The following is a 288,358-nucleotide window of genomic DNA, read 5'->3' on the forward strand; positions in this document are numbered from 1 at the left end:
CTTGAGACCACTTCAGACCCAGGTTAGCCCGGTTTCCACTGATGCTGCTTTGATTTTTTTTTAATGGGTGTTTGCTTCCCCTCCTCCCCAAAAAAAGATTTGGGATACAGGGTGAAAATGCCTTGGGATAGAGGGAGGGCGTTTTGAGGGTGAGATGGGATTTGGAGATGATACTCAAAGGGATGAGATGGGGGTGTGGGTGGTGGATGGGTAAGGATTGGGGATGGGGACAGGAATGGGGATTGGGATAGAGCCTGGGGTATTGGGACACAATTTTGGACGAGGGGAATTGGGATTGGAATATTGGACCGAGATATCAGATTGCGATAGGGACCTTGTGGGATGTTGAACGGAGATAAGCAGAGTGCGAGGGCTGTAAATGTCTAAAAACATTTTTAAAACTATTTCTGTTCCCCTCCCCAGCACCACGGACCTCTCCACAGGCCAGGAGCCCGTGTCTACAGTGACCGTGGCTGCCATTGTCCTCAAACCAAGTAGATGGGGATTATTGGACGAGCACCAGTGTGTGAGTCTTTAACTGGAGAGGAGGAGTGGGTAGAGTCATTTCAGTGTGGAACTGAGATTGTGTGTGAGTCAGGGCATTCTGACTTGGTCAAAATTCCAGGAAAGGGAACACTGCGATGGAGAGATGCACACTTATAAATACAATCAGAAAATGCTGGAGAAGCTCAGCAGGTCGGGCAGCATCTGTGGAGAAAGAAACAGAGTTAATGTTTCAGGTCGAAGACCTTTCATCAGAACTCCCCCCCCCCCCCCGCCCCCGCCATCCTTTCCCTGGCTCTGAACTTATTCAAAAACTTTAACTCTTCAACATCTTCCAGTTCTGTCGAAAGGTCTTTGACCTGAAACGTTAACTCTGTTTCTCTCTCCACAGACGCTGCCTGACTTGCTGAGCTTCTCCAGCATTTTCTGTTTTTATTTCAGATTTCCAGCATCCGCGGTATTTGGTTTTTGATTTAATGTCCATTAGAAATATTGTTACACATTAACACCCAGCTACACCCTTCCTTTTAAGTTGCAAGATCTCCTGCTCCGCCCACACGCTCCCCATTCCGTGTCCTGGAACCGACAGCAGATCAAAGATTGAACACATTCAACTCCGCGGTCCAGTGGACTGGAAAATAGACTTTAAACCCAACCGATCAGCGGCCCAGCCCCAGCCCCGGCCCCGGCTCGGTCCGGCCCATCAGCCCCAGGCGGAGTCCAAGGAGCTGGATCAGGGCAATTACAAGACACATAACCTGGAGTCTGGGAAGGAGGGCGGGATACAGGGACTGCCCAAGGTAGATCTGATTTATTGCAGATTAATCATTAAATATTTAAAGAAGAACGAATTAACTCTTTTCTGCCTGGTTAAACATTTAATTGCTCCTCTTTCTGATGTTCCCATACCCTCCCCTTTCAACAGTTATGTAAGGTCCTTTTTTATTGACTGGGCGGTTTTAACCGACAAGTTTCTAAAGGTTCAGACAGGCTGAGACCATCACCTGGGACACATCAGAACTGCAAACAGTGCACGGCTAATAATCCCAGTTTAATGATCTTTAGTTCCCTGAAGGAACAGACTGGGAGAAGGGGTATGTCGCCCTATAGCGAGTCAAACATGGTTCAGCTCATCGTCTCGTTCCCTCTTTTTGTCTGGGTTGCTTTCTCTTATTCCGAATTTATCGCTTGTAAAATTCAAAGCACACACACTTGGATAGATAATCAGTAATTGTGGCCTTAAGGACACTCCGTTACCACCACACACACACAGCGTCAGATACACAGGACACACCCAGATACACAGGACACACCCAGATACACAGGACACACTCCAAAACACACCACTCACAGAGCGTCAGATACACAGCACACACCCAGATACACAGCAACACACCCAGATACACAGGACACACTCCTAAACACATCACTCACAGAGCGTCAGATACACAGCACACACCCAGATACACAGGACACACTCCTAAACACACCATTCACAGAGCGTCAGATACACAGCACACACCCAGATACACAGGACACACCCAGATACACAGGACACACCCAGATACACAGGACACACTCCTAAACACATCACTCACAGAGCATCAGATACACAGCATAGACACACACATACACAGTATAGGCACACATACAGAAACACAAGCACACTCAGACACACAATCACATGTTCAAAAACACACACATATTCAGCTATGTCCGCACACACAAGCACAGATACACAAAACACATACACAAGATATACAAAAGATAAACTCACAAACACTCACACATACAATTACAGATACACAGGCACCCACACAGACTTGTAAAGCGGTTTCGAAGTCAATTGGTGGATTGTGAAGAGATAGGTGTGTGTGTGTAAATTTATATATACTTCTATATATTTGTGTGTGTATGTGTATGTGTGTGTATATCTGTGTGTGTGTGATTGTGTATCTGTGAGCATGTGTCAGTGTCTGTCTGTGTGTGAGAGCATGTGTCAGTGTGTGTCTGTTGATGTGTGTCTGTGTGTGTGTCTGTGTATATCTGTTAGTGTGTGTCTGTGTATGTCTGTTGATGTGTGTATCTGTGTGTGTGTGTCTGTGTATATCTGTTAGTGTGTGTCTGTGTGTGTAATTGTGTATCTGTGAGCTTGTGTCTGTGTGTGTGTCTCTGTGTGTGAGTGTGCGTCTGTGTATATCAGTTAGTGTGTGTCTGTGTGCCTGTGTATATCTGTGAGTGTGTGTGTCTGTGTGTGTGTGAAAGGGTGTCAATGTGTGTGTGTGTCTGTGAGTGAGGGTGTCAGAGTGTGAGAGTGTGTGTCTGTGTATATATTAGTGTGTGTGTCTGTATGTGAGAGTGTGTGTCTGTGTATATCTGTTAGTGTGTGTCTGTTGTGTGAGGGTGTCAGTGTGTGAGAGTGTGTGTCTGTGTATATCTGTTAGTGTGTGTGTCTGGGTATATCTGCTAGTGTGTGTGTCGGTGTTTGTGAGAGCATGTGTCTGTGTATATCTGTTAGTGTGTGTCTGGGTGTGTCTGAGACTGTGTGTCTGTGTATATCTGTTAATGTGTGTGTCTGGGTGTGTGTGAGTGTGTGTCTGTGTATATCTGTTAATGTGTGTGTCTGTGAGTGTGTGTCTGTGTATATCTGTTAGTGTGTCTGTGTATATGTTAGTGTGTGTGTCTGTGTATATCTGTTAATGTGTGTCTGTCTGTGAGGGCGTCAGTGTTTGTGTGTGTGTCTGTGTATATCTATTTGTGTGTGTGTCTGTGTATATCTATTTGTGTGTGTGTGTGAGTGTCTGCGTATATCTGTTAGTGTGTCTGTGTATATCTGTGACTGTGTGTCTGTGTATATCTGTTAGTGTGTCTGTGTATATCTGTGACTGTGTGTCTGTGTATATCTAGTGTGTCTGTGTATATCTGTGACTGTGTGTCTGTGTATATCTGTTAGCGTGTCTGTGTATATCTGTTAGCGTGTCTGTGTATATCTGTTAGCGTGTCTGTGTATATCTGTGAGTGTGTGTCTGTGTATATCTGTGACTGTGTGTCTGTGTATATCTGTGAGTGTGTGTCTGTGTATATCTGTGACTGTGTGTCTGTGTATATCTGTGAGTGTGTGTCTGTGTATATCTGTGAGTGTGTGTCTGTGTATATCTGTGAGTGTGTGTCTGTGTATATCTGTGACTGTGTGTCTGTGTATATCTGTGAGTGTGTGTCTGTGTATATCTGTGAGTGTGTTTGTGTATATCTGTGAGTGTGTGTCTGTGTATATCTGTGAGTGTGTGTCTGTGTATATCTGTGAGTGTGTGTCTGTGTATATCTGTGAGTGTGTGTCTGTCTGTGTGCGAGGGGGTGCGGGCAAGTGGGCACTGACTCGAATGATTTCGATTCCATGAGGGATGATCGTGACTCCCGGTTACAGACCGCTCGATATACCGCCGCCCGTGATAACTGACCCCACCGCCCGAGGAACGCGGCACCCCTCGGGAACCATAATCACTGGCTCATTTAAAAAAAAAGATTTTAAAACATTTTGGTTTCACGAGGAATTGCAAAGTGCCCATCCCATCATAAACCCGACCATCAGGCTGGTCACTGACTCAGTCCGAGTTTATAAACCCTGCAGCTGAGAGAGGCCGACGATCTACTCTGGACTGGGATTCATTCCCTCTCATCTCGAATGTAAATCCCTCATTTATTATTATATACACACGTGTGAGTGTGGAGAGAGTTAAATCCGTTCTTATTCACCATGCTGGAGGCCAAACCGGTACTAAATCTTCCCGGGACTGATGCAGGTCTGAGATCCGAGTTTCAGGCGCAGTATCTGGGACTCTGAGTGGATCATCTGAGGTTTTATCAAAAAAAATCCAGCTGCAGTTTTAAAGTGAGCTGCTGGATAAAATCTCCGGGACTTCCCGGCTTGGTGTGATGGGCAGTGAGCCGGCTAAAGAAATGAATTGAGTGTAAGAAAAAAAATCCAATGGGCTGAGTCTGGGTTATCGGAGGGAGAAAACGCTTCTTGTTCTGTAGCAAACCGCTTGTGGGCTGATCTATTGCCCTGGGAAGCTGGGAACTGACTGCCCAGAGAGGGGGGAATGCAAACATGGAAAGACTTAATACCCTCTCACTTTTTACTAATCCCTATTAACTATGAGCTTTCTTAATAAGGCCCAATAATTCTGATCACTTCGATTGGGAGAAGGCCTGAGTCCTTCGCCACGCACAGTTTTGTCCCCGCCAGTGAAAGCCCACCCTGGACACACCACGCCAGCCTTGGGTCAGGGCTCGACACTCACACAGTTGTCAGGATCTGCGCCTGTTACTCGGATCCCAGCCCTGCATCAGTCCCGGGAAGACAATTCCGGCGTCACAGACTAGGATCCTGAAACACAAACCCCCCCTAGCATGGTGAAGAAAGAATTTATACAGAATTTATACAGCGCCTCAAATTGCGCAAAGCAAGCTCACACAATGTGATATCGATCAGTTAATCTGTTTTAGTGATGTTGGTTGAGGGAGAGCTCCCCTGCGGATATACTCTCTCCACACACACACACACGTGTGTATATAATAACACTACTTGATAAATTGGGGAACATGTTTTCGTTTGAGCTTAAGGTTAATTTAGTCAACTGGCGGTTTTACAATGGTAGTTTTGTAGAACTGTCTTTTTAATTTTTCAAATATACCGCTCTCTTTTAGTTTAAGATATTTGATTTCAAATGTACATTAAACAGCAAGGGACAATGTGACTTGTGTATAAACAGAACGGAGAAATAAAGTTCTATCAAACACTTCCTGCAGTCGATATATTCACTATGAGTTGTAGATCTCCTCCCTCACTCGGACTGTGTTTTACAGCATCCACTCTAAGTTTATTGCATTTCGGAATATAACAAGTTTCACGTTTTATCTACTGTTAAAGTGTTTCCATTTCATTGTGTGTGTGTATAAATATTGTAATTATTTTCGTTTTTGTAAACCAACGACATGTTCTGCTCGGAGAGGAAAATAACTGTGATTAATGAATATCGGAGATGCTCAATTCTCTCTCTACATCTCAAACACAACTGTTAAATCCTTGAAACCTACAGCACATATATACCAGTCTTCACATACACGAACTCTCATACACACATATATATAAAACAATATTCACACACACACACATAAATAACAATATTCATATACACAAACTCTCTCACACACGCACACATGTATATAATAGTCACACTCACATATAGCAATATTCACACACATGCACATATATACACACAATATTTACACACATATATAACAATCTTCACATACACGAACTCTCATACACATGTATATAAAACAATATTCACATACACACAAATAAATAACAATATTCACATACACAAACTCTCTCACATATATTTATACATTAGTCACACATACACACATATATAACAATATTTACACTCACATACATATATAACAATATTCATATACATGAACTCTCTCACACATGTATATATAATATTCACACATACACACACATATATAACAATATTTACACATACACACACATATATAACAATATTTACACATTCACATATATATATAACAATATTCACATACACGAACTCTCACACACGCACACATGTATATAATAGTCACACTCACATATAGCAATATTCACACACATGTACATATATATACACACAATATTTACACATATATTCACAATATTCACATGTGCACACATATATATAACAATATGCACACACACATACCAATATATAATAGCCACACGTGCATATATAACAATATTCACACACGCACATATATATATAAAACAATATTCACACACACGCACATATATATATAAAACAATATTCACACACACACATATATATATAAAACAATATTCACACACACACATATATATATAAAACAATATTCACACACACACACATATATATAAAACAATATTCACACACACACATATATATATAAAACAATATTCACACACACACACGTATATATAAAACAATATTCACACACACACATGCTCACGTACACACACACACACATATATATAAAACAATATTCACACACACGTATATATAAAACAATATTCACACACACACATATATATATAAAACAATATTCACACACACATATATATATAACAATATTCACACACACACATATATATATAAAACAATATTCACACACACACACATATATATATAAAACAATATTCACACACACACATATATATATAAAACAATATTCACACACACACATATATATATAAAACAATATTCACACACACATATATATAAAACAATATTCACACACACACACACACACGTATATATAAAACAATATTCACACACACACATGCTCACGTACACACACACACACATATATATAAAACAATATTCACACACACGTATATATAAAACAATATTCACACACACACATATATATATAAAACAATATTCACACACACATATATATAAAACAATATTCACACACACACGTGCTCACGTACACACACACACACATATATTCTTAATATTCCCCTCTTATTCCTACTGAACTCCAAATAACCACCCTCACACTACTTCCACCCTCCCTCCTCACAAAACAAAGACTCATCTCACCGTCCCCTAATTTACTCTTTCCCAGGACCTCAAAACTGTGGAACTACTCCCCGCAAGTTCCTCTTTCCTCTTACAATCTTTAATTAAATCAAATTACATCGTAAGTACAGCACAGAAACAGGCCATTCGGCTCAACTGGTCTGTGTCAGCATTTATGCTCCACACGACCCTCCTCCCTCCCTACTTCATCTCACTCTATCAGCACATCCTTCTATTCCTTTCTCCCTCATCCTCTTAAAACCATCGATGCTATTTGCCTCAGGTACTCCTTGTGGTAGTGAGTTCCACATTCTCACTACTCTCTGGGTAAAGAAGTTTCTCTTGAATTCTCTGTTGGATTTATTAGTGACTATCTTATATTTATGGCCCCTAGTCTGGTCTCCCCCACAAGTGGAAACATCTTCTCCACATCTACCCTATTAAACCTTGCCATTATCTTAAAGACCTCTATCAGGTCACCCCTCAGTCATCTCTTTTCTATAGAAAAGAGTCCCAGCCTGCTCAATCTTTCCTGATAAGTATAACCTCTCAGTTCTGGTATCATCCTAGTAAATCTTTTTTGCACCTTCTCCAGTGCCTCTACATCCTTTTTATAATATGGAGACCAGAACTGTTCACAATATTCCAAGTGTTGTCTAACCAAGGTTCTATACAAGTTTAACATAACTTCCCTGCTTTTCAATTCAATCCCTCTAGAGATGAACCTCAGTGCTTGATTTGCCTTTTTTATTGCCTGAGTCCTACTTTCAGTGATTTGTGTATCTGTAATCCCCCGATCCCATTGCTCCTCTATCCCATTTAGACTCTTATAATCCAAGCAATATCTGGCCTCCTATTCTTCCCACCAAAATGCACCACTTCATAATTATCTATATTAAAATTTATTCACCAATTACACGCCCATTCTGTAAGTTTATTAATGTCTTGTATTTTGACGCATCCTTCCTTTGTATTAACTACACCCCTCAATTTGGTGTAGTCCACACATTTTGAAATTGTACTTCCGATTTCCCGAATCCAAATCGTTAACGCAAATTGTTAGCAGTGGTCCCAGCACTGATCCCTGTCGATTTATCACCCAATGCTGATTTACCTCCTTTTAATCCTGGTGATGTCCTTCACCGTGGGCTTTGGTCCTTCACCTGGGGTTTTCAATAATAAAGAGAAACGAATAGTGATTGAATTGGGATTAGAATTTATATTCGAGCAATAAGCATATTTCACAGTCACATATTGACATAAAACACGGGTTAAAATATGAAATATTTAGTATGAGCCATGCTACTTTATAAATATTACACACAAATCAGAATAATTATCCCTATTCCCAGTATTTCACAGGCGAATTCTGAGTTAATACATATTTCGGACACGGTATGCGTTCGCGGGATCGCCGCAAATTTAATTTCCCTTCGTTCTCTGCTGGTCAGTTCAGTTAAGAATCCTAGCGGGAGGCGAGTGGAGACGGACCCCCGTCTTCATCCTCAAACCTCTCGACTCCTCCCGCCGAAAGCTCAGTCCAGTCACCGGTCTGAGTGCGATCCGCATTTTCCTGCTCGCCTCGAGTTCCAGGTGTCCTCTCCAAACCCTCCTCCACCCTCCCTCCCCCTTCCCCACACCCCCTAAATGGGCAGGTGAAGGAAGACCTGTCGGCCAATCCCATAGCCAGGTATCAACATATTCCATCAGCCTCTCTCCCCTCCCTCCTTTCAAAAACAAAACAGAAACACTTGCCCCTAATGAGGTTCTGGGCTTGTGAGCACTTCCATCTGGAAGCTGAACAGGCTGTATGAATTGGCCATGGCTGTGTACTCCCGGTAGGTCTATTCCACCCTTAAGACACACACTGCGCCTCCTCTATTTATCTTGCACAAGAAAATAATCTGCAGACTTTAATAACTTGAATTCAAAAACAAAAAAAAACCATGTTCCACTCAGCGACCAAGCGCTGTTTCACCATCGAGTCGCTGGTAGCGAAGGATAACAGCTCCCTTTCCCCGGAGGAGCCGCTCCGACCCACCGCCCTCAGCTACCCGCCTTCCGCCGATGCTTTCGCCAACACTTTCCAGACGGCGGGTCGCTCTCTGTACTCCGGGCCGGAGCTGATGTTCCAGGAGGCGGTCAGTCACCCCTCGCTGGCCGTACACCCTCACCAGCTCGGGACTCACCACTTGCAAAACCCTCACCCTTTCTTCGCCCCTCAGCACAGGGACCCGCTCAACTTCTACCCCTGGGTTTTAAGGAACCGATTCTTCGGACACAGGTTTCAAGGTAAGCGGAATGTTCAGGTAACGATTCATTCATTCCAAACACAATAGAATCGATAATGTATGAACTATAATATATTGAAACTGTACAATATATAGATAGGAACCATAGATACAAGAACTTAATTTTTATAGAAATTAATATATAGAAACGCTAATATATAATACATAGAAACGATCATATATGAACTATGATATTTAGAGACTATATAATATATAGATAGGATCGGCATATACAATAACTGTAATATGTATAAAATTAATATATAGAAACTGCACTATATAAACTCTAATATATATGACTTATATGTGTACTATAATATATAAACAATAATATGAATTATAAGATTTAGAAACACGTAAACTATAACATATAGACACTATTGCTGCACTATAGAAGCTACTCTATATAAAAACTGCAATATATACAGAAACTATATGTAGGTAGTTTCAAAATGTTGCTTATATGTGTTCATATGTAGCACAAAATAATTTTATATCTATAAATATATAATAATTGTAACAATTGTATAAGGTCGTTAATATAAATTGTAACTTCTATTTGTAATTGCATTCATATGTAATTGTGATATGACACTATTACTGTATATCTATAAATATATTATCAATGTAAACAATTGTAACAATTATACAGAATTTTGTTAATATTAATAATCGTAACGTCTATATTAATAATTCCGTTTATATATAAATATAAATGTTTACGTGTTTGTGTATGTGTGTATATATATATATATGTGTGTATAATATATATGAATATATATTTGGTTATAGATGAATTTATACAGTTTGAGTGTTCTCTCTGCGACGCTCGCTATCTAATGATGTAGCTTTAATTCGGAGTAGGAATCTAGTTGCAGCGTAAACAGTGCGGACTGGGTATGCAGCAAATACTGAACTCGCTTTTGGAAACAATGGCTTTAAATAATACTCAGATTGTGTTTAGACTGTTTCAAAATGCGAGCAACAATTAAAACTTCAATTTGTTTTATTTTTTAAAATAACCACGCAACGGCATAACTCGAACAAGAATTGAACAAATGTATCATCTTTACTTGTAGGATGAACAAGTTTTGAATTAATTTAAATTAATTAGAGACAATCTAATGTGAACGGATGGATAAAGTGAATAAATCACATTTATACAGGATAAAGTGTATAGGGCGCCCTGCAAACTATTTCGGTCCCAGGTGTTCTCTAGAGTAGGGCGAGATGTGCGGGGTTTATATACAATTATCCTGCTAAGAATAGCCGCATCTTTAGACCAACTCAACATTTTTATAAACTTCCTTTAAACACAGGGTGGGGGGAAAAAAAAAGAAAGTTTATTGAGAGCGCGGGTAAACCCACTTCCCATCTCGAGGGTTTAAACCAGCTCCGAACCAGCTACTTACCAAAAACCGACAACTACAGCAAGATGAGTTAAAAAAAATACAACGGGGAAAGAGTGAATTCGAACGGGTTGTCAGACACACAACAGGCACCCTCACACACCCTGCCATTCACATTATCACTTACACCGCTTTATTGTGCTACAGTTTAATTCGTGATTTTAAAAAAAAAATCGCATTCATGGATAGGTCACAATATTAATCTGAATGAGGGGTGATCTGATCGAGGTATTTAAAATGATAAAAGCATTCCATAGGGTAGGGAGAGAGAAACTATTTCCTCCGGTGGGGGGAGTCCAGAAGGAGGGGGCACAATCTTAAAATTAGAGCCAGGCCGTTCAGGGGGGAAATCAGGAAACGCTTCTTCACACAAAGGGGAGTGGAAATCTGGAACTCTCTCCCCCCAAAAAGGCTGCGGATGCTGGGGGTCAATTGAAAATTTTAAGACTGCGATGGATAGTTTTTTGTTGGGTAAGGGATGTGGAGGAAAGGTAGTTAAATGGAGTTAAGATACAGATCAGTCATTATCTAATTAAATGGAGGAACAGTCTCGAGGGGCTGAATGGTCTCTTGTTCCTATGATATTTTACAGTATATGAACTGCTAACATTTTGGGCAAAGTATCTGCTTTTGAGTGAAACATGATATAAATTTTCTGGATAAACTGGAAATGGAGAAATCCTCACACTGTAGGGGATAGGGACTATATATATTACATCAATGTTATCACTAGTCATTAAAACTGGCCTATTAATACCGGCGGATATCATGATTTGGAGAGAGGGAAGGGCCGAGGGACGGGTTTGCTGGCCCTTGTCTGTATTTCTTACAATCGATGCGGGCGATGACGGCAATAACAGGAGTAAAATAAAACCTGTCCCTCCATCCTCTACATTGAGAATTATCACAACAAAACGAGCAATCTTGCTGCATTATTATGCCCGTTGCATTTTTTAATCATAAAACATTAAAAATAAAACATTACAACACGTTATTTTAAAAAAAAACAAGTCGATTTCAGTCCCGTTCAATTTCGACTCACTCAGTGTGTGACAGTAAAATGACAGGGATGGGATTTTGATTTCTCACGGCCGGTTTTGTGAGCTCGGTTCGTTTGTTACAATGCACAGGTTCTGAGCGAGGCCGGGCCGGTGGTTTGCGGAATGAGTACAATTAATATCAGCAATCCGCAAAACGCCATTGATTAAAATTGTCTGCTTTATTTGTAACCTCCCCCCACAAAAAAATAGCATAAAAAGTAAATAAAACAATTAATCATTTAATACATGTTTAAAGTTATTCTTTGTCAGGTCGAAGTTAGCGGAGGCTCGCTCTTAACTTTTAACATTAGTTACCTATAAAATCTACTTTACAATAATGAATGGGAGGGGGCATAGATTTAAGGTGAGAGGGGAGAGATACAAAAGGGTCCAGAGGGGCAATTTTTTCACTCAAAGGGTGGTGAGTGTCTGGAACGAGCTGCCAGAGGCAGTAGTAGAGGCGGGTACAATTTTGTCTTTTAAAAAGCATTTGGACAGTTACATGGGTAAGATGGGTATAGAGGGATATGGGCCAAGTGCAGGCAATTGGGACTAGCTTAGTGGTATAAACTGGGCGACATGGACATGTTGGGCCGAAGGGCCTGTTTCCATGTTGTAAACTTCTATGATTCTATGATTCTATGGAGGTTGGATATATTTCTGAGAAACGGAGAGAGTGATGTAAACCCATGGTCTGTCCTTTAGGTGATTTGAATGTGAGAATTAATATATATATATAGTTAATTGAGAAAAGAATAGTCCTTTTTAACCTCTGGGATGTTTCGCACCCCATCCCCTAAAAAGGTTTATGAGTCATTCCGATATAAAACGAGCGAGAGTAGGCAATTCCTCAAATGTTTGGTGTTCATGAAAGAGAGAGAGAAAGGGTGTGAGGGAAAGAGCGAGGGCGTGATAGAGATGGAGAAGGAGAAAGAGAAAGTGAGGGGAGAGAAAGTGATGGGGAGAGAATGATAGAGAGGGAGAAAGAGAGTGAGGAAGTAAGGAAGAGAGAGCGAGGGTGTGATAGAGAGAGCGAGAAAGAGAAAGTGAGGGTGAGAGTGACAAAGAGTGAGAAAGAGGAAGTAAGGGAGAGAGCGCGAGGGTGTGATAGACGGAGAGGGAGAAAGGGAGTGAGAAAGAGAAAGTGAGAGAGTGATAGGGAGTGAGAGAACGAGGGAGTGAGAAAGAGAAAGTGAGAGTGATAGGGAGTGAATGAGAGAACAAGGGAGTGAGAAAGAGAAAGTGAGAGTGATAGGGAGTGAATGAGAGAACAAGGGAGTGAGAAAGAGAAAGTGAGAGTGATAGGGAGTGAATGAGAGAACAAGGGAGTGAGAAAGAGAAAGTGAGAGAGTGATAGGGAGTGAGAGAACAAGGGAGTGAGAAAGAGAAAGTGAGAGAGTGATAAGGAGTGAATGAGAGAACAAGGGAGTGAGAAAGAGAAAGTGAGAGTGATAGGGAGTGAATGAGAGAACAAGGGAGTGAGAAAGAGAAAGTGAGAGTGATAGGGAGTGAATGAGAGAACAAGGGAGTGAGAAAGAGAAAGTGAGAGAATGATAGAGAGTGAGAGAACAAGGGAGTGAGAAAGAGAAAGTAAGAGAGTGATAAGGAGTGAATGAGAGAACAAGGGAGTGAGAAAGAGAAAGTGAGAGTGATAGGGAGTGAATGAGAGAACAAGGGAGTGAGAAAGAGAAAGTGAGAGTGATAGGGAGTGAATGAGAGAACAAGGGAGTGAGAAAGAGAAAGTGAGAGAATGATAGAGAGTGAGAGAACAAGGGAGTGAGAAAGAGAAAGTGAGAGAGTGATTGGGAGTGGGTGAGGGAGGGTGATAGAGGGAGGGAGAAGGATTGAGAGAGAGTAAAAGAGGAATGAGAGCGAGGGACCGAGTAATAGAGAGGGCGAGAAAATCACAAGAACGAAAGAGAGAGAAAGGAAAAGACTGAAATCAAAAGAAAAGAATGGGAGAGTGAGAGGAGGAGGAAGACAGAAAGAGAAAGCGAGAGAGAAAATAGGTAATAATTGCAGGCGGGAGTGTCAGATAAGAAAATGCTTTGGGCAGTTACCAGACCTGCCAGTGAATCTCATTTTAAATAAACATTTCACCAAAATTCGCCCTGTTGAAGGGAGAGATCCAGTTTGTGCGCTGATACCCCGATCATTAAAGGATTTTTTTTTTGAAATAGTTGCAAATATGAGAGACAGGCGGAGAGAAAATGGCCAGACCATTAAAGCTTCTCATTCTTAGAGAGAAAAGGGAGATTAAATTCTCTGCCTTGGCTCTGGGCTATGTCTGTTGAAGGACAGCGAACATCAGTGGTTAGATTGCTGAAATTGTTGTGTCAGGGCGGGTTACTCGGGAGCGAGGGGGGAAAAGGGAGAGAATTTACCTCGACTGAACTTTCTATCCGAGTGGAAGTTCCCACAGGGGGAATGAGCCAGTGAACTGCCCCCCAGAGTCAGAGCTCCCCTCACAATGTACCCAATTTGCTGCCACGATCTTTGTAAGTCAAGATTGCCCTGGTTTATGGGAAGCAGCAAATCCAAGCCCCCCCCCCCCCGGTGTGAACGTGTTCTCACTAGTGGGCCGGCGGTAAGACTTTTTAAACGGGACAGGAGCGACCTGCCTCATAGTTTCACCGAGAGGCTAATATCTCACCAAGGACACACAGGAATGTCTCTCACTATCGAAGAATAGGAGCAGGGGGGAGGCCATTCGGCCCCTCGAGCCTGCTCCACCATTCGATGGCTGATAGAACCGTAGAACCATAGAAAAGATACAGCACAGAAGGGGGCCATTCGGCCCGTCGTGTCCGGGCTGGCTGGAAGAACAAGCAGGTGCCCATTCTGGTCGGTAGCCCCGCAGTTTACAGCACTTCAGGTGCAGGTCCAGGTACTTTTTGAAAGAGTTGCGTTGATTTTGTACCTCAATGCCACTCTCCCACCCAATCCCCATATCACCCGATTCCCTTACTGCCTATCTACCCACAGACAAAAGTACCGACTTTTACATACTATTGGGTGTCTTCTAATATTGTACATGATGAAATTATTTGTTTTATAGATGGGTTCTCCTGTTTTTTGCGCCAGCCTATCGGTTTGTGGTGAGGTCCCGGCTCCCCTCCAAATATCCCAGATTAATAACCAGACTCTAAACCTGCCGGGAGAGGCTTCTCAAAACTAACCCAAACTCGCTCGATGTGACGGTCTGAGCGGGGTGAAGGGAGGTTTTAGTTAAGGTACTTTCAGGTTAAAGCTTAAACATCGTTTAAAGGGAACTTCGATAGTTTACTTTGCGTTCCGTGTTTTTTTGCGGATAAAAAGCGACCGGTCCGAGAGTTAAGGAAGAAAGGAAAACGAAAGAGAGCGAGAGGTTAAAAAGAGAGAGGAAAATTAGTGAAAGAAAAAAAAGATCAAGAGGGGAAAAGAATGAGAAGCAAAGAAAAGAGAATACAATGAAAGAGGAGAAAGAATGAGAACATAAAAAGAGAGGAAGAAAAAGCGAGTGACAGAAAGAAAAATAAATAGAAAAGTAAAGAGATTAAGAAAAAAAAGAGAAAACGGAAAGAACGAGAGGGTAAAAAGAGAGGAAGAAAAAGGAGTGAGAAAGATGGATAGAAGGGAAAATAACGAGAAATAAAAAGAGAGACAAAGAGAGAACAGAGAAAGAAGAAATTCAAAAAAGAGGGGAGAAAAAACAGAGAAAGAAATAGAAAAAGAAAAAAGCGGGGCTGCAGCGAGCGGAGTTTGTGACATTCCGTGTAAACATTAACGATCCTGCAGACTAAGTGATTCCATCGGATTGCAGTGAAATGCGGCGCGGTTCGGAGCGGCACTCTTTGACTCGCCCTGTGTCCCACTCTCTCCGGCAGGGACTGACGCTGCCCATGAGACCATGTTATTGCACGGCCCCTTCGCCAGGAAACCCAAGCGGATCCGAACCGCCTTCTCCCCGTCCCAGCTCCTCAGGCTGGAGAAAGCGTTCGAGAAGAATCACTACGTGGTGGGAGCGGAGAGGAAGCAGCTGGCGAGCAGTCTGAGCCTGTCAGAAACCCAGGTAAACGCCAGGGTCCGGAATCACCCTCACACCCGGGCATACACCCCCTCACACCCGGGTATACACCCCCTCACACCCGGGTATACACCCCCTCACACCCGGGTATACACTCCCTCACACCCGGGTATACACCCCCTCACACCCGGGTATACACCCCCTCACACCCGGGTATACACCCCCTCACACCCGGGTATACACCCCCTCACACCCGGATATACACTCCCTCACACCCGGGTATACACCCCCTCACACCCGGGTATACACCCCCTCACACCCGGGTATACACTCCCTCACACCCGGGTATACACTCCCTCACACCCGGGTATACACCCCCTCACACCCGGGTATACACTCCCTCACACCCGGGTATACACCCCCTCACACCCGGGTATACACCCCCTCACACCCGGGTATACACTCCCGCACACCCGGGTATACACCCCCTCACACCTGGGTATACACTCCCTCACACCCGGGTATATACCCCTCACACCCGGGTATACACCCCCTCACACCCGGGTATACACCCCCTCACACCCGGGTATACACCCCCTCACACCCGGGTATATACCCCCTCACACCCGGGTATACACCCCCTCACACCCGGGTATACACCCCCTCACACCCGGGTATATACCCCCTCACACCCGGGTATACACCCCCTCACACCCGGGTATACACCCCCTCACACCCGGGTATACACTCCCTCACACCCGGGTATACACTCCCTCACACCCGGGTATACACTCCCTCACACCCGGGTATACACTCCCTCACACCCGGGTATACACTCCCTCACACTCGGGTATACACCCCCTCACACCCGGGTATACACTCCCTCACACCCGGGTATACACCCCCTCACACTCGGGTATATAACCCTCACACCCGGGTATATAACCCTCACACCCGGTATACACCCCCTCACACCCGGGTATACACTCCCTCACACTCGGGTATACATCCCCTCACACCCGGGTATACACCCCCTCACACCCGGGTATACACCCGCTCACACCCGGGTATACACTCCCTCACACTCGGGTATACATCCCCTCACACCCGGGTATACACCTCCTCACACCCGGGTATACACCCGCTCACACCCGGGTATACACTCCCTCACACTCGGGTATACATCCCCTCACACCCGGGTATACACTCCCTCACACCCGGGTATACACCCGCTCACACCTGGGTATAGACCCGCTCACACCCGGGTATACACTCCCTCACACCCGGGTATACATCCCCTCACACCCGGGTATACACTCCCTCACACCCGGGTATACACTCCCTCACACCCGGGTATACACTCCCTCACACCCGGGTATACACCCCCTCACACCCGGGTATACACCCCCTCACACCCGGGTATACATCCCCTCACACCCGGGTATACACTCCCTCACACCCGGGTATACACCCCCTCACACCCGGGTATACACTCCCTCACACCCGGGTATACACTCCCTCACACCCGGGTATACACCCCCTCACACCCGGGTATACACTCCCTCACACCCGGTTATACACTCCCTCACACCCGGGTATACACTCCCACACACCCGGGTATACACGCCCTCACACCCGGGTATACACCTCCTCACACCCGGGTATACATCCCCTCACACCCGGGTATACACCCCCTCACACCCGGGTATACACGCCCTCACACCCGGGTATACAACTCCTCACACCCGGGTACACACTCCCTCACACCCGGGTACAATCCTCCTCACACCCGGGTATACACCCCCTCACACCCGAGTATACATGCCTCACACCCAGGTATACATTCCTTCACACCCGGGTACAATCGTCTCACAGCTGGGAATACCCCATCTCACACCCAGGTATACACCCCCTCACACCCGGGTATATATCCCCTCACACCCGGGTATACACTCCCGCACACCCGGGTATATATCCCCTCACACCCGGGTATACACTCCCTCACACCCGGGTATACATTCCCTCACACCCGGGTATACATCCCCTCACACCCGGGTATACACTCCCGCACACCCGGGTATACACCCCATCACAACCGAGTATACACCCCCTCACTCCCGGGTATACACCCCCTCACACTCGGGTATACACTCCCTCACACCCGGGTATACACCCCCTCACACTCGGGTATACACTCCCTCACACCCGGGTATACCCTCCCTCACACCCGGGTATACACTCCCTCACAACCATAGGAACACAGGAACATAGGAACAGGAGTAGGCCATTCAGCCCCTCGTGCCTGCTCCGCCATTTGATAAGATCATGGCTGATCTGTGATCTAACTCCATATACCCGCCTTTGGCCCATATCCCTTAATACCTTTGGTTGCCAAAAAGCTATCTATCTCAGATTTAAATTTAGCAATTGAGCTAGTATCAATTGCCGTTTGCGGAAGAGAGTTCCAAACTTCTACAACCCTTTGTGTGTAGAAATGTTTTCTAATCTCACTCCTGAAAGGTCTGGCTCTAATTTTTAGACTGTGACCCCTACTCCGAGAATCCCCAACCAGCGGAAATAGTTTCTCTCTATCCACCCTATCTGTTCCCCTTAATATCTTATAAACTTCAATCAGATCACCCCTTAACCTTCGAAACTCCAGAGAATACAACCCCAATTTGTGTAATCTCTCCTCGTAACTTAACCCTTGAAGTCCGGATATCATTCTAGTAAACCTACGCTGCACTCCCTCCAAGGCCAATATGTCCTTCCGAAGGTGCGGTGCCCAGAACTGCTCACAGTACTCCAGGTGCGGTCTAACCAGGATTTTGTATAGCTGCAGCATAACTTCTGCCCCCTTGTACTCCAGTCCTCTAGATATAAAGGCCAGCATTCCATTAGCCTTATTAATTATTTTCTGCACCTGTTCATGACACTTCAATGATCTATGTACCTGAACCCCTAAGTCCCTTTGGACATCCACTGTTTTTAACTTTTTACCATTTAGAAAGTACCCTGTTCTATCCTTTTTTGATCCAAAGTGGATGACCTCACATTTGTCTCCATTGAATTCCATTTGCCACAGTTTTGCCCATTCACCTAATCTATCAATATCGCTTTGTAATTTTATGTTTTCATCTACACTGCTTACAATGCCACCAATCTGTGTGTCATTGGCAAACTTAGATATGAGACTTTCTATGCCTTCATCTAAGTCGTTAATAAATATTGTGAATAATTGAGGCCCCAAGACAGATCCCTGCGGGACTCCACTAGTCACATCCTGCCAATGTGAGTACCTTCCCATTATCCCTACTCTCTGTCGCCTTTCGCTCAGCCAACATCCTAACCAAGTCTGTACTTTTCCCTCGATTCCATGGGCTTCTATCTTAGCTAACAGTCTCTTATGTGGGATCTTATCAAATGCCTTCTGGAAGTCCATATAAATAACATCCATTGACATTCCCCTGTCCATTACTTTAGTCACCTCTTCAAAAAATTCAATCAGGTTTGTCAGGCACGACCTACCTTTCACAAATCCATGCTGGCTCTCTCTGATTAACTGAAAATTCTCGAGGTGTTCAGTCACCCTATCCTTCATTATAGACTCCAGCATTTTCCCCACAACAGATGTTCGGCTAACTGGTCTATAATTCCCTGGTTTCCCTCTCTCTCCTTTCTTAAAAAGCAGAGTATACCCGGGTGTGAGGGGGATTGTACCCGGGAATACACTCCCTCACACCAGGGTATACACTCCCTCACACATGGGTACAATCTCCCTCATACCCAGGTATACACTCCCTCACACCCAGGTATACACTCCCTCACACCCGTGTACAATCTCCCTCACACCCGGGTATTCACTCCCTCACACCCGGGAATACTCTCCCTCACATCCGGGTATACTCTCCCTGACACCCGAGTATACACTCCCTCACACCTGGGTATTGACTCCCTCACACCCGGGTATACACTCCCTCACATATGGGTACAATCTCCCTCACACCTGGGTATACACTCCCTCACACCCGGGTATACTCTCCCCAACACCCGGATACAATCTCCTTCACACCCGGGTATACACTCCCCCGCACCCGAGTGCAATCTCTCCCACACCCGAGTACACTCTCCCTCACCTCCCGGGTATACACCCTCTCACACCCGGGTACACACTCCCTCACACCCGGGTATACACTCCCTCACACCCGGGTATGCGCTTCTTCACACCCGGGTCTACACTCCCTCACACCCGGGTATACACTCCCTCACACCCGGGTATACATTCCCTCACACCCGGGTATACTCTCCCTCACACCCGGGTATACACTCCCTCACACCCGGGTATACATTCCCTCACACCCGGGTCTACACTCCCTCACACCCGGGTATACACTCACTCACACCCGGGTATACATTCCCTCACACCCGGGTATACACTCCCTCACACCCGGGTATACATTCCCTCACACCCGGGTATACTCTCCCTCACACCCGGATACAATCTCCCTCACACCCGGGTATTCACTCCCTCACACCCGGGAATACTCTCCCTCACATCCGGGTATACTTTCCCTGACACCCGAGTATACACTCCCTCACACCCGGGTATTCACCCCCTCACACCCGGGTATACACTCCCTCACATATGGGTACAATCTCCCTCACACCTGGGTATACACTCCCTCACACCCGGGTATACACTCCCTCACACCTGGTACAATCTCCCTCACACCCGGGTATACTCTCCCTCACACCCGGGTGTACTCTCCCTGACACCCGAGTATACACTCCCTCACATCCGGGTATACTCTCCCTGACACCCGAGTATACACTCCCTCACACCCGGGTATTCACTCCCTCACACCCGGGTATACACTCCCTCACATATGGGTACAATCTCCCTCACACCTGGGTCTACACTCCCTCACACCCGGGTATACACTCCCTCACACCTGGTACAATCTCCCTCACACCCGGGTATACACCCCCTCACACCCGGGTATACTCTCCCCAACACCTGGATACAATCTCCCTCACACCCGGGTATACACTCCCTCACACCTGGTACAATCTCCCTCACACCCGGGTATACACCCCCTCACACCCGGGTATACTCTCCCCAACACCCGGATACAATCTCCCTCACACCCGGGTATACACCCCCTCACACCCAGGTACACACTCCCTCACACCCGGGTATACATCCCCTCACACCCGGGTATGCGCTTCTTCACACCCGGGTCTACACTCCCTCACACCCGGGAATACACTCCCTCACACCCGGGTACAATCCCCCTTACACCCGGGTATACACCCCCTCACACCAGGGTATACACTCCCTCACACCCGTGAATGCTCTCCCTCACACCCGGGTACAATCTCCCTCATACCTGGGTACACACACCCTCACACCCGGGTATACACTCCCTCACATATGGGTACAATCTCCCTCACACCTGGGTATACACTCCCTCACACCCGGGTATACACTCCCTCACACCTGGTACAATCTCCCTCACACCCGGGTATACTCTCCCTGACACCCGAGTATACACTCCCTTACATCCGGGTATACTCTCCCTGACACCCGAGTATACACTCCCTCACACCCGAGTATTCACTCCCTCACACCCGGGTATACACTCCCTCACATATGGGTACAATCTCCCTCACACCTGGGTCTACACTCCCTCACACCCGGGTATACACTCCCTCACACCTGGTACAATCTCCCTCACACCCGGGTATACTCTCCCTCACACCCGGGTATACTCTCCCCAACACCCGGATACAATCTCCCTCACACCCGGGTATACACTCCCTCACAACTGGGTACAATCTCCCTCACACCGGGTATACACTCACCCGCACCCGAGTACAATCTCCCCCACACCCGAGTACACTCTCCCTCACCTCCCGGGTATACACCCTCTCACACCCGGGTATACACCCCCTCACACCCGGGTACACACTCCCTCACACCCGGGTATACACTCCCTCACACCCGGGTATACACTCCCTCACACCCGGGTATACACTCCCTCACACCCGGGTATACACCCCCTCACACCTGGTACAATCTCCCTCACACCCGGGTATACTCTCCCTCACACCCGGGTACAATCTCCCTCACACCCGGGTATACACTCACCCGCACCCGAGTACAATCTCCCCCACACCCGAGTACACTCTCCCTCACCTCCCGGGTATACACCCTCTCACACCCGGGTATACACCCCCTCACACCCGGGTATACACTCCCTCACACCCGGGTACACACTCCCTCACACCCGGGTATACACTCCCTCACACCCGGGTATACACCCGCTCACACCCGGGTACACACTCCCTCACACCCGGGTATACATCCCCTCACACCCGGGTATGCGCTTCTTCACACCCGGGAATACACTCCCTCACACCCGGGTACAATCCCCCTCACACCCGGGTATACACCCCCTCACACCAGGGTATACACTCCCTCACACCCGTGAATGCTCTCCCTCACACCCGGGTACAATCTCCCTCATACCTGGGTACACACACCCTCACACCCGGGTATACACTCCTCAACACCCGGGCACAATCTCCCTCACACCCGGGTATACACCCCCTCACACCCGGGTATACACCCCCTCACACCCGGGTATACACTCCCTCACACCCAGGTATAATCTCCCTCACACCCGGGTATAATCTCCCTCACACCCGGGAATACTCTCCCTCACACCCGGGTATACACTCCCTCATACCCGGGTATAATCTCCCTCACACCCGGGTAGACACTCCCTCACACCCGGGTATACACTCCCTCATACCCGGGTATAATCTCCCTCACACCCGGGTACACACTCCCTCACACCCAGGTATACACTCCCTCATACCCGGGTATAATCTCCCTCACACCTGGGTACACTCTCCCTCACAACCAGGTATACACTCCCTCATACCCGGGTATAATCTCCCTCACACCTGGGTACACTCTCCCTCACTACCAGGTATACACCCCCTCACACCCGGGTATACACTTCCTCACCCCTGGTATACACTTCCTTGCACCCAGTTATACACTGCTTCATAACTGGGTATATACTCCCTCATAACCTGTATACACTCCCTCACAACTGGGTATACACTCCATCACAGACAGGTATACACTCCCTCACAATGGGTACACTTTCACACCCGGGTACACTCTCCTTCACACTCAGGTATATACTCCCTCACACCCGGGTACACTCTCCCTCACACCTGGGTATACACTTCCTCACACCTGGGTATACACTTCCTCACACCTGGGTGCACTCTCACACCTGGGTACATTCTCACCTCACACCCGGATACACTCCCTCACACCCAGGTATACACGACCTCATAACTGGGTATACACTCCCTCACAACTGGGTATACACTCTCTCACAGACGGGTATACACTTCCTCACAACTGGGTACACTCTCACTCCTGGGTACTCTCCCTCACACTCAGGTATACACTCTCCCTCACACTCAGGTACACTCTCCCTCACACCTGGGTACAATTTCCTCGCACCCGGGTAAACACTCCCTCGTACCTGGGTACACTCTCCCACACACCTGGACACATTCTCCTAGGCACAATCTCCTTGACTCCCGAGTACATTCGCCTTATACCCGGGTACACTTGCCGCACATCCGGATATACTGTCCCTCATTCCTGGGTACAAACTCCTCACACCCGGGTACAGTCTTCCAGACACCCAGGTACACTCGCCTCACACCCAGGTACACTCGCCTCACACCCAGGTACACTCGCCTCACACCCAGGTACACTCGCCTCACACCCGGGTACACTCGCCTCACACCCTGCTACAATCTCCTCACACCCGGGTACACTCGCCTCACACCCGGGTACACTTGCCTCACACCCTGCTGCAATCTCCTCACACCCGGGTACGCTGTCCCTCACACTCGGGTACATGTTCCTCACACCCGGGTACAATCACCCTCACATCCGGTTATACACTCCCTCACACCCAGGTATACACTCCCTCACACCCAGGTACACTCTCACACCCGGGTACACTCTGTCTCACAACCGGGTATACACACCCTCACACGTGGGTACAATCTCCCTAACACCCGGCTATACATCTCCCAACACCTGGGTATACTCTCCCTCAGACCCGGATACAATCTCCCTCACCCCCAGGTATACACACCCTCACACCTGGGTACACTTGCCCTCAAACCCGGGTATACTCTCCTCACCCATGGGTACACTCTCTCTCACACCTGGGTAATACTCTTCCTAATACCCGGGAATACACTCCCTAACACCTGGGTAACACTCTCTCTCACACACTACATTCTAGCCTCACACCTGGATACACTCCCTCACACCTGGATACACTCCCTCACACATAGAAACATAGAAAATAGGAGCAGGAGTAGGCCATTCGGCCCTTCGAGCCTGCTCCGCCATTCAATATGATCATGGCTGATCCTCTATCTCAATACCATATTCCCGCTCTCTCCCCATACCCCTTGATGCCTTTTGTGTCTAGAAATCTATCCAGCTCCTTCTTAAATATATTCAGTGACTTGGCTTCCACAGCCTCCTGTGGTAGAGAATTCCACAGGTTCACCACCCTCTGAGTGAGGAAATTTCCTCTCATCTCAGTCCTAAATGTCCTACCCCATATCCTGAGACTGTGAACCCTCGTTCTGGACCCCCCCAGCCAGGGGAAACATCCTCCCTGCATCCAGTCTGTCTAGCCCTGTCAGAATTTTATATGTTTCAATGAGATCCCCTCTCATTCTTCTAAACTCGAGTGAATACAGGCCGAGTCGACCCAATCTCTCCTCATATGACAGTCCTGCCATCCCAGGAATCAGTCTGGTGAACCTTCACTGCACTCCCTCTATGGCAAGTATATCCTTTCTTAGGTAAGGAGACCAAAACTGCACACAATACTCCAGGTGTGGTCTCACCAAGGCCCTGTACAACTGCAGTAAGACATCCTTGCTCCTGTACTCAAATCCTCTTGCAATGAAGGCCAACATACCATTTGCCTTCCTAACTGCTTGTTGCACCTAAATGCTCGCTTTCAGTGACTGGTGTATAAGGACACCCAGGTCCCCTTGTACATCAACATTTCCCAATCTATTACCATTTAAATAATACTCTGCCTTTCTGTTTTTCCTTCCGAAGTGGATAACTTCACATTTATCCACATTATACTGCATCTGCCATGTATTTGCCCACTCACTCAACTTGTCTAAATCGCCTTGAAGCAGCTTTGCATCCTCCTCACAACTCACGATCCCACCTAGTTTTGTGTCGTCAGCAAACTTAGAAATATTACATTTGGTTCCCTCATCCAAATCATTGATATATCTTGTGAATAGCTGGGGCCCAAGCACTGATCCCTGCGGTACCCCACTAGTCACCGCCTGACACCCCGAAAAAGACCCATTTATTCCTACTCTCTGTTTCCTGTCTGTTAACCAATTCTCAATCCATGCCAATATATTACCCCCAATCCCATGTGCTTTAATTTTGCACACTAACCTCTTATGTGGGACTTTATCAAAGGCCTTCTGAAAATCCAAATAAACCACATCCACTGGTTCTCCCTTATCTATTCTACCAATTACATCCTCAAAAAACTCCAGTAGGTTTGTCAAACATGATTTCCCTTTCATAAATCCATGTTGACTTTGTCGAATCCTGCTGATATTTTCTAAGTCTCCTGTTATCACATCCTTTATAATAGACTCTAGCATTTTCCCTACTACTGATGTTAAGCTAACCGGTCTGTAGTTCCCTGTTTTCTCCCTCCTTTTATAAATAGTGGGGTTACATTTGCCACCCTCCAATCTGCAGGAACTGTTCCATAATCTATAGAATTTTGGAAGATGACAACTAATGCATCCACTATTTCCATGGCTACCTCTTTTAGTATTCTGGGATGCAGATTATCAGGCCCTGGGGATTTAATGGCTTTCAGTCCCATTAATTTCTCCAGCACTATTTTTTTTACTGAAACTAATTTCCTTTAATTCCTCCTTCTCACTAGTCCCTTGGTTCCCTAGCATTTCTGGGAAGTTATTTGTGTCCTCTTCTGTGAAGACAGAACCAAAGTATTTGTTTAATTGCTCTGCCATTTCCTTGTTCCCCATTATAAATTCTCCCGTTTCTGACTGTTCCTACATTTGTCTTCACTAATCTTTTTCTCTTTAGATACTTGTAGAAGCTTTTACAATCCACTTTTATGTTCCTTGCAAGTTTACTCTCATACTCCCATCACCACCGGTGCACCGTGGCTGCAGTGTGTACCATCCACAGGATGCACTGCAGCAACTCGCCAAGGCTTCTTCGACAGCACCTCCCAAACTTGCGACCTCTACCACCTAGAAGGACAAGAGCAGCAGGTACACGGGAACAACACCACCTGCACGTTCCCCTCCAAATCACACACCATCCCTACTTGGAAATATATCGCCGTTCCTTCATCGTCGCTGGGTGAAAATCCTGGAACTCCCTTCCTAACAGCACTGTGGGAGAACCTTCACCTCACGGACTGCAGCGGTTCAAGAAGGTGGCTCACCACCACCTTCTCAAGGGCAATTAGGGATGGGCAATAAATGCTGGCCTCGCCAGCAATGCCCACATCCCATGAACGAATAAAAAAACCAAAAAAAACTTTATTTTTCCCCTCTTAATCAATCTCTTGGTCCTTTTTTGCTGAATTCTAAACTGTTCCCAATCCTCTGGCTTGCTACTTTTTCTGGAAACTTTATGTGACTCCTCTTTGGATCTAATACTATCCTTAATTTCTTTTGTTAGCCACAGTTGGGCCGCTTTTCCTTTTGTGTTTTTGTGCTAGAAAGGAATGTATAATTGTTGCAATTCATGCATTCGTTCCTTAAATGTTAGCCATTACCTATCTACCATCATGCCTTTCAATGAAGCTTCCCAATCCATCATAGCCAACTCACTCCTTTTACCTTCATAGTTTCCTTTGTTCAGATTTAGGACCCTAGTTTCGGATTGGACTACTTCACTTTCCATCTTAATGAAGAATTCTATCATGTTATGGTCAGTCTTCCCTAAAGAACCTCGCACAATAAGATTATTAATTAACCCCTTCTCATTGTACAATACCCAATCTAAGATAGCCTGTTCCCTGGCTGGCTTCTCAACGTACTCCCCAACATAGTAAAAGAGAGATAGAAGAACAAATATGTAGGCACATTTCTGAGTGCAAAAATAAGAGGGCCATAATAGTAGGGGACTTCAACTACCCTGACATCAACTGGGATTCAAACAGTGTGAGGGGCACAGAGGGTGCAAAATTCTTGATCGGTGTCCAGGAGAACTTTTTTAGCCAGTACGTGACAAGCCCAACAAGAGGGGATGCAATTCTAGATTTAGTCCTGGGAAGTGAAGATGGGCAAGTGGGTGAAGTGTCAGTGGGTGACCATATTGGGGATAGTGACCACAATTCAGTTAGTTTTAGCATTATTATGGAAAAGGACAGAGTTAAATCAGGAATAAACGTTTTAAATTGGGGGAAGGCAAATTTTACAGAACTAAGGGGTGATTTGGCAGAAGTGGACTGGACACAACTGCTTGAGGAGAAATCAGTGGCAAACCAGTGGGAGGCACTAAAAAGTGAAATTCTACGGGTACAATGCAGACACGTCCCCTCAAAGTAAAAGGGTGGCACTGCCAAATTTAGAGCCCCCTGGTTGTCTAGAAGTATACGGGACAAGATAAAGCAGAAAAAGAAAGCTTATGACTGTCACAGAAAACTAAATACTGCAGAAAGCCTAGAAGAGTATAGAAAGTACAGGGATGACGTAAAAAAGGAAGTAAGGAAAGCAAAGAGAGGGCATGAAAAAATATTAGCTAGTAAGATTAAAGAAAACCCAAAGATGTTTTATCAGTACATTAAGAACAAGAGGATAGCTAAGGAAAAGGTGGGACCTATCAGGGATGATAAGGGTAACTTGTGTGTAGAAGCAGAGGATGTGGGTAGGGTTTTAAATGAATATTTTGTCTCTGTATTCACAAAGGAAAGGGATGATCCGGATGTAGTAGTTAAAGAGGAGAGGTGTGAAATATTGGATAAGGTAAACATAACAAGAGAGGAAGTATTCGAGGGACTGGAATCCTTGAAAGTTGATAAGTCACCAGGGCCGGATGGACTGTTTCCTAGACTATTGAAGGAAGCCAGGGAGGAAATAGCAGATGCTCTGAGGATCATTTTCCAATCCTCACTAGATATAGGGGAGGTACCGGAGGACTGGAAGACTGCAAACGTAGTACCATTGTTTAAAAAAGGGTACAAGGGAAAGGCCGAACAATTACAGGCCGGTCAGTCTTACCTCGGTGGTGGGCAAACTATTAGAATCAATACTGAGAGATAGGATAAACTGTCACTTGGAAAGGCATGATTTAATCAGGGATAGTCAGCATGGATTTGTTCAGGGAAGGTCATGCCTTACAAATTTGATTAAATTCTTTGAGGAAGTGACAAGGAGGATTGATGAGGGTAGTGCAGTGGATGTTGTCTACATGGATTTTAGTAAGGCATTTGACAAGGTCCCACATGGCAGACTGGTCAGAAAGGTAAAAGCCCATGGGATACAGGGAAATGTGGCGAATTGGATCCAAAATTGGCTCAGTAACAGGAAACAAAGGGTAAAAGTCGATGGATGTCTTTGCGAATGGAAATCCGTTTCCAGTGGTGTGCCACAGGGCTCAGTGTTGGGTTCCTTGCTGTTTGTGGTATATATTAATGATTTGGACTGGAATGTAGGGGGCATGATTGGCAAATTTGCAGGCGTAGAGGCAGGGACCCTCACCTCTTTTAAAAAGTACCTGGACCTGCACCTAAAGTGCTGTAAGCTGCAGGGCTATGGACCGGGTACTGGAAGGTGGGATTAGAATGGACACCTGGTTGTTCTTCGAGCCGGTGCAGACACATGGGCTGAATGGCCCCCTTCTGTGCTGTATCTTTTCTATGGTTCTATGGTTCTACACCTGGGTATACACTCCCTTACACCCGGTTACAGTCTCCCTCACACCCGGGTACACTCACCTCACACCCGGGTATACTCTCCCTCAGACCCGGGTACAGTCTCTCTCCCTCCCGGGTACACTCTCTCTCACACCCGGGTACATTCTCGCCTCACACCTGAATACACTCCCTCACACCCAGGTACACTCTCCCTCACAACTGAGTATACACTCCCTCACACCCAGGTACACTCTCCCTCACACCCGGGTACACTCTCCCTCACACCCGGATACACTCTCCTTCACAACCGGGTATACACTCCCTCACACCCGGGTACACTCTCCCTGACACCCGGGTACACCCTCTCTCACACTTGAGTACATTCTCGCCTCACACCTTGTTACACTCCCTCACATCCAGGTATACACTCCCTCATAACTGGGTATACAGTCTCTCACAACTGGATGTATACTTCCTCACACGCAGGAACACTCTCTCTCACACCCGTATACACTCTCCCTCACACTCAGATATACTCTCCCTCACACCCGGGTATACACTCCCACACAACCGGGTAAGTTCTCCATCACATCTGGGTACAATCTTCCTCACAACTGGGTACAATCTCAATCACACCCGGGTACAATATCCTCACGTGCGTGTAAACACTCCCTTGTACCCAGATATACTCCCTCACACACCTAGGTACAATCTCCTTGACACCCGGGTACATTTGCCTCATACCCAGGTACATGAGTTGAGTGAGATAAATGACTTTATCATGGAGAAGATGTTGCCAGAGCCTCAGTAAAGTAATGATGTGGAGATGCCGGTGATGGACTGGGGTGAACAAATGTAAGGAATCTCACAACACCACGTTATAGTCCAACAGTTTTATTTGAAAATCACAAGCTTTCGGAGGCTTTCTCCTTCGTCAGGTGAGTGTCGAAGGAGAAAGCCTCCGAAAGCTTGTGATTTTCAAATAAAACTGTTGGACTATAACCTGGTGTTGTAAGATTCCTTACATCAGCAAAGGAAGATATAGTTGAGATACTGGATGGGCTAAATATTGATAAAGAAGAGGTACTTGAAAGGCTGGCTGTACTTAAAATAGATAAGTCACCCGGTCCGGATGGGATGCATCCTGGGTTGCTGAGGGAAGTAAGGGAGGAAATTACGGAGGTACTGGCCATAATCTTCCAAACATCAGTAGATACGGGGGTGGTGCCAGAGGACTGGAGAATTGCAAATGTTACACCCTTGTTCAAAAAAGAGTGTAATGTCCCAGGATATCTACATTACACAGTGTAGTGTCTCATGATATCTGTATAACACAGAATGTCCCAGGATATCTCAATATAACACAGTAATGATGAAGGATATCTCCATATAACACAGTCAAAACGGCAATATCTAAATAATAGACAGAAATGTCCCAGGACATTCTGCATCAGACAGTATTGTCCCAGGATATCTATGTAACACAGTAACATCCCAAAATATCACTACAACACGTTGATGTCCCAGGATATTTATATCACACAGAAATGTCCCAGGACATCTACATCAGACAGTATTATCCCAGGATATCTATGTACTACAGTAATGTCTCAGGATATCAATATAACACAGTGATGTCCCAGGATATCTATATATCACGGAAATGAACCAGGATATCTACATAACACAATAAGGTCCCAGGATATCTACATAACACTGAAATGTCCCAGGATATTTATACAACACAGTAATGTCGCAGGATATTTATATAACTCAGTCATGTCCCAGGATATCTATATAACACACGGTAATGTCCCAGGATATCTATTTAACACAGTAATGTCCCAGGATATTTATACAACACAGTAATGTCGCAGGATATTTATATAACTCAGTCATGTCCCAGGATATCTATATAACACACGGTAATGTCCCAGGATATCTATTTAACACAGTAATGTCCCAGGATATTTATATAAAACGGTAATGTCCCAGTATATTTATTTAACACAGTAATGTCCCAGGATATCTATAGTGGCCCAGGATATCTATATAATATAGTAATGTACCAGAATATCTACATAACACAGTAATGTCCCAGGATATCTATTTATCACAGTAGTGGCCCAGGATATCGAAATAACACAGTAATGTCCCAGGATATTTATATAACACAGTAATATACCAGAATATCTATATAATACAGTAATGTCCAAGGATATCTATATAATACAGTAATGTACCAGAATATCTAAATAACACAGTAATGTCCAAGGATGTCTCCATATAGCACATAGTAAAGTCCTGCAATAGCTATATAATAGACGGTAATGTTCCAGGATAAATATATAACACTGTAATGTTCCAGGATATCTATATAACACTGCAATGTCCCAGGATATCTATACAACACTGTAATGTCTCAGGATATTTATTTAACACAGTAGTGTCCCAGAATATCGATATAACGCAGAGTAATGTCCCAGGATATTTATATAACACAGTAATGTCCAAGGATATCCATATAATGCAGAGTAATGTCCCAGGATATCTATATAACGCAGAGTAATGTCCCAGGATATTTATAATACACAGTAACGTCCCAGGATATTTATATAACACAGTAATGTCCAAGGATATCTATATAATGCAGAGTAATGTCCCAGGATATCTATATAACGCAGAGTAATGTCCCAGGATATTTATATAACACAGTAATGTCCCAGGATATCTATATAACGCAGAGTAATGTCCCAGGATATCTATATAATGCACAGTAATGTCCCAGGATATTTATATAACACAGTAATGTCCCAGGACAAATATATAATACAGTAATGTCCCAGGATATCTACATAGCACAATGTATTGCCCCACGATATCTGTATATCACGGAATGTCCCAGGATATTTGCTAACACAGTAATATCGCAGGATATTGATATAACACTGTAATGTCCTAGGCTATCTATATAACACAATAATGTCCCAGGATATGTGTACAACACAGTAATATCCCAGGATATCTATATTACACTGTAATGTCCCAGGATATCTACCAACTCAGTAATGTCCCAGGATATCTATATTACACTGTAATGTCCCAGGATATCTATATAACACACATTAATATCCCAGGATATCTATATAACACACATTAATATCCCAGGATATCTATATAACACACAGTAATATCCCAGGATATCTATATAACATACATTAATATCCCAGGATATCTATAGAACAGGGTAATGTCCCATGATATCTATACAATACACAGTAAAGTCCTGCAATTTTAATTTAACCCACAGAAATGTCTCAGCATATCATTTAACACACAGTAATATCCAAGGATATCTCCATATAACACACAGTAAAGTCCCGCAATATCTATATAATACACAGTAATGTCACAGGATATCTACATAACACAGCGTAATGTCCCACAATATCTAAATAACACACAGTAAAGTCCCAGGATTTCTATGTAATACACAGTAATGTCCCAGGATATCTATTTAACACACAGTAATATCTCACGATCACTATAAAACACACAATAATGTCCCAGGATGTCCATAAAACACACAATAATGTCCCAGGATATCTATAAAACACGCTGTAATGTCCCAGGATATCTTTACAACACACAGTAATATCTCGCGATCGCTATAGAACACACGTTAATGTCCCAGGATAAATCTATATGACACAGTAAAGTCCCACAATATCTATATATCTCACGGTAATGTCCGAGGATATTAATATCCCACAGTAATGTCCCAGGATATCTACATCTCATAGTAATGTCCCAGGATATCTATATAACACTGTAATGTCACAGAATTTCTATATAACAATGAAATGTCACAGGATAAATCTATATAACACAGTAAAGTCCCGCAATATCTATAAATCACACAGTAATGTCCGAGGATATCTATATAACACTGTAATGTCACAGGATATCTATACAACACATTATTGTCCCAGGTTTTCCATACAATACACGGTAATATCCGGGAATGTCTATATAACATGGAAATGTCCCAGGATATCTATACAAAGCAGGATTGTCCTAGGATATCTGTATAACATGTAGTATTGTCCCAGGGTATCTATTTAACTTGGTAATGACCCAGGATATCTATACAACACAGTAATGTCCCAGGATATTTATATAACACATGGTAATGTCGCAGGATATCCATATAGCACTGAAATGTCCCAGGATATCTGCATAACACAGCGTAATGGCCCAGGATATCTATATAATACAGTAATGTCCCAGGATAACTATATAACACAGTAATGTCCCAGGATATCTATGTAACACACATTAATGTCCCAGGATATCTATATAACGCACAGTAATGTCTCAGGATATGTAGGGATTGTGGATGCTTTGGTAATAACTTTCCAAAATTCTCTGGACTCAGCAAAGGTCCCGGCAGATTGGAAAACTGCTAATGTAACACCCTTATTTAAAAAGGGTAGTAGGCAGAAGGCTGGAAATTATAGACCAGTTAGCCTGATATCTGTGGTGGGTAAAATTTTGGAGTCTATTATTAAGGAGACAGTAACAGAACATTCAGATAAACATAATTTAATAGGACAAAGTCAGCATGGCTTTATGAAGGGGAAGTCATGTCTGACAAATTTGCTTGAGTTCTTTGAGGATATAACATACAGGGTGGATAAAGGGGAACCAGTGGACGTAGTGTATTTAGACTTCCAGAAGGCATTCGACAAGGTGCCACATAAAAGATTATTGCTCAAGATAAAGAATCACTGGATTGGGGGTAATATTCTGGCATGGGTGGAGGATTGGTTATCTAACAGGAAGCAGAGAGTTGGGATAAATGGTTCATTCTTGGACTGGCAACCAGTAGCCAGTGGTGTTCCGCAGGGGTCGGTGCTGGGTCCCCAACTCTTTACAATCTATATTAACGATTTGGAGGAGGGGACCGAGTGTAACATATCAAAGTTTGCAGATGATACAAAGATGGGAGGGAAAGTGGAGAGTGAGGAGGACATAAAAAACCTACAAGGGGATATATACAGGCTGGGTGAGTGGGCGGAGATTTGGCAGATGCAATACAATATTGGAAAATGTGAGGTTATGCACTTTGGCAGGAAAAATCAGAGAGCAAGTTATTATCTCAATGGCGAGAAACTGGAAAGTACTGCAGTACAAAGGGATCTGGGGGTCCTAGTGCAAGAAAATCGAAAAGTTAGTATGCAGGTGCAGCAGGTGATCAAGAAGGCCAATGGAATGTTGGCTTTTATTGCTAGGGGGATAGAATATAAAAACAAGGAGGTATTGCTGCAGTTATATAAGGTATTGGTGAGAGACCGCACCTGGAATACTGCATACAGTTTTGGTGTCCATACTTAAGAAAAGACATACTTGCTCTCGAGGCAGTACAAAGAAGGTTCACTCGGTTAATCCCGGGGATGAGGGGGTGGACATATGAGGAGAGGTTGAGTAGATTGGGACTCTACTCATTGGAGTTCAGAAGAATGAGAGGCGATCTTATTGAAACATATAAGATTGTGAAGGGGATTGATCGGGTGGATGCGGTAAGGATGTTCCCAAGGATGGGTGAAACTAGAACTAGGGGGCATAATCTTAGAATAAGGGGCTGCTCTTTCAAAACTGAGATGAGGAGAAACTTCTTCACTCAGAGGGTAGTAGGTCTGTGGAATTTGCTGCCCCAGGAAGCTGTGGAAGCTACATCATTAAATAAATTTAAAACAGAAATAGACAGTTTCCTACAAGTAAAGGGAATTAGGGGTTACGGGGAGCGGGCAGGAAATTGGACATGAAGCTGAGTTCGGATCGGTCAAGGCCCTGTGGGTGGCGGAGTGGGCCCAGGGGCTGAGTGGCCGGGTCCTGCTCCTACTTCTTGTGTTCTTTAGATTTGAGGTTAGGATCAGATCAGCCATGATCTTATTGAATGGCGGAGCAGGCTCGAGGGGCCGATTGGCCTACTCCTGCTCCAATTTCTTATGTTATTATGTTCTTACAACACAGTAATGTCCCAGGATAAGTATAAAACACAGTTAAGTTCCAGGATATTTATATAACACAGTAATGTCCCAGAATATCGAATTAATGCAGAGTAATGTCCCAGGATATTTATATAACACAGTAATGTCCCAGGATATGTGTAAAACACAGTAATATCCCAGGATATCCATATAACGCAGAGTAATGTCCCAGGATATTTATATAACACAGTAATGTCCCAGAATATCTATATAACGCAGAGTAATGTCCAAGGATATTAAAATAACACAGTAATGTCCCGGGATATTTATATAACACAGTAATGTCCCAGAATATCTATATAATGCAGAGTAATGTCCCAGGATATTTATATAACACAGTAATGTCCCAGAATATCTATATAACGCAGAGTAATGTCCCAGGATATTTATATAACACAGTAATGTCCCAGAATATCGATATAACGCAGAGTAATGTCCCAGGATATTTGTATAACACAGTAATGTCCCAGGATATCCATATAACGTAGAGTAATGTCCCAGGATATTTATAATACACAGTAATGTCCCAGGATATTTATGTAACACAGTAGTGTCCCAGAATATCTATATAACACAGTAATGTCCCAGGATATTTATATAACACAGTAATGTCCCAGGATATTTATATAACACAGTGATGTCCCAAGTTATCTACATAACTCAGTAATGTCCCAGGACAAATATGTAACACATGTAATGTCCCAGGATATCTACATAGCACAATGTATTGTCCCAGGATATCTGTAGATCACGGAATGTCCCATGATATCTAATTAACACAGTAATGTCCCAGGATATGGTAGGGCGTTGGGGAGGGCGTTGGGGAGAGTTATAGAACAAAGAGATCTGGGAGTACAGGTTCATAGCTCCTTGAAAGTGGAGTCACAGGTGGATAGGGTGGTGAAGAAGGCATTCGGCATGCTTGGTTTCATTGGTCAGAACATTGAATACAGGAGTTGGGATGTCTTGTTGAAGTTGTACAAGACATTAGTAAGGCCACACTTGGAATATTGTGTACAGTTCTGGTCACCCTATTATAGAAAGGATATTATTAAACTAGAAAGAGTGCAGAAAAGATTTACTAGGATGCTACCGGGACTTGATGGTTTGACTTATAGGGAGAGGTTAGACAGACTGGGACTTTTTTCCCTGGAGAGTAGGAGGTTAAGGGGTGATCTTATAGAAGTCTATAAAATAATGAGGGGCATAGATAAGGTCGATAGTCAAAATCTTTTCCCAAAGGTAGGGGAGTCTATAACGAGGGGGCACAGATTTAAGGTGAGAGGGGAGAGATACAAAAGGGTCCAGAGGGGCAATTTTTTCACTCAAAGGGTGGTGAGTGTCTGGAACGAGCTGCCAGAGGCAGTAGTAGAGGCGGGTACAATTTTGTCTTTTAAAAAGCATTTGGACAGTTACATGGGTAAGATGGGTGTAGAGGGATATGGGCCAAGTGCAGGCAATTGGGACTAGCTTAGTGGTATAAACTGGGCGACATGGACATGTTGGGCCGAAGGGCCTGTTTCCATGTTGTAAACTTCTATGATTCTATGATTCTATGATATTGATATAACACTGTAATGTCCCAGGATATCTACACAGCACCATAATGTCCCAGGATATCTATATAACACAGGAATGTTCCACGATATTTATGTAACTCAGTAATGTCCCAGGATATTTATATAACTCAGTAATGTTCCAGGATATTTATATAACTCAGTAATGTCCCAGGATATTTATATAACTCAGTAATGTTCCAGGATATTTATATAACTCAGTAATGTCCCAGGATATTTATATAACTCAGTAATGTTCCAGGATATTTATATAACTCAGTAATGTCCCAGGATATTTATATAACTCAGTAATGTCCCAGGATATTTATATAACTCAGTAATGTCCCAGGATATTTATATAACTCAGTAATGTTCCACGATATTTATGTAACTCAGTAATGTCCCAGGATATTTATATAACTCAGTAATGTTCCAGGATATTTATATAACTCAGTAATGTCCCAGGATATTTATATAACTCAGTAATGTTCCAGGATATTTATATAACTCAGTAATGTCCCAGGATATTTATATAATTCAGTAATGTCCCAGGATATTTATATAACTCAGTAATGTCCCAGGATATTTATATAACTCAGTAATGTTCCAGGATATTTATATAACTCAGTAATGTCCCAGGATATTTATATAACTCAGTAATGTCCCAGGATATTTATATAACTCAGTAATGTCCCAGGATATTTATATAACTCAGTAATGTTCCACGATATTTATGTAACTCAGTAATGTCCCAGGATATTTATATAACTCAGTAATGTTCCAGGATATTTATATAACTCAGTAATGTCCCAGGATATTTAGATAACTCAGTAATGTCCCAGGATATTTATATAACTCAGTAATGTTCCAGGATATTTATATAACTCAGTAATGTCCCAGGATATTCATATAATTCAGTAATGTCCCAGGATGTCTATATAACACAGTGATGTCCCAGGATATCTATATAACACAGAGTAATGTCCCTGGATATCTATACAACACGGTACTGTCCCAGGATATTTATATAACACAGTAATGTCCCAGGATATTTATATAACACAGTAATGTCCCAGGATATTTATATAACACAGGAATGTCCCAAGTTATCTACATAACTCAGTAATGTCCCAGGATATCTATATTACTCAATAATGTCCCAGGATATATACAGCGTACAGTAATGTCGCAGGATATCTATATAACACAGGAATGTTCCACGATATTTATATAACTCAGTAATGTCCCAGGATATTTATAAAACTCAGTAATGACCCACAGTATTTATATAGCACAGTAATGTCCCGGGTTAATCACATAACACAGTAATGTCCCAGGATATCTGCATTACACAGTAATGTCCCAGGATATCTATATTACTCAATAATGTCCCAGGATATATACAGCGTACAGTACTGTCCCAGGATATCTACATAACACAGAAATGTCCCAGGATATTTGTATAACACTGTAATGTCCCAGTATATCTATACAACACTGAAATGTCCCAGGATATCTTTAAAACACAGTAATGCCCAAGGATATCTACGAACACAGTAATGCCCAAGGATATCTATATCACACTGTAATGTCCCAGGATATTTATATAACACAGTAATGTCCATTACAGTAATGTCCCAGGACATCTACATAAGTCAGTAATTTCCCAGGATATCTACCGAACACAGTAATGTCTCTGGATATCAATATAACGCAGAGTAATGTCCCAGGATATTTATGTAACGCAGAGTAATGTCCCAGGATATTTATATAACACAGTTACGTCCCAAATTATCCACATAACTCAGTAATATCCCAGGATAAATATAACACAGTAATGTCCCAGGATATCTACATAACACAGAGTAATGTCCCAGGATATTTATATAACACAGTAATGTCCCAGGATATTTATATAACACAGTAATGTCCCAGGATATTTATATAACACAGTAATGTCCCAGGATATTTATATAACACAGGAATGTCCCAGGATATTTATATAACACAGTAATGTCCCAGGATATTTATATAACACAGGAATGTCCCAAGTTATCTACATAACTCAGTAATGTCCCAGGATATCTATATTACTCAATAATGTCCCAGGATATATACAGCGTACAGTAATGTCGCAGGATATCTATATAACACAGGAATGTTCCACGATATTTATATAACTCAGTAATGTCCCAGGATATTTATAAAACTCAGTAATGACCCACAGTATTTATATAGCACAGTAATGTCCCGGGTTAATCACATAACACAGTAATGTCCCAGGATATCCACATAACACAGTAATGTCCCAGGATATCTGCATAACACAGTAATGTCCCAGGATATCTGCATGACACAGTAATGTCCCAGGATATCTACATAGTACAGTACTGTCCCAGGATATCTACATAACACAGAAATGTCCCAGGATATCTACTAATTCAGTAATGTCCCAGGTTACCTATATAACACAGTAATGTCTCAGGATATCTATATTACACTGTAATATCCCAGGATATCTACTAACTCAGTAATGTCCCAGGTTATCTATATAACTCAGTAATGTCCCAGGATATCTATATAACACAGCAGTGTCCCAGGATATCTATATAACGCATAGTAAATCCCAGAGTATCTAAACAACACAGCCTAATGTCGCACGATATCTGTATAATGCACAATGTCCCAGGATATCTATATTACACTGTAATGTCCCAGGATATCTATATTACACTGTAATGTCCCAGGATATCTATATAACACAGTAATGTCCCAGGATATCTGTATAACTCAGTAATGTCTCAGGATATCTATATAACACAGCAGTGTCTCAGGATATCTATATAACGCATAGTAAATCCCAGAGTATCTAAATAACACAGCCTAATGTCGCACAATATCTGTATAATGCACAATGTCCCAGGATATCTACACAGCACCATAATGTCCCAGGATATCTATATAACACAGGAATGTTCCACGATATTTATATAACTCAGTAATGTCCCAGGATATTTATATAATTCAGTAATGTCCCAGGATGTCTATATAACACAGTGATGTCCCAGGGTATTTATATAGCACAGTAATGTCCCAGGTTATCCACATAACACAGTAATGTCCCAGGATATCTGCATAACACAGTACTGTCCCAGGATATCTACATAACACAGAAATGTCCCAGGATATTTATATAACACAGTAATGTCCCAGTATATCTATATCACACTGAAATGTCCCAGGATATCTATAAAACACAGTAATGTCCCAAGATATCTACGAACACAGTAATGCCCAAGGATATCTATATCACACTGTAATGTCCCAGGATATCTACATAACAAAGAAATGTCCCAGGATATTTGTATAACACTGTAATGTCCCAGTATATCTATACAACACTGAAATGTCCCAGGATATCTATAAAACACAGTAATGCCCAAGGATATCTACGAACACAGTAATGCCCAAGGATATCTATATCACACTGTAATGTCCCAGGATATTTATATAACACAGTAATGTCCATTACAGTAATGTCCCAGGAAATCTACATAAGTCAGTAATTTCCCAGGATATCGACCGAACACAGTAATGTCTCTGGATATCAATATAACGCAGAGTAATGTCCCAGGATATTTATATAACTTAGTAACGTCCCAAGTTATCTCCATAACTCAGTATGGTCCCAGGATAAATATAACACGGTAATGTCACAGGATATATATATAACGTAGAGTAATGTCCCAGGATATTTATATAACACAATTACATCCCAAGTTATCTACATAACTCAGTAATGTCCCAGGATAAATATAACACAGTAATGTCCCAGGATATATATATAACACAGAGTAATGTCCCTGGATATCTATACAACACAGTACTGTCCCAGGATATTTATATAACACAGTAATGTCCCAGGATATTTATATAACAAAGTAATGTCCCAGGATATCTATATAACACAGAGTCATGTCCCTGGATATCTATACAACACAGTACTGTCCCAGGATATTTATATAACACAGTAATGTCCCAGGATATCTATACAACACTGTAATGTCCCAGGATATTTATATATCACAGAAATGTCCCAGGATATCCATATAACACAGTAATTTACAAGGATATCGATATTACACAGTAATGTTGCAGGATATCTATATTACACTGTAATGTCCCAGGATATCTATATAACGCACAGCAAAGTCCCAGGGTATTTAAAAACAGCCTAATGTTACACAATATCTGTATAATGCAGAATGTCCCAGGATATCTACACAACACCTTAATGTCCCAGGTTATTAATATAGCACAGTAGTGTCCCAGGATATTTATATAACACAGTGATGTGCCAGGATATTTATATAACACAGTAATGTCCCAGGATATCTATGCAACACTGTAATGTCCCAGGATATTTATATATCACAGAAATGTCCCAGGATATCCATATAACACAGTAATTTACAAGGATATCGATATTACACAGTAATGTTGCAGGATATCTATATTACACTGTAATGTCCCAGGATATCTATATAAAGCACAGCAAAGTCCCAGGGTATTTAAAAACAGCCTAATGTTACACAATATCTGTATAATGCAGAATGTCCCAGGATATCTACACAACACCTTAATGTCCCAGGTTATTAATATAGCACAGTAGTGTCCCAGGATATTTATATAACACAGTAATGTCCCAGTATATCTATACAACACTGAAATGTCCCAGGATATCTATAAAACACAGTAATGCCCAAGGATATCTACGAACACAGTAATGCCCAAGGATATCTATATAACACAGTAATGTCCCAGGATATTTATATAACACAGTAATGTCCATTACAGTAATGTCCCAGGACATCTACATAAGTCAGTAATTTCCCAGGATATCTACTGAACACAGTAATGTCTCTGGATATCAATATAACGCAGAGTAATGTCCCAGGATATTTATGTAACGCAGAGTAATGTCCCAGGATATTTATATAACACAGTTACGTCCCAAATTATCTACATAACTCAGTAATATCCCAGGATAAATATAACACAGTAATGTCCCAGGATATCTATATAACACAGAGTAATGTCCCAGGATATCTATATAACTTAGTAACGTCCCAAGTTATCTCCATAACTCAGTAAGGTCCCAGGATAAATATAACATAGTAATGTCCCAGGATATCTATATAACACAGAGTAATGTCTCTGGATATCTATACAACACGGTACTGTCCCAGGATATTTATATAACACAGTAATGTCCCAGGATATTTATATAACACAGTAATGTCCCAGGATATCTATATAGCACAGAGTAATGTCCCAGAATATTTATATAACACAGTAGTGTCCCAGAATATCTATATAACGCAGAGTAATGTCCCAGGATATTTATATAACACAGTGATGTCCCAGGATATCTATATAACGCAGAGTAATGTTCCAGGATATCTATATAACGCAGAGTAATGTCCCAGGATATTTATATAACACAGTAATGTCCCAGGATATTTATATAACACAGTAATGTCCCAGGATATTTATATAACACAGTGATGTCCCAAGTTATCTACATGACTCAGTAATGTCCCAGGACAAATATATAACACAGTAATATCCCAGGATATCTACATAGCACAATGTATTGTCCCACGATATCTGTAGATCACGGAATGTCCCAGGATATCTAATTAACATAGTAATGGCCCAGGATATTGATATAACACTGTAATGTCCTAGGCTATCTGTATAACACAATAATGTCCCAGGATATGTGTACAACACAGTAACATCCCAGGATATCTATATAACACTGTAATATCCCAGGATATCTACTAATTCAGTAATGTCCCACGATATCTCCATAACACAGTAATGTCTCAGGATATCTATATAACACTGTAATATCCCAGGATATCTACTAACTCAGTAATGTCCCAGGTTATCTATATAACTCAGTAATGTCCCAGGATATCTATATAACACAGCAGTGTCCCAGGATATCTATATAACGCATAGTAAATCCCAGAGTATCTAAACAACACAGCCTAATGTCGCACAATATCTGTATAATGCACAATGTCCCAGGATATCTATATTACACTGTAATGTCCCAGGATATCTATATTACACTGTAATGTCCCAGGATATCTATATAACACAGTAATGTCCCAGGATATCTGTATAACTCAGTAATGTCTCAGGATATCTATATAACACAGCAGTGTCTCAGGATATCGAAATAACGCATAGTAAATCCCAGAGTATCTAAATAACACAGCCTAATGTCGCACGATATCCGTATAATGCACAATGTCCCAGGATATCTACACAGCACCATAATGTCCCAGGATATCTATATAACACAGGAATGTTCCACGATATTTATATAACTCAGTAATGTCCCAGGATATTTATATAATTCAGTAATGTCCCAGGATGTCTATATAACACAGTGATGTCCCAGGGTATTTATATAGCACAGTAATGTCCCAGGATATTTATATAACACAGGAATGTCCCAAGTTATCTACATAACTCAGTAATGTCCCAGGATATCTATATTACTCAATAATGTCCCAGGATATATACAGCGTACAGTAATGTCGCAGGATATCTATATAACACAGGAATGTTCCACGATATTTATATAACTCAGTAATGTCCCAGGATATTTATAAAACTCAGTAATGACCCACATTATTTATATAGCACAGTAATGTCCCGGGTTAATCACATAACACAGTAATGCCCAAGGATATCTGCATTACACAGTAATGTCCCAGGATATCTACATGACACAGTAATGTCCCAGGATATTTGTATAACACTGGAATGTCCCAGGATATCTATAAAACACAGTAATGCCCAAGGATATCTACGAACACAGTAATGCCCAAGGATATCTATATCACACTGTAATGTCCCAGGATATTTATATAACACAGTAATGTCCATTACAGTAATGTCCCAGGACATCTACATAAGTCAGTAATTTCCCAGGATATCTACCGAATACAGTAATGTCTCTGGATATCAATATAACGCAGAGTAATGTCCCAGGATATTTATATAACTTAGTAACGTCCCAAGTTATCTCCATAACTCAGTATGGTCCCAGGATAAATATAACACGGTAATGTCACAGGATATATATATAACACAGAGTAATGTCCCTGGATATCTATACAACACAGTACTGTCCCAGGATATTTATATAACACAGTAATGTCCCAGGATAAATATAACACAGTAATGTCCCAGGATATATATATAACACAGAGTAATGTCCCTGGATATCTATACAACACAGTACTGTCCCAGGATATTTATATAACACAGTAATGTCCCAGGATATTTATATAACACAGTAATGTCCCAGGATATCTATATAACACAGAGTAATGTCCCTGGATATCTATACAACACAGTACTGTCCCAGGATATTTATATAACACAGTAATGTCCCAGGATATCTATACAACACTGTAATGTCCCAGGATATTTATATATCACAGAAATGTCCCAGGATATCCATATAACACAGTAATTTACAAGGATATCGATATTACACAGTAATGTTGCAGGATATCTATATTACACTGTAATGTCCCAGGATATCTATATAACGCACAGCAAAGTCCCAGGGTATTTAAAAACAGCCTAATGTTACACAATATCTGTATAATGCAGAATGTCCCAGGATATCTACACAACACCTTAATGTCCCAGGTTATTAATATAGCACAGTAGTGTCCCAGGATATTTATATAACACAGTGATGTGCCAGGATATTTATATAACACAGTAATGTCCCAGGATATCTATACAACACTGTAATGTCCCAGGATATTTATATATCACAGAAATGTCCCAGGATATCCATATAACACAGTAATTTACAAGGATATCGATATTACACAGTAATGTTGCAGGATATCTATATTACACTGTAATGTCCCAGGATATCTATATAACGCACAGCAAAGTCCCAGGGTATTTAAAAACAGCCTAATGTTACACAATATCTGTATAATGCAGAATGTCCCAGGATATCTACACAACACCTTAATGTCCCAGGTTATTAATATAGCACAGTAGTGTCCCAGGATATTTATATAACACAGTAATGTCCCAGGATATCTATATAACACAGAAATGTCCCAGGATATTTGTATAACACTGTAATGTCCCAGTATATCTATACAACACTGAAATGTCCCAGGATATCTATAAAACACAGTAATGCCCAAGGATATCTACGAACACAGTAATGCCCAAGGATATCTATATAACACAGTAATGTCCCAGGATATTTATATAACACAGTAATGTCCCAGGACATCTACATAAGTCAGTAATTTCCCAGGATATCTACCGAACACAGTAATGTCTCTGGATATCAATATAACGCAGAGTAATGTCCCAGGATATTTATGTAACGCAGAGTAATGTCCCAGGATATTTATATAACACAGTTACGTCCCAAATTATCTACATAACTCAGTAATATCCCAGGATAAATATAACACAGTAATGTCCCAGGATATCTATATAACACAGAGTAATGTCCCAGGATATCTATATAACTTAGTAACGTCCCAAGTTATCTCCATAACTCAGTAAGGTCCCAGGATAAATATAACACAGTAATGTCCCAGGATATCTATACAACACAGAGTAATGTCCCTGGATATCTATACAACACGGTACTGTCCCAGGATATTTATATAACACAGTAATGTCCCAGGATATTTATATAACACAGTAATGTCCCAGGATATCTATATAGCACAGAGTAATGTTCCAGGATATTTATATAACACAGTAATGTTCCAGGATATTTATATAACACAGTAGTGTCCCAGAATATCTATATAATGCAGAGTAATGTCCCAGAATATTTATATAACACAGTAGTGTCCCAGAATATCAATATAATGCAGAGTAATGTCCCAGAATATTTATATAACACAGTAGTGTCCCAGAATATCTATATAACGCAGAGTAATGTCCCAGGATATTTATAATACACAGTAATGTCCCAGGATATTTATATAACACAGTGATGTCCCAAGTTATCTACATGACACAGTAATGTCCCAGGACAAATATATAACACAGTAATGTCCCAGGATATCTACATAGCACAATGTATTGTCCCAGGATATCTGTAGATCACGGAATGTCCCAGGATATCTAATTAACACAGTAATGGCCCAGGATATTGATATAACACTGTAATGTCCTAGGCTATCTATATAACACAATAATGTCCCAGGATATGTGTACAACACAGTAACATCCCAGGATATCTATATAACACTGTAATATCCCAGGATATCTACTAACTCAGTAATGTCCCAGGTTATCTATATAACTCAGTAATGTCCCAGGATATCTATATAACACAGCAGTGTCCCAGGATATCTATATAACGCATAGTAAATCCCAGAGTATCTAAATAACACAGCCTAATGTCGCACGATATCTGAATAATGCACAATGTCCCAGGATATCTATATTACACTGTAATGTCCCAGGATATCTATATAACACAGTAATGTCCCAGGATATCGATATTACACTCTAATGTCCCAGGATATCTATATAACACAGTAATGTCCCAGGATATCTGTGTAACTCAGTAATGTCTCAGGATATCTATATAACACAGCAGTGTCTCAGGATATCTATATAACGCATAGTAAATCCCAGAGTATCTAAATAACACAGCCTAATGTCGCACGATATCCGTATAATGCACAATGTCCCAGGATATCTACACAGCACCATAATGTCCCAGGATATCTATATAACACAGGAATGTTCCACGATATTTATATAACTCAGTAATGTCCCAGGATATTTATATAATTCAGTAATGTCCCAGGATGTCCATATAACACAGTGATGTCCCAGGGTATTTATATAGCACAGTAATGTCCCAGGATATTTATATAACACAGGAATGTCCCAAGTTATCTACATAACTCAGTAATGTCCCAGGATATCTATATTACTCAATAATGTCCCAGGATATATACAGCGTACAGTAATGTCGCAGGATATCTATAAAACACAGGAATGTTCCACGATATTTATATAACTCAGTAATGTCCCAGGATATTTATAAAACTCAGTAATGACCCACAGTATTTATATAGCACAGTAATGTCCCGGGTTAATCACATAACACAGTAATGTCCCAGGATATCTGCATTACACAGTAATGTCCCAGGATATCTGCATAACACAGTAATGTCCCAGGATATCTACATTACACAGTAATGTCCCAGGATATCCACATAACACAGTAATGTCCCAGGATATCTGCATAACACAGTAATGTCCCAGGATATCTACATTACACAGTACTGTCCCAGGATATCTGCATTACACAGTAATGTCCCAGGATATCTGCATTACACAGTACTGTCCCAGGATATCTACATAACACAGAAATGTCCCAGGATATTTGTATAACACTGTAATGTCCGAGTATATCGATACAACACTGAAATGTCCCAGGATATCTTTAAAACACAGTAATGCCCAAGGATATCTACGAACACAGTAATGCCCAAGGATATCTATATCACACTGTAATGTCCCAGGATATTTATATAACACAGTAATGTCCATTACAGTAATGTCCCAGGACATCTACATAAGTCAGTAATTTCCCAGGATATCTACCGAACACAGTAATGTCTCTGGATATCAATATAACGCAGAGTAATGTCCCAGGATATTTATGTACCGCAGAGTAATGTCCCAGGATATCTATATAACTTAGTAACGTCCCAAGTTATCTCCATAACTCAGTAAGGTCCCAGGATAAATATAACACAGTAATGTCCCAGGATATCTATATAACACAGAGTAATGTCCCTGGATATCTATACAACACGGTACTGTCCCAGGATATTTATATAACACAGTAATGTCCCAGGATATTTATATAACACAGTAATGTCCCAGGATATCTATATAGCACAGAGCAATGTTCCAGGATATTTATATAACACAGTAATGTCCCAGGATATTTATATAACACAGTAATGTCCCAGGATATCTATATAGCACAGAGCAATGTTCCAGGATATTTATATAACACAGTAATGTCCCAGGATATCTATATAGCACAGAGTAATGTTCCAGGATATTTATATAACACAGTAGTGTCCCAGAATATCTATATAATGCAGAGTAATGTCCCAGAATATTTATATAACACAGTAGTGTCCCAGAATATCTATATAACGCAGAGTAATGTCCCAGGATATTTATATAACACAGTGATGTCCCAGGATATCTATATAACGCAGAGTAATGTCCCACGATATTTATAATACACAGTAATGTTCCAGGATATCTATATAACGCAGAGTAATGTCCCAGGATATTTATAGAACACAGTAATGTCCCAGGATATTTATATAACACAGTAATGTCCCAGGATATTTATATAACACAGTAGTGTCCCAGGATATTTATATAACACAGTGATGTCCCAAGTTATCTACATGACTCAGTAATGTCCCAGGACAAATATATAACACAGTAATGTCCCAGGATATCTACATAGCACAATGTATTGTCCCAGGATATCTGTAGATCACGGAATGTCCCAGGATATCTAATTAACACAGTAATGGCCCAGGATATTGATATAACACTGTAATGTCCTAGGCTATCTATATAACACAATAATGTCCCAGGATATGTGTACAACACAGTAACATCCCAGGATATCTATATAACACTGTAATATCCCAGGATATCTACTAACTCAGTAATGTCCCACGATATCTACATAACACGGTAATGTCCCAGGATATCTATATAACACAGCAGTGTCCCAGGTTACCTATATAACATGGTAATGTCTCAGGATATCTATATTACACTGTAATATCCCAGGATATCTACTAACTCAGTAATGTCCCAGGTTATCTATATAACTCAGTAATGTCCCAGGATATCTATATAACACAGCAGTGTCCCAGGATATCTATATAACGCATAGTAAATCCCAGAGTATCTAAACAACACAGCCTAATGTCGCACGATATCTGTATAATGCACAATGTCCCAGGATATCTATATTACACTGTAATGTCCCAGGATATCTATATTACATTGTAATGTCCCAGGATATCTATATAACACAGTAATGTCCCAGGATATCTGTATAACTCAGTAATGTCTCAGGATATCTATATAACACAGCAGTGTCTCAGGATATCTATATAACGCATAGTAAATCCCAGAGTATCTAAATAACACAGCCTAATGTCGCACAATATCTGTATAATGCACAATGTCCCAGGATATCTACACAGCACCATAATGTCCCAGGATATCTATATAACACAGGAATGTTCCACGATATTTATATAACTCAGTAATGTGCCAGGATATTTATATCATTCAGTAATGTCCCAGGATGTCTATATAACACAGTGATGTCCCAAGATATCTGCATAACACAGTAATGTCCCAGGATATCTACAAAGTACAGTACTGTCCCAGGATATCTATATAACACAGGAATGTCCCAGGATATTTATATAACACAGTAATGTCCCAGTATATCTATATCACACTGAAATGTCCCAGGATATCTATAAAACACAGTAATGTCCCAAGATATCTACGAACACAGTAATGTCCCAGGATATCTACATAACACTGAAATGTCCCAGGATATCTATAAAACACAGTAATGCCCAAGGATATCTATATCACACTGTAATGTCCCAGGATATTTATATAACACAGTAATGTCCATTACAGTAATGTCCCAGGACATCTACATAAGTCAGTAATTTCCCAGGATATCTACCGAACACAGTAATGTCTCTGGATATCAATATAACGCAGAGTAATGTCCCAGGATATTTATATAACACAGTTACATCCCAAGTTATCTACATAACTCAGTAATGTCCCAGGATAAATATAACACAGTAATGTCCCAGGATATCTATATAACACAGAGTAATGTCCCAGGATATCTATATAACTTAGTAACGTCCCAAGTTATCTCCATAACTCAGTAAGGTCCCAAGATAAATATAACACAGTAATGTCCCAGGATATATATATAACGTAGAGTAATGTCCCAGGATATTTATATAACACAATTACATCCCAAGTTATCTACATAACTCAGTAATGTCCCAGGATAAATATAACACAGTAATGTCCCAGGATATATATATAACACAGAGTAATGTCCCTGGATATCTATACAACACAGTACTGTCCCAGGATATTTATATAACACAGTAATGTCCCAGGATATTTATATAACAAAGTAATGTCCCAGGATATCTATATAACACAGAGTAATGTCCCTGGATATCTATACAACACAGTACTGTCCCAGGATATTTATATAACACAGTAATGTCCCAGGATATATATATAACACAGAGTAATGTCCCTGGATATCTATACAACACAGTACTGTCCCAGGATATTTATATAACACAGTAATGTCCCAGGATATTTATATAACACAGTAATGTCCCAGGATATCTATATAACACAGAGTAATGTCCCTGGATATCTATACAACACAGTACTGTCCCAGGATATTTATATAACACAGTAATGTCCCAGGATATCTATACAACACTGTAATGTCCCAGGATATTTATATATCACAGAAATGTCCCAGGATATCCATATAACACAGTAATTTACAAGGATATCGATATTACACAGTAATGTTGCAGGATATCTATATTACACTGTAATGTCCCAGGATATCTATATAACGCACAGCAAAGTCCCAGGGTATTTAAAAACAGCCTAATGTTACACAATATCTGTATAATGCAGAATGTCCCAGGATATCTACACAACACCTTAATGTCCCAGGTTATTAATATAGCACAGTAGTGTCCCAGGATATTTATATAACACAGTGATGTGCCAGGATATTTATATAACACAGTACTGTCCCAGGATATTTATATAACACAGTAATGTCCCAGGATATCTATACAACACTGTAATGTCCCAGGATATTTATATATCACAGAAATGTCCCAGGATATCCATATAACACAGTAATTTACAAGGATATCGATATTACACAGTAATGTTGCAGGATATCTATATTACACTGTAATGTCCCAGGATATCTATATAACGCACAGCAAAGTCCCAGGGTATTTAAAAACAGCCTAATGTTACACAATATCTGTATAATGCAGAATGTCCCAGGATATCTACACAACACCTTAATGTCCCAGGTTATTAATATAGCACAGTAGTGTCCCAGGATATTTATATAACACAGTGATGTGCCAGGATATTTATATAACACAGTAATGTCCCAGGATATCTCTGGAACACAGTAATGTCCCAGGATATTTACATAACACAGTAGTGTCCCAGGATATTTATATAACACAGTGATGTGCCAGGATATTTATATAACACAGTAATGTCCCAAGATATCCACATAACACAGTAATGTCCCAGGATATCTCTGGAACACAGTAATGTCCCAGGATATTTACATAACACAGTAATGTCCCAGAATATGTATATAATGCAGTAATGTCCCGGGATATCTATATTACACAGTAATGTTCTACGATATCTATATAACACAGTAATGTCCCAGGATATCTATATAATGCACAGTAATGTCCCAGGATATATACAGCGTACAGTAATGTCCCAGGATATTTATATAACAGAGTAATGACCCAGGATATATTTTTTTTATTCATTGATGGGATGTGAGCAGCATTTATTGCCCATGACAAGGTGATGGTGAACCACCTTCTTGAACTGCTGCAGTCCGTGTGGTGGAGTTTCTCCCACGGTGTTGGCAAGATTGTACAACTGAGTGGCTCGCTAAGCCATTTTAGAGGGCGATTAAGAATCAACCACATTGCTGTGGGTCTGGAGTCACATATAGGCCAGACCGGGTAAGGACAGCAGGTTTCCTTCCCCAAAGGGCATTAGTGAACCACATGTTTTTTTACAACAATCCGGTAGTTTCATGGCCACTATTACTGATACTAGTTTTTTTTCCCAGATTTAACATAATTAAGTGAATTTAAATTCCCCAGCTGCCATGGCAGGATTTGAACTCATAACTCTGGATTATTAGTCCAGATCTCTGGATTATTAGTCCAGTAACAAAACCACTATGCTACCGTATCCAGGTAATATATAATGCACAGTAATGTCCCAGGATATTTATATTACACAGCATTGTCCCACGATATATATATAACACAGTAATGTCCCAAAATACCTATATAACACAGTAATGTCCCGGGATATCTATATAACAGAGAAATCTCCCGGGATATCTATATAACACAGTATTGTCCCAGGATATCTATAAAACACAGTAATGTCTCAGTATATCTATATAACTGAGAAATGTCCCGGGATATCTATATAATACCGTGATGTCCCAGGATATTGATATAACGCACAGTAAAGTCCCAGGGTATCTAAATAACACAGCCTAATGTTGCACGATATCTGTATAATGCACAATGTCCCAGGATATCTACATAACACAGCAATATCCCAGGATATTTATGTAACACAGTAATGTTCCAGGATATCTATATAACACAGTAATGTCCCAGGATATCTATATAACAGACAAATGTCCTGGGATATCTATATAACACTGTAATGTCCCTGGATATTTAAATACCACATAATGTCCCAGTATATCTATATAACACAGTAATGTCCCAGGATATCTACATAACACAGTAATGTCCCAGAATGTCTATATAACACAGCGATGTCCCAGGATATCTACATAACACAATAATGTCCCAGGATATCAATATAATGGACAGTAAGGTCCCAGGGTATCTAAATAACACAGCGTAATGTCGCAAGATATCTGTATAATGCACAATGTCCCAGGATATGTATATAACACAGCAATGTTCCAGGTTATTTGTACAACACAGTAATGTTCCAGGTCTTTTATGTAACAGAGTAATGCCCCTAGATATCTACAAAACAGAGCTTAATGTCCCACAACATCTATATAACACAGAGTAAAGACCCGTAATATCCATATAATACACAGTAATGTCCCAGGATGTTTATATAACACTGTAATGTCCCAGGATATTTATATAATACTGTAATGTCCCAAGAAATCTTTATTGCATATTATTGTCCCAGGTTTTCTATATAACGCACAGCAATATCCTGGGATGTCTATATAACACAAAGTAATGTCCCAGGAAATCTATATTACACAATTATCTCCCAGGATATGTATATAAAACATAGTAAAGTCCTGCAATTTTTATTTAACACACAGTAATGTCCTTGGATATTTATATCAAACAGTAATGTCCCAGGATATCATATATAACACACAATAATGTCCTAGGATATTTATATCTCCATGTAACACACAGTAAATTCCTGCACTATCTATATAATAGACAGTAATGTTCCAGGACATCTACATAAGACAGTATTGTCCCGGGATATCAATGTAACACAGCAATGTCTGAGGATATCTATATAACACTGTAATGTCCCAGGATATCTCGAGAACACACAGTAATATTTCACGATCGCTATAGAACACACATTAATGTCCCAGGATATATACATAACACAGGAATGTCCCAGGATATCTATATACACAGGAATGTCCCAGGATATCTATATACACAGGAATGTCCCAGGATATCTATATACACAGGAATGTCCCAGGATATCTATATACACAGGAATGTCCCAGGATATCTATATACACAGGAATGTCCCAGGATATCTATATACACAGGAATGTCCCAGGATATCTATATACACAGGAATGTCCCAGGATATCTATATACACAGGAATGTCCTAGGGTATTTGTATAACATGTAGTATGTCCTAGGTTATCTATATAACACACTGTAATGTCTCGGGATATCCAAATAACAAACAGTAATGTCCCAGGATATTTATATAACACAGGTAATGTCTAGGGACATCTATATAATATAAAATAATGTCCCAGGATATCTATGTAACACACAATAATATCCCAGGATGTCTATAGAACACACAGTAATGTCCCAGGATATCTATATAACACAAAATAATGTCTCAGGATATCTATATAACACAAAATAATATCCCAGTATATCTATATAACACACAGTAAATTCCAGGATATTTCTACATAATACACAGTAATGTCCTGGGATATCTATAGACAAAGTGATATCCCTGTATATCTATATAACACACAATAATGTCTCACAATATCTATATAACACACAGTAAGGTCCCAGGATATCTATATAACACACTTTAATGTCCCAGGATATCTATATAACACACTGTAATGTCCCAGGATATCTGTATAAACCACTGTAATGTCCCAGGATATCTATATAACACACAGTAATGTCCCAGGATATCCGTGTGATACACAGTAATGTTCCAGGATATTTATGTAACTCAGGTAATGTCTTGGGACTTCTATATAACATACAATAATGTCCCAGTTTATTTATATAACACAGTAATGTCCCTCAATATCTATATAACACATAGTAATGTCCCAGGATATCTATCTAACACACAGTAATGTCCAATAGATTGGGTAAATCAAATTGGCAAAGGTAGTTTGGAGGACGAGTTCATGGAATGTATTCGAGACAGTTTCCTAGAGCAATACGTCATGGAACCAACCAGAAAACAGGCTATTTTAGATATTGTATTATCTAATGAGCCAGGGTTAATTAGTAATCGCACAGTAAGAGATCCTCTGGGGAAGAGTAATCATAATGTGATAGAATTTCACATTGAGTTTGAGAGTGACGGACTTAAGTCAAAAACTAGAGTCTTAAACTTAAATAAAGCCAATTACATAGGTATGAGGGGCGAGTTGGCTAAGGTAGATTGGGAAATTAGATTAAAGTGTAAGATGGTTGAAAAGCAATGGAAAACATTAAAAGAAATATTTCAATATTCTCAACAGATATACATTCCATTGAGAAATAAAAACTCCACGTGAAAAGTGATCCACCCGAGGCTAACTAAAGAAGTTAAGAATAGTATTAGATTGAAAGAAGAGGCCTATAATGTTGCCAAGAAGAATAGTAAGCCTGAGGATTGGGAGAGTTTTAGAAACCAGCAAAGGACGACCAAAAAATTGATAAAAAGAGAGAAAATATAACATGAAAGTAAACTAGCAAGAAATATAAAAAACGGATTGTAAGAGCTTCTACAAGTATGGAAAAAGGAAGAGAGTAACAAAAGTAAATGCTGGTCCATTTGAAGCTGAGACAGGAGAAATTATAATGGGGAATCAGGAAATGGCAGATACGTTAAACAAATATTTTGTATCTGTCTTCACAGTAGAAGACACAAAAAACATACCAGAAATAATGGGGAGCCAAGGGGCTAATCAGAGTGAGGAACTTAAAGTAATTAATAGCAGTAGAGAAAATTTACTTGAGAAACTAATGAGACTAAAAGCTGATAAATCCCCTGGACCTGTTGGCCTACATTCTAGGGTTCTAAAAGAGGTGGCTGCAGAGATAGTGGATGCATTGGTTATGATCTTCCAAAATTCCCTAGATTCTAAAATGGTCCCAGTGGATTGGAAGGTAACAAATGTGACCTCACTATTCAAGAAAGGAGGGAGAGAGAAAACAGGGAACTACAGGCCAGTTAACCTGACATCAGTCGTCGGGAAAATGCTGGAATCTATTATTAAGAAAGTGGTAACAGGGCACTTTGAAAATCATAATATGATTAGGCAGAGTCAACATGGTTTTATGAAAGGAAAATTATGTTTGACAAACCTATTAGAGTTTTTTGAGGATGTAACTAGCAGGGTAGATAAAGGGGAACCAATGGATTTTCAAAAGGCATTCAATAAGGTGCCACACAAAAGGTTGTTACACAAGATCAGGGCTCATGGGATTGGGGATAATATATTAGCATGGATAGAGGATTGGGTAAAGGACAGAAAACAGGGAGTAGGGATAAACGGGTCATTTTCAGGCTGGCAAGCTGTAACTAGTGGGGTGCCGCAAGGATCAGTGCTTGGGCCTCAGCTATTTACAATCTATATTAATGACTTGGATGAAGGGACCGAGTGTAATGAATCCAAGTTTACTGACGATACAAAGGTAGGTGGGAAAGTAAGTTGTGAGGAGGGCACAAAGAGTCTGCAAAGGGATATAGAAAGATTAAGTGACTGGGCAAGAAGGTGGCAGATGGAGTATAATGTGGGGAAATGTGAGGTTATTCACTTTGGTAGGAAGAATAGAAAAACAGAATATTTTTTAAATGGTGAGAAACTATTAAATGTTGATGTTCAGAGAGACTTGCGTGTCCTCATACAAGAAACATAAAAAGTTAGCATGCAGGTACAGCAAGCAATTAGGAAAGCAAATGGCATGTTGGCCTTTATTGCAAGGGGGTTGGAATACAAGAGTAAGGAAGTCTTACTACAATTGTACAGGGCTTTGGTGAGACCACACCTGGAGTACTGTGTACAGTTTTGGTCTCCTTACCTAAGGAAGGATATACTTGCCTTAGAGGCGATGCAACAAAGGTTCACTAGATTAATTCCTGGAATGAGAGGGTTGTCCTAAGAACTGACGTTGAGTAGAATGGGCCTATACTCTCTGGAGTTTAGAAGAACGAGAGGTGATCTCATTGAAACATATACGATTATGAGGGGATTTAACAGAGTAGATGCTGAGAGATTGTTTTCCATGGCTGGAGAGTCTAGAATGAGGGGGCATAGTCGCAGGATAAGGGGTCGGCCATTTAAGACTGAGATGAGGAGGAATTTCTTCACTCAGAAGGTTGTGAATCTTTGGAATTCTCTACCCCAGAGGGCTGTGGATGCTGAGTCATTGAATATATTCAAGGCTGAGATGGACAGATTTCTGGACTCCAGGGGAATCAAGGGATATGGGAATTGGGTGGGAAAGTGGAGTTGAGGTCAAAGATCAGCCATGATCTTAATGAATGGCAGAGCAGACTCGAGGGGCCATGTGGCCTACTCCTGCTCCTATTTCTTATGTTCTTATGATATCTATATAACTTACAGTAATGTCCCAGGAAATCGATATTACACACAGTAATGTCCCAGGATATCTATATAACACAGTAATGTCCCTGGATAATTATATGAGAAACAATAATGTTGCAGGATATCTATATGACACACAGTAACGTCCTTGGATATCTATATAACATTCAATAATGACCCAGGGTATCTATACAACACAGTAATTTCCTGGGATATCTATATAACACAGTAATGTCCCAGGATATCTATATAACACAGTAATGTCCCAGGATATCTATATAACACAGTAATGTCCCAGGATATCTATATAACACAGTAATGTCCCAGGATATCTATATAACACAGTAATATCCCAGAATATCTATATAACACAGTAATGTCCCAGGATATCTATAGAACACAGTAATGTCCCAGGATATCTATATAACACAGTAATGTCCCAGGATATCTATATAACACATGCTAATGTCCCAGGGTATCTCTATATAAGTGGTGTTTGTTGAGGGATAAAGATTGGCCAAAAGACTGGCCCTGCTCTTTTTTGAAGCAGTGCCGTGGGATCTTTTACGTCCACCTCAGAGGGCAGACGGGGCCTCGGTTTAACATCTCATCTGAAAGATGGCACCTCAGGTCGGCCATTTAGGACCATGATGAGGGAAAATTTCTTCACACATAAGGTTGTGAAACTTTGGAATTCTCTATCCCATAGGGCTGTGGATGCTCGGTTGTTGAGTATATTGAAGACTGACAGCACAAGGAAGGAAGTGATTTATATTATCTACAGTTCTTCTGAAAACAGATTAATTCTTAAGCAGGTGTTAAATGAATTAAAATGAAAATGATGGGGGTGGGTCATATCGCTGCTTCAGTATGTGTACTAAGATCTTTCTCCTTGCAGTATAATTTTTGTTTCATTTAGTGGCACAGTCACTATTTTATGATATTATTAATATCATAATATCATAACGTTTAGAATAGTTATGGAAAAGGACAAGGAACAATCAACGATACTCAACTGGAAGAGGGCTAATTTCTGTGATTTTTTTTACGCAGAGTTGTTATGATCTGGAATGCACTGACTGTAAGGGTGTTGGAAGCAGATTCAATAGTAACTTTCACAAGGGAATTGAATAATTACTTGAAAAGAAAAAAATTGTGGGGCTACGGGGAAAGAGCAAGGAAGTGATTTATATTAAGAGCAAGGGGGGGTGGGACCAATTGGATCTTTCAAAGAGCCAGAACAGGCGTGATGAGCCGAATGGCCTCCTTCTGTGCTGTGTGAACCTATGATTGTAGAGTTGCGCTCTTGGCCCAGGAGGAGGCTCTGCGTCAATCACGTGATTTTCCTGCAGAAACCCCACGCTGCACACATGCGTACTTACACATATCTTTACTGATCAAATGTCCCAGAGAGCAGGGAGGTTGTACGCGCACACACACACACACACCGCCTGGTGGAGCACAGTGTGTGCCTGCCGACATTCCCCTGCTCTTCCCCCATAGCCCTGTAATTCTTTTCCCTTCAAGTATTTATCCAATTCCCTTTTGAAAGTTATTATTGAATCTGCTTCCACCGCCCTTTCAGGCAGTGCATTCCAGATCATCACAACTCGCTGCGTAAAAAATGTTTCCTCATGTCTCCTCTGGCTCTTTTGCCGATCACCTTAAATCTGTGTCCTCTGGTTACCGGCCCTTCTGCCACTGAAAACAATTTCTCCTTATTTACTCTATCAAAACCATTCATGATTTTGAACACCTCTATCAAATCTCCCCTTAACCTTCCCTGTTCTAACGAGAACAATCCCAGCTTTTCCAGTCTCTCCACATAACTGAAGTCCCTCATCCCCGGAACCATTCCAATAAATCTCTTCTGCACCCTCTCGAAGGCCTTGACATCCTTCCTAAAGTGTGATGCCCAGAATTGAACACAACACTCCAGCTGGGGCCTAACCAGTGTTTTATAAAGGATTAGCATAACTTCCTTGCTTTTGTACTCTATGCCTCTATTAATAAAGCCCAGGATCCGATATGCTTAATCAACAGCCAACTTGAACCTGCCACTTGTCTCACCTCTGTTCCTGCACCCCCACTAAAATTGTACCATTTAGTTTATACTGCCTCTCCTCATCATTCTTACTAAGGAGCTTTACAATTTATTTAACCCGTGCTGAACCTGCCCTGGGAGCGTTTGATGGGGCAGTGTAGAGGGAGCTTTACTCTCTACCTAACCTGTTCTATGCTTGCCCTAGGAGTATTTGATGGGACTGCGTAGAGGGAGCTTTACTCTGTATCTAAGCTGTGCTGTACCTGTCCTGGGAGTGTTTGATGGAACAGCATAGAACGGTACTCAGTACTCCAGATGTGGTCTAACCAGGGCTTTGTATAGCTGCAGCAAAACTTCTTCCCCTTTATATTCTAGCCCTCTAGTTATAAATGCTAACATTCCGTTAGCTTTTCTGATTATTTTTTGTATCTGACCACTATATTTTGGTGATCTGTGCACATGGATCCCTATATCTGTTTGGACATCCACTGTTCCTAGTTTTTCACCATTGAAAAAACACTCAGTTCTATCCTATTTTGGTCCAAAATGGATGACCTCACATTTACCTGCATTGAAATCCATTTGCCACAATTTTGCCGACTCATTTACTCTACCGTTGTAATTTAATGCTCTCATCTATACTACTTACGATGCCATCAATCTTTGTGTCATCGGCAATTTTGGAGATCTGGCTCTCTATTATAGGAACATAGGAACAGGAGTAGGCCATTCAGCCCCTCGAGCCCGCTCCACCATTTGATAAGATCATGGCTGATCTGTGATCTAACTCCATATACCCGCCTTTGGCCCATATCCCTTAATACCTTTGATTGCCAAAAAGCTATCCATCTCAGATTTTAAATTAACAATTGAGCTAGCATCAATTGCCGTTTGCGGAAGAGAGTTCCAAACTTCTACCACCCTTTGTGTGTAGAAATGTTTTCTAATCTCGCTCCTGAAAGGTCTGGCTCTAATTTTTAGACTGTGTCCCCTACTCCGAGAATCCCCAACCAGCGGAAATAGTTTCTCTCTATCCACCCTATCTGTTCCCCTTAATATCTTATAAACTTTGATCAGATCACCCCTTAACCTTCTAAACTCCAGAGAATACAACCCCAATTTGTGTAATCTCTCCTTGTAACTTAACCCTTGAAGTCCGGGTATCATTCTAGTAAACCTACGCTGCACTCCCTCCAAGGCCAATATGTCCTTCCGAAGGTGCGGTGCCCAGAACTGCTCACAGTACTCCAGGTGCGGTCTAACCAGGGTTTTGTATAGCTGCAGCATAACTTCTGCCCCCTTGTACTCCAGTCCTCTAGATATAAAGGCCAGCATTCCATTAGCCTTAATGATTATTTTCTGCACCTGTTCATGACACTTCAATGATCTATGAACCTGAACCCCTAAGTCCCTTTGGACATCCACTGTTTTTAACTTTTTACCATTTAGAAAGTACCCTGTTCTATCCTTTTTTGATCCAAAGTGGATGACCTCACATTTGCCTACATTGAATTCCATTTGCCACAGTTTTGCCCATTCAACTAATTTATCAATATCCCTTTGTAATTTTGTTTTCATCTAGACTGCTTACAGTGCCACCAATCTTTGTGTCATCGGCAAACTTAGATATGAGACTTTCTATGCCTTCATCTAAGTCGTTAATAAATATTGTGAATAATTGAGGCCCCAAGACAGATCCCTGCGGGACTCCACTAGTCACATCCTGCCAATGTGAGTACCTTCCCATTATCCCTATTCTCAGTCGCCTTTTGCTCAGCCAACTTCCTAACCAAGTCAGTACTTTTCCCTCGATTCCATGGGCTTCTATCTTAGCTAACAGTCTCATATGTGGGACTTTATCAAATGCCTTCTGGAAGTCCATTTAAATAACATCCATTGACATTCCCCTGTCCACTACTTTAATCACCTCTTCAAAAAATTCAATCAGGTTTGTCAGGCACGACCTACCTTTCACAAATCCATGCTGGCTCTCTCTGATTAACTGAAAAGTTTTGAGGTGTTCAGTCACCCTATCCTTAATTATATAGACTCCAGCATTTTCCCCACAACAGATGTTAGGCGAACTGGTCTATAATTCCCTGGTTTCCCTCTCTCTCCTTTCTTAAAAAGCAGAGTGACATGTGCAATTTTCCAATCTGGAGGGACAGTTCCTGAATTAGAGAACTTTGGAAGATTATAGTTCGGGCATCTGCAATGTGCTCACCTACTTCCTTTAAAACCCTGGGATGGAAACCATCCATTCAATTGTAAGGGGAACAGATAGGCGTTTCTGCGGCCGCAAACGTGACTCCAGGATGGTATGTTGCCTCCGTGATGCTAGTGTCAAGGATGTCACGGAGCGGCTGCAGGGCATTCTGGAGGGGGAGGGTGAACAGCCTGTAGTTGTGGTCCATATCGGTACCAAAGACATAGGTAAAAAAAGTGATGAGGTCCTGCAAGGTGAATTTAAGGAGTTAGGAGAGAAATTAAAAAGCAGGACCTCAAAGGTAGTGATCTCAGGATTACTACCAGTGCCACGTGCTAGTGAGTATAGGAACAGGAGAATAGACCAGATGAATGCGTGGCTGCAGGGATGGTGTCGGAGGGAGGGATTTAGATTCCTGGGGCATTGGGACTGGTTCTGGGGAAGGTGGAACCTGTACAAGCGTGACGGGTTACACCTGAGCAGGACCGGGACCAATGTCCTTGCGGGGGTGTTTGCTAGTGCTGTTGGGGAAGGTTTAATCTGGAATGGCAGGGGATGGGAACCTGAGCAGGGAGACAAAGGAGGGGGAAACAAGGATAGAAACAACAGCAAGAAAGGGAAGAAGCAATAGTGGAAGGCTGAGATAACAAGGGTGAAAAACAAATTGGGCCATAGTGCAAAATAATACAAAGATGACTAGCAATCTTAAAAAGACAAGTCTAAAGGCATTGTGTCTTAATGCGCGGAGCATTCGCAATAAGGTAGATGAATTAACAGTGCAGATAGATATTAACGGTTATGATATAATTGTGGCTGCAGGGTGACCAAGGATGGGAACTGAACATCCAGGAGTATTCAATATTTAGGAAGGACAGGCAAAAAGGGAAAGGAGTTGGGGTAGCATTGTTAGTAAAGGAGGAAATCAACGCAATAGTGAGGAAGGATATTGGCTCGGAAAATCACGATGTGGAATCTGTATGGGTGGAGCTAAGAAACACCAAGGGGCAGAAAACGTTGGTGGGGGTTGTCCACAGGCCCCCAAACAGTAGTGGAGATGCAGGGGAGGGCATTAAACAGGAAATTAGAGAAGCATGCAAGAAGGGTACAACTTTAATCATGGGTGACTTTAATATACATATAGATTGGTCAAACCAAATTAGCAATAATACTGTGGGGGAGTAATTCCTGGAGTGTGTACGTGATGGTTTTCTAGACCAATACGTTGAGGAACCAACTAGAGAACAGGCGATCCTAGACTGGGTATTGTGCAATGAGAAAGGATTAATTAACAATCTTGTCCCTTACGGAAGAGCGACTATAAATGATAGATTTCCTCATTAAGATGGAGAGTGACGTAGTCGAACCTGAACCTAAATAAAGGAAATTACGAACGTATGAGGTGTGAGTTGGATAGGATAGATTGGGGAACTTTACTAAAAGGGATGACGATGGATAGGCAATGGTTAATATTTAAAGAACGTGTGCAGGAATTACAACAATTATTCATTCCTGCCTCGCGCAAAAATAAAACAGGAAAGGTGGCTCAACCGTGGCTTCCAAAAGAAATTAGCGACAGTATTAGATCCAAAGAGGAAACATATATAATTGCCAGAAAAAGTGGCAAGCCTGAGGATTGGGAGCAATTTAGAATTCAGCAAAGGAGAACAAAGAGATTGATTAAGAGGGGAAAATAGAGTATGAGAGTAAACTAGCAGGGAACATAAAAACTGACTGTAAAAGCTTCTATAAATATGTCAAGAGAAAAAGATTAGTGAAGACAAATGTAGGTCCCTTACAGCCAGAAATGGGGGAAATTATAATGGGGAACAAAGAAATAGCAGAAAAATTAAACACATACTTTGGTTCTGTCTTCACAAAGGAGGACACAAATAACCTCCCAGGAATGTTAGGGAACCAAGGGTCTAGTGAGAGGGAGGAACTGAAGGAAACCAGTATTAGTAAAAAAATTGTGCTAGGGAAATTAATGGGGCTAAAGGCTGACAAATCCCCAGGGCCTGATAATCTACATCCCAGAGTACTAAAGGAAGTGGCCCTGGAAATAGTGGATGCATTGGTGATCATCTTCCAAAATTCTATAGACTTTGGAACAGTTCCTACAGATTGGAGGGTGGCAAAGGTAACCCCATTATTTAAAAAAGGAGGGAGAAAAAAAAACGGGAATTACAGACCAGTTAGCCTAACATCAGTAGTGGGGAAAATGCTCGAGTCTATTATAAAGGATGTGATAACAGAACACTTGGAAGGCATTAATGGGATTGGACAAAGTCAGCATGGGTTTATGAAAGGGAAATCATGCTTAACAAATCTACTGGAGTTTTTTGAGGAGGTAACGAGTAGAATAGATAGGGGAGAACCAGTGGATGTGGTGTACTTGGATTTTCAGAAGGCTTTTGATAAGGTCCCACACAAGAGGTTAGTGTGCAAAATTAAAGCACTTGGGATTGGGGGGAATATACTAGCATGGATTGAGAATTGGTTGACAGACAGGAAACAGAGAGTAGGAATAAACTGGTCTTTTTCCGGGTGGCAGGCAGTGACCAGTGGGGTACCGCAGGGATCAGTGCTTGGGCCCCAGCTATTCACAATATATATCAATGATTTGGATGAGGGAACGGAATGTAACATTTCCAAGTTTGCAGACGACACAAAGCTGGGGTGGAATGTGAGCTGTGAGGAGGATGCAAAGAGGCTCCAATGTGATTTAGACAAGTTGGGTGAGTGGGCAAGAACATGGCAGATCCAGTATAACGTGAATAAATGTGAGGTTATCCACTTTGGTTGTGAAAACAGAAAGTCAGATTATTATCTGACTGGTGATAGATTGGGAAAAGGGGAGATGCAACGAGACCTGGGTGTCCTTGTACACCAGTCGCTGAAAGCAAGCATTCAGGTGCAGCAAGCAGTTAGGAAGGCGAATGGTATGTTGGCCTTCATTGCAAGAGGATTTGAGTACAGGAGCAGGGATGTTTTACTGCAGTTGTACAGGGCCTTGGTGAGACCACATCTGGAGTATTGTGCTGTTTTGGTCTCCTTATCTGAGGAAGGATGTCCTTGCCATGGAGGGAGTGCAACGAAGGTTTACCAGATTGATTCCTGGGACGGCAGGACTGACGTATGAGGAGAGATTGGGTCGACTAGGCCTATATTCACTAGAGTTTAGAAGAATGAGAGGTGATCTCATCGAAACATATAAAATTCTAACAGGACTAGACAGACTAGATGCAGGGAGGATGTTCCTGATGGCTGGGGAGTCCAGAACCAGGGGTCACAGTCTCAGGATTCGGGGTATGCCATTTAGAACAGAGATGAGGAGAAATTTCTTCACTCAGAGGGTGGTGAACCTGTGGAATTCTCTACCACAGAAGGCTGTGGAGGCCAAGTCACTGAATATATTTAAGAAGGAGCTGGATAGATTTCTAGACACAAAAGGCATCAAGGGGTATGGGGAGAGAGCGGGAATATGGTTTTGTGATAGAGGATCACCCGTGATCATAGTGAATGGTGGAGCAGGCTTGAAGGACCGAATGGCCTACTTCTGCTGCTATTTTCTATGTTTCTATGTATCTGTCCTGTCAGCTTTTGAAGGGGCAGTGTAGAGGGAGATTTACTCCCAATCTAACCTGTTCTGTAGATGCCCAGGGAGTGTTTGATTGGACATTGTAGAGGAAGCTTTACTGCATATCTAAACCATGGTCTACCTGCCCTGAAAGTGTTTGATGGGACAGTGTAGAGGGAGCTTTACTCTGTATCTAACACGTGCTCTACCAGACCTGGGAGCAATTAATGGGACAGTGTAGAGGGAGCTTTACTCTGTATCTAATCTGTGTTGTACCTGCTATGGGAGTATTGATGGGACAGTGTAGAGGGAGCTTTACTCTGTATCTAATCTGTGTTGTACCTGCTATGGGAGTATTGATGGGACAGTGTAGAGGGAGCTTTACTCTGTATCTAACCTGTGCTGTTCCTGCCCTGGGAATGTTTGATGAGCAAGTCTAGAGAGAGATTTACTCTGTATTTAACCCATGCCGCACCTCTCCTGGGTGTGTTTGATGGTACAGTGTAGAGGGAGCTTTACTCTGTATCTAACCTGTGTTGTATCTGCCCTGAGATTGTTTGATGGGAACAGTGTAGAAGGAGCTTTACTCTGTATCGAACACGTGCTCTACATGTCCCGGGAGCGTTTAATGGTACAGTGTGGCGGGAGCTTACTCTGTAACTACCCTGTGGTGTACCTGCCCCAGGAGCGTTTGATGGATCAGTGTAGAGGGAGCTTTACTCTGTATTTAAGCTGTGTTGTACCTGCCATTAGAGTGTTTGATGGGACAGTGCAGAGGGATCTTTACTCTTTATCTAACCCGTGCTGTACCTGCCCTGGGAGTGTTTGATGGGACAGTGTAGAGGCAACTTTACTCTGTGTCTAACACATGCTGTATCTGCCCTGACAATGTTTAAGGAAATAGTGTAGAGGGAGCTTTACTCTATATCTAACCCGTGCAGTACCTGCCTTAGTCATGTTTGATGGGACAGTGTAGAGGGAGCTGTACTTTGTATCTTACCCGTGCTCTAACTGCCCTGAGATTGTTTGATGGGGGAGTGTAGAGGGAGCTTTACTCTGTATCTAACCCGTACTGTACCTCCCCTGGCAGTATTTGATGGAACAGTGTAGACAGAGTTTTACTCTGTTTCTTACCTGAGGTGGTTTTGATGGGACAGTATAGAGGGAGCTTTACTCTGTATCTAACCCATGCTGTACCTGTCCTGGGAGTGTTTGATGGGACAGTGTAGTGGGAGCTTTACTCTGTATCTAACCCGTGCTGTACCTGCCCTGGGAATGTTTGATGAGCAAGTGTAGAGGGAGCTTTATTCCGTTTCTAACCCGTGCTGTATCTGGACTGGGATTGTTTGATGGGACAGATTAGAGGGAGCTTTACTCTGTATCTAACCTGTGCTGTACCTGTCCTGGGAGTATTTGTTGAGGCTGTGTAGAGGAAGCTTTAATTTTTATTTAACCGAAGCTGCACCTGTCCTGGCACTTTTTGAAGGGGCATTGTGCAGGGTATTCTCTCTCTATCTAACCCGTTCTGTACTTGCCCTGGGAGTATTTGATGGGGCAGTGCAGAGAAACATTTAATGCAAATATACCCTGCGCTGTAACTGTCCTGGGAGTTTTTGAAGGGGCAGTGTAAAGGGAGCTTTACTCTGTAACTAACCCGTGCCGTATGTGCCCTGGGAGTCCTTGATGGAACAGCGTAGAGGGAGCTTTACTCTGTATGTAACCCATGCTGTACCTGCCCTGGGAATGATTGACGGAACAGCGTAGAGGCTTTATTCCAGAACTGTACACAGTACTCCAGATGTGGTCTAACCAGGGCTTTGTATAGCTGTAGCAAAACTTCCTCCCCTTTATATTCTAGCTCTCTAGTTATAAATGCTAACATTCCGTTAGCCTTTCTGATTATTTTTTGTATCTGACCACTATATTTTGGTGATCTGTGTACATGGATCCCTATATCTGTTTGGACATCCACTGTTCCTAGTTTTTCACCATTCAAAAAACACTCAGTTCTATCCTATTTTGGTCCAAAATGGATGACCTCACATTTACCTGCATTGAAATCCATTTGCCACAGCTTTGCCCACTCATTTACTCTACCGTTGTAATTTAATGCTCCCATCTATACTACTTACTATGCCATCGATCTTTGTGCCATCAGCAAACTTGCATATCTGGCTCTCTATTGTGTTATCTAAGACATTAATAAATATAGTGAATAGTTGAGGTCCCAGCACAGATCCTTGTGGGACATCACTGGTCACTTCCTTCCAATTCGTGGACATACCCATTATCCCTACTCTCTGGTTTCTACCGCATAACCAATCTCCTAACCAGATCAATAATTTGCCTTTAATTCCATGAGCTTTAATTTTAGCTGGAGGTAGCTTTACTCTTAATTTAACCCGTGCTGCAACTGTCTTGGCAGTTTTTGAAGGGGCAGCGTAGAGAGAGATTTACTCCCCATCTAACCTGTTCAGTGGATGCCCCAGGGAGTGTTCAATTGGACATTGTAGAGGGAGCTTTACTGCATATCTAAACCATGATCTACTTGCCCTGAAAGTGCCCTGGTGCTCGGGTCAAGGATGTCACGGAGCGGCTGCAGGGCATTCTGGAGGGGGAGGGTGAACAGCCAGTAGTCGTGGTCCATATCGGTACCAACAACATCGGTAAAAAAAGGGATGGGGTCCTGCAAGGTGAATTTAAGGAGTTAGGAGATAAATTAAAAAGCAGGACTTCAAAGGTAGTGATCTCAGGATTACAACCACTGTCACGTGCTAGTGAGTATAGGAACAGAAGAATAGACAGGATGAATGCGTGGCTGCAGGGATGGTGTAGGAGGGAGGGATTTAGATTCCTGGGACATTGGGACCGGTTCTGGGGAAGGTGGGACCTGTACAAGCGTGACGGGTTACACCCGAGCAGGACCGGGACCAATGTCCTCGCAGGGGTGTTTGCTAGTGCTGTTGGGGAAGGTTTAAACGAGAGTGGCAGGGGGATGGGAACCTGAGCGGGGAGTCAGAAGGGAATAAAGTTGAGAGCAGCAAGAGAGGGGAAGACCCAGGGGAAATCTACAATACAAATAGTACTAACAGTTGTTCAAGAACAAGTGAAAGGGAAAAGCGTAGAGCAGCGGAAAGAAAGTGTACTTTAGTCACGACAGATAAAATAAAAACTAGAAGGCGTAAGGCGATTAACCCAGCATCAAACCTGTGGCAGGGGGTTGGGAACCTGAGCAGGGAGACAGAGGAAAGCGTGTCAGGAAGGGACAGAAGGTATGGAGTAAAAGGTAAAGTGTTAAAAAAGGAAAAAGCAGGAACTGAGTGTCACAAAACATATTTGAAAGTTCTTTATCTGAATGCACGTAGCATTTGTAACAAAATGGACGAGTTAACGGCACAAATAACTACGTATGGGTATGATCTTGTGGCCATTACAGAAACATGGCTGCAGGGTGACAATGACTGGGAATTAAATATGCCAGGGTATTTAACAATCAGGAAGGACAGGCAGGAAGGAAGGGGAGGTGGGGTGGCTATGTTAATAAAGGGAGGAATCACTGTAATACAGAGAAATGATATTGGGACAAAGGATCAGGATAATGAAACAGTTTGGGTAGAGATAAGGAATAATAAGGGGAAAAAAACACTCGTGGGCGTAGTATATACGCCTCCTAATAGTTGCAACTCTGCTGGAAGAAGTATTAATCAGGAAATAGTCGGGGCATGTAATAAGGGAACAGCGATAATTATGGGGGATTTTAACTATCATATTAACTGGACAAATCAAATTGGGCAGGGCAGCCTTGAGGAAGAGTTTATTGAGTGTATGAGGGATGGATTTCTTGAGCAGTATGTAACTGATCCTACAAGGGGGCAAGTAACCTTGGACCTGGTCCTGTGTAATGAGCCAGGATTAATTAATAATGTCCTAGTTAAGGATCCCCTTGGAATGAGTGACCATAACATGGTTACATTCCATATCCAATTAGAGGGTGAGAAGGTTGGTTCTCAAACAAGCGTACTGAGCTTGAATAAAGGAGACTATGATGGTATGAGAGCGGAATTGATTAAAGTGGACTGGGAAAATAGATTAAAGGGTAAGACGGTACATGAACAGTGGTGTTCATTTAAGGAGTTATTTTACAACTTTCAAAAAATATGTATTCCACTGAGGAAAAAAGGGTGTAAAAGAAATGACAGCCATCCGTGGCTAAGTAAAGAAATTAAGGATAGTATCCGACTAAAAACAAGGACATATAAGGTAGCCAAACTTAGTGGGAGGATAGAAGATTGGGAAGTCTTCAAAAGACAGCAAAAAGTAACGAAAGGATTGATTAAGAAAGGGAAGATAGATTATGAAAATAAATTAGCAAAAAATATAAAAACAGATAGCAAGAGTTTCTACAGTTATATAAAAAGAAAAAGGGTGGCTAAGGCAAACGTCGGTCCCTTAGAGGATGAGACCGGGAAATTAATGGTGGGAAACATGGAGATGGCAAAAATGCTGAACAAATATTTTGTTTCAGTCTTTACGGTAGAGGACACTAAGAATATCTCAACACTAGACAAACAGGGGTCTCTACGGGGGGAGGAGCTAAATATGATTAGAATCACCAAGGAATTGGTACTCAGTAAATTAATGGGAATCAAGGCGGATAAATCCCCTGGACCTGATGGCTTACATCCTAGGGTCTTGAGGGAAGTGGCAGTCGGGATTGTGGATGCTTTGGTAAAAATTTTCCAAAATTCTCTGGACTCAGCAAAGGTCCCGGCAGATTGGAAAACTGCTAATGTAACACCCTTATTTAAAAAGGATAGTAGGCAGAAGGCTGGAAATTATAGACCAGTTATCCTGACATCTGTGGTGGGTAAAATTTTGGTGTCTATTATTAAGGAGACAATAGCGGAACATTTGGATAAACATAATTTAATAGGACAAAGTCAGCATGGCTTTATGAAGGGGAAGCCATGTCTGACAAATTTGCTTGAGTTCTTTGAGGACATAACGTACAGGGTGGATAAAGGGGAACCAGTGGACTTAGTGTATTTGGACTTCCAGAAGGCATTCGACAAGGTGCCACATAAAAGATTATTGCTCAAGATAAAGAATCACTGGATTGGGGGTAATATTCTGGCATGGGTGGAGGATTGGTTATCTAACAGGAAGCAGAGAGTTGGGATAAATGGTTCATTCTCGGACTGGCAACCAGTAGCCAGTGGTGTTCCGCAGGGGTCGGTGCTGGGTCCCCAACTCTTTACAATCTATATTAACGATTTGGAGGAGGGGACCGAGTGTAACATATCAAAGTTTGCAGATGATACAAAGATGGGAGGGAAAGTAGAGAGTGAGGAGGACATAAAAAACCTACAAGGGGATATAGACAGGCTGGGAGAGTGGGCGGAGATTTGGCAGATGCAATACAATATTGGAAAATGTGAGGTTATGCACTTTGGCAGGAAAAATCAGAGAGCAAGTTATTATCTTAATGGCGAGAAACTGGAAAGTACTGCAGTACAAAGGGATCTGGGGGTCCTAGTGCAAGAAAATCAAAAAGTTAGTATGCAGGTGCAGCAGGTGATCAAGAAGGCCAACAGAATGTTGGCTTTTATTGCTAGGGGGATAGAATATAAAAACAGGGAGGTATTGCTGCAGTTATATAAGGTATTGGTGAGACCGCACCTGGAATACTGCATACAGTTTTGGTGTCCATACTTAAGAAAAGACATACTTGCTCTCGAGGCAGTACAAAGAAGGTTCACTCGGTTAATCCCGGGGATGAGGGGGCGGACATATGAGGAAAGGTTGAGTAGATTGGGACTCTACTCATTGGAGTTCAGAAGAATGAGAGGCGATCTTATTGAAACATATAAGATTGTGAAGGGGCTTGATCGGGTGGATGCGGTAAGGATGTTCCCAAGGATGGGTGAAACTAGAACTAGGGGGCATAATCTTAGAATAAGGGGCTGCTCTTTCAAAACTGAGATGAGGAGAAACTTCTTCACTCAGAGGGTAGTAGGTCTGTGGAATTTGCTGCCCCAGGTAGCTGTGGAAGCTACATCATTAAATAAATTTAAAACAGAAATAGACAGTTTCCTGGAAGTAAAGGGAATTAGGGGTTATGGGGAGCAGGAAATTGGACATGAATTTAGATTTGAGGTTAGGATCAGATCAGCCATGATCTTATTGAATGGCGGAGCAGGCTCGAGGGGCCGATTGGCCTACTCTTGCTCCTATTTCTTATGTTCTTATGTTTCATGGGACAGAGCAGAGCGAGCTTTATTCTAAAATTAACTTGCGTTGTACTTGCCCTAGGAGTGTTTGATGGGACAGTGTAGAGGGAGCTTTACTCTGTCGCTAACCCATTCTTGATTGAATTTTTCGAGGAGGTGACAAGGAGGATTGATGAGGGTAGCGCAATTGATGTAGTCTACATGGATTTTAGCAAGGCTTTTGACAAGGTCCCACATGGCAGATTGGTCAAAAAGGTAAAGGCCCATGGGATCCAAGGGAATGTGGTAAATTGGATCCAAAATAAGCTCAGTGGCAGGAAGCAAAGGGAAATGGTCGACAGGTGTTTTTGCAAGTGGAAGGCCGATTCCAGTGGGGTGCCGCAGGGCTCGGTACTAGGACCTTTGCTTTTTTGGCATACATTAACGATTTGGACTTAATCGTTGGGGGCATGATTAAGAAATTTGTGGATGACACAAAGATAGGCCGTGTGGTTGATAGCGAGGAGGAAAGCTGTGGACTGCAGGAAGATATCAACGGACTGGTCAGATGGGCAGAAAAGTGGCAAATGGAGTTCAATCCGAAGAAGTGTGAGGTCATGCATTTGGGGAGGGCAAAGAAGGCAAGGGAGTACACAATAAATGGGAGGATACTGAGAGGTGTAGAGAAAGTGAGGGACCTTGGAGTGCATGTCCACAGATCCCCGAAGGTAGCAGGACAGGTAGATAAGGTGGTTAAGAAGGCAATGAAATACTTTCCTTTTGTAGCTGAGGCGTAGAATATAAAAGCAGGGATGTTATGCTGGAACTGTATAAAACTGTTAGGCCACAGCTTGAGTACTGCATACGGTTCTGGTCACCACATTACAGGAAGGATGTAATTGCACTAGAGAGGGTGCAGAGGAGATTTACGAGGATGTTGCCAGGACTGGAGAATTTTAGCTATGATGACAGATTGGAGAGGCTGGGGTTGTTTTCCTTGGAACAGAGCAGGCTGAGGGGAGATTTGATTGAGGTGTACAAAATTATGAGGGGCCTAGATCGAGTGGATAGGAAGGACCTATTTCCCTTAGCGGAGGGGTCAATAATCAGGGGGCATAGATTTAAAGTGCTTGGTAGACGGATTAGAGGGGATATAAGGATTTTTTTTTTACCCAGAGGGTGATGGGGTCTGGTGCTTGAGAGGGTGGTAGAGGCAGAAACCCTCAACTCATTTACAAAATACCTGGATGTGCACCTGAAGAGCCGTGACCTGCAGGGCTACAGACCAAATGCGGGAAAGTGGGATTTGGCTGGGTGGCTCGCTTCTCAGCTGGCGCGGACACGATGAGCCGAATGGCCCACTTCTGTGCCGTAAATTTTCAATGATTCTATAATTCTGTACCTGACCTGGGAGTATTTGACGGGAGAGTGCAGGGGGAACTTTACTCTGTATTTACCCCGTGCTGTACGTGTCCTGGGAGTGTTTGATGCGTCAGTGTAGAGGGAGCTTTACTCTGTATCTAACCCGTGCTGTACGTGTCCTGGGAGTGTTTGATGGGACAGTGTAGAGGGAGCTTTACTCTGTATCTAACCCATGCTGTACCTGCCCTGGGAGTGTTTGATGGGACAGTGTAGAGGGAGCTTTACTCTATAAATAACCCGTGCTGTACCTGACCTGTGAGTGTTTGATGGGACAGTGTAGAGTGAGCTTTACTCTATAAATAACCCGTGCTGTACCTGACCTGTGAGTGTTTGATGCAGCAGTGTAGAGTGAGCTTTACTCTCTATCTAACCTGATCGGTAGTTGCCTTGGAAGAATTTGATGGTGCAGTTCTGGGCACCGCACCTTCGGAAGGACATATTGGCCTTGGAGGGAGTGCAGCGTAGGTTTACTAGAATGATACCCGGACTTCAAGGGTTAAGTTACAAGGAGAGATTACACAAATTGGGGTTGTATTCTCTGGAGTTTCGAAGGTTAAGGGGTGATCTGATCGAAGTTTATAAGATATTAAGGGGAACAGATAGGGTGGATAGAGAGAAACTATTTCCACTGGTTGGGGATTCTAGGAGTAGGGGGCACAGTCTAAAAATTAGAGCCAGACCTTTCAGGAGTGAGATTAGAAAACATTTCTACACACAAAGGGTGGTAGAAGTTTGGAACTCTCTTCCGCAAACAGCAATTGATGCTAGCTCAATTGCTAAATTTAAATGTGAGTTAGATAGTTTTTTGGCAACCAAAGGTATTAAGGGATATGGGCCAAAGGCAGGTCTATGGAGTTAGATCGCAGATCAAATGGCGGAGCAGGCACGAGGGGCTGAATGGCCTACTCCTGTTCCTATGTTCCTATGTTCCAGTGCAGAGGGTCCATCAACTGTAATTTAACCTGTGCTGTCAACTGCCCTGGTTGTTTTTGAAGCGGCAGTGCAAAGGAAGCTTTACTCTGTATCTAACTCGTGCTGTACCTGCCCTGGGAGTGTTTGATGGGACAGTGTAGAGGGAGCTTTACTCTGTATCTAACTCGTGCTGTACCTGCCCTGGGAGTGTTTGATGGGACAGTGTAGAGGGAGCTTTACTCTGTATCTAATAGTTAAGGTCCCAGCACAGATCCTTGTGGGATACCACTAGTCACTTCCTTCCAATTTGTATACATACACATTATCCCTCCTCTCTATCTTCTACTGCCGAACCAATCTCCAAACCAGGTCAATAATTTGCTTTCAATTCCATGAGTTTTAATTTTAGCTGGAGGGAGCTTTACTCTTAATTTAACCCGTGCTGTACCTGTCTGGAAGTGATTGAGGAGACAGTGTAGAGGGAGCTTTACTCTTAATTTAACCCATGCTGTTCCTGTCCTGGCAGTTTTTGAAGGGCCGGTGCAGAGGGAGCTTTGGTTTCTATCTAACATGTTCTGTCGATGCCCCGGGAGTGAATGATGGGGCAGTGCAGAAGCACCTTTGATCTTAATTTTACCTGTGTGGTAACTTTTTGAAGAGGCAGTGTAGAGGGAGATTTACTCTGTTTCTTATGCATGCTATACCTGCCCTGGGTGTGTTTGATGTGTCAGTGTTGAGACAGCTTTGTTCTGAAGCTAACCCTTGCTGTACCTGCCCTGGGAGTGTTTGTTGGGACAGTGTAGAGGGAGCTTTACTCTGTATCTAACCCATGCTGTACCTACCCTGGGAGTGTTTGATGGGACAGTGTAGAGGGAGCTTTACTCTGTATCTAACGCGTGCTGGGAGTGTTTGATGGGACAGTGTAGAGGGAGATTTACTCTGTATCGAGTCCGAGAGCGGGAGGAGAGTCCGAGAGCAAGAGGAGAGTCCGAGAGGTGAGCACAGTGTAAAAGGAGACTCCCGAGAGGTGAGCGCAGTTTAAAAGGAGAGTCCGAGAGTGGGAGGAGAGACCGAGAGTGGGAGGAGAGTCCAAGAGGTGAGCGCAGTGTGAAAGGAGAGTCCGAGAGCGGGAGGAGAGTCCGAGAGGTGAGCGCAGTGTAAAAGGGGAGTCCGAGAGGTGAGCGCAGTGTAAAAGGAGAGTCCGAGAGGTGAGCGCAGTGTGAAAGGAGAGTCCCGGGAGCGGGAAGAGAGTCCGAAGGTGAACGCAGTGTAATAGGAGAGTCCGAGAGTGGAAAGAGAGTTCGAGAGGTGAGCACAGTGTAAAAGGAGAGTCCGAGAGATGGGCGCAGTGTAAAAGGAGAGTCCCGAGAGCGGGAAGAGAGTCCGAGAGGTGAGCGCAGTGTAAAAGGAGAGTCAGAGAGGTGAGCGCAGTGTAAAAGGAGAGTCAGAGAGGTGAGCGCAGTGTAAAAGGAGAGTCCGAGAGGTGAGCGCAGTGTAAAAGGAGAGTCAGAGAGGTGAGCGCAGTGTAAAAGGAGAGTCAGAGAGGTGAGCGCAGTGTAAAAGGAGAGTCAGAGAGGTGAGCGCAGTGTAAAAGGAGAGTCCGAGAGGTGAGCGCAGTGTAAAAGGAGAGTCAGAGAGGTGAGCGCAGTGTAAAAGGAGAGTCCGAGAGGTGAGCGCAGTGTAAAAGGAGAGTCAGAGAGGTGAGCGCAGTGTAAAAGGAGAGTCCGAGAGGTGAGCGCAGTGTAAAAGGAGAGTCCGAGAGGTGAGCGCAGTGTAAAAGGAGAGTCCCGGGAGCGGGAAGAGAGTCCGAAGGTGAACGCAGTGTAATAGGAGAGTCCGAGAGTGGAAAGAGAGTTCGAGAGGTGAGCACAGTGTAAAAGGAGAGTCCGAGAGATGGGCGCAGTGTAAAAGGAGAGTCCCGAGAGCGGGAAGAGAGTCCGAGAGGTGAGCGCAGTGTAAAAGGAGAGTCAGAGAGGTGAGCGCAGTGTAAAAGGAGAGTCAGAGAGGTGAGCGCAGTGTAAAAGGAGAGTCCGAGAGGTGAGCGCAGTGTAAAAGGAGAGTCAGAGAGGTGAGCGCAGTGTAAAAGGAGAGTCCGAGAGGTGAGCGCAGTGTAAAAGGAGAGTCAGAGAGGTGAGCGCAGTGTAAAAGGAGAGTCAGAGAGGTGAGCGCAGTGTAAAAGGGAGTCCCGAGAGCGGGAAGAGAGTCCGAGAGGTGAACGCAGTGCAAATCTAAGACAAGTCATGGCAGCACAGCTCGCACCCGTGATATGCTCCTCCTGCACTATGTGGGAAATCATGGACACTTCTGGTGTCCCTGGTGACCATGTGTGCAGGAAGTGTCTCCTGCTGCAGCTGCTGGCTAACCGCATTTTGGAAATGCAGCTGCGGGTGGATGCACTGTGGAGCATCCGCGATGCTGGGACTATCGTGGATAGCACGTTCAGTGAGGTGGTCACACCGCAGGTAAAGATTCGCAGGCAGAAAGGAAATGGGTGATCGCCAGGCAGAGTAAAAGGACGAGGCAGGTAGAGCAGGAGTCCCCTGGGACCATCTCCCTCTCAAACAGATATTCTGCTTTAGATACTGTTGGGGGAGATGGCTTATCAGGGGAAAGCAGCAAGAGCCAAGTTCGTGGCACCACGGGTGGCTCTGCTGCACAAGAGGGGAGGAATAAGAGTGGCAGAGCTATAGTGATAGGGGATTCAATTGTAAGGGGAACAGATAGGCATTTCTGCGGCTGCAAATGTGACTCCAGGATGGTATGTTGCCTCCCTGGTGCTAGGGTCAAGGATGTCACCGAGTGGCTGCAGGGCATTCTGGAGGGGGAGGGTGAACAGCCTGTAGTCGTGGTCCATATCGGTACCAACGACATAGGTAAAAAAAGGGATGAGGTCCTGCAAGGTGCATTTAAGGAGTTAGGAGATAAATTAAAAAGCAGGACCTCAAAGGTAGTGATCTCAGGATTACTACCGGTGCCACGTGCTGGTGAGTATAGGAACAGGAGAATAGACCGGGTGAATGCGTGGCTGCAGGGATGGTGTAGGAGGGAGGGAATTAGATTCCTGGGACATTGGGACCGGTTCTGGGCAAGGTGGGGCTTGTACAATGGGGATGGGTTACACCCGAGCAGGACCGGGACCAATGTCCTCGCGGGGGTGTTTGCTAGTGCTGTTGGGGAAGGTTCAAACTAGAATGGCAGGAGGATGGGAACCTGAGCAGGGAGACAGAGGAGGGGGAAACAAGGATAGAAACAAAAGACAGAAAGGGAAGAAGCAATAGTGGAAGGCAGAGAAAACAAGGGCGAAAAACAAACGGGGCCATAGTGCAAAATAAAACTAAGATGACCAGCAATCTTAAAAAGACAAGTTTAAAGGCATTGTGTCTTAATGCACGGAGCATTCGCAATAAGGTAGATGAATTAACAGTGCAGATAGATATTAACGGTTATGATATAGTTGCGATTACGGAGACATAGCTGCAGGGTGACCAAGGATGGGAACTGAACATCCAGGGGTATTCACTATCTAGGAAGGACAGGCAAAAAGGGAAAGGAGGAGGGGTAGCGTTATTAGTAAAGGAGGAAATCAATGCAATAGTGAGGAAGGATATTGGCTCGGAAAATCACGATGTAGAATCTGTATGGGTGGAGCTAAGAATCACCAAGGGGCAGAAAACGTTGGTGGGGATTGTCTATAGGCCCCCAAACAGTAGTGGAGATGCAGGGGAGGGCATTAAACAGGAAATTAGAGACGTATGCAAGAAGGGTACAACTATAATCATGGGTGACTTTAATCTACATATAGATTGGTCAAACCAAATTAGCAATAATACTGTGGGGGAGTAATTCCTGGAGTGTGTACGTGATGGTTTTCTAGACCAATACGTAGAGGAACCAACTGGAGAACAGGCGATCCTAGACTGGGTATTGTGCAATGAGAAAGGATTAATTAACAATCTTGTTGTGCGGGGTCCCTTAGGAAAGAGCGACCATAACATGATAGAATTCCTCATTAAGATGGAGAGTGAAGTAGTTGAATCCGAAACTAGGGTCCTGAATCTAAATAAAGGAAATTACGAAAGTATGAGGTGCGAGTTGACTATGATAGATTTGGGAGCTTTACTAAAAGGGATGACAGTGGATAGGCAATGGTTAATATTTAAAGAACGTGTGCAGGAATTACAACAATTATTCATTCCTGTCTGGCGCAAAAATAAAACAGGAAAGGTGGCTCAACCGTGGCTTACAAAAGAAATTAGGGATAGTATTAGATCCAAAGAGGAGACATATAAAATTGCCAGAAAAAGTGGCAAGCCTGAGGATTGGGAGCAGATCAGAGTTGAGCAAAGAAGGACAAAGAGATTGATTAAGAGGGGAAAAATAGAGTATGAGAGTAAACTAGCAGGGAAGATAAAAACTGACTGTAAAAGCTTCTATAAATATGTCAAGAGAAAAAGATTAGTGAAGACAAATGTAGGTCCCTTACAGTCAGAAATGGGGGAAATTATAATGGGGAACAAAGAAATGGCAGAACAATTAAACACATACTTTTGTTCTGTCTTCACAAAGGAGGACACAAATAACCTCCCAGAAATGTTAGGGAACCAAGGGTCTAGTGAGAGGGAGGAACTGAAGGAAACCAGTATTAGTAAAAAAATAGTGCTAGGGAAATTAATGGGCTAAAGGATGACAAATCCCCAGGGCCTGATAATCTACATCCCAGAGTACTAAAGGAAGTGGCCCTGGAAATAGTGGATGCATTGGTGATCATCTTCCAAAATTCTATAGACTCTGGAACAGTTCCTACAGATTGGAGGGTGGCAAATGTAACCCCACTATTTAAAAAAGGAGGGAGAGAAAAAACAGGGAATTGCAGACCAGTTAGCCTAACATCAGTAGTGGGGAAAATGCTGGAGTCTATTATAAAAGATGTGATAACAGAACACTTGGAGGGCATTAACGGGATTGGACAAAGTCAGCATGGGTTTATGAAAGGGAAATCATGCTCAACAAATCTACTGGAGTTTTTTGAGGATGTAGCTGGTACAATAGATAGGGGAGAACCAGTGGGTGTGGTGTATTTGGATTTTCAGAAGGCTTTTGATAAGGTCCCACACAAGAGGTTACTGTGCAAAATTAAAGCACATGGGATTGGGGGGAATATACTGGCATGGATTGAGAATTGGTTGACAGACAGGAAACAGAGAGTAGGAATAAACGGGTCTTTTTCCAGGTGGCAGGCAGTGACTAGTGGGGTACCGCAGGGATCAGTGCTTGGGCCCCAGCTATTCGCAATATATATCAATGATTTGGATGAGGGAACTAAATGTAACGATGGGCCGAAGGGCCTCTATCCTTGCTGTATAACTCTAACATTTCCAAGTTTGCAGACGACACAAAGCTGGGGTGGAATGTGAGCTGTGAGGAGGATGCAAAGAGGCTCCAATGTGATTTAGACAAGTTGGGTGAGTGGGCAAGAACATGGCAGATGCAGTATAACGTGGATAAATGTGAGGTTATCCCCTTTCGTTGCAAAAACAGAAAGGCAGATTATTATTTGAATGGTGATAGATTGGGAAAAGGGGAGGTGCAACGAGATCTGGGTGTCCCTGTACACCAGTCGCTGAAAGCGAGCATTCAGGTGCAGCAAGCAATTAGGAAGGCGAATGGTATGTTGGCATTCATTGCAAGAGGATTTGAGTACAGGAACAGGGATGTCTCACTGCAGTTATACAGGACCTTGGTGAGACCATACCTGGTGTATCGTGTGCAGTTTTGGTCTCCTTATCTGAGGAAGGATGTCCTTGCCATGGAGGGAGTGCAACGAAGGTTTACCAGACTGATTCCTGGGACGGCAGGACTGACGTATGAGGAGAGATTGGATCGATTAGGCCTATATTCACTCGAGTTTAGAAGAATGAGAGGTGATCTCATCGAAACATATAAAATTCTAACAGGACTAGACAGACTAGATGCAGGGAGGATGTTCCCGATGGCGGGGGAATCCATAACCAGGGGTCACAGTCTCAGGATACGGGGTATGCCATTTAGAACCGAGATGAGGAGAAATTTCTTCACTCAGAGGGTGGTGAACCTGTGGAATTCTCCACCACAGAAGGCAGTGGGGGAGGCCAAGTCATTAGATGTATTCAAGAAGGAGATAGATATATTTCTTAATGCTAAAGGGATCAAGGGATATGGGGAAAAAGCAGGAACAGGGTACTGAGTTAAACGATCAGCCATGATCATTTTGAATTTTGGAGCAGGCCCAAAGGGCCGAATGGCCTACACTTGCTCCTATTTTCTATGTTTCTATGTATCTAGCCCGTGCTGTACCTGCCCTGGGAGTGTTTGATGGGACATTGTAGAGGGAGATTTGCTCTGGATCTAACCCGTGCAGTGCCTCCCCGGGAATGTTTATTGGGACAGTGCAGAGGGACTTTACTCTGCATCTAATCCACGCTGATCCTGGCCTGGGACTGTTTGATGAGACAGTGTGGAGGGAGTTTTACTCTGCATCTAACCCATGCTGTACCTCCCCTGGGAGTGTTTGATGGGACAGTGTAGAGGGAGCTTTACTCTGTATCTAACCCGTGCTGTATCTACTCTGGGAGTGTTTGATGTGACAATGTAGAGGGAGCTTTTTTCTGTATGTAACCCATGCTGGACCTGCCCTGGGAGTGTTTGATGGAGCAGTGTGAGAGAGCTTTACTCTGTATCTGACCCGTGCTGTACCTGTCCTGGGAATGTTTGATGAGATAGTGTAGAGGGAGCTTTACTCTGTATCTAACTTGTGCTTTACCTGCCCTGGGAGTGTTTGATGGGACATTGTAGAGGGAGCTTTACTCTGTATCTAACCCATGCTGTACCTGCCCTGGGAGTGTTTGATGGGACAGTGTAGAGGGAGCTTTTCTCTGTACCGAACTCCGTGCTGTACCTGCCCTGGGAGTGTTTGATGGGACAGTGTAGATGGAGCTTTACTCTGTATCTAACTTGTGCTGTACCTGCCCTGGGAGTGTTTGATGGGACAGTGTAGAGGGAGCTTTACTCTGTATCTAACCCGTGCTGTACCTGCCTTGGGAGTGTTTGATGGGACAGTGTAGAGGGAGCTTTACTCTGTATCTAACCCCGTGCTGTACCTGCCCTGGGAGTGTTTGATGGGACAGTGTAGAGGGAGCTTTACTCTGTATCTAACCCGTGCTGTACCTGCCCTGGGAGTGTTTGATGGGACAGTGATGAGGGAGCTTTACTCTGTATCTGACCCGTGCTGTACCTGTCCTGGGAATGTTTGATGAGATAGTGTAGAGGGAGCTTTACTCTGTATCTAACTTGTGCTGTACCTGCCCTGGGAGTGTTTGATGGGACAGTGTAGAGGGAGCTTTACTCTGTATCTAACCCATGCTGTACCTGCCCTGGGAGTGTTTGATGGGAAAGTGTAGAGGGAGCTTTTCTCTGTACCGAACTCCGTGCTGTACCTGCCCTGGGAGTGTTTGATGGGACAGTGTAGATGGAGCTTTACTCTGTATCTAACTTGTGCTGTACCTGCCCTGGGAGTGTTTGATGGGACAGTGTAGAGGGAGCTTTACTCTGTATCTAACCCGTGCTGTACCTGCCTTGGGAGTGTTTGATGGGACAGTGTAGAGGGAGCTTTACTCTGTATCTAACCCCGTGCTGTACCTGCCCTGGGAGTGTTTGATGGGACAGTGTAGAGGGAGCTTTACTCTGTATCTAACCCGTGCTGTACCTGCCCTGGGAGTGTTTGATGGGACAGTGTAGAGGGAGCTTTACTCTGTATCTAACCCTTGCTGTACCTGCCCTGGCAGTATTTGATGGAACAGTGCAGAGGGAGCTTTTCTCTGTCTCCATCCTGTGCTGTACCTGTACCGGGGGTGTTTCATGCGACAGTGCAGAAGGAGATTTGCACTGTATCTAACCCGTGCAGTGCCTCCCCTGGAATGTTTATTGGGACAGTGCAGAGAGACTTTATCTGCATCTAACCCATGCTGTATCTGCCCTGGGAGTGTTTGATGGGACAATGCAGAGGGAGCTTTACACTGTATCTAACCCGTGCTGCACCTGTCCTGGGGGGTATTTGATGGGACAGTGTAGAGGGAGGATTACTTTGTATCTAACCCATGCTGTATCTCCCCTGGGAGTGTCTGATGGGACAGTGTAGAGGAAGCTTTTCTCTGTCTCTGAACCATGCTGTAGCTGCCCAAGGAGTGTTTCATGGAGCAGTGTGAGAGAGGTTTGCTCTGTATCTAACGTGTACATGCCCCAGGAGCATTTGATGGAACAGTGTAGAGGGAACTTTACTCTGTATCTAACCCATGCAGTTCCTCGAATCATAGAATCGTAGAAAGGTTACAGCACGGAAGGAAGCCATTCTGCCCATCGAGCCCATGCCGGCTCTGTGCAAGAGCAATCCAGCTAGTCCCACTCCCCCGCCCTTTCCCCATAGCCCTGCAAATTTTTGCCTCTCAAGTACTTATCCAGTTCCCTTTTGAAGGCCATGATTGAATCTGCCTCCACCACCCCCTCGGGCAGTGCATTCCAGATCCTAACCACTCGCTGTGTAAAAAAGTTTTTCCTCATGTCATCTTTGGTTCTTTTCCCAATCACCTTAAATCTATGTCCTCTGGTCCTTGACCCTTCCGCCAATGGGAACAGTTTCTCTCTATCTACTCTGTCTAGACCCTTCCTGATTTTGAATACCTCTATCAAATCTCCTCTCAACCTTCTCTGTTCCAAGGAGAACAACCCCAGCTTCTCCAGTCTATCCACGTAACTAAAGTCCCTCATCCCTGGAATCATTCTGGTAAATCTCTTCTGCACCCTCTCTAAGGCCTTCACATCTTTCCTAAAGTGCGGTGCCTCGAACTGGACACAATACTCCAGTTGTGGACGAACCAGTGTTTTATAAAGGTTCATCATGACTTCCATACTTTTGTACTCTATGCCTCTATTTATAAAGCCCAGGGTCCCGTATGCTTTTTTAACGGCTTTCTCAACCTGCCCTGCCACCTTCAATGATTTGTGCACATATACCCCAAGATCTCTCTGTTCCTGTACCCCTTTTAGAGTTATGCCCTCTGGTTTATATTGCCTCTCCTCGTTCTTCCCACTGAAATGTATCACTTTGCAATTTTCTGCATTAAATTTCATCTGCCACGTGTCCGCCCATGCCACCAGCCTGTCCATATCCTCTTGAAGTCTATCACTATCCTCCTCACTGTTTACTACCCTTCCAAGTTTTGTGCCATCTGCCAATTTTGAAATAGTGCCCTGTACACCCAAGTCCAAGTCATTAATGTATATCAAGAAAAGCAGTGGTCCCAGCACTGACTCCTGGGGAACACCACTGTACACCTCCCTCCAGTCCGAAAAATAATCTTTCACCACTGCTCTCTGTTTCCTGTCCCTTAGCCAATTCCGTATCCATGTTGCTACTGCCCCCTTTATTCCATGGACCACAATCTTGATGGTCGGCCTACCATGCGGCACTTTATCAAATGCCTTTTGAAAGTCCATGTACACCACATCAACTGCCCTCATCTACCCTCTCTGTTACTTCATCAAAAAACTCTATCGGGTTAGTTAAACACGATTTGCCTTCAACAAATCTGTGCTGGCTTTCCCTTATCAATCTACACTTGTCCAAGTGACTGTTAATTCTGTCCCGGATTATCGTTTCTAAAAGTTTCCCCACCACTGAGGTTAAACTGACTGGCCTGTAGTTGCTGGGTTTATCCTTACACCCTTTTTTGAACAAGAATGTAACATTTGCAATTCTCCAGTCATCGAGTCATAGAGTCATAGAGTTATACAGCACGGATAGAGGCCCTTCGGCCCATCGTGTCCGCGCCGGCCATCAAGCCCAGTCTAATCTAATCCCATATTCCAGCATTTGGTCCGTAGCCTTGTATGCTATGGCATTTCAAGTGCTCATCCAAATGCTTCTTGAATGTTGTGAGGGTTCCTGCCTCCACAACCCTTTCAGGCAGTGAGTTCCAGACTCCAACCACCCTCTGGGTGAAAAAGTTCTTTCTCAAATCCCCTCTAAACCTCCCGCCTTTTACCTTGAATCTATGCCCCCTTGTAAGAGAACCCTCAACGAAGGGAAAAAGCTCCTTAGTATCCATCCTATCTGTGCCCCTCATAATTTTGTACACCTCAATCATGTCCCCCCTCAGCCTCCTCTGCTCCAAGGAAAACAAACCCAATCTTCCCAGTCTCTCATCATAGCTGAAGCGCTCCAGCCCTGGTAACATCCTGGTGAATCTCCTCTGCACCCTCTCCAAAGCGATCACATCCTTCCTGTAGTGTGGCGACCAGAACTGCACACAGTACTCCAGCTGTGGCCTAACCAGTGTTTTATACAGCTCCATCATAACCTCCTTGCTCTTATATTCTATGCCTCGGCTAATAAAGGCAAGTATCCCATATGCCTTCTTTACCACCTTATCTACCTGTTCCGCCGCCTTCAGGGATCTGTGAACTTGCACACCAAGATCCCTCTGACCTTCTGTCTTGCCTATGGTCCTCCCATTCATTGTGTATTCCCTTGCCTTGTTAGTCCCTCCAAAGTGCATCACCTCGCACTTTTCCGGGTTAAATTCCATTTGCCACTGTTCCGCCCATCTGACCAACCCATCTATATCGTCCTGCAGACTGAGGCTATCCTCCTCGCTATTTACCACCCTACCAATTTTTGTATCATCAGCGAACTTACTGATCATACCTTTTACATTCATATCCAAGTCGTTAATGTAGACCACAAACAGCAAGGGACCCAGCACCGATCCCTGTGGTACCCCACTGGCCACAGGCTTCCAGTCACAAAAACAACCTTCGACCATCACCCTCTGCCTTCTGCCACTAAGCCAGTTTTGTATCCAAAGTGCCAAGGCACCCTGGATTCCATGGGCTCGTACCTTCTTGACCAGTCTCCTGTGCGGGACTTTATCGAAGGCCTTACTGAAATCCATGTATACCACATCCACTGCGTTACCCTCATCCACACGCCTAGTCACCCCCTCAAAAAATTCAATCAAATTAGTCAGACATGATCTTCCCTTGACAAAGCCATGTTGACTATCCCTGATTAATCCTTGCTTCTCCAAGTGGAGACTAATTTTGTCCTTCAGAATTTTTTCCAATAATTTTCCTACCACTGATGTTAGGCTCACTGGCCTGTAGTTCCCCGGTTTTTCCCTACTCCCCTTCTTGAATAATGGTACTGCATTCGCGGTTCTCCAGTCCTCTGGCACATCCCCTGTGGCCAGAGAGGTTCTGAATATATGTGTTAGAGCCCCCGCAATCTCCTCCTTTGCCTCACACAGTAGCCTGGGATACATTTCGTCCGGGCCTGGGGATTTATCCATTTTTAGGCCTGCTAAAACCGCCAATACCTCCTCCCGCTCGATGTTAATATGTTCGAGTTTATCACAGTCCCCCTGCCGTATTTCTATGTCTACATCGTCCTTCTCCATCGTGAAAACAGATGCAAAAAATTCATTTAGAACCCCTCCTACATCTGCCGGCTCCACACACAGATTGCCATTTTTGTCCCTAATGGGCCCTATTTTTTCCCTAGTTATCCTCTTACCCTTAATATACTTATAAAACATCTTAGGATTTTCCTTTATTTTGCTCGCCAGTGTTATTTCATGGCCCCTCCTTGATCTCCTAATTTCTTTTTTAAGTATCCCCCTGCACTTTTTGTACTCCTCTAGGGCTTCCTCCGTCTTTAGCCTTTTGTATCTGCCAAAAGCCCTCCTTTTTTTCCTAATCCATTCTCGTATATCCCCTGACATCCAAGGTTCCCTGGAGTTCTTGGAACCACCCTTGACCTTTACGGGAACATGTTGCCATTGTATGGTCTCAATCTCCCTTCTGAAAGACTCCCATTGCTCTGATGCGGATTTTCCTACAAGCAGCTGATCCCAGTCCATTTTGGCCAGATCCTGCCTTATCCTATTAAAATCGGCCTTCTCCCAATTTAGAACCTTTATTTCCGGCCCCTCCCAGTCCTTTTCCATGACCACCTTAAATCTCACCGAATTATGGTCACTGTCACCAAAGTGCTCACCTACTAGCACTTCTTCCACTTGGCCGGCCACATTCCCTAGAATTAGGTCCAGTACCGCCCCCTTTCTTGTAGGACTTTCTACATGCTGGCTCAAAAAGCTCTCCTGGATGCACGTTAAGAATTTTGTACCCTCTAAGCCTTTTACACTCTGAGTATCCCAGTTAATATTGGGGAAGTTGAAATCCCCCACTATTATTACCCTATTATTTGCACAATTTTCTGAGATTTGCCTACATATCTGTTCCTCTATCTCCCCCTGACTGTTTGGGGGCCTATAGTACACTCCCATCAAAGTGCTTGCCCCCTTTTTGTTTTTAAGCTCCACCCATATGGCCTCATTAGAGGAACCTGCTAATATATCATCCCTCCTTCTGGCAGTAATTGATTCTTTAATTAATATTGCGACCCCCCCTCCTCTTATACCTCCCCCTCTGTCTCGCCTGAAGATTCTGTACCCTGGAATATTGAGCTGCCAGTCTTGCCCCTCCCTCAACCATGTCTCTGTGACAGCAATAATATCATACTCCCATGTGTTTATCAACACCTTCAGTTCATCCACCTTATTCGCAAGACTCCTTGCATTAAAATAGATGCCATCCAGCCTTGCCCTTACATATTTGCCCTGTCTTCCAAGCTGACTTGTTTTTTTCTCTATATTTGGCTGCACATCACCCCCTATTGTAGCTCCACTCTGTATCCCATCCCCCTGCCAAGTTAGTTTAAACCCCCCCCAACAGTGCTAGCAAACCTCCCCGCAAGGATATTTGTCCCGCTCTGGTTCAGGTGCAACCCGTCCGACTTGTACAAGTCCCACCTTCCCCAGAAGCAGGCCCAGTGATCCAGGAAACTGAAACCCTCCCTCCTTCACCAACTCTTTAGCCACGCATTCATCTGTTCTATCCTCCTATTTCTATACTCACTAGCCCGTGGCACTGGGAGTAATCCAGAGATTACAACCTTTGAGGTCCTGCTCTTTAATCTGCTACCTAGCTCCCTAAATTCTTGATGCAGGACCTCATCTCCCTTCCTACCGATGTCGTTGGTCCCAATTTGGACCACGACCTCTGCCTGCTCACCCTCCCCCTTGAGAATGCCCTGTAGCCGCTCAGTGACATCCATGACCCTGGCACCAGGGAGGCAACAAACCATCCTGGAGTCACGTTTACGGCCACAGAAACGCCTGTCTGTTCCCCTTACGATAGAATCCCCTACCACTATAGCTCTTCCACTCTTTTTCCTCCCAGCCTGTGCAGCAGAGCTACCCCTGGTGCCAGGAAGTTGGCTGCTGCTGCCTTCCCCTGATAAGTCATCCCCCTCAACAATATCCAAAGCGGTATATTTGTTTGAGAGGGGGACGGTCACAGGGGACCCCTGCACTGCCTACCTGCTCTTCTTACTCTGCCTGGTGGTCACCCAATTACTTCCTGCCTGTACAACCTTTGTAAACAATTTTACAACACCAAGTTATAGTTCAGCAATTTTATTTTAAATTCACAAGCTTTCGGAGGCTTCCTCCTTCCTCAGGTGAACGTTGTTGGAAATGTTCACCTGAGGAAGGAGGAAGCCTCCGAAAGCTTGTGAATTTAAAATAAAATTGCTGGACTATAACTTGGTGTTGTAAAATTGTTTACAATTGTCAACCCCAGTCCATCACCAGCATCTCCACATCATGTACAACCTTTACCTGCGGTGTGACCATCTCACTAAACGTGCTGTCCACGACGTTTTCAGCATCGCGAATGCTCCATAATGAATCCATCCGCAGCTCCAGTGCCGCAATGAGGTTTGTCAGTAGCTGCAGCTGGATACATTTCCCGCACACATGGTCGTCAGGGACACCGGAAGGGTCCCTGATTTCCCACATAGAGCAGGAAGAGCATAACACGGGGCTGGGCTGTCCTGACATGACTTACCCTTTAACTAATTAATTCAAATTAAATGAATCCCACCAATTTCACTTCAATTAAAAGGTATACTCAAGGGTTTTTGCTGAACAGCAGTCCCCCACTGCACAACAGAGACCCTAGAATCCACAAACTCTAACCTTAGACAAATTCAGCAGGAAAATACTCACCAGCCAATCACTTACCTCTTCCTTGGTGACGTCCCACTTGGATTACTTTTTGCTTCTTATTTATCTTAGGTCCAGGAGTTAAGTCCCTGAAAACAAAATATAAAATCGAACCTACCCTTTAAATTCCCTCTACCCCCCAAAAGGTTCGAGGAGGTGGGAGGGTGGGAGTCACTACTTGTGTAGTGTCTCGGGTTTAGCAACCGCTCCACCTATATATGGGTACCAATGAATTGGCCCCGCCCCCTGCCTTTGAAAAAGCCGCGAAGCTCCCTCCCCGCTGGGGAAAAAGACTCACGTAGGTGAGTTTAATCACTCACCTCAGGCCTCCGCTGCTCCCTTTATCGACTCGCCGCCGCTCCCGCCGCTCCAACCAGGTCCGCTCCTCCTTCCCCGCTGCCGACCGCTCTGTGGGAGAGAGAAAGAAAGGCTCCTCCTCCGCCGCTGTCGACGCTGGTCCTCTGGCACCACCCCTGTATCTACGGATGTTTGGAAGATTATGGCCAGTACCTCCGCAATTTCCACCCTTACTTCCCTCAGCAGCCTAGGATGCATCCCATCCGGACCGGGTGACTTATCTACTTTAATTACAGCTAGCCTTTCAAGTACTTCTAATTTATCAATTTTTAGCCCATCCGGTATCTCAGCTGTTTCTTCCTTTACTGAGACTCTGGCAGCATCTTCTTCCTTGGTAAAGACAGATGCAAAGTTCTCATTTAATACCTCAGCCATCACTTCTGCCTCCACGAGTAGATCTCCTTCATGGTTCCTAATCGGCCCCAGCCCTCCTCTCAATACCCGTTTACTGTTTACATGCCTGTAGAAGACTTTAGGATTCCCTTTTATGTTGGCCATCAGTCTATTCTCACACTCTCTCTTTGCCCCTCTTATTTCCTTTTTCACTTCCCCTCTGAACTTTCTATATTCTGCCTGGTTCTCACTTGTGTTATTAACCTGACATCTGTCATACGTCCCCTTTTTCCCTTTCATCTTACTCCCGATCTCTTTTGTCATCCAGGGAGCTCCGGATTTAGTTGCTCTACCTTTTTGCCTCATGGGAATGTCCCTAGACTGTACCCGAACCATCTCCTCCTTTAAGGCCTTAATTACAGTTTTGCCTGCCAATCTTTGATTCCAATTTACCCGGGCCAGATCTGTTCTCATCCCATTGAAATTGGCCCTCCTCCAATTGAGTATTTTTAATTTAGAGTGTTCCTTGTCCTTTTCCATAGTTATTCTAAACCTTATGATACTTTGATCGCTGTTCCCTAAATGTTCCACTAGTGTCACTAGCTCCACTTGGCCCACTTCATTCCTAAAACCAAGGCCAGCAATGCCTCCTTCCTCTTTGGGCCGGAAATGTACTGGTCAAGAAAGTTATCCTGAATACATTTCAAAAATTCCTCCCCCTCTGTGCCCCTTATATTATTATTGTTATCCCAGTCTAGATTAGGATCACAAGCTTTCGGAGGCTTTCTCCTTCGTCAGGTGAGTGATGAGGGAGAAAGCCTCGGAGGGCTTGTGATTTTCAGGTGGAACAGTTGGACTATAACCTGGTGTTGTGGGATTCCTTACATCTGAACACTTTGATTGCCTTGACAACGGGCAGTTGGAAAGATTATCTGTAATCACCAGGTATTGTTCTCTGACTATAAATGCGGTAACGTTCAAGGAATCCCACACTCACCTGACGAAGGAGAAAGCCTCCGAAAGCTTGTGATTTTCAAATAAAACTGTTGGACTATAACCTGGTGTTGTAAGATTCCTTACATAGATTAGGATAGTTGAAGTCCCCAGTTATGACTACTTTATTGTTTTTGCACCTCTCTGTAATGTCCCTGCAAATTTGCTCCTCTACATCCTTCTCACTAGTTGGTGGCCTATAGAATACACCCAGTAATGTAATGGCACCTCTTTTACTTCTTAACACTAACCAAGTAGATTCTGTCCTTGACCCCTCCAGGGGACGCCCTCTCTCTCCAGCACTGCAATATTCTCCTTAATCAATACTGCCACCACCCGCCCTCCTTTCTTTCCTTCCCTATCTTTCCTGAACACCTTGTACCCAGGAATATTTAGTACCCAATCCTGCTCTTTTTTGCGTCAGCTCTCCGTTATCACCACGGCATCGTATTCCCATGTGACTATTTGCGCCTGCAGCTCACCAACCTTGTTTACCACACTTTGTGCGTTTACACACATGCACTGTAAACTAGTCTTAGACTTTCTTGTACGCTCTCTTAGCCTGATTGCCTCTTACCTGCCCTGGGAGTATTTAATGGGGCAGTATAGAAGAAACTATGCTCTTAATTTAATCTGTGCTGTACATGCCCTGGAAGTATTGATCGTAAAGTGTAGAGGGAGCTTTACTCTGTATCTAACCCGTGCTGTACCTGCCCTGGGCGTGTCAGATTGGACAATACCGAGGGAGCTTAATTCTGTAGCTAACCCGTGATTATTAAGGAAGTGGCAACAGGGCACTTAGAATCATAGAAAATTTATGGCACAGAAGGAGGCAATTCGGCCCATCGTGGCCACGCCGGCTAAGAAACGAGCCACCCAGCCTAATCCCACTTTCCCGCATTTGGCACGTAGCCCTGCAGGTCACGGCTCTTCAGGTGCACATCCAGGTATTTTTTAAATGAGTTGAGGTTTTCTGCCTCGACCACCCTCTCAGGCAGTGAGTTCCAGACCCCTTCATTTCTGCTCTAATCCTTTTACCAATCACTTTAAATCTATGCCCCCTGGTTATTGACCCCTCCGCTAAGGGAAACAGGTCTTTCCTATCCACTCTATCTAGGCCCCTCATAATTTTGTACCCCTCAATCAAATCACCCCTCAGCCTCCTCTGTTCCAAGGAAAACAACCCCAGGCTATCCAATCTGTCATCATAGCGAAAATTCTCCAGTCCTGGCAACATCCTCGTAAATCTCCTCTGCAGCCTCTCTAGTGCAATCACATCCTTCCTTAATGTGGTGACCAGAACTGTGCACAGTACTCAAGTTAGTGTTTTATACAGTTCTAGCATAACCTCCCTGCTTTTATATTCTGTGCCTCGGCTAATAAAGGAAAGTATCCCATATCCCTTTTTAACCACCTTATTTACCTGTCCTACTACCTTCAGGGATCTGTGGACATGCACTCCAAGGTCCCTCACTTCCTCTACACCTCTCAGTATCCTCCCATTTATTGTGTATTCCCTTGCCTTGTTTGCTCTCCCTAAATGCATTACCTCACACTTCTCCGGATTGAACTCCATTTGCCATCTATTAGAAAATCATAATATGATCAGGCAGAGTCAACATGGTTTTATGAAAGGGAAATCGTGTTTCACAAATTTATTAAAGTTTTTTGAGGATGGAACTAGCAGGGTAGATAAAGGGGAACCAGTCGATGTCGGATATTTGGATTTTCACGAGGCATTCGATAAGGTGCCACATTAAAGGTTGTTACACAAGGTAAGGGATCATGGGGTTGGGGGTAATATATTAGCATGGATAGAGGATTGGGTAACGGACAGAAAACAGGGAGTAGGGATAAACGGGTCATTTTCAGGTGGGCAGGCTGTAACTAGTGGGGTGCCACAAGGATCAGTGCTTGGGCCTCAGCTATTTACAATCTATATTAATGACTTAGATGAAGGGACTGAGTGTAATGTATCCAAGTTTGCTGATGATACAAAGCTAGGTCGGAAAGTAAGCTGTGAGGAGGACACAAAGAGTCAAATGGATATAGACAGATTAAGTGAGTGGGCAAGAAGGTGGCAGATGGAGTATAATGTTAAGAGTATAATAATAAAAACTGAATATTTTTTAAATGGTGAGAAACTATTAAATGTTGGTGTTCAGAGATACTTGGGTGTCCTCATACAAGAAACACAACAAGTTAGAATGCAGGTACAGCAAGCAATTAGGAAGGCAAATGATATGTTGGCCTTTATTGCAAGGGGGTTGGAGTAGAAGAGTAAGGAAGTCTTACTACAATTGTACAGGGCTTTGGTGAGGTCTCACCTGGAGTACTGCGTAAAGTTTTGATCTCCTTATCTAAGGAAGGATATACTTGCCTTAGAGGTGGTGCAAGAAGGTTCACTAGATTGATTCCTGGAATGAGAGGGTTGTCCTATGAGGAGAGATTGAGTAGAATGGGCCTATACTCTTGGAGTTCAGAAGAATGAGAGGTGATCTCATTGAAACATATAAAATTATGACAGAGTAGATGCTGAGAGGTCGTTTTCCATGGCTGGAGAGTCCAGAGCTAGGGGCCATAGTCGCAGGATAAGGGCCGACCATTCAAGACTGAGATGAGGAGGAATTTCTTCACTCAGAGGGTTGAGAATCTTTGGAATTCTTTATCCCAGAGGGCTGTGGATGCTGAGTTATTGAATATATTCAAGGCTGAGATAGAGAGATTTTTGGACTCCAGGGAATCAAGGGATATGGGGATCAGGCGGGAAATTGGAGTTGAGGTTGAAGATCAGCCATGATTTTATTGAATGTTGGAGCAGGCTCGAGGGGCCATATGGCCTTCTCCTGCTCCTATTTCTTATGTTCTTATGTAGCTGTCCTGGGAGTATTTTATGGGACAGTGTAGACGGAGCTTTACTCTGTATCTAACCCGTGCTGTACCTGCCCTGGGAGTGTTTGATGGGACAGTGTAGAGGGAGCTTTACTCTGTATTTAACCCATGCTGCACCTGATCTCGGTGTGTTTCAAGGGGCAGTATAGAGGGAGCTTTGCTCTATATCTATACTGTGCTCTGCATGGCCTGGGAATTTTCGATGGACCAGTGTAGAGGGAACTTTATTCTTAATTTTACCCATGCTGTACCTGCCCATGGCGTGTTTGATGGGAACGTTTAGAGGGAGCTTCACTCTGTATCTTTTTTTTAATTCATTCATGGGATGTGGGCGTCGCTGGCAAGGTCAGCATATATTGCCCATCCCTAATTGCCCTTGAGAAGGTGGTGGTGAGCTGCCTTCTTGAACCGCTGCAGTCCGTGAGGTGAAGGTTCTCCCACAGTGCTGTTAGGAAGGGAGTTCCAGGATTTTGACCCAGCGACGATGGAGGAACGGCGATATATTTCCAAGTCGGGATGGTGTGTGACTTGGAGGGGAACGTGCAGGTGGTGTTGTTCCCATGTGCCTGCTGCCCTTGTCCTTCTAGGAGGTAGAGGTCGTGGGTTTGGGAGGTGCTGTCGAAGAAGCCTTGGCGAGTTGCTGCAGTGCATCCTGTGGATGGTGCACACTGCAGACACAGTGCGCCGGTGGTAGAGGGAGTGAATGTTTAGGGTGGTGGGTGGGGTGCCAATTAAGTGGGCTGCTTTGTCCTGGATGGTGTCGAGCTTCTTGAGTGTTGTTGGAGCTGCACTCATCCAGGCAAGTGGAGAGTATTCCATCACACTCCTGAATTGTGCCTCGTAGATGGTGGAAAGGCTTTGGGGAGTCAGGAGGTGAGTCACGCGCTGCAGAATACCCAGCCTCTGACCTGCTCTTGTAGCCACAGTATTTATATGGCTGGTCCAGTTAAGTTTCTGGTCATTGGTGACCCCCAGGATGTTGATGGTGGGGGATTCGGTGATGGTAATGCCGTTGAATGTCAAGGGGAGGTGATTAGATTCTCTCTTGTTGGAGATGGTCATTGCCTGGCACTTGTCTGGGGCGAATGTTACTTGCCACTTATCAGCCCAAGCCTGGATGTTGTCCAGGTCTTGCTGCCTGTGGGCAAGTAAATCATCTGGGAGTGTTTTGAAGGGATAGTGAAAAGGGAGCTTTACTCTGTATCTAATCTACGCTGTACATGTCTTCGGAGTGTTTGATGGGACAGTGCAGATGGCGCTTTACTCCGTATCTTACCCTTGCTGTACCTGCCCTCGGAGTGTTTGACGGGACAGCGTAGATAGGGTTTTATTCTAAATCTGACCCATGCTGTGTGTGCCCAGAAGTGGTTGATGGGTCAGAGCGGAGATAGCTTTATTCTGTCTCAAATCCATGCTGTAGCTACATTTAGATTGTTTGCTAGGACAATGCAGATGGAGCATTGCTCTTGATCCAACCCATGTTGTACCAGCCCTGCGAGTGTTTGATGGGACAGTGCAGAGGGAGCTTTATTCTGTATCTAACCCGTGTGGTTCCTGCCCTGGGAATGTTTGATGGGGCAGTAATAAAAGGGAATCCAAAAGTCCTCTGCAGGAATGTAAACAGTAAATGGGTAGCAAGCGGTAGGGTGGGGCCGATTAGGGACCATAAAGGAGATCTACTCATGGAGGCAGAGGGCATGGCCGAGGTATTAAATGATTACTTTGCATCTGTCTTTACCAAGGAAGAAGATGCTGCCAGAGTCTCAGTAAAGGAAGATATAGTTGAGATATTCGGGCTAAAAATTGATAAATTAGAGGTACTTGAAAGGCTAACTGTACTTAAATTGGATAAGTCACCTGGTCCGGATGAGGGAAGTAAGGGTGGAAATTGCGGAGGTACTGGCCATAATCTTTCAAACATCCGTAGATACGGGGGTGGTGCCAGAGGACTGGAGAATTGCAAATGTTACACCTTTGTTCAAAAAAGGGTGTAAGGATAAACCCAGCAACCACAGGCCAGTCAGTTTAACCTCAGTGCTGGGGAAACTTTTAGAAACGAAAATCTGGGACAGAATTAACAGTCACTTGGACAAGGTTGGATTGATTTGGGAAAGCCAGCACGGATTTGTTAAAGGCAAATTGTGTTTAACTAACCTGATAGAGATTTTTGATGAGGTAACAGAGAGGGTAGATGAGGGCAATGCAGTTGATGTGGTGTATATGGACTTTCAAAAGGTGTTTGATAAAGTGCCGCACGGTAGGCTTATCATCAAGATTGTGGTCCATGGAATAAAGGAGGCAGTAGCAACATGGATACAGAATTGGCTAAGGGACAGGGAACAGAGAGTAGTGGTGAACGGTTGTTTTTTGGACTGGAGGGAGGTGTACTGTGGTGTTCTCCAGGGGTCAGCGCTGGGACCACTGCTTTTCTTGATATATATTAATGACTTGGACTTGGGTGTACAGGGCACAATTTCAAAATTTGTAGATGACACAACACTCGGATTGGTAGTAAACAGTGAGGAGGATCGTGATAGATTTCAAGAGTATATAGACAGGCTGGTGGCATGGGCGGACACATGGCAGATGAAATTCAATGTGAAGTGATAGATTTTGATAGGAAGAACGAGGAGAAGCAACATAAACTAGAGGGCACAACTCTTAAAGGGATACAGGAACAGAGAGATCTTGGGGTATATGTGCACAAATCGTTGAAGGTGGCAGGACAGGTTGAGAAAGAGGCTAAAAAAGCATACGGGATCCTGGGCTTCATAAACAGAGGCATAAAGTACAAAAGTATTGAAGTGATGATGAACCTTTATAAAACACAGGTTTGGCCACAACTGGAATATTGTGTCCAGTTCTGGGCAGCGCACTTTAGGAAAGATGTGAAGGCCTTAGAGAGCGTGCAGAAGAGATTTACTACAATGATTCCAGGGATGAGGGGCTTCAGTTACATGGATAGATTGGAGAAGCTGGGGTTGTTCTCCTTGGAACAGAAATGGTTGCGAGGAGATTTGATCGAGGTATTCAAAATCATGAAGGGTCCAGACAGAGTAGATAGAGAGAAACTGTTCCCATTGGCGGAAGGGTCAAGAACCAGAGGACATAGATTTAAGGTGATTGGGAAAAGAACCAAAGGTGACATGAGGAAAAACTTTTTTACACAGCGAGTGGTTAGGATCTGGAATGCACTGCCCGAGGGGGAGGTGGAGGCAGATTCAATCATGGCCTTCAAAAGGGAACTGGATAAGTACTTGAGAGGAAAAAATTTGCAGGGCTACGGGGATAGAGTGGGGGAGTGCAACGAGATGGACTGCTCGTGCACAGAGCTGGCGCGGACATGATTGGCCGAATGGCCTCTTTCTGTGCTGTAACCTTTCTATGATTCTGTAAAGAGGGAGCTTTACTTTATATATAACCCATGCTGTTGCTGACCTGGGAGTGTTTGATGGGGCAGTGTAGTGGGAGCTTTACTCTGTATCTAACCCGTGCTGTTGCTGACCTGGGAGTGTTTGATGGGAAAATGTAGAGGGAGCTTTACTCTGTATCTAACCCGTGCTGTTGCTGACCTGGGAGTGTTTGATGGGAAAATGTAGAGGGAGCTTTACTCTGTATCTAACCCGTGCTGTACCTGCCCTGGGAGTGTTTGATGGGACAGTGTAGAGGGAGATTTACTCTTTATCTGACCCGTGCTGTACCTGCTCTGGTAATGTTTGATGGAGCAATGTGAGAGAGCTTTGCTCTGTATCTAACCCGTGCTGTACCTGCCCCAGGGGTATTTGATGGGTCAGTGTAGAGGGAACTTTACTCTTAATTTAACCAGTGATGTACGTGCCCTGGGAGTGTTTGATGGGACAGTGTTGAGGCAGCTTTCCTGGGGATATAACATGAAGGGTCTACCACAACTGGAGTATTGTGTCCAGTTCTGGGCAGCGCAGTTCAGGAAAGATGTGAAGGCCTTAGAGAGGGTGCAGAAGAGATTTACTAGAATGATTCCAGGGATGAGGGGCTTCAGTTACATGGATAGATTGGAGAAGCTGGGGTTGTTCTCCTTGGAACAAAGATGGTTGTGAAGAGATTTGATCGAGGTATTCAAAATCATGAAGGGTTCTACATACCCTGGGAGTGCTTGATCGGAAAGTGTAGAGGGAGATTTGCTTTGTATCTAACCTGTGCTGTACGGGCCCTGCGAGTGTCTGATGGGACGGTGCAGAGGGAGCTTTACTCTGTATCTAACGTATGCTGTACCTGCTCTGGGAGTGTTTGCTGGGGCAGTGTAGAGAGAGATTTACGCTGAATCCAAACCGTGCTGTTCCTGCCCTGGGAGTGTTTGATGGGACAGTGTAGAGCGAGTTTTACTCTGTATCTAACCCGTGCTGTTCCTGCCCTGGGAGTGTTTGATGGGACAGTGTAGAGGGAGCTTTACTCTGTATTTAACCTGTGCTGCACCTGCCCTGAGAGTGTTTGATGGGACAGTGTAGAGGGAGCTTTACTCTGTATCTAACCCGTGCTTTACCTGCTCTGATCGATTTTGTTTGGACAGTGTAGAGGGAGCTTAATTCTGTATTTAACCCCTGATGTACCTGCCCTGGGAGTGTTTGATGGGACAGTATGGAGGGTGTTTTATTCTGTATCTAACCCGTGTTGTTCCTGCCCTGGGAATGTTTGATGGGGCAGTAATAAAAGGGAATCCAGGCATGTAAACAATAAATGGGTACTAAGAGGAGGGGTGGGGCCAATTAGGGACCATAAAGGAGATCTACTCATGGAGGCAGAAGGGATGGCTAAGGTACTAAATGAATACTTTGCACCTGTCTTTACCAAGGAAGAAGATGCTGCCAGAGTCACAGTAAAGTAGGAGGTATTTGAGATACTGGATGGGCTAAAAATTGATAAAGAGGAGGAACTTGAAAGGCGAGCTGTACTTAAAGTAGATAAGTCACCCGGTCCGGATGGGATGCATCCAAGGTTACTGAGGGAAGTGAGGGTGGAAATTGCAGAGGTACTGGCCATAATCTTCCAAACATCTGTAGATACGGGGGTGGTGCCAGAGGACTGGAGAACGGTATAAATTTTTTCACCCTTGTTCAAGAAAGGGTGTAAGGATAAGCCCAGCAACTATAGGCCAGTCAGTTTAACCTCAGTGGTGGGGGAACTTTTAGAATCATAGAATCAGAGAATCAGAGAAGTTACAACATGGGAACAGGCCCTTCGGCCCAACATGTCCATGTCGCCCAGTTTATACCACGAAGCTAGTCCCAATTGCCTGCACTTGGCCCATATCCCTCTATACCCATCTTACCCATGTAACTGTCCAAATGCTTTTTAAAAGACAAAATTGTACCCGCCTCTACTACTGCCTCTGGCAGCTCGTTCCAGACACTCACCACCCTTTGAGTGAAAAAATTGCCCCTCTGGACCCTTTTGTATCTCTCCCCTCTCACCTTAAATCTATGCCCCCTCGTTATAGACTCCCCTACCTTTGGGAAAAGATTTTGACTATCTACCTTATCTATGCCCCTCATTATTTTATAGACTTCTATAAGATCACCCCTTAACCTCCTACTCTCCAGGGAAAAAAGTCCCAGTCTATCTAACCTCTCCCTATAAGTCAAACCATCAAGTCCCGGTAGCATCCTAGTAAATCTTTTCTGCACTCTTTCTAGTTTAATAATATCCTTTCTATAATAGGGTGATCAGAACTGTACACAGTATTCCAAGTGTGGCCTCACCAATGCCCTGTACAACTTCAACAAGACATCCCAACTCCTGCATTCAATGTTCTGACCAATGAAACCAAGCATGCTGAATGCCTTCTTCACCACCCTATCCACCTGTGACTCCACTTTCAAGGAGCTATGAATCTGTACTCCCAGATCTCTTTGTTCTATAACTCTCCCCAACGCCCTACCATTAACGGAGTAGGTCCTGGCCCGATTCGATTTACCAAAATGCATCACCTCACATTTATCTAAATTAAACTCCATCTGCCATTCATCGGCCCACTGGCCCAATTTATCAAGATCCCGTTGCAATCCTAGATAACCTTCTTCACTGTCCACAATGCCACCAATCTTGGTGTCATCTGCAAACTTACTAACCATGCCTCCTAAATTCTCATCCAAATCATTAATATAAATAACAAATAACAGCGGACCCAGCACCGATCCCTGAGGCACACCGCTGGACACAGGCATCCAGTTTGAAAAACAACCCTCTACAACCACCCTCTGTCTTCTGTCGTCAAGCCAATTTTGTATCCAATTGGCTACCTCACCTTGGATCCCATGAGATTTAACCTTATGTAACAACCTACCATGCGGTACCTTGTCAAATGCTTTGCTGAAGTCCATGTAGACCACGTCTACTGCACAGCCCTCATCTATCTTCTTGGTTACCCCTTCAAAAAACTCAATCAAATTCGTGAGACATGATTTTCCTCTCACAAAACCATGCTGACTGTTCCTAATTAGTCCCTGCCTCTCCAAATGCCTGTAGATCCTGTCCCTCAGAATACCCTCTAACAACTTACCCACTACAGATGTCAGGCTCACTGGTCTGTAGTTCCCAGGCTTTTCCCTGCCGCCCTTCTTAAACAAAGGCACAACATTTGCTACCCTCCAATCTTCAGGCACCTCACCTGTAGCGGTGGATGATTCAAATATCTCTGCTGGGGGACCCGCAATTTCCTCCCTAACCTCCCATAACGTCCTGGGATACATTTCATCAGGTCCCGGAGATTTATCTACCTTGATGCGCATTAAGACTTCCAGCACCTCCCTCTCTGTAATATGTACACTCCTCAAGACATCACTATTTATTTCCCCAAGTTCCCTAACATCCATGCCTTTCTCAACCGTAAATACCGATGTGAAATATTCATTCAGGATCTCACCCATCTCTTGTGGTTCCGCACATAGATGACCTTGTTGATCCTTAAGAGGCCCTACTCTCTCCCTAGTTACCCTTTTGCCCTTTATGTATTTGTAGAAGCTCTTTGGATTCACCTTTGCCTGATCTGCCAAAGCAATCTCATATCCCCTTTTTGCCCTCCTGATTTCTCTCTTAACTCTACTCCGGCAATCTCTATACTCTTCAAGGGATCCACTTGATCCCAGCTGCCTATGCATGTCATATGCCTCCTTCTTCTTTTTCACTAGTGCCTCAATCTCCCGAGTCATCCAAGGTTCCCTACTTCTACCAGTCTTGCCCTTCACTTTATAAGGAATGTGCTTACCCTGAACCCTGGTTAACACACTTTTGAAAGCCTCCCACTTACCAGACGTCCCTTTGCCTGCCAACAGACTCTCCCAATCAACTTCTGAAAGTTCCTGTCTAATACCATCAAAATTGGCCTTTCCCCAATTTAGAATTTTAACTTTTGGGCCAGACCTATCCTTCTCCATAGCTATCTTAAAACTAATGGAATTATGATCACTGGTCCCAAAGTGATCCCTCACTAACACTTCTGTCACCTGCCCTTCCTTATTTCCCAAGAGGAGGTCAAGTTTTGCCCCCTCTCTAGTCGGGCCATCCACATACTGAATGAGAAATTCCTCCTGAATACACTCAACAAATTTCTCTCCATCCAAGCCCCTAATGCTATGGCTGTCCCAGTCAATGTTGGGAAAGTTAAAGTCCCCTACTATTACCACCCTATTTTTCTTGCAGCTGTCTGTAATCTCCTTACATATTTGCTCCTCAATTTCCCGTTGACTATTTGGGGGTCTGTAGTACAATCCTATCAAAGTGATCTCTCCCTTCTTATTTTTCAGTTCTACCCATATAGACTCAGTGGGCGAACCCTCGGATATATCCCCTCTCACTACTGCCGTGATGTTCTCCCTAATCAAGAACGCAACTCCCCCTCCTCTCTTACCTCCTGCTCTATCTTTCCTATAGCATCTGTACCCTGGAACATTGAGCTGCCAGTCCTGCCCCTCCCTTAGCCATGTTTCAGTAATAGCTATAACATCCCAGTCCCATGTACCCATCCATGCCCTGAGTTCATCTGCCTTGCCCATCAGACTTCTTGCATTGAAATAAATGCAGTTTAATCTAGACTTCCCTTGGTCTTTGCCCTGCTTTCTCAGACCATCTGTCCGGTCATGTTCTGTACACTCTCCCTTACTGCCTTTTGTTTCTGTCACCACTTTATTTCCCACTGACTTCCTGCATCGGTTCCCATCCCCCTGCCACATTAGTTTGAACCCTCCCCAACAGCACTGGCAAACACTCCCCCTAGGACATTGGTTCCAGTCCTGCCCAGATGCAGACTGTCCAATTTGTACTGGTCCCACCTCCCCCAGAACCGGTTCCAATGGCCCAGGAATTTGAATCCCTCCCTCTTGCACCATCTCTCAAGCCACGTATTCATCTTCGCTATCCTGTCATTCCTACTCTGACTAACCCGTGGCACTGGTAGCAATCCTGAGATTACTACCTTTGAGGTCCTACTCTTTAGTTTAACTCCTAACTCCCTAAATTCAGCTTGTAGGACCTCATCCTGTTTTTTACCTATATCGTTGGTGCCTATATGCACCACGACAACTGGCTGTTCACCCTCCCCCTCCAGAATGTCCTGCAGCCGCTCCGAGACATCCTTGACCCTTGCATCAGGGAGGCAACATACCATCCTGGAGTCTCGGTTGCGTCCGCAGAAACGCCTGTCTATTCCCCTTACAATCGAGTCCCCTATCACTATAGCTCTGCCACTCTTTTTCCTGCCCTCCTGTGCAGCAGAGCCAGCCACGGTGCCATGAACCTGGCCACTGCCACCTTCCCCTGGTGAGCCATCTCCCCCAACAGTATCCAAAACGGTATACCTGTTTTGGAGGGAGATGACCGCAGGGGACCCCTGCACTGCCTTCCTACTCTTCCTCTGTCTGTTGGTCACCCATTCACTATCTCCCTCAGTAATTTTTATCTGCGGTGTGACCAACTCACTGAACGTGCTATCCACGACTTTCTCAGCATCGCGGATGCTCCAAAGTGAGTCCATCCGCAGCTCCAGAGCCGTCAAGCGGTCAAACAATAGGTGCAGCTGGACACACTTCCCGCAGGTGAAGGAATCAGGGATACAGGAAGGAGCCCTGACTTCCCACATCCCACAAGAGGAACATGACACGGCCCTGGGATCTCCTGCCATGACTTAACCCTTAAATTAGCTTAAGAACAACTACAATGTCAAGAGAAAAAAAAAGGAAAGAAAAACTACTTACCACTCCCTTTAAGGAGTTTACTCCTTTAAATTGTTCTCAATTTAGAGAATGTTAACTACACTAGGGACCTTGATTCACTAAAAAATAAACGCTACTTCCGATAAGACCTGAAGACCTTCCCTTTCCTTTTACTTCAGTTACTGTAGATAAGTAGAAATACTCACCTGAACCTACTCACCAATCAGGTGCCTCCCCTGTGTCGCGTCCCGATCTGATTCCTGACGTCACTTCGAACTCGGTCGCAGCTCCGCTCGGCTCGGCTCCTCTCAGCGCTCTGAAATCCCGCCTTTTATCGGACGCTCCCTCCGCTCGGCTCGGCTCCTCTCAGCTGTTCTCAGCGCTCTGAAATCCCGCCTTTTATCGGACGCTCCCTCCGCTCGGCTCGGCTCCTCTCAGCTGTTCTCAGCGCTCTGAAATCCCGCCTTTTACCGGACGCTCCCTCCGCTCGGCTCGGCTCCTCTCAGCTGTTCTCAGCGCTCTGAAATCCCGCCTTTTATCGGACGCTCCCTCCGCTCTGCTCGGCTCCTCTCAGCTGTTCTCAGCGCTCTGAAATCCCGCCTTTTATCGGACGTTCCCTCCGCTCGGCTCGGCTCCTCTCAGCTGTTCTCAGCTCTCTGAAATCCCGCCTTTTATCGGACGCTCCCTCCGCTCTGCTCGGCTCCTCTCAGCTGTCGATAATCCGGGATAGAATTAACAGTCACTTGGACGTGTGGATTGATAAGGGAAAGCCAGCACAGATTTGTTAAAGGCGAATTGTGTTTAAGTAACCTGATAGAGTTTTTTGATGAGGTAACAGAGAGGGTAGATGAAGGCAATGCAGTTGATGTGATGTATCTGGGCTTTCAAAAGGCGTTTGATAAAGTGCCGCACGGTAGGCTTATCATCAAGATTGCGGCTCATGGAATAAAGGGGGCAGTGGCAACATAGTAGAGAGAGCTTTACTCTGTACTTAACCAGTGTTTTACCTGCCTTGGCAGTGTTTGTTGGAACAGTGGAGAGGGAGCTTTACTCTTAGTTTAACCTGAGCTATACCTGCCTTGGGAATGTTTGATGGGACAGTGTAGATTGAGCTTTACTCTGTATTTAACACATGCTGTATCTGACCTCGGCGTGTTTGATGGGGCAGTGTATTGGCAGCTTTGCTCGATAACTAACCCCTGCTGTAAATGATCTGGGAGTGTTTGATGGGACAGTGAAAATAGAGCTTTACCTGTATCTAACCCGTGCTGTACATCTCTTAGGCTGTTAATTCATCTCTTGATGGAAGAGCGCAGATGGAGTTTTACTCTGTATCTAACCCACGCTGTACCTCCCCTGGGAATGTTTGCTGTGACAGTACAGAGGGAGCACTACACTTTATGTAACCCATGCTGTATTTGTCCTGTGAGTGTTTGCTGGGTCAATGTAGAGGGAGCTTTATGCTTTATGTAACCCGTGCTGTACCTGCCGTAGGAATGTTTGATGGGACAGTATAGAGGGAGCTTTATTCTGTATCTAACCTGCGCTGTACCTGCCCTGGGAGTGTTTGATGGGACAGTGCAAAGGGAGATTTACTCTGTATCTATCCCGTCCTGTACCTGCCCTGGGAGTGTTTGATGGGACAGTGTAGAGGGAGCTTTACTCTGTATCTAACCCGTGATGTACCTGCCCTGGGAGTGTTTGATGGGACAATGTAGAGGGAGTTTTACTTTGTATCTAACCCGTGCTGTACCTGCCCTGGGAGTGTTTGATGGGACAATGTAGAGGGAGTTTTACTCTGTATCTAACCCGTGATGTACCTGCCCTGGGAGTGTTTGATGGGACAGTGTAGAGGGAGTTTTACTTTGTATCTAACCCGTGATGTACCTGCCCTGGGAGTGTTTGATGGGACAATGTAGAGGGAGTTTTACTTTGTATCTAACCCGTGATGTACCTGCCCTGGGAGTGTTTGATGGGACAGTGCAGAGGGAGTTTTACTCTGTATCTAACCCGTGATGTACCTATGCTGGGAGTGTTAAATCAAGCAAAGTCAGAGAAACCTTGTTAGATGTAGATTAAAGTTTCTCCGACATCGTGACAATGCTCTTTAACCCAAACACCACCGCAGGGAGGAATTGCACCCCAAACGTTTTTGAATGAGTGAAGAAAGTGTTTGATTTGAAGCAGCATTACAGTTTACCCATTCTCTCCAGAACATTCACTGGCAACAAATATCTGGGCAAGAGGTTCCTTGTTGGACAAATATCAATGTAACTCACTGTGATTTCCGTTGGGATGTTCCTGAGGGGGGATAAGGTGCTGGATATAAATATAACTCACCGTCTATGATTCCCTTTGTGATGTTACTGAGAGGGGATAAGGTGCTGGATATAAATATAACTCACAGTCTGTGATTCCCATTGGGATATTACTGAGATATGATAAGGTGCTTTCCAAATACTAACTTGATTGAGTTTTTTGATGAGGTAACGGAGAGGGTCGATGAGGGCAATGCGGTTGATGTTGTGTATATGGACTTTCAAAAGGCATTTGATAAAGTGTCACCTAATAGGCTTGTCAGCAAAATTGATGCCCAGGGAATAAAACTGGCAGTGGCAGCACGGATACGAAATTGGCTAAATGACAGGAAACAGAGTAGTGGTGAACGGTTGTTTTTCGGACTGGAGGGAGGTGTACAGGGTGTTCCCCAGGGTTTGGTACTAGGACCACTGCTTTTTTTGATATATATTAATGACTCGGACTTGGGTGTGGAGGGCACAATTTCAAAATTTTCAGACGATACAAAACTTGGAAGTGTAGTAAACAGTGAGAAGGATAGTAATAGACTTGAGGAGGACATAGACAGGCTGGTGGAATGGGCGGACACGTGGCAGATGAAATTTAACGCAGAGAAGTGCGAAGTGATACATTTTGGCAGGAAGTTCGAGAAGAGGCAATGTAAACTAAATGATACAATTCTAAAGGGGGTGCAGGAACAGAGAGATCTGGGGGTATTTGAAGGAGGCAGGACAGGTTGAGAAAGCGGTTAAAAAAGCATATGGGATCCTGGGCTTTATAAATAGAGGCCTAGAGTACAAAAGCGAGGAAGTTTTAATGAACCTTTATAAAACATTGGCTTGGCCACAACTGGAGTATTGTGTCCAATTCTGAGCACCGCACTTTAGGAAAGATGTGAAAGCCTAAGAGAGGGTGCAGAAAAGATTTACTAGAATGATTCCAGGGATGAGGGACTTCAGTTACGTGGATAGACTGGAGAAGCTGGGGTTGTTCTCCTTGAAGCAGGGAAGGTTAAGAGGAGATTTGTTAGAAGTATTCAAAATCATGAAGGGTTTAAATAAAGTAAATAAAGAGAAACTGTTCCCATTGGTGGAATGGTCGAGAACCAGAGGACACAAATTTAAGGAGATTGGCAAAAGAACCAAAGGCGACACGAGGAAAAACTTTTTTACACAATGAGTAGTTATGATCTGGAATGTGCTGCCTGAAAGGGCGGCAGGAGCAGATTCAATTGTGGATTTCAAAAAGGAATTGGATAAATACTGGAAGGGAAAAAATTTGCAGGGCTACGGGGAAAGAGTGGGGGAATGGGACTAACTGGATTGTTCTTACGAAGAGCTGACACTCGATGTACCGAATGGTCTCCTTTTGTGCTGAGACCATTCTATGAATCTATCTAACTCAATGGGTCAGTAACCAGAGGACACAGATTTAAGTTGATCGTCAAAAGAGCCAGAGGCGACATGAGAAAAAGTTTCTTTTTGCAGCAAGTTGTAATGATCGCGAACGCACTGTTTGAAAATTCAATCGTAACTTTCAAAAGGGAATTGCATAAATAATTGAAGGAGAAAAAATGACAGGACTAAGGGGAAAGATCAGGGGAGTGGGACTAATTGGATAGCTCTTTCAAAGAGCTGGCACAGGCACGATGGGCCGAATGGTCTCCTCTTGTGCTGTGCCTACAATGATACTATGATACTATAAATGTAACTCACTGTCTGTGATTCCCATTCTGATAGAATCATAGAATCATAGAATGGTTACAGCACAGAAGGAGACTATTTGGCCCATCGAGCCCATGCCAGCTCTTTGTAAGAGTAATCCTGTTAGTAATCCTGCAAATTTTTGTCCTTCCAGTATTTATCCAATTCCCTTTTGAAAGCCATCATTGAATCTGCTTCCACCGCCCTTTCAGGCAGCGCATTCCAGATCATAACTACTCACTGTGTAAAAAAATTTTTCCTCATGTTGTCCTTGGTTCTTTTGCCAATCACCTTAACTCTATGTCCTCTGGTTCATGACTCTTCCACCTATGGGAACAGTTTCTCTTTATTTACTTTATCTGAACCCTTCATGATTTTGAACACTTCGATCAAATCTCCTCTCAACCTTCTCTGTTCTAAGGAGAACAATCCCAGCTTCTCCAGTCTCTCCACATAACTGAAGTCCCTCATCCCTGGTACCCTTGAAATCCCTATCTGCAATTTCCTTTTAGGATGTTACTGACAGGGGAAAAGCTGCTGTCTATCAATGTAATTCACTCTGATTCTTGTGACGATATTGGTGAGATGGGATAACGTGCTGTTTATATATGTAACTCCGCTGTCTATATTTCCCTTTTAGGATATTACTGAGAGGGGATAAAGTGCTGTATATAAATATAACTCACTGTCTGTGATTCCCTTTGGGATGTTACTGAGAGGGGATAAGGTGCTGGATATAAATTTAACCCACTGTCTGCGATTCTCTCTGGGAAATTATTGAGAGGGGATATGGTGCTGTATATAAATATAACTCACTGTGATTCATTTGGGATGTTAATGAGACGGGTTATGGTGCTGTGTATCAATGTAACTCACTCTCTGATTCACTTAGCAATGGTACTAAGAGAGGATAAAATGCTGTCTATAAATGTAACTCACTGTGATTCCCTTTGGAATGTTAATAAGAGGGGATAAGGTTCTGTATGTGGAATCAGGAAATGGCAGATGCGTGAAACAAATATTTTATATCTGTCTTTAGAGTAGAAGACACAAAAAGCATACCAAAAATAGTGAGGAACCAAGGGGTAAATGAGAGTGAGGAACTTAAAACACTATCACTAGAGAAAAAGTACTGGACAAACTAATGGGACTAAAAGCTGGACCTGGACCTGATGGCCTACATTCTAGGGTTCTAAAAGAGGTGCCTGCAGAGTTAGCAGATGCATTGGTTATGATCTTCCAAAATTCTCTAGATTCTGGAACGGTCCCAGTGGCCTGGAAGGTAGCAAATGTAACCCCGCTATTCAAGAAGGGAGGGAGAGAGAAAACAGGGAACTATAGGCCAGTTAGCCTGACATCGATCGTTGGGAAAATGCTGGCATCGATTATTAAGGAAGTGGTAACAGGGCACTTGGAAAATCAAAATATGATTAGGCAGAGTCAGTATGGTTTTATGAGTTTTGTGTTTGACAAATTTATTAGAGTTTTTTGAGGATGTAATTAGCAGGGTAGATAAAGGGGAATCAGTGGATTTTCAAAAGGCATTTGATAAGGTGCCACACAAAAGGTTGTTACACAAGATAAGGGCTCATGGGATTGGGGATAATATATTAGCATGGATAGAGGATTAGTTAAAGGACAGAAAACAGAGAGTAGGGATAAACGGGTCATTCTCAGGTTGGCAGGCTGTAACTAGTGGGGTGCCGCAAGGATCGGTGCTTGGGCCTCAGCTATTTACAATCTATATTAATGACTTAGATGAAGGGACCGAGTGTAATGTATCCAAGTTTGCTGACGATACAAAGCTAGATAGGAAAGTAAGTTGTGAGGAGGACACAAAGAGTTTGCAAAGGGATATAGACAGATTAAGTGAGTGGGCAAGAAGGTGGCAGATGGAGTATAATGTGGGGAAATGTGAAGTTATTCACTTTGGTAGGAAGAATAGAAAAACAGAATATTTTTTAAATGGTTAGAAACTATTAAATGTTGGTGTTCAGAGAGACTTGGGTGTCCTCATACAAGAAAAACAAAAAGTTAGTATGCAGGTACAGCAGGCCAATTAGGAAAGCAAATGGCATGTTGGCCTTTATTGCAAGGGGGGTGGAGTACAAGAGTAAGGAAGTCTTACTACAGTTGTACAGGGTTTTAGTGAGACCTCATCTGGAGTACTGCGTACAGTTTTGGTCTCCTTATCTAAGGAAGGATACACTTGCCTTGGAGGTGGTGCAACGAAGGTTCACTAGATGAGAGGGTTGCCCTATGAGGAGAGGTTGAGTAGAATGGGCCTATACTCTCTGGAGTTTAGAAGAATGAGAGGTGATCTCATTGAAACATACAAGATTCTGAGGGGGCTTGACAGGGTAGATGCTGAGAGATTGTTTTCCCTGTCTAGAGAGTCTAGAACTAGGGGCCATAGTCACAGGAAAAGGGGTCAGCCATTTAAGACTGAGTTGAGGAGGAATTTCTTCACTCAGAGGGTTGTGAATCTTTGGAATTCTCTACCCCAGAAGGCTGTGGATGCTCAGACATTGAATATATTCAAGGCTGAGATAGATAGATTTTTGGACTCTAGGGGAATCAAGGGATATGGGGATTGGGCGGGAAAGTGGAGTTGAGGTCGAAGATCAGCCATGATCTTATTGAATGACGGAGCAGGCTGGAGGGGCCATATGGCCGACTCCTGCTCTTATTTCTTATATTCTTATATTAATAGATTAAGTGAATGGGCAAAACTGTGACAAATAGGTTTCAATGTAGGCAAGTGTGAGATCATCCACTTTGGACCTAAAAAGGATAGATTAGAGTACTTTCTAAATGGTAAAAAGCTTGAAACAGTGGAGGTCCAAAGAAACTTAGAGGTCCATGTACATAGATCATTAAAATGTCATGGACAGGTACAGAAAATAATCAAAAAGGCTCGTGGAATGCTGGTCTTTATATCGAGAGGACTAGAATACAAGGGGGTAGAAGTTATGCTGCAGCTATACAAAGCCCTGGTTAGACCACACCTGGAGTACTGTGTTCAGTTCTAGGCACCGCACCTTAGGAAGGATATATTGGCCTTGGAGGGAGTGCAGTGTAGATTTACTAGAATGATAACTGGACTCCAAGGGTTAAATTACGAGGTGAGATTACACAAACTAGTGTTGTATTCCCTGGAATTTAGAAGATTGAGGGGTGATTTGATAGAAGTTTTCAAGATATTATGGGGAATTGATAGGGTAGATAGAAACTATTTCCTTTGGCTGGAGAGTCTAAGACTAAGGGACATAGCTGTTAATTGAATGATTAATATCAATGAGTGTTAATTGTATTTGGGTGGTGGGTATCAATTGGGGATCCTCTTGTATCCTTTTCATAGGAGAGCTTAGCTAGATGTGTTCGTAAGGGGAATGTCTGTGAATAAAGGTTTGGAAGCAACTAAAGACCAGGATCTAGTATTCTATCTTTCACCACATGTTATCCAATTTTATCAATAACCTAAAAATTAGAGCCAGGACTTTCAGAAGTGAAGTTACAAAACACTTCTACACACAAAGGATGGTTGAAGTTTGGAACTCTCCTCCGCAAACGGCAGTTGATGCTAGCTCTATTGTTCATTTTAAATCTGAGATTGATAGATTTTTGTTAACCAAAGGTGTTAAGGGATATGGGGCTAAGGCGGGTATATGGAATTAGGTCACAGGTCAGCCATGATCTCATTGAATGGCAGAACAGGAGGAAAACTCTCCAGTGGCTGGAATCATACCGAGCACAAAGGAAGATGGCAGTGGTTGTTTCAGGCCAATCATCTCAGCCCCAGGACATTGCTGCAGGAGTTCCTCAGGGCAGTGTCCTAGGCCCAACCATCTTCAGCTGCTTCATCAATGACCTTCCCTCCGTCATAAGGTCAGAAATGGGGATGTTTGCTGTTGATTGCACAGTGTTCAGTTCCATTCACAACCCCTCAGATAATGAAGCAGTCTATGTCCGCAGCAAGACCTGGACAACATCCAGGCTTGGGCTGATAAGTGTCAAGCAACATTCGCGCCAGACAAGTGCCAGGCAATGACCATCTCCAACAAGAGAGAGTCTAACCACCTCCCCTTGACATTCAACAGCATTACCATCGCCGAATCCCCCACCATCAACATCCTGGGGGTCACCATTGACCAGAAACTTAATGGACCAGCCACGTAAATACTGCGGCTAAAAGAGCAGGTCAGAGGCTGGGTATTCTGCGGCGAGTGACTCACCTCCTGACTCCCCAAAGCCTTTCCACCATCTACAAGGCACAAGTCAGGAGTGTGATGGAACACTCTCCACTTGCCTGGATGAGTGCAGCTCCAACAACACTCAAGAAGCTCGACACCATCCAGGACAAAGCAGCCCACTTGATTGGCACCCCATCCACCACCCTAAACATTCACTCCCTTCACCACTGGTGCATCGTGGCTGCAGTGTGTACTATCCACAGGATGCACTGCAGCAACTCGCCAAGGCTTCTTCGACAGCACCTCCCAAACCCGTGACGTCTACCACCTAGAAGGACAAGGGCAGCAGGCACATGGGAACAACACCACCTGCACGTTCCCCTCCAAGTCACACACCATCCCGACTTGGAAATACATCGCCGTTCCTTCATCGTCGCTGGGTCAAAATCCTGGAACTCCCTTCCTAACAGCACTGTGGGAGAACCGTCACCACACGGACTGCAGCGGTTCAAGAAGGCGGCTCACCACCACCTTCTCAAGGGCAATTAGGGATGGGCAATAAATGCCGGCCTCGCCAGCGATGCCCACATCCCATGAACGAATTTTTAAAAAACAGGCTCAAGGGGCTTTATGGCCTACTCCTTTTCCTATTTTCCTGTATCATTGCAACTCCATGTCTCTGATTCCCATTCCCATGCAACTGAGAGGGGACAAGGTGCTGTCCATGAATGTATCTCAGTGTCTGTGATTCCCTTTGAGATGTTACTGGTGGGGATAAGGTGCTGTATATAAATGTCACTCGCTGTCTGTGATTCCCTTTGGGATGATACCGAGAGGGGATTAGTTGATTTATATGAATGTAACTTACGGTCTGTGATTATCTTTCGGATGTTACTGCATTACATTGATACACTGAGTTAGACTGAGTCTACAGCACAGAAACAGGCCATTCGGCCTAACTGGTCTATGCCGGGATGGGCAATAAATGCTGGCCTCGTCAGCGACGCCCACATCCCATGAACGAATAAAAAAAAAATGCTCCACACGAGCATCCTCCCTCCCTACTTTATCTCACCCTATCAGCATATCCTTCTATTCCTTTCTCCCTCATGTGTTTATCTAGCTTCCCCTTAAATGTATCTATGCTATTTGCCTCAACCAATCCTTGTGGTAGTGAGTTCCACATTCTAGCCACTCTCTGTGTAAGGAAGTTTCTCGTGAATTCCCTATTGTATTTATTAGTGACTATCTTGTACTGATGACCTCGAGTTTTGGACTCCCCCACAAGAGGGGATAAAGTGCTGTATATAATTGCAACTCATTGCTGTGATTCCTTTTGGGATGTTACTGAGAGAGGATAAGGTGCTGGATATAAATGTAACTCACTGTCTCTGATTCCCTTTGTGATGTTACTGAGAATGGATAAGTTGCTGTAAGTAAACATATCTCAGCTTGATTCACTTTGGGATGTTACTGAGAGGGGATAACGAGCTGTATATCAATGTAACTCACTGTGATTACCTTTGGGTTGTTAATGAGAGGTGATAAATTGCTGTATATAAATGTAAATCACTGTGATTCCCTATGGGATGATACTGAGAGAGGGTAAGTTGCTCTGTATTAATGTAACTCACTGTAATTATCTTTGGAATGTACTGAGAGGAGATAAGATGCTGTGTATTAATGTAACACACTGTGATTCCCTTTGGGATGTTACTGAGAGAGGATATGGTACAATCTATAAATGTAACTCACTGTGATTCCCTTTGGGATGTTACTGAGAGTTGCATCGACTTACATCGAGTCTACAACACAGAAACAGGCCATTCGACCCAACTGGTCTATCCCGGTGTTTATGCTCCACACGAACCTCCTCCCTCCCTACTTCATCTCACCCTATCCACATACCCTCCTATTCCTTTCTCCCTCATGTGTTTATCCAGCTTCCCCTTAAATGCATTTATGCTACTTGCCTCAACTACTCCTTGTGGTAGCGAGTTCCACATTCTCACCACTCTCTGGGTAAAGAAGTTTTCCTGAATTCCCTATTGGATTTATTAGTGACTATCTTATATTGATGACCAGAAATGCTGGAAATACTCAGCAAGTCAGGTAGCATCTATGGAGAAAGAAACAGAGTTAACGTTTCAGGTTGAAGACCTGTGGTCAGAATTGGAAGATGTTAAAAGAGTTAAAGTTTTTAAGCAAGTACAGAGCCAGGAAAAGACGAGGAGGAGGAGAGGAAAGAACAAAAGGGAAGGTCTGTGATAGGGTAGAGGGCAAGAGTGAATATAGAAAGTTCAAAGGGTAAGTGAAAAAGGAAATAAAAGGGGCAAAGAGAGAGTATGAGAATAGACTAACGGACAACATAAAAGGGAATCCAAAAGTCTTCCACAGACATGTAAACTGTAAACAGGTAGTAAGAGTGGGGCCGATTAGGGACCATAAAGGAGATCTACTCATGGAGGCAGTGGGCATGGCTGAGGTACTAAATGAGCACTTTGCATTGGTCTTTATCAAGGAAGAAGATGCTGCCAGAGTCTCAGCATGGAGTCGTACAACACCAGGTTATAGTCCAACAGCTTTATTTGAAATCACAAGCTTTCGGAGCTTTTCTCCTTCGTCACCTGACGAAGGAGCAAAGCTCCGAAAGCTTGTGATTTCAAATAAAGCTGTTGGACTATAACCTGGTGTTGTACGACTCCTTACATTTGTCCACCTCAGTCCATCACTGGCATCTCCACATCAGAGTCTCAGTAAAGGAAGATATGGTTAAGATACTGGATGGGCTAAAAATTGATAAAGAAGAGGTACTAGAAAGGCTAGCTGTACTTAAAATAGATAAGTCACCCGGTCCGGATGGATGCACGCCAGGACGCTGAGGGAAGTAAGGGGGGAAACTGCGGAGGTACTGGCCATAATCTTCCAAACATCCTGAGATATGGGGATGGTGCCAGTGATCTGGAGAATTGCAAATGTTACACCCTTGTTCAAAAAAGGGTGTAAGGATAAACCCAGCAACTACAGGCCAGTCAGTTTAACCTCAGTGGTGGGGAAACTTTTAGAAACGATAATCCGGGACAGAATTAACAGTCATTTGGATGAGTGTGGATTGATTAGGGAAAGCCAGCATGGATTTGTTAAAGGCAAATCGTGTTTAACTAACTTGATAGAGTTTTTTGATGAGGTAACAGAGAGGGTAGATGAGGGCAATGCAGTTGATGTGGTGCATATGGATTTTCAAAAAGTGTTTGATAAAGTGCCACTTGCTATTAAGACTGCGGCCCATGGACTAAAGGGGACAGTAGCAACATGGATACAGAATTGGCTAAATGACAGGAAACAGAGAGTAGTGGTGAATAGTTGTTTTTTGGACTGGAGGGAGGTGTACAGTGGTGTTCCCCAGGGGTCAGTGCTGGGTCCACTTCTTTTCTTGATATATATTAATGACTTGGACTTGGGTGCACAGGGCACAATTTCAAAATTTGCAGATGACACAAAACTTGGAAGGGTAGTGAACAGTGAGGACACAAAAAGCAGGACAAATCCAATCCGGCCAATTACCGCCCCATCAGTCTACTCTCAATCATCAGCAAAGTGATGGAAGGTGTCGTCGACAGTGCTATCAAGCGGCACTTACTCACCAATAACCTGCTCACCGATGCTCAGTTTGGGTTCCGCCAGGACCACTCGGCTCCAGACCTCATTACAGCCTTGGTCCAAACATGGACAAAAGAGCTGAATTCCAGAGGTGAGGTGAGAGTGACTGCCCTTGACATCAAGGCAGCATTTGACCGAGTGTGGCACCAAGGAGCCCTAGTAAAATTGAAGTCCATGGGAATCAGGGGGAAAACTCTCCAGTGGCTGGAGTCATACCTAGCACAAAGGAAGATGGTAGTGGTTGTTGGAGGCCAATCATCTCAGCCCCAGGGCATTGCTGCAGGAGTTCCTCAGGGCAGTGTCCTAGGCCCAACCATCTTCAGCTGCTTCATCAATGACCTTCCCTCCATCATAAGGTCAGAAATGGGGATGTTTGCTGATGATTGCACAGTGTTCAGTTCCATTCGCAACCCCTCAGATAATGAAGCTGTCCATGCTCGCATGCAGCAAGACCTGGACAACATCCAGGCTTGGGCTGATAAGTGGCAAGTAACATTCGCGCCAGATAAGTGCCAGGCAATGACCATCTCCAACAAGAGAGAGTCTAACCACCTCCCCTTGACATTCAAAGGCATTACCATCGCCAAATCCCCCACCATCAACATCCTGGGGGTCACCATTGACCAGAAACTGAACTGGACCAGCCATATAAATACTGTGGCTACGAGACCAGGTCAGAGGCTGGGTATTCTGTGGCGAGTGACTCACCTCCTGACTCCCCAAAGCCTTTCCACCATCTACAAGGCACAAGTCAGGAGTGTGATGGAATACTCTCCACTTGCCTGGATGAGTGCAGCTCCAACAACACTCAAGAAGCTCGACACCATCCAAGATAAAGCAGCCCGCTTGATTGGCACCCCATCCACCACCCTAAACATTCACTCCCTTCACCACCGGCGCACTGTGGCTGCAGTGTGCACCATCCACAGGATGCACTGCAGCAACTCGCCAAGGCTTCTTCGACAGCACCTCCCAAACCCGCGACCTCTACCACCTAGAAGGACAAGAGCAGCAGGCGCATGGGAACAACACCACCTGCACGTTCCCCTTCAAGTCACACACCATCCCGACTTGGAAATATATCGCCGTTCCTTCATTGTCGCTGGGCCAAAATCCTGGAACTCCCTTCCTAACAGCACTGTGGGACAACCGTCACCACACGGACTGCAGCGGTTCAAGAAGGCGGCTCACCACCACCTTCTCGAGGGCAATTAGGGATGGGCAATAAATGCTGGCCTCGCCAGCGACGCCCACATCCCGTGAACGAATAAAAAAAAAGGATAGTGATAGACTTCAAGAGGCTATAGGCAGTCTGGTGGCATGGGCGGACATGTGGCAGACGAAATGTAACGCGGAAAAATGCAAGGTGATGCATTTCGGTAGGAAAAATGAGAGATGCAATATAAACTAGAGGGCACAATTCTAAAAGGGGTAGAGGAACAGAGGGATCTGGGGGTACATGTGCACAAATCGTTGAAGGTGGCAGGGCAGGTTGAGAAAGCGGTTAAAAAAGCATACGGGGTCCTGGGCTTTATAAATAGAGGCATAGAGTACAAAAGCAACGAAGTTATGATGAACCTTTATAAAACACTGGTTCGACCACAACTGGAGTATTGTGTCCAGTTCTGGGCACCGCACTTTAGGAAAGATGTAAAGGCCTTAGAGAGGGTGGAGAGAAAATTTACTAGAATGATTCCAGGGATGAGGGACTTAGATTTCATGGATAGACTGGAGAAGCTGGGATAGTTCTCCTTGGAACAGAGAAGGTTGTGAGGAGATTTGATAGAGGTATTCAAAATCACGAAGGGTCTGGACAGAGTAGATAGAGAGAAACTGTTCCCATTGGTGGAAGGTTCAAGAATCAGAGGGCATAGATTTAATGTGATTGGCAAAAGAACCAAAGGTGACATGAGGACAAATTTTTTTATGCAGCGAGTGGTTGTGATCTGGAATGCACTGCCCGAGGGGGTGGTGGAGGCAGATTCAATCATGGTCTTCAAAAGGGAACTGGATAAGTACTTGAAAGGAAAAAATTTGCAGGGCTACGGGGATAGATCGGGGGAGTGGGACTAGCTGGATTGCTCTTGCATCGAGCCAGCATGGACTCGATGGGCCGAATGGCCTCCTTCCATGCTGTAACCTTTCTATGAACCTATGATTCTATGACAAAAGGGATGATGGTACAAGGCAAGGAAGGTGATAATGGGACAGGTTAAGAAACAAAAGATTGGTCTGGAGCAGCTGCAAATGGCAGCAGCAGAACCATCACTCGCTGTCCGAAAAGGAAGATGTTAAAAGAGTTAAAGTTTCACCTGAAACGTTAACTCTGTTTCTTTCTCCACAGCTGTCGCTGAGCTTCTCCAGCATCTTCTGTTTTTATTTCAGATTTCCAGTATCTGCAGTATTTTGCTTTTGGTTATATTTGGTTATAGTCCAACAGTTTTATTTGAAAATCATAAGCTTTCGGAGATTATCTCATTCGTCAGGTGAGTGAGTGGGATTCCTTGAACGTTTCGCATTTATAGTCTCTGCTGTTTTATCTCTTTGTCATTTTTTTTTCCAGTTTACCTTCCCGAGTGCCATTCTCATCCCCTCAAAATTAGCCTTTTTTCCAATCCTATTATTTTGGCCTTTGTCTTATTTATGTCTTTCTCAATAATTATTTTAAACCTTATTATGTTATGATCGCTATTGTCTAGATGTTCCCTTATGCTGCCTTCTCTTATCTGATCCGGTTTATTTCCCATTACTAGACCCAGTAGTGATTCCTCTCTTGTTGGGTTTTTCACAGTCTGGGTAAGAAAGGAGTCCTTTACAAACTGTAAAAATTCCATTCCCTTTTCCCCTCTTCTTGCCAGTTTATTTGGGGATAGTTATAATCTCCCATGATTATGATTCATGTCTTTTACTCATTTCATAGATTTGTCTACATATTTCATCCTCCACTTCCCTTCACTATTAGATGGTCTGTAGGATAAACCAATTAACGTGATCGATCCCTTCTCATCCATTGTCTCAATCCATATGGATTCTGTTCCTGTCTTAATATTACTTATGCCCTTTTTCCTATTGCCATTATGTTGTCTCTAATTAGTACAGCTACTCCACCCCCCATCCTTCCCCATCCTTTCTAAATACATTATATCCTGCAATAATTAACTGCCAGTCCTGTTCTTTATGTAGCCATGTTTCAGTTATCCCTATCACATCTGGCTCCTCGCTACCAATTATTGCCTTCAGTTCCCTCGTTTTGTTTCAGATGCTGTGCACATTGCTGTACAGGCAATTTAATTTGTTTTTAATAATTGTTCCCCTCACTTTATTTTGTTCTGATGTTCTACGACTGTATTTGTTCCCTGACCGTTTATGTTACCCTTATTCCTTACTCTCATCTCCTATTTCTTTTATCTCCAGGCTTGTGCTATTTTCACCAGATCCCTCCCCCCATCTTACTAGTTTAAAGTCCTATCCACAGCCCTACTTGTCCTCTCCGCTAGGACACTAAACACTGGCAATAAATGCCGGCCTTGCCAGCGATGCCCACATCCCATGAACGGATAAAAAAAAACACTGGTCCCATTCCGGTTCAGGTAGAGCCCGTCCCAGTGATACAGCTCCTTCCTGTCCCAGTACTGGTGCCAGTGTCCCATGAAATGGGGAACCCCTCCTGCCCACACCAGTCTTTCAGCCACGCATTCACCTTCCTGATCTGTTTATCCCCATGCCAATTAGCACATGGCTCGGGTAGTAATCTTGAGATTACCACCCGTGAGGTCCTGTTCTTTAATTTAGTTCCTAACTTCTGATATTCCCTATGTCATTGGTGCCACATGGACCATGGCAACTAGATTTTCCCCCTCCCTTTCCAAGTTCCTCTCTAGTTGTTTCGAGATAGCCTTTACCCTTGCACCAGGCAGGCAGCACACCCTCCCGGACTCTCGGTCATGACTGCAGAGGACGTTATCCAGCCCCGACATGAAAAATCCCCTACCTGAAATCTAGATTATACTTAGTAGATGGATTTAGCTTGATTTCAGATTAATTTGTAGCTAATTCGTCTTGTTTTTTGTTTATTAACTTCTTTATTTCATTATTTCCGTAACTTCCATTTATTATTTATGTATACCAGATGTTAATTTCATGAATTTTGGAACCCTTTAATGTTGGTATCCTCTATTTAGTTAATTTTAATTTTATTCCCTTAGATCTGATCAATTAATTAAACACTTAGCTTAATTATATAAATTAAACACTTAGCTCAATAATATAGTAAGTTAAACACGACTTATTTATACAATAAAATAAACACTTAGCTCAGCAATATAGTAAATTAAACACTTGACTTATTTATATAATAAATTAAACACTGAGCTGCAATTCCTCGGGCTCTGCCGTTCCTGTCCCTGCTCTGATGTCACTTTTTCAGATTCAGAATTTTATTCCTCCGATTTTTCCCTGCGTTTGTTTTACTCCTCCCAGCCGCTTCTCTCCTGCGTTTTCCATTCTCCTCCCAGCCGTTTCTCTCCTGCGTTTTCCATTCTCCTCTCAGCCGTTTCTCTCCTGCGTTTTCCATTCTCCTCTCAGCCGTTTCTCTCCTGCGTTTTCCATTCTCTTCTCAGCCGTTCCTCCCGTGCTTCATGAGCTCGTGAAAGGTGCTATATAAATGCAAGTCCTTCTTCTTCTACATAACAACACTACAATTCAAAAAGAATTCATTGGTTGTGAAGCCCTTTGGAACACCCTGAGAGGTGTGTTAAGGTTCGACATAAGATGAAAGTTGTCCCAATCCTCATCACAACCCAGAGCTCGTATATGTTTGTATGTTTGTTCAGTGAGGACTGAGATTGGGCTTGATTGTGGTACCACCCAGAGTTGCCATGTTTACATGTGAAGAATGCCACCTTGGGTCGGTGTCTGTGAAGCTGTGTGTAGCAGGGTGTCACCACCAGCAGCAGAAGAGGAGGAGTAGGGTATGAAACTTAGAGAGCATAGGAACATAGGAACAGGAGTAGGCCATTCAGCCCCTCGTGCCTGCTTCGCCATTTGATAAGATCATGGCTGATCTGTGATCTAACTCCATATACCCGCCTTTGGCCCATATCCCTTAATACCTTTGGTTGCCAAAAAACTATCTATCTCACATTTAAATTTAGCAATTGAGCTGGTATCAATTGCTGTTTGCGGAAGAGAGTTCCAAACTTCTACCACCCTTTGAGTGTAGAAATGTTTTCTAATCTCGCTCCTGAAAGGTCTGGCTCTAATTTTTAGACTGTGCCCCCAAGGTGGCATTCTTCACATGTAAACATGGCAACTCTGGGTGGTACCACAATCAAGCCCAATCTCAGTCCTCACTGAACAAATATACAAACATATACGAGCTCTGGGTTGTGTTGAGGATTGGGACAACTTACACTACACTGCTTACAATGCCACCAATCTTTGTGTCATCGGCAAACTTAGATATGAGACTTTCTATGCCTTCATCTAAGTCGTTAATAAATATTGTGAATAATTGAGGCCCCAAGACAGATCCGTGCGGGAGCGGCGGTGAACTTCCGTCTCTGGAACACACCATCCTTAGACAGGGATCCGGATCTAGAATCCTAGAATCCCCAACCAGTGGAAATAGTTTCTCTCTATCCACCCTATCCATTCCTCTTAATATCTTATAAACTTCGATCAGATCACCCCTTAACCTTCTAAACTCCAGAGAATACAACCCCAATTTGTGTAATCTCTCCTCGTAACTTAACCCTTGAAGTCCGGGTATCATTCTAGTAAACCTACGCTGCACTCCCTCCAAGGCCAATATGTCCTTCCGAAGGTGCGGTGCCCAGAACTGCTCACAGTACTCCAGGTGCGGTCTAACCAGGGTTTTGTATAGCTGCAGCATAACTTCTGCCCCCTTGTACTCCAGTCCTCCAGATATAAAGGCCAGCATTCCATTAGCCTTATTGATTATTTTCTGCACCTGTTCATGACACTTCAATGATCTATGTACCTGAACCCCTAAGTCCCTTTGGACATCCACTGTTTTTAACCTTTTACCATTTAGAAAGTACCCTGTTCTATCCTTTTTTGATCCAAAGTGGATGACCTCACATTTGTCTACATTGAATTCCATTTGCCACAGTTTTGCCCATTCGCCTAATCTATCAATATCGCTTTGTAATTTTGTGTTTTCATCTACACTGCTTACAATGCCACCAATCTTTGTGTCATCGGCAAACTTAGATATGAGACTTTCTATGCCTTCATCTAAGTCGTCAATAAATATTGTGAATAACTGAGGCCCCAAGACAGATCCGTGCGGGAGCGGCGGTGAACTTCCGTCTCTGGAATACACCATCCTTGGACAGGGATCCGGATCTATCGGACTGGGGTTCACACGTCGTTATCTTTTAAAATCCCCGAATTCCCCAACTCATCCCACTTCCTCTGTCCTCAGAAAGCCCGGTGAGCTCAGGGGTCCCCAATCCACCCAGTGTGTATCCAGCTGGACAAACCCGTGTGGTCTGTTGCCCAATATCGTCATCAGATGTTGCTACATTACAACAGTAACTACACTGCAAAAGTATTTCATTGGCTGTGAAGCGCTTGGGGACATCCTGAGGTTGTGAAAGGCGCTATATAAATGCAAGAGTTTTCTTTCTTTACGGGGAGCCGTTGGAGAGAGGTGTAGACCACTGTATGGCTCCTGAGATTCAGCCAACTGGAGTTTTAATTGAGAAACCTAGAGGAAGGGCCAAAGCTCATTGTACTGGTGTCAGAGCAAGGCTCTAAATAAGCAGACAAAATTCTCATCCTTGTGTTCAAATCCCTCCATGGCCTCACCCCTCTCTATCTCTGTAACCTCCTCCAGCTCTACAACCCTCCGAGATCTCTGCGCTCCTCCAATTCTGGCCTCTTGGCCATCCCTGATTTTAATCGCTCCACCATTGGCGACCGTGCCTTCAGCTGCCTATGCCCTAAGCTCTAGAATTCCCTCCCTAAACCTCTCCACCTCTCTCCTCCTTTGTTATACCTTAAAACCTACCTCTTTCACCAAGGTTTTGGTCACCTGTCCTAATATCCCATTATATGGCTCGGTGTCAGATTTTGTCTGATAACGCTCCTGTGAAGCGTCATATGACGTTTTATTATGCTGAAGGCGCTATATAAATATACAAATATACAAACATATACGAGCTCTGGGTTGTGTTGAGGATTGGGACAACTTGGGGAATTCGGGGATTTTAAAAGATAACGACGTGTGAACCCCAGTCCGTTAGATCCGGATCCCTGTCTAAGGATGGTGTATTCCAGAGACGGAAGTTCACCGCCGCTCCCGCACGGATCTGTCTTGGGGCCTCAATTATTCACAATATTTATTGACAACTTAGATGAAGGCATAGAAAGTCTCATATCTAAGTTTGCCGATGACACAAAGATTGGTGGCATTGTAAGCAGTGTTGATGAAAACATAAAATTACAAAGCGATATTGATAGATTAGGCGAATGGGCAAAACTGTGGCAAATGGAATTCAATGTAGACAAATGTGAGGTCATCCACTTTGGATCAAAAAAGGATAGAACAGGGTACTTTCTAAATGTTTACATGTGAAGAATGCCACCTTGGGGGCACAGTCTAAAAATTAGAGCCAGACCTTTCAGGAGTGAGATTAGAAAACATTTCTACACACAAAGGGTGGTAGAAGTTTGGAACTCTCTTCCGCAAACAGCAATTGATACCAGCTCAATTGCTAAATTTAAATGTGAGATAGATAGTTTTTTGGCAACCAAAGGTATTAAGGGATATGGGCCTAAAGCAGGTTTATGGAGTTAGATCACAGATCAGCCATGATCTTATCAAATGGCGAAGCAGGCACGAGGGGCTGAATGGCCTACTCCTGTTCCTATGTTCCTATGCTCTCTAAGTTTCATACCCTACTCCTCCTCTTCTGCTGCTGGTGGTGACACCCTGCTACACACAGCTTCACAGACACCGACCCAAGGTGGCATTCTTCACATGTAAACATGGCAACTCTGGGTGGTACCACAATCAAGCCCAATCTCAGTCCTCACTGAACAAACATACAAACATATACGAGCTCTGGGTTGTGATGAGGATTGGGACAACTTTCATCTTATGTCGAACCTTAACACACCTCTCAGGGTGTTCCAAAGGGCTTCACAACCAATGAATTCTTTTTGAATTGTAGTGTTGTTATGTAGAAGAAGAAGGACTTGCATTTATATAAATGGAAGTATAGAATAGAATCATAGAAAGGTTACAGCGTGGAAGGAGGCCATTCGGCCCATCGAGTCCGCGCCGGCTCTATGCAAGAGTAATCCAGCTAGTCCCACTCCCCCGCCCTATCCCCATAGCCCTGCAAATGTTTTCCTTTCAAGTACTTATCCAGTTCCCTTTTGAAGGCCATGATTGAATCTGCCTCCACCACCCCCTCGGGCAGTGCATTCCAGATCCTAACCACTCGCTGTGTAAAAAAGTTTTTCCTCATGTCACCTTTGGTTCTTTTGCCAATCACCATAAATCTACGTCCTCTGGTTCTTGACCCTTCCACCAATGGGAACAGTTTCTCTCTATCTACTCTGTCTAGATCCTTCATGATTTTGAATACCTCTATCAAATCTCCTCACAACCTTCACATCTTTCCTGAAGTGCGCTGCCCAGAACTGTACTTCACAACCTGTACCCGAACCATCTCCTCGTTAAAGGCCGCCCATTGCTCAATTACAGTTTTGCCTGCCAATCTTTGATTCCAATTTACCCGGGCCAGATCAGTTCTCATCCCATTGAAATTGGCCCTCCTCCAATTGAGTATTTTTAATTTAGAGTGGTCCGTGTCCTTTTCCATAGCTATTCTAAACCTTATGATACTATGATCGCTGCTCCCTAAATGCTCTCCCACTGACACTTACTCCACCTGGCCCACCTCCTTCCCTCAGCAGTGCCTCCTTCCTCGTTGGGCCGGAAACGTCCTGGTTAAGAAAGTTATCCTGAACACATTTCAAAAATTCCTCCCCTTCTTTGCCCCTTATATTATTATTGTTATCCCAGTCTAGATTAGGATAGTTGAAGTCTCCCATTATCACTACTCGATGGCTTTTGCACCTCTGTAATTTCCCTGCAAATTTGCTCCTCTACATCCTTCCCATAGTTGGTGACCGATAGAATACACCCAGTAGTTATTTCTTAACTCAAACCAAATAGATTCTGTTCTTGACCCCTCCAGGACATCCTCTCTCTCCAGCACTGTAATATTCTCCTTAATCAAGACTGCCACCACTCCCCATCCTTTCTTTCCTTCCCTATCTTTCCTGAACACCTTGGAGGAAAAATTGGATAGGGCCTGTTTTTGGGCAGGAGCAGGACGATCTGTTATTACCCTGCGCCCAATGGTCCCTGCGCAGGCAGGATGAGATTTTTGTCAGGCCTGAGGACTTTCCTGCAATCTGGCGTTGGAAATCAGCGTTGAACGAGAATTCCATGCAATTCGCACTTTCCACCAGCAGGGGGAAGCTCCAATCTCTTAAAGGCAGGCTGTCTGTTAGAAATCTCTTAAAGGTAGCTGGTACCTGTTATATGCTGAATATAACAGCCTGCTGTCTGCACGGACTCTGAACAGAGATCAGGCATTGCACACATAAAGCACAGATGCAGGTCCCATCTCTATTTTTACATACTGATGAATTATGTTAAAACATTGAATAAAGGTTGCGCACCACTAAATCCCACATCCTCCAATCTGCATGCCAGACCTCTCTAATCTGCTGATCTGAGACTCTGTGTACCAAGGTTCACTGCTGATGCACCAGATGCTTTGGTGCAAGAGATGGACAGAAGGAGGGACATCCTATATCCGTTGGGGGGAGGGGGGGCGGGGAGGAGGGGGAGCAAGAGGCCCTCGAGACATACACCCAAAAGGTAGTGGGAGGCAGTAGGGGATGAAGTTAATGCCAGGTGCACAGCATCATGAACATGGATGCAGTGCAGGAAGAAGTTCAATGCTTTGACATGAGTGGTCAAGATGAGTGAGGTCAACTGTCAAGTGGCGTCTCCTACCAACTACCCCACCAGTCGCATCCATTGCTCCATGCACGACACCCCCATCACCCACATACCAACAAACTCTTTCCATCAGCACTCAACCCTCTCCCCTTACACATTACCACCATTGCAAGCCGCCCACCCACAACTCACAGGCCACACACACTGGCAGCTATTCAACCATGATAGGCACATCACCCAGACACACGTCCCGCTTTCTTGCAGGAGAAGCTGGCACATATCAGGAGGCAGCAAGTGGCGGTGGCATTTAGCCCCTCGAGCCTGTTCCACCATTTGGTCAGATCAGGGTGGACCTGTGACCTAACTACATATACCCGCCTTAGCCCCAGATCCCTTAGTACCCTTGGTTCACAGAAATCTTTCAATCTCAGATTTAGAATTCTCAATTGAGCTAGCATTAACTGCCGTTTGCAGAAGACCATTCCAAACTTCTCCCACCCTTTGCGCGTAGAAGCATTTCCTAACTTCACTCCTGCACGTCCTGGCTCGAAATGTTAGGCTATGCCCCTGCATCCTAGTATTCAAGTGTAGCAGACCTCCAAAAATGTTCACTAATGTCCTTTAGGGAAGGAAACCTGCCGTCCTTACCCGGTCTGGCCTACATGTGACTCCAGACCCACAGCAATGTGGTTGATTCTTAATTGCCCTCTGAAATGGCCTAGCAAGTCACTCAGTTGTAAAATCTCGCTACAAAAAGTCATAATAAGAATAAAACCGGACGGACCACCCGGCATCGGACCACTAGGCACCGGACACGACAACGGCAAAACACCAAGCCCAGTCGACCCTGCAAGGTCCTCCTTACTAACATCTGGGGACTTGTGCCAAAATTGGGAGAGCTGTCCCACAGACTAGTCAAGCAACAGCCTGACATAGCCATACTCACAGAATCATACCTTTCAGCCAACGTCCCAGACTCTTCCATCACCATCCCTGGGTATGTCCTGTCCCACCGGCAGGACAGACCCACCAGAGGTGGTGGTACAGTGATATACAGTCAGGAGGGAGTGGCCTTGGGAGTCCTCAACATTGACTCTGGACCCCATGAAATCTCATGGCATCAGGTCAAACATGGGCAAGGAAACCTCCTGCTGATTACCACCTACCGTCCTTCCTCAGCTGATGAATCAGTCCTCCTCCATGTTGAACACCACTTGCAGGAAGCACTGAGGGTAGCAAGGGCACAGAATGTACTCTGGGTGGGGGACTTCAATGTCCATCACCAAGAGTGGCTCGGTAGCACCACTGCTGACCGAGCTGGCTGAGTCCTGAAGGACATAGCTGCCAGATTGGGTCTGCGGCAGGTGGTGAGCGAACCAACACGAGGGAAAAACTTACTTGACCTCGTCCTCACCAATCTACCTGTCACAAATGCATCTGTCCATGACAGTATTGGTAGGAGTGACCACCGCACAGTCCTCGTGGAGACGAAGTCCCGTCTTCGCACTGAGGACACCATCCAACGTGTTGTGTGGCACTACCACCGTGCTAAATGGGATAGATTCAGAACAGATCTGGCAGCTCAAAACTGGGCATCCATGAGGCGCTGTGGGTCATCATCAGCAGCAGAATTGTATTCCAGCACAATCTGTAACCTCATGGCCCGGCATATTCCTCACTCTACCATTACCAACAAGCCAGGGGATCAACCCTGGTTCAATGAGGAGTGTAGAAGAGCATGCCAGGAGCAGCACCAGGCGTACCAAAAAATGAGGTGCCAACCTGGTGAAGCTACAACTCAGGATTACATGCATGCTAAACAGTGGAAGCAACATGCTATAGACAGAGCTAAGCGATTCCACAACCAACGGATCAGATCAAAGCTCTGCAGTCCTGCCACATCCAGTCGTGAATGGTGGTGGACAATTAAACAACTAACGGGAGGAGGAGGCTCTGTAATCATCCCCATCCTCAATGATGGCGGAGTCCAGCACGTGAGTGCAAAAGACAAGTCTGAAGCGTTTGCAACCATCTTCAGCCAGAAGTGCCGAGTGGATGATCCATCTCGGCCGCCTCCCGATATCCCCACCATCACAGAAGCCAGTCTTCAGCCAATTCGATTCACTCCACATGATATCAAGAAACGGCTGAGTGCACTGGATATAGCAAAGGGTATGGGCCCCGACAACATCCCAGCTGTAGTGCTGAAGACTTGTGCTCCAGAACTAGCTGCACCTCTGGCCAAATTGTTCCAGTACAGCTACAACACTGGCATCTACCCAACAATATGGAAAATTGCCCAGGTATGTCCTGTCCACAAAAAGCAGGACAAATCCAATCCGACCAATTACCGCCACATCAGTCTACTCTCAATCATCAGCAAAGTGATGGAAGGTGTCGTTGACAGTGCTATCAAGCGGCACTTACTCACCGATAACCTGCTCACCGATGCTCAGTTTGGGTTCTGCCAGGACCACTCGGCTCCAGACCTCATTACAGCCTTGGTCCAAACATGGACAAAAGAGCTGAATTCCAGAGGTGAGGTGAGAGTGACTGCCCTTGACATCAAGGCAGCATTTGACCGAGTGTGGCACCAAGGAGCCCCAGTAAAATTGAAATCAATGAGAATCAGGGGTAAAACTCTCCAGTGGCTGGAGTCATACCTAGCACAAAGGAAGATGGTAGTGGTTGTTGGTGGCCAATCACCTCAGCCCCAGGACATTGCTGCAGGAGTTCCTCAAGGCAGTGTCCTAGGCCCAACCATCTTCAGCTGCTTCAGCAATGACCTTCCCTCCATCATAAGGTCAGAAATGAGGATGTTCACTGATGACTGCACAGTGTTCAGTTCCATTCGCAACCCTCAGATAATGAAGCAGTCCGAGCCCACATGCAGCAAGACCTGGACAACATCCAGGCTTGGGCTGATAAGTGGCAAGTAACATTCGTGCCAGACAAGTGCCAGGCAATGACCATCTCCAACAAGAGAGAGTCTAACCACCTCCCCTTAACATTCAACAGCATTACCATCACCGAATTCCCCACCATTCTGGGGGTCACCATTGACCAGAAATTTAATGGACCAGCCATATAAATACTGTGGCTACAAGAGCAGGTCAGAGGCTGGGTATTCTGTGGCGAGTGACTCACCTCCTGACTCCCCAAAGCATTTCCACCATCTACAAGGCACAAGTCAGGAGTGTGATGGAATACTCTCCACTTGCCTGGATGAATGCAGCTCCAACAACACTCAAGAAGCTCGACACCATCCAGGACAAAGCAGCCCGCTTGATTGGCACCCCATCCACCACCCTAAACATTCACTCCCTTCACCACCGGCGCACAGCGGCTGCAGTGTGTACCATCCACAGGATGCACTGCAGCAACTCGCCAAGGCTTCTTCGACAGCACCTCCCAAGCCTGCGACTTCTACCACCTGGAAGGACAAGAGCAGCAGGTACATGGGAACAACACCACCTGCACGTTCCCCTCCAAGTCACACACCATCCTGACTTGGAAATATATCGCTGTTCCTTCATCGTCGCTGGGTCAAAATCCTGGAACTCCCTTCCTAACAGCACTGTGGGAGAACCGTCACCACACGGACTGCAGCGGTTCAAGAAGTTGGCTCACCACCACCTTCTTAAAGGCAATTAGGGAGGGGCAATAAAAATGCTGGCCTCGCCAGCGATGCCCACATCCCATGAACGAATAAAAAAAATAGTTACAGATGTCTCGGCAGCCAGAAGCAATAATCCAGCCACTAACCTGTAATGGTCCATTTAAATAGCGCTGGTGGGGGGTCCTCCAGGCACTCTCAGACACGTTCAGATGGTCGGGGTTAAGACTGTGCGTTGAGTTGAGCGTTAAGTCCCAAAATGGTGTCTATCACTTTAAATCAGCGTTGTACACTGATTGAAGCCATTTTCTCCTTACTTTACATGATTCCAGCTTTTGTTATCTGCGCCTGCGCTAACTCCTATACCAAAATGGCGTCTGGCGCACGTCACGCTGGAAACGTGTGTGCGCCTCCAAGACGCCATCTTGGATGTCGAAGAGGCCGTGTCGCGCTGAAATGATGGGTGCTACATGGCCCAATTTAGCGCCCCTTGTATCCAGGAATAATTAGTACTCAGTCTTGCCCTTTTTTGCACCAGGTCTCCGTTATCGCCACAACATCATATTCCCATGTGGCTATTTGCGCCTGCAGCTCACCAACCTTGTTTACCACACTTCGTGTGTTTATACACATGCACTGCAACCCAGTCTTAGACTTTCTTGTACTCTCCCTTAGTTTGATCCCACCTAACACTGCGCGGTTACTTCCTCTAGTTCTATCTTTCTCTCCCAATCCCTTGTGCCCCTTGTTTCTCCTTTCCAATGCTCCGTCCTAGTGCCCATCCCCCTGCAAATTAGTTTAAACCCCAACCCCCCCAAAGCACTAGCGAACCTCCCCACAAGGACATTGGTCCAAGCTTCGATGAGTGTTGAGATTCAACCCGTCTGGCCTGTACAGGTCCCACCTTCCCCAGAACTGGTCCCAATGCCCCAGGAATCTGAAGTCCTCCCTCCTGCACCATCTCTTCAGCCATGCATTCATCAGCTCTATCCTCCTATTTCTATAATCAGTAGCGTGTGGCACCGGGAGTAATCTGGAGATGACTACCTTTGAGTTGTTGTTGTTGTTGAATAGACCAGAATTAGCACAGGAAGACACAGATAAGGGCCCTGGGAGTGGCAGTAAACTCATCACTGTCAATGTGGGGACAGTTTGGGGAAACAATTAATAAAACTACCCTGCCAGGAGAGTAGAATCCAAATCTACAGAGGTAGTGCTGAGGGTTCTAATGCACTGGCCTCACCTCACTGGTCTTCATATTTTAAGAGGGATGTCCATGTATTTGAGAGGGTGCAAGAGCAAGAGCAACAAAGGTAATAAGAATAAATGGCATGTGCTACGAGGAAAGATTCGAGGAACTTAATCACCAGAGTTTAAAGTCTCAGGAGCAACCTTTTTGATGTATTTAAAGGGTTAATAAATGGAATCGGTGAGTTGAACCCCGAATATTACTTTAAGGAGACTGGAGTCAAGGTCAGAGGACACAAATTTAAATTAGTGACTGGTAAGTTCAACACACAAGATGGGGTTTGGATGAAAATGGTTCTTCAGCCAGCTTGGCTCAGTGGGTCTCACTCTCGCCTCTGAGTCACAAGGTCGTAAATTCAAGTCCCATTCCAGAGTCTTGAGCCCATATCCAGGCTGACACTAAAGTTCCAGTGCTGAGGGAGTGCTGCACTGTCAGAGGTGCCGCCTTTCGGATGAGACGTTAAACCGAGGCCCCGTCTGCCCTCTCAGGTGGACGTAAAAGATCCCATGGCACTATTGGAAGAAGAGCAAGGGAGTTCTCCCCGGTGTCCTGGACAATATTTATTCCTGAACTAACATCACTGAAACAGATGATCTGGTCGTTTATCTGCTGTTTTTGGACCTTGCATACAAATTGACTGCTGTGTTTCCCTGCAAAACAACAGCGACTGCACTTCAAAGGCAATTGATTGGCTACAAAGTGTTTAGGGACGGCCTGAGGAGATCAGATGGTTCCAAATACCAACCCTATATCTTTCCATTTGAGCTTTTTAACATCTGACAGGACAGGCTTAATACAGCGCTCCCTCAGTACTGCACTGGAGTGTCAGCCTAGGTCATGATTTCTTTTCTTGTCTGAATGTAGATCACACTGGCAAGGCCATATTTATTACTTATTCCCTCCCTAAGACATTAAGTCCCATGTAGTGTGGGACTGGAGTCACATATAAGCCCAGACGGGTAAGGTCGGCAGGTTTCCTTCCCTAAAGGACATTAGTGAACCAGTTGGGTTTTTACGACAATCCGACAGCTTCGTGGTCACTTTTACTGATACCAGCTTTTTATTTCCAGGTTTCTTTAACTGAGTTCAAATTCTCAAACAAGCCGTGGTGCGATTTGAACTCATGTATCTCTGGATTACTAGTCCAGGCCTCTGGATTAGTGGTCCAGTAAACAATAACCACTACACTACCCTACCCTACCCAGTGTCGGTACAGTGTTTGTCTCGATTCTGAGCCCGTCTTGTTCTTTATTGCAGGTGAAGGTGTGGTTCCAAAACAGGAGAACAAAGTACAAGCGTCAGAAGTTGGAGGAGGAGGGTCCCGACTCCCAGCAGAAAAAGAAAGGCTCTCATCATGTCAACCGGTGGAGAATGGCGACCAAACAGGCCAGCCCCGAGGACATAGATGTCATCTCGGAAGACTAGTGAGGAAGGAGGGAGGGAGGGTGGGAGGGAGGGAAGGAGAGACAGCTAAAGAATACGCGAGAGCACGGACATTTCCACCCAGTGCGAGGAGGATGGGGAAACCCTTCGAAACAGTTTGGAGAACAAAACGACAGCAACACATCGACAATCATCGGGATCTTGTACAAAACTTTGGAGACTGGAATCTGAGAAGAATATACACTTCAGGATGTAGTCGGAAAAGTGTTGACACTTCTCCAGTGACATTTAACCATCCGCTGTATATATTATATATATATTATATTAAAAATTATCTGAAAGATTAAACTTTTTTTTATTTATTTGACGTCCCTTTTAACAATGGTGATTATTCGACTTGTCACAATGAGAGGGAGACTGCAAGGGTTCAAATTGTTTGTCCCCTCAGGTGGTCGTTTTGAAATATTGTTTTCTTTGGGGGTGAGGCGGGTCGTTCAGATGAACGGATCGACAAGGGGATATGTTGGGGGGGGCCATTGCCGTTTTCAGGGAGTGAGCTTTGTTGTTTCCCTGCTGCATTCCAAAGGAAACTTATTGTATGAAAAACTTTTGGAGACTTTTCCACATTAGGCCCGATATAAATGCTTTGAGCATCATCATCGGTGCATCATGACAGTGTCACGTGTAAGTGATGTCACGGGTGTCAAAGGTCAATACACAAGCGAGGTCGCAGCTGTCAGTGGCTTTCCCAAGTAACCACAGCCCTTTACAATTTCCCCCCCTCCTCTCCTGAAGGTGCTGAGTCTCAGTGGGGCTCAGTTCCATGGGCACCACCCTCCCTTCCAGGAACTCACCCATGTGACCATTCTACCTGAGCTTTGACAGCGAGAGACAGCCTGATTTGTCCTTAGCTCACGTCCAGACACGCACACAGACAGACACACACACACGGACAGACACACACACACACACACTGCTACACAGACACACACACACACACACAGACAGATAGATAGACAAACAAGACAGTCACACTGATACACAGACGCACACAGACAGACACTTTCAAACACATACACACGCTTTCCAACGAGGGATAGTAATGTTGGAGTGGGAACCCCTCGGCTGATTTCCCCCCCTCTCCCCAGCCCACTGAGGCTGAAACCAGCGGGGCTTCTTGTTGAGGTGAACTTGGTTAATTATCGGATTTGTGGGTTGGGGAGGGGGAAGAGACTGGGACGAGACTTTGCTCCTCTTCATCTTCCTTCAGTCCGGCCCCTGTGGGGAGCTCTCCCCATCAGAGCTTCAACTCCGTTTGAAAAGGTGAAGGGCCAACACACCTCTGGTGAGGCTGGTCAAGATCTCGGCCTTTCACTCTGAATCCAGGTTCTCTCCCACCTCTCCACCAGCGGACTGTAAATATCTGTGATGTAGTTTAACGATTAAGAATTGATGTGTGCTTCAGAAAGTTAAATATCATTTTGCTTCCCCTGCATTTTCCGCCACCTCAGTAAATGAATAAAAGCTTGCGATATTTCCTAAGCTGGTGTTGAGTGATTTGCTGTTGCCTTAAGGTATATCTTTGACCAGTTCTCTCTCTCTCTCCTCTCCTGAGGGTGCTGACGCTTTGCTTTGGTTCCATAGGCAGTGGTTGTCTCCAGGACAACAACTTGCATTTATATAGCGCCTTTAACGTAGTACAACGGCCCGAGGCACTTCACAGGAGCGATTATCAAACAAAATTTGACACCGAGCAACATAAGGAGTTATTAGGTCAGGTGACCAAAAGCTTGGTCAAAGAGGTCGGTTTTAAGGAGCGTCTCAAAGGAGGAGAGCTAGAGAGGTTTAGGGAGGGAATTCTAGAGCTTAGGGCCAAGGCAGCTGAAGGTACGGCCGCCAATGTTGGGATGAAGGGAGTAGGGGATGGACAAGAGGTCAGGAATGGAGGAGCGCAGAGATCTTGGGAGATTGGAGGGCTGCAGGAGGTTACAGAGGTAGGGAGGGGTCTCCGTTCGCCTCCCGTTCTTCATGTGTGAAGTTAGACAGTATTGCCAGCGTTGGTGATCGACAAAGCCAAGCCAAGGGCACCATCAACATTTGATGGCCCACTCCGCACCCCCACACAACCGTGTGGGCGTCGCTGGCAAGGCTGGCATTTATGACCCAACCCGATTTGGGTCCCCTTCTTGAAAAGTGGTTTTCATACAAGAGTCTCTTGCCAGGTCACTTCAGAGAACGGTTATGTGTCAACCAGGTTGGTGTGGGACTGCACTCACAGATCGGCCCAGACCGAATAACGATGGCAAGCTTCCTTCCCTAAAGGAAATCAGTGAACCAGTTGGCTTTGTATGACAATCCAACAGCTTCATGGTCAATATTACTGAGACCAGATTTTTATTCGCAGATTTTTTTAAATAGAATTCAAAATTCTCAAACTGCCAAAGGACAGTGTCTGACCCACTGTCCCAGAGTGTGAAAGGACAACGTCTGACCCACTGTCCCAGAGTGTGAAAGGACAGTGTCTGACCCACTGTCCCAGAGTGTGAAAGGACAGTGTCTGACCCACCGTCCCAGAGTGTGAAAGGACAGTGTCTGACCCACTGTCCCAGAGTGTGAAAGGACGGTGTCTGACCCACTGTCACAGAGTGTGAAAGGACAGTGTCTGACCCACTGTCACAGAGTGTGAAAGGACAGCGTCTGACCCACTGTCCCAGAGTGTGAAAGGACAGTGTCTGACCCACTGTCCCAGAGTGTGAAAGGACAGTGTCTGACCCACTGTCCCACAGTGTGAAAGGACAGTGTCCAACCCACTGTCACAGAGTGTGAAAGGACGATGTCTGACCCACTGTCCGAGAGTGTGAAAGGACAGTGTCTGAATCACTGTCCCACAGTGTGAAAGGACGGTGTCTGACCCACTGTCCCAGAGTGTGAAAGGACAGTGTCTGACCCACTGTGCCAGAGTGTGAAAGGTTAGTGTCTGACCCACTGTCCCAGAGTGTGAAAGGACAGTGTCTGACCCACTGTCCCAGAGTGCGAAAGGACAGTGTCAGACCCACTGTCCCAGAGTGTGAAAGGACAGTGTCTGACCCACTGTCCCAGAGTGTGAAAGGACGATGTCTGACCACTGTCCCAGAGTGTGAAAGGACAGTGTCTGACCCACTGTCCCAGAGTGTGAAAGGACAGTGTCTGACCCACAGTCCCACAGTGTGAAAGGACAGTGTCTGACCCACTTTCCCACAGTGTGAAAGGACAGTGTCTGACTCACTGTCCCAGAGTGTGAAAGGACAGTGTCTGACCCACTGTCCCAGAGTGTGAAAGGACAGTGTCTGACCCCCTGTCTCAGAGTGTGAAAGGACAGCGTCTGACCCACTGTCCCAGAGTGTGAAAGGACAGTGTCTGACCCACTGTCCCAGAGTGTGAAAGGACAGTGTCTGACCCACTGTCCCAGAGTGTGAAAGGACAGTGTCTGACCCACTGTCCCACAGTGTGAAAGGACAGTGTCTGACCCACTGTCCCAGAGTGTGAAAGGAGAGTGTCTGACCCACTGTCCCAGAGTGTGAAAGGACAGTGTCTGACCCACTGTCCCAGAGTGTGAAAGGACAGTGTCTGACCCACTGTCCCAGAGTGTGAAAGGAGAGTGTCTGACCCACTGTCCCAGAGTTTGAAAGGACAGTGTCCGACCCACTGTCACAGAGTGTGAAAGGACAGTGTCTGACCCACTGTCCCAGAGTTTGAAAGGAGAGTGTCTGACCCACTGTCCCAGAGTGTGAAAGGACAGTGACCGACCCACTGTCACAGGGTGTGAAAGGACAGTGTCCGACCCACTGTCACAGAGTGTGAAAGGACAGTGCCTGACCCACTGTCCCAGAGTGTGAAAGGACAGTGTCTCACCCACTGTCCCAGAGTGTGAAAGGACAGTGTCTGACCCACTGTCCCAGAGTGTGAAAGGACAGTGTCTGACCCACTGTCCCAGAGTGTGAAAGGACGGTGTCTGATCCACTGTCCCAGAGTGTGAAAGGACAGTGTCTGACCCACTGTCCCAGAGTGCGAAAGGACAGTGTCTGACCCACTGTCCCAGAGTGTGAAAGGACAGTGTCTGACCCACTGTCCCAGAGTGTGAAAGGACAGTGTCTGACCCACTTTCCCACAGTGTGAAAGGACAGTGTCTGACCCACTGTCCCAGAGTGTGAATGGAAAGTGTCTGACCCACTGTCCTAGAGTGTGAAAGGACAGTGTCTGACCCCTTGTCCCAGAGTGTGAAAGGACAGCGTCTGACCCACTGTCCCAGAGTGTGAAAGGACAGTGTCTGACCCACTGTCCCAGAGTGTGAAAGGACAGTGTCTGACCCCCTGTCCCAGAGTGTGAAAGGACAGTGTCTGACCCACTGTCCCAGAGTGTGAAAGGACAGTGTCTGACCCCCTGTCCCAGAGTGTAAAAGGACAGCGTCTGACCCACTGTCCCAGAGTGTGAAAGGACAGTGCCTGACGCACTGTCCCAGAGTGTGAAAGGACAGTGTCTGACCCACTGTCCCACAGTGTGAAAGGACAGCGTCTGACCCACTGTCCCACAGTGTGAAAGGACAGTGTCTGACCCACTGTCCCAGAGTGTGAAAGGACAGTGTCTGACCCACTGTCCGAGAGTGTGAAAGGACAGTGTCTGACCCACTGTCCCAGAGTGTGAAAGGACAGTGTCTGACCCACTGTCCTAGAGTGTGAAAGGACAGTGTCTGACCCACTGTCCCAGAGTGTGAAAGGACAGTGTCTGACCCACTGTCCCAGAGTGTGAAAGGACAGTGTCTGACCCACTGTCCCAGAGTGTGAAAGGACAGTGTCTGACCCCCTGTCCCAGAGTGTGAAAGGACAGCGTCTGACCCACTGTCCCAGAGTGTGAAAGGACAGCGTCTGACCCACTGTCCCAGAGTGTGAAAGGACAGTGTCTGACCCCCTGTCCCAGAGTGTGAAAGGACAGCGTCTGACCCACTGTCCCAGAGTGTGAAAGGACAGTGTCTGACCCACTGTCCCAGAGTGTGAAAGGACAGTGTCTGACCCCCTGTCCCAGAGTGTGAAAGGACAGCGTCTGACCCACTGTCCCAGAGTGTGAAAGGACAGTGCCTGACGCACTGTCCCAGAGTGTGAAAGGACAGTGTCTGACCCACTGTCCCACAGTGTGAAAGGACAGCGTCTGACCCACTGTCCCAGAGTGTGAAAGGACAGTGTCTGACCCACTGTCCCAGAGGGTGAAAGGACGATGTCTGACCCACTTCCCAGAGTGTGAAAGGACAGTGTCTGACCCACTGTCCCACAGTGTGAAAGGACAGTGTCTGACCCACTGTCCCAGAGTGTGAAAGGACAGTGTCTGACCCACTGTCCGAGAGTGTGAAAGGACAGTGTCTGACCCACTGTCCCAGAGTGTGAAAGGACAGTGTCTGACCCACTGTCCCAGAGTGTGAAAGGACAGTGTCTGACCCACTGTCCCAGAGTGTGAAAGGACAGTGTCTGACCCACTGTCCCAGAGTGTGAAAGGACAGTGTCTGACCCACTGTCCCAGACTGTGAAAGGACAGTGTCTGACCCACTGTCCCACAGTCTGAAAGGACAGTGTCTGACTCACTGTCCCAGAGTGCGAAAGGACAGTGTCTGACCCACTGTCCCAGAGTGTGAAAGGACAGTGTCTGACCCACTGTCCCAGAGTGTGAAAGGACAGTGTCTGACCCACTGTCCCACAGTGTGAAAGGACAGTGTCTGACTCACTGTCCCAGAGTGTGAAAGGACAGTGTCTGACCCACTGTCCCAGAGTGTGAAAGGACAGTGTCTGACCCACTGTCCCAGAGTGTGAAAGGACAGTGTCTGACCCACTGTCACAGAGTGTGAAAGGACAGTGTCTGACCCACTGTCCCAGAGTGTGAAAGGACAGTGTCTCACCCACTGTCCCAGAGTGTGAAAGGACGGTGTCTGACCCACTGTCCCAGAGTGTGAAAGGACAGTGTCTGACCCACTGTCCCAGAGTGTGAAAGGACGGTGTCTGATCCACTGTCCCAGAGTGAGAAAGGACAGTGTCTGACCCACTGTCCCAGAGTGTGAAAGGTCACTGTCTGACCCACTGTCCCAGAGTGTGAAAGGACAGTGTCTGACCCACTGTCCCAGAGTGCGAAAGGACAGTGTCTGACCCACTGTCCCAGAGTGTGAAAGTGTCTGACCCACTGTCCCAGAGTGTGAAAGGACGATGTCTGACCCACTGTCCGAGAGTGTGAAAGGACAGTGTCTGAATCACTGTCCCACAGTGTGAAATGACGGTGTCTGACCCACTGTCCCAGAGTGTGAAAGGACAGTGTCTGACCCACTGTGCCAGAGTGTGAAATGTTAGTGTCTGACCCACTGTCCCAGAGTGTGAAAGGACAGTGTCTGACCCACTGTCCCACAGTGTGAAAGGACAATGTCTGACCCACTTTCCCACAGTGTGAAAGGACAGTGTCTGACCCACTGTCCCAGAGTGTGAATGGAAAGTGTCTGACCCACTGTCCCAGAGTGTGAAAGGACAGTGTCTGACCCCTTGTCCCAGAGTGTGAAAGGACAGCGTCTGACCCACTGTCCCAGAGTGTGAAAGGACAGTGTCTGACCCACTGTCCCAGAGTGTGAAAGGACAGTGTCTGACCCCCTGTCCCAGAGTGTGAAAGGACAGTGTCTGACCCACTGTCCCAGAGTGTGAAAGGACAGTGTCTGACCCCCTGTCCCAGAGTGTGAAAGGACAGCGTCTGACCCACTGTCCCAGAGTGTGAAAGGACAGTGCCTGACGCACTGTCCCAGAGTGTGAAAGGACAGTGTCTGACCCACTGTCCCACAGTGTGAAAGGACAGCGTCTGACCCACTGTCCCACAGTGTGAAAGGACAGTGTCTGACCCACTGTCCCAGAGTGTGAAAGGACAGTGTCTGACCCACTGTCCGAGAGTGTGAAAGGACAGTGTCTGACCCACTGTCCCAGAGTGTGAAAGGACAGTGTCTGACCCACTGTCCCAGAGTGTGAAAGGACAGTGTCTGACCCACTGTCCCAGAGTGTGAAAGGACAGTGTCTGACCCACTGTCCCAGAGTGTGAAAGGACAGTGTCTGACCCACTGTCCCAGAGTGTGAAAGGACAGTGTCTGACCCCCTGTCCCAGAGTGTGAAAGGACAGCGTCTGACCCACTGTCCCAGAGTGTGAAAGGACAGCGTCTGACCCACTGTCCCAGAGTGTGAAAGGACAGTGTCTGACCCCCTGTCCCAGAGTGTGAAAGGACAGCGTCTGACCCACTGTCCCAGAGTGTGAAAGGACAGTGTCTGACCCACTGTCCCAGAGTGTGAAAGGACAGTGTCTGACCCCCTGTCCCAGAGTGTGAAAGGACAGCGTCTGACCCACTGTCCCAGAGTGTGAAAGGACAGTGCCTGACGCACTGTCCCAGAGTGTGAAAGGACAGTGTCTGACCCACTGTCCCAGAGTGTGAAAGGACAACGTCTGACACACTGTCCCAGAGTGTGAAAGGACAGTGTCTGACCCACTGTCCCAGAGTGTGAAAGGACAGTGTCTGACCCACCGTCCCAGAGTGTGAAAGGACAGTGTCTGACCCACTGTCCCAGAGTGTGAAAGGACGGTGTCTGACCCACTGTCACAGAGTGTGAAAGGACAGCGTCTGACCCACTGTCCCAGAGTGTGAAAGGACAGTGTCTGACCCACTGTCCCAGAGTGCGAAAGGACAGTGCCTGACGCACTGTCCCAGAGTGTGAAAGGACAGTGTCTGACCCCCTGTCACAGAGTGTGAAAGGACAGTGTCTGACCCCCTGTCCCAGAGTGTGAAAGGACAGCGTCTGACCCACTGTCCCAGAGTGTGAAAGGACAGTGCCTGACACACTGTCCCAGAGGGTGAAAGGACAGTGTCTGACCCACTGTCCCACAGTGTGAAAGGACAGCGTCTGACCCACTGTCCCACAGTGTGAAAGGACAGTGTCTGACCCACTGTCCCAGAGTGTGAAAGGACAGTGTCTGACCCACTGTCCGAGAGTGTGAAAGGACAGTGTCCGACCCAATGTCACAGAGTGTGAAAGGACAGTGTCTGACCTACTGTCCCGGAGTGTGAAAGGACAGTGTCTGACCCACTGTCCCAGAGTGTGAAAGGACAGTGTCCAACCCACTGTCACAGAGTGTGAAAGGACAGTGTCTGACCCACTGTCCCAGAGTGTGAAAGGACAGTGTCTGACCCACTGTCCCAGAGTGTGAAAGGACAGTGTCTGACCCACTGTCCCAGAGTGTGAAAGGACAGTGTCTCACCCAGTGTCCCAGAGTGTGAAAGGACGGTGTCTGACCCACTGTCCCAGAGTGTGAAAGGACAGTGTCTGACCCACTGTCCCAGAGTGTGAAAGGACGGTGTCTGATCCACTGTCCCAGAGTGAGAAAGGACAGTGTCTGACCCACTGTCCCAGAGTGTGAAAGGTCAGTGTCTGACCCACTGTCCCAGAGTGTGAAAGGACAGTGTCTGACCCACTGTCCCAGAGTGCAAAAGGACAGTGTCTGACCCACTGTCCCAGAGTGTGAAAGTGTCTGACCCACTGTCCCAGAGTGTGAAAGGACGATGTCTGACCCACTGTCCGAGAGTGTGAAAGGACAGTGTCTGAATCACTGTCCCACAGTGTGAAAGGACGGTGTCTGACCCACTGTCCCAGAGTGTGAAAGGACAGTGTCTGACCCACTGTGCCAGAGTGTGAAAGGTTAGTGTCTGACCCACTGTCCCAGAGTGTGAAAGGACAGTGTCTGACCCACTGTCCCAGAGTGTGAAAGGACAGTGTCAGACCCACTGTCCCAGAGTGTGAAAGGACAGTGTCTGACCCACTGTCCCAGAGTGTGAAAGGACGATGTCTGACCACTGTCCCAGAGTGTGAAAGGACAGTGTCTGACCCACTGTCCCAGAGTGTGAAAGGACAGTGTCTGACCCACAGTCCCACAGTGTGAAAGGACAGTGTCTGACCCACTTTCCCACAGTGTGAAAGGACAGTGTCTGACTCACTGTCCCAGAGTGTGAAAGGACAGTGTCTGACCCACTGTCCCAGAGTGTGAAAGGACAGTGTCTGACCCCCTGTCTCAGAGTGTGAAAGGACAGCGTCTGACCCACTGTCCCAGAGTGTGAAAGGACAGTGTCTGACCCACTGTCCCAGAGTGTGAAAGGACAGTGTCTGACCCACTGTCCCAGAGTGTGAAAGGACAGTGTCTGACCCACTGTCCCACAGTGTGAAAGGACAGTGTCTGACCCACTGTCCCAGAGTGTGAAAGGAGAGTGTCTGACCCACTGTCCCAGAGTGTGAAAGGACAGTGTCTGACCCACTGTCCCAGAGTGTGAAAGGACAGTGTCTGACCCACTGTCCCAGAGTGTGAAAGGAGAGTGTCTGACCCACTGTCCCAGAGTTTGAAAGGACAGTGTCCGACCCACTGTCACAGAGTGTGAAAGGACAGTGTCTGACCCACTGTCCCAGAGTTTGAAAGGAGAGTGTCTGACCCACTGTCCCAGAGTGTGAAAGGACAGTGACCGACCCACTGTCACAGGGTGTGAAAGGACAGTGTCCGACCCACTGTCACAGAGTGTGAAAGGACAGTGCCTGACCCACTGTCCCAGAGTGTGAAAGGACAGTGTCTCACCCACTGTCCCAGAGTGTGAAAGGACAGTGTCTGACCCACTGTCCCAGAGTGTGAAAGGACAGTGTCTGACCCACTGTCCCAGAGTGTGAAAGGACGGTGTCTGATCCACTGTCCCAGAGTGAGAAAGGAAAGTGTCTGACCCACTGTCCCAGAGTGTGAAAGGTCAGTGTCTGACCCACTGTCCCAGAGTGTGAAAGGACAGTGTCTGACCCACTGCCCAGAGTGCGAATGGACAGTGTCTGACCCACTGTCCCAGAGTGCGAAAGGACAGTGTCAGACCCACTGTCCCAGAGGGTGAAAGGACAGTGTCTGACCCACTGTCCCAGAGTGTGAAAGGACGATGTCTGACCCACTGTCCCAGAGTGTGAAAGGACAGTGTCTGACCCACTGTCCCAGAGTGTGAAAGGACAGTGTCTGACCCACTGTCCCACAGTGTGAAAGAACAGTGTCTGACCCACTTTCCCACAGTGTGAAAGGACAGTGTCTGACCCACTGTCCCAGAGTGTGAATGGAAAGTGTCTGACCCCCTGTCCCAGAGTGTGAAAGGACAGTGTCTGACCCACTGTCCCACAGTGTGAAAGGACAGCGTCTGACCCACTGTCCCACAGTGTGAAAGGACAGTGTCTGACCCACTGTCCCAGAGTGTGAAAGGACAGTGTCTGACCCACTGTCCGAGAGTGTGAAAGGACAGTGTCTGACCCACTGTCCCAGAGTGTGAAAGGACAGTGTCTGACCCACTGTCCCACAGTGTGAAAGGACAGTGTCTGACCCACTGTCCCAGAGTGTGAAAGGATAGTGTCTGACCCACTGTCCCAGAGTGTGAAAGGACAGTGTCTGACCCCCTGTCCCAGAGTGTGAAAGGACAGCGTCTGACCCACTGTCCCAGAGTGTGAAAGGACAGCGTCTGACCCACTGTCCCAGAGTGTGAAAGGACAGTGTCTGACCCCCTGTCCCAGAGTGTGAAAGGACAGCGTCTGACCCACTGTCCCAGAGTGTGAAAGGACAGTGTCTGACCCACTGTCCCAGAGTGTGAAAGGACAGTGTCTGACCCCCTGTCCCAGAGTGTGAAAGGACAGCGTCTGACCCACTGTCCCAGAGTGTGAAAGGACAGTGCCTGACGCACTGTCCCAGAGTGTGAAAGGACAGTGTCTGACCCACTGTGCACAGTGTGAAAGGACAGCGTCTGACCCACTGTCCCAGAGTGTGAAAGGACAGTGTCTGACCCACTGTCCCAGAGGGTGAAAGAACGATGTCTGACCCACTTCCCAGAGTGTGAAAGGACAGTGTCTGACCCACTGTCCCACAGTGTGAAAGGACAGTGTCTGACACACTGTCCCAGAGTGTGAAAGGACAGTGTCTGACCCACTGTCCGAGAGTGTGAAAGGACAATGTCTGACCCACTGTCCCAGAGTGTGAAAGGACAGTGTCTGACCCACTGTCCCAGAGTGTGAAAGGACAGTGTCTGACCCACTGTCCCAGAGTGTGAAAGGACAGTGTCTGACCCACTGTCCCAGAGTGTGAAAGGACAGTGTCTGACCCACTGTCCCAGACTGTGAAAGGACAGTGTCTGACCCACTGTCCCACAGTCTGAAAGGACAGTGTCTGACTCACTGTCCCAGAGTGCGAAAGGACAGTGTCTGACCCACTGTCCCAGAGTGTGAAAGGACAGTGTCTGACCCACTGTCCCAGAGTGTGAAAGGACAGTGTCTGACCCACTGTCCCACAGTGTGAAAGGACAGTGTCTGACTCACAGTCCCAAAGTGTGAAAGGACAGTGTCTGACCCACTGTCCCAGAGTGTGAAAGGACAGTGTCTGACCCACTGTCCCAGAGTGTGAAAGGACAGTGTCTGACCCACTGTCACAGAGTGTGAAAGGACAGTGTCTGACCCACTGTCCCAGAGTGTGAAAGGACAGTGTCTCACCCACTGTCCCAGAGTGTGAAAGGACGGTGTCTGACCCACTGTCCCAGAGTGTGAAAGGACAGTGTCTGACCCACTGTCCCAGAGTGTGAAAGGACGGTGTCTGATCCACTGTCCCAGAGTGAGAAAGGACAGTGTCTGACCCACTGTCCCAGAGTGTGAAAGGTCAGTGTCTGACCCACTGTCCCAGAGTGTGAAAGGACAGTGTCTGACCCACTGTCCCAGAGTGCGAAAGGACAGTGTCTGACCCACTGTTCCAGAGTGTGAAAGTGTCTGACCCACTGTCCCAGAGTGTGAAAGGACGATGTCTGACCCACTGTCCGAGAGTGTGAAAGGACAGTGTCTGAATCACTGTCCCACAGTGTGAAAGGACGGTGTCTGACCCACTGTCCCAGAGTGTGAAAGGACAGTGTCTGACCCACTGTGCCAGAGTGTGAAATGTTAGTGTCTGACCCACTGTCCCAGAGTGTGAAAGGACAGTGTCTGACCCACTGTCCCACAGTGTGAAAGGACAATGACTGACCCACTTTCCCACAGTGTGAAAGGACAGCGTCTGACCCACTGTCCCAGAGTGTGAATGGAAAGTGTCTGACCCACTGTCCCAGAGTGTGAAAGGACAGTGTCTGACCCCTTGTCCCAGAGTGTGAAAGGACAGCGTCTGACCCACTGTCCCAGAGTGTGAAAGGACAGTGTCTGACCCACTGTCCCAGAGTGTGAAAGGACAGTGTCTGACCCCCTGTCCCAGAGTGTGAAAGGACAGTGTCTGACCCACTGTCCCAGAGTGTGAAAGGACAGTGTCTGACCCCCTGTCCCAGAGTGTGAAAGGACAGCGTCTGACCCACTGTCCCAGAGTGTGAAAGGACAGTGCCTGACGCACTGTCCCAGAGTGTGAAAGGACAGTGTCTGACCCACTGTCCCACAGTGTGAAAGGACAGCGTCTGACCCACTGTCCCACAGTGTGAAAGGACAGTGTCTGACCCACTGTCCCAGAGTGTGAAAGGACAGTGTCTGACCCACTGTCCGAGAGTGTGAAAGGACAGTGTCTGACCCACTGTCCCAGAGTGTGAAAGGACAGTGTCTGACCCACTGTCCCAGAGTGTGAAAGGACAGTGTCTGACCCACTGTCCCAGAGTGTGAAAGGACAGTGTCTGACCCACTGTCCCAGAGTGTGAAAGGACAGTGTCTGACCCACTGTCCCAGAGTGTGAAAGGACAGTGTCTGACCCCCTGTCCCAGAGTGTGAAAGGACAGCGTCTGACCCATTGTCCCAGAGTGTGAAAGGACAGCGTCTGACCCACTGTCCCAGAGTGTGAAAGGACAGTGTCTGACCCCCTGTCCCAGAGTGTGAAAGGACAGCGTCTGACCCACTGTCCCAGAGTGTGAAAGGACAGTGTCTGACCCACTGTCCCAGAGTGTGAAAGGACAGTGTCTGACCCCCTGTCCCAGAGTGTGAAAGGACAGCGTCTGACCCACTGTCCCAGAGTGTGAAAGGACAGTGCCTGACGCACTGTCCCAGAGTGTGAAAGGACAGTGTCTGACCCACTGTCCCACAGTGTGAAAGGACAGCGTCTGACCCACTGTCCCAGAGTGTGAAAGGACAGTGTCTGACACACTGTCCCAGAGGGTGAAAGGACGATGTCTGACCCACTTCCCAGAGTGTGAAAGGACAGTGTCTGACCCACTGTCCCACAGTGTGAAAGGACAGTGTCTGACCCACTGTCCCAGAGTGTGAAAGGACAGTGCCTGACCCACTGTCCCAGAGTGTGAAAGGACAGTGTCTGACCCACTGTCCCAGAGTGTGAAAGGACAGTGTCTGACCCACTGTCCCAGAGTGTGAAAGGACAGTGTCTGACCCACTGTCCCAGAGTGTGAAAGGACAGTGTCTGACCCACTGTCCCAGAGTGTGAAAGGACAGTGTCTGACCCACTGTCCCAGACTGTGAAAGGACAGTGTCTGACCCACTGTCCCACAGTGTGAAAGGACAGTGTCTGACTCACTGTCCCAGAGTGCGAAAGGACAGTGTCTGACACACTGTCCCAGAGTGTGAAAGGACAGTGTCTGACCCACTGTCCCAGAGTGTGAAAGGACAGTGTCTGACCCACTGTCCCACAGTGTGAAAGGACAGTGTCTGACTCACTGTCCCAGAGTGTGAAAGGACAGTGTCTGACCCACTGTCCCAGAGTGTGAAAGGACAGTGTCTGACCCACTGTCCCAGAGTGTGAAAGGACAGTGTCTGACCCACTGTCCCAGAGTGTGAAAGGACAGTGTCTGACCCACTGTCCCAGAGTGTGAAAGGACAGTGTCTGACCCCCTGTCCCAGAGTGTGAAAGGACAGCGTCTGACCCACTGTCCCAGAGTGTGAAAGGACAGCGTCTGACCCACTGTCCCAGAGTGTGAAAGGACAGTGTCTGACCCCCTGTCCCAGAGTGTGAAAGGACAGCGTCTGACCCACTGTCCCAGAGTGTGAAAGGACAGTGTCTGACCCACTGTCCCAGAGTGTGAAAGGACAGTGTCTGACCCCCTGTCCCAGAGTGTGAAAGGACAGCGTCTGACCCACTGTCCCAGAGTGTGAAAGGACAGTGCCTGACGCACTGTCCCAGAGTGTGAAAGGACAGTGTCTGACCCACTGTCCCACAGTGTGAAAGGACAGCGTCTGACCCACTGTCCCAGAGTGTGAAAGGACAGTGTCTGACCCACTGTCCCAGAGGGTGAAAGGACGATGTCTGACCCACTTCCCAGAGTGTGAAAGGACAGTGTCTGACCCACTGTCCCACAGTGTGAAAGGACAGTGTCTGACCCACTGTCCCAGAGTGTGAAAGGACAGTGTCTGACCCACTGTCCGAGAGTGTGAAAGGACAGTGTCTGACCCACTGTCCCAGAGTGTGAAAGGACAGTGTCTGACCCACTGTCCCAGAGTGTGAAAGGACAGTGTCTGACCCACTGTCCCAGAGTGTGAAAGGACAGTGTCTGACCCACTGTCCCAGAGTGTGAAAGGACAGTGTCTGACCCACTGTCCCAGACTGTGAAAGGACAGTGTCTGACCCACTGTCCCACAGTGTGAAAGGACAGTGTCTGACTCACTGTCCCAGAGTGCGAAAGGACAGTGTCTGACCCACTGTCCCAGAGTGTGAAAGGACAGTGTCTGACCCACTGTCCCAGAGTGTGAAAGGACAGTGTCTGACCCACTGTCCCACAGTGTGAAAGGACAGTGTCTGACTCACTGTCCCAGAGTGTGAAAGGACAGTGTCTGACCCACTGTCCCAGAGTGTGAAAGGACAGTGTCTGACCCACTGTCCCAGAGTGTGAAAGGACAGTGTCTGACCCACTGTCACAGAGTGTGAAAGGACAGTGTCTGACCCACTGTCCCAGAGTGTGAAAGGACAGTGTCTCACCCACTGTCCCAGAGTGTGAAAGGACGGTGTCTGATCCACTGTCCCAGAGTGAGAAAGGACAGTGTCTGACCCACTGTCCCAGAGTGTGAAAGGTCAGTGTCTGACCCACTGTCCCAGAGTGTGAAAGGACAGTGTCTGACCCACTGTCCCAGAGTGCGAAAGGACAGTGTCTGACCCACTGTCCCAGAGTGTGAAAGTGTCTGACCCACTGTCCCAGAGTGTGAAAGGACAGTGTCTGACCCACTGTCCGAGAGTGTGAAAGGACAGTGTCTGAATCACTGTCCCACAGTGTGAAAGGACGGTGTCTGACCCACTGTCCCAGAGTGTGAAAGGACAGTGTCTGACCCACTGTGCCAGAGTGTGAAATGTTAGTGTCTGACCCACTGTCCCAGAGTGTGAAAGGACAGTGTCTGACCCACTGTCCCAGAGTGCGAAAGGACAGTGTCAGACCCACTGTCCCAGAGTGTGAAAGGACAGTGTCTGACCCACTGTCCCAGAGTGTGAAAGGACGATGTCTGACCACTGTACCAGAGTGTGAAAGGACAGTGTCTGACCCACTGTCCCAGAGTGTGAAAGGACAGTGTCTGACCCACAGTCCCACAGTGTGAAAGGACAGTGTCCGACCCACTTTCCCACAGTGTGAAAGGACAGTGTCTGACTCACTGTCCCAGAGTGTGAAAGGACAGTGTCTGACCCACTGTCCCAGAGTGTGAAAGGACAGTGTCTGACCCCCTGTCTCAGAGTGTGAAAGGACAGCGTCTGACCCACTGTCCCAGAGTGTGAAAGGACAGTGTCTGACCCACTGTCCCAGAGTGTGAAAGGACAGTGTCTGACCCACTGTCCCAGAGTGTGAAAGGACAGTGTCTGACCCACTGTCCCACAGTGTGAAAGGACAGTGTCTGACCCACTGTCCCAGAGTGTGAAAGGAGAGTGTCTGACCCACTGTCCCAGACTGTGAAAGGACAGTGTCTGACCCACTGTCCCAGAGTGTGAAAGGACAGTGTCTGACCCACTGTCCCAGAGTGTGAAAGGAGAGTGTCTGACCCACTGTCCCAGAGTTTGAAAGGACAGTGTCCGACCCACTGTCACAGAGTGTGAAAGGACAGTGTCTGACCCAGTGTCCCAGAGTTTGAAAGGAGAGTGTCTGACCCACTGTCCCAGAGTGTGAAAGGACAGTGACCGACCCACTGTCACAGGGTGTGAAAGGACAGTGTCTGACCCACTGTCACAGAGTGTGAAAGGACAGTGCCTGACCCACTGTCCCAGAGTGTGAAAGGACAGTGTCTCACCCACTGTCCCAGAGTGTGAAAGGACAGTGTCTGACCCACTGTCCCAGAGTGTGAAAGGACAGTGTCTGACCCACTGTCCCAGAGTGTGAAAGGACGGTGTCTGATCCACTGTCCCAGAGTGAGAAAGGACAGTGTCTGACCCACTGTCCCAGAGTGTGAAAGGTCAGTGTCTGACCCACTGTCCCAGAGTGTGAAAGGACAGTGTCTGACCCACTGTCCCAGAGTGCGAAAGGACAGTGTCTGACCCACTGTCCCAGAGTGAGAAAGGACAGTGTCAGACCCACTGTCTCAGAGTGTGAAAGGACAGTGTCTGACCCACTGTCCCAGAGTGTGAAAGGACGATGTCTGACCCACTGTCCCAGAGTGTGAAAGGACAGTGTCTGACCCACTGTCCCAGAGTGTGAAAGGAAAGTGTCTGACCCACTGTCCCACAGTGTGAAAGGACAGTGTCTGACCCACTTTCCCACAGTGTGAAAGGACAGTGTCTGACCCACTGTCCCAGAGTGTGAAAGGACAGCGTCTGACCCACTGTCCCAGAGTGTGAAAGGACAGTGTCTGACCCACTGTCCCAGAGTGTGAAAGGACAGTGTCTGACCCCCTGTCCCAGAGTGTGAAAGGACAGTGTCTGACCCACTGTCCAAGAGTGTGAAAGGACAGTGTCTGACCCCCTTTCCCAGAGTGTGAAAGGACAGCGTCTGACCCACTGTCCCAGAGTGTGAAAGGACAGTGCCTGACGCACTGTCCCAGAGTGTGAAAGGACAGTGTCTGACCCACTGTCCCAGAGTGTGAAAGGACAGTGTCTGACCCACTGTCCGAGAGTGTGAAAGGACAGTGTCTGACCCACTGTCCCAGAGTGTGAAAGGACAGTGTCTGACCCACTGTCCCAGAGTGTGAAAGGACAGTGTCTGACCCACTGTCCCAGAGTGTGAAAGGACAGTGTCTGACCCACTGTCCCAGAGTGTGAAAGGACAGAGTCTGACCCACTGTCCCAGAGTGTGAAAGGACAGTGTCTGACCCCCTGTCCCAGAGTGTGAAAGGACAGCGTCTGACCCACTGTCCCAGAGTGTGAAAGGACAGCGTCTGACCCACTGTCCCAGAGTGTGAAAGGACAGTGTCTGACCCCCTGTCCCAGAGTGTGAAAGGACAGCGTCTGACCCACTGTCCCAGAGTGTGAAAGGACAGTGTCTGACCCACTGTCCCAGAGTGTGAAAGGACAGTGTCTGACCCCCTGTCCCAGAGTGTGAAAGGACAGTGTCTGACCCACTGTCCCAGAGTGTGAAAGGACAGTGTCTGACCCACTGTCCCAGAGTGTGAAAGGAGAGTGTCTGACCCACTGTCCCAGAGTTTGAAAGGACAGTGTCCGACCCACTGTCACAGAGTGTGAAAGGACAGTGTCTGACCCAGTGTCCCAGAGTTTGAAAGGAGAGTGTCTGAACCACTGTCCCAGAGTGTGAAAGGACAGTGACCGACCCACTGTCACAGGGTGTGAAAGGACAGTGTCCGACCCACTGTCACAGAGTGTGAAAGGACAGTGCCTGACCCACTGTCCCAGAGTGTGAAAGGACAGTGTCTCACCCACTGTCCCAGAGTGTGAAAGGACAGTGTCTGACCCACTGTCCCAGAGTGTGAAAGGACAGTGTCTGACCCACTGTCCCAGAGTGTGAAAGGACGATGTCTGACCCACTGTCCCAGAGTGTGAAAGGACAGTGTCTGACCCACTGTCCCAGAGTGTGAAAGGACAGTGTCTGACCCACTGTCCCACAGTGTGAAAGGACAGTGTCTGACCCACTTTCCCACAGTGTGAAAGGACAGTGTCTGACCCCCTGTCCCAGAGTGTGAAAGGACAGCGTCTGACCCACTGTCCCAGAGTGTGAAAGGACAGTGTCTGACCCACTGTCCCAGAGTGTGAAAGGACAGTGTCTGACCCACTGTCCCAGAGTGTGAAAGGACAGTGTCTGACCCACTGTCCCAGAGTGTGAAAGGACAGTGTCTGACCCACTGTCCCAGAGTGTGAAAGGACAGTGTCTGACCCACTGTCCCAGACTGTGAAAGGACAGTGTCTGACCCACTGTCCCACAGTGTGAAAGGACAGTGTCTGACTCACTGTCCCAGAGTGCGAAAGGACAGTGTCTGACCCACTGTCCCAGAGTGTGAAAGGACAGTGTCTGACCCACTGTCCCAGAGTGTGAAAGGACAGTGTCTGACCCACTGTCCCACAGTGTGAAAGGACAGTGTCTGACTCACTGTCCCAGAGTGTGAAAGGACAGTGTCTGACCCACTGTCCCAGAGTGTGAAAGGACAGTGTCTGACCCACTGTCCCAGAGTGTGAAAGGACAGTGTCTGACCCACTGTCACAGAGTGTGAAAGGACAGTGTCTGACCCACTGTCCCAGAGTGTGAAAGGACAGTGTCTCACCCACTGTCCCAGAGTGTGAAAGGACGGTGTCTGATCCACTGTCCCAGAGTGAGAAAGGACAGTGTCTGACCCACTGTCCCAGAGTGTGAAAGGTCAGTGTCTGACCCACTGTCCCAGAGTGTGAAAGGACAGTGTCTGACCCACTGTCCCAGAGTGTGAAAGGACAGTGTCTCACCCACTGTCCCAGAGTGTGAAAGGACGGTGTCTGATCCACTGTCCCAGAGTGAGAAAGGACAGTGTCTGACCCACTGTCCCAGAGTGTGAAAGGACAGTGTCTGACCCACTGTCCGAGAGTGTGAAAGGACAATGTCTGACCCACTGTCCCAGAGTGTGAAAGGACAGTGTCTGACCCACTGTCCCAGAGTGTGAAAGGACAGTGTCTGACCCACTGTCCCAGAGTGTGAAAGGACAGTGTCTGACCCACTGTCCCAGAGTGTGAAAGGACAGTGTCTGACCCACTGTCCCAGACTGTGAAAGGACAGTGTCTGACCCACTGTCCCACAGTCTGAAAGGACAGTGTCTGACTCACTGTCCCAGAGTGCGAAAGGACAGTGTCTGACCCACTGTCCCAGAGTGTGAAAGGACAGTGTCTGACCCACTGTCCCAGAGTGTGAAAGGACAGTGTCTGACCCACTGTCCCACAGTGTGAAAGGACAGTGTCTGACTCACAGTCCCAAAGTGTGAAAGGACAGTGTCTGACCCACTGTCCCAGAGTGTGAAAGGACAGTGTCTGACCCACTGTCCCAGAGTGTGAAAGGACAGTGTCTGACCCACTGTCACAGAGTGTGAAAGGACAGTGTCTGACCCACTGTCCCAGAGTGTGAAAGGACAGTGTCTCACCCACTGTCCCAGAGTGTGAAAGGACGGTGTCTGACCCACTGTCCCAGAGTGTGAAAGGACAGTGTCTGACCCACTGTCCCAGAGTGTGAAAGGACGGTGTCTGATCCACTGTCCCAGAGTGAGAAAGGACAGTGTCTGACCCACTGTCCCAGAGTGTGAAAGGTCAGTGTCTGACCCACTGTCCCAGAGTGTGAAAGGACAGTGTCTGACCCACTGTCCCAGAGTGCGAAAGGACAGTGTCTGACCCACTGTTCCAGAGTGTGAAAGTGTCTGACCCACTGTCCCAGAGTGTGAAAGGACGATGTCTGACCCACTGTCCGAGAGTGTGAAAGGACAGTGTCTGAATCACTGTCCCACAGTGTGAAAGGACGGTGTCTGACCCACTGTCCCAGAGTGTGAAAGGACAGTGTCTGACCCACTGTGCCAGAGTGTGAAATGTTAGTGTCTGACCCACTGTCCCAGAGTGTGAAAGGACAGTGTCTGACCCACTGTCCCACAGTGTGAAAGGACAATGACTGACCCACTTTCCCACAGTGTGAAAGGACAGCGTCTGACCCACTGTCCCAGAGTGTGAATGGAAAGTGTCTGACCCACTGTCCCAGAGTGTGAAAGGACAGTGTCTGACCCCTTGTCCCAGAGTGTGAAAGGACAGCGTCTGACCCACTGTCCCAGAGTGTGAAAGGACAGTGTCTGACCCACTGTCCCAGAGTGTGAAAGGACAGTGTCTGACCCCCTGTCCCAGAGTGTGAAAGGACAGTGTCTGACCCACTGTCCCAGAGTGTGAAAGGACAGTGTCTGACCCCCTGTCCCAGAGTGTGAAAGGACAGCGTCTGACCCACTGTCCCAGAGTGTGAAAGGACAGTGCCTGACGCACTGTCCCAGAGTGTGAAAGGACAGTGTCTGACCCACTGTCCCACAGTGTGAAAGGACAGCGTCTGACCCACTGTCCCACAGTGTGAAAGGACAGTGTCTGACCCACTGTCCCAGAGTGTGAAAGGACAGTGTCTGACCCACTGTCCGAGAGTGTGAAAGGACAGTGTCTGACCCACTGTCCCAGAGTGTGAAAGGACAGTGTCTGACCCACTGTCCCAGAGTGTGAAAGGACAGTGTCTGACCCACTGTCCCAGAGTGTGAAAGGACAGTGTCTGACCCACTGTCCCAGAGTGTGAAAGGACAGTGTCTGACCCACTGTCCCAGAGTGTGAAAGGACAGTGTCTGACCCCCTGTCCCAGAGTGTGAAAGGACAGCGTCTGACCCATTGTCCCAGAGTGTGAAAGGACAGCGTCTGACCCACTGTCCCAGAGTGTGAAAGGACAGTGTCTGACCCCCTGTCCCAGAGTGTGAAAGGACAGCGTCTGACCCACTGTCCCAGAGTGTGAAAGGACAGTGTCTGACCCACTGTCCCAGAGTGTGAAAGGACAGTGTCTGACCCCCTGTCCCAGAGTGTGAAAGGACAGCGTCTGACCCACTGTCCCAGAGTGTGAAAGGACAGTGCCTGACGCACTGTCCCAGAGTGTGAAAGGACAGTGTCTGACCCACTGTCCCACAGTGTGAAAGGACAGCGTCTGACCCACTGTCCCAGAGTGTGAAAGGACAGTGTCTGACACACTGTCCCAGAGGGTGAAAGGACGATGTCTGACCCACTTCCCAGAGTGTGAAAGGACAGTGTCTGACCCACTGTCCCACAGTGTGAAAGGACAGTGTCTGACCCACTGTCCCAGAGTGTGAAAGGACAGTGCCTGACCCACTGTCCCAGAGTGTGAAAGGACAGTGTCTGACCCACTGTCCCAGAGTGTGAAAGGACAGTGTCTGACCCACTGTCCCAGAGTGTGAAAGGACAGTGTCTGACCCACTGTCCCAGAGTGTGAAAGGACAGTGTCTGACCCACTGTCCCAGAGTGTGAAAGGACAGTGTCTGACCCACTGTCCCAGACTGTGAAAGGACAGTGTCTGACCCACTGTCCCACAGTGTGAAAGGACAGTGTCTGACTCACTGTCCCAGAGTGCGAAAGGACAGTGTCTGACACACTGTCCCAGAGTGTGAAAGGACAGTGTCTGACCCACTGTCCCAGAGTGTGAAAGGACAGTGTCTGACCCACTGTCCCACAGTGTGAAAGGACAGTGTCTGACTCACTGTCCCAGAGTGTGAAAGGACAGTGTCTGACCCACTGTCCCAGAGTGTGAAAGGACAGTGTCTGACCCACTGTCCCAGAGTGTGAAAGGACAGTGTCTGACCCACTGTCCCAGAGTGTGAAAGGACAGTGTCTGACCCACTGTCCCAGAGTGTGAAAGGACAGTGTCTGACCCCCTGTCCCAGAGTGTGAAAGGACAGCGTCTGACCCACTGTCCCAGAGTGTGAAAGGACAGCGTCTGACCCACTGTCCCAGAGTGTGAAAGGACAGTGTCTGACCCCCTGTCCCAGAGTGTGAAAGGACAGCGTCTGACCCACTGTCCCAGAGTGTGAAAGGACAGTGTCTGACCCACTGTCCCAGAGTGTGAAAGGACAGTGTCTGACCCCCTGTCCCAGAGTGTGAAAGGACAGCGTCTGACCCACTGTCCCAGAGTGTGAAAGGACAGTGCCTGACGCACTGTCCCAGAGTGTGAAAGGACAGTGTCTGACCCACTGTCCCACAGTGTGAAAGGACAGCGTCTGACCCACTGTCCCAGAGTGTGAAAGGACAGTGTCTGACCCACTGTCCCAGAGGGTGAAAGGACGATGTCTGACCCACTTCCCAGAGTGTGAAAGGACAGTGTCTGACCCACTGTCCCACAGTGTGAAAGGACAGTGTCTGACCCACTGTCCCAGAGTGTGAAAGGACAGTGTCTGACCCACTGTCCGAGAGTGTGAAAGGACAGTGTCTGACCCACTGTCCCAGAGTGTGAAAGGACAGTGTCTGACCCACTGTCCCAGAGTGTGAAAGGACAGTGTCTGACCCACTGTCCCAGAGTGTGAAAGGACAGTGTCTGACCCACTGTCCCAGAGTGTGAAAGGACAGTGTCTGACCCACTGTCCCAGACTGTGAAAGGACAGTGTCTGACCCACTGTCCCACAGTGTGAAAGGACAGTGTCTGACTCACTGTCCCAGAGTGCGAAAGGACAGTGTCTGACCCACTGTCCCAGAGTGTGAAAGGACAGTGTCTGACCCACTGTCCCAGAGTGTGAAAGGACAGTGTCTGACCCACTGTCCCACAGTGTGAAAGGACAGTGTCTGACTCACTGTCCCAGAGTGTGAAAGGACAGTGTCTGACCCACTGTCCCAGAGTGTGAAAGGACAGTGTCTGACCCACTGTCCCAGAGTGTGAAAGGACAGTGTCTGACCCACTGTCACAGAGTGTGAAAGGACAGTGTCTGACCCACTGTCCCAGAGTGTGAAAGGACAGTGTCTCACCCACTGTCCCAGAGTGTGAAAGGACGGTGTCTGATCCACTGTCCCAGAGTGAGAAAGGACAGTGTCTGACCCACTGTCCCAGAGTGTGAAAGGTCAGTGTCTGACCCACTGTCCCAGAGTGTGAAAGGACAGTGTCTGACCCACTGTCCCAGAGTGCGAAAGGACAGTGTCTGACCCACTGTCCCAGAGTGTGAAAGTGTCTGACCCACTGTCCCAGAGTGTGAAAGGACAGTGTCTGACCCACTGTCCGAGAGTGTGAAAGGACAGTGTCTGAATCACTGTCCCACAGTGTGAAAGGACGGTGTCTGACCCACTGTCCCAGAGTGTGAAAGGACAGTGTCTGACCCACTGTGCCAGAGTGTGAAATGTTAGTGTCTGACCCACTGTCCCAGAGTGTGAAAGGACAGTGTCTGACCCACTGTCCCAGAGTGCGAAAGGACAGTGTCAGACCCACTGTCCCAGAGTGTGAAAGGACAGTGTCTGACCCACTGTCCCAGAGTGTGAAAGGACGATGTCTGACCACTGTACCAGAGTGTGAAAGGACAGTGTCTGACCCACTGTCCCAGAGTGTGAAAGGACAGTGTCTGACCCACAGTCCCACAGTGTGAAAGGACAGTGTCCGACCCACTTTCCCACAGTGTGAAAGGACAGTGTCTGACTCACTGTCCCAGAGTGTGAAAGGACAGTGTCTGACCCACTGTCCCAGAGTGTGAAAGGACAGTGTCTGACCCCCTGTCTCAGAGTGTGAAAGGACAGCGTCTGACCCACTGTCCCAGAGTGTGAAAGGACAGTGTCTGACCCACTGTCCCAGAGTGTGAAAGGACAGTGTCTGACCCACTGTCCCAGAGTGTGAAAGGACAGTGTCTGACCCACTGTCCCACAGTGTGAAAGGACAGTGTCTGACCCACTGTCCCAGAGTGTGAAAGGAGAGTGTCTGACCCACTGTCCCAGACTGTGAAAGGACAGTGTCTGACCCACTGTCCCAGAGTGTGAAAGGACAGTGTCTGACCCACTGTCCCAGAGTGTGAAAGGAGAGTGTCTGACCCACTGTCCCAGAGTTTGAAAGGACAGTGTCCGACCCACTGTCACAGAGTGTGAAAGGACAGTGTCTGACCCAGTGTCCCAGAGTTTGAAAGGAGAGTGTCTGACCCACTGTCCCAGAGTGTGAAAGGACAGTGACCGACCCACTGTCACAGGGTGTGAAAGGACAGTGTCTGACCCACTGTCACAGAGTGTGAAAGGACAGTGCCTGACCCACTGTCCCAGAGTGTGAAAGGACAGTGTCTCACCCACTGTCCCAGAGTGTGAAAGGACAGTGTCTGACCCACTGTCCCAGAGTGTGAAAGGACAGTGTCTGACCCACTGTCCCAGAGTGTGAAAGGACGGTGTCTGATCCACTGTCCCAGAGTGAGAAAGGACAGTGTCTGACCCACTGTCCCAGAGTGTGAAAGGTCAGTGTCTGACCCACTGTCCCAGAGTGTGAAAGGACAGTGTCTGACCCACTGTCCCAGAGTGCGAAAGGACAGTGTCTGACCCACTGTCCCAGAGTGAGAAAGGACAGTGTCAGACCCACTGTCTCAGAGTGTGAAAGGACAGTGTCTGACCCACTGTCCCAGAGTGTGAAAGGACGATGTCTGACCCACTGTCCCAGAGTGTGAAAGGACAGTGTCTGACCCACTGTCCCAGAGTGTGAAAGGAAAGTGTCTGACCCACTGTCCCACAGTGTGAAAGGACAGTGTCTGACCCACTTTCCCACAGTGTGAAAGGACAGTGTCTGACCCACTGTCCCAGAGTGTGAAAGGACAGCGTCTGACCCACTGTCCCAGAGTGTGAAAGGACAGTGTCTGACCCACTGTCCCAGAGTGTGAAAGGACAGTGTCTGACCCCCTGTCCCAGAGTGTGAAAGGACAGTGTCTGACCCACTGTCCAAGAGTGTGAAAGGACAGTGTCTGACCCCCTTTCCCAGAGTGTGAAAGGACAGCGTCTGACCCACTGTCCCAGAGTGTGAAAGGACAGTGCCTGACGCACTGTCCCAGAGTGTGAAAGGACAGTGTCTGACCCACTGTCCCAGAGTGTGAAAGGACAGTGTCTGACCCACTGTCCGAGAGTGTGAAAGGACAGTGTCTGACCCACTGTCCCAGAGTGTGAAAGGACAGTGTCTGACCCACTGTCCCAGAGTGTGAAAGGACAGTGTCTGACCCACTGTCCCAGAGTGTGAAAGGACAGTGTCTGACCCACTGTCCCAGAGTGTGAAAGGACAGAGTCTGACCCACTGTCCCAGAGTGTGAAAGGACAGTGTCTGACCCCCTGTCCCAGAGTGTGAAAGGACAGCGTCTGACCCACTGTCCCAGAGTGTGAAAGGACAGCGTCTGACCCACTGTCCCAGAGTGTGAAAGGACAGTGTCTGACCCCCTGTCCCAGAGTGTGAAAGGACAGCGTCTGACCCACTGTCCCAGAGTGTGAAAGGACAGTGTCTGACCCACTGTCCCAGAGTGTGAAAGGACAGTGTCTGACCCCCTGTCCCAGAGTGTGAAAGGACAGTGTCTGACCCACTGTCCCAGAGTGTGAAAGGACAGTGTCTGACCCACTGTCCCAGAGTGTGAAAGGAGAGTGTCTGACCCACTGTCCCAGAGTTTGAAAGGACAGTGTCCGACCCACTGTCACAGAGTGTGAAAGGACAGTGTCTGACCCAGTGTCCCAGAGTTTGAAAGGAGAGTGTCTGAACCACTGTCCCAGAGTGTGAAAGGACAGTGACCGACCCACTGTCACAGGGTGTGAAAGGACAGTGTCCGACCCACTGTCACAGAGTGTGAAAGGACAGTGCCTGACCCACTGTCCCAGAGTGTGAAAGGACAGTGTCTCACCCACTGTCCCAGAGTGTGAAAGGACAGTGTCTGACCCACTGTCCCAGAGTGTGAAAGGACAGTGTCTGACCCACTGTCCCAGAGTGTGAAAGGACGATGTCTGACCCACTGTCCCAGAGTGTGAAAGGACAGTGTCTGACCCACTGTCCCAGAGTGTGAAAGGACAGTGTCTGACCCACTGTCCCACAGTGTGAAAGGACAGTGTCTGACCCACTTTCCCACAGTGTGAAAGGACAGTGTCTGACCCCCTGTCCCAGAGTGTGAAAGGACAGCGTCTGACCCACTGTCCCAGAGTGTGAAAGGACAGTGTCTGACCCACTGTCCCAGAGTGTGAAAGGACAGTGTCTGACCCACTGTCCCAGAGTGTGAAAGGACAGTGTCTGACCCACTGTCCCAGAGTGTGAAAGGACAGTGTCTGACCCACTGTCCCAGAGTGTGAAAGGACAGTGTCTGACCCACTGTCCCAGACTGTGAAAGGACAGTGTCTGACCCACTGTCCCACAGTGTGAAAGGACAGTGTCTGACTCACTGTCCCAGAGTGCGAAAGGACAGTGTCTGACCCACTGTCCCAGAGTGTGAAAGGACAGTGTCTGACCCACTGTCCCAGAGTGTGAAAGGACAGTGTCTGACCCACTGTCCCACAGTGTGAAAGGACAGTGTCTGACTCACTGTCCCAGAGTGTGAAAGGACAGTGTCTGACCCACTGTCCCAGAGTGTGAAAGGACAGTGTCTGACCCACTGTCCCAGAGTGTGAAAGGACAGTGTCTGACCCACTGTCACAGAGTGTGAAAGGACAGTGTCTGACCCACTGTCCCAGAGTGTGAAAGGACAGTGTCTCACCCACTGTCCCAGAGTGTGAAAGGACGGTGTCTGATCCACTGTCCCAGAGTGAGAAAGGACAGTGTCTGACCCACTGTCCCAGAGTGTGAAAGGTCAGTGTCTGACCCACTGTCCCAGAGTGTGAAAGGACAGTGTCTGACCCACTGTCCCAGAGTGCGAAAGGACAGTGTCTGACCCACTGTCCCAGAGTGTGAAAGTGTCTGACCCACTGTCCCAGAGTGTGAAAGGACGATGTCTGACCCACTGTCCGAGAGTGTGAAAGGACAGTGTCTGAATCACTGTCCCACAGTGTGAAAGGACGGTGTCTGACCCACTGTCCCAGAGTGTGAAAGGACAGTGTCTGACCCACTGTGCCAGAGTGTGAAATGTTAGTGTCTGACCCACTGTCCCAGAGTGTGAAAGGACAGTGTCTGACCCACTGTCCCAGAGTGCGAAAGGACAGTGTCAGACCCACTGTCCCAGAGTGTGAAAGGACAGTGTCTGACCCACTGTCCCAGAGTGTGAAAGGACGATGTCTGACCACTGTCCCAGAGTGTGAAAGGACAGTGTCTGACCCACTGTCCCAGAGTGTGAAAGGACAGTGTCTGACCCACAGTCCCACAGTGTGAAAGGACAGTGTCCGACCCACTTTCCCACAGTGTGAAAGGACAGTGTCTGACTCACTGTCCCAGAGTGTGAAAGGACAGTGTCTGACCCACTGTCCCAGAGTGTGAAAGGACAGTGTCTGACCCCCTGTCTCAGAGTGTGAAAGGACAGCGTCTGACCCACTGTCCCAGAGTGTGAAAGGACAGTGTCTGACCCACTGTCCCAGAGTGTGAAAGGACAGTGTCTGACCCACTGTCCCAGAGTGTGAAAGGACAGTGTCTGACCCACTGTCCCACAGTGTGAAAGGACAGTGTCTGACCCACTGTCCCAGAGTGTGAAAGGAGAGTGTCTGACCCACTGTCCCAGACTGTGAAAGGACAGTGTCTGACCCACTGTCCCAGAGTGTGAAAGGACAGTGTCTGACCCACTGTCCCAGAGTGTGAAAGGAGAGTGTCTGACCCACTGTCCCAGAGTTTGAAAGGACAGTGTCCGACCCACTGTCACAGAGTGTGAAAGGACAGTGTCTGACCCAGTGTCCCAGAGTTTGAAAGGAGAGTGTCTGACCCACTGTCCCAGAGTGTGAAAGGACAGTGACCGACCCACTGTCACAGAGTGTGAAAGGACAGTGCCTGACCCACTGTCCCAGAGTGTGAAAGGACAGTGTCTCACCCACTGTCCCAGAGTGTGAAAGGACAGTGTCTGACCCACTGTCCCAGAGTGTGAAAGGACAGTGTCTGACCCACTGTCCCAGAGTGTGAAAGGACGGTGTCTGATCCACTGTCCCAGAGTGAGAAAGGACAGTGTCTGACCCACTGTCCCAGAGTGTGAAAGGTCAGTGTCTGACCCACTGTCCCAGAGTGTGAAAGGACAGTGTCTGACCCACTGTCCCAGAGTGCGAAAGGACAGTGTCTGACCCACTGTCCCAGAGTGAGAAAGGACAGTGTCAGACCCACTGTCTCAGAGTGTGAAAGGACAGTGTCTGACCCACTGTCCCAGAGTGTGAAAGGACGATGTCTGACCCACTGTCCCAGAGTGTGAAAGGACAGTGTGTGACCCACTGTCCCAGAGTGTGAAAGGACAGTGTGTGACCCACTGTCCCACAGTGTGAAAGGACAGTGTCTGACCCACTTTCCCACAGTGTGAAAGGACAGTGTCTGACCCACTGTCCCAGAGTGTGAAAGGACAGCGTCTGACCCACTGTCCCAGAGTGTGAAAGGACAGTGTCTGACCCACTGTCCCAGAGTGTGAAAGGACAGTGTCTGACCCCCTGTCCCAGAGTGTGAAAGGACAGTGTCTGACCCAATGTCCCAGAGTGTGAAAGGACAGTGTCTGACCCCCTGTCCCAGAGTGTGAAAGGACAGCGTCTGACCCACTGTCCCAGAGTGTGAAAGGACAGTGCCTGATGCACTGTCCCAGAGTGTGAAAGGACAGTGTCTGACCCACTGTCCCACAGTGTGAAAGGACAGCGTCTGACCCACTGTCCCAGAGTGTGAAAGGACAGTGTCTGACCCACTGTCCCAGAGTGTGAATGGACATTGTCTGACCCACTGTCCGAGAGTGTGAAAGGACAGTGTCTGACCCACTGTCCCAGAGTGTGAAAGGACAGTGTCTGACCCACTGTCCCAGAGTGTGAAAGGACAGTGTCTGACCCACTGTCCCAGAGTGTGAAAGGACAGTGTCTGACCCACTGTCCCAGAGTGTGAAAGGACAGAGTCTGACCCACTGTCCCAGAGTGTGAAAGGACAGTGTCTGACCCCCTGTCCCAGAGTGTGAAAGGACAGCTTCTGACCCACTGTCCCAGAGTGTGAAAGGACAGCGTCTGACCCACTGTCCCAGAGTGTGAAAGGACAGTGTCTGACCCCCTGTCCCAGAGTGTGAAAGGACAGCGTCTGACCCACTGTCCCAGAGTGTGAAAGGACAGTGTCTGACCCACTGTCCCAGAGTGTGAAAGGACAGTGTCTGACCCCCTGTCCCAGAGTGTGAAAGGACAGTGTCTGACCCACTGTCCCAGAGTGTGAAAGGACAGTGTCTGACCCACTGTCCCAGAGTGTGAAAGGAGAGTGTCTGACCCACTGTCCCAGAGTTTGAAAGGACAGTGTCCGACCCACTGTCACAGAGTGTGAAAGGACAGTGTCTGACCCAGTGTCCCAGAGTTTGAAAGGAGAGTGTCTGAACCACTGTCCCAGAGTGTGAAAGGACAGTGACCGACCCACTGTCACAGGGTGTGAAAGGACAGTGTCCGACCCACTGTCACAGAGTGTGAAAGGACAGTGCCTGACCCACTGTCCCAGAGTGTGAAAGGACAGTGTCTCACCCACTGTCCCAGAGTGTGAAAGGACAGTGTCTGACCCACTGTCCCAGAGTGTGAAAGGACAGTGTCTGACCCACTGTCCCAGAGTGTGAAAGGACGGTGTCTGATCCACTGTCCCAGAGTGAGAAAGGACAGTGTCTGACCCACTGTCCCAGAGTGTGAAAGGTCAGTGTCTGACCCACTGTCCCAGAGTGTGAAAGGACAGTGTCTGACCCACTGTCCCAGAGTGCGAAAGGACAGTGTCTTACCCACTGTCCCAGAGTGCGAAAGGACAGTGTCAGACCCACTGTCCCAGAGTGTGAAAGGACAGTGTCTGACCCACTGTCACAGAGTGTGAAAGGACGATGTCTGACCCACTGTCCCAGAGTGTGAAAGGACAGTGTCTGACCCACTGTCCCAGAGTGTGAAAGGACAGTGTCTGACCCACTGTCCCACAGTGTGAAAGGACAGTGTCTGACCCACTTTCCCACAGTGTGAAAGGACAGTGTCTGACCCACTGTCCCAGAGTGTGAAAGGACAGCGTCTGACCCACTGTCCCAGAGTGTGAAAGGACAGTGTCTGACCCACTGTCCCAGAGTGTGAAAGGACAGTGTCTGACCCCCTGTCCCAGAGTGTGAAAGGACAGTGTCTGACCCACTGTCCCAGAGTGTGAAAGGACAGTGTCTGACCCACTGTCCCAGAGTGTGAAAGGACAGCGTCTGACCCACTGTCCCAGAGTGTGAAAGGACAGTGCCTGACGCACTGTCCCAGAGTGTGAAAGGACAGTGTCTGACCCACTGTCCCACAGTGTGAAAGGACAGCGTCTGACCCACTGTCCCAGAGTGTGAAAGGACAGTGTCTGACCCACTGTCCCAGAGTGTGAAAGGACAGTGTCTGACCCACTGTCCCACAGTGTGAAAGGACAGTGTCTGACCCACTGTCCCAGAGTGTGAAAGGACAGTGTCTGACCCACTGTCCCAGAGTGTGAAAGGACAGTGTCTGACCCACTGTCCCAGAGTGTGAAAGGACAGTGTCTGACCCACTGTCCCAGAGTGTGAAAGGACAGAGTCTGACCCACTGTCCCAGAGTGTGAAAGGACAGTGTCTGACCCCCTGTCCCAGAGTGTGAAAGGACAGCGTCTGACCCACTGTCCCAGAGTGTGAAAGGACAGCGTCTGACCCACTGTCCCAGAGTGTGAAAGGACAGTGTCTGACCCCCTGTCCCAGAGTGTGAAAGGACAGCGTCTGACCCACTGTCCCAGAGTGTGAAAGGACAGTGTCTGACCCACTGTCCCAGAGTGTGAAAGGACAGTGTCTGACCCCCTGTCCCAGAGTGTGAAAGGACATCGTCTGACCCACTGTCCCAGAGTGTGAAAGGACAGTGCATGACGCACTGTCCCAGAGTGTGAAAGGACAGTGTCTGACCCACTGTCCCACAGTGTGAAAGGACAGCGTCTGACCCACTGTCCCAGAGTGTGAAAGGACAGTGTCTGACCCACTGTCCCAGAGGGTGAAAGGACGATGTCTGACCCACTTCCCAGAGTGTGAAAGGACAGTGTCTGACCCACTGTCCCAGAGTGTGAAAGGACAGTGTCTGACCCACTGTCCCAGAGTGTGAAAGGACAGTGTCTGACCCACTGTCCCACAGTGTGAAAGGACAGTGTCTGACCCACTGTCCCAGAGTGCGAAAGGACAGTGTCTGACCCACTGTCCCAGAGTGTGAAAGGACAGTGTCTGACCCACTGTCCCAGAGTGTGAAAGGACAGTGTCTGACCCACTGTCCCAGAGTGTGAAAGGACAGTGTCTGACCCACTGTCCCAGACTGTGAAAGGACAGTGTCTGACCCACTGTCCCACAGTGTGAAAGGACAGTGTCTGACTCACTGTCCCAGAGTGCGAAAGGACAGTGTCTGACCCACTGTCCCAGAGTGTGAAAGGACAGTGTCTGACCCACTGTCCCAGAGTGTGAAAGGACAGTGTCTGACCCACTGTCCCACAGTGTGAAAGGACAGTGTCTGACTCACTGTCCCAGAGTGCGAAAGGACAGTGTCTGACCCACTGTCCCAGAGTGTGAAAGGACAGTGTCTGACCCACTGTCCCAGAGTGTGAAAGGACAGTGTCTGACCCACTGTCCCACAGTGGAAAGGACAGTGTCTGACCCACTGTCCCAGAGTCTGAAAGGACAGTGTCTGACCCACTGTCCCAGAGTGTGAAAGGACAGTGTCTGACCCACTGTCCCACAGTGTGAAAGGACAGTGTCTGACTCACTGTCCCAGACTGCGAAAGGACAGTGTCTGACCCATTGTCCCAGAGTGTGAAAGGACAGTGTCTGACCCACTGTCCCCAGAGTGTGAAAGGACAGTGTCTGACCCACTGTCCCAGAGTGTGAAAGGACAGTGTCTGACCCACTGTCCCCAGAGTGTGAAAGGACAGTGTCTGACCCACTATCCCAGAGTGTGAAAGGACAGTGTCTGACCCACTGTCCCAGAGTGTGAAAGGACGATGTCTGACGCACTGTCCCAGAGTGTGAAAGGACAGTGTCTGAATCACTGTCCCACAGTGTGAAAGGACGGTGTTTGATCCACTGTCCCAGAGTGTGAAAGGACAGTGTCAGACCCACTGTCCCAGAGTGTGAAAGTTCAGTGTCTGACCCACTATCCCAGAGTGTGAAAGGACAGTGTCTAACCCACTGTCCCAGAGTGCTAAAGGATATTGTCAGACCCACTGTCCCAGAGTGTGAGAGGACAGTGTCTGACCCACTGTCCCAGAGTGTGAAAGGACGATGTCTGACCAACTGTCCCAGAGTGTGAAAGGACAGTGTCTGACCCACTGTCCCAGAGTGTGAAAGGACGGTGTCTGACCCACTGTCCCAGAGTGTGAAAGGACAGTGTCTGACCCACTGTCCCAGAGTGTGAAAGGACGGTGTCTGATCCACTGTCCCAGAGTGAGAAAGGACAGTGTCCGACCCACTGTCACAGAGTGTGAAAGGACAGTGCCTGACCCACTGTCCCAGAGTGTGAAAGGACAGTGTCTCACCCACTGTCCCAGAGTGTGAAAGGACAGTGTCTGACCCACTGTCCCAGAGTGTGAAAGGACAGTGTCTGACCCACTGTCCCAGAGTGTGAAAGGACGGTGTCTGATCCACTGTCCCAGAGTGAGAAAGGACAGTGTCTGACCCACTGTCCCAGAGTGTGAAAGGTCAGTGTCTGACCCACTGTCCCAGAGTGTGAAAGGACAGTGTCTGACCCACTGTCCCAGAGTGCGAAAGGACAGTGTCTGACCCACTGTCCCAGAGTGAGAAAGGACAGTGTCAGACCCACTGTCTCAGAGTGTGAAAGGACAGTGTCTGACCCACTGTCCCAGAGTGTGAAAGGACGATGTCTGACCCACTGTCCCAGAGTGTGAAAGGACAGTGTGTGACCCACTGTCCCAGAGTGTGAAAGGACAGTGTCTGACCCACTGTCCCACAGTGTGAAAGGACAGTGTCTGACCCACTTTCCCACAGTGTGAAAGGACAGTGTCTGACCCACTGTCCCAGAGTGTGAAAGGACAGCGTCTGACCCACTGTCCCAGAGTGTGAAAGGACAGTGTCTGACCCACTGTCCCAGAGTGTGAAAGGACAGTGTCTGACCCCCTGTCCCAGAGTGTGAAAGGACAGTGTCTGACCCACTGTCCCAGAGTGTGAAAGGACAGTGTCTGACCCCCTGTCCCAGAGTGTGAAAGGACAGCGTCTGACCCACTGTCCCAGAGTGTGAAAGGACAGTGCCTGACGCACTGTCCCAGAGTGTGAAAGGACAGTGTCTGACCCACTGTCCCACAGTGTGAAAGGACAGTGTCTGACCCACTGTCCCAGAGTGTGAAAGGACAGTGTCTGACCCACTGTCCCAGAGTGTGAAAGGACAGTGTCTGACCCACTGTCCGAGAGTGTGAAAGGACAGTGTCTGACCCACTGTCCCAGAGTGTGAAAGGACAGTGTCTGACCCCCTGTCCCAGAGTGTGAAAGGACAGCGTCTGACCCACTGTCCCAGAGTGTGAAAGGACAGTGTCTGACCCACTGTCCCAGAGTGTGAAAGGACAGTGTCTGACCCCCTGTCCCAGAGTGTGAAAGGACAGTGTCTGACCCACTGTCCCAGAGTGTGAAAGGACAGTGTCTGACCCACTGTCCCAGAGTGTGAAAGGAGAGTGTCTGACCCACTGTCCCAGAGTTTGAAAGGACAGTGTCTGACCCACTGTCCCAGAGTGTGAAAGGAGAGTGTCTGACCCACTGTCCCAGAGTTTGAAAGGACAGTGTCTGACCCACTGTCCCAGAGTGTGAAAGGACAGTGTCTGACCCACTGTCCCAGAGTGTGAAAGGAGAGTGTCTGACCCACTGTCCCAGAGTTTGAAAGGACAGTGTCTGACCCACTGTCCCAGAGTGTGAAAGGAGAGTGTCTGACCCACTGTCCCAGAGTTTGAAAGGACAGTGTCTGACCCACTGTCCCAGACTGTGAAAGGACAGTGTCCGACCCACTGTCACAGAGTGTGAAAGGACAGTGTCTGACCCAGTGTCCCAGAGTTTGAAAGGAGAGTGTCTGAACCACTGTCCCAGAGTGTGAAAGGAGAGTGTCCGACCCACTGTCACAGAGTGTGAAAGGACAGTGCCTGACCCACTGTCCCAGAGTGTGAAAGGACAGTGTCTCACCCACTGTCCCAGAGTGTGAAAGGACAGTGTCTGACCCACTGTCCCAGAGTGTGAAAGGACAGTGTCTGACCCACTGTCCCAGAGTGTGAAAGGACGGTGTCTGATCCACTGTCCCAGAGTGAGAAAGGACAGTGTCTGACCCACTGTCCCAGAGTGTGAAAGGTCAGTGTCTGACCCACTGTCCCAGAGTGTGAAAGGACAGTGTCTGACCCACTGTCCCAGAGTGCGAAAGGACAGTGTCTGACCCACTGTCCCAGAGTGCGAAAGGACAGTGTCAGACCCACTGTCCCAGAGTGTGAAAGGACAGTGTCTGACCCACTGTCCCAGAGTGTGAAAGGACGATGTCTGACCCACTGTCCCAGAGTGTGAAAGGACAGTGTCTGACCCACTGTCCCAGAGTGTGAAAGGACAGTGTCTGACCCACTGTCCCACAGTGCGAAAGGACAGTGTCTGACCCACTTTCCCACAGTGTGAAAGGACAGTGTCTGACCCACTGTCCCAGAGTGTGAAAGGACAGCGTCTGACCCACTGTCCCAGAGTGTGAAAGGACAGTGTCTGACCCACTGTCCCAGAGTGTGAAAGGACAGTGTCTGACCCCCTGTCCCAGAGTGTGAAAGGACAGTGTCTGACCCACTGTCCCAGAGTGTGAAAGGACAGTGTCTGACCCACTGTCCCAGAGTGTGAAAGGACAGCGTCTGACCCACTGTCCCAGAGTGTGAAAGGACAGTGCCTGACGCACTGTCCCAGAGTGTGAAAGGACAGTGTCTGACCCACTGTCCCACAGTGTGAAAGGACAGCGTCTGACCCACTGTCCCAGAGTGTGAAAGGACAGTGTCTGACCCACTGTCCCAGAGTGTGAAAGGACAGTGTCTGACCCACTGTCCGAGAGTGTGAAAGGACAGTGTCTGACCCACTGTCCCAGAGTGTGAAAGGACAGTGTCTGACCCACTGTCCCAGAGTGTGAAAGGACAGTGTCTGACCCACTGTCCCAGAGTGTGAAAGGACAGTGTCTGACCCACTGTCCCAGAGTGTGAAAGGACAGAGTCTGACCCACTGTCCCAGAGTGTGAAAGGACAGTGTCTGACCCCCTGTCCCAGAGTGTGAAAGGACAGCGTCTGACCCACTGTCCCAGAGTGTGAAAGGACAGCGTCTGACCCACTGTCCCAGAGTGTGAAAGGACAGTGTCTGACCCCCTGTCCCAGAGTGTGAAAGGACAGCGTCTGACCCACTGTCCCAGAGTGTGAAAGGACAGTGTCTGACCCACTGTCCCAGAGTGTGAAAGGACGGTGTCTGACCCCCTGTCCCAGAGTGTGAAAGGACATCGTCTGACCCACTGTCCCAGAGTGTGAAAGGACAGTGCCTGACGCACTGTCCCAGAGTGTGAAAGGACAGTGTCTGACCCACTGTCCCACAGTGTGAAAGGACAGCGTCTGACCCACTGTCCCAGAGTGTGAAAGGACAGTGTCTGACCCACTGTCCCACAGTGTGAAAGGACAGTGTCTGACTCACTGTCCCAGAGTGCGAAAGGACAGTGTCTGACCCACTGTCCCAGAGTGTGAAAGGACAGTGTCTGACCCACTGTCCCAGAGTGTGAAAGGACAGTGTCTGACCCACTGTCCCACAGTGTGAAAGGACAGTGTCTGACTCACTGTCCCAGAGTGCGAAAGGACAGTGTCTGACCCACTGTCCCAGAGTGTGAAAGGACAGTGTCTGACCCACTGTCCCAGAGTGTGAAAGGACAGTGTCTGACCCACTGTCCCACAGTGGAAAGGACAGTGTCTGACCCACTGTCCCAGAGTCTGAAAGGACAGTGTCTGACCCACTGTCCCAGAGTGTGAAAGGACAGTGTCTGACCCACTGTCCCACAGTGTGAAAGGACAGTGTCTGACTCACTGTCCCAGACTGCGAAAGGACAGTGTCTGACCCATTGTCCCAGAGTGTGAAAGGACAGTGTCTGACCCACTGTCCCCAGAGTGTGAAAGGACAGTGTCTGACCCACTGTCCCAGAGTGTGAAAGGACAGTGTCTGACCCACTGTCCCCAGAGTGTGAAAGGACAGTGTCTGACCCACTATCCCAGAGTGTGAAAGGACAGTGTCTGACCCACTGTCCCAGAGTGTGAAAGGACGATGTCTGACGCACTGTCCCAGAGTGTGAAAGGACAGTGTCTGACCCACTGTCCCAGAGTGTGAAAGGACAGTGTCTGACCCACTGTCCCACAGTGTGAAAGGACAGTGTCTGACCCACTTTCCCACAGTGTGAAAGGACAGTGTCTGACCCACTGTCCCAGAGTGTGAAAGGACAGCGTCTGACCCACTGTCCCAGAGTGTGAAAGGACAGTGTCTGACCCACTGTCCCAGAGTGTGAAAGGACAGTGTCTGACCCCCTGTCCCAGAGTGTGAAAGGACAGTGTCTGACCCACTGTCCCAGAGTGTGAAAGGACAGTGTCTGACCCCCTGTCCCAGAGTGTGAAAGGACAGCGTCTGACCCACTGTCCCAGAGTGTGAAAGGACAGTGCCTGACGCACTGTCCCAGAGTGTGAAAGGACAGTGTCTGACCCACTGTCCCACAGTGTGAAAGGACAGTGTCTGACCCACTGTCCCAGAGTGTGAAAGGACAGTGTCTGACCCACTGTCCCAGAGTGTGAAAGGACAGTGTCTGACCCACTGTCCGAGAGTGTGAAAGGACAGTGTCTGACCCACTGTCCCAGAGTGTGAAAGGACAGTGTCTGACCCCCTGTCCCAGAGTGTGAAAGGACAGCGTCTGACCCACTGTCCCAGAGTGTGAAAGGACAGTGTCTGACCCACTGTCCCAGAGTGTGAAAGGACAGTGTCTGACCCCCTGTCCCAGAGTGTGAAAGGACAGTGTCTGACCCACTGTCCCAGAGTGTGAAAGGACAGTGTCTGACCCACTGTCCCAGAGTGTGAAAGGAGAGTGTCTGACCCACTGTCCCAGAGTTTGAAAGGACAGTGTCTGACCCACTGTCCCAGAGTGTGAAAGGAGAGTGTCTGACCCACTGTCCCAGAGTTTGAAAGGACAGTGTCTGACCCACTGTCCCAGAGTGTGAAAGGACAGTGTCTGACCCACTGTCCCAGAGTGTGAAAGGAGAGTGTCTGACCCACTGTCCCAGAGTTTGAAAGGACAGTGTCTGACCCACTGTCCCAGAGTGTGAAAGGAGAGTGTCTGACCCACTGTCCCAGAGTTTGAAAGGACAGTGTCTGACCCACTGTCCCAGACTGTGAAAGGACAGTGTCCGACCCACTGTCACAGAGTGTGAAAGGACAGTGTCTGACCCAGTGTCCCAGAGTTTGAAAGGAGAGTGTCTGAACCACTGTCCCAGAGTGTGAAAGGAGAGTGTCCGACCCACTGTCACAGAGTGTGAAAGGACAGTGCCTGACCCACTGTCCCAGAGTGTGAAAGGACAGTGTCTCACCCACTGTCCCAGAGTGTGAAAGGACAGTGTCTGACCCACTGTCCCAGAGTGTGAAAGGACAGTGTCTGACCCACTGTCCCAGAGTGTGAAAGGACGGTGTCTGATCCACTGTCCCAGAGTGAGAAAGGACAGTGTCTGACCCACTGTCCCAGAGTGTGAAAGGTCAGTGTCTGACCCACTGTCCCAGAGTGTGAAAGGACAGTGTCTGACCCACTGTCCCAGAGTGCGAAAGGACAGTGTCTGACCCACTGTCCCAGAGTGCGAAAGGACAGTGTCAGACCCACTGTCCCAGAGTGTGAAAGGACAGTGTCTGACCCACTGTCCCAGAGTGTGAAAGGACGATGTCTGACCCACTGTCCCAGAGTGTGAAAGGACAGTGTCTGACCCACTGTCCCAGAGTGTGAAAGGACAGTGTCTGACCCACTGTCCCACAGTGCGAAAGGACAGTGTCTGACCCACTTTCCCACAGTGTGAAAGGACAGTGTCTGACCCACTGTCCCAGAGTGTGAAAGGACAGCGTCTGACCCACTGTCCCAGAGTGTGAAAGGACAGTGTCTGACCCACTGTCCCAGAGTGTGAAAGGACAGTGTCTGACCCCCTGTCCCAGAGTGTGAAAGGACAGTGTCTGACCCACTGTCCCAGAGTGTGAAAGGACAGTGTCTGACCCACTGTCCCAGAGTGTGAAAGGACAGCGTCTGACCCACTGTCCCAGAGTGTGAAAGGACAGTGCCTGACGCACTGTCCCAGAGTGTGAAAGGACAGTGTCTGACCCACTGTCCCACAGTGTGAAAGGACAGCGTCTGACCCACTGTCCCAGAGTGTGAAAGGACAGTGTCTGACCCACTGTCCCAGAGTGTGAAAGGACAGTGTCTGACCCACTGTCCGAGAGTGTGAAAGGACAGTGTCTGACCCACTGTCCCAGAGTGTGAAAGGACAGTGTCTGACCCACTGTCCCAGAGTGTGAAAGGACAGTGTCTGACCCACTGTCCCAGAGTGTGAAAGGACAGTGTCTGACCCACTGTCCCAGAGTGTGAAAGGACAGAGTCTGACCCACTGTCCCAGAGTGTGAAAGGACAGTGTCTGACCCCCTGTCCCAGAGTGTGAAAGGACAGCGTCTGACCCACTGTCCCAGAGTGTGAAAGGACAGCGTCTGACCCACTGTCCCAGAGTGTGAAAGGACAGTGTCTGACCCCCTGTCCCAGAGTGTGAAAGGACAGCGTCTGACCCACTGTCCCAGAGTGTGAAAGGACAGTGTCTGACCCACTGTCCCAGAGTGTGAAAGGACGGTGTCTGACCCCCTGTCCCAGAGTGTGAAAGGACATCGTCTGACCCACTGTCCCAGAGTGTGAAAGGACAGTGCCTGACGCACTGTCCCAGAGTGTGAAAGGACAGTGTCTGACCCACTGTCCCACAGTGTGAAAGGACAGCGTCTGACCCACTGTCCCAGAGTGTGAAAGGACAGTGTCTGACCCACTGTCCCACAGTGTGAAAGGACAGTGTCTGACTCACTGTCCCAGAGTGCGAAAGGACAGTGTCTGACCCACTGTCCCAGAGTGTGAAAGGACAGTGTCTGACCCACTGTCCCAGAGTGTGAAAGGACAGTGTCTGACCCACTGTCCCACAGTGTGAAAGGACAGTGTCTGACTCACTGTCCCAGAGTGCGAAAGGACAGTGTCTGACCCACTGTCCCAGAGTGTGAAAGGACAGTGTCTGACCCACTGTCCCAGAGTGTGAAAGGACAGTGTCTGACCCACTGTCCCACAGTGGAAAGGACAGTGTCTGACCCACTGTCCCAGAGTCTGAAAGGACAGTGTCTGACCCACTGTCCCAGAGTGTGAAAGGACAGTGTCTGACCCACTGTCCCACAGTGTGAAAGGACAGTGTCTGACTCACTGTCCCAGACTGCGAAAGGACAGTGTCTGACCCATTGTCCCAGAGTGTGAAAGGACAGTGTCTGACCCACTGTCCCCAGAGTGTGAAAGGACAGTGTCTGACCCACTGTCCCAGAGTGTGAAAGGACAGTGTCTGACCCACTGTCCCCAGAGTGTGAAAGGACAGTGTCTGACCCACTATCCCAGAGTGTGAAAGGACAGTGTCTGACCCACTGTCCCAGAGTGTGAAAGGACGATGTCTGACGCACTGTCCCAGAGTGTGAAAGGACAGTGTCTGAATCACTGTCCCACAGTGTGAAAGGACGGTGTTTGATCCACTGTCCCAGAGTGTGAAAGGACAGTGTCAGACCCACTGTCCCAGAGTGTGAAAGTTCAGTGTCTGACCCACTATCCCAGAGTGTGAAAGGACAGTGTCTAACCCACTGTCCCAGAGTGCTAAAGGACATTGTCAGACCCACTGTCCCAGAGTGTGAGAGGACAGTGTCTGACCCACTGTCCCAGAGTGTGAAAGGACGATGTCTGACCCACTGTCCCAGAGTGTGAAAGGACAGTGTCTGACCCACTGTCCCAGAGTGTGAAAGGACAGTGTCTGACCCACTGTCCCAGAGTTTGAAAGGACAGCGTCTGACCCACTGTCCCAGAGTGTGAAATGACAGTGTCTGACCCCCTGTCCCAGAGTGTGAAAGGACAGTGTCTGACCCACTGTCCCAGAGTGTGAAAGGACAGTGTCTGACCCCCTGTCCCAGAGTGTGAAAGGACAGCGTCTGACCCACTGTCCCAGAGTGTGAAAGGACAGTCCCTGACGCACTGTCCCAGAGTGTGAAAGGACAGTGTCTGACCCACTGTCCCACAGTGTGAAAGGACAGCGTCTGACCCACTGTCCCAGAGTGTGAAAGGACAGTGTCTGACCCACTGTCCCAGAGTGTGAAAGGACAGTGTCTGACCCACTGTCCGAGAGTGTGAAAGGACAGTGTCTGACCCACTGTCCCAGAGTGTGAAAGGACAGTGTCTGACCCACTGTCCCAGAGTGTGAAAGGACAGTGTCTGACCCACTGTCCCAGAGTGTGAAAGGACAGTGTCTGACCCACTGTCCCAGAGTGTGAAAGGACAGAGTCTGACCCACTGTCCCAGAGTGTGAAAGGACAGTGTCTGACCCCCTGTCCCAGAGTGTGAAAGGACAGCGTCTGACCCACTGTCCCAGAGTGTGAAAGGACAGCGTCTCACCCACTGTCCCAGAGTGTGAAAGGACAGTGTCTGACCCCCTGTCCCAGAGTGTGAAAGGACAGCGTCTGACCCACTGTCCCAGAGTGTGAAAGGACAGTGTCTGACCCACTGTCCCAGAGTGTGAAAGGACAGTGTCTGACCCCCTGTCCCAGAGTGTGAAAGGACAGTGTCTGACCCACTGTCCCAGAGTGTGAAAGGACAGTGTCTGACCCACTGTCCCAGAGTGTGAAAGGAGAGTGTCTGACCCACTGTCCCAGAGTTTGAAAGGACAGTGTCCGACCCACTGTCACAGAGTGTGAAAGGACAGTGTCTGACCCAGTGTCCCAGAGTTTGAAAGGAGAGTGTCTGAACCACTGTCCCAGAGTGTGAAAGGACAGTGACCGACCCACTGTCACAGAGTGTGAAAGGACAGTGCCTGACCCACTGTCCCAGAGTGTGAAAGGACAGTGTCTGACCCACTGTCCCAGAGTGTGAAAGGACAGTGTCTGACCCACTGTCCCAGAGTGTGAAAGGACAGTGTCTGACCCACTGTCCCAGAGTGTGAAAGGACGGTGTCTGATCCACTGTCCCAGAGTGAGAAAGGACAGTGTCTGACCCACTGTCCCAGAGTGTGAAAGGTCAGTGTCTGACCCACTGTCCCAGAGTGTGAAAGGACAGTGTCTGACCCACTGTCCCAGAGTGCGAAAGGACAGTGTCTGACCCACTGTCCCAGAGTGCGAAAGGACAGTGTCAGACCCACTGTCCCAGAGTGTGAAAGGACAGTGTCTGACCCACTGTCCCAGAGTGTGAAAGGACGATGTCTGACCCACTGTCCCAGAGTGTGAAAGGACAGTGTCTGACCCACTGTCCCAGAGTGTGAAAGGACAGCGTCTGACCCACTGTCCCAGAGTGTGAAAGGACAGTGTCTGACCCACTGTTCCAGAGTGTGAAAGGACAGTGTCTGACCCACTGTCCGAGAGTGTGAAAGGACAGTGTCTGACCCACTGTCCCAGAGTGTGAAAGGACAGTGTCTGACCCACTGTCCCAGAGTGTGAAAGGACAGTGTCTGACCCACTGTCCCAGAGTGTGAAAGGACAGTGTCTGACCCACTGTCCCAGAGTGTGAAAGGACAGAGTCTGACCCACTGTCCCAGAGTGTGAAAGGACAGTGTCTGACCCCCTGTCCCAGAGTGTGAAAGGACAGCGTCTGACCCACTGTCCCAGAGTGTGAAAGGACAGCGTCTGACCCACTGTCCAAGAGTGTGAAAGGACAGTGTCTGACCCCCTGTCCCAGAGTGTGAAAGGACAGCGTCTGACCCACTGTCCCAGAGTGTGAAAGGACAGTGTCTGACCCACTGTCCCAGAGTGTGAAAGGACAGTGTCTGACCCCCTGTCCCAGAGTGTGAAAGGACATCGTCTGACCCACTGTCCCAGAGTGTGAAAGGACAGTGCCTGACGCACTGTCCCAGAGTGTGAAAGGACAGTGTCTGACCCACTGTCCCACAGTGTGAAAGGACAGCGTCTGACCCACTGTCCCAGAGTGTGAAAGGACAGTGTCTGACCCACTGTCCCACAGTGTGAAAGGACGATGTCTGACCCACTTCCCAGAGTGTGAAAGGATAGTGTCTGACCCACTGTCCCAGAGTGTGAAAGGACAGTGTCTGACCCACTGTCCCAGAGTGTGAAAGGACAGTGTCTGACCCACTGTCCCAGAGTATGAAAGGACAGTGTCTGACCCACTGTCGCAGAGTGTGAAAGGACAGTGTCTGACCCACTGTCCCACAGTGTGAAAGGACAGTGTCTGACCCACTGTCCCAGAGTGTGAAAGGACAGTGTCTGACCCACTGTCCCAGAGTGTGAAAGGACAGTGTCTGACCCACCGTCCCAGAGTGTGAAAGGACAGTGTCTGACCCACTGTCCCACAGTGTGAAAGGACAGTGTCTGACCCACTGTCCCAGAGTGTGAAAGGACAGTGTCTGACCCACTGTCGCAGAGTGTGAAAGGACAGTGTCTGACCCACTGTCCCAGAGTGTGAAAGGACAGTGTCTGACCCACTGTCCCAGAGTGTGAAAGGACAGTGTCTGACCCACTGTCCCAGAGTGTGAAAGGACAGTGTCTGACCCACTGTCCCACAGTGTGAAAGGACAGTGTCTGACTCACTGTCCCAGAGTGCGAAAGGACAGTGTCTGACCCACTGTCCCAGAGTCTGAAAGGACAGTGTCTGACCCACTGTCCCAGAGTGTGAAAGGACAGTGTCTGACCCACTGTCCCACAGTGTGAAAGGACAGTGTCTGACTCACTGTCCCAGACTGCGAAAGGACAGTGTCTGACCCATTTTCCCAGAGTGTGAAAGGACAGTGTCTGACCCACTGTCCCCAGAGTGTGAAAGGACAGTGTCTGACCCACTGTCCCAGAGTGTGAAAGGACAGTGTCTGACCCACTGTCCCCAGAGTGTGAAAGGACAGTGTCTGACCCACTATCCCAGAGTGTGAAAGGACAGTGTCTGACCCACTGTCCCAGAGTGTGAAAGGACGATGTCTGACGCACTGTCCCAGAGTGTGAAAGGACAGTGTCTGAATCACTGTTCCACAGTGTGAAAGGACGGTGTTTGACCCACTGTCCCAGAGTGTGAAAGGACAGTGTCAGACCCACTGTCCCAGAGTGTGAAAGTTCAGTGTCTGACCCACTATCCCAGAGTGTGAAAGGACAGTGTCTAACCCACTGTCCCAGAGTGCTAAAGGACATTGTCAGACCCACTGTCCCAGAGTGTGAAAGGACAGTGTCTGACCCACTGTCCCAGAGTGTGAAAGGACAGTGTCTGACCCACTGTCCCACAGTGTGAAAGGACAGTGTCTGACCCACTGTCCCAGAGTGTGAAAGGACAGTGTCTGACCCACTGTCCCAGAGTGTGAAAGGACAGTGTCTGACCCACTGTCCCAGAGTGTGAAAGGACAGTGTCTGACCCCCTGTCCCAGAGTGCGAAAGGACAGCGTCTGACCCACTGTCCCAGAGTGTGAATGGACAGTGTCTGACCCACTGTCCCAGAGTGTGAAAGGACAGTGTCTGACCCACTGTCCCAGAGTGTGAAAGGACAGTGTCTGACCCACTGTCCCACAGTGTGAAAGGACAGTGTCTGACCCACTGTCCCAGAGTGTGAAAGGAGAGTGTCTGACCCACTGTCCCAGAGTGTGAAAGGACAGTGTCTGACCCACTGTCCCAGAGTGTGAAAGGACAGTGTCTGACCCACTGTCCCAGAGTGTGAAAGGACAGTGTCTGACCCACTGTCCCAGAGTTTGAAAGGACAGTGTCCGACCCACTGTCACAGAGTGTGAAAGGACAGTGTCTGACCCACTGTCCCAGAGTTTGAAAGGACAGCGTCTGACCCACTGTCCCAGAGTGTGAAAGGACAGTGTCTGACCCACTGTCCCACAGTGTGAAAGGACAGTGTCTGACCCCCTGTCCCAGAGTGTGAAAGGACAGTGTCTGACCCACTGTCCCAGAGTGTGAAAGGACAGTGTCTGACCCACTGTCCCAGAGTGTGAAAGGAGAGTGTCTGACCCACTGTCCCAGAGTTTGAAAGGACAGTGTCCGACCCACTGTCACAGAGTGTGAAAGGACAGTGTCTGACCCAGTGTCCCAGAGTTTGAAAGGAGAGTGTCTGAACCACTGTCCCAGAGTGTGAAAGGACAGTGACCGACCCACTGTCACAGGGTGTGAAAGGACAGTGTCCGACCCACTGTCACAGAGTGTGAAAGGACAGTGCCTGACCCACTGTCCCAGAGTGTGAAAGGACAGTGTCTCACCCACTGTCCCAGAGTGTGAAAGGACAGTGTCTGACCCACTGTCCCAGAGTGTGAAAGGACAGTGTCTGACCCACTGTCCCAGAGTGTGAAAGGACGATGTCTGACCCACTGTCCCAGAGTGTGAGAGGACAGTGTCTGACCCACTGTCCCAGAGTGTGAAAGGACAGTGTCTGACCCACTGTCCCATAGTGTGAAAAGACAGTGTCTGACCCACTGTCCCAGAGTGTGAAAGGACAGTGTCTGACCCCCTGTCCCAGAGTGTGAAAGGACAGCGTCTGACCCACTGTCCCAGAGTGTGAAAGGACAGTGTCTGACCCACTGTCCCAGAGTGTGAAAGGACAGTGTCTGACCCACTGTCCCAGAGTGTGAAAGGACAGTGTCTGACCCACTGTCCCAGAGTGTGAAAGGACAGTGTCTGACCCAGTGTCCCAGAGTGTGAAAGGACAGTGTCTGACCCACTGTCCCACAGTGTGAAAGGACAGTGTCTGACCCACTGTCCCACAGTGTGAAAGGACAGTGTCTGACTCACTGTCCCAGAGTGCGAAAGGACAGTGTCTGACCCACTGTCCCAGAGTGTGAAAGGACAGTGTCTGACCCACTGTCCCAGAGTGTGAAAGGACAGTGTCTGACCCACTGTCCCACAGTGTGAAAGGACAGTGTCTGACTCACTGTCCCAGAGTGTGAAAGGACAGTGTCTGACCCACTGTCCCAGAGTGTGAAAGGACAGTGTCTTACCCACTGTCCCAGAGTGTGAAAGGACAGTGTCCGACCCACTGTCACAGGGTGTGAAAGGACAGTGTCCGACCCACTGTCCCAGAGTGTGAAAGGACAGTGTCTCACCCACTGTCCCAGAGTGTGAAAGGACGGTGTCTGATCCACTGTCCCAGAGTGAGAAAGGACAGTGTCTGACCCACTGTCCCAGAGTGTGAAAGGTCAGTGTCTGACCCACTGTCCCAGAGTGTGAAAGGACAGTGTCTGACCCACTGACCCAGAGTGCGAAAGGACAGTGTCTGACCCACTGTCCCAGAGTGTGAAAGTGTCTGACCCACTGTCCCAGAGTGTGAAAGGACAGTGTCTCACCCACTGTCCCAGAGTGTGAAAGGACGATGTCTGACCCACTGTCCGAGAGTGTGAAAGGACAGTGTCTGAATCACTGTCCCACAGTGTGAAAGGACGGTGTCTGACCCACTGTCCCAGAGTGTGAAAGGACAGTGTCTGACCCACTGTGCCAGTGTGTGAAATGTTAGTGTCTGACCCACTGTCCCAGAGTGTGAAAGGACAGTGTCTGACCCACTGTCCCAGAGTGCGAAAGGACAGTGTCAGACCCACTGTCCCAGAGTGTGAAAGGACAGTGTCTGACCCACTGTCCCAGAGTGTGAAAGGACGATGTCTGACCACTGTCCCAGAGTGTGAAAGGACAGTGTCTGACCCACTGTCCCACAGTGTGAAAGGACAGTGTCTGACCCACTGTCCCAGAGTGTGAAAGGACAGTGTCCGACCCACTTTCCCACAGTGTGAAAGGACAGTGTCTGACCCACTGTCCCAGAGTGTGAAAGGACAGTGTCTGACCCACTGTCCCACAGTGTGAAAGGACAGTGTCCGACCCACTTTCCCACAGTGTGAAAGGACAGTGTCTGACCCACTGTCCCAGAGTGTGAAAGGACAGTGTCTGACCCACTGTCCCAGAGTGTGAAAGGACAGTGTCTGACCCACTGTCGCAGAGTGTGAAAGGACAGTGTGTGACCCACTGTCGCAGAGTGCGAAAGGACAGTGTCTGACCCACTGTCGCAGAGTGTGACCATCTCCAACAAGAGAGAGTCTAACCACCTCCCCTTGACATTCAACGGCATTACCATTGCCGAATCCCCCACCATCAACATCCTAGGGGTCACCATTGACCAGAAACTTAACTGGACCAGCCATATAAATACTGTGGCTACGAGAGCAGGTCAGAGGCTGGGTATTCTGCGTCGAGTGACTCACCTCCTGACTCCCCAAAGCCTTTCCACCATCTACAAGGCACAAGTCAGGAGTGTGATGGAATACTCTCCACTTGCCTGGATGAGCGCAGCTCCAACAACACTCAAGAAGCTCGACACCATCCAAGATAAAGCAGCCCGCTTGATTGGCACCCCATCCACCACCCTAAACATTCACTCCCTTCACCACCGGCGCTCTGTGGCTGCAGTGTGCACCATCCACAGGATGCGCTGCAGCAACACGCCAAGGCTTCTTCGACAGCACCTCCCAAACCCACGACCTCTACCACCTAGAAGGACAAGGGCAGCAGGCACATGGGAACAACACCACCTGCACATTCCCCTCCAAGTCACACACCATCCCGACTTGGAAATATATCGCCGTTCCTTCATTGTCGCTGGGTCAAAATCCTGGAACTCCCTTCCTAACAGCACTGTGGGAGAACCGTCACCACACGGTCTGCAGCGGTTCAAGAAGGCAGCTCACCACCACCTTCTCGAGGGCAATTAGGGATGGGCAATAAATGCCGGCCTCGCCAGCGACGCCCACATCCCGTGAACGAATTTTAAAAAAAATCCACTGTCGCAGTGTGGGAAAGGACAGTGTTTGACCCACTGTCACAGAGTGCGAAAGGACAGTGTCTGACCCACTGTCCCAGAGTGTGAAAGGACAGTGTCTGACCCACTGTCCCAGAGTGTGAAAGGACAGTGTCTGACCCACTGTCACAGAGTGTGAAAGGACAGTGTCTGACCCACTGTCCCAGAGTGTGAAAGGACAGTGTCTGACACACTGTCCCAGAGTGTGAAAGGACAGTGTCTGACCCACTGTCCCAGAGTATGAAAGAACGGTGTCTGACCCACTGTCCCAGAGTGTGAAAGGACAGTGTCTGACCCACTGTCCCAGAGAGTGAAAGGACGATGTCTGACCCACTGTCCCAGAGTGTGAAAGGACAGTGTCTGACCCACTGTCCCAGAGTGTGAAAGGACAGTGTCTGACCCACTGTCCCACAGTCTGAAAGGACAGTGTCTGACCCACTTTCCCACAGTGTGAAAGGACAGTGTCTGACCCACTGTCGCAGAGTGTGAATGGACAGTGTCTGACCCACTGTCCCAGAGTGTGAAAGGACAGTGTCTGACCCCCTGTCCCAGAGTGTGAAAGGACAGCGTCTGACCCACTGTCCCAGAGTGTGAAAGGACAGTGTCTGACCCACTGTCCCAGAGTGTGAAAGGACAGTATCTGACCCCCTGTCCCAGAGTGTGCAAGGACAGCGTCTGACCCACTGTCCCAGAGTGTGAAAGTACAGTGTCTGACCCACTGTCCCAGAGTGTGAAAGGACAGTGTTTGACCCCCTGTCCCAGAGTGTGAAAGGACAGCGTCTGACCCACTGTCCCAGAGCGTGAAAGGACAGTGCCTGACCCACTGTCCCAGAGTGTGAAAGGACAGTGTCTGACCCACTGTCCCACAGTGTGAAAGGACAGCGTCAGACCCACTGTCCCAGAGTGTGAAAGGACAGTGTCTGACCCACTGTCCCAGAGGGTGAAAGGACGATGTCTGACCCACTTCCCAGAGTGTGAAAGGACAGTGTCTGACCCACTGTCCCACAGTGTGAAAGGACAGTGTCTGACCCACTGTCCCAGAGTGTGAAAGGACAGTGTCTGACCCACTGTCCCAGAGTGTGAAAGGACAGTGTCTGACCCACTGTCCCAGACTGTGAAAGGACAGTGTCTGACCCACTGTCCCACAGTGTGAAAGGACAGTGTCTGACTCACTGTCCCAGAGTGCGAAAGGACAGTGTCTGACCCACTGTCCCAGAGTGTGAAAGGACAGTGTCTGACCCACTGTCCCAGAGTGTGAAAGGACAGTGTCTGACTCACTGTCCCAGAGTGCGAAAGGACATTGTATGACCCACCAAGGAGCCTTTGTAAAATTGAAGTCAATGGGAATCAGGGGGAAAAATCTCCAGTGGCTGGAGTCATACCGAGCACAAAGGAAGATGGTAGTTCTTGTTGGAGGCCAATCATCTCAGCCCCAGGGCATTGCTGCAGGAGTTCCTCAGGGCAGTGTCCTAGGCCCAACCATCTTCAGTTGCTTCATCAATGACCTTCCCTCCATCATAAGGTCAGAAATGGGGATGTTCGCTGATGACTGCACAGTGTTCAGTTCCATTCGCAACCCCTCAGATAATGAAGCAGTCCGAGCCCGCATGCAGCAAGACCTGGACAACATCCAGGCATCGGCTCATAAGTGGCAAGTAAAATTCAGGCCAGATAAGTGCCAGGCAATGACCATCTCCAACAAGAGAGAGTCTAACCACCTCCCCTTGACATTCAACGGCATTACCATTGCCGAATCCCCCACCATCAACATCCTAGGGGTCACCATTGACCAGAAACTTAACTGGACCAGCCATATAAATACTGTGGCTACGAGAGCAGGTCAGAGGCTGGGTATTCTGCGTCGAGTGACTCACCTCCTGACTCCCCAAAGCCTTTCCACCATCTACAAGGCACAAGTCAGGAGTGTGATGGAATACTCTCCACTTGCCTGGATGAGCGCAGCTCCAACAACACTCAAGAAGCTCGACACCATCCAAGATAAAGCAGCCCGCTTGATTGGCACCCCATCCACCACCCTAAACATTCACTCCCTTCACCACCGGCGCACTGTGGCTGCAGTGTGCACCATCCACAGGATGCGCTGCAGCAACACGCCAAGGCTTCTTCGACAGCACCTCCCAAACCCACGACCTCTACCACCTAGAAGGACAAGGGCAGCAGGCACATGGGAACAACACCACCTGCACGTTCCCCTCCAAGTCACACACCATCCCGACTTGGAAATATATCGCCGTTCCTTCATTGTCGCTGGGTCAAAATCCTGGAACTCCCTTCCTAACAGCACTGTGGGAGAACCGTCACCACACGGTCTGCAGCGGTTCAAGAAGGCAGCTCACCACCACCTTCTCAAGGGCAATTAGGGATGGGCAATAAATGCCGGCCTCGCCAGCGACGCCCACATCCCGTGAACGAATTTTAAAAAAAATCCACTGTCGCAGTGTGGGAAAGGACAGTGTCTGACCCACTGTCGCAGAGTGCGAAAGGACAGTGTCTGACCCACTGTCCCAGAGTGTGAAAGGACAGTGTCTGACCCACTGTCCCAGAGTGTGAAAGGACAGTGTCTGACCCACTGTCCCAGAGTGTGAAAGGACAGTGTCTGACCCACTGTCGCAGAGTGTGAAAGGACAGTGTGTGACCCACTGTCGCAGAGTGCGAAAGGACAGTGTCTGACCCACTGTCGCAGAGTGTGAAAGGACAGTGTCTGACCCACTGTCGCAGTGTGTGAAAGTACAGTGTCTGACCCACTATCCCAGAGTGTGAAAGGACAGTGTCTGACCCACTGTTCCAGAGTGTGAAAGGACAGTGTCTGACCCACTGTCCCGCAGTGTGAAAGGACAGTGTCTGACCCACTGTCCCAGAGTGTGAAAGGACAGTGTCTGACCCACTGTCCCAGAGTGTGAAAGGACAGTGTCTGACCCACTGTCCCAGAGTATGAAAGGACAGTGTCTGACCCACTGTCGCAGAGTGTGAAAGGACAGTGTCTGACCCACTGTCCCACAGTGTGAAAGGACAGTGTCTGACCCACTGTCCCAGAGTGTGAAAGGACAGTGTCTGACCCACTGTCCCAGAGTGTGAAAGGACAGTGTCTGACCCACCGTCCCAGAGTGTGAAAGGACAGTGTCTGACCCACTGTCCCACAGTGTGAAAGGACAGTGTCTGACCCACTGTCCCAGAGTGTGAAAGGACAGTGTCTGACCCACTGTCGCAGAGTGTGAAAGGACAGTGTCTGACCCACTGTCCCAGAGTGTGAAAGGACAGTGTCTGACCCACTGTCCCAGAGTGTGAAAGGACAGTGTCTGACCCACTGTCGCAGAGTGTGAAAGGGCAGTGTCTGACCCACTGACCCAGATTCTGAAAGGACAGTGTCTGACCCACTGTCCCAGAGTGTGAAAGGACAGTGTCTGACCCACTGACCCAGATTCTGAAAGGACAGTGTCTGACCCACTGTCCCAGAGTGTGAAAGGACAGCGTCTGACCCACTGTCCCAGAGTGTGAAAGGACAGTGTCTGACCCACTGTCCCACAGTGTGAAAGGACAGTGTCTGACCCACTGTCCCAGATTGTGAAAGGACAGTGTCTGACCCACTGTCCCAGACTGTGAAAGGACAGTGTCTGACCCACTGTCCCAGAGTGTGAAAGGACAGTGTCTGAATCACTGTCCCACAGTGTGAAAGGACGGTGTCTGACACACTGTCCCAGAGTGTGAAAGGACAGTGTCTGACCCACTGTCCCAGAGTGTGAAAGTTCAGTGTCTGACCCACTATCCCAGAGTGTGAAAGGACAGTGTCTGACCCACTGTCCCAGAGTGCCAAAGGACATTGTCAGACCCACTGTCCCAGAGTGTGAGAGGACAGTGTCTGACCCACTGTCCCAGAGTGTGAAAGGACGATGTCTGACCCACTGTCCCAGAGTGTGAAAGGACAGTGTCTGACCCACTGTCCCAGAGTGTGAAAGGACAGTGTCTGACCCACTGTCCCAGAGTGTGAAAGGACAGTGTCTGACCCACTGTCCCAGAGTGTGAAAGGACAGTGTCTGACCCCCTGTCCCAGAGTGCGAAAGGACAGCGTCTGACCCACTGTCCCAGAGTGTGAATGGACAGTGTCTGACCCACTGTCCCAGAGTGTGAAAGGACAGTGTCTGACCCACTGTCCCAGAGTGTGAAAGGACAGTGTCTGACCCACTGTCCCACAGTGTGAAAGGACAGTGTCTGACCCACTGTCCCAGAGTGTGAAAGGAGAGTGTCTGACCCACTGTCACAGAGTGTGAAAGGACAGTGTCCGACCCACTGTCACAGGGTGTGAAAGGACAGTGTCCGACCCACTGTCCCAGAGTGTGAAAGGACAGTGTCTGACACACTGTCCCAGAGTGTGAAAGGACAGTGTCTGACCCACTGTCCCAGAGTATGAAAGAACGGTGTCTGACCCACTGTCCCAGAGTGTGAAAGGACAGTGTCTGACCCACTGTCCCAGAGTGCGAAAGGACAGTGTCAGACCCACTGTCCCAGAGTGTGAAAGGACAGTGTCTGACCCACTGTCCCAGAGTGTGAAAGGACGATGTCTGACCCACTGTCCCAGAGTGTGAAAGGAGAGTGTCTGACCCACTGTCCCAGAGTGTGAAAGGACAGTGTCTGACCCACTGTCCCAGAGTGTGAAAGGACAGTGTCTGACCCACTTTCCCACAGTGTGAAAGGACAGTGTCTGACCCACTGTCCCAGAGTGTGAATGGACAGTGTCTGACCCACTGTCCCAGAGTGTGAAAGGACAGTGTCTGACCCCCTGTCCCAGAGTGTGAAAGGACAGCGTCTGACCCACTTTCCCAGAGTGTGAAAGGACAGTGTCTGACCCACTGTCCCACAGTGTGAAAGGACAGTATCTGACCCCCTGTCCCAGAGTGTGCAAGGACAGCGTCTGACCCACTGTCCCAGAGTGTGAAAGGACAGTGTCTGACCCACTGTCCCAGAGTGTGAAAGGACAGTGTTTGACCCCCTGTCCCAGAGTGTGAAAGGACAGCGTCTGACCTACTGTCCCAGAGTGTGAAAGGACAGTGCCTGACGCACTGTCCAGAGTGTGAAAGGACAGTGTCTGACCCACTGTCCCACAGTGTGAAAGGACAGCGTCTGACCCACTGTCCCAGAGTGTGAAAGGACAGTGTCTGACCCACTGTCGCAGAGGGTGAAAGGACGATGTCTGACCCACTTCCCAGAGTGTGAAAGGACAGTGTCTGACCCACTGTCCCACAGTGTGAAAGGACAGTGTCTGACCCACTGTCCCAGAGTGTGAAAGGACAGTGTCTGACCCACTGTCCGAGAGTGTGAAAGGACAGTGTCTGACCCACTGTCCCAGAGTGTGAAAGGACAGTGTCTGACCCACTGTCCCAGAGTGTGAAAGGACAGTGTCTGACCCACTGTCCCAGAGTGTGAAAGGACAGTGTCTGACCCACTGTCCCAGAGTGTGAAAGGACAGTTTTCTGACCCACTGTCCCAGAGTGTGAAAGGACAGTGTCTGACCCACTGTCCCACAGTGTGAAAGGACAGTGTCTGACCCACTGTCCCACAGTGTGAAAGGACAGTGTCTGACTCACTGTCCCAGAGTGCGAAAGCAGAGTGTCTGACCCACTGTCCCAGAGTGTGAAAGGACAGTGTCTGACCCACTGTCCCAGAGTGTGAAAGGACAGTGTCTGACCCACTGTCCCAGAGTGCGAAAGGACAGTGTCTGACCCACTGTCCCAGAGTGTGAAAGGACAGTGTCTGACCCACTGTCCCAGAGTGTGAAAGGACAGTGTCTGACCCACTGTCCCAGAGTGTGAAAGGACAGTGTCTGACCCACTGTCCCACAGTGTGAAAGGACAGTGTCTGACTCACTGTCCCAGAGTGCGAAAGGACAGTGTCTGACCCACTGTCCCAGAGTGTGAAAGGACAGTGTCTGACCCACTGTCCCACAGTGTGAAAGGACAGTGTCTGACTCACTGTCCCAGAGTGCGAAAGGACATTGTATGACCCACCAAGGAGCCTTTGTAAAATTGAAGTCAATGGGAATCAGGGGGAAAAATCTCCAGTGGCTGGAGTCATACCTAGCACAAAGGAAGATGGTAGTGGTTGTTGGAGGCCAATCATCTCAGCCCCAGGGCATTGCTGCAGGAGTTCCTCAGGGCAGTGTCCTAGGCCCAACCATCTTCAGTTGCTTCATCAATGACCTTCCCTCCATCATAAGGTCAGAAATGGGGATTTTCGCTGATGACTGCACAGTGTTCAGTTCCATTCGCAACCCCTCAGATAATGAAGCAGTCCGAGCCCGCATGCAGCAAGACCTGGACAACATCCAGGCATCGGCTCATAAGTGGCAAGTAAAATTCAGGCCAGATAAGTGCCAGGCAATGACCATCTCCAACAAGAGAGAGTCTAACCACCTCCCCTTGACATTCAACGGCATTACCATTGCCGAATCCCCCACCTTCAACATCCTAGGGGTCACCATTGACCAGAAACTTAACTGGACCAGCCATATAAATACTGTGGCTACGAGAGCAGGTCAGAGGCTGGGTATTCTGCGTCGAGTGACTCACCTCCTGACTCCCCAAAGCCTTTCCACCATCTACAAGGCACAAGTCAGGAGTGTGATGGAATACTCTCCACTTGCCTGGATGAGCGCAGCTCCAACAACACTCAAGAAGCTCGACACCATCCAAGATAAAGCAGCCCGCTTGATTGGCACCCCATCCACCACCCTAAACATTCACTCCCTTCACCACCGGCGCTCTGTGGCTGCAGTGTGCACCATCCACAGGATGCGCTGCAGCAACACGCCAAGGCTTATTCGACAGCACCTCCCAAACCCACGACCTCTACCACCTAGAAGGACAAGGGCAGCAGGCACATGGGAACAACACCACCTGCACGTTCCCCTCCAAGTCACACACCATGCCGACTTGGAAATATATCGCCGATCCTTCATTGTCGCTGGGTCAAAATCCTGGAACTCCCTTCCTAACAGCACTGTGGGAGAACTGTCACCACACGGACTGCAGCGGTTCAAGAAGGCGGCTCACCACCACCTTCTCAAGGGCAATTAGGGATGGGCAATAAATGCCGGCCTCGCCAGCGACGCCCACATCCCGTGAACGAATTTAAAAAAAAATCCACTGTCGCAGTGTGGGAAAGGACAGTGTTTGACCCACTGTCGCAGAGTGCGAAAGGACAGTGTCTGACCCACTGTCCCAGAGTGTGAAAGGACAGTGTCTGACCCACTGTCCCAGAGTGTGAAAGGACAGTGTCTGACCCACTGTCCCAGAGTGTGAAAGGACAGTGTCTGACTCACTGTCGCAGAGTGTGAAAGGACAGTGTCTGACCCACTGTCGCAGAGTGCGAAAGGACAGTGTCTGACCCACTGTCCCAGAGTGTGAAAGGACAGTGTCTGACCCACTGTTCCAGAGTGAGAAAGGACAGTGTCTGACCCACTGTCCCGCAGTGTGAAAGGACAGTGTCTGACCCACTGTCCCAGAGTGTGAAAGGACAGTGTCTGACCCACTGTCCCGCAGTGTGAAAGGACAGTGTCTGACCCACTGTCCCAGAGTGTGAAAGGACAGTGTCTGACCCACCGTCCCAGAGTGTGAAAGGACAGTGTCTGACCCACTGTCCCACAGTGTGAAAGGACAGTGTCTGACCCAGTGTCCCAGAGTGTGAAAGGACAGTGTCTGACCCACTGTCGCAGAGTGTGAAAGGACAGTGTCTGACCCACTGTCCCAGAGTGTAAAAGGACAGTGTCTGACCCACTGTCCCAGAGTGTGAAAGGACAGTGTCTGACCCACTGTCGCAGAGTGTGAAAGGGCAGTGTCTGACCCACTGACCCAGATTCTGAAAGGACAGTGTCTGACCCACTGTCCCAGAGTGTGAAAGGACAGTGTCTGACCCACTGACCCAGATTCTGAAAGGACAGTGTCTGACCCACTGTCCCAGAGTGTGAAAGGACAGCGTCTGACCCACTGTCCCAGAGTGTGAAAGGACAGTGTCTGACCCACTGTCCCACAGTGTGAAAGGACAGTGTCTGACCCACTGTCCCAGATTGTGAAAGGACAGTGTCTGACCCACTGTCCCAGAGTGTGAAAGGACAGTGTCTGACCCACTGTCCCAGAGTGTGAAAGGACAGTGTCTGACCCACTGTCCCAGAGTGTGAAAGGACAGTGTCTGACCCACTGTCCCAGAGTGTGAAAGGACAGTGTCTGACCCACCCTCCCAGAGTGTGAAAGGACAGTGTCTGACCCACTGACCCAGATTCTGAAAGGACAGTGTCTGACCCACTGTCCCAGAGTGTGAAAGGACAGTGTCTCACCCACTGTCCCAGAGTGTGAAAGGACAGTGTCTGACCCACTGTCCCAGAGTGTGAAAGGACAGTGTCTGACCCACTGTCGCAGAGTGCGAAAGGACAGTGTCTGACCCACTGTACCAGAGTGTGAAAGGACAGTGTCTGACCCACTGTCCCACAGTGTGAAAGGACAGTGTCTGACCCACTGACCCAGATTCTGAAAGGACAGTGTCTGACCCACTGTCCCAGAGTGCGAATGGACAGTGTCTGACCCACTGTCACAGAGTGTGAAAGGACGGTTTCTGACCCGCTGTCCCAGAGTGTGAAAGGACAGTGTCTGACCCACTGTCCCAGAGTGTGAAAGGATTGTGTCTGACCCACTGTCACAGAGTGTGAAAGGACAGTGTCTGACCCACTGTCCCAGAGTGTGAAAGGACAGTGTCTGACCCACTTCCCAGAGTGTGAAAGGACAGTGTCTTACCCACTGTCCCAGAGTGTGAAAGGACAGTGTCTGACCCAATGTCCCAGAGTGTGAAAGGACAGTGTCTGACCCACTTCACAGAGTGTGAAAGGACAGTGTCTGACCCACTGTCCCAGAGCGTGAAAGGACAGTGTCTGACCCACTGTCCCAGAGTGTGAAAGGACAGTGTCTGACCCACTGTCCCAGAGTGTAAAGGGACAGTGTCTGACCCACTGTCCCACAGTGTGAAAGGACGATGTCTGTCCCACTTCCCAGAGTGTGAAAGGACAGTGTCTGACCCACTGTCCCAGAGTGTGAAAGGACAGTGTCTGACCCACTGACCCAGATTCTGAAAGGACAGTGTCTGACCCTCTGTCCCAGAGTGTGAAAGGACAGCGTCTGACCCACTGTCCCAGAGTGTGAAAGGACAGTGTCTGACCCACTGTCCCACAGTGTGAAAGGACAGTGTATGACCCACTGTCCCAGAGTGTGAAAGGACAGTGTCTGACCCACTGTCCCAGAGTGTGAAAGGACAGTGTCTGACCCACTGTCCCAGAGTGTGAAAGGACAGTGTCTGACCCACTGTCCCAGAGTGTGAAAGGACAGTATCTGACCCACTGTCCCAGAGTGTGAAAGGACAGTGTCTGACCCACTGTCCCAGAGTGTGAAAGGACAGTGTCTGACCCACTGTCCCACAGTGTGAAAGGACAGTGTCTGACCCACTGTCCCAGAGTGTGAAAGGACAGTGTCTGACCCACTGTCCCACAGTGTGAAAGGACAGTGTCTGACCCACTGACCCAGATTCTGAAAGGACAGTGTCTGACCCACTGTCCCAGAGTGTGAAAGGACAGTGTCTGACCCACTGTCCCAGAGTGTGAAAGGACAGTGTCTGACCCACTGTCCCAGAGTGTGAAAGGACAGTGTCTCACCCACTGTCCCAGAGTGTGAAAGGACAGTGTCTGACCCACTGTCCCAGAGTGTGAAAGGACAGTGTCTGACCCACTGTCCCAGAGTGTGAAAGGACAGCGTCTGACCCACTGTCCCAGAGTGTGAAAGGACAGTGTCTGACCCACTGTCCCAGAGTGTGAAAGGACAGTGTCTGACCCACTGTCCCAGAGTGTGAAAGGACAGTGTCTGACCCACCCTCCCAGAGTGTGAAAGGACAGTGTCTGACCCACTGTCCCAGAGTGTGAAAGGACAGTGTCTGACCCACTGACCCAGATTCTGAAAGGACAGTGTCTGACCCACTCTCCCAGAGTGTGAAAGGACAGTATCTGACCCACTGTCCCAGAGTGTGAAAGGACAGTGTCTGACCCACTGTCCCAGAGTGTGAAAGGACAGTGTCTGACCCACTGTCCCACAGTGTGAAAGGACAGTGTCTGACCCACTGTCCCAGAGTGTGAAAGGACAGTGTCTGACCCACTGCCCAACAGTGTGAAAGGACAGTGTCTGACCCACTGACCCAGATTCTGAAAGGACAGTGTCTGACCCACTGTCCCAGAGTGTGAAAGGACAGTGTCTGACCCACTGTCCCAGAGTGTGAAAGGACAGTGTCTGACCCACTGTCCCAGAGTGTGAAAGGACAGCGTCTGACCCACTGTCCCAGAGTGTGAAAGGACAGTGTCTGACCCACTGTCCCAGAGTGTGAAAGGACAGTGTCTGACCCACTGTCCCAGAGTGTGAAAGGACAGTGTCTGACCCACCCTCCCAGAGTGTGAAAGGACAGTGTCTGACCCACTGTCCCAGAGTGTGAAAGGACAGTGTCTGACCCACTGTCGCAGAGTGTGAAAGGACAGTGTCTGACCCACCCTCCCAGAGTGTGAAAGGACAGTGTCTGATCCACTGACCCAGATTCTGAAAGGACAGTGTCTGACCCACTCTCCCAGAGTGTGAAAGGACAGTGTCTGACCCACTGTCCCAGAGTGTGAAAGGACAGTGTCTGACCCACTGTCCCAGGGTGTGAAAGGACAGTGTCTGACCCACTGTCCCAGAGTGTGAAAGGACAGTGTCTGACCCACTGTCGCAGAGTGCGAAAGGACAGTGTCTGACCCACTGTCCCAGAGTGTGAAAGGACAGTGTCTGACCCACTGTCCCAGAGTGTGAAAGGACAGTGTCTGACCCACTTCCCAGAGTGTGAAAGGACAGTGTCTGACCCACTGTCCCAGAGTGTGAAAGGACGGTGTCTGACCCACTGTCCCAGAGTGTGAAAGGACAGTGTCTGACCCCCTGTCCCAGAGTGTGAAAGGACGGTGTCTGACCCGCTGTCCCAGATTGTGAAAGGACAGTGACTGACCCACTGCCACAGAGTGTGAAAGGATTGTGTCTGACCCACTGTCCCAGAGTGTGAAAGGACAGTGTCTGACCCACTGTCCCAGAGTGTGAAAGGACAGTGTCTGACCCACTTCCCAGAGTGTGAAAGGACAGTGTCTGACCCACTGTCCCAGAGTGTGAAAGGACAGTGTCTGACCCACTGTCCCAGAGTGTGAACGGACAGTGTCTGACCCACTTCACAGAGTGTGAAAGGACAGTGTCTGACCCACTCCCAGAGTGTGAAAGGAGAGTGTCTGACCCACTGTCCCAGAGTGTGAAAGGACAGTGTCTGACCCACTGTCCCAGAGTGTGAAAGGACAGTGTCTGACCCACTTCACAGAGTGTGAAAGGACAGTGTCTGACCCACTGTCCCAGAGCGTGAAAGGACAGTGTCTGAACCACTGTCCCAGAGTGTGAAAGGACAGTGTCTGACCCACTGTCCCAGAGTGTAAAGGGACAGTGTCTGACCCACTGTCCCACAGTGTGAAAGGACGATGTCTGGCCCACTTCCCAGAGTGTGAAAGGACAGTGTCTGACCCACTGTCCCAGAGTGTGAAAGGACAGTGTCTGACCCACTGACCCAGATTCTGAAAGGACAGTGTCTGACCCTCTGTCCCAGAGTGTGAAAGGACAGCGTCTGACCCACTGTCCCAGAGTGTGAAAGGACAGTGTCTGACCCACTGTCCCACAGTGTGAAAGGACAGTGTCTGACCCACTGACCCAGATTCTGAAAGGACAGTGTCTGACCCACTGTCCCAGAGTGTGAAAGGACAGTGTCTGACCCACTGTCCCAGAGTATGAAAGGACAGTGTCTCACCCACTGTCCCAGAGTGTGAAAGGACAGCATCTGACCCACTGTCCCAGAGTGTGAAAGGACAGTGTCTGACCCACTGTCCCACAGTGTGAAAGGACAGTGTCTGACCCACTGACCCAGATTCTGAAAGGACAGTGTCTGACCCACTGTCCCAGAGTGTGAAAGGACAGTGTCTGACCCACTGTCCCAGAGTGTGAAAGGACAGTGTCTGACCCACTGTCCCAGAGTGTGAAAGGACAGTGTCTCACCCACTGTCCCAGAGTGTGAAAGGACAGTGTCTGACCCACTGTCCCACAGTGTGAAAGGACAGTGTCTGACCCACTGTCCCAGAGTGTGAAAGGACAGCGTCTGACCCACTGTCCCAGAGTGTGAAAGGACAGTGTCTGACCCACTGTCCCAGAGTGTGAAAGGACAGTGTCTGACCCACTGTCCCAGAGTGTGAAAGGACAGTGTCTGACCCACCCTCCCAGAGTGTGAAAGGACAGTGTCTGACCCACTGTCCCAGAGTGTGAAAGGACAGTGTCTGACCCACTGTCGCAGAGTGTGAAAGGACAGTGTCTGACCCACCCTCCCAGAGTGTGAAAGGACAGTGTCTGACCCACTGACCCAGATTCTGAAAGGACAGTGTCTGACCCACTCTCCCAGAGTGTGAAAGGACAGTGTCTGACCCACTTTCCCAGAGTGTGAAAGGACAGTGTCTGACCCACTGTCCCAGGGTGTGAAAGGACAGTGTCTGACCCACTGTCCCAGAGTGTGAAAGGACAGTGTCTGACCCACTGTCGCAGAGTGCGAAAGGACAGTGTCTGACCCACTGTCCCAGAGTGTGAAAGGACAGTGTCTGACCCACTGTCCCAGAGTGTGAAAGGACAGTGTCTGACCCACTTCCCAGAGTGTGAAAGGACAGTGTCTGACCCACTGTCCCAGAGTGTGAAAGGACGGTGTCTGACCCACTGTCCCAGAGTGTGAAAGGACAGTGTCTGACCCCCTGTCCCAGAGTGTGAAAGGACGGTGTCTGACCCGCTGTCCCAGATTGTGAAAGGACAGTGTCTGACCCACTGCCACAGAGTGTGAAAGGATTGTGTCTGACCCACTGTCCCAGAGTGTGAAAGGACAGTGTCTGACCCACTGTCCCAGAGTGTGAAAGGACAGTGTCTGACCCACTTCCCAGAGTGTGAAAGGACAGTGTCTGACCCACTGTCCCAGAGTGTGAAAGGACAGTGTCTGACCCACTGTCCCAGAGTGTGAACGGACAGTGTCTGACCCACTTCACAGAGTGTGAAAGGACAGTGTCTGACCCACTCCCAGAGTGTGAAAGGAGAGTGTCTGACCCACTGTCCCAGAGTGTGAAAGGACAGTGTCTGACCCACTGTCCCAGAGTGTGAAAGGACAGTGTCTGACCCACTTCACAGAGTGTGAAAGGACAGTGTCTGACCCACTGTCCCAGAGCGTGAAAGGACAGTGTCTGAACCACTGTCCCAGAGTGTGAAAGGACAGTGTCTGACCCACTGTCCCAGAGTGTAAAGGGACAGTGTCTGACCCACTGTCCCACAGTGTGAAAGGACGATGTCTGGCCCACTTCCCAGAGTGTGAAAGGACAGTGTCTGACCCACTGTCCCAGAGTGTGAAAGGACAGTGTCTGACCCACTGACCCAGATTCTGAAAGGACAGTGTCTGACCCTCTGTCCCAGAGTGTGAAAGGACAGCGTCTGACCCACTGTCCCAGAGTGTGAAAGGACAGTGTCTGACCCACTGTCCCACAGTGTGAAAGGACAGTGTCTGACCCACTGACCCAGATTCTGAAAGGACAGTGTCTGACCCACTGTCCCAGAGTGTGAAAGGACAGTGTCTGACCCACTGTCCCAGAGTATGAAAGGACAGTGTCTCACCCACTGTCCCAGAGTGTGAAAGGACAGCATCTGACCCACTGTCCCAGAGTGTGAAAGGACAGTGTCTGACCCACTGTCCCAGAGTGTGAAAGGACAGTGTCTGACCCACTGTCCCAGAGTGTGAAAGGACAGTTTCTGACCCACCGTCCCAGAGTGTGAAAGGACATTGTATGTCCCACCAAGGAGCCTTCGTAAAATTGAAGTCAATGGGAATCAGGGGGAAAACTCTCCAGTGGCTGGAGTCATACCTAGCACAAAGGAACATGGTAGTGGTTGTTGGAGGCCAATCATCTCAGCCCCAGGACATTGCTGCAGGAGTTCCTCAGGGCAGTGTCCTAGGCCCAACCATCTTCAGCTGCCTAATCAATGACCTTCCCTCCATCATAAGGTCAGAAATGGGGATGTTCGCTGATGACTGCACAGTGCTCAGTTCCATTCGCAACCCCTCAAATAATGAAGCAGTCCGAGCCCGCATGCAGCAAGACCTGGACAACATCCAGGCATCGGCTCATAAGTGGCAAGTAAAATTCATGCCAGATAAGTGCCAGGCAATGACCATCTCCAACAAGAGAGAGTCTCACCACCTCCCCTTGACATTCAACGGCATTACCATTGCCGAATCCCCCACCATCAACATCCTGGGGGTCACCATTGACCAGAAACTTAACTGGACCAGCCATATAAATACTGTGGCTACGAGAGCAGGTCAGAGGCTGGGGATTCTGCGGTGAGTGACTCACCTCCTGACTCCCCAAAGCCTTTCCACCATCTACAAGGCACAAGTCAGGAGTGTGATGGAATACTCTCCACTTGCCTGGATGAGTGCAGCTCCAACAACACTCAAGAAGCTCGACACCATCCAAGATAAAGCAGCCCGCTTGATTGGCACCCCATCCACCACCCTAAATATTCACTCCCTTCACCACCGGCGCACAGTGGCTGCAGTGTGTACCATCCACAGGATGCACTGCAGCAACTCGCCAAGGCTTCTTCGACAGCACGTCCCAAACCCACGACCTCTACCACCTAGAAGGACAAGGGCAGCAGGCACATGGGAACAACACCACCTGCACATTCCCCTCCAAGTCACACACCATCCCGACTTGGAAATATATCGCCGTTCCTTCATTGTCACAGGGTCAAAATCCTGGAACTCCCTTCCTAACAGCACTGTGGGAGAACCGTCACCACACGGACTGCAGCGGTTCAAGAAGGCGGCTCACCACCACCTTCTCAAGGGCAATTAGGAATGGGCAATAAATGCCGGCCTCGCCAGCGACGCCCACATCCCGTGAACGAATTTTTAAAAAAATCCACTGTCGCAGTGTGCGAAAGTACAGTGTTTGACCCACTATCCCAGCGTGTGAGGGTATAGTGTCTGACCCACTGTCCCAGAGTGTGAAAGGACAGTGTCTGACCCACTGTCCCAGAGTGTGAAAGGACAGTGTCTGACCCACTGTCCCAGAGTGTGAAAGGACAGTGTCTGACCCACTGTCCCAGAGTGTGAAAGCACGGTGTCTGACCCACTGTCCCAGAGTGTGAAAGGACGGTGTCCGACCCACTGTCCCAGAGTGTGAAAGGACAGTGTCTGACCCACTGTCCCAGAGTGTGAAAGGACAGTGTCTGACACACTGTCCCAGAGTGTAAAAGGACAGGGTCTGACCCACTGTCCCAGAGTGTGAAAGGACAGTGTCTGACCCACTGTCCCAGAGTGTGAAAGGACAGTGTCTGACCCACTGTCCCAGAGTGTGAAAGGAGAGTGTCTGACCCACTGTCCCAGAGTGTGAAAGGACAGTGTCTGACCCACTGTCCCAGAGTGTGAAAGGACAGTGTCTGACCCACTGTCCCAGAGTGTGAAAGGACAGTGTCTGACCCACTGTCCCAGAGTGTGAAAGGACAGTGTCTGACCCACTGTCCCACAGTGTGAAAGGACAGTGTCTGACCCACTGTCCCAGAGTGTGAAAGGACAGTGTCTGACCCACTGTCCCAGAGTGTGAAAGGACAGTGTCTGACCCCCTGTCCCAGAGTGTGAAAGGACAGTGTCTGACCCACTGTCCCAGAGTGTGAAAGGACAGTGTCTGACCCACTGTCCCAGAGTGTGAAAGGACAGTGTCTGACCCACTGTCCCAGAGTGTGAAAGGACAGCGTCTGACCCACTGTCCCAGAGTGTGAAAGGACAGCGTCTGACCCACTGTCCCAGAGTGTGAAAGGACAGTGTCTGACCCACTGTCCCAGAGTGTGAAAGGATAGTGTCTGACCCACTGTCCCAGAGTGTGAAAGGACAGTGTCTGACCCACTGTCCCAGAGTGTGAAAGGAGAGTGTCTGACCCACTGTCCCAGAGTGTGAAAGGACAGTGTCTGACCCACTGTCCCAGAGTGTGAAAGGACAGTGTCTGCCCCACTGTCCCAGAGTGTGAAAGGACAGTGTCTGACCCACTGTCCCAGAGTGTGAAAGGACAGTGTCTGACCCACTGTCCCAGAGTGTGAAAGGAGAGTGTCTGACCCACTGTCCCAGAGTGTGAAAGGACAGTGTCTGACCCACTGTCCCAGAGTGTGAAAGGACAGTGTCTGAACCACTGTCCCAGAGTGTGAAAGGACAGTGTCTGACCCACTGTCCCACAGTGTGAAAGGACAGTGTCTGACCCACTGTCCCAGAGTGTGAAAGGACAGTGTCTGACCCACTGTCCCAGAGTGTGAAAGGACAGTGTCTGACCCCCTGTCCCAGAGTGTGAAAGGACAGTGTCTGACCCACTGTCCCAGAGTGTGAAAGGACAGTGTCTGACCCACTGTCCCAGAGTGTGAAAGGACAGCGTCTGACCCACTGTCCCAGAGTGTGAAAGGACAGCGTCTGACCCACTGTCCCAGAGTGTGAAAGGACAGCGTCTGACCCACTGTCCCAGAGTGTGAAAGGACAGTGTCTGACCCACTGTCCCAGAGTGTGAAAGGACAGTGTCTGACCCACTGTCCCACAGTGTGAAAGGACAGTGTCTGACCCACTTTCCCACAGTGTGAAAGGACAGTGTCTGACCCCCTGTCCCAGAGTGTGAATGGAAAGTGTCTGACCCACTGTCCCAGAGTGTGAAAGGACAGTGTCTGACCCACTGTCCCAGAGTGTGAAAGGACAGTGTCTGACCCACTGTCACACAGTGTGAAAGGACAGTGCCTGACCCACTGTCACACAGTATGAAAGGACAGTGTCTGACCCACTTTCCCACAGTGTGAAAGGACAGTGTCTGACCCACTGTCCCAGAGTTTGAAAGGACGGTGTCTGACCCACTGTCCCAGAGTGTGAAAGGACAGTGTCTGACCCCCTGTCCCAGAGTGTGAAAGGACGGTGTCTGACCCGCTGTCCCAGATTGTGAAAGGACAGTGTCTGACCCACTGCCACAGAGTGTGAAAGGATTGTGTCTGACCCACTGTCCCAGAGTGTGAAAGGACAGTGTCTGACCCACTGTCCCAGAGTGTGAAAGGACAGTGTCTGACCCACTTCCCAGAGTGTGAAAGGACAGTGTCTGACCCACTGTCCCAGAGTGTGAAAGGACAGTGTCTGACCCACTGTCCCAGAGTGTGAACGGACAGTGTCTGACCCACTTCACAGAGTGTGAAAGGACAGTGTCTGACCCACTCCCAGAGTGTGAAAGGAGAGTGTCTGACCCACTGTCCCAGAGTGTGAAAGGACAGTGTCTGACCCACTGTCCCAGAGTGTGAAAGGACAGTGTCTGACCCACTTCACAGAGTGTGAAAGGACAGTGTCTGACCCACTGTCCCAGAGCGTGAAAGGACAGTGTCTGAACCACTGTCCCAGAGTGTGAAAGGACAGTGTCTGACCCACTGTCCCAGAGTGTAAAGGGACAGTGTCTGACCCACTGTCCCACAGTGTGAAAGGACGATGTCTGGCCCACTTCCCAGAGTGTGAAAGGACAGTGTCTGACCCACTGTCCCAGAGTGTGAAAGGACAGTGTCTGACCCACTGACCCAGATTCTGAAAGGACAGTGTCTGACCCTCTGTCCCAGAGTGTGAAAGGACAGCGTCTGACCCACTGTCCCAGAGTGTGAAAGGACAGTGTCTGACCCACTGTCCCACAGTGTGAAAGGACAGTGTCTGACCCACTGACCCAGATTCTGAAAGGACAGTGTCTGACCCACTGTCCCAGAGTGTGAAAGGACAGTGTCTGACCCACTGTCCCAGAGTATGAAAGGACAGTGTCTCACCCACTGTCCCAGAGTGTGAAAGGACAGCATCTGACCCACTGTCCCAGAGTGTGAAAGGACAGTGTCTGACCCACTGTCCCAGAGTGTGAAAGGACAGTGTCTGACCCACTGTCCCAGAGTGTGAAAGGACAGTTTCTGACCCACCGTCCCAGAGTGTGAAAGGACATTGTATGTCCCACCAAGGAGCCTTCGTAAAATTGAAGTCAATGGGAATCAGGGGGAAAACTCTCCAGTGGCTGGAGTCATACCTAGCACAAAGGAACATGGTAGTGGTTGTTGGAGGCCAATCATCTCAGCCCCAGGACATTGCTGCAGGAGTTCCTCAGGGCAGTGTCCTAGGCCCAACCATCTTCAGCTGCCTAATCAATGACCTTCCCTCCATCATAAGGTCAGAAATGGGGATGTTCGCTGATGACTGCACAGTGCTCAGTTCCATTCGCAACCCCTCAAATAATGAAGCAGTCCGAGCCCGCATGCAGCAAGACCTGGACAACATCCAGGCATCGGCTCATAAGTGGCAAGTAAAATTCATGCCAGATAAGTGCCAGGCAATGACCATCTCCAACAAGAGAGAGTCTCACCACCTCCCCTTGACATTCAACGGCATTACCATTGCCGAATCCCCCACCATCAACATCCTGGGGGTCACCATTGACCAGAAACTTAACTGGACCAGCCATATAAATACTGTGGCTACGAGAGCAGGTCAGAGGCTGGGGATTCTGCGGTGAGTGACTCACCTCCTGACTCCCCAAAGCCTTTCCACCATCTACAAGGCACAAGTCAGGAGTGTGATGGAATACTCTCCACTTGCCTGGATGAGTGCAGCTCCAACAACACTCAAGAAGCTCGACACCATCCAAGATAAAGCAGCCCGCTTGATTGGCAGCCCATCCACCACCCTAAATATTCACTCCCTTCACCACCGGCGCACAGTGGCTGCAGTGTGTACCATCCACAGGATGCACTGCAGCAACTCGCCAAGGCTTCTTCGACAGCACGTCCCAAACCCACGACCTCTACCACCTAGAAGGACAAGGGCAGCAGGCACATGGGAACAACACCACCTGCACATTCCCCTCCAAGTCACACACCATCCCGACTTGGAAATATATCGCCGTTCCTTCATTGTCACAGGGTCAAAATCCTGGAACTCCCTTCCTAACAGCACTGTGGGAGAACCGTCACCACACGGACTGCAGCGGTTCAAGAAGGCGGCTCACCACCACCTTCTCAAGGGCAATTAGGAATGGGCAATAAATGCCGGCCTCGCCAGCGACGCCCACATCCCGTGAACGAATTTTTAAAAAAATCCACTGTCGCAGTGTGCGAAAGTACAGTGTTTGACCCACTATCCCAGCGTGTGAGGGTATAGTGTCTGACCCACTGTCCCAGAGTGTGAAAGGACAGTGTCTGACCCACTGTCCCAGAGTGTGAAAGGACAGTGTCTGACCCACTGTCCCAGAGTGTGAAAGGACAGTGTCTGACCCACTGTCCCAGAGTGTGAAAGCACGGTGTCTGACCCACTGTCCCAGAGTGTGAAAGGACGGTGTCCGACCCACTGTCCCAGAGTGTGAAAGGACAGTGTCTGACCCACTGTCCCAGAGTGTGAAAGGACAGTGTCTGACCCACTGTCCCAGAGTGTAAAAGGACAGGGTCTGACCCACTGTCCCAGAGTGTGAAAGGACAGTGTCTGACCCACTGTCCCAGAGTGTGAAAGGACAGTGTCTGACCCACTGTCCCAGAGTGTGAAAGGAGAGTGTCTGACCCACTGTCCCAGAGTGTGAAAGGACAGTGTCTGACCCACTGTCCCAGAGTGTGAAAGGACAGTGTCTGACCCACTGTCCCAGAGTGTGAAAGGACAGTGTCTGACCCACTGTCCCAGAGTGTGAAAGGACAGTGTCTGACCCACTGTCCCAGAGTGTGAAAGGACAGTGTCTGACCCACTGTCCCACAGTGTGAAAGGACAGTGTCTGACCCACTGTCCCAGAGTGTGAAAGGACAGTGTCTGACCCACTGTCCCAGAGTGTGAAAGGACAGTGTCTGACCCCCTGTCCCAGAGTGTGAAAGGACAGTGTCTGACCCACTGTCCCAGAGTGTGAAAGGACAGTGTCTGACCCACTGTCCCAGAGTGTGAAAGGACAGTGTCTGACCCACTGTCCCAGAGTGTGAAAGGACAGCGTCTGACCCACTGTCCCAGAGTGTGAAAGGACAGCGTCTGACCCACTGTCCCAGAGTGTGAAAGGACAGTGTCTGACCCACTGTCCCAGAGTGTGAAAGGATAGTGTCTGACCCACTGTCCCAGAGTGTGAAAGGACAGTGTCTGACCCACTGTCCCAGAGTGTGAAAGGAGAGTGTCTGACCCACTGTCCCAGAGTGTGAAAGGACAGTGTCTGACCCACTGTCCCAGAGTGTGAAAGGACAGTGTCTGCCCCACTGTCCCAGAGTGTGAAAGGACAGTGTCTGACCCACTGTCCCAGAGTGTGAAAGGACAGTGTCTGACCCACTGTCCCAGAGTGTGAAAGGAGAGTGTCTGACCCACTGTCCCAGAGTGTGAAAGGACAGTGTCTGACCCACTGTCCCAGAGTGTGAAAGGACAGTGTCTGAACCACTGTCCCAGAGTGTGAAAGGACAGTGTCTGACCCACTGTCCCACAGTGTGAAAGGACAGTGTCTGACCCACTGTCCCAGAGTGTGAAAGGACAGTGTCTGACCCACTGTCCCAGAGTGTGAAAGGACAGTGTCTGACCCCCTGTCCCAGAGTGTGAAAGGACAGTGTCTGACCCACTGTCCCAGAGTGTGAAAGGACAGTGTCTGACCCACTGTCCCAGAGTGTGAAAGGACAGCGTCTGACCCACTGTCCCAGAGTGTGAAAGGACAGCGTCTGACCCACTGTCCCAGAGTGTGAAAGGACAGCGTCTGACCCACTGTCCCAGAGTGTGAAAGGACAGTGTCTGACCCACTGTCCCAGAGTGTGAAAGGACAGTGTCTGACCCACTGTCCCACAGTGTGAAAGGACAGTGTCTGACCCACTTTCCCACAGTGTGAAAGGACAGTGTCTGACCCCCTGTCCCAGAGTGTGAATGGAAAGTGTCTGACCCACTGTCCCAGAGTGTGAAAGGACAGTGTCTGACCCACTGTCCCAGAGTGTGAAAGGACAGTGTCTGACCCACTGTCACACAGTGTGAAAGGACAGTGCCTGACCCACTGTCACACAGTATGAAAGGACAGTGTCTGACCCACTTTCCCACAGTGTGAAAGGACAGTGTCTGACCCACTGTCCCAGAGTGTGAATGGAAAGTGTCTGACCCACTGTCCCAGAGTGTGAAAGGACAGTGTCTGACCCACTGTCCCAGAGTGTGAAAGGACAGTGTCTGACCCACTTTCCCACAGTGTGAAAGGACAGTGTCTGACCCACTGTCCCAGAGTGTGAAAGGACAGTGTCTGACCCACTGTCCCAGAGTGTGAAAGGACAGTGTCTGACCCACTTTCCCACAGTGTGAAAGGACAGTGTCTGACCCACTGTCCCAGAGTGTGAAAGGACAGTGTCTGACCCACTGTGCCAGAGTGTGAAAGGACAGTGTCTGACCCACTGTCCCAGGGTGCGAAAGGACAGTGTCTGACCCACTGTCCCAGAGTGTGAAAGGACAGTGTCTGACCCACTGTCCCAGAGTGTGAAAGGACAGTGTCTGACCCACTGTCCCACACACGAGTGATTCCTTGCTTCAAATTCACAAAGCTGGGTGAAGGAGATGTTGACCATGAACTACAAAGTCTTTGTCCAGTCTAGTCGCCACAACTTGAAGTGAACACATAATCGTTCTGTGCTTAGTGAAGTGGAATTGGAGCCTTTTCATCTGTTCGCTGTTATTGATACAGTCACAGGCATGAGAAGGATAACTGACTGTGTGCAGTGTCAATGATTTAAACAGTTTACAAAACATTAACCAGATCAGAAAAGACGTTAACACTTAATGAGGCAAGAGGGTGAAACTAACAGACGTTTCTTAGCAAGTATCAAAAGGGATGTAGCCCAGGGGACAGTTTGACACAACGCAATGGAACACTGTGTCCTTTCACTCGCTGAACTATTGTGTGGAGTCTCCAGAGGAAGATTCAAATCTGTTGTTTTATCTTCAACATCCCCATCTCACTCACTCGCTCGCGCACTCGCTCCCTCGCTCGCGCACTCACTCGCTCCCTCGCGCGCGCACTCACTCACTCACTCACTCGCTCGCGCACTCACTCACTCACTCGCTCGGGCACTCACTCACTCACTCACTCGCTCGCGCACTCACTCACTCACTCGCTCGCGCACTCACTCGCTCGCGCACTCACTCACTCACTCGCTCGCGCACTCACTCACTCACTCGCTCGCGCACTCACTCGCTCGCGCACTCACTCACTCACTCGCGCGCTCACTCGCTCGCGCACTCACTCACTCACTCGCTCGCGCACTCACTCACTCACTCACTCGCTCGCGCACTCACTCACTCACTCGCTCGCGCACTCACTCACTCACTCACTCGCTCGCGCACTCACTCGCTCGCGCACTCACTCACTCACTCGCTCGCGCACTCACTCACTCGCTCGCTCACTCGCTCGCGCACTCACTCACTCACTCACTTGCTCGCGCACTCACTCACTCGCTCACTCACTCGCTCGCGCACTCACTCACTCACTCACTCGCGCACTCACTCGCTCACTCACTCGCTCGCGCACTCACTCACTCACTCATTCGCTCACACACTCAGCATTCACTCGCTCACCTGCTCACTCACCCACTCACTCTCACTCGCTCACTCTCACTTGCTCACTCACTCACACACTCACTCACTCACACTTGCTCAATCACTTGCTCACTCGCTCATGCATTCACTTCACTCGCTCGCACTCACTCGGTCACTCACTCACCCACTTGCTGACTGTCTCGCTCATTCACTCACTCATGCACTCACTCACTCACTCACTCAGGAGTCACTCGCTCACTCTCACTTGCTCGCTCACTCAGCATTCACTCGCTAACTTGCTCACTCACTCGCTCACTCACGTGCTCGCTCACTCACTTACGCACTCACTCGCTGTGATTCCCTTTGGGATGTTACTGAGTGTTACATCGACTTGCATCAAGACGACAGCACAGAAACAGGCCATTCGTTCCAACTGGTCTACACCGGTGTTTATGCTCCACATGAGCCTCCTCCCTCCCTACTTCATCTCATCCGATCAATATATCCTTCTATTCCTTTCTCCCTCATGTGTTTATCTGGCTTCCCCTTAAATGCATCGATGCTATTCACCTCAACCAATCCTTGTGGGAGCGAGTTCCACATTCTCACCACTCTCTGGGTAAAGAAGTTTCTCCTGAATTCCCTATTGGATTTATTAGTGACTATCTTATATTTACGGCCCCTAGTCCTGGTCTCCCCCACAAGTGGAAACATCATCTCTACGTCAAACCCTTTCATAATCTTAAAGACCTCTATCAGATCACCCCTCAGCCTTCTCTTTTTTTGGAGAAAAGAGGCCCAGCCTGTTCAGCCTTTCCTGATAAATATATCTTCTCCGTTCTGTTATTATCCTTGTGAATCTTTTTTTTGCACCTTCTCCAGTGCCTCTATACCCTTTCTACAATATGGAGACCAGAACTGTGCACAGTGCTCCAAGTGTGGCCTAACCCCGTCACAACTTAAACATCCAATGTTGCATCCGATTACCTCCCACATACAATATGCTCAATCGATCGGGTACGTGCTACGTACACACTGATGGTGGTATACTTCTCGTGCGTGACACCACTCCTCTTGGACAATTAAACGAGTCCAGTTTCCATCCATAATTCAGGGAATACTGTGGATGGGTGGGCTAGATAGGCCAAAGGTCTTAGAAAACATAGAAACGTAGAATCATAGAAAATTTACGGCACAGAAGGAGGCCATTCGGCCCATCGTGTCCGTCCAGGTTGAAACAGAGCTACCCAGCCTAATCCCACTTTCCAGCACTTGGTCCGTAGCCCTGTTGGCTACGGCGCATCAAATGCACATCCAAGTACTTTTTAAATGAGTTGAGGGTTTCTGCCTCTATCACCCTCTCAGGCAGTGAGTTCCAGACCCCCACCATCCTCTGGGTGAAAAAATTTCTCCTCAGTTCCCCTCTAATCCTTCTAACAATTTCTTTAAATCTATGCCCCCTGGTTATTGACCTCCCTGCTAAGGGAAATAGGCCCTTCTTGTCCACTCTATCTAGGCCACTCATAATTTTGCACACCTCAATTAAATCACCCCTCAGTCTCCTCTGTTTCAAAGAAAAAAACCCCAGCCTATCCAATTCTTTTCTCATGGCTAAAATTCTCCAGTCCTGGCAACATCCTCGTAGATCTCCTCTGTACCCTCTCTAGTGCAATCACATCTTTCCTGTAATGTGGTGACCAGAACTGTGCGCAGGACTCAAGCTGTGGCTTAACCAGTGTTTTATACGGTTCTAGCATAACCTCCCTGCTCTTATATTTTATGCCTCGGCTAATAAAGGAAAGTATCCTATATGCCTTCTTAATCACCTTATCTACCTGTCCTGCTACCTTCAGGGATCTGTGGACATGCACTCCAAGGTCCCTCACTTCCTCTACACCTCTCAGTATCCACCCATTTATTGTGTATTCCCTTGCCTTGTTTGCCCTCCCTAAATGCATTACCTCACACTTCTCCGGATTCAATTCCATTTGCCATTTTTCTGGTCCCACCTGACCAGTCCATTGATATCTTCCTGCAGTCTACAGCTTTCCTCCTCACTATCAACCACATGGCCAATTTTTGTATCATCTGCAAACTTCTTGATCATGCCTCCTATATTTAAGTCCAAATCATTGATATATACCACAAAAAGCAAGGGCCTAGTACTGAGTCCTGCGGAACCCCACTGGAAACAGCCTTCCATTCGCAAAAACACCCGTCGACCATTACCCTTTGCTTCCTGCCACTGAGCTAATTTTGAATCTTAGTTGCTATTTCCCCTTAGATCCAATGGACTTTTACTTTTTTGACCAGCCTGCTACGGTCAAAAGCCTTGCTAAAATCCATTTAGACGACATCAAACACACTACCCTCATCGACCCTCCTTGTTACCTTCTCAAAAAGTTCAATCAAGTTAGTAAGACACAACGTTCCCTTAACAAATCCATGTTGACTGTCCTTGATTAATCCGTGCCTTTCTAAATGAAGGTTTATACTGTCTCTTAGAATTGAGTCCAATAATTTGCTCGCCACCGAGTTTAGACTGATTGGCCTGTAATTACTCGGTCTTCTCCTGCCTGAAGATGCTACAATGGGATCACACATGAAGAATGAGAAAGAAAGGAAGATTCCCATTGATACAGCACCTTTCACAATCGCAGAATGTCCCAAAATGCTTTACAGCCAATTAAATATCTTTGATGTGTAGTCACTGTTCTAATGTAGGAAATGCTGCAGCCGAATTGTGCACAGCAAGATCCCACAAACAACCGTGAAAAAATAAATGACCAGATAATCTGTTTCAGGTGTTGGTTAAGGGATAAATATTGGCCCAGGACACCACAGAGAACTCCCCTGCTCTTCTTCGAAATAGTGCTGTGGGATCGATTACATCCACCGGAGAGGGCAGACAGGGCCTTCGGTTTAATGTCTCACCTGAGCTACGGCACCTCCGACAGTACTGCAGTGGAGTATCAGCCTGGATTATGGACTCAAGGCTCAGGAGCAGGTCTTGACCCTATGGCCTTCTGATTCAGAGGTAAGAGTGCTACCCACTGAGCCACGGCTGACACTGAATATATGAGCACCTGAGGAACCTGCCCCCCTCCCCTCCCCTCTACATCCCCCTCCATGTATGAGTCAGCACTTTATGGAGTAATTGAGGAAAAGATTAATAAAAGTGAGTTAATAAAAGATGTACTTAAACATATTCAACACTTAAATCAGATGCTTCGAGCCTTTTTAACTCATGTAATTATTCCCATAAATGGATAATTCTCTGGTTATTGTCAAATGAAGTTGTATCTTGTGGGACTGAGGTGTTTTTTTTCTCTCTCTCTTGCAACGTTTAATAGCTCATTGGCAACACAGAGCAGAGCAGAGGGAGGCGAGTGGGCGGGGAAAGTCAATATTTAATCATGTTTAACCTCTCTTGCTGAGAGTTTGCTGTTCTCCGTCACGCAGAAGTGAGGAGTCATTTATCAACACATTCATCTCCGAGTGTGTCCCAGATACTGTGGTCAGCAATTCACCATTCCACCCATTCACTGCCACCCTGCATATGTGAACATTCCAAACTCATCGCTCTTGTATAGGATAGAGGCACCAGTATAACACCTCTTCACCATCATCTCCATCACCACCACCATCATCACCATCACCATCCTCATTGTCACTATCATCATCATCACCACCATCACCATTACCACCACCATCATCATCAAAATCATCATCAACACCATCATTTCAATCATCACCATCATCATCACCATCAACACCATCAACATCATCATCACCACTATCATTGTCACCATCACCACCACCATCATCACCATCACCATCATCACCATCCTCATTGTCACTATCATCATCATCACCACCATCACCATTACCACCACCATCATCATCAAAATCATCATCAACACCATCATCATCATCATCAACACCATCATCATCATCACCATCACCATCATCACCATCACAATCATCATCACCACTATCATCATCAACATCACCACCACCATCACCATTATCATCATCATCACCGCCACCATCATCATCATCACCAAAATCATCAACACCATCAGTGGCATCATCATTACATCACCATCATCATCATCACTATCATCATCATCACCACCATCATCATCATCCCCATCAACATCATCATCATCACCATCATCACGATCAACATCATCACCATCAACACCATCATCATTATCATCACCATCATCATCACCATCATCATCATAATCACCACAATCATCATCACCATCATCATAACCATCACAATTATCACCACCATTATCATCACCACCACCATCATCACTACCACCATCACCATCACAATCATTACCATTTTCATCATCATCATCACCATCTTCATGACCATCATCACTAGCAACATCATCACCATCATCATCACCATGATCATCACCATCATCATCATCATCACCATCATCACCATCATCATCATAACCATCATCACCATCACCACCACAACCACCATCATCATCATCATTATAAGAACATAAGAAATTCGAGCAGGAGTAGGCCAATCGGCCCCTCGAGCCTGCTCCGCCATTCAATAAGATCATGGCTGATCTGATCCTAACCTCAAATCTAAAGAACACAAGAAGTAGGAGCAGGACCCGGCCACTCAGCCCCTGGGCCCTCTCCGCCACCCACAGGGCCTTGACCGATCCGAACTCAGCTTCATGTCCAATTTCCTGCCCGCTCCCCGTAACCCCTGATTCCCATTACTTCTAGGAAACTGTCTATTTCTGTTTTAAATTAATGGGGCAGCAAATTCCACAGACCTCTGAGTGAAGAAGTTTCTCCTCATCTCAGTTTTGAAAGAGCAGCCCCTTATTCTAAGATTATGCCCCGTAGTTCTAGTTTCACCCATCCTTGGGAACATCCTTACCGCATCCACCCGATCAATCCCCTTCACAATCTTATATGTTTCAATAAGATTGCCTCTCATTCTTCTGAGCTCCAATGAGTAGAGTCCCAATCTACTCAACCTCTCCTCATATGTCCGCCCCCTCATCCCCGGGATTAACCGAGTGAACCTTCTTTGTACTGCCTCGAGAGCAAGTATGTCTTTTCTTAAGTATGGACACCAAAACTGTATGCAGTATTCCAGGTGCGGTCTCACCAATACCTTATATAACTGCAGCAATACCTCCCTGCTTTTATATTCTATCCCCCTAGCAATAAAAACCAACATTCCGTTGGCCTTCTTGATCACCTGCTGCACCTGCATACTAACTTTTAGATTTTCTTGCACTAGGACCCTCAGATCCCTTTGTACTGCAGTACTTTCCAGTTTCTCGCCATTAAGATAATAACTTGCTCTCTGATTTTTCCTGCCAAAGTGCATAACCTCACATTTTCCAATATTGTATTGCATCTGCCAAATCTCCGCCCACTCACCCAGCCTGACTATATCCCCTTGTAGGTTTTTTATGTCCTCCTCACTCTCTACTTTCCCTCCCATCTTTGTATCATCTGCAAACTTTGATATGTTACACTCGGTCCCCTCCTCCAAATTGTTAATATAGATTGTAAAGAGTTGGGGACCCAGCACCTACCCCTGCGGAACACCACTGGCTACTGGTTGCCAGTCCGAGAATGAACCATTTATCCCAACTCTCTGCTTCCTGTTAGATAACCAATCCTCCACCCATGCCAGAATATTACCCCCAATCCAGTGATTCTTTATCTTGAGCAATAATCTTTTATGTGACCTTGTCGAATGCCTTCTGGAAGTCTAAATACACTACGTCCACTGGTTCCCCTTTATCCACCCTGTACGTTATGTCCTCAAAGAACTCAAGCAAATTTGTCAGACATGACTTCCCCTTCATAAAGCCATGCTGACTTTGTCCTATTAAATTCTGTTTATCTAAATGTTCCGTTACTGTCGCCTTAATAATAGACTCCAAAATTTTACCCACCACAGATGTTAGGCTAACTGGTCTATAATTTCCAGCCTTCTGCCTACTACCCTTTTTAAATAAGGGTGTTACATTAGCAGTTTTCCAATCTGCCGGGTCCTTTGCTGAGTCCAGAGAATTTTGGAAAATTATCACCATCATCGTCATCAGCACCATCATCACCATCATCATCACATCATTTTCACCATCAACATCATCCCATCACCATCATCACCATCATCATTTTCACCATCATCACCATCATCATTTTCACCATCACCACCATCATCTCCATCATCATCAACATCATCATCACCATCACCATCATTATCATCACTATCATTAGCATCATCACCATCATCATCATCACTATCATCATCATCACTATCATCATTACCATCACCATCATCACAATCATCATCATCACCATCATTATCATCATCATCATCGCCATCATCACTATCATCATCATTGCAATCATCATCAGCACCATCATCATCACCGCCACAACCACCATCATCAACACAATCATCATTGTCATTATCAACATCATCATAACCATCACCATCACAATCATCACCATCATCATCATCACCGACATAATCATCACCATGATAATCATCATCATCACCATCAACAACACACTTATCTTCACCACCACCATAACCATCATCATCACCATCCCCACCAAAACCATCATCACCAACACCATCATCACCATCACCATCATCATCATAACCATCAGCATCATCAACATCATCTTGACCATCATCATCACCATCACCATCATAATCATCACAATCACCATCACTATCACTATCATCATCATCATTACCATCACCATCATCATCATCATCATGATCATCACAATTATCATCACCATCACCACCACAACCACCATCACAACCATCATCATCACCACCATCACCACCAACATCATCACCATCATCACAATTATCATCATCACCATGATAATCATCACCATCACAATTATCATCAGCAGCATCATCACCATCATCGTCATCACCATCATCATCACCATGATAATCATCACCATGAACACCATCATCACCATCACCATTATCATCAGCAGCATCATCATCACCATAATCATTATCACCATCATCACCATCACCATCCCCAATACAATTATCATCATCACCAAAATCACCATCACCATCATTACAATCATCATCACCATCATGATCACCGTCATTATCACCATCATTATCATCACCACCAACATCATCAATGTCACGATCATAGTCATCACCATCATCATCTTCACCAGAACCATCACCATCATCATCATCATCAACATCACCATCACCATCATCACGTTCACCAACATGATCATCACCATCACCATCACCATTATAATCATCACCATCACCATCACAATCATCATCATCATAAACACCATCACCATCACCATCATGATAACCAGCATCATCATCACCATCATCACCATCGTGACTATCATCACCACAATCATCATCACCTCTTCATCATCATAAACACCATCGTCACCATCACCATCATCATCAGCAGCATCATCATCATGATCATCATCACCATCGTCACCATCACCATCATCACAATCATTATCATCATCACCACCATTATCATCACCATCATGATCATCATCATCATCCTCATCATCATCACCATCATCATCATCACCATCATCACTATCATCATCATTGCAATCATCATCAGCACCATCATCAACACCGCGACAACCACCATCATCAGCACAATCATCATTGTCACTATCATCATCATAACCATCACCATCATCATCACTGACATCATCATCACCATGATAATCAATATCATCACCATCATCAACAACACACTCATCATCACCACCATCATCTTCATCATCTTCACCACCATCATATATCCATCATCATCACCATCTCCACCAAAACCATCAACACCAACACCATCATGACTATCACTATCATCATAAACATCACCATCACCAACATCACCATCATCTTCACCATCATCATCACCATCACTATCACTCACCATCATCATCACCATCAAAATCATCAACACCATCATCACCACGATCATCATCACTATCATCATCATCACCATAATCAACATCACCATTACCATCACTCATCATCATCATCACCATCATCAACATCATCACCATCATCACCATAATTATCACATCACCATCACCATCATCACCATCATTGTCATCATCATCATTATCATCACCATCATCACCATCATCATCATCAGCATCATCACCATCATAATCACCATCATAATCTTGATCATCAGCACCATCATCATCATGATCACCAGCATCATCATCACCATCATCACTATCACCATCATCATCACCATCACCACAATCACCATCACCATCATCATCATAAACACCAATCTACCTGTCGCAATCTACCTGTCTACTTGTCCTCACCAATCTACATGTCACAAATGCATCTGTCCATGACAGTATTGGTAGGAGTGACCACCGCACAGTCCTCGTGGAGACGAAGTCCCGTCTTCGCACTGAGGACACCATCCAACGTGTTGTGTGGCACTACCATGGCGCTAAATGGGATAGATTCAGAACAGATCTAGCAGCTCAAAACTAGGCATCCATGAGGCATTGTGGGCCATCAGCAGCAGCAAAATTATATTCCAGCACAATCTGTAACCTCATGGCCCGGCATATTCCTCACCCTACCATTACCAACAAGCCAGGGGATCAACCTGGCTTAATGAGGAGCAGCACCAGGCGTACCTAAAAATGAGGTGCCAACCTGGTGAAGCTACAACTCAGGACTACATGCATGCTAAACAGCAGAAGCAACATGCTATAGACAGAGCTAAGCAATTCCACAACCAACGGATCAGATCAAAGCTCTGCAGTCCTGCCACATCCAGTCGTGAATGCTGGTGGACAATTAAACAAATAACAGGAGGAGGAAGCTCTGTAAACATCCCCATCCTCAATGATGGCGGAGTCCAGCATGTGAGTGCAAAAGACAAGGCTGAAGTGTTTGCAACCATCTTCAGCCAGAAGTGCCGAGTGGATGATCCATCTCAGCCTCCTCCCGATATCCCCACCATCACAGAAGCCAGTCTTCAGCCAATTCGATTCACTCCACGTGACATCAAGGAACGGCTGAATTGCACTGGATACAGCAAAGGCTATGGGTCCCGACAACATCCTGGCTGTAGTGCTGAAGACTTGTGCTCCAGAACTAGTCGCACCTCTAGCCAAACTGTTCCAGTACAGCTACAACACTGGCATCTACCTGACAATCTGGAAAATTGCCGAGGTATGTCCTGTCCACAAAAAGCAGGACAAATCAAATCCGGCCAATTACCGCCCCATTAGTCTACTCTCAATCATCAGCAAAGTGATGGAGGGTGTCATCGACAGTGCTATCAAGCGGCACTTACTCACCAACAACCTGTTCACCGATGCTGTTTGGGTTCCGCCAGGACCACTCGGCTCCAGACCTCATTACAGCCTTTGTCCAAGCATGGTCAAACGAGTTGAATTCCAAAGGTGAGGTGAGAGTGACTGCCCTTGACATCAAGGCAGCATTTGACCGAGTATGGCACCAAGGTACCCAAGTAAAACTGAAGTCAATGGGAATCAGGGGGAAAATTCTGCAGTGGCTGGAGTCATATCTAGCACAAAGGAAGATGGTTGTGGTTGTTGGCGGCCAATCATCTCAGCCCCAGGACATGGCTGCAGGAGTTCCTCAGGGCAGTGTCCTAGGCCCAACCATCTTCAGCTGCTTCATCAATGACCTTCCCTCCATCATAAGGTCAGGAATGGGGATGTTCACTGATGATTGCACAGTGTTCAGTTCCATTCGCAACCCCTCAATAATGAAGCAGTCCGAGCCCGCATGCAGCAAGACCTGGACAACATCCAGGCTTGGGCTCATAAGTGGCAAGTAACATTCGTGCCAGACAAGTGCCAGACAATGACCATCTCCAACAAGAGAGAGTCTAACCACCTCCCCTTGACATTCAACGGCATTACCATTGCCGAATCCCCCACCATCAACATCCTGGGGGTCACCATTGACCAGAAACTTAACTGGACCAGCCATATAAATACTGTGGCTACAAGAGCAGGTCAGAGGCTGGGTATTCTGCGCTGAGTGACTCACCTCCTGACTCCCCAAAGCCTTTCCATCATCTACGAGGCACAAGTCAGGAGTGTGATGGAATACTCTCCACTTGCCTGGATGAGTGCAGCTCCAACAACACTCAAGAAGCTCGACACCATCCAGAACAAAGCAGCCTGCTTGATTGGCACCCCATCCACCACCCTAAACATTCACTCCCTTCACCACCGGCGCACAGTGGCTGCAGTGTGTACCATCCACAGGATGCACTGCAGCAACTCGACAAGGCTTCTTCGACAGCACCTCCCAAACCCACGACCTCTACTACCTAGAAGGACAAAAGCAGCAGGCACATGGGAACACCACCACCTGCACATTCCCCTCCAAGTCACACACCATCCTGACTTGGAAATATATTGCCGTTCCTTCATCGTCGCTGGGTCAAAATCCTGGAACTCCCTACCTAACAGCACTGTGGGAGAACTGTCACCACACGGACTGCAGCGGTTCAAGAAGGCGGCTCACCACCACCTTCTCAAGGGCAATTAGGAATGGGCAATAAATACTGGCCTCGCAAGCGACGCCCACATCCCATGAACAAATAAAAAAAAAGGTACAGTCTAGGTACATTCCCACGAGGCAGGAAGGTAGGACAATTAAAGCCAGAGTTCCCTGGATGACAAAAGTGATCGTGAGTAAGATGAAGCAGAAAGAACGGGCGTATGACAGATGTCAGGTTAATAATACAAGTGAGAACCAGGCTGAATATAGAAAGTTCAGAGGGGAAGTGAAAAAGGAAATAAGAGGGGCAAAGAAAAAGGATGAGAATAGACTGGTGGCCAACATAAAAGGAATCCAAAAGTCTTCTATAGGCATGTTAACTGTAAACGGGTAGTAAGAGGAGGGGTGGGGCAGATTAGGGACCAAAAAGGAGATCTACTCATGAAGGCAGAGGGCATGGCCGAGGTACTAAATGAGTATTTTGCATCTGTCTTTACCAAGGAAGAAGATGCTGCCAGAGTCTCAGTAAAGGAAGATGTAGTTGACATACTGGATGGGCTAAAAATTGATAAAGAAGAGGTACTAGAAAGGCTAGCTGTAATTAAAGTAGATAAGTCACCCGGTCCGGATGGGATGTATCCTAGGTTGCTGAGGGAAGTAAGGGTGGAAATTGTGGAGGTACTGGCCATAATCTTCCAAACATCCATAGATACAGGGGTGGTGCCAGAGGACTGGAGAATTCCAAATGTTACATCCTTGTTCAAAAAAGGGTGTAAGGATAAACCCAGCAACTATAGGGGTGGGGAAACTTTTAGAAACGATAATCCGGGACAGAATTAGCAGTCACATGGAGAAGTGTGGATTAATTAGGGAAAGCCAGCACAGATTTGTTGAAGGCGAATCATGTTTAACTAACTTGATAGAGTTTTTTGATGAGGTAACGGAGAGGGTGGATGAGGTCAATGCAGTTGATATGGTGTATATGGACTTTCAAAAGGCGTTTGATAAAGTGCCGCATAATAGGCTTGTCATCACGATTGAAGTCCATGGAATAAAGGGGGCAGTAGCAACATGGATACAGAATTGGCTAAGGGACAGGGAACAGAGAGTAGTGGTGAACGGTTGTTTATCGGACTGGAGGGAGGTGTACAATGGTGTTCCCCAGGGGTCGGTGCTGGGACCACTGCTTTTCTTGATATATATTAATGACTTGGTCTTGGGTGTACAGGGCACAATTTCAAAATTTGCAGATGAATCAAAACTTGGAAGAGTAGTAAACAGTGAGGAGGATAGTGATAGACTTCAAGAGGATATGGACAGGCTGGTGGCATGGGCGGACACATGGCAGATGAAATTTAACACAGAAAAATGCGAGGTTATACATTTCGATAGAAAGAACGAGGAGAGGCAATATAAACTAGAGGGCACAACTCTAAAAGGGGTACAGGAACAGAGAGATCTGGGGGTATATGTAAACAAATCATTGAAGGTGGCAGGGCAGGTTGAGAAAGTGGTTAAAAAAGCATGCGGGATCCTGGGCTTTATAAATGGAGGCATAGAGTACAAAAGCAAGGAAGTCATGATGAACCTTTATAAAACACTGGTTTGGCCACAATTGGAGTATTGTGTCCAGTTCTGGGCACCGCACTTTAGGAAAGATGTGAAGGCCTTAGAGAGGGTGCAGAAGAGATTTATTAGAATGATTCCAGGGATGAGGGGCTTTAGTTACATGGATCGACTGGAGAAGCTGGGGTTGTTCTCCTTGGAACAGAGACGGTTGCGAGGAGATTTGATAGAGGTATTCAAAATCATGAAGGGTCTAGACAGAGTAGACAGAGAGAAACTGTTCCCATTGGCAAAAGGGTCAAGAACCAGAGGACATAGATTTAAGGTGACTGGCAAAAGAAACAAAGCTGACATGAGGAAAAACTTTTTACACAGCGAGTGGTTATGATCTGGAATGCACTGCCCGAGGGGGCGGTGGAGGCAGATTCAATCATGGCCTTCAAAAGGGAACTGGATAATTACTTGAAAGGAAAAAATTTGCAGGTCTACAGGGAAAGGGACTAGCTGGATTGCTCTTGCATAGAGCCGGCACGGACCCGATGGGCTAAATGACCTCCTTCTGTGTCGTAATCTTTCTATGATTCTGTGAATGAATTGACGCTATCTGCTTTCACCATCTCCCTAGGGAGCCTCTTCCATTTGTAGAACGGCACCTCCGAAAGTGCAGCATTCTCTCAGCACTGCACTGAAGTGTCAGCTTAGATCGCAGTCATCAAGTGTTGGAGTGGGGCTTAAACCTATTACCTCCAGACCCAGAGCAAGAGTGCGACCATCTGAGCCACGGCTGATATAGAACTCACCTAACTGACACAATCTTTTTATGAATTAGCAATTGTCACCCAGCCAGTCAGATTTTTTTGCTCTTGTGAACCACGTGCTATTTCCCTTTCACCTTCATTAAGTCAAAAAAATAGCCTGATTAATGAAAGCAAACGGAGATCAGAGAATGATCGAGAGAGGAAAGGTTCTCTGTGAGGGGAAGCTGGCTGTAACAGGACTATTTTCATCCTTTGTTGAGTGATCTTTGGCAGATGAATAGTGGAAGACACTTTTTATTTTGTAACTTGGCCTCTGAGTCATTCAATACCTAACCCAGGTGTGAAAGGCTCAGTACCCATTAACCTGCTCCACATACCAGCCCAACCACACAGGCACTGGGGACAGGCCTATCACCATCCGTCTCAGCCTTTACAGGAATACCGCAACAAAAAAAATAAATAAATAAAATGTCTCCTCTCGTTATTAACCCGTTCTGGGACTGAATTCCTGTGGGGTAAATAAATTAAGATGAAAGGAGGTCGTTTAAACTTTGGTTGACAGTGTAAAATGGGTGACGGAGGATCGGCTGCCCGATAAACATCTCTCCACATTTTCCTTTCCACTGCAATGAAAAGTTAAAATGACCCCCAATGTCACAGATCATAACAGCGTCCCTCTGTTGAAAGGAAGGCTTAACACACCAGCCTACAAATTCGATCGTGCCGTTTTTCGGGCCCTAAATGGGCGCATAAGCATCCAACATGGCGGAGAGGAAGCTCGCGCTCATTATGAGCTGGAAGTGTGCCACCCGCCGTATTGGATTGGCCTTCTGCATCGGCGTCCAGAGCATGTGCCAGAACTAATTAAAGCAATGAATAACATGTCAATAAGTGTCTTACCCTTATTCGTGATAGCGGGCTGCCCCAGTGTACTGACTCCCCACGTGATAAACCCGCCCAGCAACTCGTGGCGCTAACCTGCAGGAATGACCCTCCACCAGCGTTATTTAAAGGGCTCATCCACTACTTACAGGTTAGTTGCTGGTTTGTCATTGTCAGGCTGCTGGTTAACTTCTGGGCATTGATTGGCCTGTTACCTGACTCTGGAGAGTTAAGTTTGACACTGAGAAGAAGATTTTGCTGGTGTCCTTACAAACAGTTGTACTGCAGTCATGGGTGGGCTTGTAGAGCTGGAGGAGGAAGAGGAGCAGCAAGAAGACAGCAGAGGCCTGGGCCAGCTGTGACAAGAGGGTAGAGGAGGAGGAGGGCACTGCGTAGGAGGCATATCCACATCGGATCATCAGGATGCACTTCTTCTACATTAACTTTACTGAGGAGCAATGTATGAGGCACCTTCACTTCACCAAGGAGACTGTCACCGAGCTATGTCATCGGGTGCAGCCACGACTTAAATCAGGGCATGGACAGCACTGTCAAGGTCACCGTCTCCCTCCATGCCCTCCAAGCTGCAGACATTGCGATGCATCAGGGAGGGAGAAAGTTACCTGGACACTTTGATCCAGGAGGCAGTCACGCTCCTTAGACTAAATACTATAGAATTGGCACATGGTCAGGGACAGGAGGGTGTGACTGCGAGTGAGGCAGGTACAGGGATCCAGAAGGTAGCATTGCAGGAGCCTCAGCCTCTGCACTTGTCCAATAGATACGAGGTTCTTGCAGCCCTTGTGGACGAGTGCAGGGACTGCAGGGAGGATGAGCAAACTGGCCATGGCACCGTGGTTCAGGGGGCCATTCAAGTGGGGGGGAGTAAAAAGGAAGGTGGTTGTAGTGGGCAACAGTATAGTTAGAGGGATAGATACTGTTCTCTGCAGCCAAGAGCGAGAGTCCCGAAGGCTGTGTTGCCTACCGGTGCCAGGGTTAAGGACATTGCCTCAGGGCTGGAGAGAAACTTGGAGTGGGAGGGGGAGGATCCAGTTGTCGTGGTCCACGTAGGTACCAACGACATAGGTAGGACTAAGAAACAGGTTCTGCTGAGGGAATTTGAGCAGCGAGGGACTAAATTAAAAAGCAGAACCACAAAGGTGATAATCTCTGGATTATTACCTGAGCCATGAGCAAATTGGCACAGGATAAATCAGATCAGAGGGATGAATGCGTGGTTCTAAGATTGGTGTGTGAGAAGTGGGTTTCGATTCATGGGGCACTGGCACCAGTACTGGGGAAAGAGGGAGCTGTTCCGTTGGGACGGGCTTCACCTGAACCATGCTGGGACCAGTGTTCTGGCAAACCGAATAATTAGGGCGGTAGAGAAGGCTTTAAACTAAATAGAGGGGGGGAGGGCTTAGGTGGGGCGAAGTTTAGATTGATAAAGAGAAAAGACAAGGAATCAGTACAGGAAAGTGATGGGGGTAATGATAAACAGAGTGTGTCAGGAAGGGACAGAGCGTACAAACATAAGAGTTCACTACCAAATGGGGCCGGGGTAGGAAAGAATGGTAAAAAGACAAAATTAAAGGTTCTTTATCTGAATGCGCGCAGCATTTTTAATAAGATAGATGAATTAACGGCACAAATAGAAACAAATGGGTATGATCTCGTGGCCATTACAGAGACGTAGTTGCAAGGTGACCAAGGTTGGGAGCTAAATATTCAGGGTTATTTAACATTTCGGAAGGATGGGAAAAAAGGTAAAGGTGGTGGGGTAGCTCTGTTAATAAAGGATGAAATTGGTATAATAGTGAGAAATGATCTTGGCCCAGAAGATCAAGATGTCGAATCAATTTGGGTGGAGGTAAGAAATAGCAAGGGAAAGAAATCACTGGTGGGAGTAGTATATAGGCCCCCTAACAGTAGCTACACTGTAGGGCAAAATATTAATCAGGAAATAAGGGGGGCTTGTAAAAAAGGTAATGCAATAATCATGGACGATTTTAACTTTCATATAGATTGGACTAATCAAATTGGCAAAAATAGCCCTGAGGAGGAGTTCATAGAGTGTATTAGGGACTGTTTCTTAGACCAATAAGTCGGGGAACTAACCAGGGAACAGGCCATTTTGGATCTGGTAATGGGTAACGAAACAGGATTAATTAATGATCTCAAAGTAAAGGATCCCTTGGGAAGCAGTGATCATAACATGATAGAATTTCACATCCAGTTTGAGAGCGAAGATCTTGGGTTTGAAACTACTGTATTAAACTTAAATAAGGGCAATTATAAAGGAATGAGAGCAGAATTGGCTAAAGTGGACTGGGTAAACAGATTAGATGGTATGATGGTGGATAAGCAGTGGCAAACATTTAAAACGATATTTTATGACTCGCAACAAAAATATATCCCTGTGAGGAGGAAAGACTCCTCAAAAAGGGTGAACCAACCATGGCTAACTAAGGAAGTCAAGGATGGTATCAGGTTAAAAGAAAAAGCATACAACAAGCAAAGATTACTGGTAAGCCCGAAGATTGGGAAAACTTTAAAAACCAGCAAAGGATGACTAAAAGAATAATAAAGAGGGAGAAAATAAATTATAAGCGTAAACTAGCAAGGAATATAAAAACTGACAGTAAAAGCTTCTACAAGTATATAAAAAGGAAGAGGGTAGCTAAAGTAAACATTGGTCCCTTAGAGGATGAGACTGGGGAAATAATAATGGAAAACAAGGAAATGGCAGAGGAATTGAACAGATATTTTGTATCTGTCTTCACAGTAGGAGACACTAATAATATACCAATAATAGTAGAAAATCAAGGGGCAAAGGGGAGGGAGGAACTAAAAACAATCACTATCACTAGATAAAAAGTACTAGGTAAACTAATGGGTCTGCAGGCTGACAAGTCCCCTGGACCTGATAGCTTGCATCCGAAGGTCTTAAAGGAAGTGGCTACAGAGATAGTAGATGCTTTGGTTGTAATCTTCTAGAATTCACTGGATTCTGGAAAGGTCCCAGCGGATTGGAAAACCGCAAACGTAACACCCCAATTCAAGAAGGGAGTGAGACAGAAAGCAGGTAACTATAGACCAGTTAGCCTAACATCTGTCATTGGGAAAATGCTAGAATCCATTATTAAAGAAGTAGTAGCAGGACATTTGGAGACTCATAGTACAATCAAGGAGAGTCAACATGGTTTTATGAAGGGGAAATCATGTCTGACAAATTTATTAAGAGTTCTTTGAGGAAGTAACGGGCAGGGTGGATAAAGGGGAACTAATGGATGCAGTATATTTGGATTTCCAAAAGACATTCGATAAGATGCCACATAAAAGATTACTGCACAAGATAAGAGCTCATGGTGTTGGGGGTAATATACTGGCATGGATAGAGGATTGGCTAACTAACAGAAAACAAAGAGTCGGGATAAAAGGGTCATTTTCAAAATGGCAATCTGTAACTAGTGGGGTGCCGCAGGGCTCAGTGCTGGGGCCTCAACTATTTACAATATATATCAATGCCTTGGATGAGGGAACAGAGTGTCTTGTGGCCAAATTTGCTGATGATACAAGATAGGTGGAAAAGCAAGTTGCAATGAGGACACAAAGTGTCTGCTAAGGGATATTGACAGGTTCAGTGAATGGGCAAAAATTTGCCAGATGGAATATAATGTGGGAAAATGTAAAGTCATCCACTTTGGGAGGGAAAATACTACAAAATGCTGCGGTACAGAGGGATCTGGGTGTCCTCGTACATGAAACACAAAAAGTCAATATACAGGTGCAGCAGGTAATCCGGAAGGCAAACAAAATATTGGCCTTTATTCTGAGGGGGATGGAGTATAAAAGCAGGGAAGTCATGCTACAACTGTACAGGGTGCTGGTGAGAACACACCTGTAGTACTGCGTACAGTTCTGGTGCCCTTATTTAAGGAAGGACATACTTGCATTGGAGGCGGTTCAGAGAAGGTTCACTGGGTTGATTCCGGGTATGGAAGGGTTGTCTTATGAGGAATGATTGAACAGGTTGGGTCTATACTCATTGGAGTTTAGAAGAATGAGAGGAGATCTTATTGAAACATACAAGATTCTGAGGGAACTCCATAGAGTAGATGATGAGAGGATGTTACCCCTCATGGGGGAAGCTAAAACTAGGGGACATAGTCTCAGAATAAGGGGTTGCCCGTTTAAGAAGGAAATGAGGAGGAATTTCTTCTCCCAGAGGGTCGTGAATCTTTGGAAATCTTTACCCCAAAAAGCTGTGGAGGCTGAGTCATTGAACACATTCAAGGCTGAGTTAGACAAATTTTTGATCAGCAAGGGAGTCAAATGACATGGGGAAAGGGCGGGAAAGTGGAGTTGAGGTAAAAATCAGATCAGCCATAATCTCATTAAATGGTGGAGCAGGCCCGAGGGGCCGAATGGCCTACTTATGGTCTTATTTTGCCATGGGCTCCTTTCAGGCTACAGCAGGTGATATCAGCCACATATCACACTTCGCAGTCCATCGTGTATCAGGGAGGTCACCGAGGCTCTCTACACCAGGAGGAACACTTACATCTCCTTCCCTGAGGACAAATCGAAGCAGGACAAGAGAACGTTAGGCTTCGCCTGCATGGTAGACTTCTCAGGGTGCAAGGTGCCATAGACTGCACCCGTATTGCATTGTGTGTTCCCCAAAACAAAAGAGGCAAGTCTAACTCTATAACTTACTGGTGAGAGTATAGTCTGAATGTTGCGTCATCTCATCGTCTCAATGACACTGATGGATTGGAGAGGATTCAAGGAAGAGCAAGAAAGATCATTCTCGAACTCAAGTGTGAAATCCATGGGTACTTTTTGGGATTATCTAAGTAGGGTGTGTCCCTACAGGGAGAGCGTGCCTGCTCCATACTTATGTGATTTGGTTTGAAGACCCTTAAAGGTGGGGATGGGTTTTCGCATGTAACAAATACCGAGTTGACCACAAAAGAGCAAACTCCTTCCATGATCCAGCAACTTTCTTCAATAGTTTTGAAATCTTACTCCCCATAGATGACACCACATCTTCTGTAACGGCCCATGGGAACATAGGAACGGGAGGAGGCCATTCAGCCCCTCGAGCCTGGTCCACCATTCAATTAGATCATGGCTGATCTATATCTTAACTCCTTTTACCCGCCTTGGTGGGCCAACCACCAATTACTGAAGACGCCAATATGGCAACCAACTTCACTGAGGTTTTAAGTGGAAGAGTACAGGCCTGATCAGGCAGGGCACTTTGCTCAGTTGTTTGCCAAGATGTCAAACACCAAATTACAATTGATTATAATGGACTTCTCAGCTCAAAGTGCAACCCTCCTCATTATCATGTAGGTTATTCAAAAACAAAACTGTAAAAGATTTACTTGATAGTAGATTTCAAGAACAGGCTCCAGATACCTGGTCCCTCCAGAGAATGCCAATGGACCAAACCCCTTCCTATTCACTCCCTTCTATGATCCCAATGGACCAAACCCCTTCCCATTCACTCCCTTCTATAGATCCCAATGAAACAAACCCCTTCCCGTTCACTCCCAATGTACAAAATCCCAATGGACCAAACCCCTTCCCATTCACTACCAACGTACAGAATCCCAATGGACCAAACCCCTTCCCATTCACTCCCACTGTACAGAATCCCAGTGGAATGAACTCTTCCCATTTATTCCTATTATTTAGAATTGAAAGGACCCAAGCCCCTTTCCAGTCACTCACATTCTATAGAAACCCAAATAGACACAATCCTTTCTGTTTGAGTGTTCAATAATTAAGTGAGCAGAGGTACAAAGGTTTGTGAATGGTTATTTTTAATCTGAGCACACAGAAATCCTTCCTGGAGAAGCTGATTTGTGGGGAAACCAAGTTATCCATTTATTGGATTCAAATGCAGTCCCATTATGTGTGGGAGATGTTAGAGTGGGAGTGCATGATAGAAGGATGTCGCTGTTTCATTCGAATGGCGTTAGATCAGTGATTTGTGGAAGGTTATTTGTAGCTCCAGTGCCATTAGTCAGCCATCATTAGCTACAATCACAGAATGAGAGGCTCATGTGCGTTAATAACCTGTTCCTGGAGGGTGAGATGTTGGTTACCTCTGTTGCACTGATGAGTTTTTATCAGAGGACATTCCAAGGAGCAGTTAGTCAACTCCAAGATTATCCTGTGCATTGCAAACCCCTACGATTCAGCATTTTAATTATATTTTGTTTATAAACCCTACCGCCACCACCCCCCCCACCCCCGCCCCGGCTCCTATTTTCTCTCTCCTCTCCTCATGCAACTGATCATCCACCACCTGGCGCCCTGGACACTGAGGGTCAGTGGGGAATTGCACAATGAGGACCTCTCTCGGCCGAGCCCAGCCCAGCCATCAGCTGGTGGTCACACGTCAGGGACACATTTCCATTTCCCTTCCCATCCTCGTGACCCTTCCCCTGCCAACAACGGTTGCATTATGGGCTGTTTCGTACCCACGTCTAGCAGGGATAGAGCTTAGACTATACAAGTAAGGGTACATAGTGTCATAGAAGGTACAGCTCAGGAGGAGGCCATTCGGCCCATCATGCCTGTGCCAGCTCTTTCAAAGAGGTATCCAATTGGTCCCACTCCCCTGCTCTTTCCCCATAGACCTGCAGATTTTTTCCCTTCAAGTATTTATCCAATTCCCTTTTGAAAGTTATTATTGAATCTGCTTCCACCGCCCTTTCAGGCAGCGCATTCCAGATCATCACAACTCGCTGCATAAAAAAATGTTTCCTCATGTCGCCTCTGGTTCTTTTGCCAATCACCTTAAATCTGTGTCCTCTGGTTTCCGACCCTTCTGCCACTGGAAACAGTTTCCCCTTATTCACCCTATCAAAACCATTCATGATTTTGAACACCTCTATCAAATCTCCCCTTAACCTTCTCTGTTCTAAGGAGAACAATCCCAGCTTCTCCAGTCTCTCCACATAACTGAAGTCCCTCATCCCTGGTACCATTCTAGTAAATCTCTTCTGCACCTCCTCTAAGGCCTTGACATCCTTCCTAAAGTGTGGTGCCCAGAATGTAGTGGTTCTGTTACTGAACCAGTAACCTAGCGGCCTGAACTAATAGTCCAGAGAACACGAGTTCAAATCTCACTAAGGCAGTTTGAGAATTTTAATTCAGTTTAAAAAATCTGGAAATAGAAAGCTGGTATCGGTAATTATTGTTGTAAAAACCCAACTGGTTCACTAATGTCCTTTAGGGAAGGAAACCTGCCCTCTGAAGTTTCCGAGCAAGTAGGGATGGGCAATAAATGTTGGCCTTGCCAGTGATGCCCATGTCCCGAGAATGATTAAAACAAGTGCAATTCTGGAGGGAGCCTAACAGGTGGGAGAGAGACAGAGAGAGAGAGAGAGAGAGGAGAGACTCTCATCCCATCAGTCACAGACAAAACCAAAGGTGAAAGGTGAACGTTCCGCCCCACTGCATCAATTAGTCTCCCAGAGAGATGTGTTTTACTGTTCCGATCTTCTGCATCCTTCCCCAACCCCAGCCTCACCTTTGAAAGGCTAATCTGTTAATTGTTGAGCTATGTGCGAGAGACTAGCCAAAGTAAACTTTGCACTCGAATCTCTGTGAGCAGTCCCAAATGGTCTTGTTATTGTCATTATATAAAACAGCAGTCACCCCTCATAAAGCACAGGGGAAGGCACTCAGTAGTGTGATCGGTCAGATTGTGGGACTGGTCAGATTGTGGGACCGGTCAGACTGTGAGATCGATCAGTCCCTGGGATCGGTCAGTCCTGGGTTCGGACAGTCCCTGGGTTCGGACAGTCCCTGGGTTCGGACAGTCTGTGGGATCGGTCAGTCCGTGGGATCGGTCAGTCCCTGGGATCGGTCAGTCTGTGGGATCGGTCAGACTGTGGGACCGGTCAGTCTGAGGGATCGGTCAGATTGTGGGATCGGTCAGTCCCTGAGATCGGTCAGCCTGTGGGATCGGTCAGTCTGTGGGATCGGTCAGTCTGTGGGATCGGTCAGTCCCTGGGATCGGTCAGTCCGTGGGATTGGTCAGTCCGTGGGATTGGTCAGTCCCTAGGATTGGTCAGTTTGTGGGATCGGTCAGTCCCTGGGATCGGTCAGTCTGTGGGACCAGTCAGTCCGTGGGATTGGTCAGTCCCTGGGATCGGTCAGTTTATGGGATCGGTCAGTCCCTGGAAACGGTCAGTCTGTGGGATCAGTCAGTCCCTGGGATCAGTCAGTCCATGGGACCAGTCAGATTGTGGGACTGGTCAGACTGTGGGTTCGGTCAGACTGTGGGATCGGTCAGACCGTGGGATCGGTCAGTCCGTGGGATCGGTCGGTCCCTGGGATCGGTCAGACTGTGGGATCGGTCAGTCTTGGGATCAGTCAGTGCGTGAGATCAGTCAGACTGTGGGATCGGTCAGTCTGTGGGACCGGTCAGACTGTGGGATCGGTCAGTCTGTGGGTTTGGTCAGTCCCTGGGATCGGTCAGTCCGTGGGATCGGTCGGTCCCTGGGATCGGTCGGTCCCTGGGATCGGTCAGTCTGTGGGTTCGGTCAGTCCCTGGGATCGGTCAGTCCGTGGGATCGGTCGGTCCCTGGGATCGGTCAGTCTGTGGGATCGGTCAGTCGCTGGGATCGGTCAGTCCGTGGGATCGGTCGGTCCCTGGGATCGGTCGGTCCCTGGGATCGGTCAGACTGTGGGATCGGTCAGTCTGTGGGATCGGTCAGATTGTGGGATTGGTCAGATTGTGGGACCGGTCAGACTGTGGGATCGGTCAGTCTGTGGGACCGGTCAGACTGTGGGATCGGTCAGTCTGTGGGATCGGTCAGTCCCTGGGATCGGTCAGATTGTGGGATTGGTCAGATTGTGGGACCGGTCAGACTGTGGGACCGGTCAGTCTGTGGGATCAGTCAGTCCCTGGGATCGGTCAGACTGTGGGATCGGTCAGACTGTGGGACCGGTCAGTCCGTGGGATCGGTCAGACTGTGGGATTGGTCAGACCGTGGGATCGGTCGGTCCCTGGGATCGGTCAGACTGTGGGATCGGTCAGTCTTGGGATCAGTCAGTGCGTGAGACCAGTCAGACTGTGGGATCGGTCAGTCTGTGGGATCGGTCAGTCTGTGGGTTCGGTCAGTCCCTGGGATCGGTCGGTCCGTGGGATCGGTCGGTCCGTGGGATCGGTCGGTCCCTGGGATCGGTCAGACTGTGGGATCGGTCAGTCCCTGGGATCGGTCAGATTGTGGGATTGGTCAGATTGTGGGACCGGTCAGACTGTGGGACCGGTCAGTCTGTGGGATCGGTCAGTCCCTGGGATCGGTCAGTCCGTGGGATCGGTCAGACTGTGGGATCGGACAGTCCGTGGGATCGGTCAGTCCCTGGGATCGGTCAGACTGTGGGATCGGTCAGACTGTGGGACCGGTCAGTCCGTGGGATCGGTCAGACTGTGGGATCGGACAGTCTGTGGGATCCTGGCTTCAACACGCTCACTTCCAGGTTCACCAGTGACGCATTCAAGTGCGCGCGCAGCTCCCGCATGCGGGACTCCCACGGGCAATTAAAGCAGGTGGGATGATGAGTTAGATAGTTATTTTAGGTAGTTGAGGTACTTGACAGACCTCATTGACTGGAGATTTTAGCAGGGATTTTGAAGGATCCTCAGCGTGTTTCCCGTGCTGTGGGGAACACTCCCTGTTGGAGCAGACGTGTTTCAGTCAGCAGCCAGTGGGAGATGCAAAGGATTATTTGACAGTTGGGGGGAAAACCTCATTTATTGCAGCAGGGCACTCTGTCACTTCAGACAAAGTTTTGGCTGCAACACCTTTGTCTTTCCATTCAAACTTATTAATTTATACCCTAAACTCTGCTGTGCAAACACATTTACCTACTTTGCGGACCCCCTCAAGCTCACACCGTCAGGATCGGGGGGGGGCGCCATGGCTGCATTCATCACTTCATCCCAGGACGAGCAGCATCACCAGCCTCGCCAGGCACACCGTCCACCTCCGCCACGTGGAGCTCCACAACACAGTGCTGCGCCACAGGTACCTGCACAAAATAGTCATGCAACTACACATACACCCACTGTAGGGTGACCCAAAGGGTGGTATCAAGTTCATGGAGAACCTCATGAAAGGGACTTATTGCACAAGCCAGTCAAGAATGGCCAAGGCGTGGCAGTAGTGGTGACAATAATAATATTTAATGTGCCATTGACAAAAATCAAATATAAATAAAAAATATGACAAACTGTCAAACGCCCTTGTGTATTCCCCTCACAAAACCTTCGCCTTACGCTTACGACTACTCCTACGTGGTGCTTCCCCTGTGGCTGCAGCGGAGGTAGTGGCAGGTTGCTCTTGTTCATGCCCTGACCGATTAGATGCTTTGGGCCGACTCCCTCTGGGTTTCGGTGCCCGTGAGGGCCCCTCCAAAGACTGCTCCACCTGCACCTGTGCAGGGGCAGACTCGACCACCTGGAGAGGGGGCAGCATTGCGGGTTCTGGTTGAGAGGGGGGCAACGAGTGAGATATGGGAGCGCTTTGAGTGGCGTCCGCACTTCCATGTCCCCTTTCACCATCATCCCTCTCCTGGGCCAGGCCCACATCACTCCTACCACCCTGTTTAAGGCGGCAGAAAGTTGTTCACCCTGAGTCCGAAGGGCCATTGTCAGGGCCTCAGTGGACTCATTGGTGAGCCGTGCTTGAAGCTCGATGGAGGCTTGCCTTCCCTCCATCGCAGACATTCCCGCACTTACCCGCGACACTATCTCAGAGATGCCCTCACGTCCCTGTGACAGTATCTCGGAGATCCCCTCCTGTACCTGTGCCACCATTCCACTCATGCCTGGAGATGGACTCCTCCATCCTCTGCGCGATTGTGGAGAGTGCGCGTGGCATTTGTTCCAGCACCTCGCAAATGTGCTGCTGCCCGTCGATCATTCTCCTTTTAAAAGATGGCCCCCAGGGTTCAGCATCTGTGTCCAGCTGAGCAGAGCCTGGAGAAGAGTGCTCCCGCTGAGGCGGACTCTCCACAGCTGCCCCTGCCACCAGTGTCTGCTCGTGCTCACATGTGTGTGGTGACTCACCATGTGCAACCCCAACTAAGTGAGGACGGGGACCCACCGAGGTGTGAGTATCTGCGCTGGTGGATGGCTCGCTCAGATGTGACGGTGCACCCACAGGGGCCGGCAGGTCCTCTGAGGAATCGCCCTCCGATGTCACAGCAGTCGCTGAAGGCCCTGTAAGAGAACAGAAGGCAATATTAAGCATGATGACAGATGTTGAGGTGCTGAAGATGGCAATGCATGTTATCATCATTTGCTATTGTGAGTGCTGAATGTTAAAGTTCTGTCACCAGCCGTTTGTCGGGTGGCAGTCTCGGCGTCCCTGATGGACAGGCACTCGAGGGTGCGGCTCAGTTCCAGAGCCTCCTGCTCCGTGTCTGTGAGGACGACCTGATGTTGCGGCCCCCCTCTGGTCTTCGCCCTTTCCTGTGCATTCTGGGCTCTCTTCTCCCATAAGGGGAGAAAGTAGAGAGGCGTGAGTGAGGGATGGTGACGTAGCCAAACGCTGAATGCATTAGTTTGGGTGAGGCTGGCTGTGAAAGATGCATCAGAGGGTGAGTATGAGACAGAGCCATGAGATTGTATGAGGATTGGGTTAAGTGGTAGTGGTGGGATGAGTACTGGGGAGGTGAGTAAGTGCAGGTAAGTTGAGGATGAGGTTTGAGTGGGTGTGAGGAGTGATGTGATAGAGTAGTGTTGGCAGTGCAGAAGGAGTTGTGGGGTGATGTGGAAGATGGAGTGTCGGGGAATGAGTAAGTGTACTCACTTTGACTGACCTAGTTAGGTCATTGAAGCGCTTCCTGCACTGGATCCATGTGAGGGAGACGTTGCTGCTGCTGGTGACCTCCTCTGCCAACTCAAGCCAGGCCTTCTTGGTGGCAGAGGCAGGCCACTCCCGTCCATCTGGTAGAAAATATCCCTCCTACTCCTCACACCATTCAGTAAGACCTGGAGTGTGGCATCATTAAACCTGGGGGCAGCCTTTTCCCTGGGCTGCTCCATGATGCTGTGGTTCTTTGCTGCAGGAGCAGCATTGGAGGACTGCCCCTTTAAATAGGGCTCCTCCAGCTGACAGCATGTGATGCGGGTGCGCAGTCCGCCCGCTGCGCAGGTTTCCAACCTGGAAGACACGTTAAGTGGCTTCAATTTACCCGCGATCACGTGTGGAACGGACAGATTTTACTGGGCGGCTTACCCACGGGCCCAGTCACCCCCCCCCCCCCCTGCCAACCCGCCTCCCTGATAATATCGGGGCCTAACAGTCACAAACACACCCACAGTCACAAACACACCCACAGTCACAAACACACCCACAGTCACAAACACACCCACAGTCACAAACACACCCAGTCACAAACACACCCACAGTCACAAACGCACGTATAGTCACAAACACACCCAGTCACAAACACACCCAGTCACAAAAGCACCCACAGTCACAAACACACCCACAGTCACAAACACACACAGTCACAAACACACCCACAGTCACAAACACACCCAGTCACAAACACACCCACAGTCACAAACACACCCAGTCACAAACACACCCACAGTCACAAACACACCCAGTCACAAACACACCCACAGTCACAAACACACCCACAGTCACAAACACACACAGTCACAAACACACCCACAGTCACAAACACACACAGTCACAAACACACCCACAGTCACAAACACACCCAGTCACAAACACACCCACAGTCACAAACACACCCACAGTCACAAACACACACAGTCACAAACACACCCACAGTCACAAACACACCCAGTCACAAACACACCCACAGTCACAAACACACCCACAGTCACAAACACACACAGTCACAAACACACCCACAGTCACAAACACACACAGTCACAAACACACCCACAGTCACAAACACACCCACAGTCACAAACACACACAGTCACAAACACACCCACAGTCACAAACACACCCACAGTCACAAACACACCCAGTCACAAACACACCCACAGTCACAAACACACCCACAGTCACAAACACACCCACAGTCACAAACACACCCACAGTCACAAACACACACAGTCACAAACACACCCACAGTCACAAACACACCCACAGTCACAAACACACCCAGTCACAAACACACCCACAGTCACAAACACACCCACAGTCACAAACACACCCAGTCACAAACACACCCACAGTCACAAACACACCCACAGTCACAAACACACCCACAGTCACAAACACACCCAGTCACAAACACACCCACAGTCACAAACGCACGTATAGTCACAAACACACCCAGTCACAAACACACCCACAGTCACAAACGCACCCAGTCACAAACACACCCAGTCACAAACGCACGTATAGTCACAAAAACACCCAGTCACAAACACACCCAGTCACAAACACACCCACAGTCACAAACGCACCCACAGTCACAAACACACCCACAGTCACAAACGCACGTATAGTCACAAACACACCCAGTCACAAATACACCCACAGTCACAAAAACACCCAGTCACAAACACACCCACAGTCACAAACACACCCAGTCACAAATACACCCACAGTCACAAACACACCCAGTCACAAAAACACCCAGTCACAAACACACCCAGTCACAAACACACCCACAGTCATAAACGCACCCACAGTCACAAACACACCCACAGTCACAAACGCACCCACAGTCACAAACACACCCACAGTCACAAACGCACGTATAGTCACAAACACACCCAGTCACAAATACACCCACAGTCACAAAAACACCCAGTCACAAACACACCCACAGTCACAAACGCGCCCACAGTCACAAACACACCCACAGTCACAAATGCACGTATAGTCACAAACACACCCAGTCACAAATACACCCACAGTCACAAAAACACCCAGTCACAAACACACCCACAGTCACAAACACACCCAGTCACAAACACACCCACAGTCACAAACGCACCCACAGTCACAAACGCACGTATAGTCACAAACACACCCAGTCACAAACACACCCACAGTCACAAACACACCCAGTCACAAACACACCCACAGTCACAAACACACCCACAGTCACAAACGCACGTATAGTCACAAACACACCCAGTCACAAACACACCCAGTCACAAACACACCCAGTCACAAACACACACAGTCACAAACACACCCACAGTCACAAACACACCCAGTCACAAACACACCCAGTCACAAACACACCCAGTCACAAACACAACGGAGGAAAAATTGGACAAGGGTCCGTTCTGGGCGATGGTTGCGCAATGCGCTACCACCCTGCGCCCAACGGACACATGAACTTCGTGCTGCCTGCTATTTACCCTGAAATCTCCGTGCAGCAAGCCCCGCCATCACCGCTGAGAGGCTGCACGGAGAATGAGGAAGTTGGAAATGGGGCGTGGACTGCGCACGTTATCAGCAGCCTGCACTACTTAAAGGTACAGGCACATTCCCAATGGCAGATACACAGCCAAGGAGGAGAAGGGAAAATGGCATCACGAGTAGCTGCACCAGCAACAGAGCGGGCACCAAGATTCTCCGACGATGCTCTGGAGGCCCTGGTGGAAGGTGTGGACCAGAGGAGGGCAGCACTGTACCCGCAGGGTGGCCGGAGACTGTCTAGATTACAGCTGCGTAGACATTGGCAGGCTGTGGCACAGGAGGTGAATGCGAGGAGCGTTGCACCACGCACGTGGGTGCAGTGCTGGAAGAAATTTAATGATTTGACACGAGTGGTCAAGGTGAGTGAATGCAAGTGTCAAGTGGCACATCCTACCAACTGCACCACTGCTCCACGCACGACACCTCCCGTCACCCACCCACCCACCAGCACACACTGCCATCCATACGCAATGTTGCATCTCACCCGCACATAATACCACACTTGCAGGCCACACAACTACCACTCAAGTCACACAAACTGGCAGCTATTCGACCATGACAGGCACATCACCCACAAACCTTGCAGGACACTCACTGACAAACTTCCCTCTGTCTTGCAGGAGAAGGTGGCGTACAACACCCGCCAGCAGGAGGGACCTGAGGGTGGACGGGCACGTCTACACGTCCTCACCCCCCTAGAGACAATGCTCCGGATCATTGGGTGGGCCCTCGCTGCAGCCGTTACAACATGCCGCGCTGGAGGTCCCGGTGAAGGGGGTCTCTGCATATCTAATGCTCCTTCTCCTTTTTCACATCTCCCTCCTCCCATGATCTTTTCTGACTCACGTGCTGCACATGCTGTCAGCACACACCTCTTACTTGCTCCTCTCCCCACTCCACAACTCAACCTGTTTTCCTTTGTCATTACAGATACTCAAGAACACGTGGTGGCACCGCCCGAGGAGGAGGTGGAGGTGGAGGTGGAGGAGGAGGAGGAAGAGGAGGAGGACACTGAAGCCACACCGTCACTCGATCTGACACTTGCTTCCACCAGCTCAGAGACTGACACTGCACGCCCTTTAGAGGTTAGGTTCGAGGAGGGATCTGCACGTGGTGAGACACCGAGCACAAGTGCACAGGAGCCAGGGCGGGGGGAACGGATATCACAGGAGCCAGCTGGAGGGCGAGGTCACTCACCAGTTCTGCTGCAAAGGAGTCAGATGAGGACTTCGATGGGCCAGGCTACAGAAGGCGGCTGATGGGCGTACACCACCAAATGCTTGGGGCACTGGAAAGCCTGTCAGAAAGCCTGCGCACAATGAGAAGCGACATGGAGGAGTCCAGCTCCAACTTGGCACAGGGCTTTGCGCAGAGCTTGGAGCCCATCCTTTCACCTCCATCAGCGCACCTGTGGAACCCACCATGATGCAGCGTCTGATGACTGATGTCACAGCATCCATTGCAGCACAAACATCTGCCAAACAAGCATTTGCAGCTCAGACTGCTGCATTTGCAGCTCAGACTGCTGCTATCGTGGCTCTAGGGACCACTGTGGAATGGGGCTTCCAGGGCATCACAGCACTCCAGCAATCCGTTCTCCAGTCGATCACCAGGATTGCTGAGGCACCGCCCCGGGAGAGTGGCAGTGGCGCCATGGCAGTTGGATCTGCTGTCCTCTCTCAGGACGACAGCCTTCCTGCTCCCACCCCTGCCACTCCACCAGTGCCCCTGTTGTTGCCTCTCGGCCAGCCAGGCCAGACTGCTGCAGCCCATGCTGAGATGGTGCAGTCTGAAGCCGGGCGGTCCCGGCCCAAAGCTTCTCAAGGTCATCCTCCGAGGCCATCTGGACGTTCCTCCATTGAAGGCCAGCAGCCTTCCACCACCCATGCTCCAGCCACTGGGGAAGCACCTTGTAGGAGCACTAGGACAGGTAAAGGCACACGGACAACAGGCACTAAGGGAATGCACAAGGTTGAATAGCTCTGTTATGTTTGCATATTTTCATTTATTAATCCGTAAATGAGAGTTTGATTTTGCATTTGGTGGTGGTTTTTATTCATGCAATGAGCTGAGAGGGACACCAATGTGTAATCTGATGGAGGGCAATTTGATTGTCTTGTGGGAGCAGAAAGGTGGGAAATGTAGGACTGTTGGTGAGTTGGGGGATGTAGTTCCAATTATTGATAGCGGGCACGGATCAGGCGAGCACGCACAGCCCTTGCAGATAAGGCGTGAGGTTCCTGCTGCACCCTTGCGTCTTCCTCCACTTCTTCTTCCAGCTCCACCCCCTCTTCCTCCTCCTTCTCCTGAGCCTCTTCCTCCTCCTGCTCCTCCGCCTCTTCCTCCTCAGCCTCCTCCTCCTCCACCTTCTCTTCCGGCTCCACTCCTTCCTCCTGCTCCTCCTCCGCCTCTTCCTCCTCAGCTTCCTCCTCCACCTCTGGCTCAGGATCTTCTGCAGTCATTGGTGGCAAAGGCTGGTCCCTCATGATGGCGAGGTTGTGCAGCATGCAGCAGACCACCACGAATCTGCCCACCCGCTCAGGGGAGTACTGCAGGGCTCCTCCAGACTGGTCCAGGCAGCAGCAGCGTTGTTTGAGGAGGCCTGCGGTGTGCTCCACGATGTTGCGTGTGGCATCATGGCTCTCATTATAGGCCTGCAGTGCACGTGTGTGTGGATTCCTGATAGCCCTTGTCGCCCAGTAGCCAGCCTTTGACTTGCCGAGTCGGATGAAAGATAGCTGGCACGTTGGACTGCTGTATGACGAAACCGTCATGACTGCTCCCAGGGTAGAGGGCATCGACCGCCAAGATGCGATGCGTGTGGCCGCACACCAGCTGCACGTTGGGCGTACACCAACAAATGCTTGGGGCACTGGAAAGCTCCTGAGCCGTAGAAATTCAGTGCCACGGTGACCTTCACAGCCACAGGCAATGCTGTCCTCGCCCTGCTCTGAGACTGCAGTTGTGGCCACACCAGTTGACAGATCTCAGTGACGGTTTCCTTGGTGAACCTCAGGCGTCGGATGCAATCCTCCTTGGTCATATTGAGGTAAGAGAATTGATCCCTGAAGGCCCTCATTGGGTAGGGCCTCCTGCTCAGTGCCCTGCGCCTCCTTGTCCTCTGTCTCCTCGCAGCTTGACCTGCTGGGCGTGGCCTCTCTGCATGCTCCCAGTCATGCTTAAAGCCCAACGGGAGCACTAGCAGACCGCCCATGGTTGCCAGGAATGTTGTTCCACCAGGGTTGTAACTTTCCGACCCGTAGGGCAATACCTGCCAAAGCACTCTCAAAAGTAGTGTAGGAACTCTAAATAAGAATAGGGAGCTTTAAAAAGCACTTCCTACTCCTCCAGCAGCCAGAAGCAATAATCCAGCAACTAACCTGCAACACCTGCATGGCCCTTTAAATAGCACTGGTGGGGGGGATCCTTCAGGCACTGTAAGAAACGTTTAGATGGTCGGAGATAAGACTGTGCATTGAGTTGAGCGTTAAGGTCCAAAATTGTGTGTATCACTTTAAATCAGCATTGCACACTGATTGCAGTCATTTTCTCCCTACTTTACATGCTTCCAGCGTTCCGGATTAGCGCATGCGCTAACTCCTATACCAAGATGGCGTCTGGCGCATGTCACGCAGGAAACATACGTGCGCATCCAAGACTCCATCCTGGATGTCAGAGGGGCTGTGTAGCGCCGAAACAACGGGCACTACATGGCCCAATTTAGGGCCCCATCAGTCACAACAACACCAACAGTCACAAACACACCCCCAGTAACACAAACAGCCAGTCACAAAAAAATTCAGACACAGATACACCCAGTCACAAAAACACCCACGCTCACAAAAACACTCAGTCACAAACACACCCACAGTCACAAACACACCCAGTCACATAAACACCCAATCACAAAAATACACAGTCACAAACACACCCAGTCACATAAACACCCAATCACAAAAATACACAGTCACAAACACACCCAGTCACATAAACACCCAATCACAAAAATACACAGTCACAAACACACCCAGTCACATAAACACCCAGTCACAAAAATACACAGTCACAAACACACCCAGTCACATAAACACCCAGTCACAAAAACACCAAGTCACAGACACACCCAGTCACAAACACACCCAGTCAAAACCACACCCACAGTCACAAACACACCCACGGTCACAAGAACACCCAGTCACGGACACCACCCACATTCACAAAGACGACCAGTCACAAACACACCCAGTCACAAAAGCACCCACAGTCTCACACATACACTCACAGTCAAAATCACACCCAGGCACAAACACAACCAGCCAGTCACAAACACACCCAGCCAGTCACAAAAGGACCCAGTCACAAAAACACCAACAGTCACAAAAATACCAAGTCACAAAAGACCCACAGTCACATAAACACCCATCGCAAAAGCACCCAGTTACATAAACGCTCAGTCTCACAAACATACACATTGACAGAAACAAACACACACACAGTCACAAAAATACCCACAGTCATAAACACACCCATTCACAAACACACCCAGCCAGTCACAAACACACCCACCCGTCACAAAAACACCCAGTCACAAAACACCCATAGTCACAAACACACCCAGTCACATCAAACACACACTCACAATCACACACAGTCACAAATACACCAAGCCAGTCACAAACCCACCCCAGCGAGTCACAAAAAGACCCAGTCACAGAAACGCCGGTAATAAATGTATCCAGTCAAAAAACGCGCACAGTCTCAAAAACACGCAGACACAAAAACACCCAGTCACTTAAAAACCCAGTCACAAACATACCCAGTCAGACACAGCCAGTCACAAATGCACGTACAGACACAAAAACATGCAGTCAGTCACAAAAACACTCACAGTCACAAACACACTCAGTCACAAAAACACTCAGTCACAAACACAACCAGTCACAAAAACACCAACAGTCACAAACACACCCCGTCACATAAACACCCAGTCACAACACCCCGTCACATAAACACCCAGTCACAACACCCCGTCACAAACACACCAACAGTCAAAAACACACCTGCAGTCACAGAAACATCCAGTCACAGACACACCCAGTCAGAAAAACACCCACAGTCACATAAACACCCAGTCACAAACACATCCAGTCAGACACTCCCAGTCACAAACACGCAAACAGTCACAAACACACCCAGCCAGTCACAAAAAAACCCAGTCACAAAAATGGTCACAAACACACACAGTCACAAAAACACAGTCACAAAAAACCCCAGTCACAAAAACACAGTCACAAACACACCCAGTCACAAAAACACCCACAGTCACCAACACATCCAGTCACAAACACACCCAGTCACAAACACACCCAGTCAGAATCACACCCACAGTCACAAAAACACCCAGTCACAAACACACCCCCAATCACATGAACACCCAGTCACAAAAACATCCAGTCACCATCACACCTAGTCACAAACACAACCAAGGTCACAAAAACACCCAGTCACAAAAAGACCAAGTCACAAACACACCGACAGTCACAAAAACATGCAGTTACAAAAACACCCACAGTCGCAGACACACCCAGTCACAAACACACCAGCCGCTCACAAATACATCCAGCCAGTCACAAACACACCCACAGTCACAAAAACATCGTCACAAACACACCCGGTCACAAAAACACCAAGTTACAAAATCGTTCACAGTCATATAAAAACCCAGTCACAACATTCCGTCACAAACACGCCAACAGTCACAAACACACCTGCACTCAGAAAAACCCAGTCACAAATACACACCCAGTCACAAACACACACACTCAGTCACATGAACACCCAGTCACAATAACATCCAGTCACCATCACACCTAGTCACAAACACACCCACGGTCACAAAAACACCCAGTCACAAAAAGGCCAAGTCACAAACACACCCACAGTCACAAACACACATACAGTCACAAAAACATGCAGTCAGGCACAAAAACACCCACGGTCACAAAAACGACCAGTCGCAAACATATCCAGTCACAAAAACACACATAGACACACCCAGTCACAAACACACCCAGTCAGAATCACACCCACAGTCACAAAAACAACCAGTCACAAACACACTCAGCCAGTCATACAGACAACCAGTCACAAAAATATCCAGTCACCGTCACACCCAGTCACAATCACACCCACAGTCACAAAAATACCCACAGTCACAAACCCACCCAACCACAAACACACCCAGCCAGTCACAAACACATCCAGCCAGTCACAAATACACGCACAGTCACAAAAACACCCAGTCACAAAAATACCTGGTCACAAACACACAGTTACATAAACACACAGTCATAAAATCAACCAAGAACAGACTCACCCAGTCACAAACACATCCAATCAGAATCACACCCACACTCACAAAAACACTCAGTCAAAAACACACCCAGTCACAAAAAAACCCAGTCACAATGACACCCATCATAAACACACCCATAGTCACAAACACCCAGTCACAAAAACACAGTCATAAAAACACCCGGTCACAAAAACATCCAGTCACCGTCACACCCAGTCACAATCACACCCACTGTCACAAAAACACCCACAATCACAAAAACAACCAGTAACAAACACACATAGCCAGTCACAAACACACCCACAGTCACAAAAACACCCACAGTCACAAAAACAACCAGTAACAAACACACATAGCCAGTCACAAACACACCCACAGTCACAAAAACACCCACAGTCACAAAAACACCCAGTCACAAACACACCCAGTCACAAACACACGCCCAGTTACATGAACACCCAGTCACAAAAACATCCAGTCACCAACACACCCAGTCACAAACACACCCACGGTCACAAAAACACCCAGTCACAAACACACCCACAGTCACAAACGCACGTACAGTCACAAAAACATGCAGTCAGTCACAAAAACACCCACAGTCACAGACACACCCAGTCACAATCACACCCAGCCGCTCACAAATACATCCAGTCACAAACACACCCAGTCACAGTCACAAAAACACCCAGTCACAAAAACACCAAGTTACAAAAACATCCACAGTCACATAAACACAGCCAGTCAGAAAACACCAACTGTCACAAAAAAACCCAGTCACAAACACACCCAGGCAAAAAAACGCCCAGTCAAAAAACGCCCACAGTCAAAAACACGCCAACAGTCGTAAACACACAGTCAGTAAGAATCCAGTCACAGACACAGCCAGTCACAAACGCACGGAGAGTCACAAAAACATACAGGCAGTCACAAAAACACCCAGTCACAAAAACACCCACAGTCACAAACACACCCAATCAGTCACAAATACACCCACAGTCACAAAAACACCCAGTCACAAACACACCCAGTCACAAAAACATCTGGTCACAAACACACAGTTACATTAACACAAAGTCACAAAATCACCCAAGCACAGTCTCACCCAGTCACAAACACATCCAGTCAGAATCACACCCCCAGTCAAAAACACACCCAGTCACAATCACACCCTCAGTCACATGACCACCCAGTCACCGTCACACCTAGTCACAAACACACCCACGGTCACAAAAACACCCAGTCACAAAATGATAGTGTCACAAACACACCCAGTCACAAAAAGACCAAGTCTAAAACACACACGCCGTCATAAAGACAATCAGTTACAAAAACACCCACAGTCACATAAACACCCAGTCACAAACACACCCAGTCACAAAAAGACCAAGTCACAAACACACACACAGTCACAAAGACAAACAGTCACAAAAACACCCAGCCAGTCAAACACACCCCAGTCACATGAACACCCAGTCACAAACACACAGAGTTACATAAACACACAGTCACAAAAACACCCAATCACAGACATACCCAGTCAGAATCACACCTACAGTCACAAAAACACCCAGTCACAAACACACCCAGCCAGTCACAAACACACCCCCAGTCAGGTGAACACCCAGTCACAAAAACATCCAGTCACCGTCACACATAGTTGCAAACACACCCACGGTCACAAAAACACCCAGTCACAAAAAGACCAAGTGACAAACATATCCACAGTCACAAAGACAACCAGTCACAAAAACACCCACAGTCACAAACACAGCCAGTCACAAACACATCCAGCCAGTCACAAAAACACCCAGTCACAAACACACCCAGTCATAAAAACACCCGGTCACAAAAACACCAAGTTACAAAAACACCCACAGTCACGTAAACACCCAGTCACAAATACACCCACAGTCACAAACACACCCACCCAGTTACAAACACACCCAGTCAGTCACAAACACACCTAGCCAGTCACAAGCACACCCACAGACACAAAAACATGAAGTCGCACACATGTCCCATCACAAAAACACCCACAGTCACAATCACACCCAGTCACAGACACACCCAGTCACAGGCACACCCAGCCAGCCACAGAAACACCCAGTCAAAAAACGCCCACAGTCAAAAACACACCAACAGTCACAAACACACCCAGGCACTAAAGCACCCAGTCACAAAAACACCCACAGTCACATAAACACCCAGTCACAAACATACCCAGTCACAGACACTCCCAGTCACAAACGCACGTAGAGCCACAATAACATGCAGGCAGTCACAAAAACACCCACAGTCACAAAAACACCCGGTCACAAAAACACCAAGTTACAAAAACACCCAGTCACAAAAACATCCACAGTCACAAACTCACCCAGTCAAAAACACACCACAGTCACCAACACACCTGCAATCACAGAAAAAGCCAGTCACAAAAACTCCCAGTCACAGGCACACAAAGTCACAGGTACACCCACTCACAAAAATACCCACAGTCACAAAAACACTCAGTCACAAACAAACCAACTGTCACCAACACACCTGCAATCACAGAAAAACCCAGTCATAAAAACACCCAGGCCCCGATATTAGCGGGGAGGCGGAATGGCAGCAGGGTGGAGGTTGGGCGCGTGGTTAACCCGCCAATAAAATCTGTCCGTTTCCCATGCGATGGGGGGTCAATTGGAGCCATTTCTGACATACTGTCGCGGGTAAGTGCGTGAATGTCTGCGATGGAAGGAAGGCTAGCCTCCATCGAGCTTCAAGCACAGCTCACAAATGAGTCCATTCAGGCCCTGACAACGGCCCTTCAGACTCAGGGTGAGCAACATTCTGCTGCCTTAAACAGACAGGCAGATTCACTAGCACTGGCCTTTACAAGGCTTCACACATGTCCTCCAAACTGTCGTCCAGCAGAGTGGTAGAAGTGGTGTGGGCCTGGCCCAGGGGAGGGAAGATGGCGAAAGGGGACGTGGAAGTAGGGACGCCACTCAAAGCGCCCCCACCTCTCACCCGTTGCCCCCCTCTCAACCAGTACCCACAATGCTGCCCCCTCTCCAGGTGGTCGAGTCTGCCCCTGCACAGGTGCAGGTGGAGCAGTCTTTGGAGGGGCCCTCACGGGCACCAAATCCCAGAGGGCGTCGGCCCAAAGCATCTAATCGGTCAGGGCCTGAACAAGAGCAACCTGCCACTACCCCTGCTGCAGCCACAGGGGAAGCACCACGTAGGAGTAGTCAGACATGAAAGGCAAAGGTTTTGTAAGCACAAAGAGGATGCACAAGGGTGTTTGACGGTTGGTCATGTTTTTTATTTATATTTGCTTCTTATTAAACTCACGTTAAATATTATTATTATCACCACTACTGGCTTCTGTAATAAGTCCCTTTCGTGATGATGTTCACCATGAACGCCCACATCTGATGCCACCCATTGGGTCACTCTACAGTGCGCGTGTGTGTAATTGCAGGACTGTTTTGTGCGGGGAGGTGGTGGGGAGGGGGTTGCTGGTGTGGCCGCTGCTCGATCCAGGTGCTGAGGACTGTAGTCTTCACACTGTCTGATGTTAGGAGAACCGTTCACATATTAGTGACTCCCTGGCCTCACGAGCAGCCAGGTGAGCCGCTGTTCTGTCCATGGGTTGCTCCTCCTCCTCCTCTGCCTCCTCCTCCTCGGCTTCCTCCTCCTCCTCCTCAACGTGGGTGGCAGATGTGGATGGGGCCTCCTCAAGCCGCACCCCTCTCTGTTGCGCCATGTTGTGCAGGGCACAACAGAGGACTATAATTCGTCCCACTCTGTCTGGTGCGTATTGAAGCGCTCCCCCAGAACGATCAAGGCACCTGAAGCGCATCTTGAGCAGCCCTACAGCATGCTCAATTGCAGACCTGGTAGTGATGTGGCTGTCGTTATATCGATGCCCTTCCTTGATGGTGGGGTTCCACATGAGCCACGTGTGCAGGGGGTATCCATTGTCCCCGAGGAGCCAGCCCTTGCGGGTGTTCGGTGCGTCGAAGAGAGGCGGGATGTTGGACTCCCGGAGGATGAAGGAATCGTGGCAGCTGCCAGGGTATCTGGCGCACACGTGAAGGAATCTCTTGCAGTGGTCACAAACAGGCTGGGTGTTGATGGAGCGATAGCCCTTCCTGTTGATGAACAGTCCTGGCTCGTGTGCAGATGCTCGTATTGCTATATGGGTGCAATCGATTACACCCTGCACCCGTGGGAAGCCAGTCACAGCGTGGAATCCCACTGCCCTCTCCGTCCCGCTGAGTTCGTCCATGGGGAAGTTGACGTATTGCGAGGCCCTGTGAAACAAGCCGTCGGTGACCTGCCTTATGCACTTGTGTGCAGACAACTGGGAGACCCCCGGCGATGTCATAGAGTTATATGGCACGGATAGAGGCCCTTCGGCCCATCGTGTCCGCGCCGGCCATCAAGCCCTGTCTAATCTAATCCCATATTCCAGCATTTGGTCCGTAGCCTTGTATGCTATGGCATTTCAAGTGCTCATCCAAATGCTTCTTGAATGTTGTGAGGGTTCCTGCCTCCACAACCCTTTCAGGCAGTGAGTTCCAGACTCCAACCACCCTCTGGGTGAAAAAGTTCTTTCTCAAATCCCCTCTAAACCTCCCGCCTTTTACCTTGAATCTATGCCCCCTTGTTATAGAACCCTCAACGAAGGGAAAAAGCTCCTTAGTATCCATCCTATCTGTGCCCCTCATAATTTTGTACACCTCAATCATGTCCCCCCTCAGCCTCCTCTGCTCCAAGGAAAACAATCCCAATCTTCCCAGTCTCTCTTCATAGCTGAAGCGCTCCAGCCCTGGTAACATCCTGGTGAATCTCCTCTGCACCCTCTCCAAAGCAATCACATCCTTCCTGTAGTGTGGCGACCAGAACTGCACACAGTACTCCAGCTGTGGCCTAACCAGTGTTTTATACAGCTCCATCATAACCTCCTTGCTCTTATATTCTATGCCTCGGCTAATAAAGGCAAGTATCCCATATGCCTTCTTTACCACCTTATCTACCTGTTCCGCCGCCTTCAGGGATCTGTGAACTTGCACACCAAGATCCCTCTGACCCTCTGTCTTGCCTATGGTCCTCCCATTCATTGTGTATTCCCTTGCCTTGTTAGTCCCTCCAAAGTGCATCACCTCGCACTTTTCCGGGTTAAATTCCATTTGCCACTGTTCCGCCCATCTGACCAACCCATCTATATCGTCCTGCAGACTGAGGCTATCCTCCTCGCTATTTACCACCCTACCAATTTTTGTATCATCAGCGAACTTACTGATCATACCTTTTACATTCATATCCAAGTCATTAATGTAGACCACAAACAGCAAGGGACCCAGCACCGATCCCTGTGGTACCCCACTGGCCACAGGCTTCCAGTCACAAAAACAACCTTCGACCATCATCCTCTGCCTTCTGCCACTAAGCCAGTTTTGTATCCAAAGTGCCAAGGCACCCTGGATTCCATGGGCTCGTACCTTCTTGACCAGTCTCCTGTGGGGGACTTTATCGAAGGCCTTACTGAAATCCATGTATACCACATCCACTGCGTTACCCTCATCCACACGTCTAGTCACCCCCTCAAAAAATTCAATCAAGTTAGTCAGACATGATCTTCCCTTGACAAAGCCATGTTGACTATCCCTGATTAATCCTTGCTTCTCCAAGTGGAGACTAATTTTGTCCTTCAGAATTTTTTCCAATAATTTTCCTACCACTGATGTTAGGCTCACTGGCCTGTAGTTCCCCGGTTTTTCCCTACTCCCCTTCTTGATGTCCCCAGTGATACACTGGAATGATCCAGAGGCGAAGAAGTTGAGGGCAGTGGTGACCTTGACAGCGACAGGTAAGGAGATGCCGCTCGGCCCAGCCGGGAGCAACTCGGCTGCAGATGTCGGCGACTACCTAGCGACTGAATCTGAGCCTCCGTATGCACTGCTCCTCAGAGAGGTCCAGGAAGCTGAGCCTTGGTCTGTAGACCCTGTGGCGAGGGTAGTGTCTCCTGCGACGTCGCTCTCTCTGTTGTTGCCCTCCACGCTCTTGTGCAGGTGCTTGTGGCGCAATACTGTGTTGTGGAGCTCCACGTGGCGGAGGTGGACGCCGTGCCTGGTGAGGCCGGTGATGTTGTTCGTCCTCGGATGTAGTGGTGAATGCAGCCATGGTGCCCCCAATCCTGACGGTGTGAGTTTGAGGGGTTCCGCAAAGTAGGTAAATATGTTTGCACAGCAGAATTTTGGGTGGAAATTAAGAATTTTGAGTGAGAACACAAAGGTCTTGCAGCCAAAACTTTGTCGGAAGTGACAGAATGCCCTGCTGCAATAAATGAGGTTTTCTCCCCGCCTGTCAAATACTCATTTGCATCTCCCACTGGCTGCTGGCTGAAACAGGTCTGTTGCAACAGGGAGTGTTTCCCACAGCACGGGAAACACGCTGAGGATCCTTCAAAATTGCACCCTGGCCAAAATGTCAACTCAATCAGGTTTGTCAAGTACTTTAACTATGTGTGCAAATATATAAATCATCATCCCACTGGCTTTATTTGCTGGTGGGACTCCCGCATTCGGGAGGTGCGTACGCACTAGGGAACCCGGAAGTCGGTGGGTTGAAGCCGGGTTCCGAACCCACTCCATATTTCTACGAATTTAGGAGCCTTCATGCCCCCAATCCGCCAACCAAAAATCAGCCCCCCAGTCACAAAAACAATGAGTCAAACACACATCAGTCACAAACACACCCACGGTCACAAAAACACCCAGTCACAAACACACCAATGCACAAACACACCCACAGTCACAAAAACACCCAGTCACAAACACACCAATGCACAAACACACCCACAGTCACATAAACACCCAGTCACAAACGCACACACTGTCACAAATACATTTTCAGTCACGAACACACTCAGTCACAAACACACCCACAGTCACATAAACACCCAGTGAAAAAAACATCCAGTCACAGACACACCCAGTCACAATCACACCTACGGTCACAAAAACACCCACAGTCACATTAACACCCAGTTACAAACACATCCAGTCACAAACAAGCACGAAGTCACAAACACACAGTGTCATAAACAACCCACAGTCACAAAAGCACCCAGTCACAAACACACCCACAGTCACAAAAGCACCCAGTCACTAAAACGCCCAGTCACAAACACACCCAGTGACAAACACACCCAGTGACACACAGCCAGACACAAGCACACGCACAGTCACAAAAACACCCACAGTCACAAACGCATCCAGTCACAAACAGACCCAGACAGAAAAACACCCAATCACAAAAACACCGTCACAAACTCACCCAGTCAAAAAACACCCACAGTCACAAACACAACAGCCATAAATATACCCAGTGACAAAAGCACCCAGTGACAAAAGCACCCAGTCACAAACAAACACACCCAGTCACAAAAACAGCCAGTCACATAAATACCCAAAACAAACCCAGTCACAAACACAACCAGTCACAAAAACACCCAGATACAAACACACCCTGTCACAAAAATACCCACAGTCACAAAAGCACCCAGTCACAAACACACCCAGTCACAAAAACACCCAGTCACAAAAACCTCCACTTAGTCACAAACACGCTCACACTGACAGTCATAAATAAATACATGCACAACCACTAACACACTCAAAAGTAACAGAAAAACGAACTGTTGAATTGCTTCAGTGATTATTTTATCATCTAAAGACTCTCATTTATAGATATACAGTGAGACAATTCTGACAAATCACTGATTTTCACATTGCACCAAAGTGGACACTAGTTGCTTCTACACTGAGGTCAGTGTGGTGTGGGATCTTCTTGACTCCGGCCTCAGCCAATCCCACGTTTACCCTGGGTTCTGTCTGATGGATGAAACCCCTGTGTCGGGATGTCCGGACACCCCACCAATCCCAACATAAAAGCAGCTATAGAGGTAAGTGTGTGTGAGATACAGGCTTCAGCTGTGTTTAGAAATTGCTGAAGACAAATGACACTTGTTAATCTTTAAGACATTCTTGTCATTAATATTCATTAACAATATTAATCCATATTCACTGAGATTTCAGAATAAGTCATTCAGTGCTACTGCATCACCTGATGTTACCGAACTCCTAAACAAGGAGCACACAAGTCATCAATGACTCCATGGCTTTACAAAGACAGACACCAAATCTCGGCTGAAGAGGTTGTCTTCAGCTCCTCAAGGCTCAGAACCACATGCTCACAGTTTTGCCCCCCTACAATTCCAGTTGTTCTCTTTTTAGGGGCAGGTTGTTGTAGTTTTTGTATATTCACGCTGTTCACTTGGAGAGCAGTGTGAAGTAGTGGAAGGTTCCACATGCTGATTAACAGTCTGACAGGCCGTGAAGTGAATGTTCCTTCTATTGGCCATAAACAACTCTAGACCAGCCTATAGGGGGGTTACTCTTATCCAGCAGGAGGGTTTTATGGGCTCCCACAACCCAAATGATGACGAGGGGGCGCCCACACCCACCGGACACGAGTATCCCGCGGGATATCAACCCGGTCTCCGCTCCCCGGGACTGTCTGGAGCTCCGGTCTCTGCTCCCCGGGACTGTCTGGAGATCCGGTCTCCGCTCCCCGGGACTGTCTGGAGCTCCGGTCTCCGCTCCCCGGGACTGTCTGGAGCTCCGGTCTCCGCTCCTCGGGACTGTCTGGAGCTCCCGTCTCCACTCCCCGGGACTGTCTGGAGATCCGGTCTCCGCTCCCCGGACTGTCTGGAGCTCCGGTCTCCACTCCCCGGGACTGTCTGGAGATCCGGTCTCCGCTCCCCGGACTGTCTGGAGCTCCCGTCTCCACTCCCCGGGACTGTCTGGAGCTCCGGTCTCCGCTCCCCGGACTGTCTGGAGCTCCCGTCTCCACTCCCCGGGACTGTCTGGAGCTCCGGTCTCCACTCCCCGGGACTGTCTGGAGCTCCGGTCTCCGCTCCCCGGGACTGTCTGGAGCTCCGGTCTCCACTCCCCGGACTGTCTGGAGCTCCGGTCTCCGCTCCCCGGGACCGTCTGGAGCTCCGGTCTCACCTCCCCGGGATTGTCTGGAGCTCCGGTCTCCGCTCCCCGGGACTGTCTGGAGGTCCGGTCTCCGCTCCCCGGGACTGTCTGGAGCTCCGGTCTCCGCTCCCCGGGATTGTCTGGAGCTCCGGTCTCCGCTCCCCGGGACTGTCTGGAGCTCCGGTCTCCGCTCCCCGGGAGTGTCTGGAGCTCCGGTCTCCGCTCCCCGGGATTGTCTGGAGCTCCGGTCTCCACTCCCCGGGATTGTCTGGAGCTCCGGTCTCCGCTCCCCGGGACTGTCTGGAGGTCCGGTCTCCGCTCCCTGGGACTGTCTGGAGGTCCGGTCTCCGCTCCCCGGGACTGTCTGGAGCTCCGGTCTCCGCTCCCCGGGATTGTCTGGAGCTCCGGTCTCCGCTCCCCGGGATTGTCTGGAGCTCCGGTCTCCGCTCCCCGGGACTGTCTGGAGCTCCGGTCTCACCTCCCCGGGACTGTCTGGAGCTCCGGTCTCACCTCCCCGGGACTGTCTGGAGCTCCGGTCTCACCTCCCCGGGACTGTCTGGAGCTCCGGTCTCCGCTCCCCGGGACTGTCTGGAGCTCCGGTCTCAACGCCCCGGGACTGTCTGGAGCTCCGGTCTCACCTCCCCGGGATTGTCTGGAGCTCCGGTCTCCGCTCCCCGGGACTGTCTGGAGCTCCAGTCTCCAGTCCCCGGGCCTGTCTGGAGCTCCGGTCTCCGCTCCCCGGGACTGTCTGGAGCTCCGGTCTCCAGTCCCCGGGCCTGTCTGGAGCTCCGGTCTCCGCTCCCCAGGACTGTCTGGAGCTCCGGTCTCCGCTCCCCGGGACTGTCTGGAGCTCCGGTCTCACCTCCCCGGGACTGTCTGGAGCTCCGGTCTCCGCTCCCCGGGACTGTCTGGAGCTCCGGTCTCCACTCCCCGGGACTGTCTGGAGCTCCGGTCTCCCCTCCCCGGGACTGTCTGGAGCTCCGGTCTCCCCTCCCCGGGACTGTCTGGAGCTCCGGTCTCACCTCCCCGGGACTGTCTGGAGCTCCGGTCTCCACTCCCCGGGACTGTCTGGAGCTCCGGTCTCCAGACCCCGGGACTGTCTGGAGCTCCGGTCTCCCCTCCCCGGGACTGTCTGGAGGTCCGGTCTCCGCTCCCTGGGACTGTCTGGAGCTCCGGTCTCACCTCCCCGGGATTGTCTGGAGCTCCGGTCTCCGCTCCCCGGGACTGTCTGGAGATTCGGTCTCCGCTCCCCGGGACTGTCTGGAGATCCGGTCTCCGCTCCTCGGGACTGTCTGGAGCTCCGGTCTCCGCTCCCCGGGACTGTCTGGAGTGGGAATCGGATCCTGCCCCTCCTGACTCAGAGGTGGGGAATGTTACCACGGAACCACTTTAGCTCCTGTAAGGGCAGGTAGGGAGGATTAACATTAAAAAGTTCATAAAACTGTACGACAGCTAAAGGGAATACCGCAGTATCTCTGGCAGTGCTGTTCACATGGGTTGGACTGGTTTGCCTCCAATTCTGCAATCAGCTGATATGCCAAAATATGAAAACGTAAAATGAGTTGCTGAATTCAGAGGCACACAGTGATGAGAGAATAAACTAAGTCTTCACATCATGAGTGAGACTGAACTTTCATGTCGCTTCAGCATCACTATAACTATCAAAGGCTCATTATGTTAATGAGAAACTCTCAGCACCAGGATATCATTCACGCATGACAGAGCATAATATCTCAAACATGGCTTATTCCTCCTTTGGTCAATGTTTCCATCCTTTTGTTTGAACCGCGAGTGCTGATACCATGATTCAGAGCAGTGTCATCAATAATATACAGGCGTAGAAATTCCAGCAGACTTCTCCCCATCTCCCGCTGCATATTCGGTGGAAAATCCAGACAAACTGTACCCTAGTCAGCAACATGGGGTGCGGGGGTTACTGAGTGACAGTGTGAGGGAGCTGGATTAACATCAGTAGAGACACAGTCAGTAACACAGGGTGCTGGGGGGGAGGGGTTAAACAGTGACAGTGTGAGGGAGCTGGATTAACATCAGTAGAGATACAGTCAGTAACACAGGATGCTGCGGGGAGGGGTTACTGAGTGACAGTGTGAGGGAGCTGGATTAACATCAGTAGAGATACAGTCAGTAACACAGGCCACTGGGGGAGGGGTTACTGAGTGACAGTGTGAGGGAGAGGGATTAACATCAGTAGAGATACAGTCAGTAACACAGGGCACTGGGGGAGAGGGGTTACTGAGTGACAATGTGAGGGAGAGGGATTAACATCATTAGAGATACAGTCAGTAACACAGGGCACTGGGGGAGAGGGGTTACTGAGTGACAGTGTGAGGGAGCTGGATTAACATCAGTAGAGATACAGTCAGTAACACAGGGCACTGGGGGAGAGGGGTTACTGAGTGACAGTGTGAGGGAGCTGGATTAACATCAGTAGAGATACAGACAGTATGACTGTTGTAATGGTTTGGAGATAGAGAAATGTGCCTAAGTGGATAACTCTTTCAGAGTGCCAATGTTAGGTGCGATGGGCCTCCTTCTGTGCTGTAAAGCTCTGATATTCTATCGGGTGCTGGCTGACAGCAGTTGCAACTGGGCGGTGGGAGTGAGTTGATTAACATATACTGGTGATGCTGACAAATTTTGCAACATTGGTTTCAGTGACCTGAGCAAACCAGTAACTAAGAAGGTGCTGTCAGTCATTCACTGTGCTCAAAAATGCATTGAGAGAAATGGTAGGTACAAACAGACAAGTCAGTGTTGCTGAACAATCTGCGTAACTGTCTCCTTTCCCCCCTCCGGCTTTCTCCTCTCCCTTCTCTCCTGAAGCTGGGAATTCGTGTGCTGAGCTGTAATTCTGAGACCCTCGGCCCCAGCGGCCGTTCTTCGTGACTGAGCGGGTACAGTGAGCGTCGCCAGGCCTCTTGACCACGATGAGCACTGGGCTCTCGATGGACACCCGCGTATATTCCAGTCTGGAGTGCCTAGATCGCTGATTTTTCGGGCTGCCCGCTGTTTTCCGGGGGGTTGGCACATATGACACACGTCAAACGCAGGTGTGCAAAGTGAGGACGAGGAGGTCCGCTTGACACTTCTAGGCTTCTTCACATCTTCCCCAGCACAGGAACCAACTGCTTGATGAACAGTCCAATCAGGTGAATCAAGATCAGGCACAAAACAATGACATTTATTAAGAAGCTGGCTCTCAGCAAGGTCGCTGGCAATGTGCAGGGATTGGAATCTGAGAAATCCTCCTCGTTCAACTGACTTTGTTTTGTTCTCTGGATTGGGCGAGGCTGGCAAAGGCACATTTTTTCTCTGTTCTCCTTAGAGCAGATAAGGTTAAGGGGAGATTTAATAGAGATGTTCAAAATTATGAGTGGTTTTGATACAATAAATGAAGAGAAACTGTTCCACTGGCAGGAGGGTTGGTAACCAGAGGACACAGATTTAAGGTAATTGGTAAAAGAGCCAGAACAGAGATGATTTTTACGCAGCGAGTTGTGATGATCTGGAATTCACTGCCTGAAAGGGCGGTGGAAGCAGATTCAATAACAACTTTCAAAACGGAATTGGATAAACACTTTAAGGGAAAAAATTTGCAGGGCTATGGGGAAAGAGCAGGGGGGGGGGAGTGGGAATAATTGGATAGCTCTTTCAAAGATCCAGCACAGGCACGATGGGCCGAATGGCCTCCTTCTTTGTTGTTTGATTCTATGATTGATTGCCTGTCCTTAGTTGCTCTGAGAAGGTTGGCCGTAACAATCGTTTGTACCGGAAGATCTTGAGGCCAGATGTACTCTCAGCTGAGTAGGGATTGATCCTGGGACCTGCCTGATCGGAGCAGCTCAGTACCACACTGGGTGGCACATTCACCCTCTGAGCCAACAGGGGTATTATTTCACTTTTAAAATGGATCCTGGTGTGAGACTCCGTCAGTAACTCGTTGATGATGCAGTTTCTTTTTTAAAAACATTATTTTCAAACAACAGTAATTTAGACAAACAAGTGAAAAGAGAGAAGGAATTATCTCTTTCCCGAACTATTGCCCGATTATTGACAATCATCGATCATGATTAACAAATTTTATCCTCTCTTATTGAGCTGCTCCCACTGCCTGAGTTATCACAGATCCTCACAGCCCCTTGTTGTAAAAGACACTCTTGCCGGATGTTGCTGACTTGATCTCTGTTTCTAGTTTCGAAGTTTCAATCTACCAAAGAGAAAATGAAAGGTGTCAGGATGCAACAGTGTCACTTTAATTGTCGTTTGCTAGTTTCTCATCTCCTCTCCTTAATGCACCAACACTTGCTGGGGGATAGGTTTGACGTGCCCTCTGATACCTCAGCAAGTGGCCTTTCTTCAGGGCTTGCAGAGCGAGCATCAGCAGGATAGTTGGCTGTGAAGGCCATCGTAATCGAGCCCAAACCTGTCCCCATTTGAGGACTACATGTGTGTGCTTTCAAGCAGGAGTCACAGCGTACAAATCTGGAGCAGGAACACTGCCTGAATATCTGCTTCCTACCCAGGGATACTGAGCTAATATTAGTACCCCAACCTTCGTCGCCATAGAACCATTCAGGTTTACATAACAGAAAACGGCTTTTCAGGCCAATGTAACTGTGCTGGCCCCTTAATAGAGCAATCCCAAACTAATTCCACTGCCCCCGTTCCCTCCCCAGAGCCCTGTAATAATCCTAAACTAATCCCATTGCCTGCTCTCACCCCATAGCCCTGTATCAAGCCCAAACTAATCCCACTGTCCCACTCTCTCCCCATAGCCCTGTATCAATCCCAAACTAATCCCACTGCCCCACTCTCTCCCCATAGCCCTGTATCAATCCCAAACTAATCCCACTGCCCCACTCTCTCCCCATAGTCCTGTATCAATCCCAAACTAATCCCACTGCCCCACTCTCACCCAATAGCCCTGTATCAATCCCAAACTAATCCCACTGTCCCACTCTCTCCCCATAGCCCTGTATCAATCCCAAACTAATCCCACTGCCCCACTCTCTCCCCATAGCCCTGTATCAATCCAAAACTAATCCCACTGCCCCACTCTCTCCCCATAACCCTGTATCAATCCCAAACTAATCCCACTGCCCCACTCTCTCCCCATAACCCTGTATCAATCCCAAACTAATCCCACTGCCCCACTCTCTCCCCATAGCCCTGTATCAATCCCAAACTAATCCCACTGCCCCACTCTCTCCCCATAGCCCTGTATCAATCCCAAACTAATCCCACTGCCCCGCTCTCACCCAATAGCCCTCTAGCATTTTAATTGATTTTTCTCTTTTGCTGCCTTTTCCCTCCAGTCCCTTCCTCTCCTGATGACAATGGCAGTTGAAACCCTCATCCGTACCTTGTTACCTCCAGACTCGATTATTCCAATGTTCTCCTGGCTGGCCTCCTCTGCTCAATCCTCCATAAACTTCAGCTCATCCAAAGCTCTATCAACCCGTATCATTTCCAAATTGCCAATCACCCGTTATGTCTGCGCTCTCTCTGATCTCCGATATCCTCGCTCCCTTAACTTGCTGATTCTCTTTCTCTCCTTTCGCCGATATCCTCTTTTCCTTTACTTGTTGATTCTCTCTCTCTCTCTGATCTCCGACATCCTCGTTCCCTTTACTTGTTGATTTTCTCTCTCTTTTCGCCGATATCCTCTTTCCCTTTACTTGTTGATACTCTTGGCGAATAACTCGGGCAGTAGATAGGGCTTTAAACTAAAAAAGGGGGGGGAGGGGTGAGGTGAGGGGAAATTTAGAAATCTAATCAGAACACAAGGCAATGGAGCAAACAATGTTTTGATTTGGGTAAAGATAAGCAGAGTGTGACAGGAAGGGACAGGGAGTTTAACGGGAATAGTGCATCAGCAAATAAGGTCAAAGCAGGGAAAAAAGGTAAAAAGGTAAAATTGAAGGCTCTTTATCTGAATGCACGGAGCATTCGTAACTCGCCAAGGCTTCTTCGACAGCACCTCCCAAACCCACGATCTCTACCACCTAGAAGGACAAGGGCAGCAGGCACATGGGAACAACACCACCTGCACGTTTCCCTCCAAGTCACACACCATCCCGACTTGGAAATATATCGCCGTTCCTTCATCGTCGCTGGGTCAAAATCCTGGAACTCCCTTCCTAACAGCACTGTGGGAGAACCTTCACCACACGGACTGCAGTGGTTCAAGAAGGCGGCTCACCACCATCTTCTCAAGGGCGATTAGGGATGGGCAATAAATGCCGGCCTCGCCAGCGACGCCCACATCCCATGAACGAATAAAAAAAAGACAAATTAGTTACACAAATAGAGACAAATGGGTTTGATCTGATAGCCATTGCAGAGACATGGTTGCAAGGTGACCAAGGTTGGGAACTAAATATTCCAGGGACTTGACATTTCGAAAAGACAGACAGAATGGAAAAGGAGGTGGGTTAGCCCTGATAATAAAGGATGACATAAGGACAGTGGTGAGAAAGGATCTGGGCTCAGAAGATCAGGAAGTAGAATCAGTATGGGTGGAAATTAGAAATAACAAGGGGCAGAAAACACTGGTGGGAGTAGTTTATAGGCCCCCTACTAGTAACTATACCATTGGACAGAGTATTAATCAAGAAATAATAGGAGCTTGTAACACAGGTAATGCAATAATCATGGGGGACTTTAATTTATATATAGACTGGACAAATCAAATTGGCAAAGGTAGTCTGGAGGACGAATTCATGGAATGTATTCAAGACAGTTTCCGAGAACAATACGTCATGAAGCCAACCAGGGAACAGGCTATTTTAGATCTTGTATCGTGTAATGAGACTGGGTTAATTGGTAATCTCACAGTAAAGGATCCCCTGGGGAAGAGTGATCATAATATGATAGAATTTCACATAGAGTTTGTTACAGAGTAAGTCAGAAACTAGAGCCTTGAACTTAAATAAAGCCAATTACATAGGTATGAGGAGCGAGTTGTCAAAGGTAGATTGGGAAATTAGATTAAAGAGTATGACGGTAGATAAACAATGGCAAACATTTAAAGAAATATTTCAATATTCTCAACGAATATACATTCCATTGAGAAATAAAAACTCCACGGGAAAAGTGATTCATCCGTGGCTAACTAAAGAAGTTAAGGATAGTATTAGATTAAAAGAAGAGGCCTATAATGTTGCCCAGAAGAGTAGTAAGCCTGAGGATTGGGAGGGTTTTAGAAACCAGCAAAGGATGACCAGAAAATTGATAAAAAGGGAGAAAATAGAATATAAAAGTAAACTAGCAAGAAATATAAAAACAGATTGTAAGATCTTCTACAAGTATGTATCATAGAATCATAGAAGTTACAACATGGAAACAGGCCCTTCGGCCCAACATGTCCATGTCGCCCAGTATATACCACTAAGCTAGTCCCAATTTCCTGCACTTGGCCCATATCCCTCCATACCCATCTTACCCATGTAACTGTCCAAATGCTTTTTAAAAGACAAAATTGTACCCGCCTCCACTACTGCCTCTGGCAGCTCGTTCCAGACACTCACCACCCTTTGAGTGAAAAAATTGCCCCTCTGGACCCTTTTGTATCTCTCCCCTCTCACCTTAAATCTATGCCCCCTCGTTATAGACTCCCCTACCTTTGGGAAAAGATTTTGACTATCGACCTTATCTATGCCCCTCATTATTTTATAGACTTCTATAAGATCACCCCTAAACCTCCTACTCTCCAGGGAAAAAAGTCTCAGTCTATCCAACCTCTCCCTATAAGTCAAACCATCAAGTCCCGGTAGCATCCTAGTAAATCTTTTCTGCACTCTTTCTAGTTTAATAATATCCTTTCTATAATAGGGTGATCAGAACTGTACACAGTATTCCAAGTGTGGCCTCACCAATGCCCTGTACAACTTCAACAAGACATCCCAACTCCTGCATTCAATGTTCTGACCAATGAAACCAAGCATGCCGAATGCCTTCTTCACCACCCTATCCACCTGTGACTCCACTTTCAAGGAGCTATGAACCTGTACTCCTAGATCTCTTTGTTCTATAACTCTCCCCAACGCCCTACCATTAACGGAGTAGGTCCTGGCCCGATTCGATCCACCAAAATGCATCACCTCACATTTATCTAAATTAAACTCCATCTGCCATTCATCGGCCCACTGGCCCAATTTATCAAGATCCCGTTGCAATCCTAGATAACCTTCTTCACTGTCCACAATGCCACCAATCTTGGTGACATCTGCAAACTTACTAACCATGCCTCCTAAATTCTCATCCAAATCATTAATATAAATAACAAATAACAGCGGACCCAGCACCGATCCCTGAGGCACACCGCTGGTCACAGGCATCCAGTTTGAAAAACAACCCTCTACAACCACCCTCTGTCTTCTGTCGTCAAGCCAATTTTGTATCCAATTGGCTACCTCACCTTGGATCCCATGAGATTTAACCTTATGTAACAACCTACCATGTGGTACCTTGTCAAAGGCTTTGCTGAAGTCCATGTAGACCACGTCTACTGCACAGCCCTCATCTATCTTCTTGGTTACCCCTTCAAAAGACTCAATCAAATTCGTGAGACATGATTTTCCTCTCACAAAACCATGCTGACTGTTCCTAATTAGTCCCTGCCCCTCCAAATGCCTGTAGATCCTGTCCCTCAGAATACCCTCTAACAACTTACCCACTACAGATGTCAGGCTCACCGGTCTGTAGTTCCCAGGCTTTTCCCTGCCGCCCTTCTTAAACAAAGGCACAACATTTGCTACCCTCCAATCTTCAGGCACCTCACCTGTAGCGGTGGATGATTCAAATATCTCTGCTGGGGGACCCGCAATTTCCTCCCTCACCTCCCATAACGTCCTGGGATACATTTCATCAGGTCCCGGAGATTTATCTACCTTGATGCGCGTTAAGACTTCCAGCACCTCCCTCTCTGTAATATGTACACTCCTCAAGACATCACTATTTATTTCCCCAAGTTCCCTAACATCCATGCCTTTCTCAACCGTAAATACCGATGTGAAATATTCATTCAGGATCTCACCCATCTCTTGTGGTTCCGCACATAGATGACCTTGTTGATCCTTAAGAGGCCCTACTCTCTCCCTAGTTACTCTTTTGCCCTTTATGTATTTGTAGAAGCTCTTTGGATTCTCCTTTGCCTTATCTGCCAAAGCAATCTCATGTCCCCTTTTTGCCCTCCTGATTTCTCTCTTAACTCTACTCCGGCAATCTCTATACTCTTCAAGGGATGTAAAAAGGAAGAGAGTAGCAAAAGTAAATGTTGGTCCCTTAAAGGCTGAGACAGGAAAAATTATAATGAGGAATAAGGAAATGGCAGAGACGTTAAACAAATATTTTGTATCTGTCTTCGCAGTAGAAGACACAAAAAGCATACCAAAAATCGTGGGGAACCAAGGGGCTAATGAGAGTTAGGAACTTAAAGTAATTAATGTCAGTCGAGAAAAAGAACTGGAGAAACTAATGGGACTAAAAGCGGATAAATTCCCTGGACCTGATGACCTACATCCGAGGGCTCTAAAAGTGGTGGCTGCTGAGATAGTGGATGCATTGGTTGTGATCTTCCAAAATTCCCTAGATTTTAGAACAGTCCCAGTGGATTGGAAGGTAGCAAATGTAATCCCGCTATTCAAGAAAGGAGGGAGAGAGAAAACAGGGAACTATAGGCCAGTTGGCCTGACATCGGTCGTTGGGAAAATGCTGGAATCCATTATTAAGGACGTGGTAACAGGGCACTTAGAAAATTATAATATGATTAGGCTGAGTCAACATGGTTTTATGAAAGGGAAATTGTGTTTGACAAATTTATTAGTTTTTTGAGGATGTAACTAGCAGGGTAGATAAAGGGAACCGGTGGCTGTCGTATATTTGGATTTTCAAAAGGCATTCGATAAGGTGCCACATAAGAGGTTGTTACACAAGGTAAGGGCTCGTGCGGTTGGGGATAATACATTAGCATGGATAGAGGATTGGGTAACAGACAGAAAACAGAGAGTAGGGATAAATGGGTCATTTTCAGGTTGGCAGGCGGTAACTCGTGGGATGCCGCAAGGATCAGTGCTTGGGCCTCAGCTGTTTACAATCTATATTAATGACTGAGATGAAGGGACCAAGTGTAATGTATCCAAGTTTGCTGACGATACAAAGGTAGGTGGGAAAGTAAGCTGTGAGGAGGACACAAAGGGCTCAATTTTAAAACTGAGCCAGGAAAGGGGTGGGAGGGGGTCAATTTGAGGTCGGGATACCCATTAGTACGGGTTTCCCAGAGGTCCTTACGATTTTGACGTAAGGACGTCTTTTATATTTTTTGTGGGTTTCCCGTCCGACTGACCGGCCTGATTGACAGGCTGGTCTGAGTCAGATGGAAGACCAGCCGGGGAGAGGACATCTTCAGGTAAGGCTGCAGGTAAGTCTTTGTTTGTATGGATGGGATGGGGGCACGGGGGGCATGGGAGCATGAGTGGGCAGGGGGCACGGATGGGCATAGGTTGGCACAGAGATGTGGGGAATGGGATCAGGGGTCAGTCACAGGGGGCGGGTGTCGGGATCGAGGGTCATCGCGGGGGTCCGCGATCGTTGAGGGGGAGGATCGGAGGATCGGCGTCGGGGGGGGGGGAGGATCGGCATGGGAGGTTTGGAGTGGGGGGGGGGGGGGAGGATCGGGGTTGGGGGATCGGAGTGGGGGGCAGGATCGGGGGAGGGGGTCTGCGATCGGGGGAGGGGGGTCCGCGATCATTGTGGGGTCGGTGCAGGTAGGATCATTGGGCCTGGGGGGAAGCACTCCTGCTCCTCCGGGCCCACAAGCTGTGCTAGGCACCTACCTGTTAGTCTTGGGCCTTCTTGCCTCCTTTCACGAGGAGTAAAACAGAAGGCCCGGGAATTCTGGCTCCCTGGGGTTGAAATTGGAAGTCCAGAAAAATGGAGGCCTGAAGCCTCCTTGAAAGATTTTAAGGCCCAACCCACCTCCTAGGAGTGGGTTGGTCGCCTGCCTATCTTCCTGCCCCGGTGAAAACCAGAAACAGGCGGGTTGGAGGCAGGTCTGAAATGGTGGCAATTTTCAGTGCCCCCCCCCGCCCACAACCCACCAGTTTTTCACTTTTAAAATTGAGCCCAAAGAGTTTGCAAAGGGTTAAGTGAGTGGGCGACAAGATGGCAGATGCAATGTGGGGAAATATGAGGTTATTCACTATGGTAGAAAGAATAGAAAAACAGAATATTTTTTAAATGGTGAGAAGCTATTAAATGTTGGTGTTCAGAGAGATTTGGGTGTTCTCGTACAAGAAAGACAGAAAGTTAGAGACCTCACCTGGAGTACTGTGTACAGTTTTGGTATCTTTATCTAAGGAAGGATATATTTGCCTTACAGGCAGTGCAACAAAGGTTCACTAGATTGATTCCTGGGATGAGAGGGTTGTCCTATGAGGAGAGGTTGAGTAGAATGGGCCAATACTGTCTGGAGTTTAGAAGAATGAGAGATGATCTCATTGAAACATATAAGATTCTGAGAGGGCTTGACAGAGTAGATGCTGAGAGGCTGTTTCTGCTGGTTGGAGAGTCTAGAACTAGAGGACATAGTCTCAGGATAAGGGGTCACCATTTAAGACTGAGATGAGGAGGAATTTCTTCACTCAGAGGGTTGTGAATCTTTGGAATTCTCTACTCCAGAGGGCTATGGAGTATATTCAAGGCAGAGACGGAAAACATTTTTGGACTCTAGGGGAATCAAGGGATATGGGGATTGGGCGGGAAAGTGGAGTTGAGGTCGAAGATCAGCCATGATCTGATTGAATGGCGGAGCAGGCTCGAGGGGCCGTATGGCCTACTCCTGCTTCTATTTCCTATGTTCTTATGTTCTCACTTTCTCTTTCCACCGATATTCTCTTTCCCTTTATTTGTTGATTCTCTCTCTCTTTTCGCCGATATCCTCTTTCCCTTTATTTGTTGATTCTCTCTCTCTTTTCGCCGATATTCTCTTTCCCTTTATTTGTTGATCCTCTCTCTCTCTCTCTTTTCACCGATATTCTCTTTCCCTTTATTTGTTGATCCTCTCTCTCTCTCTTTTCACCGATATTCTCTTTCCCTTTATTTGTTGATCCTCTCTCTCTCTTTTCACCGATATCCTCTCCCTTTATTTGCTGATTCTCTCTCTCTCTTTTCGCCGATATCCTCTTTCCCTTTATTTGTTGATCCTCTCTCTCTCTCTTTTCACCGATATTCTCTTTCCCTTTATTTGCTGATTCTCTCTCTCTCTTTTCGCCAATATTCTCTTTCCCTTTATTTGTTGATCCTCTCTCTCTCTTTTCACCGATATCCTCTTTCCCTTTATTTGTTGATCCTCTCTCTCTCTTTTCACCGATATTCTCTTTCCCTTTATTTGTTGATTCTCTCTCTCTTTTCACCGATATTCTCTTTCCCTTTATTTGTTGATCCTCTCTCTCTTTTCACCGATATCCTCTTTCCCTTTATTTGTTGATCCTCTCTCTCTCTCTTTTCACCGATATTCTCTTTCCCTTTATTTGCTGATTCTCTCTCTCTCTTTTCGCCGATATTCTCTTTCCCTTTATTTGTTGATCCTCTCTCTCTCTTTTCACCGATATTCTCTTTCCCTTTATTTGTTGATCCTCTCTCTCTCTTTTCGCCGATATTCTCTTTCCCTTTATTTGTTGATCCTCTCTCTCTCTTTTCGCCGATATCCTCTTTCCCTTTATTTGTTGATCCTCTCTCTCTCTTTTCACCGATATCCTCTTTCCCTTTATTTGTTGATTCTCTCTCTCTTTTCGCCGATATCTTCCTTCCCTTTATTTGTTGATTCTCTCTCTCTTTTCACCGATATCCTCTTTCCCTTTATTTGTTGATCCTCTCTCTCTCTTTTCACCGATATCCTCTTTCCCTTTATTTGCTGATTCTCTCTCTCTCTTTTCACCGATATCCTCTTTCCCTTTATTTGTTGATTCTCTCTCTCTCTTTTCACCGATATCCTCTTTCCCTTTATTTGTTGATTCTCTCTCTTTTCACCGATATTCTCTTTCCCTTTATTAGCTGATTCTCTCTCTCTCTTTTCGCCAATATCATCTTTCCCTTTATTTGCTGATCCTCTCTCTCTCTTTTCGCCGATATCCTCTTTCCCTTTATTTGTTGATTCTCTCTCTCTCTCTTTTCACCGATATCCTCTTTCCCTTTATTTGTTGATTCTCTCTCTTTTCACCGATATTCTCTTTCCCTTTATTTGCTGATTCTCCCTCTCTCTTTTCGCCGATATCATCTTTCCCTTTATATGCTGATCCTCTCTCTCTCTTTTCACCGATATCCTCTTTCCCTTTATTTGCTGATCCTCTCTCTCTCTTTTCGCCGATATCCTCTTTCCCTTTATTTGTTGATTCTCTCTCTCTTTTCACCGATATTCTCTTTCCCTTTATTTGCTGATTCTCTCTCTCTCTTTTCGCCAATATCCTCTTTCCCTTTATTTGCTGATCCTCTCTCTCTCTTTTCGCCGATATCCTCTTTCCCTTTATTTGCTGATCCTCTCCCTCTCCTCGCCGATATTCTCATTAGAATAAAATCATAGAATGGTTACAGCACAGGAGGCGGCCATTTGGCCCATCGAGCCCTAGTGGCTCTTTATAAGAGCAGTCCAGTTAGTCCCATTCCCCCACTCTTTCCCCGTAGCCGTACAATTTTTTTCCCTTCAAGTATTTATCCAATTCCTTTTTGAAAGCCATGATTGAATCTGCTTCTACCACCCTTTCAGGCAGCGTATTCCAGATCATAACTACTCGCTGCGTAAAAAAGTTTTTCCACGTCGCCTTTGGTTCTTTTGCCAATCACCTTAAAACTCGCCGATATTCTCTCTCCCTCTGTTCGCTGATATCCTGTTTCCGTTCGTGATTCTCTCCTCTTCTTGCCGACATGCTCTCGGTTTTATTTTGCTTGCCTGTCCTCTATCTGCCTCTTGCAGTTCCTTCTGTCTTGCTTTGCCTGCTGTTTCTCTCATGCATTGCCTGCTGCTTTTCCTTGCCCCTTCCTTTCTGCCTGTTTCTCCTTCTCATTTTGAACTTTTCAGCCTAGAAATTACTGTGGTGATAATAGTGAGCAAACATTTAACATGCTGGTATGACATTCTTGTATCCGTTATTGTAATGCTAGCCATAACCCGGAATTTTAAGAAGGATACTGCCTCCACTAAAACTGTGGGCAAAGAGTTGCCATACCATTGTGTTAAACATTTCTCCACTATTATTAGGAACAGTAATTTCTAGACTTTTATTAATTTTTCAATAAAAATATGTAAAGCATGTTTCAGAAATAAAATGTGTCATTAGTTCCAACAACAAGTTGCATTTATATAGCGCCTTTAACATAGTAAAATGTCCCAAGGTACTTCACAGGAGCGATTATCAAAAACCGAGCCACATAAGGAGATATTAGGACAGGTGACCAAAAGCTTGGTGAAAAAGATAGGTTTTAAGGAGCATCTTAAGGAGGAGAGAGAGGTGCGGAGAGGTTTAGGGAGGGAATTCCAGAGCTTGGGGTCCAGGCAGCTGAAGGCACGGCAGCCAATGGTGGAGCGATTAAAATCAGGGATGCGCAAGAGGCAAGAATTGGAGGAGCGCAGAGATCTCGGGGGTGGGGGGGGGGGGGCGGTTGTAGGGCTGGAGGAGGTGACAGAGATAGGGAGGGGCGAGGCCATGGAGGGATTTGGACATGAGGATGAGAATTTGAAAATCTAAGCGTTGCCGGACCGGGGGCCAATGTGGGTCAGCGAGCACAGGGAATGATGGGTGAACGAGTCTAAGATACCATATTTAAACAGTGAGCAAATCTGACTGGACCTAACACACTTGACTTTGCTATTGCTGTGTTATCTGGTGGGGTCCATCTGTTTTACTGATGATTCTTCACTGAAAAGAAATACAGCTACTTTCCTTTCTGGCTGAGGATGTAATCACTCTGGTATGACAATTCCCCCGCTGAGCTCTCGGAACGAGGTGTGAGTCGCTGCTGTTTCTGCTTTTGTCTTCTCTCTCTCTCCCGCTCTCTCTCTCACTCTCATACACACACTCATTGTCACGTGGAATGTTTTAGTCACCGTGTTTTAACAGATTAGCATCGAGAGCCTACATAACATAAACCCAAACCACCTCCGTTAACATTACATCATTTTAAACCTGCCGCACTTCCTCTTGACAACTCTGCCAAAATCTTTAGGAACTTGCTCAATGATCTGAGGCAGAGTGGGACAAAATCTACCTTAACCTGAAACTGAACGAAGGAACTTCAAACGATACCAATTACCAACCCACGCCATATAGAAGAGTCAAACTTGAGTTTGTTAGCTGTGGCTCAGCGGTAGCGCTCTCGCCTCTGAGTTAGAAGGTTGTTGGTTCACCAGGTCACCGGGGAGAACTCCCCTGCTCTTCTTCGAAATAGTGCCATGGGATCTTTTACATCCACCCAAGAGGGCAGACGGGGCCTCGGCTTAGCATCTCATCCAAAGGATGGCCTTCTGACAGTGCAGCACTCCCTCAGTAGTGTACTGGAGTGTCAGCCTAGATTACAGGTTCAAGTCTCTGAAGTGGGACTTGAACCCACAACGTTGTGACTCAGAGGTGAGAGTGCTACCCACTGAGCCACGGCTGACACTTCCAGGATGAAAGCTGTTGGATTGTTGTAAAAACCGAACTGGTTCATTAATGTCCTTCAGGGAAGGGAACCTGCCGTCCTTACCCGGTGTGGGCTACACGTGACTCCAGTCCCACACTACTCTTAATGCCTTCTAAAATCATGCAGTTGTAAAAATAATTGCGAGAATTCAAAAGAATGTGGCAAAAGAGCGTGAGGGGAGATGAGGAGACATATTTTTACGCAGTGAGTTGTAATAATCTGGAATGCACTGCCTGAAAGGGTGCTGGAAGCAGATTCAATAATAACTTTCTGAGCTGCATCATTCTATGATTCTATGATAGAATTTGGCCCAAAACCATCCTCGAAAGGCAACAAATCAACGCTTGTCTGCATCGGCCACGTCCTGAGAACAAATAATAAAAAACAGGTGTGCATTTGCAAAGATGTTTATGCAGCCTCAGCTGGGGCAGTGCGACTGTACGAGCAATTCAGCTTTCTTTCGATCTCGGTTAATCGTGGCATTTTCAAGATGAAAGTCTGTCAGGCGCGGTACCTGATTACTTTGTTTATATTTGTATTGTGAATCACATTTATCATCAGGCACTCAGTCAAATGGAAACTAGCTCTGGGTTAATTTGGGATGATACCAGAACTGAGAGGTTGTAACTAAAAGAAAAGAGTGAACAGGCTGGGTTCTTTTCTCTGGTAAAGTGAAGGTTGAGGGGTGACCTGATAGAGGTCTTTAAAATTATGAAGGGGTTTGATAGGGTAGACGGAGAGAAGATGTTTCCACTTGTCGAAGAATCCAAAACTAGGGGCCATGAATATAAGATAATCACTAATAAATCCAACAAGGAATTCATAAGAAACTTCTTTACCCAGAAAGTGGTTATAACGTGGAACTTGTTACCACATGGAGTAGTTGAGGCGAATAGCATAGATACATTTAAGAGGAAGCTAGATAAGTACATGAGGAAGAAAGGAATAGAAGGATATGCTGATAGGGTTAGATGAAGTAGGGAGGGAGGATACTCGTGTGAAGCATAAACACCGGCATAGACCAGTTGGGCCGAATGGCCTGTTTCTGTGCTGTAAAGTCTGTGTAATTCTATGTAATGAGCTCACAACATCCCAAAGTGTTTTACAGCCAATTAAGCATTTTTTGAAGTACAGTCACTGTTGTAATGTAGGAATCGTGGCAGCTAATTTGCGCATTGCAAGGTCCCACAAACAGCATTGAGATAATGACCAGATAATCTATTTTTAGTGATGTTGGTTGACCGACAAATGTTGGCCAGGACACCGGGAGAATTCCCCTGCTTTTTTTCAAATAGTGCCATGGGATCTTTTACATCCACATGGGAGGTTAGGTGGGCCTTGGTTTAATGTTTCATCTGAATGATGGATGAGGCAATGTCTAACCTAATGTCCCACTCAGTCCCAGAGTGTGAAAGGACAGTGTCTGACCTACTGTCTCACCCAGTCCCAGTGTGAAAGCAGTGTCTGACTTACTGTCCCACCCAGTCCCAGAGTGTGAAAGGACAGTGTCTGACCTACTGTCTCACCCAGTCCCAGTTTGAAAGCACAGTGTCTGACCTACTCTCTCACCCAGTCCCAGTGTGAAAGCACAGTGTCTGACCCACTGTCCCACCCAGTCCCAGTGTGAAAGGACAGTGTCTGACCCACTGTCCCACCCAGTCCCAGTGTGAAAGGACAGTGTCTGACCTACTGTCCCACCCAGTCCCAGTGTGAAAGGACAGTGTCTGACCTACTGTCCCACCCAGTCCCAGTGTGAAAGCACAGTGTCTGACCTACTGTCCCACCCAGTCCCAGTGTGAAAGGACAGTGTCTGATCTACTGTCCCACCCAGTCCCAGTGTGAAAGCACAGTGTCTGACCTACTGTCCCAACCAGTCCCAGAGTGAAAGCACAGTGTCTGACCTACTGTCCCAACCAGTCCCAGAGTGAAAGGACAGTGTCTGACTGACTGTCCCACCCAGTCCCAGTGTGAAAGCACAGTGTCTGACCCACTGTCCCACCCAGTCCCAGTGTGAAAGGACAGTGTCTGATCTACTGTCCCACCCAGTCCCAGTGTGAAAGGACAGTGTCTGACCTACTCTCTCACCCAGTCCCAGTGTGAAAGGACAGTGTCTGACCCACTGTCCCACCCAGTCCCAGTGTGAAAGGACAGTGTCTGACCTACTGTCCCACCCAGTCCCAGTGTGAAAGCACAGTGTCTGACCTACTGTCCCACCCAGTCCCAGTGTGAAAGCACAGTGTCTAACCCACTGTCCCACCCAGTCCCAGTGTGAAAGCACAGTGTCTGACCCACTGTCCCACCCAGTCCCAGTGTATGAAAGAACAATTCCTAACAAACTGTACCACCCAGTCCATCAGTTGCGGAGCTGAAAGAAGAATGTTCCTACATTACAACGGTGACTGCACTTCAAAAGTTTGTCAATGGCTATAAAGCGCTTTGGGAGGTCCTGAGGTCGTGAAAGGTGCTATAGAAATGCAAGTCTTTCTTTTTTACTGCAGAACCCAGTGTTCCCAAGTCACAGTAATTAATAAAAAATCTGGTGCTAGTTACTGATGCAATGTTTATTTGCCTCCACCACAGCATGCCACATTGTCCCCTCTCCATTTATTTTTAGCCCAGTGTGGCACTGACACACAAAAAACCCGTGACACTCACACCTTTGTTTTACTTTCACCTTTTGTGAAGGAAAGTCTTAAGTCGAAGTGTAATAATAAGAAGCTGATCTTGTACTGAGGCACGGCCCTGCTGCATTATGGGAAACAACACCTCATTTGCTCAAACTGCACATATGTCTCATTTTTGCACCATATGGCACTCCAAGCTATTTACAGTAATAATTAATTCTTAATCAGCATTTAACCTCTGTAAAATGTTTTAGAGATCTAATCACCTTCTAGATAGCACTAATGACAGAAAAAAAGTATAAACACAGTCAGAGAGGAAATATACAAAGAGACTGTGCTGGGATATTGAAGGATCATTAAATTCTACTTTTTAAATGACATTTTTTGTAAATTTTGTTCACATCAAGGTGAAGGATTGCTGGGGAATGGGACACATTCCATTTCGGGAATTTAGCCGATGTGTTATGTGCTCCCTGGTCAATCTGAATCGTCGCTCCCATTCTCTCAGGCAGCAGGTGCTGGTAATGGAGAATGGCCACACCAGAGCCACTGGGAGAGGAGGAGGGTGTGGGCTGGTACTTGGGATGGGGGGAATCCCCTTTTGCTACACAGACAGTGGGGGGGTGGGAGGGGTCCACACCCCTAGGGTCTACACGCCTTTCTCCGCCACATCCCCAGGCCACGGGAGGCTTCTCCTCTTTGCCAGATTTTCCATGCCTCCCTCCCCTCCCCCGCTATTCTGCTGTAACCATTTACACCTCCTCTGGACCCATCTTTTGTTTCTTTATTTGTCCCATTACCAACCCCTTTTGCTTTGCACCATCATCCCTTTTGTCGTGTGATCACTCCTGCCCTCCACCCCATCACTGCTCCTTCCTACCCCCCTTTTCCCTGGCTCTGCACTTGCTTAAAAACTGTTAATCTCCAACTACTTCCAGTTCTGAAGAAAGGTCATCGACCTGAAATGTTAACTCTATCTCTCTTTCCACAGATGCTGCCTGACCTGCCTGAGAGTTTCCAGCATTTTCTGTTTTTATTCCAGATTTCTAGCATCCGTAGTATTTTGTTTTTGTTAAAGCGCTATTAGGACAGGTGACCAAAATCTTGGTCAAAGAGGTAGGATTTAAGGAGCATCTTAAAGGAGGAGAGAAGTAGAGAGGCGGAGAGGGTTAGGGAGGGAATTCCAGAGCTTAGGGCCTGGGCAGCTGAAGGCCGCCAATGGTGGAGCAATGAAAATTGGGGATGCGCAGAATGAGAGGAGTGCTGAGAACTCGGAGGATTGTAGGAGGTTACAGAGTTCGGGAGGGGCGAGGCCATGGAAGGATTTGAACGCAAGGATCAGTATTTAAATTTCGAGGCATTGCCGGACAGCATCAGTACACAAGATGTAACGTAAGGGCACTATGAGACAGCATCAGTACAAAAGATTTAACTTAAGGGCAGTATGAGAGGCAGCATCAGTACAAAAGATGTAATGTAAGGGCAGCATGAGAGACAGCATCTGTACAAAAGATATAACGTACGGATACTGAGACACAGTATCAGCACAAAAGATGTAATGTAAGAGCACTGAGAGACAGCATTGGTACAAAAGATGCAGCACGTCCACAATTGCAATGCTACCTCAAACCTTTGCTGACCAGAGGATCCACAGGGTGTGTCCTGGGAATCAGGGCGAAGAATTCAAGATAAGGATTGTTTTCTATATTTAACCCCCCTCCCCTGAGGACGACTAGATCTAATTGGAGGCCTGCATATAACTTCAATTTCCTAGCCTTCCATCAGTTCAAGGCCTAGCCAAAGAGCAGGCCCGAGCTGAGCGTTAACTCAGGCTATTACATGACCTGGGACACAAAATCCAGACACACCTGAGCCCAGACTAGTACAGCAACGTTCAGCGGCAGGGAAATTTGCCCTATTCTTCTCTGAAAACTGTATAGCGTGGATCTCCCCACCTCCCTCAGTCCTCCCTTTCTCTGACAGTCGACAAGCTTTTAACACCCAAGCTGGGCAGCACTCGCCGCTATTTCTTGATTAGTCTGGTTGTATCTCCTACCGTTTCAAACCTCTTCACTTAGGCTTTCTCCAAAAGGAAAAGCTCAGCTAAGTGGCCGACAATCTTCTCACGTTCTTGGTTACATACAGAGAGGCACAAGAACTGTGCAAATGGGATTCTAACAGGTACCAGCTTGGTTTTATTTCAAATGTACACATTATATATATATATATGGAACCAGAAAGACAGACAGAGTGAGAGAGAGAAAGATATGGGGGAGACTTTCAATTGTCTCTCGTCTGAAAAATTTTTTACAAATTCTTGGGTTGTGGGCATGGTCGTCACTGGCGAGGCCATCATTTATTGCCCTTGAGAAGGTGGTGGTGAGCCGCCTTCTTGAACTGCTGCAGTCCATGTGGTGAAGGTGTTCCCACAGTGCTATTAGATAGGGAGTACCAGGATTTTGACCCGGCGACGATGAAGGAATGGCCGATATATTTCCAAGTCGGGATGGTGTGTGACCTGGAGGGGAACTTGGAAGTGATGGTGTTCCCATGCAACTGCTGCCCTTGTCCTTCTAGGTGGTGGAGGTTGAGGGTTTGGGAGTCCCTAGGCGAAGAGGCTTCAAATTTCAGATCACAGCGTCGCTAGCAGCAGCCCTAGGGTGGTTAAAGGGCACAGGGATGCAATCAGGAGGGGCGATGGGGATAATGGGCTGCGGGGGGTGCCGAGGCTGTGATCGGAACGAGGGGGAGGGCAAGCGGTGGCCAGCAACAGCCCTCGGTTCTCATGTGGAGCTGGGAGGAGCACTTCTCCTCCTCCTCCCGACTCCGTATTCAGGCATTTTTTTTTACAAAACTTACTTTTATGGTGGCGATCTGCAGTGGTCCCTTTAAGGGTGGCCGGTTAGGCCGCATGTAGACCTGGTTTTCCTGGTCAGGCCTGGAAAATGGACCAAGTATATGGGGTGTACAAGGGCAGCCTCACTATGGACTGGTGCTGGAACAGCTTGCTGTTATTAACTCAGGGCACTCTGCCTATCTTAAAATCCATTGCTCCGTACAACACGAGACTTGGAGTTGGGAGCTTATCACTCCAGTTTTCAGGATTTAGCAGTGAAGCGGAGAGATTCTGTTTACTTTACTTCTGTTGCATTTAACAAAGTGTGATACATTTTATTTAAATAAATGGTTGCCATTGAACATAGAAGTCTCCCTCACACAGCTCATGGGCCAATAAGTAAGTGTCATATTCCTACAGCTGTTGTGTGAAGATGGGAGGGGGAGATTCGTCAAATAGTGCTATAATTACTCAGCTAATCTCCCCATATAGTTTTTTGGGGAGGGGGGAGGGAACGAGATAGGATTTCATTAATATAGCTCGTTATGATGAATGTCAGCTTGGCTCAGTTGCTGGCACTTTTACCTTGGAGCGAGAAGGTCATGGAATTGAGGCCCACACTAGAAATCTGAGCACACAATCTAGGCTGACGCTCCAGCCCGGTACTGAAGGAGTGCTGCATTGTCAGGGGTGCTGTCCTGGGGTTGAGGGCTCTTCAATTTAAAGCCGTCACTACGAGAAGGAGGAGAGAGATGCGGAGACATTTCTTTACACAGAGGGTGTTTGGAGCATGGAATGCTTGGCTACAGGAAGTGGTTGAGGCAGAGCTCATTGTGTTTTTTAAGGGAAAAGTACATAAATATTCGAAGCAGAGGAAGGTACAGGACTATGTGGAGAGCAGGGCAGTGAGATTAGTTTTGGATTGAGACAGTGCTATGGGGAAAAATGGGGTAGTGAAATGTGCTTCGATAAGAGGGTTAGAGTAATAGAGAGAGGGGCTTCGATGGGAGAGTTAGGGTATTAAAGGGAGGGGTTTCGATGAGAGAGTTAGGGTAATAGAGTGATGGGTTTCGATAGGCGAGTTAGGGTATTAGAGAGAGGGGCTTCGATGAGAGAGTTAGGGTATTAGAGGGATGGGTTTTGATAGGCGAGTTAGGGTATTAGAGAGAGGGACTTCGATGAGTGAGGGTAATAGAGGGGGGGCTTCAATGGGGGAGTTACGGTAATACAAGGAGGGGCTTCGATGGGAGAGTTAGGGTATTAGAGGGAGGGGTTTCATGGGAGAGTTAGGGTATTAGAGGGATGGGTTTCGATGGGAGAGTTAGGTTAATAGAGGGAGGGGTTTCAATGGAAGAGTTAGGGTAATAGAGGGACTGGTATCAATGGGAGTATTAGGGTAATAGAGGGAGGGCTTTCAATGGGAGAGTTAGGGTATTAGAGAGAGGGGTTTCGATGGGACTGTTAGGGCATTAGAGGGAGGGGCTTCAATGGGAGTGTTAGGGTAATAAAGGGAGGGGTTTCAATGGGAGTGTTAGGGTATTAGAGAGAGGGGCTTCGATGGGATAGTTAGGGTATTAGAGGGAGGGACTTTGATGGGAGAGTTAGGGTATTAGAGGGATGGGTTTCAATGGGAGAGTTAGGTTATTAGAGGGAGGGGCTTCGATGGGAGAGTTAGGGTATTAGAGGGATGGGTTTCAATGGGAGAGTTAGGTTATTAGAGGGAGGGGTTTCGATGGGAGAGTTAGGATATTAGAGGGAGGGGCTTCGATGGGAGAGTTAGGGTATTAGAGGGATGGGTTTCAATGGGAGAGTTAGGTTATTAGAGGGAGGGGTTTCGTTGGGAGAGTTGGGGTATTAGAGGGAGGGGCTTCGATGGGAGAGTTAGGGTATTAGAGGGAGGGGCTTCGATGGGAGAGTTAGGGTATTAGAGGGATGGGTTTCAATGGGAGAGTTAGGTTATTAGAGGGAGGGGTTTCGTTGGGAGAGTTAGGATATTAGAGGGAGGGGTTTCGATGGGAGAGTTAGGGTATTAGAGGGATGGGTTTCAATGGGAGAGTTAGGTTATTAGAGGGAGGGGTTTCGATGGGAGAGTTAGGATATTAGAGGGAGGGGCTTCGATGGGAGAGTTAGGGTATTAGAGGGATGGGTTTCAATGGGAGAGTTAGGGTATTAGAGGGAGGGGTTTCGTTGGGAGAGTTAGGGTATTAGAGGGAGGGGTTTCGTTGGGAGAGTTAGAGTATTAGAGGGAGGGGTTTCGATGGGATAGTTAGGTTATTAGAGGGAGGGGTTTCGATGGGAGAGTTAGGGTATTAGAGGGAGGGGTTTCGTTGGGAGAGTTAGGTTATTAGAGGGAGGGGTTTCGATGGGAGAGTTAGGGTATGAGAGGGAGGGGTTTCGTTGGGAGAGTTAGAGTATTGGAGGGAGGGGTTTCGATGGGAGAGTTAGGGTTTTAGAGGAAGGGGTTTCGATGGGAGAGTTAGGGTATTAGAGGGAGGGGTTTTGATGGGAGAGTTAGGTTATTAGAGGGAGGGGTTTCGTTGGGAGAGTTAGGTTATTAGAGGGAGGGGTTTCGTTGGGAGAGTTAGAGTATTAGAGGGAGGGGTTTCGATGGGAGAGTTAGGGTATTAGAGGGAGGGGTTTCGATGGGAGAGTTAGGGTATTAGAGGGAGGGGTTTCGATGGGAGAGTTTGGGTTTTAGAGGAAGGGGTTTCGATGGGAGAGTTAGGGTATTAGAGGGAGGGGTTTCGATGGGAGAGTTAGGGTAATAGAGAGAGGGGTTTCGATGGGAGAGTTAGGGTTTTAGAGGAAGGGGTTTTGATGGGAGAGTTAGGTTATTAGAGGGAGGGGTTTCGTTGGGAGAGTTAGGTTATTAGAGGGAGGGGTTTCGTTGGGAGAGTTAGAGTATTAGAGGGAGGGGTTTCGATGGGAGAGTTAGGGTTTTAGAGGAAGGGGTTTCGATGGGAGAGTTAGGGTATTAGAGGGAGGGGTTTCGATGGGAGAGTTAGGGTATTAGAGGGAGGGACTTCAATGGGAGAGTTGGGGTAATAGATGGAGGGGCCTCAATGGGAGAGTTCGGGTAATAGAGGGAGGGGTTTCGATGGGAGAATTAGGGTAATAGAGGGAGGGGTTTCGATGGGAGAGTTGGGGTATTAGATGGAGGGGTTTTGATGGGAGAGTTAGGGTAATGGGGGAGGGATTTCAATGGGAGAGTTAGGGTATTAGAGGGAGGGTCCTCAATGGGGGGGGTTAGGGTAATCGAGGGAGGGGCTTCAATGGGAGAGTTAGGGTAATAGAGGGAGGGGTTTCGATGGGAGAGTTAGGGTAATAGAGGGAGGGTCCTCAATGGGGGGGTTTGGGTAATCGAGGGAGGGGCTTTAATGGGAGAGTTAGGGTAATAGGGGGAGGGGTTTCGATGGGAGAGTTGGAGTTTTAGATGGAGGGGTTTTGATGGGAGAGTTAGGGTATTAGAGGGAGGGTTTCGATGGGAGAGTTGGGGTATTACATGGAGGGGTTTTGATGGGAGAGTTAAGGTAATGGAGGGATGGGTTTCGATGGGAGAGTTAGGTAATTAGAGGAAGGGGTTTTGATGGGTGAGTTAGGGTATTAGAGAGAGGGGTTTTGATGGGAGAGTTAGGGTAATAGAGGGATTCACCAGTACGTGCCTATTTTGAGCTCCGCTTGTACAGTTTTCCTTGTATACCAGTTTCTGTGTCACTGTTTTCAGATGAGGGGAGAGTGTTGGTGGAAAAATAGTCCATAACAGTCTTCCTCCTTCCCAAAAGTTTGGTCACACTCAATGGTGCTGTGTTTTAAATCTGTGCACTGGGGTGCAATCCTTCCCTTTCTCTGGCTCGGTGGATTTTCTGTTTGTATTGTACTCGGGTAGTGCTGACTAGGGGCTCAGCCTTCTGCAATAGCAGTGAGATTCGGAGGAAGGCTCCTATTTTCTGTTTGGGCACATTGATATTAACTTGCACGAAGATGCTCTCGCTAGCTGTTGTGAGGACAGACACCTGCGGAGCAATAGCTGTTGTAGTGCTGAAACGATTCTCGTTTTCTTAGTGAGTCATTAGGTACTGACTTGATTAACCTTTAATGTACTGTCTGCTCACTGCTGGGTTGACGGCTTGCACAGTGCTGAAAACAAACTGAATAAAAGAAACAGAACCGATTGCTTTGCGCTTGGATCCAACTTGGTGACGGCTTCGGGTTTTTTTTAATCTTTCCTCCTCTCCAGAAGGCGTTGACTCCTTGCTGGGGTATAGTTCTACTGATGCCAAGTATTCTCAGCTGCCTCACCCAACAACCCATTCCTCACGTAGGAGAAAAAGAAAGACTTGCATTTATCTAGCGCCTTTCACAACCTCAGGACGTCCCAAAGCGCTTTAGAACCAATTAAGTATTTTTGAAGTGTAGTCACTGTTGTAATGTAGGGAAATGCAGCAGCCAATTTGGGTACAGCAAGGTCCCACAAGCAGCAATGAGAGAATGACCAGATAATATGTTGTAGTGATGTTGGCTGAGGGATAAATATTCCCCAGGACACCGGAGACAATTTCCCTGCTCTTCTTCGAAATAGTGCCATGGGATCTTTTACTTCCACCTAAGAGAGCAGACAGGGCCTCGGTTTAACGTCTCATCCAGAAGACGGCACCTCCGACAGTGCAGCACTCTCTCAGTACTGCACTGGGTGTGTCGGCCTGGATTATGTGCTCAAGTCTGCCTCAAAGGCGGGAGAGCTGCCATGGCTGAAAACTAACCCTTCACGATGAGTGTTGCTGGGCTTGTCAACTGTGTGGGGAGGTGAGGTCCAGCCTGGTCCCGTGCTCATGTGGCGCTTTCACACACTGCAGTAGGGATCGCTGCATAGCTAACACACGCTGGAACCCCATCTGCTTTTTTAGTGCCGAACAGATTATAGAACCCTTGCACACTCCTCCGTAACATCGCCCGTCTCCACTCCTGCCTCAGCTCATCTGCTGCTGAAATCCTCATCCACGTTTTCGTTAACTCCAGACTCAACTATTCCAATGCTCTCCTGGCCGGCCTCCCACCTTGCACCCTCCATAAACTTGAGCTCATCCAAAACTCTGCTGCCCGTATCCTAATGCGCACCAAGTCCCGTTCACCTATCTCCCCTGTGCTCGCTGATCTACATTAGCTCCCGGTCTGACAACGCCTAGATTTTAAAATGCTCATCCTTATTTTCAAATCCCTTCATGGCCTCGCCCCTCCCTATCTCTGCAACCTCTTCCAAGCCCTACAACCCTCCAAGATCTCTGCGCGTCTCCAATTCTGGACTCTTGTGCATCTGCTAGTTTCTTCACTCCACCATTGGCGGCCGTACCTTCAGCTGCCTAGGTCCTAAGCTCTGAAATTCCCTCCCTAAACCTCTCCTCCTCTCTATCTCTTCTTCTTCTTTTAAGACGCTCCTTAAAACTTACCTTTTTGTCCAAGCTTTTGGTCACCTGTCCTAATGTCTTCTTATGTGGCTCAGTGTCAAATTTTGTTTGATAATCGCTCCTGTGAAGCACCATGTGACGTTTTACTACGTTAAAGGCGCTTTATAAATGCAAGTTGTTGTTGAGATCAGATGGCTCAGCACTGATTGGGGAGTGAACCCAGAACCTTGTAATTTCTGTGGCTCATTCTCATTACTATACCAGAGGGCATTTACTTCCTGGCCTGGACCCAATAGGCCATTAGTGATACCTTTAATAATCTTTGATGAAGCAAGCCTTGGTTCAAGCGGCCTGTAGTGAAACACAGGGTTTAAGTTGCCTGTATTAAGTGAAACCCACATCCCAAGAATGAATAAAACACACACACACACACACACACACACGCACGCACAAAACCTTTCCACTGCACAGACTTAAAGAGCTGGGTTTACCTCCGCTATCCTGTCCAAAGGGTAGTGGAAATCTGGAACTCTCCCCCACAAGACTGCATGCTGGGGGTCAATTGGAGCTTTCAAGGCTGAGATTGATAGATTTGTATTAAGTAAGGGTGTCAAGGGATCATAGGCATTTCCTGTGTTCAAACTCTTGCTCTCACTTGCACATAAACCATTGTAAACTATTTGCTAATAGAGTTGAATCTAACTGAATGACGAAACAGTTTGAGGGGCTGAATGGCCTACACCTGTTGCTATGATGGACCTGCTGGCGTTTCTGGCATTTCCTGTGTTCAAGCTCTTGTTCTCACCTGCACATAAACCATTGTAAATTATTTCCTGCGATCTTACTGACGTAACATTGGATTGAAAAAAAAAGGAACTTTCGTTATAAAGCACCTCATCACTGTCTCTCAGAAGCATCGAAACATGCTTCACGTACTTTGAAGTGTAATTACTGTCACTATGCAGGTTAAATGCAGCAGCCATTCTGCACAGAGCAAGATCCCATAAACCGAATTATTTTTTGGCGGTGTGGGATGAGGGAGGAATGTTGGCCAGGACACTGGAGCAACTCACTGCTCTTCCTTGAGTGGTGCCGTGGGATCGTTAACATCCACCCCACACCATCTGCAAAGGACTCCCTCCGTGCTGCACTGGAGCGCCAGTGCAGATTATACACACAATTCTCTGGAGTGGAACCTGAACCAACAACCTTCAGGCTCAGAGGCCAGAGTGCTACCAACTGAGTCAAACTGACATTTGGTTAGAGCAAAATACTGGAGTGGGGGAAATTAAACCGCATCAGCAAACCAGAGAGTTCAGTGAGAGCGCAGCTCACTCCCTGAATGAAGCACAAAAAGAACTGAAGACGGGAGTTTGAACAAACAAGAGATACCAAGCTTTCTGTGGATTTTTCTCTTCATACACTTCAATCTCTGTCTCTGCAGTTCAGCTGTGCTCTGTCCAGCCCCTAAGGCATCATTAGAGAATTGGCCATGTGCCAACTCCAGCAATACCCCTCCACATTCCTCTTCACACCTTTCCCGATGAGGGGAGAGAAGTGATTAGCAGTGACAAACAAGGCATCTGCTTCCCTATCAGCGGTGTCTCTCGCTCCAAAGCCTGACAATGCCTCCAGCTCCACAGGTCCTAGCTGGCTTCCTACACCAACCCCAGCTGGGACCAAAGCACCATTTGTTCATCACCTAGCCTGTATTGCAGAAATATAAAACACGAGAAAAGAAAATTTCCCCCCAAAAATTGGCACCATTAATTTAGGCTAAGTGAATAACTCATTCTCAGTAATTGTCGATCAGGGTTATAATGTGGGTTAATTGATCTAATAGCCTGTTTATACTGCAGACACGTTTCCAGTGAAAGTATGGCCCTGTTTCTTGCATTCGGAATGCACCAGTATGATGAATTCGGAGCCTGACAACATCACTGGAACAATCCTGTGCACATAAACCTTTTGCATCCAGAGTTGCAAATGAACATTTACCATTCTGGCTGGCGGGCTTCTGTGGTGATGGGTGTGAAAGGGCAGGCTCACTGCTCCTGCACACCCGGTGCTAGCTGTGCATGAAGGGAGTGTGGGTCGCAGAATCAGTGCTTCTGTCGTCTCTGTGACCCCATCAAGTGTGGGTCCCTGTTGGGAGTGCACATTCAATCAATTTATGCTGGTGGATAAAGCTTCCCTTATTCCGCTAATGAGATAGCTGGCTCAATGGTTTGAATAGACGGCTCCTTTTCCTACATTCAGAACCAAGTGCCTCAACCGCCAACCTCGCAAGAGCTTCCCCAGCAGTTGCCCCAAAATGCATGTCATGTGCAATTAAAGCAAGCAGAAGGACTTCCATCCCACCAGTCAGGAGTGTGATGGAATACTCTCCACTTGCCTGGATTGGTGCAGCTCCAACAACACTCAAAAAGCTCGACACCATCCAGGAAACAGCAGTCCACTTAATCGGCAGCCCATCCAGCAGCTTAAACATTCACCCCCTCCACCACCAGTGTACCGTGGCTGCAGTTTGTCCCACCTACAGGATGCACTGCAGTAACTCATCAAGGCTTCTTCGACAGCACCTCCCAAACCTGCGACCTCTACCTACTAAGCAAATGTATAAATGCGTAGGTTTAATATGTATAAATGCGTATAATGTATAAATGCGTAGGCTTCAAGGAGATCTTGAAACATTTGCCTGAGGAAGGAGAAAATCTCCGAAAGCTTGTGAATTTAAAATAAAATTGCTGGACTATAACTTGGTGTTGTAAAATTGTTTACAATTACTAAGCAAAAGGGAAGGAGGTGCATGAAAACACCACCACCTCCAAGTTCCCCTCCAAGTCACACACAATTCCGACAGGAACATATATCGCCGTTCCTTCATCGTCAAAATCCTGGAACCCCCGGCCTAACAGCACTGTGGGAGCACCTTCATCACACGGACTGCAACGGTTCAAGAAGAAGGCCCACCACCACCTTCTCAAGGGCAATTGGGGATGGGCAATAAATGCCGGCCTCGCCAGTGACGCCCACATTGCGAGAAAGAATAAAAAGAAATCATAAACCACCCAAACCCCTCGATTAGATTCCAGCCTGTAACTCACTCCCAGGTATCTGCTATTCTATATATAAACCCCCCGAACCCCTCGATTAGATTCCAGCCTGTAACTTACTCCCAGGTATCTGCTATTCTGTATATAAACCCCCCGAACCCCTCAATTAGATTCCAGCCTGTAACTCACTCCCGGGTATTTGTTATTCTATATATAAACCCCCCCCGAACCCCTCGATTAGATTCCAGCCTGTAACTCACTCCCGGGTATCTGTTATTCTATATATAAACCCCCCCGAACCCCTCGATTAGATTCCAGCCTGTAACTCACTCCCGGGTATCTGTTATTCTATATATAAACCACCCAAACCCCTCGATTAGATTCCAGCCTGTAACTCACTCCCGGGTATCTGCTATTCTATATATAAACCCCCCGAACCCCTCGATTAGATTCCAGCCTGTAACTCACTCCCGGGTATCTGCTATTCTATATATAAACCACCCGAATCCCTCGATTAGTTTCCAGCCTGTAACTCACTCCGGTTAATCTATGTAAACCACAAATATGACTGGAATTAAAAGTCATATTTCAGTTCTGATGAAAGATCATTGACCTGAAACGTTAACTCTGCTTCTCTCTCTCCACAGATGCTGTCTGACCTGCTGAGTATTTCCAGCATTTTCTGTTTTTATGTCATATTTCCAGTGTATACCATGGTGATTTGACTGGGCCAATTACTGTGATTTTACTAATAACACAAAGCAGTTGCAGTTTGCCAGACATTTTGTTTGATTTGTAAAGCAGGTACTGGTATCCAACTATCGTACTCAAACTATCTTCTGCGCCGCGCCCCAATGGCTCAGTGCATAAAGGCACCACCCAGTCTGGCACTGAACCAAGCAGACCAAGAAGGCGCCAGGTTCAATCCCTAAACCACGTTGAGTGAGCTGAGCTCAGGCACGGCAGCAGCTCGGGCACTACAATGGGGCTCAATGTCCATAAGCTAGCGATTGGAGAAAGATCAGCCAGGATTCCCACTCTTGATTACTGTCCTGTGACCCTTGCTGGAGCGTTGAGCAAGGACCTTGGAGGAGAACAGAACTGGGCTTAGCTGTGACGCCAGGCTTGGTACAATAGCTGGGCAACACTCATTGCCGAGGCTCACAGATGAAGAAGGGCTACTTAGGCGAGATATTGGATTGCCGTCAGCACCCATGGAATTGTACCCTAACATAAGTCAGGAGACGAGGGGCAAAGAATTGGAGGGGGAATAGTAATTACAGCAATCAAATCGTGACCTCCACCACCTAGAAGGACAAGGGCAGCAGGCGCATGGGAACCCCACCACCTCCAAGTTCCCCTCCAAGTCACATACCATCCTGGCTTGGAAATATATTGCCATGCCTTCATTGTTGCTGGGTCAAAATCCTGTAACTCCCTATCTAACAGCACTGTGGGAGAACCTTCACCACACGGACTGCAGCGGTTCAAGAAGAAGGCTGACCACCACCTTCTCAAGGGCAACTAGGGATAGGCAGTAAATGCCAGCCTTGCCAACGATGCCCACATCATAAGAATGAATTTAAAACAATTAAATCACCAACGAAATTGGCCGACTCTTTGCTAAAGCTTATGATGTTGTGCTTCGTATATCCACGTGCTGGGAACTCTTCACGTCCCAGGTCTTGGAATCGAGCAATACTTGGCAAGATGGCAGGTGTCAAGCTTTCCTTTGACCTTTTTAAGGGATCGTGAGGTGTAAAAAACAAAAGGTGGCAGGAATGTTTATTTCAACTACAACATACACACCTGCAGGGAGGCGGTTTACATTTTTGTTAAACCTGCATCTGAGGTGCACTGCTGCCAACATGAAACTAAATCCCCTTCAGCCTCTGAGTAATACTTGCCTGACTCAGATAGCAGCCCGATGCTAGATTGGGAGCCTCCCAACACATTAACAATCCGTGGGATCATTGAACTCCTCGTGCTATTATTTTTCTGGTGCACCCTGACGCCCCTTATTATAGCGCCCTTCCTCCCCATTCCTTGGAAGCTTCGCATCCTGCTATCACTAATAGTCTGTTTGTATTGCAAACAGCTTTAAGGAGCTGTGGTACTATAGTAAAGGATGAGATGAAATAAGGTGGGAGGAGACTCGTGTGGAGCATAAACACCGGCACAGATCTGTTGGGCCGAATTGCCAGTTTCGTTGCTGTACAATTCTACGTAACCCGGGTGTCTGTTATTCTACATATAAACCAAACCCCTCAATTAGATTCCAGTCTATAACTCACTCTCGGGTATCCCTTATTATTTATACCATCCACCCGAACCCCTCGATTAGATTCCAGCCTATAACTCACTCCCCGGGTATCTGTTATTCTATATACAAACCACCCGAACCCCTCGATTAGATTCCAGCCTATAACTCACTCCCCGGGTATCTGTTATTCTATATACAAACCACCTGAACCCCTCGATTAGATTCCAGCCTGTAACTCACTCCGGGTATCCATTATTCTTCATATGAGCCCCCCCACCGAATCCCTCGATTAGATTCCAGCCTATAACCCACTCCTGGGTATTTGTTATTCTATATATGAACCACCTGACTCCCTCGATTAGATTCCAGCCTGTAACTCACTCACAGGTATCTGTTATTCTATATATAAACCACCCGAACCCCTCGATTCATCTAGCCCCGCCTGCCCTCTGAGGTGGACTTAAAAGAATCCACTGCACCATTCGAAGAGGAGCAAGAGAGTTCTCCCTGTGTCCTGGCCAATATTTATCTCCCAAACAATATTGGCCAAAACAGATGATTTTGTCGGGCCATTTATCTCATTATTTGTGGGACTTTGCTGTGCGTAAATTGGCTGCCATGTTCCTACATTACAACAGTGACTACACTTCAAAAGTACTTCATTGGCTGTAAAGCGCTTTGGGATGTCCTGAGGGTGCAAAAGGCACTATAGAAATACAAGTTCTTTCTCGCTTCTTCTAAAAGAAGCGCCAACTGCTGATATCTTCCTGCCCCTTCAATAGCCACTCCTTCTTTCCACATTGTCGGATAGATGCCAGTGTTGTAGCTGCACTGGAACAGCTTGGCTAGCGGTGCGGCTAGTTCTGCAGCACAGGTCTTCAGCACTACAGCTGGGGTGTTGTTGGGTCCATAGCCTTTGCTGTGTCCAGTGCAGTCAGTCGTTTCTTGATATCACGTGGAGTGAATCGAATTGGCTGAAGACTAGAATCTTTGATGGTGGGGACCTCAGGAAGGGGCCGAGAAGATCAACCTCTCAGCACTTCTGGCTGAAGATGGTTACGAATGCTTCAGACTTGTCTTTTGCACTCACGCACTGGGCTCCACCATCATTGAGGATGGGGATGTTCATGGTGCCTCCTCCTCCTGTTTGTTGCTTAATTGTCTGCCACTATTCGTGACTGGATGTGGCAGGACTGCCGAGGTTCAACCTGATCTGTTGGTCATGGGACCACTAGGCTCTGTTTATAACATGCTGCTTCCGCTGTTTAGCATCGCATGTAGCCCTGTGTTGTAGCTTCACCAGTTAGCATCTCATGTTCAGGTCCGTCTGGTGCTTCTCCTGGTATGCTCATTCACACTCGTCATTGAACCAGGGTTGGCCGTTTAGCTTGATGGTAATGGTAGAGAATACAATTCTGCTGCTGCTGCTGATGGCCCACAGCGCCTCATGGATGTCCAGTTTGGAGCTGCTAGATCCGTTCTTAATCTATTCCACTTAGCACGGTGATAGTGCCACACAACACAATGGAGGGTGTCCTCAGTGTGAAGATGGGACTTGGTCTCCACAAGTACTGTGCAATGGTCACTCCTACCAATACTATCGTGGACAGATGCATTTGTAACAGGTAGATTGGTGAGGACGAGGTCAAATATGTTACTCCCTCGTCTTGGTTCTCTCACCTCCTGTCACAGGCCCAGTCTGGCAGCTATGTTCTTCAGATCTCGGCCAGCTCGGTCAGTGGTGTTACTACTGAGACACTCTTTGTGATGGACATTCAAGTCCTCCACCCAGAATACATTCTGTGCCCTTGCTACCCTCAGTGCTTCCTCCAAGTAGTACTCAACATGGAGGAGCACTGATTCATCAGCTGAGGGAGGGAGGTAGGTGGTAATCTGCAGGAGGTTCCCTTGCCCATGTCTGACCTGAAGCCGAGATTTCATGGGGTCTGGAGCCAATGTTGAGGACTCCCAGGGCCACATATCACTATATCCCCACCTCTGTTGGTTTGGTCCTGCCGGTGGGATAGGACATACCTAGGGACGGTGATGGAAGGACGTTGGCTGATAGATATGATTCCGTGAGTATGACTATATCAGGCTGTTGCCAACTATAGCACCAGTCCCCAGATGTTAGTGAGGAGGACATTGCAGGGTCAACTGGGTTGGGTGTGCCATCGTTATGTCCTGATTCGATGCCTAGGTCACAGCCGAGTAGCCTGTCTGGTATTACTCGTTTGTTCCTTTCTAGCGTTTTGATACAACTGAGTGCCTTCTGGGCCACTTCAGAGGACAGTTAAGAGTCAACCACATTGGTGTGAGACTGGAGTCACACAAAGGCCAGAGCGGGTTTCCTTCCCTAAAGGACATTAGTGAACCAGTTGAGTTTTCACGACAATCTGCCAGCTTTACTGATACCAGCTTTTTATTTCCACATTTATAAACTGAATTCAACCCACATTCTCAGGATTATTAGCCCAGGCATCTGGATTACTAGTCCAGCAACAGCTGCTACACTACCATTCCTCCACAATTAATATCGCCTGCTGATGCTCACTTGCTGAGACCATAGAGAAGAACAGCCAGTTGGATGGAGGTACAGGAGGGCGGCCGGTAGCTACGGAACTCGCAAGAGAGGAAAAAAATTAACGATGCGGTTGCAGGTTCATCCGGCAGCCATTTTCGACACTGTCCCGGATTGTTCTTCCGGTCCTGAGCAAGGAACATCCCTGCCGCATCCTGAGGATTCCGCAAACCTGAATTTCTAGCTTGGAAGGGAGGATTTTGTTTTGCCGCATTTCCCTTTGTCATAAGTTGTGACTAAGACACCTCTCAGGAGTGTGCATGGGCTTGGCACGCAGCCTTCCTCCGACTCAAAGCGACGCACATTGGTTCCCCCCCCACCCCCACCCCCCACCCCCGCCAAGTTCCTCTTTTGCTTTCGCCCCACCCCCCACAAGGCAAATGAGTAATTTAAAAGGTGTGCTGCGACTTGATTTTAAGGGTCCTTCTTTATCCCCGAGGAAGCGAGTTGGTGCGATTTCCTGCTCGTGGAAGACTTATTTGGCAAACACCTGGTTCACCGCGGGGGTAGTGTCTGGGCGTGAAGGAAAGGCCAAAGGGTAAACAAACAGCCTTCTGAAGTGTCTTTTCGTCAGGAAGCACTGACTGGGCCTGTGAATGCTGTTTGTTGCTGTTTCTCCCTGTAACAGCTGCTCCAGGTAGAGACAGCATCAGCCACCAAATGGGTATCTTTAAACCGCTTGTCTTGTGTTCATTTCAAAAAGTACAGCAACAGCCAGATCTAGAGAGAATGTTCCGAAATGCCAGCGCTGCAAATTACAAGTTCAATCCTTCTTTTGTCTGAATTTTCTGTTCTTCAAGGTGAGAACCATCAATACTGGGGACCGGGGCTGTTTTGATTTCGAGCATCCAGTGACAGCATCACACACATGTGTGTTAGATACAGAGTGACGCTCACTCTACACTGTCCCATCAAACACCCCCAGGACAGGTACAGCATGGGTTAGATACAGAGTGACGCTCACTCTACACTGTCCCATCAAACACCCCCAGGACAGGTACAGCGTAGGCTAGATACAGAGTAAAGCTCCCTCTACACTGTCCCATCAAACACTCCGAGGGCAGGTACAGCACGGGTTAGATACAGAGTAAAGCTCCTTCCACATTGACCCATCAGACATTCTCAGGGCAGGTACAGCATTGATTAGATACAGAGCAAAGCTCCCTCTATACTGTCTCAACAAATATTACCAGGGCAGGTGCAGCACGGATTAGTCGCAGAGTAAAGCTGCCTCTACACTGTCCCATCAAACACTCCCAGGGCAGCTACACAGTGAGTAACCCTTAATCTGCTGAATAAACAGGAGGTTTGCAGAGCTTCTGAGCCAGTAACCCAGCTAAATAAACCAAGCTCCATACGGTTACACAGTGAGTGACCCTTACCCTGCTGAATAAATAGGAAGTCATTGGAGATACACACTGTGTAACCGTTACCCAGCTGAACAAACAGGAACTCCATATGGTTACTCAGTGAGTGACTCTTATTCTGCTGAATAAATAGTGATTCTGTACAGTTACACAGTTGACAGTTACCCTACTGAATAATCAGCAACTCTATAAAGTTACACAGTTGACAGTTACCCTACTGAATAATCAGCAACTCTATACAGTTACACAGTTGACATCCTGCTGCATAAACAGCATCGCTGTAAACTTATAGTAGGTAATCGAACAAACAAGGTGGATTAATGTAATAATGCATCTGATGGGGAGACAACTTCTTCAAAAGGGGTTCTGAAGCTTGGACTGAAAGGTTGAGGCATGATACTTGGCATGTCTCAGCTTGACTGCAACTGGCCTCAGCATCCTGGGTTAGATGGGGAGAAATTATCAACGTTTCGTGCTCTTAATTACTGTCCATTGAAAGCATGCATGTTTGGATGTCATTGAGGATTGAACTCGGCTGTGATGCGCCTGCAGTCGAATAGCCGCCGGCACTTACTGTTGAGGCTCTCACTGGAAGAAGGGACACTAAGGTGAAGTTCAGTGTGATGCTGGCACTCATGCACCTGTAGTCCGGAATCAACCAGCACCATCAGGACAAGGGGGTAAAAGGGGAACACTGGACAAAACACAATCATATGAAAACTACATTACTAAGTTCATTGTACCACAGAGACGCCATCACCCCAACAAAAACTCCTTCAAACATACAACACAGAGACATCATGGGTCCAATTTTAGGATGGCCGAGCTGGTGCGTTCGGGGCGGGGGGGGGGGGCTCCTAGAATGGGGGAATCCCGAAGTGGGTTCGGAGCCCGGCTCCAACCCGCCCACTTCCGGGTTCCCCAATGACGCGTTCGGGTGCGCGCGCAGCTCCCGCATGTGGGACTCCCACTGGCAATTAAAGCCGGCGGGATGACAATTTAGATACTTACTTACCTAGTTGAGGTCCTTGACAGACCTCATTGATTGGAGATTTTGGCAGGGCTGCAATTTTGAAGGATCCTCAGCGCGTTTCCAGTGCTGTGGGAAACACTCCCTGTTGGGGCAGATGTGTTTCAGTCAGCAGCCAGTGGGAGATGCAAAGGATTTTTTGACAGTTGGGGGGAAAACCTCATTTATTGCAGCAGGGCACTCTGTCACTTCAGACAAAGGTTTGGCTGCAAGACCTTTGTCTTTCCACTCAAAATTATTAATTTATACCCTAAACTCTGCTGTGCAAACACATTTATCTACTTTGCAGACCCCCTCAAACTCACACCGTCAGGATGGGGGGTGCTATAGCTGCATTCATCACTCCATCCCAGGACGAGCAACATCACCAGCCTCACCAGGCACACCGTCCACCTCCGCCATGTGGAGCTCCACAACACAGTGCTGCGCCACAGGTACCTTCACAAAATAGTCATGCAACTACACATACACCCACTGTAGGGTGACCCAAAGGGTGGCATCAAGTTCATGGAGAACCTCATGAAAGGGACTTATTGCACAAGCCAGTCAAGAATGGCCAAGACGTGGCAATAGTGGTGACAATAATAATATTTAATGTGAGTTGAACCAAAATCAAATATAAATAAAAAACATGACAAACTGTCAAACATCCTTGTGCATCTCCTTTGTGCTCACGAAACCTTTGCCTTACACTTCCCCTGTAGCTGCAGCGGAGGTAGTGGCAGGTTGCTCTTGTTCATGCCCTGACCGATTAGATGCTTTGGGCCAACTCCCTCTGGGTTTCGGTGCCCTGTGCAGGGGCAGTCTTGACCACCTGGAGAGGAGGCAGCATTGTGGGTTCTGGTTGAGAGGGGGTCAACGGGTGAGACATGGAAGCGCTTTGAGTGGCGTCCGCACTTCCATGTCCCCTTTCACCATCATCCCTCTCCTGGGCCAGGCCCACATCACTTCTACCACCCTGCTGGACGACAGTTTGGAGGACATGTGTGAAGCCTTGTAAAGGCCAGTGCTAGTGTATCTGCCTGCCTGTTTAAGGCAGCAGAATGTTGTTCACCCTGAGCCCGAAGGGCCGTTGTCAGGGCCTCAATTGACTCATTGGTGAGCCGTGCTTGAAGCTCGATGGAGGCTAGCCTTCCTTCCATCGCAGACATTCCCGCACTTACCCGCGACACTATCTCAGAGATGCCCTTACGTCCCTGTGACAGTATCTCAGAGATTCCCTCCTGTACCTGTGCCACCATTCCACTCATGCAGGAGTTGGACTCCTCCATCCTCTACGCGATTGTTGAGAGTGCATGTGGCACCTGTTCCAGCACCTCACAAATGTGTTGCTGCCCCTCGATCATTCTCCTTTTCATCAATGGCCCCCGGGCTTCAGCATCTGTGTCCAGCTGAGCAAGGTCTGGAGAAGAGTGCTCCCACCGAGGCAAACTGCCCCTGCCACCAGTGTCTGCTTGTGCTCACATATGTGTGGTACTGACCAACCGCTGAATGCACTGGTTTGGGTGAGGCTGACTGGTGAAAGAGATGCATCAGAGGGTGAGAATGAGACAGAGCCATGAGATTGTATGAGGATTGGGTTGAGTGGTAGTGGTGGGATGAGTACTGGGGAGGTGAGTAAGTGCAGGTAAGTTGAGGATGAGGTTTGAGTGCGTGTGAGGAGTGATGTGATAGAGTAGTGTTGGCAGTGCAGAAGGAGTTGTGGGGGGCACAGTGAAATGGAAGACGGAGTGTCGGAGAATGAGTAAGCATACTCACTTTGGCTGACCTAGTTAGGTCAATGAAGCGCTTCCTGCACTGTATCCAGGTGCGGGATATGTTGCTGGTGCTGCTGACCTCCTCTGCCACCTCAAGCCAGGCCTTCTTGGTGGCGGAGGCAGGCCACTTCCTCCCGTCCACCGGGTAGAAAATCTCTCTCCTCCTCCTCCTCACCCCATCCAGTAACACCTGGAGTGAGACATCATTAAACCTGGGAGCAGCCTTCCCCTGGACTGCTCCATGCTGTAATTTGGCTGTTTGCTGCAGGAGCAGCATTGGAGGACTGTCCCTTTAAATAGGGCTCCTCCAGCTGACAGACTGTGATGCGGGTGCGCAGTCCACCCACTGCGCAGGTTTCCAACGGGAAACCCGGAAGCCAAGGTAAGTGGCTTCAATTTACCCGCAATCGTGTGGGGAATGCACTGATTTGACTGGGCAGGTTACCCACGCACCCAATCACTCCCCTGCTGCCAACCTGCCTCCCTGGTAATATCGGGGCCCATCTGTCTCAACACAAACTCCCTCAAATATCCAACACAGAGACATCATCTGTCTCAACACAAACTCCCTCAAATATCCAACACAGAGACATCATCTGTCCCATCACAAACTCCCTCAAATATCCAACACAGAGACATCATCTGTCCCATCACAAACTCCCCCAATATCCAACACAGAGACATCATCTGTCCCATCACAAACTCCCTCAAATATCCAACACAGAGACATCATCTGTCCCATCACAAACTCCCTCAAATATCCAACACAGAGACATCATCTGTCCCATCACAAACTCCCCCAATATCCAACACAGAGACATCATCTGTCCCATCACAAACTCCCCCAACATCCAACACAGAGACATCATCTGTCCCATCACAAACTCCCCCAACATCCAACACAGAGACATCATCTGTCCCATCACAAACTCCCCCAACATCCAACACAGAGACATCATCTGTCCCATCAAAAACTCCCCATAAACATCCAACACAGTGTTGCCATCTGCCCCATTGGAAACTGCACCCATCATCCAACTGCTGGAGGTGATTACTGGAGGCTAGGTCTGAGGGCATACATTTATATATCCTAGGTTTGGTGCCGTCATGGAGTTCGTAGAGTGGCAAGCATTACCCCCAAGTGATGGCAACACTGTATAGTGGTTTATGGTGTAGTCAGGAGAAAGGTAACAATACACTCACACATGCAATGAGGAGTACCAAGTACCTGTTGTTTACTGACCAATGACTCAAACCCATGCGTGTCATTAAGCACTTACTAACCAACTTAGTGGGAGGGAGAAGCAGGGTCTCTTCGGATGCAAGAAAGCTCCAGGATGATATGACTGGTAGACTGGAACTGAGTAAACCCTCCATGGCAGAATCAGTAATCGGATACCTAGGCCAGGTAAGTCCACAATAGTCCAGGGCACTGTTGATGATTGATGAACGAACCCGATTTATTGGACCTGTGTTTGTTGACCTGTAACTAGAGTTTTCCCACCCGGTCCCACACAGATAAGGTAGCCCTGGATAGACAAGCAACAGGAAGGTTACCAGCGATAAGTACTACTAAGCGGCATGGTTTTAGCTGTGTAATCACCCGCAGCCTATCTGTGCACAATTGAGGACGGTAGCAACCTGCATTTAACAACAGCTTGCATTTATATAGCGTCTTTAACCTAGTAAAACGACCCAAGCTGCTTCACAGGAGCGATTAACAGACAAAATGTAACAGCAAGCCACATAACGAGATATTAGGACAGATGACCAAAAGCTTGATCAAAGAGGTAGGTTTTAAGGAGTGTCTTAAAGGAGGAGAGAGAGGTAGAGAGGTGGAGAGGTTTAGGGAGGGAATTCCAGAGCTTAGGGCATAGGCAGCTGAAGGCACGACTGCCAATGGTGGAGTGATTACAATTGGGGATGCGCAGGAGGCCAGAATTGGAGGAGTGCAGAGATCTCGGGGGGGTTGTAGGGCTGGAGGAAGTTACAGAGATAGGAAGGGGCGAGGCCATGGAGAGATTTGAACATAAGGATGAGAATTTTAAATTTAAGCTTTCTGGAGTTAGACTCTCTGCCTATGGGAAGAAAGTCTACTTTCTAGAGAGGAGAGGGCAGAATTGCACGTTGGGGACAGAATTTAATAAAGGACCATGATCTCTGGGAAAAAATACAAAATGGTCGGTGACACTTTCAGCAGCTTTTTGATATCTCACTTCATCGGGTTTGTCAGAGCTGCAGTCTCGGAGATTTGGCCTTTTCTGTGAGCAATGAGGTGTGAAGCATGTTTAATTACAGGGCCTGATTAATTGTGTCATACACTAATCACCTACCTGTTAGGTGGAGGGCAACATTTTATCGCTGGATTACTGATGCAGTAATTCCTAATTAGTCAGTGATTCAGAAACTTTTTTTCCCACAAGTACTTTCATTCTGGGTTATGGCTCCATGGGTGTCAGCTGTTCTTCATACCTCTCACAGATGGTCATTGCTCATGTTATGCTGGCTGGTGATTCAGCCTCAGGTACAGCACGGGTTAGATACAGGGTGAAACTCCCTCTATGCTAATCCATCAAACACTCCCAGGACAGGTACAGCACAGGTTAGAAACAGAGTAAAGCTCCCTCTACACTGTCCTATCAAACACTCCCAGGAGAGGTGCAGCATGGGTTAAATACAAAGTAAACCTCACTCTACATTGTTCCATCAAACACTTCCAGGGAAGGTACAGCACGGGTTAGATGCAGAGTAAAGCTCCCTCTACACTGTCCCATCAAACACTCCCAGGTCAGGTACAGCACGGGTTAGAAACGGAATAAAGCTCCCTCTACACTGTCCCATCAAACACTCCCAGGGCAGGTACAGCACGGGTTAGATACAGAGTAAAGCTCCCTCGACACTGTCCCATCAAACACTCCCAGGTCAGGTACAGCACAGGTTAGAAACGGAGTAAAGCTCCCTCTACACACTGACATGATGGGGTTCATATCCCAAGTAAGCCATCGGAGGAAGCTACTAGAGTGGCATTTAAGTAAAAATGTGATACTTTAATTGTTTAGATTTACTGACCTCTGACATCTGTGGGAAGAGGCTGATGGCGATGGGCAGTGCAAATCCAAATGCTGCCAGGCACACAAGGCTCTGCAACGGAAGAGCCAGTCTCGGACGTGCTTTGAGAATCCATGTTCTAAGCAGAAAGATAGACAGATAATTATTGTTCTTTCCTCCCCTCATGTGCTTAAATATGGATGTAATATATTTTCCTTAATTTTCTCCCTTCTTCTCCTGAAGGCACTAAATCTTGACGGAGCATTGAAGCCGTGGTAGCTCACCCAAGTGACCATTCCTCACCGTGTAAGGCTTGACCGTGACTTCTCTGGGCTACTGGGTGAATCCTATGCTTACCCGAGGTGTCCAGGGGTTAATGAACAATGATCAGGAGCAGGAACACTGGATGAATTTTCCTCGACCCAGCCCATGGTTAGAAGGGCAACTTGTTGCTCACAGACTGCTGCCCCCCCCCCCACCTCCAATAAGACGGGTTGACTCAGCTCAGACTGGGAATCAAACCTGAGGTCATTCGTCTATGTGGCCCGTTCTCCTATCAGGTGGTGTTTTTACCACCGGAGGAAATGTTCAATTATATTTTTGTCATTATTAGTTACATCATGGGGGATCTGCTGTGTACCAGAAATATCACTTACCTAGAATAAGTTCCTTCAAATCTTCACCAGTCACTGCTTTCAACACAGAGCAACCCGTATTACACCTAGCCCCTCTGATTCTGTTACTAACTTCAGAGAAATCATTTCTCTACACTGTCCCATCAAACACTCCCAGAGCAGATACAGCACGAGTTAGATACAGAGTAAAGCTCCCTCTACACTGTCCCATCAAACACTCCCAGGGCAGGTACAGCACGGGTTAGATACAGAGTAAAGCTCCCTCTACACTGTCCCATCAAACACTCCCAGGGCAGATACAGCACGAGTTAGATACAGAGTAAAGCTCCCTCTACACTGTCCCATCAAACACTCCCAGGGCAGATACAGCACGAGTTAGATACAGAGTAAAGCTCCCTCTACACTGTCCCATCAAACATTCCCAGAGCAGATACAGCACGGGTTAGGTACAGAGTAAAGCTCCCTTTACATTGTACCATCAAACACTCCCAGGGCAGGTATAGCATGGGTCACATACGGAGTAAAACTCTCTTTACAGTGTTCCCAGAATATGCCTCTCCAGTGCTCCGAGAAACCACCCCCGTCAGTGATCCCAGACCCTAGATCAATTAAAATTCCTAAGACTGAGATCGACAGATTTTTGTTGGATAGAGTATCAAGGAATATGGACAATGACAAATCAATGGAGTTGAGGTACAGATCAGTCATGGTCTAATCGAATGGAGGAGTGGGCTCGAGGGGCTGAATGTCCTCCTCCTGTCCCTATGTAATATGCTCGAGGTGCTGAATGGCCTCCGCCTGTTCCTATGTAACAGATTCAAGGGGCAGAATGGCCTCCTCCTGTTCCTACTTAACATACTTGAGGGGCTGAATGGCCTACTCCTGCTCCTACATAACAGATTTGAAGGGCTGGATGACCTCCTCCTGTTCCTATGTAACAGACTCAAGGGGCTAGATGGCCTATTCCTGTTTTATGTAACAGACTGAAGGGGCTGTATGTCCTACTCCTGCTCCTATGTAACAGGCTCGAGGGCCTGAATGGCCTGTTTCTATGCAGACCTCAGGTGACGACAAGATTGGGCTCAGCTGTGTTACCACCCATGGTTCAATAGATTGCCTGCACCCACTGGCTGGCTTCAGACACACCTCGGGTGAGATACCAGAGGGGCTGACGACTCCTATGGAACCCCACCCCAGCAATAGTCAGGGTTTTCGGGGAGGAAAGAAGAGGGGAGAAAATTAGGAAAAAAAAGGTTAAAAAAAAGCTGTCGTTAAATTACTGAGAGATAAAAAAGAAGCCTTTTAATTGCAGCCCCGCCAGCTTCGTGTTGGTTCGAAGCCAGAACCAATTTGAGGTAATGAGTGATAGAGAAATGAGGTGTGAACTCCCACCATGTCATACTCTCAGGCCAGGTCACAATCCAGTCATCAGAAGGTCCTAATTAAGGGTGCTCTACCACGATTAAGCATCTAATTAACACATACACTTCCCCATGCTAATTGGAAGCCGTGCTTTACTGGAAAGCCAAATATAAATGGATTCACATCAAATCCCAAATACCCTTTTCATGTCTCATGCCTGTCATCATTGGTAACAGTCAGTTTGAAGTACACACAGGCGCATGATAACCAAGAATACACATATAATGGGCCAATCTTCTGAGTACGTGCGGTTGCTGGGGAGCTTTGACCGGCTGCTGCACTTATCGGCCAGTCACGGTTGCACTACCTGAGATGTTCCATTCATTGAAATCATATCAGAGAAGTGCGAAGTGATTCATTTTGGTAGGAAGATCGAGGAGAGGCAATATAAATTCAATGGTACAATTCCAAAGCGGGTGCAGGAACAGAGAGACGTGGGGGTATATGTACACAAATCTTTGAAGGTGGCAGCACAGGTTGAGAAAGCAGTTAAAAAAGCGTACGGAATCCTGGGCTTTGTAAATAGAAGCATAGAGTACAAAAGTAAGGAAGTTAAGTTGAACCTTTATAAAACACTGGTGCGGCCACAACTGGAGTATTGTGTCCAATTCTGGGCACCGCACTTTAGGAAGGATGTGAAGGCCTTAGGTGCAGAAAAGATTTACTAGAATGGTTCCAGGGATGAGGGACTTCAATTACATGGATAGACTGGAGAAGCTGGGGTTGTTCTCCTTAGAGCAGAGAAGGTTGAGAGGAGATTTGATAGAAGTGTTCAAAAACATGACAGGTTTAGATAAAGCAAATAAAGAGAAATAAAGAGAAACCATTGCCATTGGCGGAAGGGTCGAGAACCAGGGGACACAGATTTAAGGTGATTGGCAAAAGAACCAAAGGCGACATGAGGAAAAACTTTTTTATGCAGCGAGTGGTTATGATCTGGAATGTGTTGCCTGAAAGGGTGGTGGAACCAGATTCAATCGTGGCTTTCAAAAAGGAATTGGATAAAAATTTGAAGGGAAAAAATTTGCAGGGCTACAGGGGAAGAGCAGGGGAATGGGACGAACTGGATTGCTCTTACAAAGAGCTGGCACAGGCTCGATGGGCCGAATGTCCTCCTTCTGTGCTGTAACAATTCTATGATTCTAAGTAATGCATATTGTGTTATTGTATAATACTGCAAACTTTCCTGCAGCATTGCTCGTGATGAGTTGGAGTTTTGGTAAGGATAGGGGTGTTATGCCCAGTAGCATTACCAGGGGCACTGACTTCCCAGGGCAGCCCTGGGAGCTGGAAACACTGGGAAGTGGGGTCTGAGAACTGAGGTGGGGTCTCAGGCTCTGGAAGTTCGTTGAGGGGATCCCAGGGTCTGGGATCACTGGCAGAGGAGGTTTTAAGAGCACTGGAGAGGCAGGTTCTGGAAACACTGTGAAGAGAGCTTTACACTGTAAGTAAACCGTGCTGTACCAGACCTCGACGTTCTTGATGGGAAATATAGAGGGAGCTTTAAACTGCGTCTAATCTGTGCTATACATGACCTGGAAATGTTTGCAGGAATGTTTGGAGGGAGCTTAACTCTGTATCTAAAAGGAAGAAAGAACTTGCATTTATGTAGTGTCTTTCATGAACTCAGGACGTCCTAAAGCTTTATAGCCAATGAAATATTTGTGAAGAGTAGTCACTGTTATAATGTAGGAAACACGCAGCCAATATGCACACAGCAAGATCCCACAAACAACAACATGACAATGACCAGATAATCTGTTTTTTAGTGATGTTGGTTGAGGGATAAATATTGGCCGGGACACCGGGGAGAACTCCCCAGCTCTCCTAATAGTGCCAAGGGGTCTTTTATGCTCACCTGAGAGGGCAGACGGGGCCTCGGTTTAACGTCTCATCTGAAAGACTTCCTTAGTACTGCACTGGAGTGTCGGCCTGGATTATGTGCTCAAATCTTTGGAACAGTATTTGAACCCACGACCTTCTGACTAAGAGATGAGTGTTGCTACTACAGAGCCACGGCTGACATCTGACCTGTACCTGTCCTGGGAGTGTTTGATGGGACAGTGTAGAGGGAGCTTTACTCTGTATCTAACGTGGTGTGCTTGACCTGGAAGATATTTTCTTGTTTTTGTTCACAAGATGTAGGTGATGCTAGCAAGGCTTCATTTATTGCTCATCATTGCGCTAAGATGATGCTGAGCCTTCTTCTTGAACCACTGTAGTCCGTGTGATGATGGTGCTTCTGCGATGGTGTCAG

General features: G+C 47.6%; 3 protein-coding genes across 3 annotated transcripts in view; 2 read left to right on the forward strand and 1 right to left on the reverse strand.

Moving 5' to 3' along the window:
• Window positions 1–8,843: 8,843 nt before the first annotated feature.
• On the forward strand, window positions 8,844–129,324 carry emx1 (empty spiracles homeobox 1). Its single transcript, XM_067979153.1, has 3 exons — window positions 8,844–9,419; window positions 15,734–15,918; window positions 128,851–129,324. Exons 1-3 carry the CDS (start codon window positions 9,074–9,076, stop codon window positions 129,016–129,018), a joined length of 699 nt encoding a protein of 232 aa, XP_067835254.1. The 5' UTR covers window positions 8,844–9,073; the 3' UTR covers window positions 129,019–129,324.
• A 68,469-nt stretch (window positions 129,325–197,793) lies between these two features.
• Window positions 197,794–206,218, forward strand: LOC137309195 (uncharacterized). Its single transcript, XM_067977491.1, has 2 exons — window positions 197,794–197,837; window positions 205,048–206,218. Exons 1-2 carry the CDS (start codon window positions 197,794–197,796, stop codon window positions 206,216–206,218), a joined length of 1,215 nt encoding a protein of 404 aa, XP_067833592.1.
• Window positions 206,219–241,042: 34,824 nt separating this feature from the next.
• LOC137312708 (sideroflexin-5-like) overlaps window positions 241,043–288,358 on the reverse strand; it is a 187,535-nt gene continuing 140,219 nt past the window's right edge. Inside the window, exons 13-14 of the mRNA XM_067979205.1 lie at window positions 284,066–284,183; window positions 241,043–246,612 (exon numbers count right to left, since the gene is read on the reverse strand). Coding sequence (XP_067835306.1) covers window positions 246,535–246,612; window positions 284,066–284,183 — 196 coding nt within the window. The 3' untranslated portion in view covers window positions 241,043–246,534. The remainder of the gene's footprint in view (window positions 246,613–284,065; window positions 284,184–288,358) is intronic.

This window comes from Heptranchias perlo, chromosome 1 (genome assembly GCF_035084215.1).
Source record: "Heptranchias perlo isolate sHepPer1 chromosome 1, sHepPer1.hap1, whole genome shotgun sequence".
Lineage (NCBI taxonomy): Eukaryota > Metazoa > Chordata > Chondrichthyes > Hexanchiformes > Hexanchidae > Heptranchias > Heptranchias perlo.

Bases quoted from the DNA above. Each gene is read 5' to 3' on its own strand.
- LOC137309195 (XM_067977491.1), top strand. From the start codon at position 197,794: ATGAACTACAAAGTCTTTGTCCAGTCTAGTCGCCACAACTTGAA. The intron at 197,838-205,047 runs GTGAACACATAA...CACTATCATTAG, and splicing joins TCTAGTCGCCACAACTTGAA to CATCATCACCATCATCATCA.
- emx1 (XM_067979153.1), top strand. From the start codon at position 9,074: ATGTTCCACTCAGCGACCAAGCGCTGTTTCACCATCGAGTCGCTGGTA. The intron at 9,420-15,733 runs GTAAGCGGAATG...TCTCTCCGGCAG, and splicing joins CTTCGGACACAGGTTTCAAG to GGACTGACGCTGCCCATGAG. The intron at 15,919-128,850 runs GTAAACGCCAGG...TCTTTATTGCAG, and splicing joins TGAGCCTGTCAGAAACCCAG to GTGAAGGTGTGGTTCCAAAA.